At 35.7% G+C, this 288,358-nt stretch overlaps 10 protein-coding genes across 46 annotated transcripts in view; 5 read left to right on the top strand and 5 right to left on the bottom strand.

Moving 5' to 3' along the window:
- Positions 1–14,387: 14,387 nt before the first annotated feature.
- Positions 14,388–17,076, top strand: klf2a (Kruppel like factor 2a). Its single transcript, NM_131856.3, is given in 3 exon segments — positions 14,388–14,778; positions 15,193–16,087; positions 16,193–17,076. Coding segments are annotated over 3 exon segments (1,143 nt in total). The 5' UTR covers positions 14,388–14,706; the 3' UTR covers positions 16,369–17,076.
- Positions 17,077–23,728: 6,652 nt separating this feature from the next.
- Positions 23,729–73,202, bottom strand: eps15l1a (epidermal growth factor receptor pathway substrate 15-like 1a). Of its 28 annotated transcripts, none has more exons than XM_021474459.2 (29): positions 73,153–73,202; positions 69,008–69,049; positions 68,812–68,901; positions 68,687–68,734; positions 66,777–66,872; positions 66,626–66,691; positions 66,409–66,534; positions 66,131–66,190; positions 64,579–64,821; positions 62,638–62,795; positions 62,401–62,557; positions 61,643–61,705; positions 61,447–61,467; positions 59,923–60,008; positions 57,359–57,391; positions 57,135–57,207; positions 55,234–55,395; positions 54,959–55,156; positions 52,359–52,523; positions 48,509–48,614; positions 48,259–48,294; positions 48,042–48,092; positions 45,257–45,393; positions 44,072–44,132; positions 42,065–42,147; positions 41,788–41,878; positions 33,879–34,037; positions 31,028–31,044; positions 23,729–28,556 (listed from the first exon to the last, which is right to left on the bottom strand). In XM_021474459.2, the coding sequence occupies exons 1-29, from the start codon at positions 73,177–73,179 to the stop codon at positions 28,410–28,412; spliced, it is 2,802 nt and encodes a 933-aa protein (XP_021330134.1). In that variant the 5' UTR covers positions 73,180–73,202; the 3' UTR covers positions 23,729–28,409. The 28 variants fall into 28 exon arrangements, 21 of the variants coding, with proteins under 21 accessions (XP_021330134.1, XP_021330138.1, XP_073792883.1 ...); XM_021474463.2 differs by having other exon boundaries at positions 33,832–34,037; XR_012397521.1 differs by lacking the exons at positions 57,359–57,391; positions 61,447–61,467 and having other exon boundaries at positions 23,729–25,906; positions 27,129–28,556.
- Positions 73,203–76,061: 2,859 nt separating this feature from the next.
- On the top strand, positions 76,062–88,684 carry stil (STIL centriolar assembly protein). Of its 2 annotated transcripts, NM_173244.2 has the most exons (16): positions 76,062–76,436; positions 76,702–76,788; positions 76,867–76,974; positions 79,985–80,100; positions 80,220–80,401; positions 81,146–81,384; positions 81,458–81,541; positions 81,693–81,779; positions 82,031–82,178; positions 82,448–82,557; positions 82,677–83,814; positions 83,891–84,023; positions 84,113–84,314; positions 84,641–84,785; positions 84,877–85,166; positions 87,225–88,679. In NM_173244.2, the coding sequence occupies exons 2-16, from the start codon at positions 76,703–76,705 to the stop codon at positions 87,946–87,948; spliced, it is 3,792 nt and encodes a 1,263-aa protein (NP_775351.2). In that variant the 5' UTR covers positions 76,062–76,436; position 76,702; the 3' UTR covers positions 87,949–88,679. The 2 variants fall into 2 exon arrangements, with proteins under 2 accessions (NP_775351.2, XP_073792373.1); XM_073936272.1 differs by lacking the exons at positions 76,062–76,436; positions 76,702–76,788; positions 76,867–76,974; positions 79,985–80,100; positions 80,220–80,401 and having other exon boundaries at positions 81,283–81,380; positions 87,225–88,684.
- Positions 88,685–89,237: 553 nt separating this feature from the next.
- On the top strand, positions 89,238–138,144 carry rc3h1a (ring finger and CCCH-type domains 1a). Of its 3 annotated transcripts, none has more exons than XM_005161719.6 (20): positions 89,238–89,341; positions 95,587–96,020; positions 101,494–101,614; positions 103,981–104,220; positions 108,540–108,715; positions 110,063–110,263; positions 112,555–112,687; positions 112,787–112,905; positions 115,217–115,329; positions 115,408–115,689; positions 116,574–116,776; positions 118,293–118,639; positions 119,574–119,735; positions 121,424–121,567; positions 127,290–127,494; positions 127,580–127,664; positions 127,763–127,862; positions 129,175–129,300; positions 129,580–129,671; positions 132,189–138,144. In XM_005161719.6, the coding sequence occupies exons 2-20, from the start codon at positions 95,790–95,792 to the stop codon at positions 132,343–132,345; spliced, it is 3,237 nt and encodes a 1,078-aa protein (XP_005161776.1). In that variant the 5' UTR covers positions 89,238–89,341; positions 95,587–95,789; the 3' UTR covers positions 132,346–138,144.
- Positions 138,145–138,429: 285 nt separating this feature from the next.
- Positions 138,430–144,410, top strand: serpinc1 (serpin peptidase inhibitor, clade C (antithrombin), member 1). Its single transcript, NM_182863.1, is given in 8 exon segments — positions 138,430–138,533; positions 139,475–139,836; positions 139,913–140,128; positions 140,379–140,516; positions 141,475–141,693; positions 141,780–141,954; positions 143,135–143,202; positions 143,269–144,410. Coding segments are annotated over 7 exon segments (1,353 nt in total). The 5' UTR covers positions 138,430–138,533; positions 139,475–139,479; the 3' UTR covers positions 143,449–144,410.
- Positions 143,683–152,305, bottom strand: zbtb37 (zinc finger and BTB domain containing 37). Of its 2 annotated transcripts, XM_005161718.6 has the most exons (4): positions 151,799–152,305; positions 149,413–150,386; positions 149,110–149,209; positions 143,683–148,900 (listed from the first exon to the last, which is right to left on the bottom strand). In XM_005161718.6, exons 2-4 carry the CDS (start codon positions 150,354–150,356, stop codon positions 148,379–148,381), a joined length of 1,566 nt encoding a protein of 521 aa, XP_005161775.1. In that variant the 5' UTR covers positions 150,357–150,386; positions 151,799–152,305; the 3' UTR covers positions 143,683–148,378. The 2 variants fall into 2 exon arrangements, with proteins under 2 accessions (XP_005161775.1, NP_001038625.1); NM_001045160.1 differs by lacking the exon at positions 151,799–152,305 and having other exon boundaries at positions 148,379–148,900; positions 149,413–150,356.
- Positions 152,306–154,702: 2,397 nt separating this feature from the next.
- s1pr1 (sphingosine-1-phosphate receptor 1) lies at positions 154,703–158,458 on the bottom strand. The gene is made up of 2 exons (NM_131691.3): positions 158,320–158,458; positions 154,703–156,922 (listed from the first exon to the last, which is right to left on the bottom strand). Exon 2 carries the CDS (start codon positions 156,720–156,722, stop codon positions 155,634–155,636), a length of 1,089 nt encoding a protein of 362 aa, NP_571766.3. The 5' UTR covers positions 156,723–156,922; positions 158,320–158,458; the 3' UTR covers positions 154,703–155,633.
- Positions 158,459–214,053: 55,595 nt separating this feature from the next.
- On the top strand, positions 214,054–230,162 carry dph5 (diphthamide biosynthesis 5). Of its 2 annotated transcripts, NM_001007386.2 has the most exon segments (7): positions 214,054–214,359; positions 215,147–215,271; positions 218,285–218,393; positions 221,314–221,434; positions 226,356–226,395; positions 227,250–227,353; positions 229,474–230,156. In NM_001007386.2, coding segments are annotated over 7 exon segments (867 nt in total). In that variant the 5' UTR covers positions 214,054–214,224; the 3' UTR covers positions 229,707–230,156.
- Positions 230,163–231,819: 1,657 nt separating this feature from the next.
- Positions 231,820–264,071, bottom strand: slc30a7 (solute carrier family 30 member 7). The gene is given in 11 exon segments (NM_001100086.1): positions 231,820–232,496; positions 232,584–232,733; positions 234,970–235,060; positions 246,718–246,853; positions 253,975–254,025; positions 254,196–254,369; positions 259,473–259,602; positions 259,692–259,779; positions 260,383–260,496; positions 263,259–263,360; positions 263,845–264,071. Coding segments are annotated over 11 exon segments (1,164 nt in total). The 5' UTR covers positions 263,925–264,071; the 3' UTR covers positions 231,820–232,448.
- Positions 264,072–279,836: 15,765 nt separating this feature from the next.
- vcam1b (vascular cell adhesion molecule 1b) overlaps positions 279,837–288,358 on the bottom strand; it is a 10,040-nt gene continuing 1,518 nt past the window's right edge. For 4 of the 5 annotated variants that reach the window (XM_073936592.1, XM_073936591.1, XM_073936590.1 and 1 more), the window contains 9 exons: positions 287,524–287,796; positions 286,740–287,045; positions 286,351–286,611; positions 286,005–286,271; positions 285,027–285,302; positions 283,253–283,567; positions 282,899–283,174; positions 282,398–282,658; positions 279,837–281,203 (listed from right to left, as the gene is read on the bottom strand). In XM_073936592.1, coding sequence (XP_073792693.1) covers positions 281,055–281,203; positions 282,398–282,658; positions 282,899–283,174; positions 283,253–283,567; positions 285,027–285,302; positions 286,005–286,271; positions 286,351–286,611; positions 286,740–287,045; positions 287,524–287,796 — 2,384 coding nt within the window. In that variant the 3' untranslated portion in view covers positions 279,837–281,054. 5 annotated transcript variants of the gene reach the window in all.

Genomic DNA, 288,358 nt, shown 5'->3' on the forward strand with positions numbered 1-288,358 from the left:
GGAAGAGGTGTGCCTGAGCGCGGATCACTTGGGCTTTGGCGCGGTACGCTCGTGTGTGAGTGCAAAACGCGCCAAAGCCCGAAACTGAAAGCGATACGTGACTTTTAAGGGGTTGTTTCATATGGATTTATTAATTATTCTTACTGTTCAGTGATCGCAAACTGCCGTAGTTTATTAAAGACGCAAACCCCTCACTGCACGTCAGCTGCGCGCCTTCAGCAGACCTCCTCATTCCTGTAGCACGAGGGCTTTATGATTGTTTATGAGCGCCAAAAGTGGCGGATCTGTCCGGTGAAATATCTGACTGCGTGTCACCGCATCCCTAAGGACTGTTTGGCGAAATATTTGACTGCATGTCACTGCATATCAAACGACTGACACGATATAACTAGAGAAATCTCCACTGTGCTACTGGGTGAGAGCGTATGGCAAGCCGTTTAGCATTTAAACCTTGTTCTGACTATCCGTAAATATATTTAGAGATATCTCTAATTATATTTTGACTAGTCATAATTATAATTCGACTAGTCAGATTGGAGATATCTGCAAATATATTATGACTGACTAGTCATATTCCTCCATTGACTTCCATTGAAAAATATTTGCAGATATCTCTAAGTTTTGTCAAAATTGTAATTAGAGATATCTCCAAATGAATTTTGACTAGTCAAAAAATCCAATTCAAGATATCTACAACTGTAATTCGACTATTAGTAAATTAATTAGAGATATCTTCAAATATATTTGTAAATATCTCTAAATATGACGAATTAAAGATATCTCCAAATGTATTTTGACTAGTAAAAACTCAGTTAGAGATATCTCTAATTACAATTGTGACTAATCAAAACTCATTTAGAGATATCTGCAAATATTTTTCAATGGAAGTCAATGGAGGAATATGACTAGTCATAATATATTTGCAGATATCTCCAATCTGATTTCGTACTAGTACAATTGTAATTGCAGATATCTCTAATTGTCATTTTGTCTAGTCGAATTATAATTATGACTAGTCAAAATATAATTAGAGATATCTCTAAATATATTTATGGAGTCAGAACAAAGATTTAAATGCTAAAAAGGCTTGCCATAGAAAGCGCTTCTCACTGAACAGAGCAACAGCGATGACGTAAGCGTGCCGAGGCCCGATATGGTGTGAGCGCGGGCCGTCGGGGGAGACGGGAGGGGGGACAAGCATGCTTTGGCCCGGTTCGAGGAAACTGTACCTAGTGTGAGTACGGCCTTAGATGCCTTTTGGCAGATTCCAGGCAGGCAGTGGGTTCCGTCAAGCCACTCTACCATAGACTCTCAGAAATAAAGGTACACGAGTTGTCACTGGGGTGGTACCTTTTCAAAAGGTACAAATTTGTACCTAAAAGGTGCATATTAATACCTCAAGGGTACATATTAGTGCCTAAAAAGTACAAAAGTGTTCCTCTTAAAATTTGTAGGTACTAATATATACTTCTGAGGTACCAATATGGACCCTCCAAGTACAAATGTACACAGTGGTACCACCCCAGTGACAGCTCTTGTACATTTATTTCTGAGAGTGTACAGGCCTGATTGGTAGATTGCTGCACAGAAGAATGCTGGAGCTCAGACAGAGCTGTTATTGATCACCTCCCTGACTAGGGCCTTTCCCCCTGATCAATCAGCTTAAATGGCTGGCCAGCTCTAAGAAGTGTCCTGGTGGTTACAAACATCTTTCATCTACAAATGATGGAGGCCACTTTGCTCATTGGAACTTTCAGAGCAGCAGAAATGTTTTCTGTAACCTTCCCCAGCCTTGGCCTCAAGTCAATCTTGTCTCGAAGGGTTAGAGACAATTCTTTTGTCTTCATGCTTGGTTTGTGCTTTGACATGCACTATTAACCCTGGGAACAACAGATGATTCATCAGAAAAATCTACTAGAAGTCAAGTTATTATTTTATGCTCTAACAAATGTGATCAACAACAACATATTTGTCTGGTACTGTATATCTTTCAATCACACCATTTAATATCACATTTTCCAGTCTTATTCTCTTCTAAACGTTAGAAGGCTGTGCCAGAAATGCTGGTTTTAATCCCACTTAGATCCAGGCAACCAGAGGCCTTACTTTGGTGCTATGACCTGGATGGGAAGTAGGTTTGTAGAGGGTAGGAGAAACAGTGGTCAGCTAGTAGGGGGTGTGAGTAAAACTCACTCCCCTGAAGGTGTTCTAGAGGTTGTAGTCTAGAGTCAGTGTGGTCCAGCATGCCCACCTATTATCCCGGAAACATTAGTTTGAATCCCACCAGGAGCAGGGCAATTAGCGTAACAAGGGCCAACTAGTAAGAACTGCATGAGTAAACTCACTCCCCTGGTCTCAAAGAGGAACACTAGCAAATGACATTAGATAGTCTTTAGTGTCCTTATTAGCATGCCCACTTGCCATACCAGAATTGCTGGTAGTGCCATGCCTTGGATGGGTCTGGGAAGTGAGTGTAAAACAAACTGTTTCCATTGAAAGACAGAGCAAATGGGCTCTATGCACATGTTTTTCAGCCAATGATGAACTTCTGGTGAAAACTTTATGTGTCGATTTTTAATTTCATAAGTTTCCTTTTACAGCATCGATGTTGTAATTTAATTCAAATATAATCAGTTAAACAGAATCAATCTTCCATTTTTGTTGTTAAAGCATAAAAAGAGATGAAAGTAAAATTAATTTCCATATTTTAAAGACATGGCGTGGAAAAATATGATTGAATGCAGTTCTTCTTGTTTGGTCTGATACCCACTTTATATTGTATCTCAGCCAGGCAGTTAAGATCGCTGTTTTTTAAAGAAATCAGATCTTAAACGCGCTGATTTTGTATGGGATGACAATTAACCAGAAGTCCTGGGGCTGGCGGACTTAATTTAAAACTCACATTAGACTTATGTGCAAAACTGCAACATGGATTAAAAACATTTGAAAATAAAGCACCGTTTCCTTCCAATGAGTCAAAAAGAACAAAATCATCACCTCTTGATAAACTGGTGCCAAATATCAAAAAGAAAATTGGAATGTGCTGCAGTAGAATCCGCTGTGGGCCTTTTTTCTTATATTTACTTGCACCTAAGAAGATGAAGAAGAAACTAAATGATCGTGCAGTGTCCTTTGGAAGCTTAAGATGCTGTTTTTTTTAGGCGTTTTAACCTTTAATAGATAGAACAGTGCAGAGAATTGACAGGAAATAGTTGGGAGCAGAGAGAGGGGAAGGGTCGGTGAAGGACTTCAAGCCTGGGATCGATCTCAGGTCGCCATGAGCACCATGATGTTGAATGTCAGCGCACTTAACACTAGGCTATTGGCACTGACTGATGCTTTTTGGGAGTGCAGCCACTCATGACAGTTCTGGGCAGTAATAATGCTGAACCACTTTGATGACGGACATCGTCTGAGGGATTTTAAAATGACTTCTCAGAGGTTTAACAATGTGATCTGTACACTGGTTTATCCATTAATGCCATCCCATCGTACCCACTTTATCACATGATCTGTTAAAGCAAAATCACATGACTTTTTTAATGCACAGGCTGGGATTTTTTTCTGTAAATGTGGTTCCATCATAGTTTATGCACATTTTTTCCTAATTCTGTAAAAAAAAAGGTTTATCCTACTCAGCTGTGTGCATAAGTTTTTATGCACATTTCCAATATATATGCACATCTTGAATTAAGCATTTTTAACGCAATATTCCAAAATGTGCATAATATAGGTGGTTGGAAACATAGCTACAGACCAGTTAGTAGAATCTGTGCAAGTCAACCAGACTCCCCTGGCCTTCAAGTGGTATGATTACAACTGACGTGATGTGCTGTGGCCTTCAGCACTCTTATAGAATGCTGGAAATACTAGTTTATTTCCAAAATAGTCAAGAGCCACAAGGTGTAGGGGGTAGAATAGCGTAGGTATTGCAGCAATGTGAGTGAACCTCACTCCCCTTGCCTCAAGAGAGGCACTAGCTATTCCCAGTTGAATCCTGCTTTACAGGATATTTGAAAAATAAAATGATGTTTAAGAGGGGATCAGTGTAATTAAATTGGTGCCGTGACCCGGATGGGATTGAGGGTTAGGCAGCCTGATCTGACGAGAAAACTAATTTTACGTTTTGCCAGTTTAGTGGCTAATTCGTACAAATTCATACAAGTTCAGTCGTATGAAATTGTACGATTTTAAAAAGAAGGCATGGCACCTAACCCCACCCCTTAACCCAACCATCATTGGGGGATGAGCAAATCATACTAAATCGTATGAATTAGATCGTTTGAATTCATTCAAATTAGCCACAAAATCAAAAAGTTACGAATTGCTGTGAGATTGTGTTGGGTTTAGGGGCACGAGTGTTAGCCTAGCAAGTGGAAGTTATGCAAGTAAATATTACTCCCAGGGCCCAAAGAGACCACTAGTGATGCCAGTTCATGCTCGGAGAAAGATAGATGGTCTTATAAAGCAGTGTTTTTTAATCCTGGTCCACGTTTTGCATTTACACTTGATTTACTGTATATCAGCTGATCTTTATTATTGTCTCTAGGCCCTGCATGGGCATGTAAGGGAAATTACACTGTAATGACGTAAACCTTTACTTTAGTATTTATGAAATATTTGATTGTTTGAACCATATTTATCACATTTTTTTAAATGTTAAATGAGGAATCCTCTTTAGTACATTCCCACTAGACATTGGATCAGCCTGGAAAAAAAGTCAGTCAATGGAGAGAATATTTAAAAACACAAGCCTGGTATGCCGTCTTTCAAACATAGCATGCCTCAACAATAATCCTGGAAAACCATCAGGAATGGCCGGGGAGAAAAACCACAGAACTTGCTGTTCCCAAGTGCATGATCTTGCCATAGAGTTTATGTTGCCTGAGAGCTATAATTCACGTGGAGCGAATGTGTGTCAAGACTGACAAGAGGAAAAGACATACCACACTGCATTCCTCAATAATAATGTACCTTCATAGAGTACAGTACATAGAGACTAGGTAAGACAACAAACATGGTGGCACACATTGTACATGACACATTGTACACGTAATTGAACCTAATAAACCGTCTACAAAGTGCCAGCGGACAAAAACAGCCTGATGTTTGGGTACATAGTGTGCGTGTAAATCAATTCACATCACAATCACAAAAATATTGGGGACTTTATAGGAAATAGTGGAACTTCAAATGTATAAAATAACCTTGAGAGTCGTGTAGCACAGGAATGTCTGGCGATTCTGTGGTTTGGGGCATCCATTTAAAGTGTATACATGACATTACAGGCACAACACAGGCGAACGGAGTTCAAAGTCAGAATAGAAAGAGACCTGTGTGTAAGCCCAGGCTGGTGTATTTACGCAGCTGGCAAGATTTAAGGAAACGCGGACACGTTTGTGGTCAGGCTGGCGTATAAAAACTCGCCTGGTTTTAGAGACTCAACTCTCTATTGTAACTCCCTCTCTCTCTCTTTGTCCATAATTCCTACTCCTGCATAAAAAGGAACTGGATTTTGGCAGCCCACCATGGCAATTCCTGTGGCTTTAAGACTTATAACAGTGAAACAGGGAGATGTTGAAACTACACGAGAGCTGCCAGGTTCGACTGCAAAACATTTCAGCCCAAGCTTATAATTTCCCAATCCGCCGTCTCTGGATTCATCACTCACAACACAATTCTGTAATGTTCTCATGGTATCGCTTTGACCGGGAGGAAAAGGAAAGTTGTTTTGAGATTGATCGAAATTACACATGACTTCAATTTATGTTTTGGTCAAGCTACAGCTGTGACCGGACTGAGGTATGCGATTGGACGTAGTCCGCTTTCTCCAAGGGCCACAGAATCAACACCATGTCAAACCCTCTAAACATTTCGACGCTGTAAAATAACAAAAAAATTAGGAACAAGCCATCCAGAAGCCACTGATAAGTTTGTCGTTTTATGTCCACGGCCAAATTGGACCGTCTGGACATTCTACGAAAAGTTTTCTTGATTAATTGCTGTAAATATCTTCACTGCAAACATATTTCACAGCCAACGTCGCAAACTGCACTCACAACACACGACCTGCGTGATGTCAAGTGTTAACAGGCTATAAATTGGCCGTCCTCGGGAGAATTACCAAGCCAATTAAATCCACATGAACTGACAGAAAAAAAAACTAAATTGGAAAAAACTCCCCCGGCGAATACCATCTATCTTGAGTTGTCAACTCCTCCTTCATCTTGGAGGAGACGGGGGCTTCAGCGAGATGTTTATGAAACTCCTTGTTGATGTTGACCTGAGAATATACAGACATGCATTTCTGAGCGTCGAGGGTAAACCAAGTGGTTTTTGAAAGTGTTTTTATCTGCTTTCTACAGCAGGGTGGTACTTAGCCAACCTGAATTTGTTTGCAACTCATTTTATTTCCATTACAAGCCGCATTTCAGAATGTAAATGAGGAAGAAAAATTGTATGGTGGGAGATCTGAATATAACTGTTAAGGTGACTGGTTGGAATCACTGACTAAATGTTTTTGGTATATTATAAACTGGTACACTGAATGACGTGTCAAGGTACAGTAAATGGCTAGTTGACAAATAGGCAGCTAAAAGTAAAATTACTTGTTATAATAATATTTATGAAGAAAAAATAGACATATTTACGTAGTTTGAAGTCTGATGTTTGATAAAATATAAAAGGTCGCTAAATTTATCACTTTGTATGTTTGTTTGTTTTTTACATTATTGCTGATTTTACCTTAGATACAGTTGAAGCTGTACAGAAGTATCTTGAAAAATATCTAGTCAAATATTATTTACTGTCATCATGGCAAAGATAAAATAATTTAGTTATTAGAAATGAGTTATTGAAACTATTGTGTTTAGAAATGTGTTGAAAAAAAATTCTCACCGTTAAACAGAAATTGGGGAAAAAATAAACAGGGGGGCCAATAATTCTGACTTCAACTGTATGTCCTATAGGTGACAACGAAAATGTAAAAAAACTACTTTTAATATTCTACAAATAGCATGAGAGTGATTAATCTTCATTGTTGCCCACTTATCTTTATTAAAATTATGAATAATATTTCTTTCTATGTCTTGTCGGGCATTTTCAATAAATAGTGGTGTCACACCAAATGACAACAAAACATTTCATTCATTCATTTTCCTTTGGCTTAGTCCGTTATTTATCAAGGGTCACCACAGCGAAATGACCCACCAACTATTTCAGCATATGTTTTACGCAGTGTTCCAGCGGCAACCCAGTGCTCCCAGTAAGCACATAACTGGATGGAGGGGTATTTCTATATCTAATATCTTATCTATTTCTTTTTTAACATTTTTTTCAAAATTCTTGAATCTTAGGACAGTCCCAAAAAATGCTGGTCTGATCTCCAATTTGACCACATTTTCTCCAACACAAAGCCACAGATGGTCCTTTTACATATGTAGATATTACAAAGGGAGTATTAAAGTACCTCATTTTTACTTTCCAATAAAATTCTTTCCACAATTGACTATTTATTCCTTTATGACATCCTTCGCATAACAGTCACATGATCTTGAATGAGGTCCTTAAACTAGGGATGTCCTGATCAGTTTTTTTTTGCCCTCAAGTCCGAGTCAAAGTTAGAGTCATTTGATTTTGGAGAGTCTACCGATACTGAAACCAGTAATCAGAAATCGGGCCTAATCTCGCGGTTTCAGACTTGACCAAAATTGGACGTTACCTTCCGATCAGGACTTGAATATATATGTATCTATATATATTCTCATTATTTTTAACACGTCAATAGTTATGTGGTGGCCTGTGGCACAGAGTTAGACCTCCTTTTTGACTTTACACAGAAACAGCAACGCATGGGAATGACATCACTTTGTTGCAGAGACGCTATTGTTTAAATGCAGGCAAAGTAGAACATGGAAGCAGCTTGAAGCGGAAAGCGCAAGTATGTCTGCGGTCTGGAGGTACTATAAAGTTGACGACGACAACATTGCCATAGCAAACTGTGAGATATGTTAACTTGGAATTGCCTGCTGGGAATATTAAGTTAAGGTTCTATTTGTTTTATATAAGATTTTTCTTTATATATATTGTTGTTCAAAAGTGAAGAATTGATGTTATTTATTACTTGATTGTTCAAGCTATTGTTCAAGTATCAGTATCGCTAGATACTCAAATTCAAGTGACTGCCTCAAGGGCAAAAAAATCTTATTGAGACATCCCTTTTTGATGGCATAATTATATTCATTTTTGTGAATAATGTGTGACTGAAAATGCAATGTCAACAACTCAAATAACAGTTCATATTGAGGAACAGATACTGCAACAAAATCATCGGGAAACACTGTTTAAGAAGAAATACACACTGTTAGCGGCAGCATGACATACAAATGGTTTCATTTTGAGCTCATCGTTAATCTTAAGGGCTAAAAAAAAAACGTGAGCCACACGTCAAACTCCCTTTCAGACAATCACTTGCTCCGCTAAAATCTAATCACACAAATATGCAACATGATTTTAACTCTTTTTCCTTTTGAGTCAGTGCCTGGTCATCACAAACGCCATCCTTTCCTGATTGGCTGCGAACGGTCCGGCGTGCAGGCAGGAAGCTGAGCCAGGCTTTGCTTCCTGAGCGTCCGAGAGAGGAAGCCCTGTGATAGGCGAGAGGGAGTGGGGTTAAAAATAGTGGCGTATATAAAGGCTCGCTCAGAATCCCATTCCGTCTCAAACTCTCACTCGCACACTTTCTGGCAGGACTCTCGGTTTCCTTCTCTCTCGAAAGCAGGGCCCAGGGCAGCCGCAACGCCGTCCTGCTGTGAAGAAAGAGCAGGTGTTTCCCAGGGTTTGACTCAAGCAGCAAAATATGCATTACGTTGGATAACCAAAGCAAGAAAAGAAAAAAGAAAACCTTTTTCCAAATAAATGCTCAGTGCAGTTTACTTGAGCTCGGTTCACACGCAAAGCATGATACCTTTTCCAAAACGACAGGGAAAGTGAATGGACTTGTTCAACTCCTGAAAGGCCAAGAACTTGGTGTACCACAAAAACAATCCAGAGCAGTTTTCATTATTCAGTGGCAGCCGCATGTCAAGCATTCAATAATGTATTTAGACACTACACAGATAGGTGAAATTCAATGCATAAAACAGGATGGAAATCCATGGAAATCCAGACTTAATTCTCATTGACTCTTTGTCTTGATGGTCAAGGAACTACATATTGCATTAATTCTTAAAACACAAAAAAGGGGTTTCCATAGCAATGCCACAGGAAATTCATTTGTGGTTCCATAAATAACGCTATTTTTTGTGTGTGCGTGTGTGAAGAACCAACGAACTAAGCTAGTGTGTGCATTGTGCAACTGTGAAGGTCATTTTAGCAATCTGAAAGACTTTTTGTGCATTGCAATGGTTCTTAAAATCAGCTGTGATGATGCATAAAAGAACCATACTTTGTTTGTTCCCCAAAGAATCTTTCAGTAGTTTATAAATAAAAGGTTTTTATTTTCACATTTTAACAGTTGTGTTTGAGACAATAATCACCTTTTCTTTTTCTTTAACACATTCAAAATAATGAACACATTCTCTCATTGACTGTGTGATTCATTGTGAATAATGTTAATTCAGCAATTTCTTTTTTTTAAAGTAATTATTTAAACTCAAAAGTAACTCGCATTACATTTTCAAAAAAGTCACTTGAATATTAATACTTATTTTTTTGCAGTAATGTTTTCCTTTGTACTTAGAAAAGTAATATTATTCTCTTATATATAATATTATTATACAATCTTCAGAACTTTATTCTATCTGAAAGAACTATTTGTGTCTTGGTCTTACAAATAAAACTTCTAATTGAAGGTTTTACAGTAAAGCCATAGAACCACAAATTTGGTTCCTCAAAGATGCTTTCCATGAAGTATTATTTTAAATCAATGCATTTGTCACCCATATTGATTATATATATGAATGATTTTGGTTCCCCTGGAACCATTTATTGAAAAGCTCTTAAAAATGTTTCTTTTAAGAGTTTTTTCCTGATGGATTTTAAATGTTCTTCCAGCCAAATCTCACGAAGAAACGTAAGTATTTTACGCTTTGTCAGTTTACTGGCTAATTCGTATGAATTACGAGTTCAGTTGTACGAAAATGTACGATTTTAAAAAGGAGGCATGGCACGCAACCCCACCCCTAACCCCAACCGTCATTGGGTGATGAGCAAATCGTACTAAACTGTACGAATTTGATCGTACGAATTCATACAAATTAGCCACTAAATCAAAAACGAATTGCCGTGAGATTCTTCAGATCCATCGATGATAACTAAAAACTATTCAACTTTACACAACCTGTTTGTTCAGTTTGTAATATATAAAAAGGTTAAATTTACAGTAGCTTTCTACTAAAAAGGGTTCTTTTAATAACAGTTTAAAAAAAAGATTCATTCGGGAACCACAAATGGTGCTTCTATGACATCCTATATATAGATATTCAGAGTGGTAGAGAATCTAAGGCTCTTGAGCCACATGTGGCTCTTTGACCAAAAATATGTGGCTCTCCAGCTGTCTTCATATAATAATATTTTACTGTTTAAAAAATTATAACCGTCACTAGAAAACTTCCTATCGGGAATACAATTACAATTCCCTCTTTACTGTAATTTTTTACAGCAAAATAAATAAGAATTGTTAATAAATCTTTCTTCATTTAAGCCCTGCTCAACATGTGATGCTTAAATTAAGGTTTTGTTGAACCCTGTATTATTTATAGTAGTAATACATTAGCAAAAGTATTTTTAAAAGAGGCATTTTGAGATAAATGTAAATCCAAATGGCTCTTTAAAAAAAGGTATTTGCTAAAAAAAATCAGAAATGGCTCTTTCTTGAAAAAAGGTTTCTGACCCCTGATCTAGATTTTTCTTGTACAATGAGCATTTTCCCTGCCTCTTATGTTTATGTTTAGTTATTTCATGTTAATATAGCTGAAAATAACCTATTTTTGACATAAAAGTGAAATTACTGAATCAAGACATATAGACGTCTGAGAAAAATGCTAATTTTAGAAGGTTTTTGCATCTGAACTTTTCATACTGTATATTGGGAAAAGTTACTTTTGAAAGTATAATAATGAGTTACTCACCTAAAAAAAGCAACTTAACCCTCTCAAGGCAGGCGTTGCTGATTTGCAACAGTTAAAAGCAGATTTTGCCTGTTTCTAAAATTTAATTTGAGCCTGAAAGGGTTAAAAGCAAGTAAAAGCAAGTTACTTTTCATAGTAAGGTACTGCGTTACGTTACTTTTGAGTTACTTTTTCTGACCAGGCTGAGGTTTTTTTTTTTCTTTCTTTCTTTTTTTAATAGAGAAGCTCTTCAATTAACAGCACGGTATAACCTTCATTTACCTTTAAAAAACACATTATTTTATTTTAGGATAATGTTTTCTGAAAACTTCCTGACCACAGGGCTATACATGCCATACTGTGTGCAGATTATGGAAAGTTTAAAGTAACGTGTTTGCAACTTTTTACTATTTGTCTTAAGTAAAATCACTGTCCATTGAGACAATAATCCCCTTTTCACTTTCTTCAATGCGTTTAAAATACTGAACACATTCTCTCACTGACTGCCGGATTGATTGTGACTACTTTAACTTTAATTCAGCAATTCGTTTTTTGAAAGCTAATCAATTACACTGACAGTAACTAGCATTACGTTTTCTGAAAAGTAACTCAAATAATATTACCTAATTTTTAAAAGTAATGCGTTACTTTATTTTACTTTTTTTTTTTTTTTGGTGCGTCAAAATTTTCCACATTATTAAAAATGAAGCTGTTAAGTTGCGGATGTAGTGATGCTATGGGTAAAAAACATCTAAAGAATTCTCTTCCACTATACCTAAGCTATTATGTCATCAAAAAAATCCCAAGCACGTTAAAGGTTTTTTCGTGGAAGCATTGATGCCAATAAACAAACTTTTCTTTGAAAAGTTTACCTGTACAGGTGGAATGCGAGAGGTGTGTCGGAAACCATCGAAATGCATGATCAGAGCACAATTAGAAACCGACATATTAATGTGTGATCCATGCAGCCCTAAGGGGAGAACTAGCTGTACAACACAATAAAACTACACCCTATGCTGACATTCTTAGGCCTTGTCAACATTCTCCGAGCCCAAATAACATACTGTACTTCTAAATTAAACTACTGAATCATAGCAATTGGTCGGTGCAAGGGAACGAATAAAAAAAGTCACAACATGCATTGGTATTCATTTTCGTTTTTCCTCGAACACAGTTCAAGCCGTGCCCATCTGACACCTCATTTTGAACTCTCGTGTAGAAGGTTCTCACCATTTGCGTGTTATTTTTCACCACACAAAAATAGAGAAGTGATGTAATTTCACACAAACCACCATTTTAGGTTTTCTTTAGCTTTTGTTGTGTTTTGTGTTGGCTGGACCTCACGATTTGCTGGAAGCTAGAAATAACTATTCATAGACTGGTACAGGTAATTGCCCCTGATACCTGCAACTTGGGGGAGAAATCCCAGGCTCCCCGGCTCGATTTGCAAATGAAAAGGTTTTAAGAGCTTAATGGCGCGTGTTTTGTTTAGAGCTTGATACTACATATACATTTGGAGCCTGCGAGAGAGTGTTGTGTTATTGTTAATGTTTCGGTCTAGTGACATGCAAATTTGATAAAGTTGTGGCTTGGGCTGCAGGTGCAAGACTCTTGCTTACATCATGACTTTAAAGACTTTAAATAACTGACTTTTGGGACTATAATAATTCTAAAAAAAAACTTGTTAGTGTATTTTACATAAAGTAGTAAACTATATTCAGTTGAAGTCAGAAGTATTAGCCCCCCCTTTGAATTTTTTTTCTTTTTAAATATTTCCCAAATGATGTTTAACAGAGCAAGGAAATGTTCACAGTACATCTGATAATGTTTTTTCTTCTGGAGAAAGTCTTATTTGTTTTATTTCGGCTAGAATGAAAGCAGTTTTTAATTTTTTAACACCATTTTAAGGTCAAAATTATTAGCCCCTTTAAGCCATATTTTCGATAGTCCACAGAACAAACTATTATGTTTAGAGTGTGTTGATAAAATAATCTCTCCGTTAAACGGGAATTAGGGAGGAAATAAACAGGGAGGCTAATAATTCTGACTTCAACTGTATATAAAGGCAGATTTTGTTGACTTCATGTAAACATTTGTACATGCCACTGTACACATAGGCACATAACCAGAACTGTTTTATTCTACTTTGCATGAAAGAACATAATTATATCACTGTAAAAAAGAAAAAGCTTCACATATTTTTCTGATTTACTAGTGTCTTTAAAATGCATTATGAAGATTTTATCTCAACTTCAACAACTTTTAATGATTAAAATTTAATTAGGAAGTTTAACAAAGGGACATTTTTAGTCATTTGAAGCTATTTATTGAATAAAATGCTAAATAAAAAGGAAAAGAAAGAGAAATATAAATTCATATTAAAACTAAATTAAATACTAGCAGCAAATTAACCTGTTTTTATGCTGTAATTTACATATTTCAATAACATATTCTTACTAAATGTCAGTAAAATTACTTTACTTACTCTGAAAGTGAAAAAAATTAAAAACATTTACAAAAATCATCATTTTAGTGGTCAAACTGCAGATTTCAACCTGTTTGCATTACAGTAATAATCAATAGAAATATATATATATTAAGAAATGTTGAAGAGATCCCTTGATAAGTCATCAAACTAAAATGTTGATTTCTCACATTGTTTGATTATTACATAATCTTAAATAAAGTATTTTTAAAACACTGAAAAAGCTGAGAAAAATATCATGCTTTCATTAACTTTTTGTTGATTTTTTACTTGTAAATGTGTGGAGTAAAATACAAGCACACTGTAAAAATAATATGATCAATTAGTCATGACTTATGAAACTAAGTTAATCATGTTTTAAGTTATGGGAGTAACATAGTTCAATGGACTCACAAGGTTAATTTGATTCAGCTTAACAATTTAAGGCAACTAATATTTTCTTACAGTGCATGATAAACTGGAATAACTCAAGTTTTACTCTAGACCAAATGCATAATCTGTTATCTTACAGCACATTCTACGTTATTAAAATGCAGTAATCCCCTTTGTTGCACGAGTCTCGAGGGCTCACAGCTGCTGGTATCGACACTTTTCATCTTTGAACAACGTGTTAATGGTGTGTGTTTTTCTCCCATTCGAGTTTTTTTTTTTTTTTTTTTTTTTTTTTTTGCAAAGACAAGAGAGGGAGAGAGAATCAGAGAGGGAGAGGGAGATAGAGAGAGAGAGGAGGGATTTCTCTCGCATCATGTTGTACTCGTTTAACTCGTTTTACCGAGGGGGCGTGGAGTGACTCGGTGATTTAAAGAAGAGCCCGTGCGCTCTCAACATCCAAGACGAAAGGCGCACACGCCGGAGAGCAGCAGCTATATACCGGGGCTAAAATTAGGGACGGATAGTGCGTATTTCCTCCGCTTCTTATAATTGGTCCAGCTTGCGCTGCCGTGATATTTATAAGATAAAGGTCTTCCACCACTCATACTTTCTGCATGAGTGTTAAACATAGTGTAAAGAGCAGAGCAGAGTTGTAGTGCACTACAACCAAAGTTTCTCCGAGGGATTGCAACAAATCCCCGATCTTTAAAGTTTGTTTTACCTTAACTGGGACGACTGGAAATGGCTTTGAGTGGAACGATTTTACCGTCTATTTCCACATTTTCGGCGCAGAAGGAAAAATGCTGGGAGAACGTGAGTATTGTTTTCTATTTATTTATTTTCACGTCATTGTTATGTCTAAGTGGTTTCATGCTATATTAAATCTGCTTTTGTTCATATTTACGCTGTAATTTCTACAAACGTTTTTCTTTTTTAAAACAAGTTAGCTAACTTGAATAAAGTTAGCCAGCGTGAGGAATGTTTGTTTATGTTTTTAACTAAATAGCGAGTTTGTAACTATAGCAACAGCCACTCGATCGATAAACCAATACTTTTTTCAATCTATATTCTATTAACACATTACAATATAAGCTAAAACAGTGTTTTATTTCGAATAGTAGCCTATTTGTGTACTGCAAACACATTTATAAAGCATACTATTAACTTTTTTGTGCTCTTAAAATGTTTAAAATCAAAACTAATCGAAATCAACCTGTTTCATTGCAGAGGTGGAAGGATGAACTGGACAGGTCCATGCATCTCAGCTGCATAGCTGACCTATCTAACATGGACAACCTCAACAGAATAACAGACGACGAAGATCTTGACAAGTACCTGGATCTGGAGTTTATACTGGCCAACACTGCAGGTTCTGACAATCTCGGACTCGGCATGGCAGGCGACTACAGAATGCAAGAGTCCAGAAACATGTACAACCCGACTACATACTCGGTGCCTGAGATCAACCCATCACCACCTCCACCGTACACCACCAGCCTCATGGCAGAGCTTCTGCAGTCTGACATTGACACCTACTGCCAACCGTCTCTCCAGGGAAGATTCCTAGTCAGGCCTGCTTTCCCCACTCAGGACATTTCGGAGTGTATCAAAGTGGAGCCCTGCATGGATAGTTACGGACCTGTACGAGGAATGGTTCCCAAAGTCAAACAAGAGGGCAACGGTGCATGCATGAGATCCTATGAGCAGCCAAGACTAGCCAACTCTCCCCAGGGAGCAGGCAGCATGACTCCCCCACAGAGCCCTGCGGAGCTCATCAACACAGACTGTCAGTCACACTCGCAGATGTGCCATGCCTTAACGTTCAGCCAGAGCTATCAAGGCAACACAGGATTTCCCCACGCAGCACCTCCACAGATGCAGCTGCCTTACCAAAGCACACATCACTTCAGCATGTGCGACGATGGGCTTGCAATGCCCAACGCCAACCAAAGAGTACTTCTGACACCACCCTCATCTCCTCTAGAGCTGGACGCCAAACCAAAGAGGGGGCGCCGCACGTGGCCGAGGAAACGCACGGCGACTCACACTTGCACTTTTTCTGGATGTGGCAAAACTTACACAAAAAGTTCTCACTTGAAGGCTCATCACAGAACACACACAGGTAAATAAACGCCACTTGTTTTGTGTTTTCGTAAGATCTATCATAATTAAGTTATAATTAATCTAAAACTGGACAGATTTTAATGAATCCTCTCTTCTTTCATAGGCGAGAAGCCCTATCATTGCAGTTGGGAAGGCTGTGGGTGGAAGTTCGCCCGTTCTGATGAATTGACCCGTCACTTCCGCAAGCACACCGGACACCGACCCTTCCAGTGCCACCTGTGCGAACGTGCCTTCTCCAGGTCCGACCATCTCGCCCTTCATATGAAACGTCATATGTAGGAACGGACTCTGGAAAATGTGGACTAAACGCACTGAACAGTGAACATTGTCTGTACCCCCCCCCCCCCCCCCCCCCCCCTCTTATTTAAAGTATGGTGAAGGGGAAACATGAACTGACTTGACCTATTGCTTGTAGCTGGTTCTACACTTCAATTCTTTACAGAATTTACAGAAACAAACTATATTTTTCGTTTCCAAAGAGCAAGTTCAACTCATACTATAGGCTGGACCTAAACCTCAAGACGGAACTGGAATCAGACAGTATAATGTGCTTTAAGTTAACATGATGTGCTGCGGACATCACGACAGTGCCTTTTAATATGCGTATACATCTCACGAGTGCCACGAATACTGGCGTTTTTTTTAACGACAAATGTATGCTATTGTGTCAAGAAACTAAATAAGCTTTGTAAGACAATGTTTTCCTCTTTCAAAACTGCCTTAAAAGTTAACAAAAGGGGCGTTAACTGAATGTTTTAAGTAATTTGTGCATTTATCGACATAAACGTTTTTATTTTTAAAAATCAGGGTCTTATGGTTTCGTTTTTTTTAAACGCAATTTGTATGCTGTTAACGTTGAATTGCAGACTGTCCCATGTTTGGATGACATGATAAGGGCTATGTGAGTTGTTCTGGACCAAAGCATTTTATGTACATAATTTATACACTGTATATATTGTACATATTAAACTTAAATTGCGATATAAACGTTTGTGTCTATGTCTTTATAATCCTGTCCCCCATGTTATGGGTCTTGAGGGAAACTGCAATCTTTCCCAGCTGCAACTTTGCCATGCCAGAAAGCTGTGGCTTAGACCTATAAATACAAACATTGCATTTACATAATTGTCGAGACTCAATATAGCCATGTCTGGGCAGAGGGCTACACCACAGTTAAAGAGAGAGTGGCTTTTGGAAAAACAACGGAAGATTGTGGGATATCTGAAGGCTCTTTACTGTTGGGGTGAGAATTCAGGCGCTTTAAAGTCGAGCAGATAAACAGACATATCAAGAGCTCAAGGCTGTTTGCCACCAAACTCTTTATGTAAATGCTAGGTTTGCATGAAATGTTCTCGATTAAACAAAAGACCGTCCTCGAGGTGCATCAAGTTGGTGCATTCAGGTCAGAAATCCCATCCAATAATGGCGTCAGAACTCCTCTTCATTTCATATGATAATACTCTTACACCTTTGTGTTTTTCTGGGCCCTGCGCAGTGGCATGGAAATATTATACCGTTCACTTGTTTGAAAGGTATTCACCGCATGGTCTATTTTGAGGCCATGAGGAACTAAAACTGTGTCAATGGATGGTTTACTTTGTGGAGTAAGAAAAACATTTTCATATCACTTTCAGGTTAGTCTCAGATCACTTTTCAGACTTGTTAAATCATTAATGTGTGTCATTTCAGCTTATACCAATCGGCTAATCCTCTGATAAACCTCAACTGTCCACTGCAAATGTGAGATAGCGGAGACTTGACACTATTCACCTAGGAAATGGTTTTAACCTACATACAAAACACTAATGAAACTAGTGATGCAGTTAGGATTATGTTAATTGCCTGGCTTCAAGCCATAAAACTCTCCGATTTCATACGCATAGATAAAATCAACACCGTTTTACGTTCTTGGAAGCAGAAGTGATGATATTATTACTATCTTGAGGGTATTCCTCAATGCGGGCATTGAAACCTTTTAAAATACGAGCTATAAATGATGAGTCTTTTATAAAAATGAAGTGCCCAACCATAGAAACCAATTGATGTTCACTTTCAGGTCTGGGAACAAGAGAAAAATATATAAATACATGGTTTACTCAATCATCATCTGGTAAATAATTACAATTAGGAGATTCTAAGGGTAAAATAAACATCAGATAACCTCACCCTGTAACATTGTGCTTTTAGGTACTTTCAGTAAAGGCACGTTTTCTGACTGATGATGCATATTATGGCAAGCTGTTTTAATATTTAACCTCATTCATTCATTCATTTAGTCCCTTTATTTATAAGGGGTTGCCACTGTGGCATGAACTACCAACTATTTCGATGTTTTACACAGCAGATGCCCTTCCAGCTGCAACCCAGTACTGGGAAACATCCATACATACTCATTCACACACATATACTACAGACAATTTAGTTTTTTTAATTCACCTGTATCGCATGTCTTTGGACTGTGGGGGAAACCGGAGCACCTGTACGAAACCCACACCAACACAAGTAGAACATGCAAACTCCACACAGAATCTCCCAACTGACCCAGCCGGGACTCAAACCAGTTTTTGCTGTGAGGCAAAGTGCTAACCAATGAGCCAACCTTTAACTTAAACATATACATGTCTACTTGCATGAAACTAGTACACATAGCTATTAAATACAGCTTATTCAATAGAGACTAGATAGCTACTTTGTCCCTATTATGACCTTTTATGTTACTATTAGGACTTGTATTTAAACTCTACTGATTCTGAATGCTTAAAAACAGCGTTGGGAAACATTTAAAGTAATATATAAAAATTTTGAGTCACTTAAAACACAAAGGTAACTAAATGTGTGACTTTTTAAGTAATGTGAAAGTATGTGTTGTTATTTCTCTGTTTTTTAAAGATTAAGTTTGTAATATATTACTTTTAAAGTAACTTTACCCAGCGTTACTTTCAAGTGTTACAAATTAAGAAGCAGTTGTGAATAGGATGATTTTTGTCACTAGTAAGACCTAGATACTAGCATTGTCGCCTCACAGCAAGAAGGTCACTGGTTTGAGTCCCGGCTGGGCCAGTTGGCATTTCTGTGTGAAGTTTGCATGTTCTCCTGGTGTTCGTTTCGTCCTGGTGCTCTGCTTGTCCAAAGATATGCGGTATAAGTGAATTGAATAAGCTAAATTTGCCGTTGCCTATGTGTGTGAATGAGTGTGTATGGGTGTTTCCCAGTACTGGGTTGCGTCTGAAAGGGCGAAAAATTCATGAAGTCATCGCTACTAATTTGGAGTACTAATTTTGTTCCAAAGATTACTGATTATTTGTTAACTTAGCAGTGGTGTTAAATAAAAATCTAGCATTGTTCTGATTATTTTCTATCCGTTTGCAGAGGTGCTCAGCGCTGATGGATTTTAGAGTCCTCCTATTGCTTCACATACTGTCTTGTACACAATTTTGAAGAAATCTAATTTAGTTATTTTTTCTTTAACATTCCAGGGCATGGGTTGCTGTTTTGAGAGCTCATGGTATGACTGTTGTTATACCATGGTTTAGTTTTATTCTCTCAAGCCTTTTTTAATTTGATGGGTGCTACAGTATTTAGAGTTTTAGTAAAGATAGCATCCATACTGCTGGTTACAACATCAGGGTCATTTGCGGGTGCATTTTGAAATAAAGAAAGATCAAGTAGGTTATTTGTAAGTTCATTTTTAGTGGAAAGGACGATAGTTTTACCAGGGCGGTATCTGTGCAGATCTGCTAGTTTCAGGTAAACACAGCTTATATAGTAAGAGGTAGTGGTCTGTAATATCATCACTTTGTGGTATAATGTCTACATCAATGACCTCAATTCCATGAGACTTAATTATATCTAATGTATGCTTTAAGTGATGGGTTGGACCAACAACATTTTGCTTTATCCCAAGTGATTGTAGTAAATCTGTAAACTTAGTCCCTAAAAGGTAATAGTATGAATAACCACAAGTACCTAATTATTAATAACTCACATATATAATGATTATGTACTGATATCTAATAAGAAAACACTAAACTGTAAAAAAAAAAAAAAGTAGTTGAATTGAATAAAATCTTCTAGTCATCTGAACTTTAATGAGTCAAACTGACTAAAAATATTAAGTTAAACTCGTTGACTTATTAAACTAAGTTGAAGTAACATCATTTTTACAGTGTAGGGTCTAATGAATAATACTTTTATCTTTAAGAAGGCACCGTAGCTAATGAATACGCAAGAGTAGCTAATAAAAACTACAATCGCGTTACAGAAAAGATGCTATCATCTAAAAAAAATCACTAGTGGCATAAACAATTGACTTAGACTACTTGTTAAAATGGCTTGCCATACGCGGAGTTCCTTCAAAAGCTTGGGAATGTTGTGGGAAGAGTTTGCCACCTGCTGGACTTAAAGGGAATTCCTTCAAGAAATAGATACTGTGCCTTTTTTCTGCTATCAGTAGAGCTTGTCCAAACCTCTTTGTACCGATACTCCCCATAACGTCCGCTGCGTCATTTGCACCAACCTGGGACCAATTCCAGGCAAATCCCCTGCAATAGGAGGCAATAACAATGTCAGTTCCCCTGAAACTGGACAAAACAAAGCCTGAAAAACGATAATCCCAACGGCTGATGGAAAAACACATTTGTGTGACAACATCGCGGCCATCTGGTTTACATTTCCCAGCATACCTCTCTGCCTGACGGTCCTGGTGGAGAGAGTGTCCGTCAGCGCACCGCAACATCCCCAAGGGCAGCATTACTCGCTGGAGAGCCCTTGTTTCCCGGCCCAGCTGATTAAATACACGCCAAAAAATCCAACTCGGGTCTAGAGCCCTTCATGAGAAGATCGAGGCCCGATTAGTCTGCGCGCTGATTTAAATCAATACCCTGTTCTGTGCAATTCTCGCCAACTTTCCCCAGCCAGCTGTCAATACGTTCAGGGTCCCCTCGAATCCAATCAAGGCTTTGGAGGATCCTGTTACCTACATGATTCTAATGACCCCATCCAGACCTTCAACATGTACATGTGTGTCGCATTTAACATACTCACCTTGCTCTGGTAAAACACAATGGTGCATTATTGGTGCACCTGGATCGTCTCACTTGACGAGCAGCTCTTAAACTTCCCAAAAGACATTCGGCCTTTGGGGGTTTGACGTTTCTCGTATTCTGGCTATTAGAAATGTCAAGTGTTTCCAATAACACTGAGCAAAACACACAAAAAGGGAGTAAATAAGAATATTCAAGAATTTTTTGGGGGTGAAAGAATTGAAGGCTCTTTGGCCCATTTCCACTGTTTTGATTCCCGGAGTTCACTAGCACACACAAATTGAGAAAATACCAGTCTTGGAATTTCCTGTTACGGTTAACATTCCGTGCAGGTTCTCGAATGTTTCAGTTTTCACAAAGTTTTCTTGAGCTTCAAGGAAGTCCTCGAGAATAAAGTAGCAATGAATGAATGTTCGTCTTTCAGTATTCCGACTGGATTTCAGATTTTAGGAAGCTTGAAGCTTCAGGATGCAATTTAATATGTAGTGTTATGCAAGAAACTTGGCCTACTCTCGAACTTTAGGTAATACACTTTATGTATAAGTTTAACTTTAAATTTAACTATAACTTTAAGTAGGACAAGTTAAGTCTGAATGACAATAACAGTTTTAAACAAAAAAAATTTTCCGTTACATTTTTGCTCAAATAATTTCGCTTAAAATTTCCACAGGACATTCAATTTTGTGAATATTTTAATTAAAGGGATAGTTTAAGCAAAACGTATTATTTATTCACACTTTCACGGCATTCAAGTTGACTTTATTTTGCAATAAAACATTAAAATATTAAACATAAAAAAAAAAGTCAATGAAATATTTGTACATTAGCTGCAACTGTTCTTGCTTTATAAAACTCAGGCGAACAGCTAACGGCACTTTGAGAGTAAAAACAAAAACATATAAAAGCAAACCTAAAATAATATCCATGGCTATGGATCACACATTGAGGTCTTATGAAGTGAAACGATTGATCAGTTTCTTGCACAAGCCCAGCTTTTTACTATTTAAGTACTCTGTAAATCTTCAGAAGCTATTAATTATGTTGCATGTATACGATTTTTCGTCTCTTAAGGGTTGTTCTCACCAAGCACAATAAAAATTAAGTTAACGATAAAGGCATTGCTCTAAAAATTATTCTGAATGTAAAGGTTTAGACGACAGCTATAACAATAAAATGTAGAGAAACGATATTGTTCGTCAATCTTTGATAACAATTTTTTCCCAGCTAATAAACGGGGAAAAAAAACACTGACAGCCAGTCAGATATCATAAAAAATATTTCAAGGACTTTTCAAGGATTAAAAACTACCCAGCAGGCACACAATGTTATAGGATGTTAATATTAGGTTAGATTTAGGTTGTGGTGTCAGGTAACCCAAATTTGTAGCCAGTGTCTAAGGACATGTTAAAGGACGTTGATAATTGGTTGATTTTAGGTTGTCTTGAAAAGTGACCAAAATCGAATGTCAAACCAATGTCATACTGACATCAAATTCGTCAGGTATGGCAACCAAGATTCAACGTCTGATAGACATCATAGCTGTAACGTCCACACGTCAAGCTGTAACATTATTACACATTGATATTTGGTTGTGTTTTTTAGGTTGCGTTGGAAAGTGACCAAAATCCAATGTCTGTCCGTTGTTGCACACTGACGTCGGGTTTTGACGTCAACCTGATTTTCATTTCCAAACAAAATGCAATATGCTCTGATGTTGGGGTACAATGTCAATCTGATGTCATGTTGACATCATGTGCCTGCTGGGTATCTTGAAAACAATTGGTTGGCAGAAAAAAATAAAGTTAAAGCAAGCTACACAACCCAGAATAGCAAGAAAAATAAAAGTGTGCAGTATGTAGTATAGTTTCAGCATCTTTGTGTTGCCTCTTTGGCGATGCTGAGGAAAAATAAAGTGTTTTTATTCCACTACACTGACTGCGATCCCTAAATTCAGTTTGATTAGATAAATTACACAACCTGGATTCACTGGTCAGATGCGCTAGTACCACACTATGGACATTTGCTGGAAACAAAGCTTAATGCTTAAACAATCATAAACTAAAAATTAACAGATAAATATCGTTTGCTAGTGCGGATACAAAAATAGGTATCGGCCTTAGTGTGAGCAGCCAATGTTATCCCATGGCAATTAATAACTTTTTGATTTAGTGGCTATGAAATCGTACATTTGTACAAATTTAGTATGATTTGCTCATCCCCCAATGACAGTTGAGTTTAGGGTTGGGGTGTTTTTTTTTTATTTAAACTCGTACGATTTAGCCACTAAACTGACAAAACATAAGGAACAGCACTTTAACGTGCCGTTAGCTGTTGACATTTTTGGGGAAAGTCAATATTCATTACTATATAAAAAAACAATAATTGCACTACTATATGATATTTGCTTGATTTAACATATCTAATCACTGTAGATTTGCACAATCTTGCATATTCCAATTTTTATTTATTTCAAAAGAAAACTTAATTTTTTGCGCGAGTGAGATGCAAGTTGACATTTACTCTGAAAACCACAGTATCCATCATGTTAACAACACAGTGCACACATGAACAGAATGAAAGTGACATATAGATGCCTCTGAAATGTTATCTTTTGTTTTATTCTGTGAAATCAAGGGACAACATGAACATTTCCAAAGGAATCCAAGCATCACTAATCACTATCAATGCAGTCTGAAATCCTTAAAATGTATCGAGTTACACATGTGCAGTTATTTATGTTTTCAGGACAAATATAACACATAATATACATGATTTTTTTTATTTGTATAATCTTAATCATTTCTCTATCGGGTTAATATCGGTCTTATCTACACAGGCGAGGGTTAAAAGGCAGGCCAAAAAGGAATGCATTCAGCTCGACGTTTAAGGGGGCGTATGCCCCAAAATTATGACGGTCACTAAAAAAATATTCACTTTAATCATTTAAAAAGACAAAATATGGACAGGATATGAAAACATGAAATGAATTTACAGGTATTACAACAAAAAAAGAATATACAAACTATTGCACAATGGAGGTACGGATGACAAATACAGCATTAAAAGAACTTTAACAATGTTGTTTTTTTTAGTTTGAACAATAAAAGGCAGAAAAGTCAAGACATAATCCCACTCCTGGCCTACATTATGGCATAAAACCTTTTATAAGCCAAGAATTGATGTTATCTGTATCTGGGAAAACCCCCGGCTTTTGTTTCCAGTCTTGAAAATGTACAATTTCGTTACAACGCTCTACTGAATGAAGATTAGTGTAGCACTGGAATCAGATAAATATGAGCTAGGCTCCATCTGATATCTTTAAATAAGACAAAGTAACACTGTTTAGTGTGACACTGACATGAAAAAGGAGTGTCGAGCAGCTACTTGCGGTCAAAACAACACAAGCTGATTGGAAGGAAAGAAGAAAATGAGGAACAAACAAAAAAAAAGATGACAGAATGATGACGTAGCTGAAAGTTAGCAGTGTACTGGGATATGTCACAGTTGTTCGTTTTAACATTACACATGAGCATCAGTCATTACGCATACAATTTTACCTGTAATGAATGCAGATTCAAGAGTTAATCCAATCCGAAGAGAGAAAGAAAGAGCTGTTCTAATGATCTGAGTCAATCCAGATCCCAAATAAAAAGTACCTAGCACCTTTAAGGAACAGCAGATGGTACAGTAAAAATGATATTATGTAGCACGATTAGTACAAAAACACAGGTTTTAGATGTGCTACCCAAGTACCATCAACAAATAGTTCAAGTCAAATTCGATGTTGACTACATGTTAGGGCTAAGCAAATAGCAATTGCGAGTTTTAAAGCATCTACTGTGCCTGAATTCACAAAGTTCACATTGCTAGTTTATTTTGGCTAATCTGATTGTGCTTTAGCTAAGTCGTTCTTTTTTATTCCCAAATAAACACATTTTAGCATTTAATTTTAAATTCGCATTGAAAACACACACACACATACACACACACACACACACACACACACACAAATGATGATTCTTGCCCTATTTACTGGGTTCAAGCAAAAGCAATGTTACTATTTCACACAATCTATGCAGATTAAAAACAATTTAAACTATGAAACCTATATCGCAAAGCAAATGAAATATTTATCAGCTCCCTCATAGACATGTTTTCATTCACGCAACCCAATTTACAAGCAATAGGGCAGAACTCGGAACTTGTTGATTTGTAGATACTTTCTTTTAGTCAGATTGATAAAAGAACAGATCAATAGAATAATAGCTGGAAGGAAAGTGATAGAACTGAATGAACAAACATACAATAGAACGTTTGATAGAAAGGACATACAAACAACAGAATGAATAAAATAATAATAGAATGAACAATAGATCGAATGAACAAACAATAAAAGGGCTGAGTGAACAATGGACTGAATAAGCGACAGACAAAATGTCTACATGCACAAACGAAGGAATGAATGATAGATCGATGGAACAAATGGCAGAATTAGTTGTGATAGAACAAATGAATGATAGAATGAATAAGCAAAAGACAAAATGTGCAAATGCACAAACAAAGGAACACACAATACAGTGCTCTGGAAAGTATTCATAGCGCTTCACTTTTTTGTTTTTTTGTTACAGCCTTACTCCAAAATGGATAAAATTCATTTATTTCCTCAAGATTCTTCACACAATGCCTCATAATGACAATGTGAAGAATTTTTAAAATTTTTTTAATTGTTGCAAATTTATTAAAAATAAAAAAGGTGAAAAATCTCATGTACAGAAGTATTCACAGCCTTTGCTGTGAAGCTCTAAATTGAGCTCAGGTACATTCTGTTTGCACTGATCATTCTTGATTTGTTTCAGCAGCTTAACTGGAGTTCACCTGTGGTCAATTCAGTTGATTGGACATGATTTTAAAAGGCATACACTTGTCTATATAAGATCCCAGGGTTAACAGTGCATGTCAAAGCTCAAACCAAGCATGAAGACAAACAAATCGTTTGTAGACCTCTGTGACAGGATTGTCTTGAGGCACAAGGCTGGGGAAGGTTACAGAAAAACTTCTGCTGCTCTAAAAGTTCCAATGAGCACAGTGGCCTCCATCATTCGTGAGTGGAAGATGTTTTAAAACCACCAGGACTCTTCCTAAAGCTGGCCGGCCATCTAAACTGAGTGATCGAGGGAGAAGGACCTTAGTCAGGGAGGTGATCAAGAACCTGATGGTCACTCTGTCTGAGCTCCAGCGTTCTTCTATGGAAAGAGGAGAACCTTACAGAAGAACAACCATCTGTGCAGCAATCCACCAATCAGGTCTGTATGGTAGAGTGGCCAGACGGAAGCCACTAATTAGTATTGGAATTGGCCAAAAGGCATCTGAAAAACTCTCCTACCATAAGAAACAAAATTCTCTGATCTGATGAGACTAAAATCTGTGGAGGATACAGTTTGGAGGAAATGCCAGGCTTTACGTTTGGAGAAACCAGGCACTGCTCATCACCAGGCTAATATCATCCCTACAGTGAAGTATGATGGTGGCAGCATTATGCTGTGGGAATGTTTTTCAGCAGCAGGAACTGGAAGACTTGTCAGGATAGAGGGAAAGATGAATGCAGCAATGTACAGAGACATCCTGAATGAAACCTGCTTCAGAGTGCTCTTGACCTCAGACTGGAGCGACGGTTCATCTTCCAGCAGAACAATCACCCAAAGCACACTGCCAAAATATTAATGGAGTGGCTTCACAGCAACTCGGTGAATGTCCTTGAGTGGCCCAGACCTAAATCCAATTGTACGTCTTTGGAGAGATCTGAAAATAGCTGTACACTGTCGCTTCCCATTCAACCTGATGGAGCTTGAGAGGTACTGCAAAGAGGAATGGGCAAAAATTCCCAAAGACAGGTGTGCCAAGCTTGTGGGATCATATTCAAGAAGACTTGAGGCTGTAATTGCTGCCAAAGGTGCATCAACAAAGAATTGAGCAAATGCTGTGAATACTTCTATACATGTGATTTTTCAGGTTTTTATTTTTAATGAATTTGTAACAATAAAAAAAAAACTGTTATTACATTGTCATTATGGGATATTGTTTGTAGAATTTTGAGGAAATACATGAATTTAATCAATTTTGGAATAAGGCTGTAACAAAAAAATGTGGAAAAAGTGAAGTGCTATAAACACTTTCCGGATGAATTGTAGATCGACAGAACGAACGGCAGAATTAGTTGTGATAGACAGAACAAACAAATGATAGAATGAACGAATGACAGAAAGAATGTCTGAAGCAGACTATAGAAATAGAACAAATCATAAAATGAACAATAAAACAAATAAAAAACTATTATTTATTGATCTACCTATTGATAGATCAATATACAATTAGAGAAAACAGCAAGATTGTTAAGCGAAATGAAGTATTTGCGCAAGCAGATACGATGCTTTTGTGTGAACCCAGCGTTCAAATGCTAGAAAAGTTTCACTTTTAGTTTCGTTCTTTTCATTTCGTGTATAAACAATTCAGTAACGTTAAGTCCTGCATCGGTGTCAATGGTTTAACTCTGGGAAGAAAACAAAATCAGTGCATTTGTCCAAGTTTTGAACAACTTTCTCCTCTGAACAGTACAGTGAAAAAACAACAACAAAAATAGTTCACTTCTAAAGCAAACAGCTCTCCGAGACGACACTTACCAAAACATTTTCGTTCATTCGGCTTTCCGTCACCTTCAAGAGCACCTTACAGACACTCCTTACAGTCTGCAGGCGCCGCTGTAATTCCAGTGTGTACCATACTGACTACAGCCAGAGCCAGTAAATGACCATTTAGCAGATGCTCTTTATCCAAATCGACTTACAGTACGCTTACTGCCATCGAAATTCAGGAAGAAACCTGAAACTAATTGCCTTGCTCAAGGGCTCATAGGGAGGGAGTGTAACGTCTGTAATTCAAGTTTCTGGTCAGCTTTCTTTGCAGTTTCTCAGTCCCTTTTGTTTCCCACAAATGGAGATAAAGAGACCGATAGCGGTCTTTAAACGTCCATGGCTCTGTTGATGGACATTCACACACACACACACACACAAACATACACACTAATACACTTTAAATAAACTATATACTCCATCTGAGAGGTTAATGCAGTGCATGTATAGTGAATTAGCTGATTCACAAACCATAGGCCGGCCTCCTGCACGTGAACACAAAAGGATAGAGGTTGAGACTGTCTTGCATGTGTTTTTAGCTTGGTCCATCCCAATCGTCGCGGTAGTGTACAGATGGGAGGGGGCAGGACGGTCAGGCATTGGACATTTCGGCTTTGCTGAGAGCGATGGCCAGCTCCAGGTCTTCCTGCTCCTGTTGGCGGAGGCGCTTCAGCCGCTCCCGTTCCGCTCTCTCGCTTTCCCGCTTCGCCCACTCCATCTGCTGGGCTTCATTGCCAAACTGGGCCGGGAAAAACAGGGACATGCCACGTTAGGAGCCAAAGGTGCCAAATTGGAGACTGCACCAAGTTGTGAAGCATTGAAGTTGTGGCTTTGAACTGGCACAAAATCCAATTCAAAAGTACTAAATCTACAAATAATTAAAATGCGTAAATATAAACAGATCATTGTTTGTGCCACATCGTATTACAACAGATTTGAGATGTTTGAATCTTGACATTGGAAATAAACAAAACCAAACTATATTTTCCAGATTAAAAGTATTGCTTATTTAAATATTTGTTTATTGATGGCTTTATAATAAAGGCCCCGATATACTTTAAGCTAAGTAAAACAAAGAAACTACGAAATGGCGTCACTCCAGTTCGTAGTTTCTTTGTTTTGTTTTGTTTTGTTTCTAAGCTCGATTTGTAAATTCTTTCAGGGGGGTACTTGGAAAGTTGTAATTATATTTGCATTTCTGTATTTAATTGCATTGTGAATATTTGCAACAAGTCACTTTCTATATTTGGTTGTGATAAGAATATTTTACAGTTTTTCTGTATTTGTGCTTTACTTTTTTGAAACACGTTTCTATATTTGGTTGCGATGTGAATGCTTTAGCTTGTTTTTTTGTATTTGTGCTTTAAATTATTATAACACAATTCTATATTTGTTTGTGATGTGAATGCTTTAGCTTGTTTTTCTGTATTTGCTTTTAAAATTTTTGAAACACGTTTCTATATTAAGTTGCGATGTGAATATTTTAGCTTGTTTTTCTGTATTTGCGCTTGAAATTTTTTAAACACGTTTCTATATTAAGTTGCAATGTGATTATTTTAGCACGTTTTTTCTTTATTTGTGCTTTAAATTTTTGAAACAAAATTCTATAATTGGTTGCGATGTGAATATTTTAGCTTGTTTTTCTGTTTTTGCGCTTTAAATTTTTGAAACAAGTTTCCATATTAAGTTGCAATGTGAATATTTTTGCACATTTTTCTGTATTTCTGCTTTAAATTTTTGAAATACGCTTCTGTATTTAGTTGCGATCTGAATGTTGTAGCACATTTTTCTGTATTTGCATTTTGACAATTTGCAGCAGATTTCTGTAGCATTCTTGTTTCTTGTGGCATGTTCTATATTTTTTGCATTTCAAATATTTGCATTGTTTCTGTATTTGGCTGCCATTGTAAATATTTGTGACATTTTTCACATTTTTTAAAACATTTTGAAACTGGCTTCTGTATTGGGTTCCATTTTGAATATTTCCAGCATGTTTCTTTCTATATTTGTTTGCATTGTGTCTATTTGAGAACATCTGTCTGTATTAGCAATTGGAATTATTGAAAAACGTTTTTGTATTTGGTTGCATCGTGAGCATTTGTAGCACATTTTTATTTATTTGCGCTTTAAATTTTTGAAGCACGTTTTTGGCATTTGGTTGTGATGTGAATATTTTAGCACATTTTTCTGTATTTACGTTTTGAATATCTATAGCATTCTTGCTGCACTGAATAGTGAATAGCATTCTTGTTTCTTGTAATATGTTGTCTGTTTTTGCGCTTCGAATATCTGCAGCGCGTTTCTTACATTTTTAATATTTTAAGCATTTTGGTTCTAAAATTTGCATTTTGACAATTGTCCACGTTTCTGTAGCATTCTTGTTTCTTGTAGCATGTTTTCTGTTTTTGCGTTTCGCATATTTGAAGCTAAATTTTCTGTATTTACGATTTTAATATTTGCAGCAAGTTTCTGTATGTGGTTGCATTGAAAATATTTGTAGCACGTTTTCCATATTCGAGTTTTGAATATTTGCACAACTTTTCATTTTTTGTTTGCACTGAATATGCGCACCATCTTTTTGTACTGTACTTTGTTGCATTGTAACTACTCGCAGAGCCTTTCTGTTTTCCGCTGCATTGTGACTATTTTGTTGTGAATAATTTCACAGTATTTTATGAATTTGTATTGTAACAACTGCGGGCATATTGGGGTCTTATATGTTGCATGACCTCAATGCTACTATATTTTCCAGTATGTGTTGTGTTTGAAACTAAACTAGATCTGTAAATCGGTAAACAATTCAATATATTTAGGACTATCACTAGTCTATTTTACATTATCTATAAGTTAAATCAATTAAGAATTTATTTTGACCACGCATCTTACTCTTTTCCTGGAAAATAGAGTTAGTGTGTCATTTTCGTGCCACTAGCAACTCCAAAACATTTGATAACATGCGTTTTCTATTTGTACGAACTTTAAGATATTTGCCAAAAGCCACAAATGGCACAAAAATTCAAACAAAATATTGAACACACACTTAACCAACACACCAATAAATGAAAATTGTGCAGCTGATCTTGCATGTGGACAAAACAAACAAAAACGTAAGAATGCATGGCTTATTTTCTCATTTTATGCAGTGGCATCATATGTGATTGCAAAACAGTGATAAAGAAAACATTCAGCACATTTTTAGTCCATTCTTACCTTAATTCGCTCGGTTCCTGCAAGAGAGGAATGGATTACAACAACAAAAAAAAAAACACAAAAGAGATTTACACCAAAACTACAATGCAACCATTCACCGAACTGCACACACACACATACACAGAGAAATGCTGATTGGACACCAACAGACCACTCCCACTGATGACTCATGAAAGACCTTTTTAATTGGTCATTAATAGCGAATGATGTCATGGACAGGAAAATGAGCATGCATTGATCTCGTGCAGCAAGATAATGACAGAAGGAAAAGACAATACAAAGCTTTTTTTTTCTCAATTCGAGAGCTTCAAATCTTGTACAGAGATATATAAGCATAAATTATGCAACATAACATGCACACCAAAAGTTGACAACGGGTGAATGTGAGCTTTGCTAAACCACCTTGGGAAATATTTGTAAAAATGTATTTAAACTGTTTCGTCATAACACATGCATCAACATAACACATTAATTTGTGAAGAAACCAATCTCTGAACATAAATAGTAAACAAGTCACAGTTTTTTTGAAAATGCAATGTAATACTGCTATTGGTAAATTCGTTAAAAACTGCATTTTCTCTGTAAACGTTGCAACTGTCGCAATTTCAAGGAGTGTGTGATAAATCAGAGATGGTTTAGCAAGTCCACCGCACCCAAGTCGTGCACAGCGATACTAAGGACAGGAGGCAGAGCGGATGAAGATGAAGCTACATCAAACACTGTGGCTCTAGGATCAAGCGGAATTGCAGTATGGAGCGCACACTGATCCCATGCGGAGTAAAAAACGACAGCCTGAGAGCTGAGTAGTGATACTGCCACTTCCCACGTCAAACCATCAAACCTAATCGACTTTAAAAGGTTTAGGAGTCCTTTGATTTTAATTTTCCTCATTAAACAAGAGACAAGAACCATGAAACTACATTGGTTGCGATAAGATTCAGATAATGATTATGTTTGCTCCACTAACTCGTGGAAGTGTGACCACAAGGCAGATGTGTCAATATGAGCTACCCACACTTCTTGAAATATGAACCGATGGCTGATAAGAGAATGGTGAGAACCAGAGAAAGAAATAAACTAAGACTTTTGTGAATTTGTGTTAACTCTTATTGATATTTAGTTGGATTGAACGGTTGTTTGGGATGTTCATGAATCTAAGGTTCGTCACAGAGACTAATGCCACAGAATAATGATGAACAAACTTTCAGGATGCAAGAAATCCGACATTTTAGGAAACGATCAGACAACAGACACAATGATTAAACAAAGTTTCAGGGTTTCTTAAAAGTAAACTGCAGACCATGAGGCGAAAATACTGACAATAGACACATTAGTTAAACAAACACTGATTGTTCAAATGAACAAACTCAAAGTTTTGTGTTGAAAATACTGCTACTACAAACCGAATATACTACAATTTTGCAGGATGCAGGAAACAGACGAAAATGCTGACAATAAACATTGACTAAAAACCAATATTTAGTTCCAATTAAATTTCAGAACACTTATATATTATAAAATGTGTGTTTTTCTTTTATAACATGGCCAGAAGTCAATCTTTGCAGACCATGAGATGAACTAAACTGACAATAGATACGGAAAAGAAAATACTGACATTACTACCTTTAATTTAATTGCAAATACTGATTGTTGTTTTAATTTATGCTTCTTAAACAAAGGAATATCTGAGACGAAAATACTGCTGTTACAAACTTTGTAATCAAGGTTTCTCTTAGAAACCTATCCAGATGGTTCATTTACGCACAAAACTGACACCAAACACATCAATAACACTATAAACATTGCTGATTGGTTCAAGCGAACCTGGAAGAAATTACAATTCTCTTATTTGACCAGTCTGAAGGCTTTGAATACTGTCATCGATTATGGCATATCAATTATACTTCACGTTTCTTTCTGAGCTAGCAAACTATTGCAGATTTTGCGCTTTCTTAAGGAGATTGTCTACTTTGCAGATGATGCTGAAGCAAAAACATTGACATATTAGCAAATTTTAGCATAATCGCCAACATAACGAAGCAAACTTTTTAGTTTCTCTCAGATAAAAACAAAAAAAAACCACATTAATTCTACGATAAAGCCCTGACATTTTCTGCAGGTCACTTTACGTGGCAAGTAAACAAGAAAATATCGTCTGATAAGTTATGATCTGAACCTGCTAGTCACAGGCTTTTGTAAAATGCTACGTCTTTACAACCTAACTAATATTGACATAAACTATACAACATTCACTCTTGATTTGAAGTAAACTCAAACCAAGAATTTAGTTTTGATAATACTGTTTCTCAAGAAGACAAGACATAATTGCATAAAAGCTAACAACAAAACGTCACAGAAGAACAGCGAGAAGCCACATTAGCTTAGCTGAGATCTCTTGGTATCACCAAGTGCGACTGCTCCTCTTCCCACAAGCCCATGCAAGTGCTGAGCAAAACGACAGATGACATCATAGCCATGTGCGCCACAAACAACTGTATTCGAGTCGCTGATAGAGAGAAAGATGATGTCTGGCTGCTTGATTAGGGCTTATTATCCAGAATTCAGTGCGCTGTAGAGTTAATCACATATAGATGGACTGCAGACATGGAGGAAAATAAATGAGTAGCCGGCACAAGGCGACAGACTGAGCGGTACAGAAGCCAATGGTGCGGTCTGCTCTAGAAAAACCTCACTGATGATCGCTAGAAAGCACTTTTTTTTGGTTTGTTGGTTGGATTTATTTTGATTTTTGGAAAGAGACAAGTGGACCGGACAAGAGAAGAGTATCACTAAGCTCAACTTACAGAGCTGAAGTCTGCAAAACCCAATGAAGAGTCTTTAGAGGCTTTACTTGGGGCAGATGGAGCAAACGGGTCTTTGCCACTAAACGGATCTCCCACACCCTTTTTACACTGAAACGGGTCAACGGGGTCGGCGCTGAAGGGCTGGAAGGGATCGCTCGTCTTGGCCGGATCGCCAGATCCGGGCACGTTTACTGGAGTGCTTTTACCTGTTGAGAAATAAACAGGTGTTTTGTTCATTTGAAAGCCGCTGAGATAATATTCCTAAATATTGCTCATGTTATTGTATATTTGCAGTCTTGGCAAGCATTTGAGAGTCTACCTTCAGCTGTTCAACAGTAGTTTAATTCTTTGTAACATGTACTTACTAGGAAATAGGAAAATAGAGTGTCTAAACCAGTATTGTTTTGCTCCTCTGTCATTTTGGAGGAAATAACACTGGTTTCAAATTTGGTTTAGCTTCATTTGTGTGGTTTGAACCCTAAGTCTTCTGCTTATCAACCACTACACAATACAACCCCACCCATTTACCAAAAACAAGAGGAAAACCACATTTAAGCTGCATAATGAATCACATCTGATCGTTTAACATACATTTTAGCATTTACTAAAATATAACAAACGTATTAATCATTTTTTTATTAAATAAATGAATACTTGTTAATCAAGGATGCGTTCCATTGAGCAAAAGTGACAGTCAAGACAAAGTTCTTCTGAAGATTCATTAATTACAGTTTTCACAAAGCACCATTTCAACATTGATAATATGATTGTTTTTGCCACCAGCATATTTAAAGAGCCCCTATCACAGGTTTTTGAAAATTACCTTCAATACAGTGTGCAACACAGCTCTAAGTGAATGAAAACATCCAGCTGAGGTTTAAATCTGAAAGTGCACCTTGTTTAAAAATATAGATTTTTTTATTAAAAGATTCAACCCAATGATTCGTTGTTAGTCCGGATATTTTGCCTGTTTGTGTCGATGTCAAACTGAAACAATACCAAATATAAAGTACTGGATCCAGTAAAACGTGAACGTGCCTTTCCTTTCAAATATTAGTGGAGTGCGGGTGTGTGTGGAACTGATCATGACTAAAGATAAGAACATTAATGAGTGAACGTTCTGCCGATTACTGCAATAATCTACCCTGCAACCGGGAATTTGTCAGCTGCTTGTTAAAGAAAGGATCAGAAAAAAACTATTGATGTATGGGATTTAGTCAGAGCTTGACAGGTATTTTATCAGTATACAGTTCTTGGATCAGTTTCTTCCTCCATTTCACAAGTGTGCGTTAAGTGTGATTAAAATGGTTGCCTCCTTGTTTTCTCCAGCTTGCAATATGTACTTAATTGTGTTTTGTTACTTGTAATCGCTCCACGCGGCTTGTACTATATCAGGTTTTCTCTTTATAGTCACATATCATGCTAAAAGGCGATGTGTGTTGCTTTCTTTAAAAGTGTTTGTGAGCTCAAGATCCTCTGATGTTTGTCATTGCTATGGTCAACAATCAGCTGTTCCTACACAATATAGTGTGTCAAAATAGTTCAGCTTTAGCCACTGTGTGGATTAATACTGAATGCGTGTCGTTGTTTTTACTTATGGTTAAGAATAGGGCAATATGCTGGTGTTTAACTGCATTGCTTTAATGCACTCCTACATTGGACTCTCACATATATTCTGCACTCTGGCTACATTAACAATGTTAATAAGCCTTAGTGGGTGTTTCTGTCTTGCGCTGAACGCTGTCGACCAATTGCAAATGACCGGGTCATTGGACCAATTAGTGCAGAATAGCTTCACGTACGAGGCGTTTGGGAACAAATGAATCGCTGTAAAAAAAATCATATGGGAGTTACTGGGATGATTAGGTAAAATAAATACATATTATAAAACAATGAAAGTGTTTTTCAACCTTGCATGCATATCAGCCTGTTGTTGGAGACCCCCAAAACCAAAATATGACCCTTTTAAAAGTAATTGGGGATCTTTAATTCATTCAAAAAACTATAAATGTATTAAACAAATACTTTTATTTATCAAAGGCACATTCAATTGACCAAATGTGACAATAGAGACAAAAATTACATATAATTTTTTGCCAAAGATTATTATTTAAAATTATTATAAATACTACTTAAAAAAAAGCTAAATACAAAATAGACAAACTGGAAACATCTAATACCATCAAAAGCTTTTTTTTTTTTGATGAATAAAACTTCCAGAGGCAGTGTATAAAAGTGATTGACACAACCTGAGGTTGTATTTTTATGCAAGTAAAAAGTATGCAAAAAAAAAACTTTAATCACTAAACAAACCAAATCAGCACATTGGATTGATTTTGAAGGATCATGTGACTTTTAAGAATAGAGTAACTATGCTTAAAATTCTGCTTACCATCAAGAATCTTAAAATATAAAAGTTATTGAAATTTTCTGGCAATATTTCTAAATAAAAATTAAATTTTATTGTATATTTGCAGTCTTAGTAAGCATTTGAGAGTTTTAAAAGAATAAAAAAGTCCACTTTTAACTGATTAAATGTAGTTTAATTCTCTTTAACAAGTAATCATTAGGAAATGAGCAAATAATTGTGCCTATTGCTCGTATCCTTACAAAAGCTCAACCAAAAAACCCAATGTGGTTCAAGCGTGTATGCGGTAACTCTCTCTCTCTCTTTAAATGCAAACAACACAGAAGTTACACTCCTTTCAACATACACCCAACTAAACACGGCTCACACGCTGTTATTTGTTTTATAGGACAGCAGAATCCTTGCACAAGCAATTGCTTATTATAGAAACTTGTGCAAGAAATGCAATCGCAAACCAGCGTGGATGTTCGGATTAAAAAAGCACACTTATGCATACTTCTTTTTTTTTCCCCTTCATTGCACCATTTGCCGAGACTGGCATGCACTTACTCGTGAGAACTGTAAACTGGTTGCTGGTTCCTCTAAAGGTGTTAACCGCATGTTCAATAGGGCTGTTATTTATACCAGACCAGCAATCAGTTTCTTTCTGTCAGTAAACGGAATATACTTAACCGCAGAAAAAGACTCCACCCTGCTTGAGGAAAAGAGGTCAGAAAACAAGCTCTGCTCTTTATTGGTACAATCATTAACAATTAAAGACTTAAAAATGTTGGGTTGGCTTTTTAAAATTAATTAATTTCAAACATTTTACTTTTTATTCCATTTGTTAGTTTGTTGTTGCAAGCACAAAACTCTGCTTGGTTGCCCTAAATTTTAATCAGATTAACCTTATTCAATGCTTTGCTGACATTCTTGATTCTGATTGGCTGGAAGGTGTGCAATAAAATCGTTTAATGCATTCGTAGTTTCAGTTTTGATCACAATTCGAAATGAATGAACATTAGTAGTAACCATATTAATGCAGTGTTATTCAACCACGCTGTAAAAAGCAGTAAGTTACTTTAATTTAAATTAAAAAGTGAGTAAATTCATTGCCTCAAAAGCAACAAGCTGACTTTACTTTAAAAAAGTGAGTAAATCCATAGTAACTTGGAATGGTTAAGTTGACAACTTCCTTTTTTTTATAATTATGCACATAATTTGTTTATTTAAGAACTTTAAGGCAGTGGGTTAACTCACTTATTTTTAAGTTAGGTCAACTAATTGCTTTAAAAGCAATGGTTTTACTCACTTCCTTTAAATTAAGTCAACTAACCGTTTTAAAAAAAGCAGTGTGTTTACTCACTTCTTTTAAGTTAAGTCAACTAAGTGCTTTAAAAGCAATGGCTTTACTCACTTCAAGTCAACTGATTGCTTTAAAAGTAATGTATTTACTCACTTCTTTTAAGTTAAGTCAACTTATAGCCTTAAAAGCAATGGGTTTACTCACTTCTTTTAAGTTAAGTCAACTGATTGCTTTAAAAGCAATGGATTTACTCACTTTTTTAAGTAAAGCTTTTTAAAATGGTGCAACTGAATAATATGCTCAAAAATATTAGCAAAAAGGTAGCTAACACATGTTACAATGAGCTATTAGATATCGCCCTGTCTTCTACATGCACACACATGATCTCTTATTTGTGTGCATGCTCTCTGTCTGTGGCTGATTCAAAGTGGGGACTAGGAGATCTAACATGGCATTACTGCCAAAAGTTCGGTCAAATATTGCACAGTAATGAGCAAAATTAGCTTTAACTTGGCAAATGACTACAGAGCAAACGGGATGATCAACTTCCTGGTTCACTTCCTGGTGACAACCTCTGCTTCACATTGTGCTGCCTCCATGCCGTGCATTTAAAAGCCTTAAACACAAGTCTCTTATTTACATCACTTTAACTTTACATTTTAACTTTACATTAAACTGACATTTTTTTAAAAAGTTATACATACTGTTTTATGTTAAATGAGTTATAATTAACATAAAAACTTATGTTGTCTTACTGATCACTATATAATTTAACAGTTACAATGTTTGAAATGTGTTTTAAGAGAAGAACACAAGTAAATGTGAATTATTCAGGGTGAAAAGTTGAGGCATCTAGGCCACACTACCCACTACATGTGTAAACACACACACGCACACATACAGGAAGTGGGGAGGGGTGTGTATAGATCAGTGCTTGATGCTGGCAGTGCAGGCTAACCACAGATCATCGAAGCATGTTAGCAATACCACCCTAAAAACACCTAACAAACCTCCTTCTTTAACCTCCATACCAAAAATTAAACCTCAGTTACACCAGGAAAGCGCTCACTTGTTTTCTAGGATCTAAAAAAAAAACATAAACATGCTTCTGCAGGAAAAAAGAGTGAGTTGCACTGATTCTCCTTTTCCTCTAAATGGCGACAGCTCTGAGGAAACGCTGCAGGTTTCGCTTTCTCAGAGTGATAAATTGATCTTCCATATAGTGTTGTTTTTGTGCACCAGGGTAAAGATAAGAATGTGCACTGGAAAGTTAGAAAAAAATTTAAAGCTTCATCAAATAAATGAAGGCTTTACCTCAATTTCCTGTTGACAAGTGATGGAGGAAGAGCGAGGATGACTTAAGGCCTAAAGTTCTTTTTTTTATTTTTTTGGGGGGGGAAAAAAGAAGTTCAAAATACCTGAAAGATGCTTAAAAAATCCCACCGTGCTGAGAGCAGCATTTGAGTGAATATGTAAATATGTGCTGCACATTTTCTTTCACCACTGAAATGGTGAGAAACAGCAGTTTAAAAAGGATCTGAGAACTGTTAACATGAGCTTGACAATTCAACACTTCAGTCAAGTCTCAATGTTGCTTTCAATTAAGGTCGTGACTTTAGGGATGACGATTTTCTCAAAATCCCATGATCGATCATCATTTAAATTAATGATCAATTGATCGTTAATCACCACTCCATTATGAATACAATAAAGTTTTGATTTAGGGCTGCACAATATGTCGTTTTAGCATCGATATCGCAATGTGCGCATCCACAACAGTCACATCACAAGATATGCAATGTTAAGTCTGAATTAAAGTTGACCAGGAAACACAGAATTGTATTTAATGACTGTATTCATATGGAATTTATATAGTTTTTATAGTTTAATATCTACATTCCAAAGCAAAAACTAAATTATTTAGCTTATAAAATACATAATTTACGAATTTAAAAAAAGCCTAGTGAAGAATAAGCATAATGCATAATGAATCTTGCATAGTGATCACAACGAACTAAGGTAATCGTTTATTTATAAACTATAAATATAGAAAATTAAAGAATTTTAAGTAACAGAACAGTATGTAAAAAAGCTAAATTAAGGCTAAATAAAAGCGCCTCGTCAAAGCTGAACATCAGCTCACGCACTGGTTAAAGCTGTTTAAAGAGCAGACCTATAAATGACAGACAACACAATCTCAATAAAAACATCGCTACATTATTTAAAAGCATTCGTTAGGACATTGGATCATACATAGGATCGGTTGTTTTCAAGCTTCCTTTTTAACATTAAGATATTTCATTTGAAATCTGGAATACCACTATTGTCCCTTCATCGAGGGTAAAATAACCAGCCTTTCAGCAAAGCCTGATATTTTAAAGCAAAAAAATTCTTGCTAAAGTAAACTGTCTAGTTTTACGTATTTAAACACTACCTCACCTGAACTCGCAGCGAATTAAATGAAAAATCAGATACTCAAGACATGTTTAAAATAACGACGTGTATTAAAAAGGTAGCAAATATATGACAGAGGTTTCTTATTTTCCATGAGTGAAACAAATCATCCAGTCGTACAGTTGTGTAGTGGATGGACACGAACAAAATTATACACTTTATATTTTTTTGTGAAACTCACGAATTAACACCAGCACCTGCAAATTTAAACAAGATTAATCCTTCATCGATATGATCTATCATATTATAAGGTCTGTTGACATCAGGTAATCGTTAGCATCCCTACTTGATATAGTTTTCGTTTAATTTGTGTTCTTTGATTGAGGACAAATAACGTTCGAAAAAGCTGAGTGACAGTATACTGTTTCGAACATTCTGACACCCTATTTGTACCCCATAAACAACAATGATGGGGACTGTGAGAGATCAATCAGTTTACAAAAATCTGGCAGTAGCATTAATCTATTTAATAACAGGAAAAGAACAAGAGTCGCAGATGGAATGTGCGTCCACTAAACAAAAACATTACAGATAATAGCTAGTTGTGAAACGTGCAAAAAAAAAAAAGCTTTCTCCTGTTTGACCTCTTTGTAATGAGAAATGAATCTAATCAAATCGAATATCGACGAAGTTCCAGAACACCCTCAACTATACGTAATCAACATGGACTAATAGTAGCTCAAAGGCGTTTAGGAGTTAAAACGCTTTGTTGAGCTGTTTCTAAATCCTTAAACAAACTTCTTTTCAGCTGAATTTTGATCAAAATGATGTCATTTCAGTTCATTCTTCAATTTTGCTGGAAGTATATGGGGACCATTAATTACACTAAAATGTCTACTACCAAGCAGTTTTTTTAGTATTTTCTTTTTACTCGTGGACGCCTGACTTCTGATGACGTCATCGTTCAATAGTGAAATCAGTAGTCAATTCTAAAGTGTTTACCAGCTCAAGCAAACTTTTGCGGAAAGTTCCCGAGCAGTTTTAAAAAAAATAAATTTATTCATGTTGGCCTGAATTTGCTATTGGTTAAAAATGACTAAAACTGCATTCAAGATTTTGTGTATAGAGAGCAGTCTGCTTTTCAGTCAGTTAACCAATCACTACGGGTGTGCAATATTGACAAAAACATAAATAAATGAAAAATTAGCCTGGTGCTCATTGCAAAATTAACATTTTAAACGAAATATTGGTAACTAATCGATACTAAATCGAATCTACATAAATAATTCAATAATATTAGCCTGCACATTTAAACAAAACATCGCAGATTATAAATATCACATACCATACCAATCGAATGATTTCCTGGCAGTCACATAAAATTTTCTTTGGTATGTAGTTAAAAAACTGTATTTGATAAATGTGTTTATTTTGTAGTTTATTCAAAATACTTATCGTCAATCTAGATTACAATCTACTTATCGTCAAAAAAAATACAAATCTTACAATGTATGTGCATTTTGGGGTTTCCATTAAGTTTTTCTTATCTGGCATGCTTAAATGCATGTAAAATAACACATAAATGTCCACAACATAAATGTGTGAAAGGAGGACACCAAATTTCTACTCAAAGCTGCTTTGCTTTCACTGCAAAGCTACAGCTGATTTTTCTCATTGCATATCAAAAAAAAATGTATAGTTATCCACCTAAACAACATTTCTCCTGGTCTTTCATGTTGGCTGTTTGCATTACCTGTTTTGTCTACTAACCCTTTTTCCAGACACAACAGCTGTGTAGCTTTAGTAAACGTTTACTTGTAGAAACTGAACACTAGTTTGATTAAACACCTTATATGGTTGTGTATATAAATTTTGTCACAGTTTGTTTGTGTGTCTCTTAAAGTCTTACCGCTGGGTGGTTTGGGTCGTGGTGGTATACTTTTTTTGGGCGGGAGTGCTGGCATGTCTTGTTTTCGGCTGAAGGGGTCTTCTACAAAGCCCTAAATTGAATTTCAGAAGGCAGAAGAAGTGGTGGGCCATAATCAGTAAGGTGCAAAGAACATGAATTATGAGTGGGATCTCTATCAAAACCACATCTTATGAAAGTCATGTTGCAAACGTGTGAGAAACTGGAGCTCCACTGTGCTTATGATGCAAGTGTAACAGATGAAAAAGGTGTTAACTACCTTTGACATTTGGCTGAAGTCTGCAAAGCCGCTGTTGCTGCCAAACGTACTACTACCGAATGGGTCTAAAGTGCCGAAGAAATCTGAAATTGGAAATAGGAAAAACAATGAAGCATCTTTTTAAAGTAATTTTGTTCATAGGTTTATTCAACAATAAACTTTAATAAAACACTCAATAAACACTTAAACAATAATTAGCAAAAATAATAAATGTATTTTAGAACAGCTTGTACACTATTAATGGCTAATTAAATTGGAAATGCATGTTGTTATGTCACAATAATAATAGAAATATAGCAGGAATAATAACATTAACAAAAAAAATACTTTAAAGTAATTATGAATTACTTGTTTACTGACAATAAAAAGACAAAAAAACTGATCACAAGACCTTAATAAACATTTTAGTAATTTAATATAATTGTTAATATGAATAAAAATCCATTTATTTAGGGGAAACAGTACGCTGCACCTGCATAAACACATCTAATAAGGGATGGAATAAAACATTTGGAATGGGAGAAAATCTGATTCCAGCCTCCACATCAAAGTTCCTGAAAGCAAAAAAAGGTCGAGGATCTCCAGGATTGGCCAGCCAAGTCACCAGACATAAATATTATTGAGCATGTCAGGGGTAAGATGAAGGGGGAGGCTTTAAAGGTGAATCCAAAGAATCTTGATGAACTCTGGGAGTCCTGCAAGAACGCTTTCTTTGCCATTCCAGATGAATTTATTAATAAGTCATTTAAGTCATTGCAGAGATGTATAGATGCAGTCCTCAAAGCTAAAGGGAGTCATACACTAGATTAATTCTGTTTTCACTGCACCATGACTTTATATTCTATACTGTACATTATTTCTGTTAAGGTACAAGACTTTTGTCTAAGCAAAGTCAGACTCTATTTTCCTAATTAAATAAATAAAAATCAACGGTTGATCATATTATATTTTGGTTAAATAAGCGTAATCTGTAGGCCTTTCCCTTTTTATAAGCCACTTCTGATACCAAATGATCAACTAGAAATCAATTTATTATTTGTTCTTTCTAAAACTTGTAATATTTATTTATTATTTTACTTTCTTAAGTATTATTTGTATATTGTACCTTTTATTGATAGTTGTTGTGTTGTTTGTTGGCCCAAAATTTGTAAAGCAATGTGTTTGAATATAAAAAAATACATTTATTTATGGGGAAAAAGTCTTTAAAGTATTGATAAATTATTGATTAAGTTTTTTTTAAAGACAAATTAAGGGGTCACTGAACACATTAAATAGAAAAATACAATCAAGTTGAATAATACAAGTAATAAAAAATAACAATAATAACAATACAATGAAAAAGGTCTTTAAAACAACCTAATCAAGCGTCACTGAATGAAGCGTTCATTTGACCGATATTTACATGCTTCTAACCGCCCTTAATCAAAAAAACAATAAAATATATAATATTTATATAAATTCGGATTATTGATTTTGCATTTCAGCAACTCAAAACAAAAAAGAAACAAGCATCAATTGGCTTTGTTCTCCACCTCTATCTTTCTAGTGTTGTTGTTTGCAACCCACAGGTTGCAAAAAAAAAAGTGCTGAGCATTTCCTGGCATCGCCTCAGCATTTGTGCTGCAACCGAACGCTGCATTAACATTTACAGAAACAGCAGAGGAATTTCATGACGTTCGGTCAAAGACAATGTGCCTATGAGCGGACGTAATGCATGGGAACTCTTTTGACAGCTTCTTCACACGTGCTCTCTCAAATAGCTCTCTTAATGGTCTTCGAAAAAACTAAAAGTGTCGCCAGTGGGCACGAGGTGTGAATGTCAGCTTGCTTCGGTTATATAATGCACTCAGAGTAAATGCTTCAGGGCATTTGTAAGGGAAACTTTTATCTGATGCCAGATCCGTTTCATGAATTTAAAAAGTGTGTTCAAGAGGCTGATGTTTAAAGGAAGGGAGCGGCAGGGATGATATGATTCAGCTAAATTGGTGAGAGACGTGCAAACAGTACCTTGACCTTTCGGTTTGGGGCTGGTTGAGATGAAGGGGTCGTTACTTGCGAAATGATGGCTCTACAACAGAAAATAAAGGAGAGGATTGAAAAACAAGTCATACAATGAATGTTAACAATAAACTGATCTTAATATTTTTTGACTGATTAAATTGGCTTACTCTGCGTAATTTGTATAATTTGTGTACTTTATATAGTTAAAAATATAATGATTAGCTTTTTAAAATTACAGTACTTAAGCATACCAGTACAAAACAAAACAGTAGAAAGGCTGAATAAAAATGCTAAATCCCTCAGTGAACAGCAGGAATAACAGCATTTATTTGGAAACTAAGCAGCTGCACTGGTATTTAATATGCATTTATATAGACTAGGGATCTCAAACTTATATTGGCGGAGGGAGGGGTGGGGGGGTTGGGATGGGTTAACATTCAAGCATTAAAAAAAACTTGAAACCTGATGTAATTGATGCATCTTAGGCCAACATACATGACTATTACACTGAAACATTGAAATGCTGACTAAAAGTGCTAAATCCCTCAGTGAACAGCAGGAACTTCTGAAATTTCTGGGAACAGAAGCAGCTGCACTGGTATTTAACAGTGTTGGAGAAAGTTACTTTAGATAGTAAAGTAAAATATTGAGTTACTCCCCCAAAAAAGTAAATAATTGCGTTACTTGGTTACTTTTTATGGTAAATAATGTATTACATTAAGTTTGAGTTACTTTTTCTGACCTAAAAAATGTATGTACTTTTTGTAATGTACAATAGGAATATTTAATTTTTACACACTTCATACAATAAAATAATTGAAATGTAAATTGTGTGTAAAGTCCATTGCACAGTCGATCTGAAATGTTTGTTTAAATTTTTGCATGTTAAAAAACAAATTTGACCATGTTGTGTCAAATTTACACATTGCCTTTTAAACATTTTTATTTGGATTCCTTTTTTTTCACATTTTTTGCATTCGTAGAAAGGATTTTGAGGGGTGTTTTGACAATTCAGAGCCACTATATAAGCAAATCTTATAGATACGAATGTGAAAAAATACATAAGACAATTTCAGACTTTACTGTTCAAAGACCAGAAGAGGAATTGCCTGAATTAAAAAAAAAAAATATGATATTGATTTGTGATTAGTTGACCTGTATTTAAGCTGAGGATATTGGCTTTGTAAGTACCTTTGAGGGCAGAGTGGCACTTTTGCTAAAAGGATCAGCGTTGGTGAAGGGGTCCGGTTTGGAGGGTTTCTTGAAGAAATCTTCAGAGGACGTCCTGAATGGGTCGGTTTCTTTAAAAGGGTCTCCACCGAAAGGATCTGTGAGAGTTCAGAGCATAATGTGACTTATATTTAAATATCATTATTTACATTATATCATCTTATCATAAACCTATATTTAGCCCAAATTTGATGAGAGATGGGGAAGTGAGAGCCTCATTTGTCACTAAAGTGGAACTGTGTCAAGGTAAGTGAACTTGATGTTTAACACCATGAAGCTTTGTGAGAGACTTGAAAAGCTGAAATGAAATAGGGGCATTTAATCATTTTCTCCCAAGGGAACGTTCATAATATCAGCATTGAGAGGCATCTCTGAATGCCTTTAGAATCAAATATTGCCTAAATGATTTTTATTCAAGGCTTATTTTATTTGAAAAAAATCTAAATGTATTGTATACAAGTTTTTTTTGAATATGTTATTAGGGATGTGCGATTAAAGAAAATCGCAATTGCAATTTGAAATGTTGCGATTAGCTAATCGCAAGAGGCTACAATATGAAATGTGTATTATTTATCTTCCCCTGCCCAGAGCAAATGTGTGCATGGTGTCTGTGTGGGACAGTCTTACTAGCCAATTGAGTGAGCACACTTTTGTTCTGCCCAATCAGAATTGTGCAACCGAACTATGCGGAATGCCAACAAAAAAAAAAAAACAGGAAAGCACGAACGAATGGTTTTATGACGTCTGCCGCTTCAGAAGCAAGAATTAATTTAAAAGAAAAACAGGACATTGGTAATATGGGAATATTTTGTTTTCAAAGTCGCACAAAATTAAAGTTTAATGTTTTGATATCTTTATGTGTATTTTGCGTGCATTCATGGCTCACAATGCAAGTGTGTGCATCATCTGTAGTGACTGACTGTAATGTAACAGTTATATTTAGATGCATTAGATGCAGAAATTTAAAGCAGTTTAACAATTAAAAATCTTCTTAATGGATATTACGTCATTCAATGCGACTATACACATGACTTTACGGAGCGCTCACGACTTTACGACTTTACCAACTACGATGTGCTAGTTACAAACTAGCTAGAAGTTTCAAAGCCTCTAGTGTGGACTTTGCCTTCCAGTTTAAGAAAGAACTTACGAACAGCTGGTGCAACGCTACCCAGAAGATAACTGATGTCCTAATGCACTACCTTGCTATAGACAATGCCTTTTCATGCAGTGACCAAAGAGGGAATAAAAAAAACTCATCTAAATGCAGGATAGGAGATATTCACTTCCGTCTCGCTCCTATTTTAGCCATTTTGGAGTACCACAGCTGTACATTTAACGTCATTATATTTTGTGTAGCATCTGTGATAATATTTTGTTTTAGACAATTTAAGCTACAGAAAGGCTCTTATCAGCCATGTGAGTTTGCTGAGTGTTCTGTATTTTTATAATTATTATTTCTTTGTAGGTAAAATAAGCTTCACTACCTAATTTGAATTCAACTTGTTTACAGAAAAGGTAAGGTCATTTTATTTGTGCTTACTGTTTGTTCTAGAGAAAAATTAGTGTTTAATTTCTGAATATTTAAAAACAAATTTGAATAAATGTTTAAGAAAGTTAATATCTTTTCAGTTCCTTTTTTTAACTAACACAGATTATTAACACATAGAATACAGATTATTAAGCTAAAGCTTGATTACAAAATTAAATTGCAAATTAAATTGAAATTGCAATATTTGTCGAAAAAAAACAAACACAATTAGATATTTTCCCCAAATCGCACAGCCATATACATAATATACAAACACTCCCTAAAATCGCACATGAATTATACACAACTGTATATATTATCTACATTAATTACAATAATTTATTAATAATATTATATATACAACTAATTTAAAAAATAGCCTACAAGATACATGTTATTTTTTATTGGAAACATTAAGGTATGAAAATATCAAATAAATTAATTTAATTTGGTTTTATTATTTTATTTAAAAAATATATTATTTATTTATTTATTTATTTAAATAAATGTATCTTTTATTATTGTATTTAAAAATTTTATTATTAAAAAAATTTACACATATAAAAATGACACACACACACACACACACACACACACACACACACACATATATATATATATATATATATATATATATATATATATATATATATATATATATATATATATATATATATAATTAATATGTAGATAACGTGTGTGTGTGTGTGTGTGTGTAAAAAATTATAAAAAGTAAAGTTTAATTAATTCTATTAATTTACCTTTTTCCAGATCTGTGTGTTTATACAGGTCACATTATGCAATACATATACAAAAACATTTTGAATAAACTGTATTATTATAAAAACATACACAAATATAGTGTATATATAGATATATTTCCATTATTTTTACATTTTATACTTGTATACTATATTTAAAAGGACATCACTGTTTTTATACTTAGTATTAATAATTACCTTAAACAAGAATACACTTCAAATCAAAATACATTTCTGTGCATTTACAAATAAATCAAGATATATTTTATATCAGTGAGATTGTGTATACATATGTATTTATGATTTATGTTATTGACTACTTTTGACTCATTCCTTTTTTCAGACTAGTTTTAGTTTAGATAATCCACCAATGTAGCATTGCATACAATTTAACACCGATCTACATTTATCCTATTGCTCCAAGTTCAAAGCTCAAAACCTGAAAGCCGCATACCTGGGACTGTGGTGGCCGGTTTTGAGAAAGGGTCATTCTGGAACGGATCGCCTACAAAACATACAAAAGCAAACAAGGAGATGCTTTTAGTAGCCAACCCAAAGCCTAATCCCGAAAATGTGCCACAAAATAGAAATCTAAAACTACATTTTGTCACAATAAACCATAATTAAAGGGATAGACACCCAAACTGAAACTTCTGTCTTCATTTACTCACCTCCACTTTTCACAAACCTGTTTGAGAGTCTTTCTTCTGTTGAACACAAAAGAAGATATTTTGAAGAATGAAACTGGTAACCATTGACTTACATAGTACTGTTTTATGGATGCTGATTTTCAACATTCATCAAAATATCTTCTTTTATGTACAACTGAAGAAAGTCATAAAGGTTTGAAATTACTTGAGAGTGTGTAAATTGTGAATAAGTTTAAAAGAAGAAAAAGAAAAGGAAACAGCCATGACAAACCTTTGAAAGGGTCTGTTTTAAAGGGGTCTTCAGACTGGAAGGGGTCTGTGTGCATCTCCTGAGGGGCGCTGTTGAACACAGTGGGCTTTACCTTAAACGGGTCTTCCTGTAACAATTCAAATAAACACTTAAAGGCATAGTTCACTCGAAAAGTAACATTAAGGTAACATTTGGGTTAAGTTAGGTTATGTTAAACCAAAAAAAGATATTTTGAAGAATGTTAAAAACACTGACTTCCACAGTAGAAAAACCTTACTATGGAAGTCAATGGCTACCGGGTTCCAACATTCTTCAAAATATCTTCTGTTATTTTTAAAAATGAGTAATTGATGACAGATTTACTTATTTTTTGTGTACAATATCCCTTTTACGATAAATGTGTACTGTCAGCTTTGGCCGAAAGGTCCAAAACCACGTCTCTATAAGTGTCAGTCGTTTTTCATTTTCAGCCAATCTTAGCTGTTTAAAGTAACATAAGAACCTCTGTTAAAAGTGCTGGGTTTACAAATTGCATGCTCGCATGCGAGACATAACTCATAAAGAAAAGCAAGAGAAGGATTCAGAAACCAGAAAATGTCGACAGGAATTCACTCGCATTCACTTGTTTCTGGGCTTAAATTTAAAAGAAAGTGAAAGTGTCCAAGCAGGTGACTAATCAATCTAACATTGTATATAACAGATATTGAATAACAAGTTTTTAAATCCTGAATATCAGTAATAGATTAAATATAAAATATATAAAAACATATTTATAATCGATTAAAAAAGGAAAATATACATGTACATATACACATTTTAAATAAATAACATTATTACTGTTTTAAATATTATTTTATTAAACAGCAACAGATCATTTAATTATTTTTGTTTTAGTGAATGCACCGAAGACCACTGTGTTGGCTTATTCATATCTCAAATTCGCCTGTGCTCTTCTCTCGGAAATTCACCAGAGCCCACTGTCGACTGACTGACTGACTGACCGATCACCTGACCCACCCTCCTCCTCCCCTAAACCCAACCAATAGTCTTTTCAAACGTAACAATTGACCTGCTCACTCACAAAAAGCAGTTGGGTGACATTTGACAAAAAGCTTGTGGCGCAGACAGGCAAAAACATTAGGATATGTTTGTAGAAAAGGCCTTTTGTACAATGCACTGATATCGTTAATAGGGATGCAATGATTAGCCGATATCACTATTGACCCTGCTTTAATTCATTACAGTTAATTTATAGTAAAGGCTTCTTAACGCCACGTTTCTATTGCACGGGAAAAAAATGCTGCAACTAAACAAAGTTATGCTACTTGTGTGCGAGTTTAAAGTTCTGAGCTTATTCTGAGGCTAATACGCACGCACACTGGATTATCTATAGCAGCGGGCCATTCACTTATTACGCCTATTCCGCACACAAGTTCATTATTTCCAATGGAGAGGTGTTCTTATAGGGAGCGGTGCACGCATGGCTCGCAAGCGGAGAGACGCACATGCGCCCTCCAAGTGCACACAATGGAAATTATCTCACGCTGTAGTGGTGAGAGTTGTGGGTGTCATTCAGAGCAATGAAAACATACATTAGAGAAATTATTACAAATTATTAAAATTATTATGTAAGTATGAATGCTTATTTCAACCATTAACTCTGCTGGTAATCTGGAGGATTTAGGTAAACACAGCAGCACCGCGATGTGTCTAAATGTGAACTAATTCCACTGATAAAGGACAAAGTCCACCATACTCGTACTGCTCTCCCAACAAAAATGCTTGCTGCACACAAACCGCTTTGCTGTATTGGCCCTGACAGGATCGTGGGGAAAAACATGCAACCAAACCCGTAGATCATGGAAACAAACACATACGACCCTTTATGAACAGCTAAATACTGTGTGCCGTGGGTCCGTGGACGCGTCTCACCCAGTCATCAACGTGTTTCACAGCTTGGCACTGGCAGGTCTGCCTTGCCTTTGAAAACCATGTGCAGTCATGAATAATTAAGAAGCATTACATAGTAAAAAGTACTACTTTACATAGTAAGGGTGTCACGATCCTCCAAATCCTCAATTCGATTACATTTTCGATTCTAAAGACACGGTTTGATTTTCGATTATGAATAATTAATTAATTAATGACCAATTAATTATTTGTAGCCTACCGTTTAAACTACCTGACCTGCATGGTCTTTGTTTTACCCATAAACAAATCATACAGTAAATGAATAAAGGCAAGATACACACATAATTACCACCTGTCAATCACTTTTTCTGCGGGACTCGTGAATAGACAGTGATCTGTGTCGTTATGATGGCATCAGTAAAAAAGACGCACAACCAACAGGAACCAGCCAACAGTATCTGAGGTGTTCGCTAAAATGATAAAGTACAAATGAGTGAAAGATTGAAGCAGTCCTCTGACTGCCTGGACCTGCTGTCTGTGCTGTATGTGCGTCTGTGTCTGTGTGGTCACGTGATGTGCATTTTCAGAGGCAGAGAGGAAGGAGGGCTGCTCAGAAATGCTACACGCCACTGTGGATGTCAAATCGTTGTCGTTCTAAAATGCCATTTAAAAACAAAGACAGTATAAACAGGGCCTGAGTGTGTACTTTTCGCGAGCGGATTTGCAACAGGGGCGGGCGGAGGATCGCGATGCCGGTGTTGTCTATCGGACGAAGCGTATGTAATACAAACATAGCAGAGCTTGCATAACTGTGTTGAACGCTGTCAACATAACTCACTGGAAATCCAAAATGCTTAAACACTGGCGACTTCATTGAAAGAGGAGAGGGTTTAAGTTCTCTCGACGGGTCTCCTGCTTCTGCAGTTTACAAGCACTTCAACAAGCCTGTTTTTTTTCCTGCTTGGCAAGCCAAGCTGACATGGGGGCGTGGCAGCATCGACGATTCTATTTTTTGATTCGATAATCGAAATTGAGCATAAATTTCGATCGATTTTGATTAAAAATCGAAATTGTGACACCCCTATTACATAGCATAAGAAAACTCCGAATAATAATGAACTATGAATAATAATGAGAAACCGGAAGCGTCATCTTTGCTTTTGCAGTTTTGCGCTACGTCGCCAATTTTGATCTTGCCCCAAAAATAATTTTAAGCTGAAATTAGCTGACAAAAGCTCAATATTATCCACTTTTCCCCACAGTTAAAGCTAACAGATGCTAACATTGTCTTAACTGATGCTCAACACACACAAATCTCTTAAAATCTCAAAAAAGTACTCCAGGGTTTCTTGAACCTTTAAGGAGCAAAACTACAGCATATGGGCTCTTAGATTGCTGTTGTGTCATCACTTATATTGCAAGTCGTATCTCTCAGGCCCCTCATTTGTGATGCTTTTCATGAACTGGCCCCCATGACAAACTAAATAAAAAGCCCTGTAAAACAGTATTATTATATAATTGCTGTTTTGTGCTACAAACAAACAAATGAGTTAAAAAATGTAATAATAGTAATGGTCATTATTAATAATATAAATAAAAAATCTTTATATTAACATATCAAATTATGTAAATACTATATATAGTTACACTTATAAACAGTTATGAATTGTGTGTGTATATAAATACTATATGTGGTTACTTTTTTCAAACAATTATGAATAATATTATTAATAACCAAAATAAAATATAAATCAAATGCGTTAAAATACATAACTCTTTTACCTGGAACAGACTTTAATTAGCAGTTCACTATCCACACTTCCACCCCCTACTAAAACTACTAACCCTCTGAATACATCATAGCTTTAGTATGGATACAACCTGGTCTGCATGTATTCTACATTGGCAAAAAACAAACACTGAAGTAAACTAAACACATCAGATTTATCCTTCTCCTCACCATGGCTCCAAAACCTCCATTCTCCTTCTCAGGGAATCCTTCGCTCATGTCGGCCAGGTTGGTCATGCTGCCCCCATGGGTGCCATTCAGGGTGCTGCTGTACTGCTCGATGTTCTTGCTGATCTCATGCTGGCTGTCCTGGATCTGGGAGAGTTTGCTTCGAGCCTGCAATAAGCACGTGTCAGGGTTATAGCTGCTTTTTGCATGTTTTATTTCTTTGTGATGCTATTATATGAAGCACTTTGTCTGGTGTCTACCTTCTAACTTCATAAGTAAACACATTAGCGTGACTGTGTTTAAAAAAAAGCAGGCATTTAGGCATTTGTCGCCCTCTAGTGTTCACTTTTGTTTCATATTTAAAGCAACGTTACACTTAAATTTTTAGAAATAGGTTCATTTTACAAGTCATAGTTCATTTTTGAATCTATAAAGCAGATCTCCGGTTTTCAGTACTTTTAGCTTAGCTTAGCATAAACCATGGAATCAGATTAGACCATTAGCATCTAGCTAAAAAAGACTTTCAATAATTTTCCAATTCAAAGCTTGACTCTTCTATACTTACACTGTGTACTAAGGCATAAAATTCAAGAAACCTTGCTGCCATACCATGATGCCATTCCCAAATTTTTGTTGCTTGGTTTGAACACTTTTTTTTAATTCAAAGGTTTAGTTGACCCATAAATGAAAATTCTGTCATAATTTACTCACCCTTTACTTAAACCTTGATGCATTTCTTCTGTTAAGCACAAAAGAAGATGTCTTGAAAAATGTTGAAACCACTGTTTGACATTATGCAAATACACAGCACACGAAAAGTCCCCAACTGGGTAACTAGATTAAAAGCATTGTGTAATATCATTGCGCCTGGTACGGCAGCAAAGTTTCTTGATTATTAGCCCAGAATAAGAGTATATCATGAATTAGTCTGTATCAGCACACGATGTAACTATAGAAGAGACATTTGTATTTTTAAATATTTATACTGTGTATATACACTCACCAGCCACTTTACTAGGTACAACTGTCCAACTGCTCGTTAACGCACATTTATAATCAGCCAATCACATGGTGGCAATTCAGTGCATTTAGGCTAGTAGACATGGTCAAGACGATCTGCTGCAGTTCAAACCGAGCATCAGAATGGGGAAGAAAGGTGATTTAGGTGCTAGACGGGCTGGTCTGAGTATTTCAAAAACTGCTGATCTTGGATTTTCAATTACAACTACCTCTTGGGTTGACAGAGAATGGTCCAAAAAAAAGAAAATATCCACTGAGCAGCAGTTCTGCGGGTGTAAATGCCTTCTTGATGCCTTGTTGATGCCAGAGGAGCATGGCCAGACTGGTTCCAGCTAATAGAAAGGCAACAGTAAATTAAATAACCACTGGTTACAACTGAGGTATGCAGAAGAGCATCTCTGAACACACAAGACCGACCTTGAGGCGGATAAGCTACAGCAGCAGAAGACCACTCCTGTCAGTTAAGAACAGGAAACTAAAGCTACAATTCGCACCGGCTCACCAAATTTGGACAATAGAATATTGGAAGAATGTTGCCTGGTCTGATTAGTCTCGATTTCTACTGCAAAATTTGCATGGTAGGGTCAAAATTTGGCATCAACAACATAAAAGTATGGATCCATCTTGCCTTGTATCAACGGTTCAGGCTGGTGATGGTGTAATGGTGTGGGGAATATTTTCTTGGAACACTTTGGGCCCATTAGTACCTATTGCTGACAGATTACTGTTGCTAACCATGTCCATCTCAGTGTACTGATCTTCTGATGGCTACTTCCAGCAGAAAAAGGCACCATGTCATAAAGTGTGAATCATCTCAGACTAGTTTCTTGAACATGACAATGAGTTCACTTACTCAAATGACCTCCACATTCACCAGATCTCAATCTAATAGAGCACCTTTGGAATGGTGGAACGGGAGATTCACATCATGGATGTGCAGCTGACAAATCTGCAGCAACTGAGTGATGCTATCATGTCAATATGGACCAAAGTCTCTGAGGAATATTTCCAGTACCTTTTTGAATCCATGCCATAAAGAATTAAGGCAGTTCTGTAGGCAAAAGGGGGCCCAACTCGGTATTAGTAAGGTGAACCTTATAAAGTGGCCCGTGAGTATATATATATAAATATATATATGTGTGTGTGTGTTTGTGTGTGTGTGTGTAACATTGGCCTAAATCTTCCCAGCAGTCACGTTGATGTCAAAAATAAATAAAAAAACACGTAAAAAATGCTAATCGATTTGCTGTCACTAACTTTGTCAAAACAGCCAAAAACGGACAGTCCTGTCATGGATTTTTGATGCTAATGTTAGATGTTAATTTTACGTTGTTTTGACATCAAGATAGCTTACATTCATTGTAGTGATACAAAATGTATAATACGGTATTGAAGCGTCCAAACTTTTCTTATCTTATAATACGTTTTATGTCATTATTTTGATGGTCAAAAAGGCTTTAATCTGTAAATGTCAAATAGACATCAAGGTTTAGACTTTAAAACGGTTTGCATTTTTCGGCATGTTTTTGATGTCGTGGTGTACGTCGTGTTTGAGGGTTTGGTGAGCCTTTAAACTGCAGCACCTGGTTGATCTCGTCCTGTGTGGCTTTGAGGGACTTGATGATGGTCTCCAGCTGAATCCGTCCGGCTTGTAGACTCTGCTCCAGCTGAGCTTCCTCCTGCTGCAGGCGGTTCAGGTCTGCTTTGGCTCGGCCCAGTTCTTCCTCTTGGCTCTGCAGGTCAGACTCCTGCGAGTGTATCTGAGTCTGCAGAGAAGAGATCTGAACAGAGAGACGGAGAAGATGCTTGAACGTGCTTTACTAACACGGTAAATGGTCTTGTAGAGTTTTTCGCTCACCATTTGTGACTCTTCCTGGCACTTCTGTCGAACATCATTGAGCATGTCCTCCAGCTTAGCCTTCTGCTGGTCCATCTCCTCCAGCCGGTCCTGGGCATCCTGCTTCTGCGCCTCCAGCTCCTGGAGGCTCGACGTTTCTCGGTCCAAATCATTCTGCATCTCCTGTCAATCAAAGCACATCAAGTACAGTAAAGTGAAGTGAAATGAAATGATTGGTTTTATAAACTACAATAGATAAACCATAAACTAAATGTGGATTATACTTTATATAATTTTTGTAAATTAGGGTTGCGCGATATTGGAAAAATCTGATATTGCGATATTTCTGCGATAAGCATTGTGATCCGAATACAGTTTCAGAAGAAGGTTTGAATAGCTCCATTTGATGGTTTTCTGGGGAGTCCAGCAGTGTTCCGGTACAGAAATGTAATAATCACAATGCAAAAAAAAATAATTCTTACTTTGTTTTGTCTTGTTTCTAGTCCAAATATTTTTTACAAATCTTAGACCAAGTAAAAATATTGTTTACTTTTCACTGTTAAAAGAAATAAGTAAAAATTAAGAGTTTTAAGAAAATTATATGCCAGTGGAGTAAGTGAAATAACCTTGTTTTGCAAAAATTGTGTAAATTCCATATAAACACAGAAAATGAATACAATTCTGTAGCTCCTGGTTCCTGGTCAACTATATTTCAGACTGGACATTGCATTTGTTTGCGATGTGACAGTGCAGACGCTGAAACGATACATTGTAAACTTAAAAATATATAATAAAATAAATTCAGTAAAAGTAAAGATTATCAGTTTAATTATAAAATTGTTATACATGCATTATAAATTAAATATGGATTATACTTTAAATATATATTAAAATATATTCACATTTATTAAACAATAATGAATATAGCACGATTTACTAATATATCATATAATAAATACTAAATGTATGTAAAAATTAAACAATATTTTGTAGAATTACATTTATATTTTAATATATATTGTATTAACATTTATTTACATATGGTTTATTAATTGCTTTATTTGTTAATTAAATTATTGTATTAATTAAATATTTCAAGATTATTAGTTTGATTATTAAACTATTATACATGTATTATAAATTAAATGTAGATTATACTTGAAATGTATATATTAAAATATATTTGTGTTTATCATACAATACAATGAATATAGACGCAATAATAATATATCATGTAATCCATACTAAATGTATGCAATTATTAAACAACATTTTGTATTTTACCTTTATACATGATATTATATTAACATTTATTTACATATGATTTTATTGTTTTATTTACTCATTGTTTTGTTAATTAGCATATTTAATATTTATATACTTATATACTAAATATATGTAAAACAAAAATAAACATTTCATAAGTATATAAAAAATATTACAATACTTTTGTTAATATACATACGACACAATAGCATAATCAATATGTTAAAATATAAAATATGCATTTAAATGTATTTACTTTAAATATACACAATAATACTTTAGCAGGTACAATATAGTAAATTTATAAATAAATAAAAAAAAAAAAATATATATATATATATCATTATATATATCATATATCATTACTTGTAAAACAGCAAAAATCAATAACTTAAAATATAAAAATGCATTCATAAATGTACAATACATTAAATGATTAAATGTTATTTTTTTCTAGTAATATTATTTTTATTATAATATTTTGTATATTAATAACAAATAACTTTTTAAAAATATATTATCTAACAGTCTAAATTCTAATAAATATATTCATTACAAAATACTAATAATTACCTTTAAATATATCCATAACACATTAAGCATTACCCTATAATCAATAATATAAGTAATGATTTTAATAATAACACCGGATATACCTGAACCTCAGTGGTTTTGTGTCTGATGGCCTCCTCGGTTTCTCTAATATCTTGTTCCAAAGTGTACTTCTCTCTAGAAAAGTAAAAAAAGAATAGACACAAAAGCCTTTACCAACTGCTGACAGCAGAAAATATCCCTCGTACCAGACTCCTTTACACACACACACACACACACACACACACACACAAAATCAAGTACAGTGACAGTCAAGATAGACTTTTACCTGAGTGTATCCCAGTGTGTGAAAGCAAGAGTGCTGAGGCAGCATGAATAAGCAAGTGAAACAAGAGATTTCATAAAATAAAAATAAACACATGAAAAGGACACTGAGGAGGAGGAGGAGGAAAGTGTGATGAGGGTTTGTCAGGGAAGAGAAACTCATCCGCCACCAAGAGCTTTCAGATACCTGTCCTGCTGCTTACAAGGGAAATAGGAGTCATATCGGGATCATCAGCTGTTCAAAAATGACAAATATACTGGAATGGGCCAATGGAGGGATATGAAGACTTGGGGAAGTGAAATGTGGAGAAATATGATGTAAAACATAATAAATAAAAATAAAAGTGTTTTAACTCTTTATCAAGTAAAGAACCCTATATTTTGTCTTCATTAACATTGATTACAACATATCATTTTTTAAAGCCATAAAAACTCTCATAATAATAATAATAATAAAATAAATAATAATAATAATAATAATAGTAATATAATAATAATAATAACAGTTTTTTTCCTGGCAGTGAGTTTTTTTTAAGTATATATATATATATATATATATATATATATATATATATATATATATATATATATATATATATATATATATATATATATATATATATATATATAGTGTGTGTTTAAGAGAACCTGAACTGTTTTTGTGCTTGCTAGTTATCACACAATTCAAGAAGACTGTATGTTTTTAAATATATTGTTTCTTTAATGTTTTAGAACACTAAGGCAACGTTCACATGGCAAGGCTTAGTGTTCAAAAACAAATCATGGTCCTAAACTGACCCGTATGTGCAAAAGTATAGTTACAGACATCACAAAATGTCTTATTACACTTATCACTTATCACTTATGCATGCAAGGTGTACACTGTATGATTTGAGCAATTTGTCAGAATATGCTTAATATTATTATTGCCCTTTTTACAGACAACCGTGGTGTATTTCATGAACTGTAAAGGGTTGTTCTGCTTTTACTAATGTGCCTTTCGCCATTTGAAACATAAATTAAGTCATAAAACACTGATCATTTGTGATTTATGACAACTGCGGTGCGCTTCTTTCTGACCACCAGTGTAGTGGACTCTTTAAGGGTTAATAAGCAGCCGCAGACTGAACTGTGAAGCTGGAGTTGGTTTATCTCTGTTTGCAGAGATATTTCATTTTCATTTTTTATTTCATGTGCAGAAGGGGGGTTTGGGTGCTTGAACATTTTTTTCAAAGTGAATAACCAACTTTCTGTGGTAAAGTAATTGCCCTGTGTGCCATTCTACTTTGCTGCTGAGTAAAGGATGTTGCTCAAAGATTATGTAAAAGTCACATGAAATCCTTCTTAAGCGTTCTAACTGCGGTCGCATTGCAAAACATCAGATCTGTGTCTGATTTAATACTATTCAATTCCATTCAATTCAATTTACCTTTATTTGTATAGCGCTTTTACAATGTAGATTGTTTCAAAGCAGCTTTAAATACACGATCATAGAAAACTGAAACAGTGTCAGTCCAGTTTTCAATTTTTAAATTCAGTTCAGCTCAGTGTGGTTTAATAATCAATACTTAGAGTCCAAACACTGAAGAGCAAATCCATCGATGCGCAGCCCTACAGATCCCGAACCATGCAAGCCAATGGTGACAGCATGAGTTGCAGAGAGTAAGCTGTTGGCTGCCGGTCATTACCTCAGTCACATGTGGGCAAAAAAAATTCGGGCCACATTTGTGTGCAGTGTGAACGCAGCCTTGAAATATTGGCTAAAATTTGAAGAAAATTCTTATTACACTTTAAAAATGATTTATAATAAAATATGAGATTTGACTTTTAATCACATTGCTTATCTTAGCAATTGCTCTTTTTTTCTTCAAATTTTTTATTTACATTTGACCTTAATGGCTAAACTAAGCACTTTCATATTGCAAAAAAAATCTCAGTAATACTATTCATATTTTTCAGTGCACCATAATCATTTTTAAGAATTATTTGGTAAATAAAGTAAAATGAATTTTAAATATCAATCAGTATATCCTTGATGACTTTATAAAGTTGAAGGCAAAAATATTAGCCCTCCTGCGAAATTGTAACACTTTTTAAAATATTTTCTAAATGTTGTTCAATATAGAGATTTGTTCAACACGATTCTAAACACAATATTTTTAATGACTAATTTCCAATAATTAATTTCTTTAGTCTTTGCCATGATGACAGTACACAATATTTTACTAGTTATTTTGGAATACTAGTACTCAGCTTAAAGTGCAATTTAGGTTAATTAGGTTTTTCATTAGTTATATAAATTAGGCAAGTCATTGGACAACAGTAGTTTGTCCTTTAGACAATTGGAACAATATATATTTCTCATAACACTGACCTTTTTTAAATTTTTTAACTAATTTTATTATAGCCAAACAATAACTTTCTCGAAAATAAAAAAATATTATAGGAAATACTGTGAAGAAAATTCGTAGCTCTGTTAAACATCACTTGGGAAATATTTGAAAAAGAACTAAAGATTTCACAGGAGGGCGAATAATTTTGCCCTAATCTGCCGGTGTCTGTCCTCACCTCTGCAGTTGTGCGATTTCTTGGCTGATATCATCCAGTTCTTTAATCCCGGTGAATTCTCCTGAACCCACGGAGCTGGAGCTGTCCTGTATGAGCAGATCCAGCAAACACACTCAGTGGCGGCCGGCTAAACCTCACACCACCACAGCACCACATAAACAGAAAGGGAAAGAGACACCAAAGAGCCACACGGGACCAGAAACCAGCTCGTCTTCCACCTCTGATGTTTAAAAACAAATAAAACAACAAAAAAACACCCAGGCTCATTGGAATTACGTGCCCAGGGATACATTTCTGAGAATCGAGAAATATGTACCGGATGCTACGTTTTCTTGCAGTTTTGGTTTTCACAAATCCACTAGAGGCCACCATGTACATTTTTGACGATCTTAAAAATGTTACTGGGGCAAACTTTCTCATATTCCATTTCTCGTAAATCCACTAAAGACCACTGTGTTTATTTCTGTGTACGTCCTTCTTGCCATGATGGTACATTCTAATGTTGACACGATACTAGAATTTCGGTACCAATCAGTACTGAAAACTTAAAAACATCCAGAAATGACTGTGATTTGCTGTGAAGGTCATCAGTTTACTGCTCTTCACCGGTGTTCACCAAATGCAAACACAGATACACACAACTGTTGCATTTCAATACCACAAAAATCAGTGGAAGCATCAAGCGAGAGTAATTTACATATTAAGTCACTCCAAAGATGCCATCAGACATTTTGCAGTGCGAATGATCGATTGAATGACATGCCATGAATTGAGCGTTCTGGACGTTTGACGTGCTTAATTCGTGATTTGCATGAATCGCTCAAGTTAAAAAAATCTAAACTTTGGTGGACATTCATGCCACGTTAACCAATCAGGAGCTTGCTCTAATAGGGTCGTGACGTAGCGCCTGTAGTTTTTGTCCTGGGGGGAAATCCTATTGCCGACACAACAGCTCATCAAAGTAGGGCCGACTTAGTCGGAAGTACCTTTGAAAGTGTCCGCCATTCAGGCACCGCTTCTAGGGGAGTTGATGAACTCACAGAGCTAGGTGCATCTCTAAAGAATCTGAAGGACCCAAACACGGCGCTGAACAAATCTACGCTGTTTTTCAGCCATTTTAAAGCACATAAAGCTAGCTACTCTCTCAATAAAATGCATGTCAGCCATTAGCAATGAAACTGGAATTACCAGGCAAACAGACGCCCCTCTCACGACACGAATCCACATCAATCGTGAAGTGAATTTAAAACATGAATTTGATGCACAATTGAAGCAAGTAAACTTAAAATGTTCATGATGGAATTTTACACACATATTGCAGACATATGTACCCACAAGCACATATTTCTCAGTTCTCAAAAAATGTATCCCTGGGCACATTTTCCCAATCAGCCTGTGTTGAAAAAAAAAACATAGGGGGAAGTCACGGCACCATTTCACAGCACAAATGCTTTCCAACTCAACGGCTCCACTAGAAGAGCATCCAAAGCATTTGTTTGGGGCTTCTTCCAAACATTTACCTACCCACAACTTGAACATTATTGCCTGATTTTGATGTTAGATTAAACATCAGCAGCGTTGAAGTGTGGATGGAAAGGAACAAAAGATTGTTTTCGTGATTGGATGTTAGTGGCTCTCCTGAACGGCTACAGATTCATCTAGTAAAGCTTTTGGGTTTGTCAGGATTATATAATAAAAGAGAGAAAAGGAGGTCGCTTACCCGGCGCATCTCAGTCAGTGCGGCCATGTCAGATCCCACCGGTGTCATGTATCCTGACAGACTCTAAAACAGCGCAGAAAGAGCTTTAAATCAGAGGTTCAAGCTAAACCTTCTATTGTTTTTCAAAAACAACAACTTTAATGAAACAGTTTTGATTAATTACATAAATTATAACAAGCTAATTTACAAAAATAATGTTTGTATGTGTATTTAGTGACGTTTATTTATAATATATAATATTATATGATGTCATGGCTTTGCGATCAAAAATGTCATTATAATGGAAGTCAATGGGGCAAAAACAGCCACGAACATAACGAAAGAGTAGTAAATCTGCCCAGAGGGTATTGTTGATTTTTTTTTTTTTCAAAGCATTTTGCCCAAATATGTGTCAAAATAAGAAATATTATTCCCTTTGCTGAAACACAGAGAATACTGTGGCCAAATTAGGACTCAAAATCACTCCAGAATGGATGAAAACATCCCGCACAGCACACAAGGGTTAAGGGAACGTTATTTATTTAATGCAATTGTCTTTTTATTTGAATCTAAAACTTTATCAAATAATATATTTGTTTTTATTATTAGCTCATTTAATTGTTTTAGTTCTAGTTATTCTAGACTTATGGTAAAAATGTGGCTAAATTATACATGTTCAGTGGCTCACTTCCTTCAGATTTAAAACATCAACCTATCAGTCCAATGCAGAAGCCTATCATGCATTTCCATAAGTGTAAAGTGGTAAACATGAGACTCACAGGTCCCGGTGTGCCGCGTTCAGATGGTGGGATCATGTCTGGTGTCAAAGCCTGCGGAGGATCCAGACCTTTGCTCACTTTCTGCTGAATTAGATACATGGCTAAGGAGAACTGCTCGCGTGTGAGTTTGCCCATCTGCCTGGTGTCCGCCAAAGCCCTGACAAACACAGCAGAGTGATGAAGTGATGAATCTGGCAACCACGACAAAAAATTCAAATGTTAAAATTTTGTTGTTACCAAATGTGTGCCAGAAGGTTCTGATGAAGTCCAGACTGCATGAAGATGTCTTTAACTTCTAGTCCGCTGACGAAACCATCCAGATCTGAGTCTGTTTTGAGGAAGATGTCATCATAGCGCCCCCTGTCTGCAACCGGCACTACCCAGTTTACTGAATGCTGAGGGATGAATAAAACATTCATCTTTAAGGCATAAAAACAATGCAGGTGGTGAAAAAGCGAATAAAGTTATTTAAACATGTGATATTTAAATATGCAAATGAGGCATTCTTTAATTAAATATGCATCTGGTGTCAACCTGGTAAAAGGGGTGGTTCTTTTTTCCCAAAAAGTGGATCTTTTTAAATAAGATAGGCCTTATTTGAGCTACTACTTATTTATGAGATTTAAATACTGCATTTTAGTGACATTTTAAGCACAAGTTTAGCTGAACTAGATTGCCTGATGGTCATAATAACCACATTAAGTACATTTGAAAATTCATGGATAACAACAAAAGAAAAATAGTATTCAAATTCATTTTAATATTGGTCGCATTTGGTGATTCACACCTGTATTTTCTCTGTTTAAAAACAATACAGTAGTGAAAGATGACTTCACCACATCCGATTGTGTGTTTTGTTGCACAGCTGAATACTGATTAGCGAAAGTCACTCAAGTGACAGCTGACAAAGGATTCCACTTGGTCTTAAAACCTTTTTCAATGGGTTATTTTCATATTTATGATAGCTATTCATGATTTCTATGTATGATTGCATAGAAGTCATATAGGACAAATGAGCTTATGTATGGGACAAATTCTGGACCTTTGCTAGTGAGGGGTGGGTCTTTAATACCACCCAAACGCCCTCTGACTACGGGCCTGAAAAGTCAGGTTTTGTTTTTCTTTTTGACATATTAGAGTAAAAGTTTATTTTAAAGAGGCAATTCTGGAAATCTCTTTAGCACTCCATAATTCAGAAAATACGTAAAAGTGAAAAAGCGAAGTGAAAGTCTTGAAATGTGGCCACATATGGTAACCGAAGCCCGGAATTTGTGCTGTCTATTTAACCCATCAAAGTGCTTTATATACACAATGTTTGATATATTAACCATTGATACACTGAAATGCATTCAAGTGGGTGTCATATTGTGGTAAAAATGATGTTTATGATGATTAAAATGATATGGCAGGGAACTGTGCTGTTGTGGAGCTTTGTGTTTTGAGGAAACTTCAAAAATGTGTATTGTAATTGAAATCTACAGATGCAAATTGATGAAGTGTGAAAAAAGAAAAGTTTTGAATGTTTTATTTACATTTTACTGTGAAAAAAACTGTAGTCTCAGAAGTTTCGTAAATGACAGGTGCATCAAAAACTACGTGCCTTGCCTTAATTGTTGGGTAAATCCTCCATATAAGTGTCAGGGTCTCTGCAGGTTTCTAAGAGTTATATTTAAGACTGTTTAAGACCTTTTTTAATACAAAACGTAATGAAATTTAGGACCAATAGAAAACTATCATTTTAGAGTATCGAATTTTCAAAACAAAAGCACACAACACAAATAACAAAGAGCGATTTGCTTGCATAAGCGAAATCTATTTCAGGGGTGTCCAAACTCGGTCCTGGAGGGCCGGTGTCCTGCAGATTTCAGCTCCAATTTGCCTCAACACACCTGCTAGGATGTTTCTAGAAAACCTAGTAAAAGCTTGATAAGCTAGCCCAGGTATGTCTTTGGACTGTGGGGGGAACTGGAGCACCCTGAGGAAACCAACGAGAACACGGGGAGAACATGCAATCTCCACACAGAAATGCCAACTGACCCAGCCGGGGCTCGAACCAGCAACCTTCTTGCTGAGAGGCGACAGTGCTACCCACTGAGCCACCGTGCCACCCAGGCCTTATTATTATACTATGGAATTTAAGATATTATAAGGATCTGCAGACACCCTGAGTGTATGTACCTGTGAGGATTTGAGCGTGTGTTTTGGGGACAGACTTCCGGCGCTGTTGAGCGAGTTCATGCTGCCGTGAGAGGGAGTTGAGCGCAGGCTGTCTTTAGGTGGCGGTGGGCTTCCCGGTAACACTGGCACCATGCTGGACAATGACCCTGACGACTTCTTTCTTTTGGATGGAGGGATGAGTGAGGAGGGCAGGACGGACGGCACAGGCTCCTTCTCCAGTGCGCGGTACACCAGATGCATTGCCTGTACAACAAGTGACATAAATTAAACTAACATACTACTTATGCTTAGTTTGTATTGAGCAATAGTCTGATTAAGGAACGGCCACATAAACAACAATGGAGGACATACAGCAGATCCTGTTCTTGCTTCTGGGGATATGTGGCTTTTTTGTCACCAGAAGAGACACTAATTCTAGAACATGGTTTCATTCTTGCATGCTTTCATAATATTACTGCGATATATTTAAAAATGGTGCTTCCTGTCTTTTACCTCCCTCACTGAAAAAATGCTGGGTTCCACACAAAAAGATTTGTGTAGGGACAACATGAAAGAATTATGTTAACTTATTCGTTTTTACAAATTTAAGTGGATTGAACGTAAAATAATGAAGTTGTCCCCACAAAAAATACCATTTTTTGAGTGGCTGTCTTGTTACATGTGCAATTGGCAATTCTCTCTGAACCAATAAGTGCTCAGTAGTGAGTCTTGCTCCCCCTTTTTAATAATAGGTACTGTTGTTCTACCTTTACAAAAGCGGTAGGGTATGATTTGCTATTTTGGTACTTCTGATAGAAAATACGCATGCACTGTACACTATTAAAAATGAAGATAAATAACTAAGTTGTCCCAAAAAAAATTAAGAATTGTGTTGTTTCAACTCCATACTCCATACTGCTCAGTGGAAACAGCCCATTAGATTCTTGCCTTAAATGATTAAAAATATATTTGAAAAAATATTTATATTTATTTTTTAAAAATCATTCAATGTTAAAAACATGACAATAATTCTAATTGTATGAATCAAAATGTGCATCAATATATACACCAAACATTTATTGAGTGATACAATATGATAATATGAGTGTTTAATAATAACATATCAATATGGCTGAAATACCAGTCTATCATCATTCAGGTATATTTAGAAAATATGAAACCAACCGATTACCGGCTGCACATATAAAACAAGCATATAAAAGAACAACTGATCACAAGAATTGTGTTATAGTCTAAATTACTAAAACTTATTGTTAGGTAAAAAATTGTGAAAGTGTAAAACTTTTAAAATGACAATTATTTTCTTGTTAAACTGACATTAAAATTGAAAGTAAATTAAATTGAAATTAATGTCAAATATTTTCAGCCTTTTCTATATCCTGATAAAAAAATGTTTTGCTCCAAAAGAAAAACATAATTTAAGATGACAGATTCGAATGGACAATTTTTTGCATTTTAAACTGACTTTGAGTTGCATACTGCACTCAGTATGTTGACATGATAGTATGTATTACGCTATAAAGATTTTAACATTGAAAAACGAATTACTCACCACTGCAAACTCATCTCTGTCCAAGTGTCCGTCTTTGTCTATGTCACTCAAATCCCACACCTGATCAAACAGACAGATTTAATAATCTCATTATTATAAAATATTATTCCAATAAATTCAGAAAAACATCCCAATTAAATACAAACTATTATTTTAAAAAATAAAAAAATTATAATAATTAGTACAAATTAATAATAATAATTTATAAAATTTGTTATCATTATAAATAGTTTAGGGTTATGGGTTCATTCAATTTATTTTATTTTTTTTTTTTTTACCTTTCCGAGAACATCTACAGGTAGTTTGGAGTTAATCAGTACTGGTTTGACCTTCTCACCAGACAGTAATCCGTTCACCGGGGCAAGACTTTCAAAAATACCATCAAATTTGCTCTTCTCTTCAGGCTGAAAAATAAACAAAGAGATTAAGAACAAAAAAAAATATTACAAAATCTTTTATAATACTAAATCACAAAGACAAGCAAAGTTAAATTACCCGCACAGCCCAGTGACTCTCATTAGTAGATGTTACTGAACTCAGTGATGGACTACTGTGATCCTTCTGGAATAAAAAGTGTACAAAGAAAATGTCTGTGAGCTCATACCAATCATATACAAAAATATCAACTATATATAATGAGACTTACGAATTTTGGTGGAGGAACAGGGAGATTTAAACTGGAAATGCTGATGTCGTGGCCGCTCTGTGCACATGCCACGAGACGCAAAGCAACGTAAAATCCCTAACAAACAAACCATAACAGATCAAGTCAGCATCCAATTTCATTCATTTATTAATTTTCTTTTCGGCTTAGGCGCTTTATTAATCCGGGGTCACCACAGTGGAAGGAACCCCCAACTTATTCAACATGTTTTACGCAGCGATTGCCCTTCCAGCTGCAACCCATCACTGGGAAACACCCACACACTCTCGCATTCACACTCATACACTACGGACAATTTAGCTTACCCAATTCATCTATACCGCATGTCTTTTGACTGTGGGGGAAACCGGAGCACCCGGAGGAAACCCACGCCAACACAAGGACAACATGCAAACTCCACACAGAAATGCCAACTGACCCGGCCAAGGCTCGAACCAGCAACCTTCTTGTGAGGTGACAGCACTACCCACTGCACCACCGCGCCACCAGCATCCAATTTACAATTGCTAAATTCCATATAAATGTAAACATTTTTTACTATTATGCTACATAATGCATAGCTTTTGTTGATAACTATAGCTAGCGAAAGATTCATGTTAACTGAATAAAAATCTGAAATAAATTATATTAAAATATTACATTAAAAACTTTAGTTTTTACCAAATAAATATGAACATGATAATCTCAATTTGAACTTGACAATCTTATTTCTCAACAGTAGTCATGACAAAATCGCCAAACAACGTTGTTGTAACAAACGTGAACAACTGTACAGACCCCTCGCCCAAAAAACCACCAGGCTATAAAGCTTGACAATTGGCTTTTCTGTATGGAAGTCGGGACTTCTTATTGACCGTTTCCACTTTATCAAGCTTGCGTTTCCACTGCCAAAAGGATATCCTTTTGGTGTGCGAGGTGTATGACAGAGTTTCAGACGACGTCATTTTTACTTAAGGAAATGTCACAGTAAAGCCATACGGGTCGTTCATAGGATCATATGAGAAGCACTTCTCACAAAACTGATGCTTTATACACATAAATACTTGTCTATAAATGTTCATTAACACCCTTTCTATGAACATGATTAGATTATAACTCCAGATCAATGACAGAGCGAAATAGCCAACAGTAACGTCTGCAGTTATATAAAATAAATGAATAAATGCAACATATATAAACCCATGCAGACCATTACAGTCTCCGATTTGTTATTAATTACCGAAAACTACACACAGCATACATTTAGGCCTTATTTGGGTTCAAAAACAACAGGCAACATATAGCCCACAGACAGTGCAAACCTCTCATTTGTGTCTGTAATATTCAGCAGCACATGTAACCTCTGTTAGAGAGTAATTCCGTCATTCCGAGTGCATAATAGTCTGAAAGGTGATGATCATAGTTAAACATGGCAGTTTGTTAATGTTTTAGGTTGCTGAAAGCATCATTTGCTGTTGTTTTTCTGGCTTCTCCTTTGTTTTTTCGCGCTTAACTCTTGCGCTTGTCTCGTTCTGACAGGATCGGATATCACAGCTCTTCAATGATCAAATGTACGTTATTAATAATACTAATTTGAACTATTTATCTATTTTTAATTTCTATTAATTAATTTAGTTTTTTAAAATTCATTTACTTATTTTATTTATTATTATTATCATATTTCTGCTCATTTATTTAATTGTTTTTATTTTTTCTCTTTTGCATTGTTAAAATGGGCATTATCTGTTGGTTTGTTTTAATGTGTTTGTAACTAATAGTAAATATATTAATAAAAAATAACAAAACAAAACACATAAATAACACAAATAATGCAGTATATGTCCTCCTTTTTTTCTGATGTGTCATGCATATAACTGTTTAACATTCAATTTAATCAGCTACAACAGCTTTACCTGTTTGTCCAAGAAACCTTTGCCATCTGGATCAGCTAAATCCCAGATCTGAGAGGAGACGAGAAGGTAACTGGGGATTATAATTATCCAGAATTAAGATTTAATCGTTTTACCAAAACACCAACCTTTCCTAATGTGATGTCAGGCAGACCAGATTTCTTCAAGAACAAGGCAGCCTCTGTTGGTCCAACCCTACCGGTGTTTCCTGGGTCGACCTTTATTTACAAGCACATTAAAGAGAATGAAATAAGCTCAATATTGATTCAGTATGAAGGTATTGTTAAAATGCAGTCAAATGAGATGCAACATAAATGTCCTTACCTGTCTGTAAAAGTTCTCATATACAGGGTTTCCGCTTGACAGCTAAGAAACAGAGGAAAACGGGAGAAGCTTTAGGATTAAATCCATTTAAATAGAATATGCTGATAATATGTCGGATTGAGATATATGTTTTTAGTATTATGTAATATAATGTAGTGTTTTTGTTAACTAAAGCTTCTAAACATGCTTTTTGTTAGTTGACATTTTTTATTTGTACAGTTGAAGTTAAAATTATTAGCCCCCCTGTTTATTTTTTCCCCACATTTCTGTTTAACAGAGAGATTTTTAGAGATATTTTCAACACATTTCTAAACATAATAATTTTAATAACCCATTTCTAATAACCGATTTATTTTATCTTTGACATGATGACAGTAAATATTATTTGACTAAATGTATTTTTATTATTAAAAACTGCTTTTACTCGAGCCAAAATAAAACAAATAAGACTTTTTCCAGAAGCAAAAATATTATCAGACATACTGTGAACATTTCTTTGCTCTGTTAAAAATCATTTGAAAAATATTTTTAAAAAAGAAAAAAAAATTTAAAGGCGGGCTAATAATTCTGACTTTAACTGTAATTAAAAATTAAATATAAATATTACATTAAAAAACTAAAACAACAAATAAATAAATAAATAAATGTTGCAGTATTAAAGGGTTTTTGTTTTTTCCTGTAAATGATTCAATAAATACAGTACCGTGACATTCATACCGAGGTATTACCATACCGTGAAATTCTGATACCGTTACATCCCTACAAATAACCCAAAACCAAACCTGCATTCTGATAGTATAGTAACCCTATTAGGTCAGGTGCATCCCAAATCACACACTTATGCACTATTCTATGGCATTTTGTAGTATAAATAGTGCAAGAAGTGCATTCACATTGAAAACTCTAAAAATCATAAGTGCACTTTAATTATCCGGATGATGCACTTATTCAACCGGTAATATGAAGTGTGGAATGATGGACACTTCACGCACTTAACAACCGCAGCTTTGCCCACATAATGGAAAGGGGGAGGTTTCGGTGCTTATGTCAATTTAATATTCTTCCTTAGTAGTTGGAGTTACAATGTAACAAGGACACCTTAAAATAGAGTAACCAAAAATGAAAATGGAAAATTACGCCATGGCATTATCAGAAAAAACATTTAAAAAGTAGTCACAAAAAGTACATAACTATTATCAAAACCTAAACTGCAACAAAAAAGAAAAATCAATGAAAAATTAAAAGTAGTAATAGCAACAAATAGGTACATGAGTAATCCTAAAATAACAGATATACACATTTATACACATCTTTGTAAATTTTTAGATACATTTACATACAGTGAGATTACTGATGCTGGTAATAACTGACCCATGTTGATGTTAGTTTTTTTCTTTGTGTATTTATTTTTCTCACCCTCTCCGCTTCTTACTCAACCCTTGTTGTGTCGGTTCCACCAATCTCCGGACAAGCCGCAAGCATTTAAAGCCTCAACAGACCAGTATGTGGTGTGCGTTCTGCCTCGGAATACCTTTTGTGCTCCACACAATTTGTTTTTGACATGCTTAATCTGTTTAGTGATTCATTATCTCAGTTTACTGTAGTAATTCGAGTTTGCTTGTTGAACTTCGTTGGCTTTGAGTAAAATAATGTACTGGTTGTTGTGCGATTCTAAACTGAGTCTTTAACCGTCTTGTTAGGTTTGTTTTAGTTTAGATGGATTTTTGTAAGATTAGTTTGAGTGTTTTCCACCAGTGTAATTTTGAGTTTTGTAGTTTATTTAGTTTAGTTCGGGTGTCGTGTACAAGATCTCAGTTTTTATTTTCATTACTTCTTTTTTGACGCCTAGTACTTTAGATTTAAGGAGAATTGTTTTGTTTTGTTCATTTCTTTGATTTGGCTTACACTCGTTGTTTTTGTTTAAAGAGAATAATTGAAAATGTTTGATACTTTTTTCATTTATTATTGTTACACATTGTTTAAACTATTGAGTAAAAAAAAGCTTAAATACTGAATTGATTCCTGCCTCATCCTTCATCTGTCGCACACATTACACCTGTCTCACCTAAATGTTACAGCATCCCACTTAAACATCTTAAACTCATAACAACACCCATTTTAATACAACGCACCACATATCTGCATAATACCATTATTCAACAAAAGTCATCAACCTGTATTACTGTTCTATCCACATATTCCAATATAATGAAGATTTGTGTATGTAAATCACCTTGACAGTTAGTTTTAGTGTAAATGATGTTCAGATAATATTGCGGCTAGCTTGTTATTACATTAGTATAACTGTTTTTTACTGTATTTCCCATTCATATAAACAGATATAAACTTTAAATGTTCTTGCAGCTGAATGTTTATCGCAAATTTCATTGATAACATAGATGTTATGTGGGTATTTTTTGCTGAAGTGAGATACAAAGCGAACTAATCAGTTAGCAATCTAAATCCGATTAACAAGACCCGTAACATTTGCACTGTAAATATCGGTAAAACAGCCCGGTTTGAATGCTGTTAAGTGTGTAAGTGCATAAGAACATAGTGCATAAGTGCATAGTGTATAGTGTGTCATTTGGGACGTAGCTAAAGCAAGTACATGTCATTAATTAATATTCCTCCTCAGTAGTTGGAGTTACAATGTAACAAGGACACGTTAAAATAGTGTAACCAAACATGAAAATGTGAAATTAAGTCATTACAACATCAGAAATAACATTTAAGAAGTAGTCACAAAAAATACATAATTACTATCAAAACTTAAACTGCAATAAAAAAGGAATGACAATTAAAGTAGTAATAGCAACAATTCAGTACATGAGTAATACTAAAATAACAGATATACGCATACATCTTTGTAAATATATGAGCAATTCCATGCAAATGTCAACCTTGCCAAGAAAAAATTTAAGTTTTCAAATAGAGAAAACGTTCCTACATTTTTTGTGTAGGATTGTATTTTAAAGTACTATAAAAATGCTCAAAAATGTCTCTGCGAATGTTTTCAAACATTTATATTTGATTTACCAAAAGCACACAAGTGGCAATTTCACATCTGTCACATCCATAATAACAGAGCTTTTCCCTGATAAATGCAGAAATGTCAAATAAATAAAATAAATTATGTTTGTTCTATAGTGAGATCTTTTTAGATCCTTTTGATTAGTATAATTTATTTTGGGTTGTGCAGTTTATTTCACAGAATTTCTACAAAGTTTGTTGTATACTGTAAACTCTATACTGTAAAATTTTTGTCACATCTATAACGCATGTTCATTTTCCTCATTTGAAATATAAAAAATGTTTACAGATTGATATTTGCCATAACTCTGTGGTCAGTTGTTTTAAAAATATAAAAACAGTTGTTTCAATATATTGTTAACATCTACTTTCTCTGTGAATTTATGTGTTGAGTTTTTACTCCAAATGTCACAAGCATAACGCTGGAATTGCTCATATACATAAATGTACATATTGTATGCATATTTCACTTCACTTAACGTTACAGAGTAATCCGTTACAAATCAAAAGTAACGTTACAGTGAGATTACTGATGCTCGTAATAACTGACCCATCACCGCTATGCTAAACTAGCGGTTCAACACCCATTTTTATACATCACACCACAAATCTACATAATAACACTATTCAGCAGATTTCATCAACTTTTATTACTCAAATGTTATTACTGTACTGTAGTCAGATTACGTTACAATTATGATTTGTGTATGTAAATCGCATTGACAGTTAGTTTTAGTGTAAATGATGTTCGGATAATATTGCGGCTAGCTTGTTATTACAATAGTATAACTCCTTTTTACTGTATTTCCCATTCATATAAACGGCCGTAAACTTAATATGTTCCTGCAGTTGAATGTTTATAGCAAATTTCATTGATAACGACGTTGTTATGTGCGGATTTTGTAGCAGACAAGAGATACAAAGCGAGCTAATCGGTTAGCAATCTGAGCCCGATTAACGAGGCCCGTGACATTTACGCTGTATATATTCGTAAAACGGCCCGGTAGCGCAAGCAATGTGGTCGATTTGTGTGCAATTGTTAGATCTGTTTCTGTTTGCGGATGTTTTTTCCTTGTTATTAGCGTATAATGGGTGATTTTAGCTGGTATTACCTGAGTGAGGGTCGCGAGGGCTGCCATCTTTTCCCTGTTGCTGCGGAAACGGCGGGTGAGGGAATGAGGGGGGGCTGAAGACGAGCGGATTAAAATATTGTTGAATATTCTTGTCGAAGGTGTTTTATTATTGTACTTTATATTTCAGATATGCCCTGCAGTGTTGACAAATGAATGTACTTATAAAATATTTATAAAGTAAACAAGACTTTAAATGAGCCCCTTTTAATTTTTTTTTTAAATTTTTAACAGCCTATTTCCCAAATTATGTTTAACAGAAAAAGGAAATTTCCACAATATGTCTGATAATATTTTTTTCTTCTGGATAAAGTATTATTTGTTTATTTTGGCAAGAATAAAAGCTTTTTTTTTTTTACATTTTAAGGACAAACTTATTAACCCCTTTAAGATATTTTTCTACTGTCTACAGAACAAATCATTGTTATACTAATATATAACAATGTTAAAAATTATATATAATATATAATAACTTGTCTAATTATCCTAATCTGCCTAGTTAAACTAGTTAAGCCTTTAAATGTCACTTTAGATATGTCTTGCAAAATATCTAGTAAAATATTATTTACTGTCATCATGACAAAGATAAAATAAATCAGTTATTAGAAATTAGTTATGAAAACTATTATGTTTAGAAATATGTTGAAAAAATCTGCTCTCCGTTAACAGAAATTGGGGAAACAAAAATAAACAATCAGGGGGGTTAATATATCTGACTTCAACTGTATACTATCTTTTATGTAGTATTATAATAAAGTAAATAGATGATGCAGTATATATATATGATATAAATATGTATGATAAAGGAAAGTATCATATATCCAAGGGTGGATTTAGTGATTTTTGGGCCCTAAGCAATTCCAGCCATACATGGGTCCCAAGTCCTGAAATGCACCCTTTCTACTTTTATTCATTCGCTCATTTTCTTTTCGGCTTAGTCCTTTTATTATTCCGGGGTTGCCACAGTGGAATGAACCTCCAACTTATCCAGCACGTAAGGTTTTTACGCAGCCCTTCCAGCTGGATCCTATCTCTGGGAAACATCCTCACTCATTCACACTCAATTTACCTATACCGCATGTTTTTAGACTGTGGGGGAACCGGAGCTCCTGGAGGAAACCCACGCAAACACAGGGAGAACATGCAAACTCCACATAGAAACGCCAACTGACCCAGCCAAGGCTTAAACCAGCGACCTTCGTGCTGTGAGGCGACAGCACTACCTACTGTGCCACTGTGTCACCCCTTTCTACTTTTACTTAAATATTATTTATATTGCTGTTTGTTGTATCACTCAATCTTCTTTTCTACATTTTAAATGGTTAATTTTTTATTTTAAAATTCATTGACATCTTAAACAAATATTTTTCTTTTATCAATTTGACTGCTGGATTGCTCCATGAAGGATATTTTATTTTGTTATATTATTATTATATAACATTACATTATTATTTTAATATATTTGATTGATTAATTTCCCAGAGATGGGTTGCGGCTGGAAGGGCATCCGCTGCGTAAAAACATGCTGGATAAGTTGCGACCCCGGATAAATAAAGGGACTAAGCCGACAAGAAAATGAATTAATGAATTAATATTTGATTGAATATCAAATAATATTCATTTATGTTCAAATTGTATTTGTTTAACTCTCACCATGCAAAATATGATAGAATACGATGTTAAATAGTTTATAAGTATAATTTATATTTCTAGATATTTACTGGGAACCCCCAGATTTCCTGGGGTCCTATGTGGCCACTTACCTCGCTCATTGGTTAAAACTGCCCCTGCATATATTTATTGTATAATCTTATTCTTCATATAGATATATCAATGTTGATCAATGAATTTAGCAAATTATAAATATGTAAAAAAAATTTTACATCTTTCTTTTTTAATTTAAGTAAAATATTATTAAGAAGTATTAGTGTTTTAACAACACATTGTGTATTTTATTATTATAGATTATATGTCGTATATGTCAGGGTTGATAAATTAATGTACTAATAAAACATAAATAAAATCAATAAGACATTTAATGTTGATTAAATATATTTTATATGTATGCTTTATTAGAAAAGTAATATTATATAATATTATATATAATAAATGATTATATTTTATCATATTGTATTTTATTGTATTTTTAAATCTAATAAATTATATTAATGCTGATCATTAAAGTTAGTAAAATATTTAAAATATATACAAATCTTCTTCTTTGCCGTTTTCAATATAAATAACATGATATAAATTGGATTTTAATAAATATAATCCTTAAATCATATCTGTTGACACCGTTTATTACATGTATTAATAAAATAAAAAATAATCATATTTTATTTTTATTATATAAATATATTTTATTATATTGCATATTATTGTATTATACATGAAATCAGCTGATATTGAGCTATGAGTTTAATAATCTAAACTAACTAAATAAATCATTCAAATTTAAAATTGTATTGTGTATTTTTTGTTTTTTTATACAACAGATCTGTCGATCTTCATAAATATTGTCATGAAATAAAATAATAATAAATTAAGTTAGATGTACATTTTTAAATATGTATAAATTATTATTATAATGCATTGTTATTTAAAAGTTATATTTTATTATGATATATTGTATAATATTAATAATAATATCAGTTTAGCCATTGATCAATGAAATATGTACAAAATATGAAAATATGTATTTAAAAAGATTTTTATTAAAACGTATGTCTACATTAATATTATATAAACATAGCAGGTGTGAAGTATTTCTAGAGTAAAATAAAATATAGGGTCGAAAATGTACAATTAATTCAACAGTTTTCTACAATAAATATGTATTCTCATCCTATCAGCCATTCAAAACCACTCCGCGAGCAAGCTGGGACCGATTCCTTTATGCTGATTGGTCGAAAGCCCCTCACAAGTCTATTTCTATTGGTTGAGCCGCCCTGCAGCAGCGCCCCGCCATTGGAACCTGGAAACAGCGCCACAATTTATTTTCGAGTTGTTGCGTTTGTTGAATGCGCTCGTCTTGTGTTTCATTGTTTATTGACAACAACCGGTATTTCTCCGTTTTCTATCACGCCAAACGGGTTAAATTATTAACCCAGAAGTCATTAGTCGCGTCTTGCCGCGGTTAAAACCGCTCGAGAGCCTGGGAGGACAGTTTTAACATATTTGTGGTTCATATTCACGCTCACACCTGTAAGACTTTCGATTAAAACACGACGAAGGCATGTGCAAACCGTCCAAACAACCTGCAGGTAAGAGTTTGCACATCATAACATTAACGGATTTATAAGAATATCTGAAATGTGCGTGATTGGTTTAGTGTTTCTTATACTAACCAGTCGATGGTACTAACACACGTTAGCATGCAAGCTAAGTCACCGGACCTGCCAAACTTCTGTAAATGTTACGTTTAGATAGCTTATCTAAGATGTTTTAAATATGCATTGTTTTACAGTTATTAGGGATAACGTTATGTTCAAGTCGCGGTCAGTATAATAAATTGCCTTGTTTCAACAGGATGAACCGTGTACAAGTGGATTTTAAAGGGTTGCCAGCCCACATCTTGGAGAACAGCATTGCAGCAGAAAGCCTTCAAAACACTAGGTAACTGTTTTAAATGCATTTTGTCTAAGTCACTATATAAGTTCAATAAATGTAATGACTTTACATATTTTCTTAAAGGTCATCAGACAATGTTCTCACTCCATTGACATTTCCAAAATCTAAAGTGGCTCTGTGGGATCCATCTGCCAATGGTGAAGTTGTGAGTCTGCATTTCTCGTATTACAGGTTAGTCTTTCATTAATCTATTTGGTGAATCCTTTTTTTTAGGGCTGCACTTTATTTGAAAAATTCTGACATTGCAATTAATTCTTTTTATGTGTTTATATATTGTGTGTGTGTGTGTGTGTTTATTTATATATATATTAGGATTGTCGCAATACCCTTAATTCATATTATGATTTTATACCAGCTGAAGTATCACAATACCAAGTAATGTTGCAATACTGTAATTCATAACTCAAATTATAAACAAAATTGTCAGAAATGCTATATTTTACATGTCATAATACGCCTTGAGTTTAATTCATAATTTCCTAACTATTAAAAAAATGTATATTTTTTGCCTGTCACTTCAACTAAAATTCATTCATTCTATTTGTTTATTTTGTAGATAACTGACCAACAAAAATTTATTAAAATAAAGATACATATTATAACAAATGAAATTGCATTTTTCCAAAAAAAAAAAAGGCTATATTGAGTGCTCAAAAATTGTTTCAATGTTTCCTGTTGCTATTTTGCGTTTATCATTCATTGTTTTTTTTTTGTCTTATCAGGTAGCAATCCAAAGTAATTCAAAATTTCACTTTGTGAATTGTTTTTTTTAGAGATTATTGCTGTTTTTGTAGCTTCTAAATCATATTGAGAGGAACAGAAATAAACTCATTTAGATGTGTATTTGAAACATCAGGAAACATTAGAAAACTTGCAACCTTAAAGAGCTCCACAGACTATTAAAATAGGAAAAAGGTTGATTGTTGCACAAACGTGTGAGCGTTCTAGTGACTTTTTCACATCAAACATTATCTATTCTAGATGGACCATTAATGGCGATACTACCGTTTACAAACTACAGTAGCACTGTCAGTGTTTTGTAGCCATAGTATTGCAATACTACTGTAGTACTGATAAACGATGCAACCTTAATAGTTAATGCAATTTTTATCAATGCAATATAAATAATGACTATAATAGCTCTATTTAGAAATAATGAATTATTTCAAACTGGTTGTTATGCTTTTGCAAACAATATATTGTGCAGCTCTATTTTTGTCACACAGATACACTAGCACAAAAGGATTACTATTAATGAAAAAGAAATAAAGTAAAGAGTAAAGAAATTCAGTTTCCATTTAGCCTTATGTCAGTTGTACAAATGAATCATGATGCCTTGGCATTTAACTTAAATAAATGTTTCCATGCATTTGAATCATGACTATTATATCAAGTTTTTTTTATGTCTTGGATGCAGATAAAAAGATTATCTTTAAAAATAAAACCAAAAACAAAAGCACTCTATCATGCATGCTAGGTCATTAGTTGTGATTGTTGTGAAATTTAACAGTAAAGTTCAACTTAAATATATAAAACTAGGCCTGTCATGATATCCATTTTTGTTGAACGATGTATTGCATGACAATATATTGCAATAAACGATATTATTGTCATTTTATGCCACTCGTTGTATAATGACAGTATGCCAATATAATAGCATCACAATGCAAATACACTCTTCCAAAGAACACATCAAATTTTATTCTTAAGAATATTTCACTTAATTAGTCATTTTAATAATTAGGCATGGAAATCAGAATGTGAAAACCCATATCCTAAATAAATAAGAGTAAATGTTAACAAAAAAGGTAAGAAAGTAACAGAGGCTACAATATCTGCTACCAGATCTATTTTCAGTTGTAAGACACCCATATGAAAATATACTATAGTAATTTAGTGTTTTTAACCATAGTGACACTGACACCTCTAACAGACAACAAGCGGTTTCACAAACAGCTAAAGTGTTGCTGGAATTGTTTTTTATGTATTGCATCACAACAAAAGATTGAGGTCATGTCCATGTGTTGAGCGATATATTGATTATTGTGACAGGCCTACGTAAGACCGGTACATAAGGATTTTGCCAAGTATTTGTCAAAAATACCATGGCACTAGAAATGCAAAAATTCTGGGGTAGGTTTCCATGAAAAGAACTTGTAAAATGTGAGTCTCCAGTGCAAGTCATTCTGGATAAATTGTTTATCAAGTGCGTAAATGTTTTCTCTATACACTGAACATCATGAGTCATGTGCATTGATTTTCATAAAATCACATTTTTGCAGAAATTTTAACTGCATGATTTTCTAAATGTTTGCCTTTTTGAGCCTGAATGGGCATTGTGTAAATGCAGAGCCAAATTTATGTTTATACTAAAAATTAGAGCTGGGCGATGTGACCTAAAATCAAAATCTTGATTTACTATACATTTTAACTCTAATATGATTCATTAATGATTATTTTATTTGTTTATTTTATTGTTTTGCCCTCATAGTTCATTAACAGGTTTTATACAGTAAATATGCTTGCATATTAAAAGTAAGAGATTTTTGAATGAAGGGTGCATTGCTTTATTTTAAAATAATTGAAGGAAACACACACCGTCTACTATCTCTGATTATTTGAACATTAACGTTTAGCAACTGAAATTAAAACACACATTGCCTAAAACCAACAGTCACTTTTTTTCTTGTAAAAAATGAAAATAAATAACTTGCACCTTTGGAAGCAAAATTAAATGTTGCAAAATTAAAAAAATTAGCAGTATCTCTTCTAAATAAAAGAACTCTTGTATATCTTGTAAATACTATTTTTAACAGTGCATTTCTTGCATCTTCTGAGCACAAATATTTTAATGTAGATAATAATTTTATTGTAATAGAAAATATGTTATCTCAAGGCAAATCTGGCACAGCTTCCAATCATCGTCAATGTAATGCAAACGTGCAACGTCTAGTTACATTTTTGGAGGAACACGGGTATGCTACTGCTTGAAGGTTGCACCGGACCATACCAGTGCATTTGATGCAACAGTATAAATCAGCCTTAAAAGAACAGGGTCACGTGACTCCACACATGGTAAAAATTAGATCGATTATAGGTTCTGAATGTTGATTTCGATTAATTGCCCAGCCCTACTAAAAGTATTTTTGAGATTGTAATTTTGCTGTTTTATCTGTTTCAGAAATCCGAGACTCTTCTTGGTAGAAAAGGCATTACGTTTGGCTCACCGTCATGCTAGACAGACCAACAAGCCTCGATTTTTCTGTTTTCTGCTTGGGACACTTGCAGTAGACAGTGGTGAGTATATTGCAGTTTTCTGAGAAGTTTTAAATATAGACATCCTGTAATCCCTGATCATTTCAAATTTTAATGTACTATGTGCCAAGTTTACTGCATAAAATTTTGCTTCTTCCCAGATGAGGAAGGTGTGACTATAACCCTGGATCGTTTTGATCCAGGTAGAGAGCAGACGGGATGTCTTGGGAAAGCACCAACTGCTCTGCTCCCAGGAGACATCCTTGTGCCATGTGTATTCGAAGCCCAGCATGCAGCTAGCAGCACTGTACACTCGAGTGAGGATTTGAACATCTCGTTTAAGGTAGTTGATCTGAAAATTGCTAGCAGCACTTGATCGGGATCTAACGGCTGGGGCACGTTCCTCTTGTTGCTATGGCAATCTATTGTGGCATAATAGTTATCAACATCACCCTGTAACCTGTCAGTAACAGCTGCCCTGATTGTGAAACTGTGTTCCTTAGAGACAGGTGTTTAGAAGTGTGCACCGCTTCCATCTGCCGCGGTTTCCTAATGTGCTTTCCACAGTGCCTAATTTAAACTGAATGTTGTATTAATTTAAGACTTTTTTTAAGACTCAGACACTGGGTGTAAACTGGTAACACAAAAACTATGCAAGAGGAATATAAATTATACAGTAAAAAAAAACTAATTCTTGTATAATTCTTGTAGAGAGAATACAAAAATTACTATAAACGAATAAGTGCAATCTTTTTTTTTTCTATTTAGCATGAATGCAATAAATTTATCAAAAAGTTGCAGTATTTTTTTATTTTTATTTTAGTATTTAACCATGTCCAGTTAGTTGAAATCATAAAACGTGTTTGATAATTGAAAAACTATTTTTTAAGAAAACATTTTATAGGACAACATTGTACTTTATATATATATATATATATATATATATATATATATATATATATATATATATATATATATATATATATATATATATATATTTGACTCGAATCTGCAGAGTCTGTCTAGATTTTCTGCATTGTGAAAATCCTTGGCTTTTACATAATGTTCATTCTGGGTCTCTTTGTAGATGCTTCAACATTTCTGCTGCAGTAAAGAGTTGCTGGAGTTATCCAAACTCCTCACCTTGCGTGCTCAACTCAGCTGTTCTGAGAACATGGACAGGCTCACCTTTAACTTATCCTGGGCTGCTGTGACTTTGGCCTGCACGCTAGATGCTGTCCCTATTAGGGCTGTGCCCATCATCCCTACCGCACTGGCCAGGAACCTCAGTAGCCCTGCAGGTGTGACCCAAAACAGTAAACGTGGGTAAGGAAGCACTTCTGTTTGCATGTATTACCACATTTAGTCTCTGTTTTTAAAATGTGCTGTTCTGTCTCAGGTTTCTAACCATGGATCAGACCAGGAAGCTTCTCCTCATACTTGAATCTGATCCCAAGGCTTACACTCTCCCTCTAGTTGGAATGTAAGAACCTTTTATTGTTTAGAAACGATCACTTTCTTGCTGCATTGATCTGCCTGTTGGAAAGATTTACAATTCAGCTCTGTTAATTATGCGTTTGGAGTCCTGCAAGATGTTCAGAGAAGGTGTGTAACAGTTGTTCTCATGTTGACAGATGGTTGAGTGGGGTTACACACATTCATAATCCCCTGGTGTGGGCGTGGTGTTTGAGGTACCTGCACAGCTCCTCCCTCCAGGACAAGTGAGTAGCCCATACATCTGCTACCAGCACTTTGAGAGTAAAATCTATAAAAAATCTTCCTATTAATTTTTTTTTTTTTTTTGTTAAAAAATTTTGTTGAAAAGCAATTTTATTATTGTTTAAATTATTTCAACACATTTACGTTTAGGAAAAATATCTCTTCCACATGTTGCTAGAAGTTTTGTTGAATCTGAAACATTATATTTTTTAACTCTTGTTGATGTTTGTATTTAATAACTGGGGTTTTCTAGGGTTTTGTCAGAGGGAGGCACCTTCCTGGTGGTCCTGTATTCCCTGACTCATCGAGATCCGGAGTTTTACCAGTGTAAGCCAAGCACTGGACAGCAGCAACTGAGCTTTCAGCTGCTCACAAGCAGAGATTCACTCACACTTTATAAGGTCAGTCTGTCTAGGCCTTCATTGTCACTTTATCAAATGCTAATTTGTCAATACTATTGTCATCTCCTTATGCATCTTGACTGCCAATGTGATTAGTTTTTTGTAAAATAATTCTTTATTCTTTTGGGTTAAACCAGATTTTTAGACATCATTTTTAAAGCAAAGTGTTTTTTTCCGCTAACTGATCTGAAGATCTTTGGTTATTTGGTTGTTCTGGTTTATTTGTTAAAAGTCTAGTGACGTTTTTTTTTTTTCTTCCCCCAATAAAGAATGTTGAGCCTTCAGAAGGACGACCTTTACAATTTGAGCTCAGCTCTGAAAATCAAAATCAGGAAACTGTGTTGTTTGAGGAAGTGCTCTCACAGTCTGTGTTAACAGGGTACTGTTTTTATATTTCTCTAAATGTGTTGACATTTACATTTGGCTGTTTAGTGTATCTGACAGAATACAATACAACCAAATGCAGGTTGAAAATAACTTTATGCTTTATTCTTTCAGGACGACTCTTGGAGCAGCATCTGCTGCTCCTCAGAATAAGCTGTCTATCAGTGATCATGACTCGGGTGTAGAAGATGAAGACCTCTCTCCTCGACCATCTCCAAACCCTCATCCTGTTAGTCAGCAGACTAAACGTGTTCATCCTTTAGTACCAGAGCTCTCCATGGTTTTAGATGGCAGCTTTTTGGATGGGAGTGTTGTTAATACTCAAGGCTCAACTCCCCTTTCTCATAGTCAATCAAATGTTCATAGGAGAAACAGTAGTCCTGCCCTCCAGGGTCTCTCTGTTCTGAGACCTCTAGTACAGGGAAGCGTTACTAAACCCCCTCCAATCCGAAGACCACTAACTCCCATTCTTTCTCAGCCGAAGAACAAGTTACATCCTAATCCATCACAACAAACACCACAACACAGTGTGAGTCGAAAATCACTGCCCTCAATGAGAAGATCAAGAGAAGGCTCTTCAGCATCATCAGTATCATCATCTTCATCCTCTTCCTCAACAAAAAACGCTTCACCCAATGGCTCTTTTCATCAACAAAGGCAGCGTTTATCTCAGGGTTTCCCAAACAAACCCCAGCTGATTTATTCTGGGCCTCCAACATCAGGTCATAGCAGTGCCAAAAAGAGTTCATCAGTACCTAGCCAGACCCCTGTCCCTCATCCATCCCAACATAGAATCTTCCATAGCACCCCAGCTGTAAATCCTTGCAACTGCTGCACCAACCATCCCAGCGTTGCTCCCTTATATCAAAACAACACCTGGCAAGGGACACCAGGGTATCCCACTGCTGTTCACAGTCCTTGTGTATTTCATTGCAGCCCTGAGACTGTCCCACCTGGGGATCACTGCCTATCACCATCTCGACAGTCTTTGGGATGTCGTGTATCTCCAACTAAAAGTCCTGTTTGCTATCACTCTACTCCTCCTCACTACTCTCCATCATCTGGTCCATGTGTCCCCACAATAATCTCCAATAAAGGTTTGGTTGAGCAAACCCCTTCCTGTCAAGCCCAGTGCTGCCAAGTGAAGGGTAGCAAAGAACCCTGCTTAGACACCCCTATGGGTCTCCTACCTGCTGATGCCTACAGGATGCTGATTGATCAAGAGCGCCAGCTGAAACTACTTCAACTCCAGGTATGTATTAGTAATAGTAACTAATAGGTTATAGTTGACCCACCATCTCCTGTTGTTAATAAACTTTGCTCAACAGATTCAAAAACTCCTTGAGTCTCAAAGCAAGGTTCCTGAGGTATCTAGTGAGCAAAATGCTCAGCAGCAAAGACCCAATCAAGTGCCAGCATCGCCACCTAAACGCACAAGTGTCAGTATTGCTGTAGGAACAGGTACTTGGATTGAAGATCTTATATTGTTGAATTCTTTATCATTTTGCATTCCTTTCAATATGACATTCTTGTCCTTGTTTGATATTTAGGGGCTAGTTTGTTTTGGAGCACTCCTCAGGAGACCTCCACACATGAGGCCTCAAGTCTGGAATGGCAAACAGAGACTGAGCCAAAGTCTGGATGTCAAAATGACAGCACAGTCACTTCCAGAGACAGATCTGAAAGTGCATGTCATTACTCAGAAGAGCACTGTCCAGGATCTCCTCAGCATCCAACATCTCCACAACACAAGTAATAAGCTCTGTTTTGTTTATAAGCCAAGAGAAAACCAAATCTTTTCCTGGAAAGCCAGTGCTTTCAAGCAGTTGATCTCAAACTCCAATTAAACACTTTTTGAACCAGCTAATCAAGGTCTTCAGACTCACTTGAAACTTGTTTGCAAGTTGTGTCTTGGCTACAATCTGCAGTACATTGGCCTTCCAGGATCAGTATTGTACTTGGCTGTCTTCAACCACATTTTTAAGTCCACTGTACCTGATTTTGGCAAATGGTGTAGCATTTGCTTTTGTTTATTAGTCATTGTTTGGCCTATATTGTAATTTTATTTGTCTTGGCAGCACGTCGTCTGGTTTTGGAGTCCAAATGTTTCAGAGTCCGGTGTTGGGAGAGAGTGCAAGCATGTATTATCAATCTCAGTCACAAAGCAAAGATCTGTCTGAAAATAGAGAAATTGATGACCCAAGGTTTTACCACGAGCTCTTGGTATGGTCCATCTACTATATTTTTTTTAGTTGTAAAATTCGTAAAATACAAGTATTTTAAAACCAACCTAACAATTTAATTCCTGCTTCAGGGTCAGGTGCAAAGCCGTCTGCAAGACTCTGTGATTGTGGAGGATAAGGTAGAGCAGGACCAACAGAGTCTCCTGAAAACACAAAGTCTGTCCCCTGTTGTCCATCAGTCAAGGAAACCACTGACAACTTCTTCCATACCCCAGACTCAAAAAACAAAGCAGCCATCTAGTCCACCTAATCAGGATCGTGTCTTAAGTGCAACATTAAAACAGCTACAACAGTTTGGGGTGAACATCGACTTAGACTCTTCTCAGGAAAAAACGACACGTGCCACTGTGGAGAGTGCCAGGTAAACACACAAACACTGTATTGCTTTTATCAGTGCATTTTAAAGTGTTAATTCCTGCAAAAGTGAAAATTATGTTATTACAGGGTGTCCGCATGTTCTTAGGATGCTTTCACACCTAGAACTTTTTCGGAACCTGTCTCGTTTGCCCAGTTAGTGAGTTTTGTTTGGCATATGTGAATCCAGCAATCGCGCTCGGATCCACGCCAAAACAATCGCTCCATGGTCGCCTGATTGAGGTGGTCTCGGCTCAATTGAAACAAACTCTGGAACGGATAGATTGTAGTGAGAAAGCGATACGATTCGAGTCCGGTTATATCACAGTATATTATGGATATGTAATAGGCATACGGCTATATGAAGAGAGCGTGATGAGTAGGGCGGAATGTCATTCCTACCGTTAATTGTGCATTTCGTGTAAAATACGAAAGTGAAAGCATGCTGAACTATTAACGAGAGCTGTTTATCCGTTAGGAAAATTGACCGAAGTGCAGTAGTTAATCTGCTATTGCTCTCTATAATGTAGAGCCTATAATGTATAAGCCAACTGCTGTGAATGAGAAAGTCTTACCTCTGCTCTATATTTATTGACTACATGTGAGGGTGTCACCATTCAAAATTAAAGCGCAGATATAAAGTAAGGACGCATGACGCAATAAATGTGAAACTCTGACCAATGTGAGGAGAGTTTACTTGCACGTGACTTGTTTTAGCTATTTTGGTCCGTTTAGAAACTTTGCCGTGTGAAAGCGAACTACACCAAGAACAAAGTGCAACAATGTAACAATTTTAATCCCTGTTTCGGAACAAATGAATCCATTCACAGGTGTGACAGCACCCTCAAAGTATTAAGTTGATAAACCAATTATAAAAAAAAAGTAAGGGCCCTGAAATGGTATTAAAGTCATAATCGTGATTTGTGAGGTCTTAAATTTTGTGTTTGACCCCAAAAAAAGCATAAATATATATTTATTTTCCCCCTAATATTAACAACTGCGTGCCCGATCCATGCGATTTGGTTCGGGCCAGGGCACATCTGGCCAAGCTCCTCCACCCAGGTGATGTCATGTTATTTGTGACAAACACGAGAAGCTAATGTGACGCTCTCCATATGTAGCAAAACAGACTGCAAAATGGGAAAATGTAAGTTTGCACACTCCTGGTTGGTGAATGACAATTTTTAACAGTGGATGAAGCCTGTTGCTGAAAACAACCACGTAATTTATTCTTTCAAGCTTTGGTTTTTTCGAGCTTGTCTGAGTTCTGTTGCAAGGTTGTGCTTCATTTATTTATTTAACTACAACTGTTTATTAACAACTGTTTATTAAGTTAAAGGTTTAATACTGATTAGAACTTGAAGTTGCGATGAGGTCTTAAATAATTGTTAAAATTACCTTTAGGATTCCTGCATGTACCCTGTATTAATTATTTACTCTCATGGCATTCCAAACCCCTAAGACCTTTGTCTGGAACACAAATTAAAATATTTTAGATGAAATCTGAGAACTCTCTCAACCTTTATAGACCGCAAGCTTCATGAAAAATGGCAGAAAACATTCTTATACATACTTTATGCCTTCAGTGGTTAAATTTGAATATTATCAGGCTATGAGAATACTTTTGTGTGCACAAACATAACAGTTTCTTCTTCTCTGTGTCAGTATAGGGCAAGCATTCATGCACCGTGCTTTGTTTAGCCTCTGACATATAACCTTGGATATGCCTGTGCTTTTTCAAACTGAGGAAGTTGCTTGCAGACATCTGGGGTATACATCAGTGCACAGTGCTCGTGAAAATGCACAATATACTGACACTGAGGAGAAGAAACTTGAATGAAGTTGTTATTTTTGTTCCATGTCCGCACACAAATATATGGTCTGTTTTGAGGATGGTATCTTTTGGAACCTTGTTGTCAATGGAGAAAGTTGTGAATTTCTTAATTTGTGTTTTGAAGATGAGCAAATGTCTCGGGGGTTTTTAACGACATAGGAGTGACTAAAAACATTTCTATTTTTTAATGAACTAAGGGTTCGTTTCTAATGCAGTTTCTTTTCCCTTCAGTACCCTTGCCTGCATAAACCCTGAAGCAGTGATTCCAAGACTAGCTCTTTCTGAACCAGTGGGTGCCAGCATTTGGGGGCCAAGTGGCAGCGTAGACCTTAGTCTTGAGGCCAATGCCATTGCACTTAAGTACCTAAGCGACTCACAACTTTCAAGACTCTCACTGGGCAGTCAGTCCTCTAGCCCACATTCAGACCCCAGCACAATTCTCCTGAGAAGACCGGCTGTGGAAAAGAGCAATGTTGCACTCAGTATCCTGTCCCCCAGCAATATGTCCCTAGCTACCTGTAAATACATGAAGAAATATGGACTGATTGAAGGAGAAATCAGCAGTGAGGAAGAGCAGGAGGACCCCATCCAGGTAGATTCTGCTCTTGGATGTTCAGTACAACATGAAACATCTAAAACAATCAGCCTTGGGCAAGAACGTGAAGAACAAAACACAGCCGTTCTAAAAAACATAACAAACAAGCCGGTTGTCAATCTCCATACATCTCCCATTGACTCTCAAGAGCAGATACTACAAGACTTGAGGCCTAAAATGCAGCTGCTTTTGCGTGGCGGGACAAACTCAGAGAAGGAGAATGCCACAAAGAGAAATCTGATTGAACGCAGGTCCTCGCTTACTGAAAACCAGAGAACACAGGAAGTTGTGGACCCTCAGGGGTCAGTGGGAAATTTCCTAGATCTGAGTAGGTTACGGCAGCTCCCCAAGCTCTTTTAAAGTGCATCATGGGTGTTTTCCTAATCGGGCTGCTTCTGTGCATCAGAGGGGTTTGAGGGATTAATGCAATCCTCAAATGTTTGTTTACATGGCATACCATGAATGAATTTTATTTTTAAGTGCGCTTTTCATTTAAAGCTTTTAAGTATGTTTTAATGTCTTTAACTTTGTCTTGTTTTGTCTAACCCAAAGGGAAAGTTTGCCCACAAATTAAAATTTACCCTCTTTTTATTCCTCTTTCAAAGGTTTTAAACCCTTTTAAGTTTTTTTTATTCTGTTGAACACAAAAGATGATACTTGGAAGAAATCTGAAAATCTGTCATTGACTTCCATAGTATTTGTTTTTCTTACTATGGTACTAAATGTTTACAGGTTTTCCTTTTTCTTCAAAATCATCTTTCGTTTGTTTTTCATATTGTGTGCTCCACTAAAGACAAAAAAAACTAAAAAGTTTAAAACTTTTAGTTATTGTGTGAACTATCCCTTTAACAGGTGCTATTTCCTTTTATGTGGAAATATTTGTCTTCACCTGATGACTCCTTATGTGTCAATAACTAAGTGCCTTGTATGAAGTGATTCACTTAAGGCAGTATTGTGGTTTTGTACTATATTTAAACACACTTGTGTTTTGGCATTACTTGATGTTTCTGAAATTGGTGCAAACATTTCTACGTTTTTTAATGACTTCATGTACATGTATCTGTCTTATAATTAAATTACATATTCTTTTACATAACTTTTTAGCGAGTTTTTCCCTTCACTGTCCTTCACAATCTTGAAATATCTCAGATATGTCAGCTATAATTAGCAGGTAAATATGTCACTTGGCAAACACGCCTTGTGACAAAGCTTTATACATTTACGTAAAAGGTATCAAGGAATCATAATTGAGGTAAGCTATAAGTTTACCACCTAGAAACCGCATGCCAATGCAGTAAACACCACATGGAGTGGCTTGGCAACCACAATGGCTAATGCTCTTGTGGTCACTTTTGCATCCACTACTATAATTTAGTTTAAAAATATATATTTGTAGCTATGCATGTAGATAAAATGTTTAGACAACACACCCCTCCTCTCCAAAGTTTCCTTTTTTTCACTAAATATTTAAAAATGCAAATTAAAGACAAATTTCGTTTCAAAACCTTTATATGCTTGTTGGCCGTTGTTCAGTTAAAATAACTAGTCCTCTCCAGTGTTGTCTTGGTAGGTTTCGAGATTTGTAAATCTATTAAGGACACTATCATGATATGTGGATGATCTCCGGTTGCGCAATAGTGGACTTCTTTCACTCGAGCTCTGAGACTGAAGTCAGTCAGTCCAAAGAAACTTTCGTTACAGCAGCAGGCGATGCTCGCCCTTCTTCTGTGAAGATTGAGCTGAACCAAATAATGTGAGTACACCATTTACTGCTTAAGTTACATAATGTACGGTTTTTGCCCCTTTGGGGTCTGTTTTTATATAAATACATTTTATAAATGATGAACAATGAGAATGATCATTAGCTTAGGAATGTCACGGAATAGCTTGAATCACATTAAAAAACACAAAAACTGACATTTCTGCAGGAATTATTTGTAAAAACCGACTAAAGTACGTAAACTATAACAAATGAGCTTTGTAAGCGTTACCTAAGATGCACCAACCGGCGTAGCATAAATGCTAACTCTCACGAGCGCATTATTTTATACAAATATACTTTATTTTCGGTTAGTCTTACGTTTGTAGTCATTTAAAACGATGTGGTTAACTAAATATTGTAACAAACGCCAAGGAATTCACGATACGATCGTTTTAACTTCAGAAATAAGCCGAACGCTACGAGCTTTGTTTTGTTAGCACACCGGCTAACCTAGCTGTTTAATATTCAAATTTCAGATCGGTTCAAACGGCCAAAAATGAGCATTTAAATCATCCTAAATTTTAAACAGCAGTATTTGCGCGTAGAAAACATCTCACGCTGATGGGTATGTATTAGAAATGTGTATTTTCTTATGTATTAGTTTGTGTATTTGAATTGGCAGTTCGTTAACCAGTTAGCATACTAGCATAACATAATGACAAACTAAGGTTTTAAATAAGTGTTTTTGTTATAATTGAGTGTCATTTTGCTATAAGAATGAACTGGTATGAAATAATGTGTGTATATTTGGGTTTTAAGTGACCATTTAGTTACATTTCAGATAGATCCAGTTTTAGTCAAAAGGCTTTGTCTCTCTTTCCTGTCCTGAAGGCTTAGTTGTTGTGCAAAATATTACACACAAATCACGTTTTCTCAAGAAGTCTTTGACAAACAGTTTTTTCTGAGATTCAGTTAATAATAATTTATTTCCCCAATTTAATTTGGCAGCGAAATCACACTCGATTGTGGTGATCACACGTGCTTATTGTTTCTTTTTGGCACAGAAATCAAATAGGATGTGGTTTTAGATAGTTAATGTTAAATCACTTTCAGTTGTTTAATTACACTCCTGTTAATCAAGTTATGTTTTAAAGATTAGTTAACCTGCTATAGGGAGTTTCCAGTTGACAAGAACAAGACATAAGTCTCAACAAGCTTTGAACTGAGGTGATTTTTTTTCCATGACTGCACTGGCATCTGCACATATTCCTCGTTTTGAATAACATAAGTGAGTGTCTGACATGTTAATGAGCTTCTCATGCATATTAAATACATATTCTTTTAAGTTTGTCTCATCAAGTTGACAAGCAGGTATTCGAGTCATGATTACACTGCAGTTTCTGCATCAGTTCCTTGTATGAAGACAATAGTCATTTCAGTTTTATATATATTATGTACACATGTATAAATATTAAAGAACAGATTAAATGTAGAAGAATTTAAACATGTTTATTATATATATATATATATATATATATATATATATATATATATATATATTTGTTAATATTTTAAATATATGTAACGTAAAAAGTGTTTGCATTTCTGTATAAAACCTACTTGACACTTTTATAACTAAATAAGCCTTAGTTAAACAAAATATAAAAATATATAATGTTTATATATATATATATATATATATATATATATATATATATATATATATATATATATATATATATATATATTATAACTAATATATTCCCAATTTATGTACTATATACATTTAGTTTACATATATATGTATGTCTATATGCATGTATACACATTTCTAGATATAATATTTGCATTAATTAATAAATATATTTAATATAACATTTACAAGAAAGCACTATTTATATAAACTGTGTATTTCTACATAATAAATAAAACATTTTATAAATAAATCAACATCCACATTTAGTAACCCCACGCTACAGAGGTTCCCCTTTTGTTTCTCGCCCACCAAACTTAATTATAGTTACTGGGAAATCCTGGTACAATTGTATTTGTAACCGAAAGAAAATGAGTGGGCGTGCCAGGGTAAAACGGTGCTTTTGATGGCTGACAAAAGGAAGTACCTTAGTCGCGTGGATGGCTGCTCAAGATAACAGCATGTTAAAAATATACATGCACTTGTTAGGTACGTAAGATGTTGTTTTATAGATTACTTTATTTATATATATATATATACATATATATATATATATATATAGGGATATAGGGGCTGTGGGATTTGGAAAAAAATAAAAAATTTTGACACATATTGCAATTTGATTTGCCATTTTAACTTTGTAGTCAAGCTTCAGCTCAATATTCTGTAATCCGTAGCAACATTTTTGTGACAGCTCTTTAAAATTACCTGTTTTTGTGTGGACTCTGTTACTTTAAAACCCAAAATATTCCAATATTACCAATGTCCTGTTTTTTTTATATATATATATATATATATATATATATATTAATTTGACTATTAATGCTTCTGAAGCAGCAGACGCCAGTATCCCAATTGTCCGTGCTTTCCTGTTTTTTTCATAAATTTTTTTTATTGTGGGTGTTCCACATAGTTCAATTGTGCAATTCTGATTGGGTGCTCACTCAATTGGCTATTAAGACTATCACAAACAGACTGCAGTCATGCATTTGCCATAGCCAGGGGAAATTAAATAATACATACATATTTCATATTACAGCATCTTGCAATTTAGCTAATGGAAATGTTTCAAATTGTGATTCGATTTCGATTAATCTTATATATAAAAATGTTTTATATTTTGTTATATTTATTTCACAGAGTATTTAATGCAAAGAATTTTTAAACTATTTAAATATCATCTTTAAGCAAATACATCTACAAGATATAGGAAAATAGGTGGTGTAATCCTCAGAACAATAAATGCAGGGTTGTTATGTAATCCAGTTATGTTGTAATTTTACTATTGAGGTTCTGTGACTGTTGTATGGTTGCTGTATGGTAAAAAGTATAAGGCTAATATCTGATTTAAATTTAAAAAAATGAAGTAAATTATTAATCTGATATTTTGGGTGGTTTTTTGTGCATTTGGGCGGGTTTTGGACAGCTTTAGGGCTGGAAAAAGTCAGCTATATCTGGCAGCACTGGCTGTTTTCTCTATATGTGAAAGTAAATGAAGGTTTTATTCATATCTGTAAGTTTTTTTTTTTTATATAGGGGGAAATCATCATCCATAGATTTGCTTGATTATATGCCACTTTTCTGGAAAAATAGATTTTACACTCTTTTTTTCCCCTGCATATTCATAAGGAAGCAGATGATTGATAGTATCTCGTCACTTTATTCTCATTTTCCCGAATGTCATCGCAGCATGAACTCATCTCCGTGTGATAGAAACCGTGATCTTTGTCATGAAACATGTTCCTGTTCCCTATAGGTTTGAATTCCTGCCTTCGTGCACCTAATACACTTTCTGATGAGTCACAGCACAGGAAAAACAACCCTGATTTACACTTTAACGCTTCCTTGTTAAGTCTCCCTTTGGATCGGGTGAAGACTGGCCACTTTACTCATTATTAGTCACTTAAAAATCCCCTGGCTTTTGTGTTGTTTTGCTTATATAGTGGCTATATTAGGCAGCCTTAAGGTATGGCATGCAGACTAAGCTGTAATAAATGATGAGTCAGGTTATTGCTGCTGTTCTGGACTTCCCAGGACTCAATGTTTTCCTCAGCTCATGTTGTCAGGCTGAAGCCAGAAGGTTTGAAAGCGATGTTAGCCTAAATATCCTGTCTGGTTGGATGTTCTTTGATGTTTAAATGAACCTGCTGTTCTCGGGTCGGTGATAAAGAATGGCTGAGATGACGAAAAGGAAAGAATCTGACTTGAGTCATTTGTTGTTGTTTTTTGCTGTAGTACTTGTTACTTTCAGTTTGATTTTGTGTGGTTGTCCAAGAGAAGAATCAATTAAATGAAAAGCATGTTAGTAGACCTTTATGAACTTCTCATCAGATTAGTTGTTGTTTTTAAATGGAATATTTTGGTTTTCTGACGCTTTTAATTTTTTAGGAAATGAGCAGAAGTGGAATAAAAAAAATATTTCTAAATGAATCATTTAAAATTGATGGTGTTATTCTGATTCAGCTCGTCACACTTGCATGAAGTATATTTGCAGTTTGTTCTGTGGATTTAACTTAATAGCTTTTGAGTTTTTCGTTATTTTATTTTTTACATTATTATTACTGTTTTAGTATTTCTATGTCATTTATTTTGAAAGAAAGGTGCATTACTTTTGAGGAATATTTGGTTATATTCTAGTCATTAACATGTTATTTTATCCTGTTATTAATTTTGTTAGTACAACTGCTTTGTATTCAAAATAGTTTTGCATCAATAGTAGGGCTGCACGAATCTGGCTAAAATGAGAATGATGTTTTTTTGCTTAAATAAATAACGATTTTCTGATGATTCTGTAAAATAAAGCTTAATATGAGGCTACTATTATTGTTATTTCTCTAATAAACATTAAAACAACACAAATAATATTTGGCCTATAGGTTGCTACATTTTTAGTAGACCTGGAATGCTGGGTTTGAGTAGACTTTAAATTTGTCCTGGTTGTTAATTCACAGTTGAGTGATGACATCAGAATGCAACTATTCATAATTCTGAAGTTAAATTATTATGTTTGAGACATTCTTGTCATTTGTCATTTGCAACATTAGTAGACCATTTTTTTTACTGATAAAATGAGACATTTGTCATTATCAGCATCAACTCTTGCATTATATTGAATATTATATAGGCTAGAGTAGTTATACTGACACTTAACATTTACTTTCATGCACAACCCTTGTGTTCAGTATGAAAGAAAAACATCAAATGCTTGACGTAATCATAACTCTAAAACGGGATATGATTGTTTAAATGATGTGCGCACTTTTCAGTTTCACTTTTCACTGCCGAGTGCAAATCATGTCATAGCCGCTGTTATTTTGAATTCAGTTTGCAACAAACTGAACGTTATTTACAACTTTGTTAGATGTTATTCAAAGCCTATGCTGGTTCTGTTCACTCAAGTAGACATCATTGGTGGGCATGCACGTGTCCTCTCGGTAGTAAACAGTGCGTCAGGTCACGTGTGATTTCGCTGCCGCGAATACGTCATAACATTATGACAGAAATGACATTTAAGGTTGAATTATACCTTATAAGGAGGCCCACACAGAATCTGCGCGCGCAGAATTCCGCAGATTTTCCACAGAATTCCGCCGATTTTTGCAGATTTTTTAGCCCATCATTAATTCTGTTTATTTACTTGAGTAAATGTGTATTTATTCATTACACAAATTATTCTGAATTTATTCAGTTTTTATTCAGTAATTTATTACTTTTTATATCATATATTAAGGTTTTAGTTATGATACTCCACTGGATACTCCAAAAATAATTTTGCATAAATCCGCAGATTTTAACCAAAATTCTCTGCAGAAATATCAAAAAACGTCCGCAGATTCCGTCTGGCCCTGCTTATAAGTAGAGTATTTGTCACTTTTAACATCATTTGGAGGTATCCTTGTTGCTGAGCTATGTATATCTAACAATGTGAAGCCTTTGTGCTTCTCCCGAACTTGAAAATATAATTGACTGAATCGTAGAGATGCTGGATAAGGATCGTGTGGAGGGTCGAATCGAGATTGCGATCTCTTTTCGATTAGTCATGCAGCCCTAATAAATAGCTTAATCCTTTTTTGCTGTTGTTTTGATTGCCTTTAACAACAGACAGCAGTATAAAAATATGTTATGAGCTTTCATTTATTCATTAATTTTCCTTCAGCTTAGTGTCTTATTCAGAGGTCGCCACTGCGGAATGAACTACCAACTATTCCAGCATATGTTTTATGCAGTGGATGACCTTCCAGCCTCAACCCAGTACGAGGAAACACCCATGCACATACTCATACACTACGGCCGTTTTAGTTTATTCAATTCACCTATACCGTACTGTGGGGGACTTGAAGGAAACCCACATGAACACAGGGAGAACATGGAAACTCCACACAGAAATGCCAACTGGTCCAGCTGAGACTCGAACCCGTGACCTTCTTGGTGTGAGGTGACAGTGCTAACCACTGAGCACCTGTTCCTTCTTTATGAGCCTTGTGAACCTCAAAAAAAATGCAACAATTATTATAACGCATTGTATTCGGTGATCACAGAATCATCAAAAACGAAAGTAAAACATTGATGTTATTTCTAACATTTGTTGGTTTTTGTTTTTCAGGTTATGTTTTTCACACTATGTGCTGAACGCCCACAATGCCAGGAAATATTTAAGAACCGTTATCTTTGGAAGAGCTTTATCGGTTCCAGTGGAACCTTTAGGACTTACCGCCGTATCGTTTTACGCAAAACGCACATAGACACCAATGCAGCAATAAGAGAAGACCTTGGGGACCGGAGCATCACAGACCGCGCTTCGCTACAATGCCCGTTCAAGCTCCGCAATGGACAGAGTTTCTGTTGTGTCCCATCTGCACGCAAACCTTCGAGGAAAACCACCGCAAACCCATCAGCCTGGGCTGCGGACACACTGTCTGCAAAATGTGCCTGAACAAACTCCACCGCAAAGCCTGTCCGTTCGACCAGACCACCATCAGCACAGACATCGAGCAACTGCCCGTCAACACTGCGCTGCTGCAGCTCGTCAGTGGACAGGTGAGGCCAAAAGACCCTTATTATACTTACGACAGCTCTGATTTACTCTTCTTTAATACTTGTTCGCTTTAATGCCGGTCACACCAAACATGAAATTAAGAATTTGCAAGAGTAAATTGCAAACAAAGACAATGCAAATATGCGAATAGTACTGAATTATTATTGTGCAAATGACGGAACATATACAACACACCTGCCGTGAGTGCTCAATCATGTCTACCGCTTAAGTTTGAATAATTAAACTCACGCAAAACATTTGCAAGATGTTTGCAAAAACATTCTATGAGTAAACTAGAACAAGTGTCTGGTGGGAACTCAGTATTAGGGGCAAAGAGAAGTTGTAAATACCTGAGTAACAGAACAATAGCTGCATTTCTGCTACCCTTTAAATTGCGAATTTGCCTTACGCAAAATTGAAGAAACGCCTATGTATCACACTAAACAAATCTCACTTGCTTAAGCTTCTTTTCTTATAATTTGAAAACAATATTTAATGCTCCAATGGGAATCAGTTTTTGTATTTCTAGATCACCCGACATATATAGAAGTCATATAATTATTAACGTAGATCAATGTGTTTGGATATGAGCTTAGACGAAGTTCTGTATTAAGCTAATAAAAAAAAATCATTTTCGATTCTAGATGAGCAATTTCCTCAATTTATAAAGACCTTGAAACAGAATGATGCACTATATCCCCCAGAAAACAGCATATGTCACCATTCACAAGTATATACTTCTGCGTTGAGTGATCGGCTTGACCCATGGCGCCTGCCATTCACGTACGTGTGTATTTAAACTTCTGTGCGCTGTCTGTGTTGCTCTGCAATAACGTTTCCGAAACGCTAGATGGAAGTAGGTTATGTTATGCTCCTCTGTGATGTTTCTTTGCATGTGTTTTGTATTTTATGAACGCTACCTTAATGTACAAGTAGCTATTAATATTTTGGTAATAGCAATAAAAGCAATGACTGGAGTTATAATTTCATTTGAAATTACATACAATAAGAAAGCAGTTGTTTAAAATTTTTATAAATATTTAACAATTTAACTTTTTTTTTTTTTACTTTATTGATGCCCCCTTAATAAACAGAATTATTTTCTTTAAAAAAAAAAACATGGAGAAAAAAAAACTTTGGACCGGTAGCGTAAACTTTACCTGTGAAAATTAAACTTCTGCACCTTAAAAGTGTGGCCCCAAAACTTACGAATTTGCATGAATAATTTTTGCATTAATATTTTTGCTCTTGATTAAAATGTTTTGAATTTTGCCTACAAAAATGTGCACAAACGATAACTGTGAGGGGAAATTCATCGCAAAACTCCTGGTTGAAATGACCAGATTTTGCGTGAGGAAATTCACCAATCAACAGTAAACACGACCACACCATTATGCAAAGCTCGACATTAAAACCCAACAATTAATGAATTTGCATACATAACATTAACATAAACATAAAGGAAATGTGCAAGGGAAACTTTATGCAAAACACCCAATCATGCTGATTTACTAACTCACGCCTGCAAACATATGTAGAACAGAGTAATGCACCTTTACGTGCACTGCTGCTACGTGCAAGCTCAGTCAACTTGGTTCACTCTGTACTGGACGTGTTTATTTTTATCGACTTTGTTTTCCTTGTAGAGATAAAGTCAAAGCTCCCACCCTCGCCTAAATCTAAACTGTTGAACAGAGAGGACGAGGAAGTAAAACTGCAGTGGTTCCTTGTCAGTCTAACAATGATCCTTTTTACTTTCCAAATCACCTTGATAACAATCAAAACATGAGGCAGAGCACCAAATATCCAGACTGCACTTCTCATGCACACAGTATATCACTTGTACACTAGGCAAAGTGCATTTATCAATGTTTACCACATCATTTATGAATCAAACGGACGAGCTGAACATCTCAAGTTCAACATGGATAGGAGGAGCTCAGGTTTCTAAAGAACAGCTTGCGGACGTTCCAGTCTGGTTGGATTTCAGCCCTGATGTGACATACCGAAGCGTGTGATTGCATGACAGGAGGCAGTAAAACGCATCGCTTTCTCGCACATTTACAGCCAACAGAGAACCAGGAAGTTGAATCAACGTCTGCTAGCCATTCCCAGCGCTGTCTGTGAAAGTACTTCTCCATTCTGCTCGCTTTATGATGAGTATGACTGTCGCAACTGTTTCATAATCATCTGGCCGGGATTATTTTAGATTTCCACAGTCATCGTTGAGCATCGCATTCAAACAAGGAAATTTGAGCACACACTAAAATGTCACTTTCACACTTGCATAACTGTAGATATTTTGAGCCTTTGAATGATGTAGATGACACGCTGCAAATTCGAAATTAGCAACTTGTTTAAAAGCAAACTTAAACTGGAAATGTCTACATTGAAATGAGGAATTGCCAGAGATTTTTATATTTATACTTGAGGTTAGATGGGTTCTAAAAATGGCAGTGTTGTTTGATAGGCTTACATGATAACTCTTTAAGCTTTTAAGATCTATTTTGGTCATTAATTAGCATTTTCTGGCCCCATAATTGTCTACTTTTGAAAACCAGGTTGAATTGGACGTGTTTAACGCCATACCATTTAGGGATGCTCCGTTTGATTGGCCAGAGATAGGCTGATAATCCCATTTCATGACTTGATCGGTACTTGTCAATCTGGCCAATTTTATGAACCAGTAGCAATTCTTTGTTTACGCTCTTTGACTTTTGGTAAGTTACGGCTCTCTCCCTTTGTTCAGCTGCACGGCAATAGGAAGTTACTTTAAGCAGCCTGGGGTTACAATATTCTGCCTTTGTTTTACTGTCATACTATCATAAATAGGCTAGCAATCTGCTAAATATAAAGCACTGCAAACAAGCAAAGGCTATAAATTGTGAGCGAAAATATCTTTGCATGATCGCACATAAAATCAGTAGAGTTCGCAGTTACAACCGTTTCCTACCTTTTCTAGTTACTCTGTAAACTCCACTGCAATTAATGTCGACAGAGATGTTTAATCCACAAGAATACTGATCATTATTCCAACCTGCTGTGTTCATATCGCTCCTGTGGTTCTTTAGGCTAGACTGGATTATTTTTGTGAATTTTTTTTTGTGTTTTTATTTTTTAATGAATTGTGAGTCGATTTATTGACATAAATAGAACCGTTGCTTTGTTACTGAATAAATGTCTTAAGACAGTGCCTTACCACCACTTACTGGCGGTTTTAGCTAATACATGGATAACTTAATTTTTGCTGTAGTTGTGTATTTATATTTTTATTTGAAACATTATTCATTAAAAAAAATAATTCTTAAAGGAATTCAACTGAATTTTTTATATAAATTGCAAATATTGTGACTTAATCGGACAAGTGACTGCAGTTTAAGAGGAAGAGAGAATGCAAAAAGACATTAAAGGAGTAAGCCACTCTAAGAAAAAGTTTAGGAATCGCTGATATACTGTCTAGTAACTACGTCATACCTATGATATTGAAAATTAACTCAAAATCAATGCAACAGTAGTGTAATATATTACAATACAAAGACTAAAATATCGTAATGCTGATAAATTTACAGAAAATTACAGAAACAAATTGTATATTATCTATTACATTTTGGTTGTAATTTACAAATGCAACTGAAGCACAGGATAGCAATAAGTAAATGGCTGTAAGTAACTGCTAATCATCCTAAATAAATAGCATAATTACTAGACACTACAGGTGTTGCTGTTTTTTTTTTTGTAATTGTTGTGCAGCAATATTGATCATGTGGACGTTATTGCTTTTTGTTTTGGCATAACTTTTCACTTTTTGGATACAATACTTAAGCAGAGGACAGTAAATTCAAAAAAAGGGTCAACGGTCAAGTTTGAGCTCAATATTTTTTTATTATTGACCTATCTAGAACTAATTTGTCTGGGCAACAACAAAAATCTTTTAAGTAATTTTGATTAATTCAACACTAGCGAGTTAAGGTCTTTTGCCTTTGTAGGGCATCCTTGGTGCAAATCGGGTGAGTGATACATCCAACTGTATGGCTTCTCCCGGAAGCTGTCCGGAGCTGCGATCATAGAACTGCTATCAAGAGTTGGAGATGAGCAAATATTTTAATGGCCTTGTCTGTATTTAGGTCTTTTTACATACAAGAACAGAAAGTTCTGTTTTTTCAAATTAATCCTACACTACAAACTTGTATAAATTGCTTTGTTAGTCTTTTTTTTTATTTTTATTATTATTAATTATTATTATTTTTTTTACATTTTATCTTTTATTTTCTGTAAATCTGCATCTGACCATCACAAGTCCACACTAAATGGTTATAGGAAACATATTTAAGGGATTATATGCAACATCCTTCATTTATATTCTTAGGTATGGAAAAATCTCCACTTAAGTATCAAACTTTGAGGGACATGTGCTTTATGTATTGTAAAACTTGAAGCATCAGAATCATTACTTGGTATCGGCCGATCACCATCACAAGGAATTGGTACTTGGTATCAGCTGCAAAAATCCTGATCGGAGCATCCCTAGCTCAAATCTAATTAAATTGTTCAAATAGGAAATAAATTACTGGACCAAATACTACTTAAAATCCCCTTAAATCTCAATGAATTGACTAATAAATGTAAAGAATTCAGTTTAATTTCACTCATTACCATTTTTAAAGTCAAAACATAGACATTCATTATTTTTAACTTAAGTAAACTTTCGAAGTAATTTTTTTTTGTCATTAATGATTACATGAATTAATTTCTTTTTGTCAAATAAGTTTTTTTATTTGGTCATTGAAAAACTTACAATGATCACAGATTCCAGCATTTCGTTACAATACATTGCTTTGGGGAGAAGAATTCCCCATATGAATTAATTTCTTAATACATTATATTGTATGTACATTATTTCATCAGAATGTGGGATTGTCTTGATAAATAAAATTTTGAAATCGGATAATTCGGTAAAACACAGTTACATAGCAAAATATGCAATTACTCTGCTTTTCTCTATTTATACCATGTATTGTTATGAACGCTCATTTTTTTGAGCGTTTGCAATTTTCTTCATAAATGTAACCTTTTTTTGTTGAAAAATATAATTATTCTGTAAAATAATAAAACATAACTGTTTAAAATTGTATAACAAAAACAGTTACTTTTGCAGTTGCTTTAAGTAACTACTCACTTTGTAACTCGATACATCCTACACTGGTTGCTAAGCTTAGCCATGTACCAGCTCTTTGAGAGTTCAGAACAGTTCAAAATCATGGTTGAAACAGTGGTTCCTCTCAGTTTGCTTGATGGTGAGTCACATGTTGTTCTGCACGAATGGCTCAGCGTGATGCAGTCTGTGGGTGTGACTGTTTTGCATTTAGAGGAATGCTGACAGACCCATCAAAAGCTGTCCAGTTATGTGACGAATGTCTATGTCTTTAATGTGCTAACAGACACATGTTGTGTTTCTGTTCTTCTTCTCTGCTCCAGGTACCCAAAGCTCCTCCCGTGACGTTACTGACAGCTGCAGAGGACGTCAAACACTATGAGGAGTCACGCACGTGTGTGGAGGATCTGGCGCTCTATCTCAAACCCCTCAGCAACACCAGAGGTCACTGCTCCTTTATAGATTTGTCTATTTGTTTTTGTATTGTTTGTTTTGATGAACTGTATATGTATTTTTATTGTTTTAAAATTCAAAATGAAATCAAAAATTACAAGGTTTATTTTGCGCACATTGTTAGTTTTAAAGCGATCAATTAATCCACGAATCTACTGATAAAAAATACAAATGAATGGCAGACCTTCTATGATGTCAGTTTAATGGCGTTAACCGGTAGTTTGGAAGTAAAGGATCAGAGGAGCGCAAAAATTAAATGAGACCCCTACAAAATATTACATTTAAATTTGAAAGGAGTGACTTCAGATTCACTTGGACTTTAACTTACACCTTGTGGTTTTTAAGTGATTCATCCTAAGCACATTCATATATCATTAAGTCTATTAGGATGTCAATTGAAATGCAAGGCAAAAAGAAGCAGAACCAATTTAATTCATTATTATTATTATTATTACCACTACTACTTTTATTATTATTATTATGCTACGTTTAGTTTGTTTTGTAATATTTTTATGATATCTGCATTTTGTATTCCTATTTACATGCACTTTTTAATGTTTATTTATGGTACATATCTGTTTCTGCCATATATGTGGACATATACAGTTGAAGCCAGAATTATTTTAGCCTCCCTTTCAATTTTCTTTTCTTTTTAAAATATTTTCTAAATTATGTTTAACAGAGCAAGGACATTTTCACAGTGTGTCTGATAATATTTTTTCGTCTGGAGAAAGTCTTACTTGTTTTATTTCAGCTAGAATAAAAGCAGTTTTTAATTTTTTTAAAACACTATTTTAAGGACAGAATTATTAGCCCCTTTAGGCTATATTTTTTTTTCGATTTTTCTACAGAAAAAACAATCGTTATACAATTACTTGCCTAATTACCCTAACCTGTCTAGTTTACCGAGTTAACCTAGTTAAGCCTTTAATTGTCACTTTAAGCGGTAAAGTGTCTTGAAAAATGTCTAGTCAAATATTATTTACTGTCATCATGGCAAAGATAAAATAAATCAGTCATTAGAAATGAGTTATTAAAACTAATATGTTTAGAAATGTGTTGCAAAAAAAATCTTCTCTCCATTAAACAGAAAATGGAGACAAAAAATAAACAGGAGGGCTAATAATTCTGACTTCAACTTATATGATTCTGGCATGTATGTGGACATATAGATTTCTGACATATATGGGACATATATGTTTCTGCCATAGATGTGGACATGTGTTTTGCACATGGGACATTTATTTTTCTGACAAATAGAACATATGTGTTTTACATATATGGAACATACATGTTTCTGACATATATGTGGACATATGTTTCTGAAATATAAGGGTCATATATGATTCTGACATGTATGTTTATGGCATACATGTGGACGTATATCTCTGAAATATTTGGGACATTTATTTGTTATACACATAAGGATTGTATACCTTTCTGGCATATATGTGGAAATAGATGTTTTTGACATATATAGGACATACATTATGTGTTTTATACATAAATGTGCCATGTATGTTTCTTGCATATTTGTGGACATATATGTTTCTGACATATATGGGACATATACATTTCTGGGATATACATAGACAAGTTTTTGACATAGGGGACATAAATGTGGTTGCTATACATGTAGGGGACATGTATGTTCATGACATATATGAGACCTATATGTTTCTGACATATATGTGGACCTATATTTCTTACATATATGAGACATGTATGTTTCTGACAAATATGGGACATACATGTGCTATACATTTGGGGGTACATATATGTTTTTGGTGTCTTTGAGACACATGTGCTTTACATATATGCACATATGATTCTGACATGTATGGCACATGTGTGTTTCTCGCATATTTGTGGACCTATATCTTTCTGACATATATGGGACATATATGTTGCTGACATGAGACCTATATGTTTCTGGCATATGTATGGACAAAGACGTGTGTTATGTATTTATTATTTTTTGATTGTTGTTATTTTGTTTGGATATTTAAAAATTCACTGTTTTATAGATGCTTTGTTTTTACATTTAAAACATTAATAATAATTCATTGTAAACATTCATAGCAAAGCAAAAATTATATAAAAAAATGCTTTTTAGAAATGAATTTGTTTGTTTATTTTCATTTAATTTAGAAACCTAAAAGGTAATCCAGTGTAGGCACAATCTTTCCTCATAAGTTTTGTTTTTAATATTTTTTTTTGTGCTATCTATTCATATTACTTAGTTTTTGCAATTACTAAAATTGTTTGCATCCTTAACCATTCACCATGCTAGTCATCCTTCACATTGTTCAGCAATGAGTGAAAGACTCTGTTGACTCTTGTTTATGTGTGTGCAGGTGCAGGTCTGAATGGCGCAGCTCAGAGTGTCCTCAGCAGGCCCATGCAGAGGAAGCTGGTGACGCTGGTGCACTGCCAGCTGGTGGAAGAGGAGGGCCGCATCCGGGCCATGAGGGCAGCCCGTTCCCTGGGCGAACGCACAGTCACAGAGCTCATTCTCCAGCATCAGAACCCCCAGCAGCTCTCCTCCAACCTATGGGCCGCCGTCAGAGCCAGAGGCTGCCAGTTTCTTGGCCCTGGTAAAATTTTACCACCTGACCCTTTTACCAAAATATAAAATAGTTCTATATTGTTACCAGGCTGTGTATATGGAGTTTTAACTTGAAATACTCCTCAGATGTTTTTATTTAATCCATCTTTTTCCCCTCATGACTGGTAGAATTGCCAAAAATATCAACTTAAAATATCAACCAATCTGTACAGACATTTAAAAAACGTCAATTTCCTTCTAACATTTGAACACGTTCTTAAACAATGCTGATTTCCCCCCATTACTTAAAAATGCATGGAGTCGAATGCTAAATTGTGCTAAAAATGCTAAAGAAAAACATTTTCTTAAGAACCTTGCTGTCATTTAAAGATTTAACAAGACTTTAATAATAATAATAATAATCATCATAATATCAGTTGAATCATTTTATAAAATGACAGTGAAAGTAAACTCATAATGATTGTTTAAAAGGGCGCTTTTTCCAAGATGATGTATTTCTATATTCTTTTGTACTCTTTATAAACTTACATTAGGAGGTTTATTGATTTTCATTTTGAGCTATATCAGCTAACATAACTTTCTTGTGCTTAGCTGGTGGGTTACATTTTATTGCTTTTATTTGAGCTTTACACTGAGCGAGTTTTTTCACATGGTGTTAATATTCACAGTACCTAGTAACAAATGTCTTTTGAGTCGTTAAAAAAGCCCTGAAACAACAACAATAAATTTAAGACAAGAAGCTTACTCGACCAGACTAGACAAGATTGGGTTCATGAGAACGAGATAAGATTTTTATACTTTTTTTAGGAATCCGCAATGATTAAATATATGAATGGAAAATAGTCTTTTGTTTAACTAAAAATATCACAAAAGACAAAACAATTTACAGGGTTCATACTGTCATGAATAACCTAAAAAAGTCATGGAATTTTGACATGGCATTTTCAAGGCCTGCAAAAGTTTTGGAAAAACTGAAAAACCCACCAAGTTTTGGAAAAGTAATGGAAATTAGTTTAACAAGTATCTGAATGCTTAAATATAGGTTAGTTGTCTTTACTTCTTTTCTGTCCATGGTCAAACACATGCTGTCACATTATTAGTGCTGTGTGAACATTGTCTAAATAAATTTTACATAGATATAAAGATTAATTTAAAGAGCCCATATTATACATGAAATACGGTCATATTTTGGTTGTAAGGGTCTCCAACAACAGTCTAATAAGCATGCAAGGTCAAAAAAACACTTTCATGGTCTTATAATCTGCATTTATTTTTACCTAATTATCCAAGCGACTCTCATATGAATCGTCCAGTGATTAATTTGTTCCCAAATCCCCCCTCCACACGAAGCTAATCTGCGCTGATTGGACCAATGTCAGTCTGTTGCGATTGGTCGACACTGACTGCCTTATGCGACAGACAGAGTGAAATGCCCATCAGCTAATCTTAATTCAAATCCAATCCTGTCTCCAATCTTAAGTTCTAAATCCACCTTCTTGCTCAATCATAACATTACAAGTCACGAGACAACTTATCACCTCGACCAGAAATATCATTGTGATTTAGTCTTGTGAGATCTCGTAGCCAGAGATCTCGTCACACCCATAGTTAAATTCCAATATAATATTAGTAACAGTTCCTACCACGTGCTTGTTTTTTAACAAATTACCAACACCAAGTTATCCTTCCCACTTCCCACTGTGAGAAATGCATGGTGAATCTGTAAGAACCCTGCCTTGAGAACCCTGAATTAGAGGTCTGCACCCGACCAGATTTCTGCAGCGCACAAAATAAATTTCCGAATAAATCGCAGGAGCGGTCGGTAACGGGTTTAATTTGGGACGGGAGCGGGCTGTCTAGCAATATCGCGGATATTGCTATGCGAATGAGAGAGAGAGAAAGAGAGAGAGAAAGAAAGAGAGAGAGAAAGAGAGAGATTTGCTTGTGTTTGTGTGTATGTTAGTGCGCGCACGAATGAGAGAGAGAGAGCTTTCCCAGATAGCAAAATACACTCGGGCCAGTTCCGGCTAGATTCTCGCCTGCCAGAGACTTACCACTCAGCCCGGCTCCGGCTGTCGGACTCCGGATGTTTGTGGACTCGCTGCCCGATTCCGGCCCGAATCAATCAGGCCAGATGCGGCGGCCGTAAGCGAGCCGACGCTACCACATCCGTGCCGGAATCGGCCCGAGAGTAATGTGCGCTGCGGCCCGGAGCTGGCGCGACTCAGTATTTATATACCTTTATATAAAACCTTTTGGTTTTACATTGGTTCTTGATACATGGTATTACAAGCCTTTGAGTTGATATAAAAGCAAACGCCTGTGTGTCTGCTTGGTGCTTGTGTGTGTGAGAGAGAGAGAGAGAAGTTGAGAGAGAGAGAGAGAGATTTGTCTGTGTGTGTGTGCTTGGTGCTGTGTGTGTGTGTTTATTTATACAGACAGCTTGGCTGTCTGGACTGTATAGCTGGGGGATTTTCGGTTTTGTTCTCCCCCGCTCTTTAGCGGGATCGGGTGCGGCGGGCAGAAATTGGGGCGGGTCAGGCAGCGGGACAATAAATTCTTAATTTAAGCGGGGGCGGTCGGGTTCGGGCTAAAACCTGGCGGGAGCGGGATTCAAAATTTAGTCCCACGCAGATCTCTACCCTGAATGATGCTGTCTTGGCAGGTGTCCATGTGCTGTGGTGTTCTTTTTATTCTGTAGAGTGCAACATTTCTCCAAGTTCTTCCCTGCTTGCTGCCATGTTTTTTGTGTGTTTCTATTGTAAAGCAAGGAGAACTACAGAAGCACACAGGGGAGTGTCCCATGTGTTTCATTCAAACAAATTGATATAAACTTTACATTCATTTTGATTAATAAATTCAATTTATCGACCATCCTTACATGATGTTCAGCGGTGAAAAGTGGCAAAACGACAGCCAATCACAATCATATCTGTTGAGCAGGTGAACACATTGACCAATCAGAGTTTAAGAAGCTCAAACATTAGTGGGAAATTAACTTTTTTAGCATTTCAGTACCGATTGGTACCAAAGTAGTTACTTTTGATAACCCCTGACATCCGATTTTGGGAAAAAATCACTTCAAATAAAAAGGGTGCGCTACAAATAGACATGGGCCGGTATAAGTTTCTGACAGTATGATAACCGTGACGGTTTCACAATATCATAGTATTTTGATTACTGCTCTAAAATGAGTTCTTTTTAAATGTCTGGATAAAAAACAATTTTTTCCCCCTTTGAAAATTTTTATTTTATTTTTTGAAAGGTTTATGAAATTTTGGAGCAGTGAACATGACAGGCTCAATAATGAAAATGACTGATTGACTTCTGCTGTCTTCATTAGTTTCAAAAACACAGATTTTTTTACAGTTTAATAATCCTATAAAAGTAAATAAATAATAAATCTTACACATACTTTAGAAACAGTATTACAGAAAGTTTTGGTCGGTTTTAAAACCTTGACTTTTTACCAAACCACGGTATACTTTGAAAATGGTTATCATCCCATCCCCAGCTATAGATAATCCTAATATATAAAGAGAACTGATCGAAAGCTACATTTGACCTTGTGCTTTATTTTTATCCCAAAAAAGAAAGGAACAACGTTATGCTTGGTATTTTGACGTGTCATTAGTATGACAGCCATCTGTGGCCAAAGCTCTCTTGAGTTCACTGTGTTTTTCCTCCAGATTATTTTCTCGTTATATTCTCTACAGTACAGTAATATTAAATATGCCATATAGTCTGTTGTGTTGCACAAATGCTCGCCTCAGTTCTTGGGGTTATTCATGGTACGCTGATAGTAATATCGTAATTCTAAATAGTTTTTACCTTAATACTGGATGGATGAACTGGGAAGAGAAGATTGACACTTCACTGATTGTTTATAGTTCAATGGAATTTACTCTCATTATTCAAAACATTCCACTGTCATCTTTACAGAAAACATGCCCTGTTTAAAAGTCGCTCATCTGATTATCATGTGCATAATAAATGCATGTTTTGAATTCCACCAATGAGGAGCATGACACTTAATATACCTCATATACTATACTTAATAAGGAGTGAGAGTACACACACGCACACACACACACACACACACACACACACACACACACACACACACACACCTATAAGGTTTACACCATTTAGCCACAACTGCCTCTGTATTGAGATAATGTACTGTATAATGTCCCCTGATTGGGATTATAAAGAAGTGAGTGGGTGAAGTTTATTATCATACACTGCAAACATCATAAACACTCCTCCACACAACATTTTAGAGGGCACATAATAGGTGTGTGAAATGAATTGTTGGTGCTAACTAAGATTGCTTCTGCCCAACAGCCATGCAGGAAGAAGCATTAAAGCTGGTTCTGCTCGCTCTGGAGGATGGTTCGGCCCTTTCAAGGAAAGTTCTGGTCCTGTTTGTGGTCCAGAGATTGGAACCACGCTTTCCTCAGGCCTCCAAAACCAGCATAGGACACGTGGTGCAGCTCCTCTACAGGGCCTCCTGCTTTAAGGTTTCCCTTACCATATTGATGTTTCTTATTACTTTTCATGGTTTTTTATATATATATATATATATATATATATATATATATATATATATATATATATATATATATGTGTGTGTGTGTGTGTGTTTGAGTGAGTGTGTTTTTTTAAATCTATTTGTATAATTTTAGCTAATTATATTTAGAAAGTCTGTAATAATAAAGATACTTATAAGAAATTATTTATTTATAAAACACAAAATACTAGCTTCACTTAACTATAATGCTGTGTTCACACCAGATGCGGAATGCATTGCGCTATTCGCGCGTAAATAGCCGCATGAACATTTGAGTTTACTCGCTTCATTTGTGTGTCAAAACCGCTTCATTCGCGTGTCAAATTCGCTTCAGAACAGACGCGTATTTGCGTGATGGGCAGGGCTTCTGTCTGCTCGGTGACTGTAGCTTCGTTGCTAAATGGCTAACATGGGTTTTATGAAGAAAATAACCGTTTTTATGTGCTTTATGAAGGCTGAAAAACAGCGTTGACACGTTTAGGGTCATTTCTATATCCTCTGTTAGTCCACTATATCCTTTCAGAGCTGAACCTGGATGACGGAGGCTTTCAGCGGTGCTTTTGACTGAGCCAAGCTCAGTTTGATGAACTTTTTGTCGGTGTCGGCTGGAGGTTTTCTCCCGGGATACTGACAACAGGGGATACGTCACAATCACGCCCCCACAAGAGCAAGCTCCTGATAGGTTAACGCTGCGCGAATGTCCACTGAAGTTCAGATTTTTGAACTCAAGCGATTTGCGCGTTAAGCGTGTCAAACACGTAAAACGCTCAATTCGTGCCATTCGCACCGCGCCAGTCATGCGTATCGCGCCGCAGGATGTCTATTCGCGCGTTTGCATTGACTTAACATGTAAATCACTCGCGCTTGACACGCGTTCCGCGTCTGGTGTGAATGCAGCATAATATTAGCTGCACTTTTTTTTCCAGCTTTTTATTTTTTTTTTATTTACAAGCTTTCTTACCTGTCAAATTGTTACATTTATTGTTTATATTAGGAATATTAGGAATTTAATAACAAGTACATGTATTTTTAATAATGAAATATTATTAATTCTAAAAAGTAATAATTGATATTAATGACATTATATTAAATTTGTTTTATTTTTGTAATTTTATTAAAAGTAATTTAAATGAAAATATAAATAAAATTAGGCCTGTATAAAATTGCCATTAGCTATTAAACAGTTACAGTAAACACTTACAGTTAAATATATATTGATGTTAACACATATGTTCAACTATAAAATGAAATGTAAACCATTTTGTTTATTAATTTTTTTTGTTCGTTTTAACTTCAGGTGACCAAGCGTGATGAGGACTCCTCCTTGATGCAGCTGAAGGAAGAGTTTCGCACATATGAGGCTCTTCGTAGAGAACACGACTCTCAGATCGTCCAGATCGCAATGGAGGGCGGCCTGCGCATTGCCCCAGACCAGTGGTCTTCTCTCCTGTATGGCGACCAGTCCCACAAGTCCCACATGCAGTCTATTATTGACAAGGTACAACAGGATGAACAAAAATGGATTTTATGTAGAGCTGTGGCAAAAAATCATTAGATTTTGTGAATTTTTATTTTTATTTTTTTCCAAAATGCATCACTATTCTGCCTCAAATCGATTCTGAGCTTAGTTTTTAACAGCAGATGGTGCTCTGGGCTAGTCTAGAAGTTAGCCATAACTGTTTATATTATTACAACAATTTATATACTGTACAACAAATATGACTGTTTTTACATTACTGTGAGCGGTAGGTTTGGGGTTGGGCTGGGGTAGATTTTAATAAAATATAATTAATGGCTAAGTTCATAAATAATATAAGTAATTGTCTTTATAATTACTTTTTGTACATTTACTGTGAGGGGAAGGTTTGTGGTTGGTTACATGAGTAATATAATGGGTAATTTAATAAATATTTTAAATAATTGTCATTAAACTCAAATCTGCTTTCCCACAATGGCTCACACTGAGCCAGAAAAAGACACGCACAGCTCTTTTCATAAATCACAATTTATTAGTGTTTTTAAACAAATGTTTATTTACTTATTTAACCAGGAATGTCCCATTGAGATACAATATCTATATCTCTTCTACCAGGGAGTCCAGGTTAAGACAGACAGCATAGAATAGAGTTACAAAAAAAAATATATATATATATAATACGCACACAAAAACAGTATAAACCATAATCAATTGTTAAAACGTCTTTAAACTATTTTTAAATATAGCTATGGATGGTACGGATTTCATATGTAATATATGTTGAAGCTCACTCCATACGTATGGAGTATACTTGGAAAATGCAGATCGACCTACCTCTGTGTTAAAAAATGGCATCTTAAGTAAGAGTATACAATATCTGCTGATCTGGTATTGTAAGTATTCAAACAGTACTCCAACAAACTAGATAAATACTGTGGTAATTTACTAAGCTTATAAATGGAAACTACAATATGTTGTTTTCTCCTTAACTGTAATGAGCTCCATTCTGTCATTTTATATACACTACAGAGATGTGTGCGTGCGCTTGAACTAGGGACACTATGATATACAAGATCCAATTTTTTTAAAAACATTCAGAGGTGCTTGCATATAAAGTTTATCACCGTTATTCAATACTGATAGACGTGTAATCTCAACTAAACATTGTTGAAAATAAAAAACCTGATAATGGTCTAAGATTTTTTTTAAAAGGCTATCAATATAAAAAAAACTGTAAGACAACTTCATCAAGCCCGACACCTAAATATTTATAAGATGCATATAAAATAACTTTTATTTTATTTTGCATCTGGTTTTACTAATTAAATGCATGTTTTTACCTATATTTGAGAATTAGAATAATAGATATTTCACAATAAAATTAGGACATTTATCGATATTTACAGAAAAGGAAAAAAATATGTAAATGCTTAAATCGTCTGGGCTGTGATGTGTTGTGATAACTTGCACCTCGCCATGAAAACTTTAAAGCGGTCACATTAAAAAACTCAAGAGGGTCAGTGTTTAAAATTACATGTGAAAGGCGTAAGTGTTGGTAAATATTTTTTGTTGTTGTTTACACTTTTCTTCAAATGTTATGTGGATGAAATTGGGTTAAATTCTCGTTGTTGTTGTTTTTTTTTTTTTTGACAAATTAGAGTCAAAGGTGGTTTACAGAGGGAGTTTTGTGAGCTCTTAATTAATTATGTAGTTAAAGAAATTACTAAAAAGAAAGCAGCCAGAATAAAATACATGTCAGATTTTGTTTTTAGAATGAAATATCAGGTATAATCAGGCAAAAATGTAACTTTATTATTAAAGTGTTACACAGATAAGAATATACCTTTTAAGTTTGGTATATTTAAGTTCTGATAAAGTTATGGCTCAGTAAAAAGAATGGCTCTGTGAAGGAGGAAAAAAATCCATAAAAAAACAAATTAAATTTAAATAAATTAAATTTTAAATAAAATATGCCAACACAAGTTGCTAAATGTGACAAACACCTGAAAGAATGTTTTGGATGTTTTTTTTTTTGTTTTTTTTTATTAATCTGAAAAGACACTTCGCGCAAAACCCCCAAATCGTAAAAGTTGGTGCATAAAGTCAGGTGCATAAAAACAGTGCTAAAATTTCACTTGGAGGTTTTTTTAAGGCCGGTCTATAAAGAAAGGATGGGGTTTGCGTTCTCCAGCACTCCTCGTAGCTAACACATTTAGTGTGTAGGGAACGTCACCGTGTGCATGAAAACATGTTGATTTTTGTCCGCCTGTCGGTATGTGAAGAATGTGTTTATGAGGTTTTGTGTGTTTCAGCTTCAGACTCCAGCATCTTTCGCTCAGAGCGTGCAGGAGCTTACCATCGCCCTGCAGAGAACCGGAGATCCTGCCAATCTGAACCGCCTCAGGCCTCATTTGGAGCTGTTGGCCGACATCGACCCCAGTCCAGGTCTGTCCGTCTGCAGTCTTGAGTGTATCGGCACTGCTATACAGACAAATGGCATGTGTGAAGTTGTGTGTTTGTGCTCATTTGTGTTTGTGCTAATAGATGCCCCTGCGCCCACATGGGAGCAGTTGGCTAAAGGGTTGGAGGCGGTACGGACTGTTGTTCATGGACTGGTGGATTTCATCCAGAACCACAGCAAGAAGGGAGGGGATCAGCAGCAGGTCTGTACACAGATCGTGAAATAATCCCTGTTCAAAATTTCATTTGAAATCTGTGAAATCAAAATGCCCATTTATGTATTTTGCTAGCCCGTATTGTTATTGTTTAGGTGAACAATTTATCCATGCAAGTTAATACGGTGAAATAAAAAGTTTGTTTTTATAATCAAACTCTGAACATCTGCTTCCGCGTTTGGAGCGGCGGTCCTTCTCTGATAATGTCAGTTTGACAGCGTCATACTCAATATTCTTAGCTACAACCCTCTTATCCAGAGTATCCACGGGGTCTCAAAAGCGAAATTTTAGGCCTTAAAAAGTCTTAAGCCTACTGAAATATTGTGTTGTAGGTCTTTAATCTTTTTAAACAGGTCTTCATTTTCCTTTATTCATGTAAAGCTACGCAGTCTGGCCATTAACAATGTATATTATCATACAACAATGTACGCTCATCCAATCACCAACAATCCCAATCTCAATAAAAAATGTTATTTAAAAATAGCATTTTAACTTTATTTACTATAAAGTTTTAATTACTTTCCTCACAGTAACATTTGTTTAACAATTCTCCATTTATTTACTGCCGAGGACTGACCTGACCTATATTTTTATTATTACATTATTATTATTGAATTGTATTAAATTCTAATCATTTTTTGATAAGGCAAGTGAAATTTTTTCATACTGGTATATTTGAATAATCCTTAGCATTTAGCCCTGTATAAGTCTAAAATTTCATTCATAATGGTCTTAAAAAGTCTTAAATTTAACTTTGTGAAACCTGCAGAAACCCTGTTACCGTTAGTTTGCTATGAGGGAATGATCAGCAAAAAGAAAGCCCAGCCCCCCACTCAATATTCAGTTTCAGTTGGAAGTATATCCGTATGTTATTTTGAGTTTGATTTTTCAATTTCTGTACTTGAATACTGTTAGACTGTAGAAAACCTTAAAGCACTGTTTGTTTCACTTTTGTTTTTGCTCTGTTGTATTTATACATGTTCATAATTTATTATAATTTATCCAAACGCACTGCATCAAAAAAGGCTTCATCATCCCAGTCAATCTAAATGAATAATTCTTTTCAAATAGAGCTATTCAAATCATCTGGTGAAATTCTATTCATATCACAGAAAAACAATATATTGCAATGTCCAATTTATATATATATATATATATATATATATATATATATATATATATATATATATATATATATATATATATATATATATATATATATATTATCATTATTATTATTATTATTATTATTATTTTATTTATTTTTCAATAGCGGGTCGGTAATCAGTTACAAATACTTTTTAAAAACTTAATATATGCATATATAATAATATAATATATAACTATATATTTTTATTATGATCTGATAAAACTGCTTGCTCACATGTATATTATTTTTGTGTTATTATTATTATTCAGATTGAAGGGTAACTTTGTTTCAGTTTTCCCTCTAGATTTTACAATGTCTCTTTACATCAATGATAATTTTATATTATTCATAAACTATTCTAGTGTTTATTATTTTGAATTAATTTTTTTTTTTACATTTTGAAGTTTTACAATCATGTCTTTGCGATTTAGTTTTAATATTATTAGTAGCAGTAGTTAGTAGTAGTAGTAGTAGTAGTAGTAGTAGTAGTATTGCATTGGTTTATTCATTGTAATTTATTGAAGCGTTAGCTCAGTAACCAGTACATAAACATGTATCTGCACATACTGAATATATACAGTTGACGTCAAAAAAAAAATTGTGCCCTCTTGTGAATTGTTTTTCTTTTTTAAATATTTTACCAAATGATGTTTAAAAGAGCAAGAAATTATTCATAGTATTTCCTTTTTATATTTTTTTCAAGCCTTATTTGTTAGATTTTTGCTCGAATAAAAGCAGTTTTTCCTTTTTTTTTTTTTTTTTTTTTACATTTTAAGGTCAATATTATTATAAGCAGTATTTTTTTAATTGTCTATAGAACAAACCATCATTATACAATGATTTGCTTATTGCCTAGTAAACCTAATTAACCTAGTTAGCCATTGCATGTCCCCTTAGGCTGAATACTAGTGTCTTAAAATATCAAGTAAAATATGATTTACTGTCATCATGGCAAAGATAAAAGAAATCAGTTATTAGAAATTAATTATTAAAATTGTTTAGTAATGTGTTTAAAAAAAATCAAATGAATCTAAAATTCTTAAACAGAAATTGAGAAAGTATACAGAAGGGCTAATCATTTAGGAGGGCTAATAATTCTGACTTCAACTGTAAGTAATCCTCTCTGACCTCTTGACTCTCGCTCCACAGCCTCCTCAGCACAGCAAATACAAGACCTACATGTGCCGTGACATGAAGCAGAAGGGTGGCTGTCCCCGTGGAGCGAGCTGCACCTTTGCTCACTCTCAGGACGAGCTAGAAAAGTGAGCACCACATTAAACACATTCAGTACTGCAGAATCAGTGTTTGCATCAGCTTCACCTTCTCTTGTGTACCGACAGATACCGTAAGATGAACAAGCGTGTGGGGATGCGCCGTCAGCTCAGTCAGTCTCTTACCCAGCTGAATGAGCTGGATCTGGGACTGTTATCTGACGACGGGCCGCCCATGGAGGGTCTGCCACGCAAATCCTCCTCTATCACCAACGGGATACTGGCAGCGGGACCTGGATCGGCTCTGGCTCATCTGGTTTCCCGAGGCTCGGACCCATCTTATGAGCCCACACACAAACCTACCAAGATGGATTCTGGGAGCCTTAGTGCACCTGGCTCACCTCCAGACTCGTGAGTTTGTTCGCTGGCACCAGGAACAAGAATCTCATGTAGGACTGACGTAGAAACATGTAACATTTATGTCAAATATATATTTAATTGTTTAATAAGTTATTAGTTAAAAATTTTAATAGTTTTTTGTTTAATTAATTTCATTTAATCAATTAATAATTAATAAAAAATATTAGGGTATGTAAAATTATTTTATAATGTTTTATAGCAATATTTTTTAAATCTAATTATTAATTTTAATCAAATTATTAATTAAAATAGTATTAATTTTAAAGCATTAATTAATATTAATTTCCCCATTTTATTTTTATTTGTATTAACTTTAATTAAAATTGATGTTTAATTAAATTTTGTTAATATTATAAAAATTATAATAAAATTCAAAAAAGTGTAAAATATAAAATCTAATTTTTTAATTACTTTTTGATTGTCATTAAATATTTTTTATTTAATTTTAAATAAATAAATCGTTTAAAATACGAATTGATTTATTATTAGTTTTTATTGCTATTTGTTTGCCATTAGGGTTAGGTTATTATTCTTTTTAGTAAATTTTTGGCTTTTTATTTTTTTATTAACTTTAATCAAATTTAACTTCATAATTCAACCAATTTATTCATATTTTTTTCTTTTAATAAATATAATATTAATGTAATAATATAAAAAATATATAAAAAATTATATAATTTATAATTATTAAAATACAGACACAGGAGCTGAAATCAGTTTAAAAAAATAATTCATTTTTTTAAATCAATTAATAAATGATAAAAATATATTAATTTATGTATAATTATTTCATATAATCTATATATTTGTGGATAATTATTTGCAGTTTATTTTAATTAAATATTAAATTGCACTCTATCTCCTCCGATTCATAGATTGGAATCCATACCGAAACCATCAATGCTCATGAATGCCCAGTCCAGGATAGCAGGCGATGGCGCAGTGGGACAGAAGCACTTGTCTGCGGTGCCTAGAGTTCCTCAGATGTATTCGTCACACCAGCCTGACCTGTATTTCCCTGAAACAAGAGCACCACCACCACCATCTGCCTCATACGAATCCTCCCAGTATGCCACAGGTACACAGAAACTGTTATCTACAGCCCAAAAGGCTATCTAATTCAAATCGCAATATAAAATATAAATATAGAAAACAAAAGAAAAGTGAAAACTAAATAATGTGAGTCTGCTTTGATATTTTAATTGAGACCAAAAGAAAGAAAGCTAGGAGTCATAACATATGACATAATATATGCTTTAAAATCATTTAATAAAATAAGCTATAATAGTAACATTGTTCTAATGATGTGTTAGCAAGATGCATGTCTTTTTCGCACACATTTATTACTGGATGACGCACATTCTCCTGTTTTGTTAGTATGATTGCAAATGAATTGATTTTATACATCAGTTCAACAACAACAGCAAAAAGTATTAGAAGACATTTTTAATATAATGTTTATGTTTTTTTTTTCAGTTTCATCAGTAAAGTTTTTTCCAAACTATGCTGGTCCAAGAAATATGTTTCCTTCCAGAATTAACCGATTTCGGAATCTATTTTTTAATGAAATATTTGTAATGACAGTCAATTGCTTAATTTCCAAATGAATTAGCTGTTTTGAACAAATCACTTGAATTAAAAAGTCAATGAATCAATTCGTTAATATAGGGACTTTCAGCCTGATTTTAGTGTCATTTATTTAGCTCCATGTCACAAGAACAAAAACGCACTCAATATATTGTGTAATAATTGTCATCAATCTAAAAATGTTTAAATGTATAGATTTAAATTAATATATTCACTGCAACAAGGATAAAGTACTGCAATTTTATTGTGTATTGTACACTGGTTAGTGTGGTTAATGGTAATAATAATATTAAAAAGATAGTTCACCCAAAAATCTAAATTCTGTCATCATTCACTCATTCTAAAATTGTTTCAAAGCCTGTTGAGTTTAACACTTTTCTGAAATAGATGATATTTTAATGAATGTTGGATCGCAGCAGCAAATAAATTTCATAGTTTTTTCATACTATTGCTCACAACTGCTGCTAGTTCCCAAAAGTTTTCAGAATGTCTTGTTTTGTGTCGTAAGAGAGAAATTGATGGAAGTTTAGAACCACTTGAGTGTGAGAAAATATTCATCCCTTTTAATGTTGTAATTGCAAACTACTATTTAACAAATTTGTTCCTCATAAGATGACATTTCCTCCAGTCTCCCATTCAACCTAATTTCACTTTCAGTGTGTCCTCTGGGTCTTAAAAAGTATTAAAAGTTGATAAATCAATGTAGAGAAATACTAGCTAATTCAGATAGATTTGTATAATAGATTTGTATTCATGATATGAATAATGTTTTAGTTTTGGATTTGTTCCTTACATTAATGTTAAGTATATACGCTGTAAGTTAAAATCTCTTCAGTGTTTCCAGTTGAAACCTAATGTGGTTATAAGGTCTTAAAATGTATGGAAAGAGTCTTAAAAAAGGTCTTAAAAGGAATTGAAGCTCACTCTCTGATTCCTGTATATACTCTGAATTTGACACTTAGAATTTTGCACTTCTATAACCAAGCACTCTGCTTTTCTCTTTTCAGCTGGTAATCCTTACCCCCACCATCATCGTTACCCCCGTCATCCCGCACCCGATCCAGGAATGTCGCCATATCCGGACTCTTATCCCAACTCCTACGTCTCAAAGCACCAATACGCCAATCCTAGCGCTCATTATGGATACCCTTCACGCCATGACAACCGATGCCACTCACCCTACGCTCATCCCCAAACATTCGCCCCACGTGAAGAGCTAGTCCGAAGAAGTCCAGACATCCCTCCCCCGCTACAACCCCAAAACACCAGCACCTCATATCTACCCGAATCTGCTCAGGAGAGATACACCAATGACACCTATAACCATCCCAGCCAGATCAGGAATTATCACAGGGTAAGAACCACTACTTTTAATACAACCCCAAATCAACCGCCGCTTTTGGACACTGTTAATATAGGGCTTCTTTTTTGCACAGTACAGTTTTGACTAGCATTTGTGGATATAACTACGTATTGTGGTACTTGACAGGTTTATAGCTTATAGATGAATGGTGATTCTTGACGCAGAGCCGCCTAATGGATCGGAGATTACGTTTTGAAGATTACGTCCTTGTCCTTTACGCACTGAAATACCTCCAGATTCCTTAAATCTTTTAATGATGTTATGCACTGAAGAGGATTTCAATAATTTTCCCATATTTTTGTTGGCAAACTGTTGATCCTCAGCCCATCTTTGCTCCTAAAAAACTGGACCTTTTTTGGATGCTGCTTTAGTACCATATCATAATTAGAATCACCTGTTGACATCACTTGTTTCAAATCAAATCACTATTTAACAAATTTACCTGATTACTAGCCCTAAATTGCTCTTGTCCCAACTTTATTTGGAAGGTCTGAATGACAGGAAGGGATGTATATTTACAAGTGAAATGAAGTTGACCACACAAAACATGAAATATTTTGTTCATATTTTCTGCCATAAAATACAAGTCTAAGAAAATTTGGAAGTCACTATTTTTTTATTGACGTTTTTCTGGTTTAGGGTTGTATCTCAGCTTTTTCATATTTTATGTTGCACCTCTCTGCAATCTCAAATATTGTTGTGTACTGTTGCAGTGTTGTGAAGTTATGTAGAGCAAGTTAAAACCACAATGTCAGATTTTATTTTCTGGTAGGAGCTAGTAAAAGAACATTAAGGGCCCCAGAACAAAACCCTGGGGGACACCTTGAGAGACATAGGCAGTAGCGGTTGAAAATGTAATGCTGATGGTCAGCATTGCAGCAGTCTCTGGTTTACAGCTTAAATAATGAAAATCTTGTGTTCCCAGAATGCCTACCCTCGAACTCAGCACTCGCTGGACTACCTGCACCGGCGCAGAAAGGAGATCATGGCCCAGCTGGAGGAGAGGAAGGTTGTTTCTCCACCGCCTTTCGCCTCTTCACACTCTTATGACTCGGGCTACCCTCAAGATATGAGGGCACAGAGAGATGTAAGAATAAAGCATGTTAATAATTAGAATAATAATTTAATTTAAAAGATTTTTGGCTGCAAGCTAATGTAAACCATACCTACTACCTGACAAAAGTCTTGTTGTCGATCCCAGTTGTAGGAGCAACAAATAATAGCTTGACTTAGTTGATCATTTGGAAAAGTGTCAGAAGGTTGATTTTTCTGATAAATCATCTGTTGAACTATATCCCAGTCATCACAAATACTGCAGAAAACCTATTGGAACCCGCATGGACTCAAGATTCTCACCAAAATCATTCAAGTTTGGTGAAGGAAAAATCGTGGATTGGGGTTACATTCAGTATGGGGCATGCAAGAGATCTGTAGAGGGGATGACAGCCTGAGATATCAAGACATTACACACACAAATACACGCAAATTCTTCAGCAGGATAGCGCTCCTGCTCATACTTCAACCTCCACATCAAAGTTCCTGAAAGAAAAAAAAGTCAAGGTGCTCCATGATTGGCCAGCCCAGTCACCTGACATGAACATCATTAAGCATTGATTGTCTGGGGTAAGATGTAAGAGGAAGTTTTGAAGATGACTCCAAAGAATCTTGATGAACTCTGGGAGTCCTGCAAGAACATTTTCTTTGCCATTCTAGATGTATTTATTAATAAGTTATTTGAGTCATTGCAGAGATGTATGGATACAGTCCTCCAAGCTCATGGGAGTCATACACAATAATAATTCTGTTTCCACTGCACCATGACTTTAAATTCTTTACTGTACATTATTTCTGTTAAGTGACAAAACCTTTTTTGAGCAAAGTCAGACCTTACTGTCCTAATTAAATAAATAATCCTAATTTGCCTTCTATATAAGCCACTTCTAGTTGATCATTTGGTATCAGAAGTCAAGTTATTATTTGTTCTTCCTAAAGGGCGTCTCACGCAGAATGCGCCGCTCATCGCCGCAACACGGCATGCACATGACAGTTGAAAGTATCGCACACCAGGCGCGCACATTCGCTTGCTATTTAAAATGAAACTAACCAGATGGCGTTCTGTGGTGCAGCAGAAATATGAACAGTGTCCTGAGTTGTGGCTGGATGCCACCGACTAGCGGCACTGTTGTGTGTACCCTGATAAAAACCTATATTTAGAATTCTGAAATGCATGGCGAATCACTGAGCGGCGCTTCTGGTGTGTGACCTGCATAAAACTTGTATAAGTGACAAGACTTTTGTCAGGTAGTGTATATAGACCACACCTGTACATACACTTTTTCCCTAGTATGTTTTATATTGAAATAATAATACAAAAAAAGTTTAATACTGTTTTTATAGAAAGATATAATTAATAATACTGTTTTTAAAATTAAACTTGATTGAAATATTCATAATATTATTTTTATTCATTAATACTTATTAGAATTTTCCTTAAATATGTTTATTTAAGAATTTTATTTCATAAATAAAGAATTTTTTATATATGTTTTTTTTATTAATATAAATTACATAGGGAATTTTCAAACATTTTGTTTAGCATTTAAGATTTTCTATTATTATACATTTGCCATTTTCATTTTCTAATTATTTTTTACAATAGATTGTCTCAATGATTTTTATTTTTATATTTCTAAATGTTGTTTACTCAAAAACAAACAAAAAAAGATCGATTTTGTAGTCTTCCATAATAAGTCGTCATGTCCATATGGTTTACAGTACATTGAGAACTCGCATGGATTTGGACACTTCCGGGAACCGGACTACACTGCCTCATATTCACCATGGTTATGTGACACCATCGGTTCTTACATCGGCAGCAAAGACATGAAGTCCAAAGAGGGCATGCACTCCATGGACGCAGTAAGTTTGCCTGTTTATAGTTAACAGAACTTTACAGAAACTTAGCATTGGCCAGTTTTGCCTCGAGGCAGTAAGAAACCACACGCAACGCCCTGACAAACAACCACAAGTATTACATTTGTGTTCATTGCAAGAGGATTTTGCAGTTTTTCTCCCACACAAAAAGTTTGAGCTGTTTTCAGTGGCTGTTCCATTACAAAAGGTTATCAGTGTTTATTCTGGCTAGTCTGTACTAATCATCCTGTTGACTAACCCAAGGCCATAGGTGTATGTGTGTATATATGTTTGTGTGTGTGTGTGTGTGTGCATTATATGGATGTATCAAAGAAGAGATCTTGACTTTAGTTCATTTCATACTAGGGCTAAATATATTGTTTAGGGCTGTAACGATACACCAAACCCACGATTCGGTTCGTATCACGATTTTTGACCCACGATTCGATTCATATCACGATTTTTTATTTTATTTTTTTCGTGTGGGGTGGGGAAAAAAAAGATTTTTAAAACTATTTTTAATTAAATAAAATTTGAAAAATCTTTATAAACTTAACATCAAAGAACAATATTAACTATGCAAATTATTGACAATATAAATAGCCATATATAAAATAAATAAATAGGCAAAGCTATATCACTTCTGTTTTCTTTGTAACAAAATACTGTTGAAAAACCAAACTAAACTCCATTGTTTAGATGGTTCAAGCATGTTGAAAATTATTTTTCAATCAAGTTCTCTTGCATAGAAAAAGTAAATTAAATAGCTAGGGATGCTCATTTCGTTAATTTTGCTAACCGACAACCGCCGCTCATTAATCGGTTATTAACGGTTAACTGGTCAGATTACTATTAATTTTATATTAAACAAATTGACGTGTCTATTTTGTGTATGACACATTAAATATTGCATTTTAAAATACTGATTTATTTTTATATATTAATAGCGGAACAGAACAACAGAGCATCTTCACGCACCTGCAGTGTTTAGCACAGAAGAGCAGAATAATCTAAATAAAATGAATAAAATAAATAGGACTGCCCTAAATTATTTTCACTTAAATAATTAATTTATTTTACAAAACGAAAATACTGACTGATTCTTTTTAATAACCGGCATAGGCTTTTTTTCCAATCATATGTTTATTTCCTCCGTCAAATAAAAATCGCAGACTTCCTCAAATTGCTTGCTCCACGGAAAATATGCATTTATTTAATGCCCCGCTGTTATTATTATAATCACAAAACCTTTTACATTTTAATAGAAATCCTTATTTTAAAGATTATGTCCTGATATAGCCTATGGTTTCCTCTCTCTCCCTCGCGGTTCAAGTGCGCGCGCTGCCTAATGAAAAGACAACAACACGCGCGCATATGTTGACTTTTTGTAAACAGTTTGTTTAAATATGATATTGCATTAATCTGCGTACATGCTTTAAGCTGTAAAATAAAAAGTAAAGCCTATTTGTTGCGTTTATTACGCAGATCCAGGTCAACATAAGCGCTGGTTTAGTATCAACAGGTCTGTAGGCTATCAAACAGCAATATTCTTCTTCCATTTTGCTTCTTTAGCAAATGTGTCTGTAGGCACGGGTTATACGTTATCATCCCGCAAATTAAGTATGCCTTGCAGTTAAACAAGTGGCCGAAAACAAGGCGCACCTTACTGCCTTTATGTTGACAAGGAAAAAAGAAGAGGCGCGGTCCTCTTATAAACGACTGAATCAGCTGGGTATCGATTGTGCAAAAGTGTTGCTGTCTGTCTTGTTACAATTGTAATATTTAATACTATTGTTATATTCAAGATTTGTATATTCATACAGCTCTGGATAACTTAAAACAACGATTAGACCTTCAGAGCGGTGTTAATGCGTCCTGAAGTAAAGCGAAACGGCTATAAACTCCAGCAAGATAAAGTGATTATGCAGAGCCATATACCTTTATCTCTAAATAAAGTAGGCTATAACTATAGAAACTGTGTTTATTTTAACTGAAAGCTTCGTCGTGTTTTCTGACCGCACGCACCTGTCAGTCAGCACTCCCAAAGGTTCAAACAGAAAGCGCACTGCACAGTTACAGAAAAGTTTGGCTGTTAACTGACATCTGGTGAACGCCTATCCCTCTCTGCGCAGCCACATTAACAGTGTGAGCAAATCATCGTATATGCGCTGAAAATCCGGCCGCTTTGACAGCATTGGCAATGTTTCTGGCGTTGTCGGTTGTCAAGCGGGGTTAAGTTGGTTTTGTTTTTGATATTCTTGACACATTCAGACGGCCCCTTACTAAGAGCTCCGTGCGAGCTCTCCCGGCTAAATATTGCGAGGGCTTAAACGGAGCAGTGCTTGTAATGTCGAACGAAAAAAAGTGTTAATTAGCTCAACTTCTGCAGGCACGCGTGACGTTATTGGAAAGGTATGACGGGGTGGGTGTGTCGCGATTCTCCCTTATCACACCGCGACACAGGATCGTAGATCTGAGTGTCGCGATTTCGATTTTATATCGTGTATCGTTACAGCCCTAATATTGTTGAAAAATTAAGTATAATTCTGATACTTTGACACTGCTTTCAGTACAATATTTTTTTCTATACCAATTTAAAACCATTTGTTTTAAAACTATATATTTTATGATGTTAGATATTTTAAGACATTTTATACTTTAAACATCGAATTTTTATACATCTTTTTTTTTTTGCCTTTGCACAAAGAACAAAAATCACTGCAAGTTCAAATTCTGCAGTTTTAAGTTAACCATGTATAGTATAACATCAGTATGCAAGGTTCACTGCTGCATCCTTAAAGCCTTCATGAAACTGATGTAGACTTATTTCAAAATGAGGATGTAGGGGGCATGGCTAAACATATTCTTCCCAAGCCAACAAATTAGCTTTTTTTATGACAGAACTTTACATGGGATATGCACCGATTAATTGTTTACCATATGACCAGTGTTGTGCTAGTTACTGAAAAAAGTAACTAGTTACAGTTACTAGTTTCTTCATTCAAAAAGTCACTCGATTACTCTATTGATTACTTACACCAAAAAGTAATGCATTACTGTAAAGTAATATATCTGCATGGAGAATACACTGTTGATCAACTTCACTGTTTTAATTCATTTGCATTCTCACACCATAAGACATCATATATAGGACAGATTTGAACAAAAAATATTTTTTGACACTACTGTAATTTAAGTCAGACCAGCAGCACAAAAGTAAAAATATCACAAGGTGATAAACCAGCAATATACTATACCCTTATAATATATATATATATATATATATATATATATATATATATATATATATATATATATATATATATATATATATATACATCTGTTATTTAACCCTTAAACATGTTACTTCACAACTTGAGTATAAAAACTAGAAAGAATATACAACAAACACAAAACCTTTATAAAATAAATAAACGAAAGTGATCTGAATTATCATTTAAAATCAACTTGATGAAACTCAGCATTAAAAAACTGCTATTATAGACAAACATAAATTTTATGCATTTTATACTACAAAACATAATAGCTGCTCAAATTAAATCTGAGCAATTTTCAAACTAACCACAAATTAAATGTGGGATGTCAACAACTTATGGAAAGTAAGCTGTGTATACTCAAAGTGCAAAATCTGCTGTTGTTTAAAAAATATGTAAAACTATTAAAAAAATAAATCACTGCATTTTGTTGAGCAGTACAACACTACATTTAAATAACGTGTTCTGAAATATAGCAGAAATGTGTCACTGTGTTTACTAATCAGTTTTGCTATACAGAACAAATGTGTATTTATTTGAAAACCACAAACATAGTAGTGTTAGTAATAGTAATTAATGATGGTAACATTTACAGCTCTTTCTTGTGAGCACACTTGGCCTCTTTCGCTGGCACCCGGTCTCTCTTGTGCGTATACTTGGTGTACTTTGTGTGCATTCGGTCTCTGCTTTTGCTTGACTATTGTTCAGGCTGGTTCCTCATACATGACACGTCTTCTTTACGGTGGTTGGTTGTCATCCACCAATCCCACAATGCATCACCGCTGTAAACAGGAAGATGTGAGCTAGACTGCAGCTAAAATTAATTAACTTACCAAGTAACGGACAAATGCATCATATTTTAACCATAACGGATGTACTATATTTAAAAAGGAATGTGTTACAGCATTAGTTACTGTCAAAAGTAAAGTCACAAAAAAACGTGTGATTGCCCAACACTGGTTATGACTAGGCCCACATGGAATCTGCGTGTACAGTAATACACAGATGTCTGCAGATTTTTAGCTCATCATTGGGTCTTTTTATTTACTTGTGTAAATGTTTGTTCGTTTATATTTGTTCAGTTTTTAAATTAATTTCAGTGTTATTATTGACTAAAAAGAAAATATATGATTTATTGACAATACAGTTTGTAAGGTAATATTTTCTGTCTTTTAGTAGATATATTATATGAGAGACTTGCTTTTACCAAATAATTTGATCTAATTTGATTTGCATTGTAAACATTAAATGCATGTAAAAAGGTTTTATGTTTTATTTCATATAATAAGTTTTTAGTTATGATACTCCCAAAATCAATCTGCATAAATCCACAGATTCTTTTCTCTGCAGAAATAGCAATAAATGTTTGCAGATTTGGTCTGGCCTTAGTTATGACTAATAATGTGACTTGTGCGCTAGCAAATGGAACATTGTATATTTTGACTTTTTTAATCACTCAGGAGTTCTTCTTTAAAAAAAGTTATCTCAAAATTAGTTTAATGTAGTATATAGTAAAATATATTCCAGTGATGGTGTATTTAAATGAAGACAGGCAGGTTACTTATAAGTAAATTAAAATAAATGCAAAGGCTATGTCAAAAATTGCATACTTCCCCACTATATAGTATGCTAGAAACAGTATGTAAGCCAAGTCTTATGTCTGAATCCATAATATTCAAAAGAAAACATTATGTGAGACATGTGAGTTTCCTGCATGACCTTTACCTCTGAAAACTGGACTTTACTAGAACTTCTGTTAAGCTGATTTGATAGAATCTACATTGTAAAAATTGCAGTAGAAATAAACATAAATCGAATTGAACCTACTACTTCTAAATGAGGTTCTGAAGTGCACATTCAGTTGATGCTACACTATCCCATGATGCAATGCAATATAATTCATAAATGGGAGTGAAGCAACGCAACTGACTCGTTATTTGTCATGTCTCGTTATCATGACAAATCGCAGATGTAGTATGTCCGAATTCTATTCATATTACTCACATTTATACTATACAGAGCGTACTTTTCTAACGGTCATGTAGTAATAGGCGATTTCGGTCGCAGCCAAAGTCACATGCATTTACTGTTAAGATGAAGTCATCTCCCAACAGATCCCCAAATAATAGATGTTCAGTCACAGCTGATTTCATAAAAACTGAACATAACTGCTGACATTTGAGGTTAGTCCAGCCCCACTGTTTGCCAAAAATGAAAACAACTGCACAAAATAAAGCAAATCAAAAGTCATAATTACAAAAAAAAAAATGGAAGCCAGAATTGGCCAGTTTTCCAGTTTTTGGCCAGACGTGTCAGTCTGCATATTCTGTTTCATTAAGTTATTGAATATGTATTCAAATTAGCATTTATTTAAATAATATTATTCATAAAGATTAGCATAAATAAGCATATTCAAATGAGACATTTTAACTAACTTGTACCATTTCTCCCAGCAAAATGTAGAGAAAGGCAAAAGTCTGCGAGTACACGGCTTGGAGCTTCAACGCAGAGCGACTGAAGTTAAAGACGATGACCCCATCATTCCCTTTGGCTCCCTGCCAACCGTGTCTCGTTTCGGAGCCATTTCGCGCACATCTAAACCGGGCTTCCCGCCAAACAGTCCAATGCCACCCTTGCCAAACTCTGCCAAGCACACCGGTAACCCCTACTGCTTTGTCCTCACATTGCTAACAGAATAGCTTGATTCCCATGTTTCTGAACGCTCTTTGTGTTCTCCTTTAAGCTGATTATACCTATGCGAACCACAGTGGGTGGAGTGGTGACTCCTACCAGTCACACCAAACGTCTCAGGGCCACTTCAGCGAGCGGTATGTTGTCTCAGTCTCACCCTTTCTAAGAAATGACTTGTTTTTAATTAGTAAATCTTTTCAGTAAATGAGTGGCACGTTGTCTGCTCATCCTGCAGGTCCAGTTTATCTCCTGCCGTACAGGCCCGCGAGCAGCTCAGGATGGAGCTACAGCAGGTCAACCAGCAAATCAGCCAACAGACACACCCCCGCCTGGAGGTGAGACTGCCCTTCCTTGCTGCGTGTGTCATGTCTGGTCCAACTAAGTGGCTTTATATATATATATATATATATATATATATATATATATATATATATATATATATATGATATCAAATTTTATTAAAAAAAAGAAGACATATGGATTCAAGGCCTGGAAAGTAATTAAAAACAAACAAGTCCTTATGTGCTTGAATTAAAGGGCACCTATGATGAAAATTTACTTTTGTAAGCTGTTTGGACAGAACGGTCTGTATGTATAGTGTGTCCACTGTCATATTAGAGTGATGTAAATCTAACAAGTCTCTCTCTTTTTTTTTCCCCCCTGACGTTAAAATAGGACCCAAATCCCTATGATTTTTGAGACCCACGTGACATAGAAATTATTTTCTCTGCCCACAGGCGCCTTGTTTCTATAACCAAATGTATACACATGTCCACAAATCATTGGGGGGTTGTGGATTAAAATGAAGAACTGTGGTGTGGTGGGTTAGAGGGAATGAGGTCGTGGACCAAAGTAAAGAGCAAGGTGTCTGGTGGGCCCCTGATAGCATCTCCAGCGGCCAAAAACGGCATGGGCCCTTAGAATTGTCTTAACTTTCCCCCCTTAGCAGCACCCCTGTCTGTCACTGTGCTGTTTATCTGATGTAACGCACATGGGAACGGTGGGCAGGGAGAAGCAGCTCGTTTGGATTTAATGCCACAGGCTGCAAAAACAGCTACAATGTATTCAGACATCAAAATGGAAAGATTCTGGAGGCTATAATAAATAATCTGATGTGTATGTTGACACATTTTAGATACAATAAAGGCTTATCTTACATCTTGTAAAAGTTGTAAAATAAGTGCCTTTTAAATTACATTTGTTTATGCTGTCCATAACTGAATGAAAATGAGAAATTCTTAATTTAAAAATACAAAATTTAAATCTTGTTTAAGAACTGAAAATAATGCAGATTTTATCAATATTTCAGAAACCATTTCTAAATTTTCCCAGTACTGGATTCAGTTTTTATTCAAGTTCTTTTAAAACAGTCAATTTTTTGGAAAATTACATGTTCAAAGCAACATCAATTTTCAGACACTTTAATGTCAAGAATAAGTGTAAGTGAAATGTTATGTATAGTAAAGACTTTCATGGCGCTACATATGCTGCGGGTGTTAATTACAAGTGCTTGATTTGAAATTAATGGTGCTTTAGAAGAACATTGAAAGTACCTATATATGTATGTTTATATTTGTGTATTATTATTTATATTATTTTATCATTTGTTTTTTTGATTGATTTAGCATTACTCACTCTCTTTGACAGAACTCCAGCTCAGTGATGTCCCAAGCATCTCGGGTGGACTGGAGCTCTGGGAATTTGTCCAGCGAACAGCTGAGTTTCGAGCTGCACCAGGTGGAGAAAGAGATCAACAAGAGGTCACAGGAGATGGTTAGTGAGACACAGAATTTTTAGACCTCCTATTAATTATTCATAATTAATATATTATATTACCTGTGAATAATCCATGAGCCCATGGCCCTATTCCATTCCTATTCTATTTCCAGTACATTTTTTGGCAAGGTCATCGATTCAAAAAGCAGTTTAATTTGGTATAATTTTAGGGACTTATCTTATGTTACTTGTTTGCTTAAAATAAGTATAATAAATGTTAAAATGATGGCAATTTGCATCATTGCGCTTAAGTTTTTTTTTTTTTTTCACCTTCAGGAGAACCATGATGGCAAATACAAGCGCATCTCAGTTGAAAATGGACCAGATGAACATCTTCTGCAGAGAGATGAGCATCAACTGAGTCTGAGGTGACACATTTTAACAATAAATCCAAATTTTTTATATAATCTTTAAAGGAACACTTAACTTTTTTTGGAAATGGGCTCATTTTATAATTCTCTTAGAGCTAAACAGTTGAGTTTTACCATTTTTGAATGATTTAAATAAACCATTGAGTCAGATTAGACTTAGAATCTCACACACAAAAAATAAAGGTTGATAATTTTTCTATTTTAAGCTTTATTCTTCTGTAGTTTTTTTAATTGTTAGTGGGGTAAACGTTTGGGAGTTGGACTTGTGATCCAAAGGTTTCTGGTTTGAGTCCCTGTACCAGCAGGGATTGTTGGTGGGAATATCCAACTTAATACCACGGCTGAGGTGATTCCTTTGAGCAAGGCACCGAACCCCTAAAACTCCCTTGGTGTGTGTGTTCACGGGTGTAAGTCACTTTGGATAAAAGCTTCTGCTAAATTCGTAAATGTCATATGACTCGGAACTAAACTCTCATTCTTGTGTAATAATCAAGAAACTGTGCTGCAGTTGGCACTATGCTATTACACAGTGTTGTTAACTAGTTGGAGACTTTATTTAGGTGCTGCCTAATATAATTTACCATCAGTCTTGGTACACAGTTTAACTACAAACTAGTCTAGCTTCAAATAGAAAAGTAATCAAAACTTTTTTTTTTAACATGATACTAATGATCTAATCAGATTCAAACAGTACTTGCGCTTGCACTTTTCAACCGAGGTGAATTGAATGAGCTTATTTGCAAAAGAAGTGGTGTGTTCCTTCAAAAAGGATAAAAAGCATGTTGCACATTCTCATGATTAATTTTTATATACACACAGTGCATCTAGAAAGTATTCATAGCGCTTCACTTTTTCCATATTTTTTTGTTACAGCCTTATTCCAAAATAGATTAAATTCATTTATTTCCTCAAAATCCTACACACAATACCCCATAACGACAGTGAAAAAAAAAATTTAATTGTTGCAAATTTATTAAAAATAAAAAACCTGAAAAACCACATGTACATAAGTATACACAGCCTTTGCTCAATACTTTGTTTTGATGCACCTTTGGGAGCAATTACAGCCTCAAGTCTTCTTGAATATGATGCCACAAGCTTGGCACACCTGTCTTTGGGAATTTTTGCCCATTCCTCTTTGCAGTACCTCTCAAGCTCTATCGGGTTGGATGGGAAGCGATGGTGTACAGCCATTTTCAGATTTCTTCAAAGATGTTCAATAGGATTTAGATCTGGGCTCTGGCTGATCCACTCAAGGACATTCACTGAGTTGTTGTGGAGCCACTCTATTGATATTTTGGCAGTGTGCTTTGGGTCATTGTCCTACTGGAAGATGAACTGTCGGCCCAGTCTGAGGTCAAGAGCACTCTAAAGCAGGTTTCATTCAGGATGTCTCTGTACATTGCTGCATTCATCTTTCCCTCTATCCTGACTAGTCTTCCAGTTCCTGCTGCTGAAAAACACCCCCACAGCATGATGCTGCCACCACCTTGCTTCACTGTAGGGATGGTATTAGCCTGGTGATGAGCAGTGCCTGGTTTCTCCAAATGTAATGCCTGACTTTCACTCCAAAGAGTTCGATTTTAGCCTTATCAGACCAGAGAATTTTGTTTCTTATGGTCGGAGAGTTTTTCAGATGCCTTTTGGCAAATTCCAATACTAAGTAGTGGCTTCCGTCTGGCCACTCTACCATACAGACCTGATTGGTGGATTGCTGCACAGATGGTTGTCCTTCTGTAAGGTTCTCCTCTCTCCACAGAAGAACGCTGGAGCTCAGACAGAGTGACCATAAGGTTCTTGATCACCTCGCTGACTAAGGCTCTTCTCCCTTGATCACTCAGCTTAGGTGGCCAGCCAGCTCTAGGAAGAGTCCTGGTGGTTCAAAGCAGCAAAAATTGTTCTGTAACCTTCCCCAGCCTTGTGGCTCAAGACAATTCTGTCACAGAGGTCTACAGACAATTCTATTGTCTTTATGCTTGGTTTGTGCTTTGTCATGCACTATTAACCCTGGGAACTTTTATAGACAAGTGAATGCCTTTTCAAATCATGTCCAATCAACTGAATTTACCACAGGTGAACTCCAATTAAGCTGTTGAAACAACTCAAGAATGATCTGGAAACAGAATGTACCTGAGCTCAATTTAGAGCTTCACAGCAAAGGCTGTGAATACTGATGCACATGTGATTTTTTTTTCAGGTTTTTGCAACAATTACAAAAAAATCATAATGAGGTATTGTGTGTAGAATTTTGAGCAAAGAAATGAATCTGTTTTGGAGTAAGGCTGTAACGTAAAAAAAATGTGGAAAAAGTGAAGCGCTATAATTACTTTTCTAGGTGCACTGTGTGTATATATAAAGTTTTGTTATATTAGGTGAAATATTAACTGAAAGTGTTTTGAGAGACTGACTCAATAACAATCTACCTCCACTGCATAGAAAGAAATGTAAATATACATATTTGTGGTGACATTTGGTTATTTGTGCCCAATATTTTCTCTCTGCTTTCGGTTGTAGTGAGGGCTCCAATGGTTCCATGGGTTTGGTCCAGGACTGTGGTCTCGTCAGCAGCAGCATGTCCTCACTGACCAGCAAGACGTCCTCGCTCAGCTTGTCCTCTGAACAGGTGGCCAGCAGCCCCGATCTGCCCAAGAATGGAGTCGTTCACTCTTAGCCGGCTCATATTCTACCTCATATTCCCCTTTCGCAACATCTTTCCCAGGTTAAACCCTCCGGGCGCTCCACCATTGCTGTATAACACACCGTTCATTCACTTAAAGTTAGCTTCATCCGCTGACCCTCAAACACCCTTCAGGCAATTATGGATGGGATTTACTGTGCATAGACATGCACAGTCATGCCCTGATTGAGTTTCACAGCAGTATCTGCTGTTGAGTATCTTCTTCCTGTTTTGTATTCACCGCTTTCCTTTTTTCATTGCCTTGTAAATCAGGCTAAATCTGAAATATCCTCAGTCTTAAGCAGCATGATCTCTTTAAGGATCAGCAATCCACTTGCGTTTTTTTTATCATGGTATGCTACATTTTCAGTAGTTACGCTCTTTGTTTGTGCTTGGTGTGGCGTTTACACTTCTGTCAGAGTTTACAGTGTTCAGATTCAGATCTTTCTTTTATGTTAGCTGCAGGCTTGCTGCATATTCAAGCATTTTGATACATCGTGAGGGTCAAAACTATTTTATTAAATTTTTTTCATAATTTAGGCTCCAATTTTTTTTATAGTCACTGTATTAACCTCAGTTGCTCTCATGCCAAGAAAGCCAAGTCTTCATAGGGCTCTTGTATTGTTTTTAGTGCATTAAACTGCACCGCCTGTGGGAATTCGATTGAACCGCCTGTAATCATCATCATCTTCTTCTGCTGCCGTAATGTCCTCAGGGATGCATTATTTTGTGGACGTGAATAGAAATAACAATCCAGGTCACTCTGCTTCTTAGTTTGTAGTGGGTATAGTTACATTCTTCCATCCTGAGGATGGAAAGAAGCCCACTATGTTGATGCATAAAGCTGCATTCTGTTGTAAGAATGTGTATGAACTGCTCTTCACTTTGTCAGTGAAGTTACGACCCACATTTTTCATATCTGCTCTGTGTTTTGCCTCAAAAGATGTGGTTCAGAGCTAAATGAAAGACTTTGATCTAGTCGTAATCGCCTCAAGACTTTCCTTCATTCTGTTTCATCTTTGAACATTGTTTTGATGGGCCGCTTCAATCGAATTTCCCTAAAGGCCAGGCTTTCAAACATGAACATGGCGGCCTTTTTAGGCTTACTTTAAACACTGGAGCTTCTTTACTTGGTGTTAGCGTCAGTTGTCTTACTGGAGACTTAAAACATTTGGATTTTTAAGCAAGCCAAACAACCAAACTAAATTATTTAGCATTATTGTTTTTTTTTTTTTTGACCCAACCAAAAATTTAGCTTGTAGTTACATCAGCCGCAGTGAGCTCTGGAGATCCACCAAAAGTCAATTCTCTTATGGTTTTTTTCTAGCCGTTTGGTGCATGAAAACATCAAGAGAAGCAGCCAAAAAATTATCATTTTGTCGTTGGGTAGAAATGTTTGTGGAGCCTGTAAAACTTTCCACATTTTCTGCGCAGATTTTCTTGGAAAATGGGAAAGCAAATTATAAAGCATATTATACACTAGCACAAAATTGAAGTCACATTACTTTCAATTAAAGTAAACAACAGATTTTTCTTCCGTCAATAAAGCAGCAGATTGATCGAAACGCTTGCACTGTAATCTCAAACCTGCATTCTTCCATGTAGATCTCCTTTCTCGGTGGTGAAATCTCATCATTTAGGAAACACTGTCATGCCTCAGTAACTTAGCTTTATGTTGTAACTTAGTTTATTTGATATGGTTTTGTTTTTGTTTGTTTTGTCTGCTAGCATGTAATGGTCTCTTGAGACATCCTACCGCAACCTTAAAAGCACCTTTTTTGGTGGAAATTCTCTTAAGTTGGAGTTAAATTATATTGTTTTTGTTTAAATTTGTATGGTATTACTGTGGCTTTGGTCTGAGCTTTGGACATTTTAAGCAATCGTCAAGATTGGAAATTGCAATTTTGTTTAGGTAGTAGAACTGTGGTGCACAGTGCGGAGAAATCTTTTCAAATTAATTACGAACTGTACTCAAAGGCATGTGAAAACGCTCTTGTAGGAAATTTGTAGGATCTAGAATATGTCCTAGGTTCACTTGGGTAATGTCATGTTTGTTTTGTTTTAAAGGAACACCTCTGTCTTTATCTCAGGGTTGATTTAAGTGTATTTGGGTGTAAATGTCTGTCGCAATGCGCACGCTTTGTTTTTGTTTTGTTTTTCAGGACTGCAATTGTCGCTCAACCAGTTTCGAGACTTGAAGACTTCAAGACTGTGCCTTTATGTAGATCCGCAGTTATTCACGAGTCTGGGGTGTAGATGTAGCCGAACCATTCTTATTTATAATATTCCACTCTCCTCAGTCTTCTAAGTCAGCATTTATATTAAATGATCTCTTCGTATCTGCAGGCTTTCAGACCGCCAAACTGAGTACTGCCTATCCTTTCTGAGATAAAGGAATTTATTGCCAGGTCATTCGTTTTTGTAGCCATTTTGTGTATCTTTGTGAGTTTGAGTATTTAAGCATGTTTCATGGTGTGATGGTGGTTGTTTGATGTTAGGCTTCTTTGAAGAGTCTGAATTGGAAAAGGAAAACAAGGACAGCCTGTGTGTTATGTCATAGTTTGATATCAATATTCAGAGAGGGAGTATTAAGTTTCATTTTTAGGCATTGGAGGTCTAATGATGCAGATAAGCAAATCAACTTGTTTTGATTTCTGTTTTCATTGATTCCATTAATACAATTCGCGACAGTTCTTTTGTACCCAAGTAAGACTGAATTTATTTTATTTTTTTCAATGTTTCCTTGAATGAAACGCAGATTGTATGAGCTCTTGCAGAAGGGCTCAATTTATTGTGGTTTTAAAATTATGTATTTTAAGTCAGCTATTTGAAAACCATCTTTTTAAAGCTATTGTTGCAAAGCAACATTTACACGATCACCCCATGACTAATGGGAATCACTACCGATTTGAAAAGGGAACCAAAATGTTTACCTGGATGAATCATGTGAAGCCTTCACCTCATAACAAATGTTTATGCGTCCCATGAAATGAAGCATGTTTTTGTGACCTTTATTTTTATTTTTTGGTTTTTAAATATAATTAGTAATTTAGTTAGTAATTTTGTTTGCAATAGAAATATAAAAATACAAACAAATGGAAAGTACTGATACGTCATATGTATAGTACATCCTTTATACAAAATTTATTATAAGAAATTGTTTTTATTACAGTAATAAGGATGCAATAATTTTTCACATTATAGTAATGACCTGTTGGGCAATAAACTTGCAAAATTTTTCCCAAGAATGTGCTTAATTGGAATATAGAAAATTATGTTTTTGTTACTGTAGTACAGTAATGTGAATACAATAATATTCCACATTATGGTAATGACATTTTTAGGAATAAACTGGCTCAATTTTCACAAAATGTGCTTTGTTTTGATACTGTATTATGGTAATGAGAATGCAGTATTTTTCAGAATTGTGGTAATGACATTTTAGGTAGTAAACGTAAAAAGTTCTTAAAAATATACTTAATTTCAATATGAAAAAATGCATTTTTGTAAGTTACAGTAATGAGTATGCAGTATGGTTACGCATCATGAAAATTACATTTTAAGAAGGAAATTGCACAATTGTCATTTTTTTTTTCTTCCTAAAAGTACTGATAGATCACATTTATACTACAGCTTTTATAATAAACTATGAAAAGTAATGCTGCTGCTGTTTTACTGTAATGAGTATTACTGTATTACGGTAATGAGAATGCAATGTTTTTCAGCATTGTGGTAATCACATTTTAGGCAGTACACTTAAAGTTCTTAATAATATACTTTAATATAAAAAGTAGCATTTTAAAAATTGTATTATTTTAATGAGTGTGCAGTATTTTTGCGTGTCTTGAAAATGACATTTTAGGAAGTAAATTGGACAATTGTTGAAAGTATGCTTCATTTTAAAAAGCACTGAATCATATTTATTGTACTACCTTTATAATAAAAATGCTGCTGCTGTTTTTACTGTAATGAGTTTTACTGTATTATGGTAATGAGTATGCAGTATTTTTTCAGCATTGTGGTAATGACATTTTAGGTAGTAAACCTAATGAAGTTCTTAAAAATATACTTAATTTAAATTTGAAAAGAAGCATTTCTGTTATTGTGTTATGGTAATGAGTATGCAGTACTTTTTGTTTGTCATGAAAACTACATTTTAGGAAGTTAATTGGACAATCGTCTCAAATTTTTTCTAAAAGTACTGATAGATCATATTTATAGTACTGCCTTCATAATAATACTATGAAAAGAAATGCTGCTGCTGTTTTTACTGCTATAAGTATTACTGTATTACGGTAATGAGAATGCAAAGTTTTTCAGCATTGTGGTAATCACATTTTAGGTAGTAGACTTAAGAAAGTTCTTAAAAATGTACTTAGTTTCAATATGAAAAGTTGCATTTCTATTATTGTATTACGGTAATGAGTGTGCAGTATTTATGCACGTCATGAAAATTACATTTTAGGAAGTAAATTGGACAATTATCTCAATTGTTTTTCTAAAAGTATGCTTCACATCAGATTTATAATACTGCCTCCATACTAATATTATGAAAAAATGCTGCTGCTGTTTTTTTTTTAACTGTAGTATTACTGTATTACGGTAATGAAAATAATTTTCTGTATTTTGAATGACACTTTAGTCAGTAAACTGCCTCAATTATCACCAAAAAATCCTCATGTTTTATTTTAGTATTTTATTTTTGTTATTATATTGTGGTAATGAAAATACCGTATTTCCCCCAACGTGGTAACAGATAAAATAGAAAAATAAAGTCCAAAAATGTGCTTCATCTTCAAAACAAAAAGTTTTATCTTGATTTCGAGGCAAACGTTTTTATGCGATTCATCCACCCAGTGCTGACTTATAAAAAATAAATATATATGTTGTATTTATGACCAGTGTCTAATGAAAAGCCTCAAGTGTTTCCTCATTGGAACTCCTTTTCGTATTGTGATTTTTACCTGCATTTTGAAATGCGAATGTAGTGCTAATTAGTGTCAAAAATCGTACAAATGAGAGAATAGGAATGGTTGAAATTTGACACTTAGTGCCTGAAACACCAGAGACTGTAGTATGTTTTCCCACACAGATAAATGATTAATGGTACATATTGTTCCCTGGTCTCAGGGGGAAAGTATGCGTCGCGCACATACACACAAGAAGTCGCAACGTTACTTGAAACCGATGGTTGTGCACAAATTCAGGCTTTAGTGTTTTAGCTCATAGCTGTAGGACGTAGTTTTGAAATGAATGATTGCGTGTTTGTGTCCAAAGAGAGTGCTGTCCACCTCATTTCTGTACGTTTGTTCCCACTGAAACTCATTGCTTGCACTCATGTATTGACTGTTTTTCGTGAGATGGGGTGTTGCGTTGTGGTCTTTATACCATGATTCCTAACATCGGGATATATAATTGTTTTCGATGATTTCTCCCATGTTATCTCATGATAGACTGCTTAAATTAAGGTACACTTTTAACTTCAACCTGAATAAGAAAGTAAATGTTTGTATATTATACTCCATTATGGAATGTTTAGAATATTTCTCCAATGTGGATGTAGTTGTAATACCTTTTTTTTCTCTTTGTACAAGAATTCACTGTGTGAAATTTTGGATTGCATTTTTGTATAATACAATTGCTTTTCTTCTTTGAGAGGGCAGGGGGTATTACTAACTGGATTTTTGAATTAGATATAAAAAAAAAAAACTTGAAAAATTATTTAATAAGAAATGTATTTTATGTGCAGCAGTGATTCTGGCATGGATTATGATTAAATGATATTGTAAACCATTTTCTTTTTTGTCTTTTTTTTTGACAAATTCATGCACTTTTGTGCAACAAGTTCAGTGTTTTAACACCTAGCTATTAAGGTTACTTCTGATGATAAACAAAATGTTACTTCAGACTTAAAAAGGCAGTTAACACATTTGTAATGAAGTAGTTCTTTTTTTTTTCTTTACAATGATTGTTTTGAACGGATTGCACATTACAAATCATATTTGCTTTGCTTGTGATTGACTTAACACAACCAATCAATAGCTCAAAGGTTGTTCTGAGTAACTTTAGTCACTCTTTAGGGCACTGACCTGTCCACAGAACAGTGTTTTGCTTGACTTTGCTGCCTGCTTAAGTAAAATATAGCCCCAAAACTGGTCTTTAACGAGGAAATACAACACCGGGTAAGTGAAAAATGTGTAAATCCTCTTAATGTATCTTAAGAAAGAGCAGTTATGTCAATGATTGTGTAAAGTTTTTGGTGATCTGTAGGGCTAATATTTAATATTGTCACTTTGGACAACTCGTAGTATAAAGTGGATTGGTTTAAATTAAATCCAGAATTAACTTCAACTTTTGACTAGAATGCTAGTTAATCTAGCAGATTAGCTCAGAGCAAACCTTTTTTCCAAAATCCTACTTGTCTTCTGAATTCGAAAAAGACATTGGCTGTTTCTTAATATGCATCCTCGTGTTCCCGTTTAACGGCATCATCAACCGCCAAAGTTCAGTTCCAAAACACAAGACTGCAAGAATGGAGTATGTGCGAGTTCCTGGATGCATTCTTGAAATCGAGGACGCGTTGATGCAGATTTGACGTAAAACTCGCTCAAAGTCATTGCAGCTGATTCTGAAACCTGATACCTGTTTAAAGTTAAAGTTCAGATATATAACTTTACCCCAGGAGTTTGTGAAAGTAAACATTGACAATGACAATCTTAATAAAGGCATAAACACATTAAAGGTGTTTATTTGCTGAAATTCAAATTAAAGTCTGTGTTTTTTTGTATTGCACAAAGTATATTTGTAAGGTTTGTGCGCATGTTAAATATATTGAAAAGGGAGGGAAAAAATCATTGTATGAATGCTGTAATGTTGAACTAATTTTACATTAAATTGTGTGAAGGTCATGTGACCATCAGGAAGAACGCAACATCTTATTTCTCACAAGACACATTCTGTGTTCTTACGGTCTACCGTGTTCGTTATTCTAATGTGACCTGCTAAGACTGCTCTCCGCAAGTCCATTCTCGGAACTGAGAAACAGCCATTATATTGCGTGATTTGCATAGCCACTAAAATTTGTACTAGTCTTTTCCTGAAATGGTTTCTCATTGCACTTTAGGCAAGATGAAGTTATTGGCATGTATGTGGGCTTTGTGGGCATTTGCCTTATGTTCGATCCATGCAACCAAAGATATCTGCAATGCAAAGCCCAAAGACTTACCCTTGGAGCCAATGTGCATCTATCGCAACCCAGATGAGATCCAACCTAACAAAGAGCCAGAGAATATCCCAGTTGGAACCAACCCTCGAGTGTGGGAACTGTCCAAAGCCAACAGCCGCTTCGCCCTCTCGCTTTTCAAGCAGCTTGCAGAGGGCAAATCTAATGATGAAAACATCTTTCTGTCACCGATAAGTATCTCAACAGCTTTTGCCATGACAAAGCTAGGGGCTTGTAACACAACGCTGGAGCAGCTTATGAAAGTAAGGTTCAGTAGAAACTCTAAATAAAAATCAATCACTTGAGCAAGTTAACAATTTCTCTATCTTTTTCATGTAGGTGTTTCAGTTCGATACGATAAAGGAAAAGACATCAGACCAAGTCCACTTCTTCTTCGCCAAGCTGAACTGTCGTCTGTATCGCAAAAAGCACGAGACAACGGAACTGATCTCTGCAAACCGCTTGTTTGGAGACAAATCCACAACTTTTAATGAGACCTTCCAGCACATTAGTGAGACTGTCTATGGAGCCAAGTTGATGCCTCTCGATTTTAAGGTTACATTTTTTTGAATGTCTTTTTCAGGAATGTGCCAACCTGTTCCTGGAAAGCCACTGCTCCTATCCGTAAAATAACCTGAACATGCTAGCCCAGGTCTTTAGACTCACTAGAAACTTTTAGGCAAGTGTGTTGGAGCTAAACTCTAAGGAACATTGGCCCTCCAGGAGCAGATTGGAACACCCCTGGTCTAAAATATCTGGTCCTTTGGCCCTGGCCTGTACTAATCAATCAGGTTTTGGCCTCCAGGAGAAACCGGAAGCTTCAAGGATAACGATAAATGAATGGATTGCGAACAAGACCGAGAACCGAATAAAAGATACCCTGCCAGAAGGTTCCATAGACACCAACACCATATTAGTCTTGGTGAATGCAATCTACTTCAAAGTAAGTGAGGGTACAAAGAGGTACTTGTTATTAAAGAGTAAAATTTCTCTTGTGGAGTTGTCCAATCCAAAGAGCTCAGGCATTGATGAACTAAAACCAACTAATTAGGATCTTCAGCCCCTGCTCCATTTGTTTAATCTTTTTTGTTTTTTTTTAATTTCTTAATTATATTAGTTCAAATACTAAAGCATGACACTAGGAATGCCAAGCCTCAATACCCAGGGAAATCAAGAACTTGTAAAACGTGCCATTTAAGTAGTTTTGGATAAAAAGCAATAGGCTGGCACACTAAACCTCAACCTCCAGTGTCATGTGCTATTGTGCCTCTAGAGGTCAGAGGATTGAGGTTTAGCTACACAACTCTTACTAACTAGTCTCCATTACACTCATTGTGGTAAACCTTACTCCTGTCCCGGTCACAACAGGCAATATAACCCCTCCAGATCTACTTGCATTACTTTTAAGTGGGATTCAAACTGGAGTCTCCAGTATAGGAGGCAGATGTACTTGTCCGGACTCTATTGATGCCATATGTCATGTACAGTATCAGTTACATGACTAGTGTAGCACTATATGTCTAACTCAATACATGCTTAATAGAACTTTTCGGGAAGCACGTTTGAACCAAATGGAGCACCTGCTACATACCAAGTATAGGTCTAGAGTGCCACTGTCCTGAGTTCCGCTATATCCCTAATCGAACAGACCTTAAAAAATAAAATGTTTTAGTGTTGCATGATAATTAAATGGCAGGTGTGATTGATTAGAGATGCCACTAAACTAATTATTATAGTGACCCCCAGGACTTGTCAACCCTTAAAAAATGTGGTTCTGAATGCAGCTCTAGAAATTTCCAGGCAGGTGTTTTAGAAGTAGAAAAGAGGTCCCTTAAGGTGTAGGATTTGGCATTCCTGACTCATGAACCCTGTTACAGTATGTTTTTTTCTTTGCATTCCAGGGGCAATGGAAAAACAAGTTTGATAAGCAAAATGTCATGAAGTTAGACTTTCATGTTAGCCCAACGCACAAATGTCCCGTCCCCATGATGTACCAAGAGAAGAAATTTCAATATGCAAAAATTCCTGAGGACAAAGTCAAGATCCTTGAATTACCCTACAACGGTGGGGACATCACAATGGTGCTCATCTTACCCATTGAAGGCGCAACCCTGTCGGAAGTAAGTCTACTATAAACAGTAAACACAATGTTCTCCTTTAAGATCTTAATCTGTCGCCATACATAACAATACTGAATCTATTTAAGGTGGTGGCAAATATGAACCTCAAGAAACTTGTCGGCTGGCTCCATGCTATGAAAGAGACCACAGTGGCTGTGCAGATTCCTCGTTTCCGTGTTGAGGACAGTTTCAGCCTCAAAGAGCAGCTGACGAAAATGGGCCTTGAAGATCTTTTTAGTCCAGCAAATGCCAGTCTCCCAGGTACATTACTCCGTTTTGACTTTAATGAATGTTTTAATTTTATGACTTCACCTGCTTTTTAAGTTACGATTAATTATGGTCAACGAATCTGGTGCACTCTGCTTGAAAAAGGCTTGACTTTAGCTATGTGTTCAAAACCACCTATAAGTGTACTTCTGAAGAGAAAGACTGGGACAAGGGCAGGTGGAGGGATGCTGGTAGAAACCGTCAGCTGAGACAGTCCAATGGCTGCTGCTTATATACAAACATGATAATGATTGACCTACCTAAATGATTAGGCTACCCTTGAACCTATGTTGTGAACTTCATTTGTCATAGTTTACCCACCGCCAAGTTCTTTCCCCATTTCTTTTGTCCAACCTAAAAGCTTCTTTAGAGTCGGAATTAGGGCAGTTAATTGAAATTCAGTTTTTGGCCTGCAATAATTACGAGAAAAAAATAAATCAATTATCGCATAATATCCCACCAAAACTGAAGTAATGTAATGTGTATTTATATAGTGCATTTGTGTATGGCCATACTTCACAATCACGAGGAGGGGTCTCTTTACCCCACCACTTGTGTTCAGCACCCACTTGGATGATTCGACGGCAGCCACAGGACAACAGCGCCAGTGCTCTCACCACACACCAGCTATAGGTTAGATTCAGTGGATGGGGATGATTTAGAGGCCATGATGGGCAAACGGAGGGAATTTGGCCAGGACACCAGGCTTAAACCCCTACTCTATAAGAGAAGTGCCTGGGGATTTTAAATGACCACAGAGAGTCAGGAGCTAGGTTTAACGTGTCATCTCAAAGACGGCGCTTACTGACAGTACCCTTCACTTTACTGGGGCATTAGGACTCACACAGACCACAGGTTGAGCGCCCCCTGCTGCCCTCACTAAACTAAATTTAAAAATGGAAATAAGTAAAACCATGTGGCATGACTTGCAGCATGGGACGTGTTTGATTTATTGAAGTGTTTGGTTCATTCATGTTTTTAAAAGTGCGAGACGAGCAAAACCCACAAAGTCACTTTTTAGCTAAATGTGAGCACCTAATTGGTCAAATACATGCAAAAACCTCCTATTCAAATTTAGTGTTGAGAATTGTGAAATTTCAGCCTTTGAAATGTAAAGGTGTAATAGCAACATTATTAAACACTGCTATTTCACCGTCATGTCGTCTGGCACTAGGGATGGTTGCTGATGCTGAAGGTCCCAACTTGTTCATCTCCGATGCTTACCATAAGGCCTTCCTTGAGGTAAGATTATTTAAAATGGTTAGCCATATCATTTTCCGAGGTGGGTTACACTATTTGTTTCGGCAGGTGAACGAGGAAGGAAGTGAAGCTTCTGCCGCCACAGCGGTAGTAGCTACCGGACGTTCCCTGAACATCTTCCGAGAGCAGTTTGTTGCGGACCGGCCTTTCCTACTGTTTATTCGTGAGTCTAGTATCAATGCCTTGATCTTCACCGGTCGAGTCGCAAATCCATGCAGGAGCAGCTAATATGGATCTGGCACTGAGGACAATTGTTGATCGTCCTTGTCTAGGCTTAACTTGCCTAGGCTGCTTTATTCCTTCCATCATCGCTTAAGAATGATTTTTTTTTTTAATTGGTCCCAATATGTACCTTTATTTTTTGTCAGTATACCAAGAAAGCACTGGAAACAAACACGGCAATAGGTTGGGGAGATGATTTCGGAAATAAAGCTAAGTAAGGAATATGTACAGACACAGGACAATGATAAAACAGGTTTATTTTTTTTTTCATATTAGAAATTTGGGTTTAGCAGTATCACACAATCTGGGCTTACATAATTATACATTGAAAGAACATAATTAAAAATCCTTCACAGTTACACTTAAAGTGCTTTATTTCTATTTAGAAGAATGGACTTGACACACTGCCAGTAAGGAAACAAAAATAAACATAGTGGTTATCGTGAAGATGGCATTCACATTATTAATGATTAAACTTTCTGATTCCTGTACCATTTGAAATGCAAATTTAAAGCAATCATAAACGCAGATTAATCTCAAATAAGTAAATATACTTTAATTGCCTATCAATATAATTTCTTAATTTTTAAAACATTTGCTATCTCAATAAATATATTGGTCTACTATTAAAATTTTAAGACAACTATTCTCGTGTTTTGGAATTTGGACCTTTTTTTTTCCCAAGAATAAAATATTTTTGCTTTATCGTGGTTTTGTAAAATAAGATATTTTCTGAAGTATGGTTTAAATTAAAGTGATTAAATCTTCTAAGACACATGGAAAGAACTTTACAGACTATATTGCTTTTACAAGATAAAACAATATAGCATGACAACTCGTAAAAGGTCAATATTTTGGCTTCTGTTGGTGCAAATTTAGATGCCTGGAATTGTCTTTATGTTTGGCCATTACAAAAGACAGACAACATGCAAATAAACAATTCCTACTGAAGGTCAGTAGAAGAACAATGTCTTGTTTCCTTGTACAAAGACTCTTTTGAGGTAAAAACAAAACAATTGACTTTTTTTTGACACTGCATCACTTGCTTGTTTGCTTATTCAGACAGACTAAGAGTTGAAATATATATATGTAGGCTATTGAAGTGTCCTCTTCTGAAATGTGTTGCTTGTACAAAATATTTGCTCCAGAGGGACTCACGACAAGACTGAACAAACTCTGAAGATATGGCTCAGTTTTGTCAGTCGGACTTCCCTCCCCCCAAAAAATAACAAAAAACGACTAAGTAGAGACATGCACTTTATCACGTTTCACAAGGCGGACCATGAAAAAAAAACAAATAAACATGAGGTAAATGTGATCGCACAGATAGAATTTTATCCCATTCGCCAATATCATACCTGCCAACATTTGTCTCTGAAAATCCGGGAACCCACAGTGGGCGGTTTGGTGTTAGGCTGAGAACTGGGTAAGTAACTGTACTATGCACCGGGTTTCGGGCAACCGATGCGATCGGATACTATACCAAAGTCGGCGACCCGTGGATGTCACACACCATTCACAGTGGGTGTCAACGATTCCCATTTACTTAGAATAGTTGACATCAAGCGTTGCCGAACTGAATTGTGGATCCGTCGGCGCCAATTCAGCGGCGTTGCTTGCTGCAGAAGTTCGGGATTTCTCAACTTTGCATAAAGCAATCTGATTGGCTGACGCTTCAGTAAATACCCCAGCTCAGAAAGTAGCCTATTGTGGACTAATTTCATTGGCTGATCGTGTCAGCCCCAACTTCAGACACACCCTCAGTCAAGCACTGACGCTGAAGCCCCGTGTGAATCCACGATTACAGTATAAAAAATGATGGGAGTTTTCCAGAAGTAACAAAATGAGAGGGTGAAGGAAGATGGGTCTGAAATACGGGAGACTCCCAGAAAAAATGGAAGTGTTGGCAGGTATTGCAATATGCATAAACGCGTAACAAGTTTTTCATGTTGAAATCGACTGGTCGCCGTTTGCACAAGTGCATTTTCATTCTGCACCCTTTCATCTGGAAATAGGCCGAAATATTGCTTCAATGTTGTTCCATATGTAACTACACATTCAATAACACTGTGTTAAGATTAGACATAATTTGGTTAGGATTGACTTGATCAGTCAATAATTGAACTGCAGTAGATGTATTGTCATAGAGAAACATTACATTTTACAGGCTAATATATACACCGTAGCAACACATTTATCCTCTTAAAGCTTGAAAAACATACAAAAGCCAAACACATAATATTAGAATGAATAATATAGTTGAACAAAAACAGACAGGTTGGTCAACCATCAATGTTTCGAAGGTCAACATTAGGGAAACATGCTAAAAAGTTATCATAAGCCCTGAAACCCAAATTAACATGATTAAATTTAGACTGCTAAAAGGTGCAGCTCAATAACAATCGGAATGACTGATTATAGATATAGATCCCTTGATATTAAATTGCAGTTAATTCATTCACATAGAGATAATTTAAGTCACTATCACCCTTATATGATTGGCATACACAAAACAGGCTCATGCCCCAAATCTAAATTTAAACGTAAAGGCGTTAAAAGAACCTATTTGCTTGATATATTATAACATATTAGATTGTGATTATGTTGTTGTTTACAGACATACTCATCTGCCCTTATCATGAGGTTGCATTGTGACAAATAAAAGCAATATCAACATGCTCTTCTATTTACCTGGGTTCTTAACTGTACAACAAACGTGAAATCATACTGTTTCAGAATTGTATTTCAATGCGGATGCTTCTGAGGCATGGCTATTTACATTGAGTGAAAATATTCATGTTTTTTTTTTTTCTCGCTGCACTCGTGAAATATGTCGACCCAAGTTACCCAGAGCTAGAGTTCCAAGTAAGAAAATCTGCTTGGTACAAACCGAAAAGGTCAACACCAAAAGTAAACAGAGAGTTCCTGATATTTGTAAGAAGTGTTTACCTGCTGACCTGTGTTCACAGATGAGAGTAACGGTAAAAGTAAGTTCCAACCTGTGTTTGATATGAAGCGAGGTGCACAAAATCTCTATCGGAAACATCAGTAGCTGATTTTTATAACCATTTCCTAAAAAATAAAAAAATCAGTCGCAATCAAGTGTAATTCACAGCCTTATAAAAACAATAACAGCTTGACTTGCGCTTAAACACCTTTGCTTTTGTTGATCGTTCTCGAAACTGCCTCTGTGTTGTTATTACATGTATAAATTTGTCTAAATATGCATAAGTGACACATGTATATAGATATACAAGTATTCCAAAAACTAAACAAACACCCCCACCCTTTCTTTAAGTGCCTGATGTAATCTCTTTTTCTCCTGTTCACCCTCCCAAGGGTTTAAGAACTTCCAAGTTTCAGTTCCTTTGGTTACTGAGAGCTTCAGTAAATTCACGTCATAGCACCATCTGGAAACATCTGTTCATAAGCCAAGTGTAAAGGCACTTGACCCCAAGGTTAAAGTGCCTTCCATTAGATGAAGGGAAAACTTAAACTCAAAGTCATTCCGTGGCATTTAATTTTTTTTCCCCCAGTCATCACAGACATACGGTTTCCGTTTTCCTAAATGGCATTGACAACCAAGTCCACATTTGGTTCGTCTCCGCACTAGACTCAATTCTTTTGACTTGACACATAAAAGGAAGAAGGTTACGTCTTCTGGGACCCCTTCCCCCTGCTCAAAAACATTCTTACAAACAAAATATCTGTAAAACAAGTTGGTGAGGCTTGTAAATCTCAACGTAAAGAAAGAAATTAAACAATGAACATAAAATTCGGCTGAGTGCATCCACACATCTGCGTGTGACAGATCGGTATTGCGTAGTGATGTGAGAGAGAGGTAACTGAGCGGTCTATTGTAGCTTATTTGAGGTTGAAAGATTTCCTGTGTGTTATATCACTGTATCGCCCACATTCAGCAGCTGAGTAGTTGAGTTTGGAGATGTATGAAGGCCTTAACGGAAATTAAAAAGTAAATAAATATGTCACTGCTATGCTTGACCCTTGTCCTTTCACCAGCGTGCCTATATCACAGTATTACCACCTACATTAAACAGTAAAACAACAATGTGAGTGTTTCTGGTTATAAACCCTAAGTTCTACAACTTCCTTGCGTTGAGGCTAAGTGTGAGCAATGCGTTTCAGTTATATGGCAGGCCGGATCGGCACTTAAAAAGAAACTAAGAATCTTATGTTAGGTCAGACCTGAGGGTCCCTAATAAAAAAAAAAACTGAACCCGTTTTCCTAAGCTTGCCATGACTGGGGAGCACAAAGTCAAGTCCCAGGTTAATTTATCAAGATTGTCTCAAGGCAAAATAGCGAAGGACTACGATGTCCTCTCATTTTAAAATGCAACTTCTGGCACAGAGAAGTTTGGCAATTTTTGACTAAATTTGACCAAATCATAGCTAGAGCTTCTCTTTTTGTTTATCCTGAAAGATTTGTAGTAGTACAAAAATATAAAAAATCATAACATATAAAAAGACAGAAAAGACTAAAAACAAATCAAACGAACAAAATTAATCACTGCATCCAGTGGTGTGTGAGGTTGTTGGAGTGTGGCTTGTCTTCATATATTGACGTCCTGTTCAGTTTGTATGGTGAAGGTAGATGCGGTTTAAAGCGGAAATACCATTTATAAATCCCTAGAGAATACTATTCCTAGCAAACTGTTCCTTGCATCTTTGTTATCATTGAAAAAAATAGAGGATCTTTGTCCAAATGGGACGCTTAAGACTATCCCTTTTTTTTTTTTAGACCTTTCCTTTTTGACAGTAGCTGAAAGAACCTCCTGCTTACTCAACTTCTTCCAAATTGCAACTTTCAGTGTGGATGTTGGGAGACAAGGGACAGGCGGATCTCAAGAGAGAAGGTCCTGTTTGACCCTGCTGTCCTGTGTCTCCCTAAATTTGTAACATTTTTCGTCAAAGCCTTTCAGTCAGGCCCAGTGGTAGAGACTGACGGTTGGACCCCTTCTCCGAAGGATGAGCCAGCACCTCCCCCTCCACCATTGCCCTCAGCTTCCTCCTGGCTGGGTGACTCGTCTTCGTTCTGTCCTCCACGGGAGGTGACCGTGGTGGTCTCGGGAGAGGCACTATGGGACACCTCCTGTGGGGCACAGCCTGGGTGGTTCTTACGGAAGTGCTGGTTGAGGATAGCCTGGAACGGGAAACTCTTGCCACAGACATGGCAATGAAAGGGCTTGTTTCCTGTGTGCTTACGGATGTGGTACTCAAGTTGGTCCTTGCGGGTGTATTTCTTCCCACAGATTCGGCAGACAAAAGGGGTAATGCCCATGTGCAGGCGCATGTGACGATCTAGGCTTCCCTTCTGGTTGAAGGACTTGCAGCAGTAAATGCAGGTGAGACGGGGGTTGTAGCGGAACCACCTGTCACCTACCTGTTCTCGTAGGTATTCCTCATATCCTCCCATGTCAAACACAGCTTGTTCCTCTCCCTGTATGGAAAAGGGTGAAAAGTTAATGGTCTAACATAGGTTAACATAGGCACACCACCTGTTCTGTCAGCGGTACAATTGTAAGGTTTTTTTATTTGCTCAGCAAGTGTGACTGACCAATATTTATTTGAAACGATCTATAGGTATTAAAGAAATTAAAGGGTTGTAATTGTAAACTTTTGATTACAACTATGTTTGGGATGCCTTACCTGTGAGGTGGGATGTCTCTGATCGTCAACTCTTCCTGGAGACTCACTCTTGGCTCTCTGGCGATCAGCCATGACCACCACACTACCTGTTGGACTAAACCTGAGGAAAAAAACAAGTACAGGTTCACAATTTTACCAAACAAAACAGAAAAAGTGTTATTGAGCTAAGTGAAATACATTTAAGTACTGTGTCTTGACGTTCCTTAACATAAAAGAAAGTTTGTATCTACATCGATAAGATTCTTATACAAAAAAAAAAACTTTTAAAATTGAACGTGAACTTCCTTTAGATGCCATACACACCTCTCTGTTTCACTGAAGCTACTGGACGGCTGGGAACTTTTCCCACCTCTTCCTCCTTCCTGCACTAGTGTGCTACGTCCTGAGGTGTCAATCATTACTGTCGGCCCCTCCTCTGCCCCACTGCCTTCCTCCGCTGAAGCCTGGGTCTCTGCCCCCATCCACTCATCCATCCTTTCTGTCTTAATCCGAAACCCATCAACCATCCGCACGTTCTCCTCTCCTCCTCTCTCTGCCTCAGGTCCTGTTTCAACATACCATTGCCCGGCTCGGTTAATTCGAAGAATGGGTTCTTTTCCAGATCCTACCTCCTCGGAGCCAATGCCACTGTGCTCCACTATTTGAGGGCTCATGGACTCCCCAGGGGGACTAATCTCTCGAACTTCCCTCACATCGCGGATGCTGATCACCCCAGTGTTGCCAATCAACCGGGAGCTTGTGAGTCTGGGACTCAAGGAGCGGGACCCACTTAGTGTCGTCCCACCTCGTCCCGACTCAATGGTTTGGTTGGTGGTTCTATGAGCTCCATTCCCGAGCTCCTCTTCCACATCTGATAGGCTGATTTTAAAGTGGATGCCTTCCAAAATCTGTGTGCAACGATCAATAATATGCTGCATTTGGAGGAAGCTGGCAGCCGTCAGGTAACTGATGATATCGGCAAGTTGCAAGCATAATCGTCCTGTGTAGCAGAACGAAAGGAGCTGCTCGAATACGGTTGGGTTCCGGATGACTGATATGGACACGGTGCTCATCTCACTCAGTGACATGTGGTCCCTGAAGTAGGGGGAGCTGGCGGCAAGGACCACCTTGTGGGCACGAAAACTGTGGCCCTGAACATTGACAACAATGTCACATAGACGACCCTGTATTCGCAACTGGTTCAAGTGCGACAGGACGGAGTTGCTGAAGTCCGGAATATCAAGTTGGATGCTTCCTGCTCGTTCCATGCGGGCTGCCTATTGCGCTGCTTTTCAAAGCTGCGGACAAATAAAAAGAAGTTCAGGTTATTGGATTAAGTCTGTAAAGCTGTAAAGTTCTTTAAAAATGCAATATAATAGAGACACGTTTTGCATTGCGACAAAAGATGTGCAATTTTCATTTCATTTCATCTCCTTCGGCTTAGTCCCTTTATTTATCAGGGGTAGCCACTGGGAAATAAAACTTATCCAGCATATGTTTTACGCAGCCAATAACCTTCCAGCCGCAACCCAGCAATGGGAAACACTCATACATTATGGCCAATTTAGCTTATTTAATTCACCTATACCACATGTCTTTGGACTGTGGGGGAACCGGAGCACCCGGAGGAAATGCACACCAACACAGGGAGAACATGCAAACTACACACAGAAATGTCAACTGGTCCAGCCGGGACTTGAACCACTGACCTTCTTGCTGTGAGAACACCTAGCCACTGTGCTGCCCTCATGCCAAATTTATATACAGAGAAAACCACAAATTAATTATTCAAAGGCTGTTTCCCAAAGAAAAGTGTGGGACCAGCTGACAATAGTTAATGCGGACGTGTTCAGGGAAACTTGTCTGAAGTTTTGTTCAAGTAGCTCTAACTCACAGAGTTCATCAGAGTCAACTGGTGCACATGTACACATAAAAATGTAAACTGTCTATAAAATCACATTTTAGTAAGACATGTCAAACTCTTTTTGTTTTTTTAACGCGTTTAAATATCCAAGTAAAGTAAACATAATTCATACATTTAATCTGGGGTTTTTAAAAAAACGTCCTGCCGTTATCAGCACACAATGAATCTTGGGACGTTTGAGGCAGCAAAGGGTCCACCGGTCGTGTTCTTTAATGTATGGAAAACTAAGTACGCATTTGGAGGCGGTATTTGAAGGAGCTTTCAAATTTTTTTGAAATGAGATGGTCTTCTTCATGCCATTCTTCTTATGGATACATTTCCTTTTTCCACTTCCTGTTAACTCTTATGACAATGTATATTTGCTCCCCACAAGTTTTCAGTCCATATCCAAAATTTCACAAAAAGTGAAAGCTAACTTTTCGGAGTGCTGTCAGCCAGATTGAATATAGTCACTATTTTTGCAGCATCTGCACACTACATCTTTAAGAGCTGACCAGATTTTTTGTAACACCTCAGATTACATGTAGCATGCTGAAAAGCTTAAAACAATGGTTATTACATGGCTGAATGATGATAACTACACACATGCTTTAACAACAGCAATGACAACAACCTGTTTAAAAGTTTATGAAATTACAAAGACAACCCTTGTCATTTAATAGCATTCAGCATTCATGAAAAATAAAACTGGAGCATTTCAGTTATAACAATGCAATGCAACGTATGACCCATTTTTCTTGAAGAAAAGTTACATCTGAAGTGAGATGCGACAAAGATTTCCCTCACCTTTTAGATTTCAGGCACAAAAATCTCCACTATATTTTTCGGCACTCTTGCACTTCTTTATGGCTACAACCCACAGCTGTTAGACAGCAAAGTTGCCATTTTTGCATTGCATAGGTCAGTAGGATTGGTTCGCAGTGTTACTTTGTCTCTCTCTGTTTTTGACATAGTATCGGCCGACGGCGCAGGGCAGCTGTAACCGGCGGCGTGGCACCTCAGTTCGGTTCCAGTAACACACTGCAGCGCGGTGATGCGATGAAGCCTACCCGAAAAACACGCACACACCCCGGCGCAGAGCAAGCAGGGAGGTGCCTTACCCCGGTCCACGCCAAATTTATATTTACACAAAAATACAACCCAAAATACGGTTTTCCTTTTACGACAGTCTGTTTTGAGTGATCGGGCATTGAATTCCCCCCATTTCACGACCACTATTTATCGCTATACTTATCGCCAGGGATTCTGCTGTCGCTTTCGGTTCCTCCGCCGCTCTCATATTCCCCCATGTATAACATGAGCCAATGTACAGAAAATGGCATTCTAGGAAATGTAGTTCTGTCGCGTCCCAGCCGTAACAACTTCCAAAGGTGGAACTCGGCGAAGAGGACTCGTGCTCCCATGATGCTTTGTTTTTACCATCGCTGTGAAAGTAGGTAAAGAGTTCGGTTGCATTTTTTGGTGACAGTTTCTTCCTCTCTTTTATGTGTGAGGGGGTATAGAGAGATAAAAATGGAGAGGCATTCAGCCATTAAAAGGCAGTAAGTCGTTTTACACTTGAATATATAGCATTTTATGAATAAATTACACACGTGTTGGAGAAACTCTTGTTGCAGGGCACTGCAGGCCCATTCGATATCAATAACACTGAACCCATTGAACCCAGGAAGAAAACATATAGGCTATTAGTCGTGTATTATCTAAAATCAAAACTTTATATAAGAAATATATATATATATATATATATATATATATATATATATATATATATATATATATATATATATATATATATATATATATATAGTGAGTGTGTGTGAATTTACTGTATCATTAATAATATGTAGAATGCAGCGTTTTTTGCAGAAAAAACACAATTGCTAATACGATACGTAAAAAATAGTTGGACAAGGTTATATGTGGCACCGAATTCACTGAATGGGAGCAAAATAGGTGGATTCATATATTCAATATTTGTTAGATACTAGATAGTCATCTATATGCATAATATATGAGCAACTTTACATCCTGTTAAATGTAAAATTTGGCTGTTAGTCTATATGTGCACACTGTGTGAATTTATGAATTTAAGATTTACGAATAGATTAATACTTGTAAAAATCATAACGGTTTGATGAAGCCATTTCAGTACAAATCCAGTAGGTGGCGCCATTTATTCATATATGGGCACATCTTTCGCTTCGGTGACTGGATTATTTCTTTGACATTAGTTTTTTCTGTAGATGATCTTCGACGTTATTAAATCACCTTATTGTTTGTTTGTATCAGTTTAATTATTTATTTAAAATTCAATCTCCATCGACTATAACGATTTAATTTTAACTTTAATTTAACTTGAACTTTTAATCGATATTGCAATGTAAGCATTCACAATAGTGTCATTGCAGCATATGCAATGTTGATTCTGGATAATAATTCCTCATTTGCATGCATTTTTGAGGCCTGTGATTGTTTGAGAATTGTAAAAGCATTCACACATAAGAAATTGCTCCAACTGTAACCTTAATAACGATTAAGTGTATTGATTTATTTATACAACAAAGACTATTCAGTTTTATTTTACATTTGATTAATGTACCTGAATACTGTTAGACTCCTCGAAAAACAATAAATGTTTATATTAATAAATGAAAACAGTTTATTTCATTCGTATCTTTTCTTTATTGTATTTATCTACGCTTGTAGAGATTGTTTATTACGCACTGACAGAATTAACCCAATCAATCCACTATAATGATCAATTCTTACCAAACAGAATTCATCTGGTGTCATTTGCTGAAGTTGTATTAATATCGCAATATATAACATATATATATATATATATATATATATATATATATATATATATATATATATATATATATATATATATATGTGTGTGTGTGTGTGTTATATATTGCGATATTAATACAACATGATGCATATATAATGCAATAACAAAATATATGTAATATATATAATGCAATAACAAAATATCACAATGTTAGATTTTAACAATGTCTGCAGCCCTAGTACAAAAGTCTGAGACCCATTTACAAATGTTTTTTATTATTACTAAGTCTTTCTAAATGCAAAAAATGAATAATGATTTAAGTTTATTTGGAAATGTTTGCATGAAGAAATTATTTCAATATGTCCTGGTGTTCACAAATATTTATTTTGTCTCAAACATCACCGTGTTTTCATTCATTCAATCATTTTCTTTTTGGCCCCTTAATCCCTTTATTATCAGCGGTCACAGTGGAATGAGCCGCCAACTTATCCAGCATATGTTTTATGCAGCGGATTCCCTTTCAGCTGCAATCCATCAATGGGAAGCACCCATTCACTCTCATTCACACACATACACTATAAACAATTTTAGCCTACCAAATTCACCTGTTCCGCATGTCTTTGGACTGTGAGGGAAACCGGAACACCCTGAGGAAACCCTTGTGAACACTGGGAGAACATGCAAACTCCACACAGAACTGCTTGCCGATGCTCGAACCTGCGACCTTCTTGCTGTGAGGTGATCGTGCTACCCACTGCGCCACTGTGACCCCCCCTATGGGTATTTATTTGATTCAGAATTCCATAATTTTAACTATGATCTCAAAACACCTGATTATAAACACTAAAGACAAGATTACATAACACAATACATAAATATAAAACACAACATGGCTTGGTTTTACTTTCAACAACATTTATTAACAACTAACAGAACAAATACACATAGGCTAGATGTTACAATGTGCAACAGTGAACAGGGACAAAACTGGCTCATGATTTGATTGTATTTACGAGGAACAGATAAATAGAGTACAAGCCTTTACTATGATAAACCAGCTGATATTCTGTTGGACCGTGGCATGTCATCTTTCCATCCCATCAAATTAATTTCATTAAGAGTTGAGTCACGCAAAGACAAAATGACCGCCCCGATGGACGGCAGAACAGATCAATGTGCACAAGCTATAATACATGGCGTACTATCGTAGTAAAATAATAAAATATATTTACAATTAATACACACAATATTTAGTTCCATCCCTCCTAGTTTCAAATGTATTGGAACTGTTTGAAGATAAATTAATATTGACAGCTAATGTACATGCACGCTCTAATACAACAACAGCAACACTTTATTTGTTGAAAGGTGACGAAAAACCAAATACATTTACAAAATACATTCTGGATCAGGGGCGAAATAAATCTTAATACCATAGTGTTAACTCGAAGAAACAGAAGTACCTCTCGACCGCATTTCTTCAGTTTAATTTCAACAATGTAGTACAACAAGCTAGTACGTTTCACATCAATCCGTTTTTAGAGAAAGTCAGTAATGCCTATGTTGGTTCTCAGGGAGCAATCCCCGAAAAGTGCTTGTCTACAGGAATCCATTCGACAAAAATAATGGAGTAACAGTTCGGTTAAGTGCTTCCCTAAGTTGCAGAATAGTTTCAACAGGTGGTCTGTCAGGAGCAGCAGAAGATCAGGTCTTAAATGTGATCGCAGTTGACTTCCAACAATTCCTAGTTTCTCCAGACCAGCACAAACACACACTCATCCAATCGAATGCTACAGATCGAGACGAAAAAGTTCACGAATAGTCCCTTTAAGAAGAAGAGGTGATATTCCCAGAAGACACTATGGTTTCCCTGGGCGAGTATTCAGGCTCGTCCTTATTGGGATGGGAGGAGTTGTCTGACTTGCTCCTGCTGAATTCAGCACCCATGATGGGCCTGGAGAACTTGCCTGAAGGTTGGACGCAGACGCCGCAGTTGAGCATTTTAATGAAGGCCCGGCGCATCTCGTTGCTGGTCAGGGTGTAGATCAGAGGGTTCATGGCAGAGTTGAGCACGGCCAGAGCGAGGAACCACTCGGCCTTGTAGAGAATTGAGCAGGTGAGGGTCTGACAGGCAACGTCAAGGAGGAGCAGGATGAAGAGCGGCGCCCAACATGCTATGAAGCAGCTCAACACGATGATGACGGTCTTCAAAAGTGCCATAGACTTCTCCGAACTCTTGTTGGAGCCTCGGCCGTTGGCGACCTTGCGGAAGACTAGCTTGCGGCTCCGTGTGCGCACCAAGGCATAGATGCGGGCGTACAGGATGACGATGGCCATGAGAATAACGCTGAATACGGTGGTGCAGAAAAGGATGTAGGCTTTGTGGTAGAGAGGCAGAACTGTGGAGCAGTTGTTTATGCTGTCGATGCAGTTCCATCCCATGACTGGTAGACCGCCCAAGATGGCGGCGATGAACCAGACGGTACTGATGAGCATGAAGACCCGGCAGGTCTTGCCATTGTTGTGGAGCTTCATCTTCAACATGGTCAGGTGTCGTTCAATGGCGATGGCTAAGAGACTGAACACTGATGCAGCCAAGGCCACAAACATACTCCCTTCTCTGAAGAACCATTGCGTTGGGGTCAACTTGTAGGTATTGGCTCCTGACAGCAGGATGTTGGCAGTATAGACCACTCCGGCCAGCAAGTCTGACAAGGCCAAGTTCCCAATGAAGTAGTACATGGGTTTGTGGAACTTCTTGGTCCTCCAAATAGTAAGGAGAACCAGAACATTTTCCAGGATGATGAAGCAGCACACGATGATGAACACAACAGAGTCCGCTTTGAGTCCCGGGTCCTTGTGGACCTTGCGAAATTTCCCAGTGAAGTTGTAGTGTCTGGCGATTAGGTCATCCATGGTTTGCACTGGCTTGGTAGTTTTATATCCAACGTGCAACCCACCACAGGCCACAGAGGGGTGCTGGTGGACTTGGGAAGCCGGGTATCCAGTTCTCCTCTTAGTATGATGTCATGTAAGCAAGGTTTTCTCAAGTCAGGTAAAAATCCTTACAGAGGATGAATGCGGTCCACAAATCCAAAAACTGCATCATGGAAATGCTAGAAGAAATTAGTTGATATAAATTAGCACACTAGAAAAGGATATTGGTAAACTATTAGGCTACTTCATGGTTTTAGCATAGGCAAGGCATCAAACTTTAAGTGTTTATTTTTTTAAGTATGTGACAACATATTACAAAAGTAAAATCTCACAATGACGTTTACTGATGAAACTGAGACATACAGTTCAAGTCAGAATTATTAGCCCCACTGTTTATTTTTCCCCCAATTTCTGTTAAACGGAGAGAAGATTTTTTAACACATTTCTAAACATAATAGTTTTAATAACTCATTTCTAATAACTGATTTATTTTATATTTGCCATGGTGACAATAAATTATATTTAACTAGATATTTTTCAAGACACTTCTATACAGCTAAAAGTGACATTTAAAGGCTTAATTAGGTTGGTTAGGCAGGTTAGGGTAATTAGGCAAGTTATTGTATAATAATGGTTTGTTCTGTAGACTATCAAACAATATATAGCTTAAAGGGGCTAATAATTTAACCTTAAAATGGATTTTTAAAAATTAAAAACTGCTTTTTATTCTAGCCGAAATAAATCAAATAAGACTTTCTCCAGAAGAAAAATATTATCAGATATACTGTGAAAATTTCTTTGCTCTGTTGAACATCATTTGAGAAATATTAAGAAAGAAGAAAAAAAATCAAAGGGGGGCTAATAATTCTGACTTCAATTGTATATGCTTCATGAAAATGTTTGGCTTAAAAAGTTAAAACAAAACGAGTACAATAATTGTTTATAAATTATCCCACTAAATTAACTCTATGTGAATGTGAGACAATGGCTACTGGACTGTTTTTGTTGTTTTTTTGTTAATACGAATCTCAAAAATGCCAAGTTGAGACGACATGCCAAGAGATGCCAACCCCCAAGATGAAAAGACGTTAAATTGTTTATGGTGTTTAGCCGTTAATTTATAATTTAGATCGTTTCATCACATAGAGCCTTTTTAAATAGACTATCGTCAAAATAAAATATTGTTGGCTACTTGTAAATGAAAATAAAAATTTAATAAAAAATAATTAATGAAAATCAGAAAGTTTTATTCCAAAAAAACGGCTACTAAAAAGTAGGCTACTTTTTCAGTTTAAAGTAGCCAACTACAGTTAATTAAATCGTCGATGTAATTTCGTGACTGATTTCAAAACTCTGTCAAATTCGTACGCATTGATGAGAAATGCCACCATCGTGACGAGAACTATTCATGCTTTAACTATTTTCATGCGAACTACCCAAACATTTAAAAGCCATTCGCGATATATTACGAACTTTAATGCTAAAATAAGACTTTATAGACTTCATAAAACGGTAACGAACGCTCTCTCTCCTGACATTCATAAAGTAAAAAGTGGACAAGAAGAGTTTCTCTTACCTTCAAACTCCAGACTGAGTGTCCTGCCCGCGTAATCCTGCAGTAATGATGTAATATATCCAGATATCAAAGATGTAGTGTTTATCGCATCGCCCGAGTCTCGTGTGGAGGATTGTGAAGGTAATTTTTCTCTGACTGAAGAGAGGCTGGAGAGCCAATTCACCCCTTCTGCAGTTCAGCCCACCAGTTTGATAGCCCTCCCCCTTTCCCTCACTCTCATTACCCTATTATTATTCCACAGCATCCAAAGCTCTCTAAGACGTTCCAGAACAATATGCTGGAGACTATCACACATTTAGGAGATGATTATAATAATAAACGGCACAAATTAGTATCACTTTAAGAGATAGTTCACCCTCAAAAATTATTATTTACTCAGATTGTTACAACCCTTTATGAGTTTCCTTTTTCTCTTGAACACAAAAGAAGCTGTCTTGAAGCTGAAAACCTGTATTGACTTACATAGCAGGAAATATAAATACTAATGAAAGTCAATGGTTACAGGTTTACAACTCTCTTTAAAACATCTTCCTTTGAGTTTTGTGGAAGAAACAACCTCAGGTTTGAAAAGGTAAATATAATTTTCATTTTAAACTGCTTAGCTAAATTGTCCGTAGTGTATGTGTGTGAATGAGAGTGTATGAGTGTTTCCCAGTGATGGGTTGGCGTCTGCTACGTAAAACATATACTTGATAAGTTGGTAGTTCCAACTGTAATGACCCCTGATTAATAAAGGGACTAAGCTGAGAAGAAAATAAATGAAAATTTATTATTTTTGAGTAAACTATTTCTTTAACCTCAAAAACTTTTTTTTTATTATTGCATAACAAGAACAATAGCATACAAAAATTGAGAAATACAGTATTTACAATTTTTTTACATCAAAGGAACACATTGATAGACAATAAAACAAAGCAATAAAGAAAATTACAGGAATATATAAATTACAAGAAAATTGATTCCAAAATCGCATACATCCTTAAAGCTTATTTATTTTAAATGTCTTTTAGGTTTTCGATATTTTTAAGATAAATTTTAAACGCATAAATGTTAGGTTTGGACCATTTTTGTTCATGTACATGGTACTTCCTTTATACAGGGTGTCCGCGGGGTCATAAAAGGTCTTAAAATGTCTTAAATCTCACAAGCTAAATTTTAGGCATCAAAAACTTTTAAATCTACTGAAATATTTTGTTGTAGGTCTTAAATCTTTTTTTAACGGGTCATAATTTTCCTTTGTTCATGCATAGCTACCCAATCTGGCCATTAACAACCATACAATCACCATCCATCCATCTCAATAAAACTTTTTAACTTATAACTTTTAATTCTATTTACCATAATGTTTTAATTACTTTTCTTACAGTAACATTTGTTTAAACGTTTGTCTATTTATTTACTGCTGAGGATGCTGACCTGACCTATATGTTTTATTAATTTAATTATTATTTTTATTTTTTAGGTTAGTTTACTTTATTTGTTTACAGGGTCAATTCACATTAATAAACATTACTGTAAATGTGCCAGAATTAGCCAAGAATGGCTATTTTTCATCTGTAGACCCCTTACAGAATGTTAAAAAGTCACACCTAAAATAGAAGCACAGCATAATAACAGAATACAATGTCATATATAAAATACAATTTAAAAAAAAGTAAAAAAAAAACAGATTGATGGCAGCAGAAGAGGACAAAAAGCCAAAGATATAATATTAATAATAATAATAATAATATTAATAAAATATTGTATTATTAAATGTAATAAATTACAGCAATTTTTTGATAGAGCACGTGAAAATCTTTTCCAACTGAGATATCCAAAAAAATCTTTAGCGTTTAGCCCGTATAAGTCTATCACTTCATTCATAATGGTCCTAAAAAGTCTTAAATTTAACCTGGTGAAACCTTCAGAAACCCTGATTTATGATCAGCAATTTAAACATTAATCTCTAAAATAATTAAATACAATAAAATGTCTAATACTTTAAATAACTTTAGGGAATACACATTTGAATCTAGGTGAAATAATGTTAATGATGAGCATAATTAATTACATTAATAATTAGATTTAATGGGATATATTTACATCAAAAGTGTCTAATTTTTAACCCCTTACCTGTCATCTTCCTGTATTCAAGCTTTTTTTGTGTAGATAAAAAATTTTTTAAACCTGAACTAATTTTCACACACCATCTATAATATTCATACAACACCTCTAATTTTCAACTGCGAATTCAAAATGTGGTTGAACTTATTAAGCCCCATTTAGGAATTTAATAACTTAAGTGAAAATAAAATGTAAAAAAAAAAATAGTTGAAAAGATCTTCTATAATTTTTAATATATAACAAATATATTTACATAAATATACATACATTATACATGCTTTGTTGGTTGCCAGGTTGTTGAGGGATATTGCTGAGTGGTTCAATAACAAATAAACATAATTAAATTGACAGTAAATTAGCATTTTTAGGCTGCAATGTGATCGTTTAATAGAGGATTTTAATGTTATGAAATGACTTTTCTTGATATATGCCTGAAAAAAAAAAAGTTTGTTTCATAAACTGTTGTTACATAATGACGTTATAACAGGTGTCTTCTTTAAATGATTGTAAAAAATTAACAATAGTGTTTATTTTTGGCACAGAATTTAGTATTTTTTAAAGAAAAGAACACTCTTTTTTACTTTAACATAAAAAAAAACAATTTTAAGTTACACCACTTTTATTTTTGTAATGTTTTTTTTTTTTTTTTTGACTCATACAGTACATATTGATTCTTTAGTTCATTTTAAAGGTAGATCTAATTTGTTCGACGTCAAATCACATTATGCTAAATTCAGATTAACCCCATATCCCTCGTTCTTTTGTCTCTTCCTATGGGAATGTCCCAGCTGTGAACAGACTCAACCCAAACACCACGGTCTGAACCGGGTGGGCTGGCCAAGCATGACCGCGCATCTACCCCCCATTTGCCCTAATTTCAACTCGGCATTAATCACATGTGCTCCCCTCGCTGTTCAGGTCTACTGCTCTCAATAGCCCCTAAAGCTCTATTGCTGGTCCAGAGACTCCAGAGAACAGCAATATTGTGAGGGAAGCTGCTCTTTGATGTGTCAGGGATTTACACGTCCAAGGAACATCTTCATAGTTGGATTAGGAGATCCGGAAGATCTGCATCTAGTAATTGTATTTCTGAATGTTTTGAGCGGATGTAAAAAAAAAAATTAAGCCACACTCCATTCAAATCACTGTTCGTCCCTCTACTCATTAAAGCATCTTTCTTTTACTTCTGTCTATTTGGTTGGATGTGTGGCAGCCAAACAGAGGCTACAAAAATATAAATAAAATGTGAGGAAACATATAAAAACTGATCATAGGAAAGGTTGCATTTATATATGTATGTGTATATATATATATATGTATGTATGTATATGTATATATATATGTATATATATATATATATATGTATGTATATATATATATATACGTATATATATATATATATATATATATATATATATATATATATATATATATATGTGTATATATATATATATATATATATATGTATATATATATATATATATGTATATATATATATATATATATATATATATATATGTATATATATATATGTGTGTGTATATATATATATATATATATATATATATATATATATATATATATATATGTATGTGTGTGTATATATATATGTTAATACAGTTGATGTTAGAATTATTCGCCCCCCTTTTGATTTTTTCAGAGCAAGGAAATTTTCACAGTATTGGCGATAATATTTTTTCTTCCAAAGAAAGTCTTATTTGTTTAATTTTGGCTTTAATAAAAGCTGTTTTTTTATTTTAAAAAGCGTTTTAAGGTCAAAATTATTAGCCGCTTTAAGCTATATATTTTTTCAGATAGTCTACAGAAGAAACCATCATTATACAATAAAATTGCCTAATTACCCTATCCTGCCTAGTTAACCTAATTAACCGAGTTAAGCCTTTAAATGTCACTTTAAGCTGTATAGAAGTGTCTTGAAAAATGTCTAGTCAAATATTATTTACTGTCATCATGGCAAAGATAAAATAAATCACGTATTAAAAATAAGTTATTAAATTGTTTAGAAATGTGTTGAAAAATTCTCTCAGTTTACCAGAAATTAGGGAAAAAAGAAACAAGGGGGCTAATAATTCTGATTTCTTCAACTATATATATATATATATATATATATATATATATATATATATATATATATATATATATATAAATTGTATCGTATATCATTAATTTAAAGTGTTATTTAACTCACTAATGTTTTAGAGTACATTATAGCTTTGTTACATAGACAAAAACAAAACCATAAGCATGTGGTGATGATAACATCACATGAGGAACTAACACTCATTACAAACAACTTTTCCCACAAGCAGAGAAACATACTAATATACAGAAGGAGCTCGGTGCTATTCACACAACTTCTAAATAATCTATGCAATAAACAATAATTATCAAAATAAACCCTAATGTGCATAACTGATGAGAGAGAAAAACTAAAGGGAACCAAAATGTCAACAAAACAAAAAACATAAAACGTGACATGTCATGCTGGGAATTGTGGGACTTAAACTGGTATTACTGTTACTCAGTTGATTTCATCTTTATTTGTATAGCACTTTTACAAAGTAGATTGTGTCAAAGCAGCTTAACATAGACGTTTTAATAAATTGAAATGGTGTCAGTCCAGTTTTCAGGGTTGAAGTTCAGTTTAGTTCAGTTCAGTGTGATTTGAACTGCTGAAAGACCAAACACTGAAGAGAAAATCCATTGATGGCCAGCTCTACAAGTCCCAAACCAAGCAAGCCAGTGGTGCCAATGGCGAGGAACAAACTTCTCCAATTGACGAAAGTGAAGGAAAAAACCTTGATAGAAACCAGGCACAATTGGGCACAACCATTTCTCCTATGGCCAAACGTCTTGTGTGTTAACCAGATTACAGACATTAAAGGTGAAATCATTGTCATTGCTTACAGTTTAGGACTTTGTTGCTTGCTAGGGAGTTCTGTCAGGTTGCTAGGTTGTCAAAAGGATGTTCTTGGTGGTTACTAGTGCATTGTACAGTTGGAGCATTCTACAGAGATGTGGATAGTTTCTAGTGCTTTGTTATTTGGTTACTAGGGTCTTCTGGGTGGTTACTAGTGGGTTGCTAATGTTTTTAAGTGGCTGCATGACATAATGTGGTTAGTAGGACGCTTTGGGTGATTGGCATTGTGTTTTTATGTTCTTTTAGGTGGTTGCTAGGGTGCTCAGTCCAAAAACAAATAATCATAAAGACGACTCCTCAAGAGCCATTGTTAAAGCAGCTTCTTCACAGATCAGATGGAGAGGTCAAGGTTGCAGAGGGTCAGAGGTCACACAACCTCGGTGCTGCTGTGAGAAACCCTGCAGCTGTATATTTTTTGGACGGGGAATTTGGGGGTGGGAAGAGGACAAAGTTGAACACAGATCAGTGTTGTTTATGGCGCTTCACTGGCTTCACCTATGCTCTGTTTCGCAGAACAGAGAAAGCCAATAGTCCCAATGGGGGTTAAAGAATTCGGTGTGTCTTCTAAGAAAGTTCTTCAAAACACTGGCATGGCTGCGCGTGATCTGCATGTTACACAACATTTCACAGAACGATCTTGACATTTGTTTCTGTCCCTCCATCCCATGCCATGTGTTTCCTGTCAACTCTTCGCCCCATTCGTTCCCATGCCAAAAAGAGGGCAGCGATTACAGCGGACCATTAAGGAAACATCGTGTGGAAAGTGTGCGGAGCTTCATGCCTGATGCGCTCATAAATCCATCAACACTAAATCTGTGCGTTCTTCTGGCACTAAGTATGTAAGAATTTGCCCTTCAGCTGCAATTCACATTCTGTGATCAATAAACTTTGCAATTAGTGCCAAAATTAATCTGAGCAAACTCTAATAAAACTAGCCCTATATCAAGAGGAAACATCTATTATGTATTGTATGAACACCTACAGTTTTTGTCCCCAAACCATTCATCCCAAACCATGAGCTAATCATAATAAAATGTAAGAATGAGATTCAAATTCTACAAATTAACCAATTAGTCAAAACGTTGCTAAATAACCAATAAAAAGTCATTCCAGCTTTGCCTATAGAACAAGTGTTTATTTATCAATTGTTTTAATTAAATAAATTATTATAGAGAATAATAATAATAATCATATTAAATAATTTTTTTTATTATAATAATAATTATTATCATAATTTCATTTTTATTATTGCTGTTGTTGTTTTATTATTACTATTATAATTTTTATTATAATTATCATTATAATTATTGTTTTTTATTATTACTATTATTGTTATTATTGTTATTATTATCATTCTTTTTATCATCATTATTATTATTTTATTATTTATCGTCATCATCATTATTATTGTTTTATTATTACTATTATTATTATTATTATTTTATTATTATTATCATAATCATCATCATTATCATTATAAATATTGCTATTATTATTATAGTTTTATTATTATTATTTATTATTATTATTATTATTATTGTTGTTGTCAATATTATTATTAATAATATTTATTAATATTGTCATTATTATTATTATTTTATCATCATCATCATTATTATAATTAATATTGTTTTATTATTATATTATTATCAATAATATTGTCATTATTATTATTTTAGTATTATTATTTTATCATCATTATTATTATTATTATCATTATTATTGTTATTTTTACTATTATTATTATTATTATTATTACTATTAATATTATTTATTATTATCATCATTACAAATATTGTTACTATTATTACTGTTATTATTATTAATAATAATATTTATTAATATTGTTATCATTATTATTATTTTATTATTGTTGTTGTTGTTGTTGTTGTTGTTGTTTTACTATCATCATTAGCAGCAGCATCATCATTATTATCATTATTAATAATAATATTGTCACCATTATTATGGTTATTGTCATTATTATTGTCATTATTATTATTATTTATTATTATTATCATAATCACCATCATTATCCTTATTAAAATTATTATTATTGTTATCATTATTATTATTTTATTATTGTTGTTGTTTTTTCATTATCATCATCAGCATCACCATTATTATTATTATTATTATTATTATTGTATTTATTATTTTTATTATTATTGTCATTATTATTATAATCTTTATTGTCATTATTATTTTATTATCATCATCATCATTATACTTTTGTCACCATGACTTGTCATTATTATTATTATTATTAATTTATTCATTTTCTTTTTGGCTTAGTGCCTTTATTAATCCGGGGTCACCACAGCGGAATTAACCGCCAACTTATCCAGCATATGTTTTACGAAGCGGATGCCCTTTCAGCTGCAACCCATCTCTGGGAAACATCCACACACTTATTCACACACACACACTATGGACAATTTAGCCTACCTAATTCACCTGTACCGCATATCTTTGGACTGTGGGGGAAACCAGAGCACCCGGAGGAAACCCACGCGAGCGCAGGGAGAACATGCAAACTCCACACAGAAATGTCAACTGATTCAGCCGAGGCTCGAACCAGCAACCTTCTTGCTGTGAGGCGACAGCACTACCTACTGCGCCACTGCGTTGCCTATTATTATTATCATTATTTTTTATTTTTATCATTATTATTATTTTATTATTTATATCATCATCATCATCATCATTATCATCATCATCCTCATCATCATTATTATTATTATTTTATTATTATCATCATCATCATCATCATTATTATTTTGTAGTTTTATTAATGCTCTATTTTTTGTCATGTCAGTCAATAAAATGTATAAATTGATTAGATTGGATTGAATTTATTTAGAATTAACGACAAAAGCTGTAATACATTAATTTATTCAAGTCTGTAGACTGTATTTTCGCCACAGATGCTAGAGTTTAACTTGAAAATTAGATCCAGAGCTGTTGTCTGAATCCAGATGCAGGCCTTTTGCAGAACAAGCCCAAACTCTTTGAAAAAGTGTAAAAATTCTGCTGCCCCTTCAGGCGTGGGCAATAAAAATGGTTGTAACTTGTAGTCACTACATTAATTTGACCTCATAAAGCATTCCGAGGAAATTTGATCTCAGGAAACAACAAATGAATCGGCAGCGGCTGTTTGCCAACACACACACACACACACACACACGTGACGTACTGCTATTTTAACAACACTGTCCAGGGGTTTACACAGGCTGACATGATTTAGCTGACAAATATGGGAAAGTGACTGATAAAGAAATAAATTGTTCCTAGAAAGAAGGAAAGAGAGAGTGCGATGGCTATATTCGGTTTCTTAGGTCACGCTGCCCGCCCTTAAACATGGCACAAATAGCTCCTCTTTCTGTTATTACAGACGTTTGTTTGAAATCTGAGATAGGAAACTTAAACAGCAGGTCAGTGACGGGTCGTTGAAAACCTTTAACAATCACAAGAGCCAAATTTTACCTTTGCCCATTTGCACTAAAAGGAAAATTATATTAGCGTCCACACCAGCGGTCATTACTGTCGTAATTTGTCGTCTGTCACTTTAAATGCTTAAGCTTGTTAAAGCAGAATGGAATCAGATTGGCTGTCAATGTTTATATAATTGATTAGCTGTAAAAATGTTTTGAAATGACTCTTGCTTCTTCATTCATTAATTTTCTTTTCGGATTAGTCCCTTTCTTAGTCTGGGGTTGCCACAGTGGAATGAACCGCCAACTCCAGCATATGTTTTACTCAGCTGATGTCCTTCCAGCTGCAACCCATGACTGGAAAACACCCATACACTCTCATTTATGGGGAGAACATGCAAACTCCACACAGAAGTGCCAACTGACCCAGCCAAGGCTTGAACCAGCAACCTTCTTGCTGTGAGGCACCACCGCACCACCCATGACTACTTTTATATTCAGAATTATTTTTAAAGCATATATTTAATGCCTCATAACTGCAATCCCACTGTAATTCATGACTTTTTGATTTGTTATTCATAATAATTTGTATAATCTCACTTATATAACAAAGAATTCTGGCCCATATTTGGCATCATTTTGGCAGGCATTCACCTGGCACTGGCATACTGCATGTGGGCCAAACATGGCCTTGGTTTGGCAGAGGTGGCACTGTCTTTGAGGTGGCACAAAATACTTGGGCCAGATGTAAAATGTAGTATTCGGCCCAGATGTTAAAAATTAATTTCATTGCAGTCGTGACACAGCAACATATCTGGCCCAGTTCAGGCTCATTTATGGGTTATTAACTTGGCCCAGATATGGTTCATATTTGGTCCTTGTCGGGAAGCTAGACTTGATCCGGTCATGTAGCCTATTTCACTGTAGCATGTGGGCCAAGCATAAGCTGATAGTGTGGGCCAGAGCTGAGCCAGAGTTATTTTGCTATGTGGGAAGATTTAGTATGATCTGCTGATCTCCCACAGCAGGCATTCATCAGGCACTGGCATACCGAATGAGCGCCAAACATGGCCCTGGTTTGGCAGAGGTGGCATCGGCTTTAAGGTGGCACACAATACTTGGGCCAGATAGTATTTGGTCCAGATGTTAATAATTGACATGTGGGCCATGTAAGTTTGGCCTATCTTGACCCACATTTAACATCTATTTTTATTATTTTCACATAAAGAAAAAAAAATCTACCAATCAGGTCACTTCGAGAAAAAGCACGCCTAAAGCGCAATGGTTCATGGGTTTATCAAAGTTATTGCAGTCATGACACACCAACATATCTGGCCCAGTTCAGGCTCAGTAATGGGTTATTAACTTGGCTGAGACTTGGGCCAGATATGGTCCCTATTTGGCCCTTGTCTGGAAGCCAGACTTGGTCCAGTCATGTAGCGTAATTCGCTGCAGCATGTGGGCCAAGCATAAGCTGATTGTGTGGGCCAGAGATATTTTGCTATGTGGGAAGATTTAGTATGGTTTGCTGTTCTCCCAATAAGGTGTAGGTTTAGGTGTGGGGTTTGGTGGCACGGCTTCTTTTAAAAATCATAGGTTTTCATACTAATTACATCGTATGACTTCGAATGAATAAGCCACTTTTCTGACAATACATAAAATAGTTACGTTTCCTCATGAAATCAACCTGAAGTAACACAACTGACATTACGCTGAAAGAGATTATTATGTGATAATGACAACATGATGAATGCACTATATCTCAATTCTATTAGTAATTCCCACATTCATACTATAGCTAGTACTTTTTAATAGTTAGGAAGTACAGTAAAATTTAAATACCTACTTGAGCAGTACGAGTAGTGTGGTTTCAGCATGTTTTTTCCAGCAGTAAATAAATGACGTCCAATCAGAATCCAAACTGTTTCTGAATCCAACTATTTCAGTATGTTGATGTTCTTCCAGCTGAAACTGAATACTGATTAGGAAACTAGTGGTAAGAGGGGCGTGGCTAAGAATATTGTGGCAGAAGCAGTCAAACGTCAACAGAGAAGCACCGCCACTCCAAACACAGAAGCAAATGGTCAGAATTTGATTGAAGATCACCAAAACAAAAGTTTGTTTCAGCAAATTAACTAGCACGATTATATTCACGTATAAGTAGGCCTAATTATCAGGCACACACATAATCTCCCTGCAGAAATTTCCACCAATAGACCTATTTATTTACTTTTGTAAATGTTATTTGTGGCGATTGTGTTCTAGTGTCAGTAATATTATCAAATAATTTGCAAATAAAGGATTTGTGCATCATACAATACATTTTAAAATACATGTTTTATTTATCTTGTATTAGATGTAATACATGAGAGACCTGCTGTAGTTTTTGTTAACCAAACAAGTGGTACTAATTAGTTTTGCACTGTAAACCTTAAAACATTTCTAAATAAAAATTCAGTGTAGAAACAGAAAAAAAGTCTATAGATTGGGTCTGGCCCTGGTCATTAGCAATCAATAAACTGCCATCAATTAATCTGTGATGTCTCTTTAATGAACTGACCTTTGATTGATTAAGCTCTTGTTCAATCCTGAGCTGCTCGTAACGTTGGTACTGCCTGCGTGACACGGAGCACATGTTCTCGCTTTCACTTGCTGTGTAAATTCCTGCACAGTAATGAGGTCAACATGCTCAGCTGGACCCGCGGAGGAATTTTCCCCATTAATGACATTTCATGTGTGTTTGTTTTGGGCCACTTGGCAAGACATGAGCTAAACACTTAACAAATGCACGTTTGAACAAAGAATGTGATGTAAAATTATGACAATTTGGGTAGGAAGGAAGAGGAAGTGCAGAGGAAATGCATCACTTAATCTCACCTGTAAAAAGATTTGGGTCCCACTTTAGGTTTACTTAACTAATATGTACTCACACTGAATGAATCATTTGTTTAAATTAACTTATTATGCAAGTACATGTTTTTACTTCGTATTATGATTGATTAAATTCCTGCATGTAATTATATCTGTAGTTAATCTCTGCAGTTACATTTGTAATTATACTGTTGACTATCCCTTAAACCTACCCATACCACCAACCTGTCCCCTGCACCAGAAGCGTTCTGCAACACAATATGAACACAGTAAGAACACTGCATTTATTTTTGATGCAAGTACATAGTAGTTAAAACTAGGGCTGAGCGTTTTGGGGAAAATTTCTAATTGCGTTTTTTTTTTTTGTGACAGATATTGCGATTTGATTTCCGATTTAATTCAAGCCTACTTTAATTTAATTAAAGCTTCAGCTCAATAATCTGTAAGTCGTGGCAACACTTCTGCGACAGCTCTTAAAAATGACCTGTTTTTATTTGGTGTCTGTGACTTTGAAATCAAAATATTCCGATATTACAAATATTTTTGTCTTTGATTTTAATTAGTTTAATAATAAATCTTTTATTTTTTTGTGGGCTTAGTTTAGTTGCGCAATTTTGATTGGGCAGAACGAAAGTGGGCTAGTTATCTTGATTGGCTAGTTATAAAGCTCCGGTCCATCCACGACAAATGGACGTTGTGGCTCAAGATTCAATAGTTTCTTCTCAGGTATTCTTGCGATTCGATTTCAATTAATCACACAGCCCTAGTTAAAGCCACCTAAAATAAAGTGGGACCAAGATTTGAAGTAGTCTTAATATAATCTCAAGAAGCAAGCCTGTGGACATCACAGTGGCACAGTGGTTAGCTCTGTCACTTCACAGCAAGAAGGTTGCTGTTTCGAGCCCCAGCTGGGTCAGTTGCCATTTTTGTGTGGAGTTTGCATTTTCTCCATGTTTGCATGGGTTTCCGGGTGCTGCGGTTTTCCTTACAGTCCAAAGACATGCAAGGATTTAAATAAGCTAAATTGGGCATAGTGTATGAGTGTGGGTGTTTCCCAGTGTTGGGTTGTGGCTGAAAGGCGACCCCTTCCACTGTGACCACTGTGGCGACCCCTGATTAATAGAGGGACTAAGCCGAAAATGAATGAATGAATGAATGAATGAATGATTGAATGAAACAGGCCTGTGTAAACACATTTATATATTTACCAATACATTTTTTTTTACCATAAATGTTGAATAAAAACATGAATATTAATATTATTGACTAATTAAATTTTTGGTAAACTTTTAGAGTATATTTTAACCCTCTGATTTCAGATTTTCATATAGTTGCTTTTTATCTGATAATAACAAACCTTAGGGTGAAGTCAGCTAAAATGGGCCACATTTTAGTAGATGACTAGTATAACCATTAACATTGCTAAGCATGTAATGTTAAATGTGGAAAAAATGCAATTGTTTTAAAATTCAGGTAAAGTGGGCCAGCTGTTCAGCTAAAATGGGCCAATTTATAATTCTGCAACACAATATGAACACAGTAAGTACATTGCATTTATTTTTGATGCAAGTACATAGTAGTTAAAACTAAGGCTGAGTGTTTTGGGGAAAATTTCTAATTGCATTTTTGTTTTTTTTGTGACAGATATTGCGATTTGATTTCCGATTTAATTCAAGCCTACTTTAATTTAATTAAAGCTTCAGCTCAATAATCTGTAAGTCGTGGCAACACTTCTGCGACAGCTCTTAAAAATGACCTGTTTTTGTTTGGTGTCTGTGACTTTGAAACCAAAATATTCCCATATTACAAATATGTTTGTCTTTGATTTTAATTAGTCTAATAATACATCTTTTAGTAGATGACTAGTATAACCATTGACATTGCTAAGCATGTAATGTAATGATATTTTTTATAAATTAGCATAGGTCTCTTAAATATATATATACACATATTTTAAATGTGAAAAAAAATGCAATTGTTTTAAAATTCAGGTAAAGTGGGCCAGCTGTTCAGCTAAAATGGGCCAATTTATAAGTGACCAAACAGGTATTAGGCTGAAACCATTTTATTTCCAACAGGAAATTGACACTTGTCTTTAGTGGGAATAGCTACAGAATCATGAATGTATTTCATGAAACAAATTAAGTTAAACAAATACTAACATTTCCATAGACCCTTTTCATATTTCTGGGTTTCTCAGTACCGGAAGGCGTCAACTTAAAGCGCAGGGAACTGGAGAGTTCAAGAAATAATTTATTTACAATCCTATTAGCTGAAATAATAAAAGAAAAACTCCTTGATGGTGTTATCAAAAGTTTCAGAAAAAGAAGAGAATAGTGTGAGACTGATTACTGCAGCCGGAGGAGAGAATAATGTCAAATTTACTCTGTGCCCCACAGATGCAGCATTAGAAATACCTCATATAAGCGGCAATTCATTTTGTAGTAATTTCACGCAAAGTTGATATAATACATTCCTAAATGCATCTAAATGTGTTTAAAAAAAATCTAAATATTAAAAACTTTTAAGGATTTAAGATTATGATGTTAAAGGATTATGACCGTTAAACACGTCATAACTTGTGAAAAGGGTCAATTAGCTACTCTCAACATCTCTAAAATCTCAGCTAATCTCAGGGCGGCGTTACTTAAATTTATAAAATGTTTTGTCATAAAAAAATCTTTGCAAAATGACAAAATATTAAAAGCTACAAAAATAAAATTGTAAAAATAAAACTAAATAATCATTTTAAAAAAGAATAACAAGCCATCATGTCATAACTCTTATCCAACCACACTGAATCTCCATGATGAAAAGCATGTGAAATCAAGTTAGTGTGTTTGAGTTCACGGTTATCAGCAGTGAAGGCCAGAGAAAAGTAAAACAAGTGTGTGGAGGAGAGTACAGAAAACCACCCGTGAGCTCTTCATTGTCCAGAGTAAATCCAGCCGCAGCGTGATTCAGCTCAATCTAAGCTTTTCTGCAGACCTGTTTAATACGGAGGCTTTGCAGACTTCTCTAACAATAGTAGACCTGTTTAAACGCAGTTAAACACAAACACATGATTTGGTCAATGTTAATGTAAGATAGTGGAATCAGAGTAAACTAAAAACATCACAGTATAGAGCTGATTTGTCCATCCTCTCAAATATCAATGTTGACCTCAGTTCAGCAACAAACAAAGAAGGCTAAGGACATTCAAGGTAACTCTGTCATCACTGTATAATCTGTTTATGACTGTAACTGATCTGTCGTACTTCTTAAAAACTGAATGTGCTTGGATCCTAGACTTGAATACAGTGCTTGAAAGTGCTGTGTGTAAGTTTTTGACTTCTCTAAAGCTTAAAAATACTTCAATATGGTTGCAGATATTGAAGAAACATGCTAAGTGAACATTCGTGTTTATCTGAAAAACAATGCTGAAGTAAGATATGCCAGTATGACTGTCTTTGTTTTGGTCCCTTTAACCCGCCCATTGCCCGTTTAGCCAATTATATTTCAGGACTCTGGGTTGCCTTGATGGAAAATCACATATTTGATTCATTCATTCAGTAAGGCTCTCAAAAGTATGTGTCCATGACCAAAATGTGACCTTCGGTGGACAGTAGCAGACTCCAAAATGAGACATGAATTCAAAGCTCCAAATGAGGTTAATAGTTAGCAAATAATATAAATATTCCGAGCGTAAACATTAGGTGAGCAGGCTACATTGTAACCGAGTGTCCTAACAACACACAGCGTGACAAGATTTGCAGTGATAAGCAATTTGGCTCTTTGCACCAGGTGGAACAAGACAGAAATGTAAATACAGCCTTTCAGAAACACAGAATATGCACTCACCCACAAAATAGTAAGGTTTGTATTCTAATTAATACATATTAAACCTCTTTAACATTATTAAATATAGATGCTGAATTACGGATATTTGTCACACTTCTGAAGTTTCAAGATCTGAAGTGAACTCTCTACTGCTGCTTTCAGTAGTATGGCAATAAATGTGTCAGCATTTAACACTAAATAAAGCACTCGAGGTTTACCTGAGGTGATCTTTGTTGACCTGTCAGAAATAGAAGCCGTTTCTAAAATAGAAATTTCAGGTGTTGGTTAGGACAAAAACACTCCTATTCGTATGGAAAATATTTATTCTATAACATTAGAAAACAGTTTAAATCAGCCTTAAATCAGCCTTTAGGCTTGATAAACAGGCCCACTCATGTCAATCTGGCAACCTGCGCTTATGTGGACCTGTTAGAGGAGGAGACAAGTGAAAATGTGTTTTGATCCAGGAGTGCAATACCTAGTTTCACCACTGGGTGTCAAACTTACGTACCGCACTTTTAACTTGGTGAATTACTGCTGTATAATGAAATAAGTATTAATAATAATATTAGTAACAATATAATGAATGGAATGAATTAATGAAATGCAATAAACAAGGTAACCTACAATAAAGAAAATATGACAGAAATGACAGAAAGCGAGAAAGATTTCCTTTAAATTAGAAGGGAAAAAATAAATAATTAAATACATATCACAATGAAATGCATAAAAGGCTAAGATAAAAAAAAAAGATTAATTAAAAACCTGTGATGACCAACATGGGCTCATACTGAAAACATGGTCCCCTGGAGGTTTCTGGAGACTGCGAATTATGTAGCCGGAGGTACGTATGGTTGCATTTCATGCTACAGGGCCGTATGACACTGTTCCTTTTGGCGCTTACCGCCTGACCACTTATCTCCGTGTGAAGGGCTTTCCAGCCGCAACCAGTTTGTCCAGTTAGCTTGTCGTGTACGTCGGTGGACTTGAAACGCAGAGAGGAGTTGACCGGGTTCGAGTCCAGGGAAGAGAGGTTCCAGAAATCAGGTAAGACAATCAGACGAGGGCTTTCCTTTTTCTGGATGGCTTATGTAAATTGTTGGTTGGGTTTAGGGAAGTAAGTGGGTGGGCGGGACAATCGGTAAAATTGGTTGGGTTTAGGGAAGGAGGAGGGTGGGTCAGTTGATTGGTCGGTCGCACAGTCAATCATTCAGTCAGTCAGACAGACGATCATTCGACAGCAGCCTCTGGTGGGTTTAGGCGAGAACAGCGTGAGGAACGGCGCTCTCGGGAAACATTTGAGATACGAAAAAGCGCACACAGCGGCCTCTCGTGGATTTGCGAAAACAAAAACTGCAAAATTACATACCTACCAGGACGCATTTTGTGGTCTCCAGAAACATCCACGGGACTACGTTTTCAGAATGAGCCTGGGTTGGTGATGACCCTATTGTATGACTTTTTTATCAATGGCAACACACACGGTTGGTGCTCAGCTTATAGTTATAGATAACAATCAGCAGCTTAATCTCCCAGTAGTTGTTGAAACAGCTGACGTGCTTCAATCTCTCTGTCAGCTGCCAAAACACTCAATAATGATCATAATAAGCAAACAAAACCAATCAATGATGAATGAAGAGGACAAAAGAGCGACGTCATGCCTCAGTATATGATGCGAGTCCATTCATTGAAAAAGAAGAAATAAAAACATTCCCGCTGCAAATGTCTGGTCAGAGCTGTTCGAGGGTTCATACTGGAGAGTCTGAGGTAAACACATATGGTGAAGATGTGAGTAGCTCGTGTAAGCTGTCTTCTCTATCTGGGCCGTATCCTTGCTTTAGTTCTGGCTGGATCCCTGGACCAAAGCTGGCCCAGACACTAAAAACAGGCACAAACAATTTCCTCTGGCCCAGATGCGGCCCTCACCCTTTAAAGTGATTAATTGTTTTATACAGCCCAGGTCTGGCCCAGATGCAGCCCACACCCTGTAAAACGACTAATTGATCCATTTTACGAGCAAGATCCATAAGAATGAAGCCTTTTAAGAATATAAGTGCACTAGAGATGAGCTCCATTTGATGAGAAGACAAACAGCAAAGTAAAAGCCCTGATGCATTCCAGAAATCTAGAAATGAGGAAAGCATGCCTAAACCAACATGGGTTAATGGTGATTTTGTCACGTGTCTTCATCAGACATTTTAAATGACAGATCAGTCTGATGTGGGCTGTTGACTTCAGGAAATGTCATTCTGTGTTTGAGATAAACCCCTGAGTTTTTGTTCCTTTATTTATTTGATGCTCTTGCCGGAGCATCACAGATGACAGAGGTGACTTTTAGGAAGCACCGGTTCCCTTTGATAAGGAAAGCTTTGCTTAGTTCTGGCAACTTCCTGACAAGATTTTTCAAATATGTAACCAGACAATTTGGCTTTCAGTCACCACAAAACAGAGCAATGACAGCTGCCGTTTTCAGAAGGCAAGAATTGGCCAGAATTGCACCGAACAACTCTTAAACAATGGTAAACCCTTAACATGCAGCTGCAATTTAAACTCATGCCTTTTTGGAAAGCTGGAGCAGACATGTTTTATGCTTTTTGCAAAAGATTCTAAAATGCCAAAGTAGTGGAGGTAGTGGTACTTAGAAATGTTCTAGCATGCTTTGGTAAGAAAGGATGATGAACTCTGAAGTTGTTCTGAAGTACTCAAAGACACTAAAGATATTCTGAAATGAAGTGCCCAGTCACACAAAGACTCAGTTAGTGATCCACTGACGTTCTGAATCATCTTTACCATCACAAATCTGTCCCTGCTCAACCTGATCCCAGTGTTCTATTGAATTATGGCTATAGCATTGTATACATGTATCTCCAGTTCTCTGTAACTCTTCAGATTAATCAGGAAGAGAAGCAAGGAAAGAGCTTATCCTTTTCAATGAACGTTTTTTTAAGATTAAGTCTATACAATTTTTTTTTTATTTTTTATTTTTACCTTGTTAGATTTTATTTTCTAACATAAAAAACACACAACAAAAAAACAAGTGGGAAATGAACATGTGACAATAATTGCATGTTGCACTAGTGTGAAATGTTTAAATAAATAACTAAACAAATACATAATTTGTATTTATATTTGTTGTCCATTTAAAAGAGTTAATAATAATTATATATATTATTTTATATTTAATTATATTATATGTATATATAATTAATTTCAAAACGTTTTAAAATATAAAAACCATAGACTGTAAATTACTTATTAAAACTATGATGTTTAGAAATGTGTTGACAAAAATCTTGCCTCATTATATATATAATTTCTTTTTAACGGAGAGCAGATATCTTCAACACTTTTCTAACCATAATAACTCATTTCTAATAACTGATTTATTTTATCTTTGCCATGATGACAGTAAATAATATCTGACTATATATTTTTTAAGACACTTTTTTTACAGCTTAAAGTGACGTTTAAAGGCTTAATTGGGTTAGCTAGACAGGTTAGGGTAATTAGGCAAGTTATTGTATAACGGTGGTTTGTTCTGTATAGACTATCGGAAAAAAATAGCTTAAAGGGGCTTGTAATTTTGTCCATAAAACTGTGTTTAAAAATTTTTTAAACTGCTTTTATTTTAGCCGAAATAAAACAAATAAGACTTTCCCTAGAAGAAAAAATATTATCAGACATACTGTAAAAAATGTCCTTGCTCTGTTAAACATTGAGAAAAATAAATTCAAAGAGGGCTAATAATTCTGACGACTTTAACTGTATATATATATATATAAAAATATATATATAAATAAGCCACTAAAATTAACAAAAGAATATATATATATATATATTTTTTTAATTTTTTTTTTTTGTTAATTTTAGTCTGTTCTATTATTTAATCATGATATTATATAGATATTAATCTCTGGGAATTTGAATAGGAATTTGCAAGTAAAAAAAATTGTGTCACAACAGAATTTTCACTCACTTCTGCCACAGTCAGACCAAGTACAGTGCTATAGGTAGTCAGACTGGACTTTTTTAGAATATGGACAGAATAAGTGATACAGTAGATGCTTCAGTCAATAGTGCAAGCTGAAACCGGGCCGATGCTTGCTATCTTGGAGAGCGGTTGCCATGGCGCAGGTAAATTATGCAGAATTCGCGGTCTTTTCTTCTCACTCAAACAGTCCCTCAGAGACCGGTCATGTGCCTCGGTTTCTGCACGACTAAACTAGAGCAATTATTTGCACTTTAAAAAGCATATTAAGCTTGAATATCATGTTAATGTAGCCTATATTTCTGACAAATGTTCTATTTTGTTTGCTAATGTAACCTACCAGCAATTGCGATAGACTTGTCGATGTTCTTAAAGTTCACCCAAAACTGAAAACTTGTGTCATCATTTAGGTATAGCCGACAAACACTTCACTTCTGCAAACCTGTTTAAGCTTCCTTCTATCAATTACAAGGGATACACTAAAGAATGTTGTAAAAAAAAGCAGCCATGGACTTGGTTTTTTGTTCCTATTATGAATGTAAATGGCTGCCTGAATTAAATAAATAAATGCTTAAATAAGTTAAATTCATTTGATACTCCACAAAAAAAAAAAAAACTCTAAATGAAAATTATTCAAAACACTATTTTATTCCTCACTTTCCTTCAGCTTAGTCCCTGATTTATCAGAGATCGCCACAGCAGAATGAACCGACAATTACTCTGGTGGAATCCCATGAGAAGATGGGAAGAACATGAAAACTACACACAGAAAAGCCCCCTGGCCCAGCCAAGACTTGAACCAGTGACTTTCTTGCTGTGAGGTGACAATGGTAACCAATGAGCCGCTGTTTTATTTTATTTTTGTTCTTTAATTGACAACTATTGTTAAAGTTACAGTAGTCCATTTATTCATTTCATTGTTAAATAATTTCATGTTTTTCTCAAATTAACATCTTGTATATTATAGATACTAACCTTTACTCTGGTAAATAATTTGGGGATGTCAGATGAAAATATTTTGAAGACAGCTGGAAACCTGCAAGCACTTATTTCCACACTATTTGTCTTTTCTACTATGGAAGTCAATGGTAACCAGTCTTCAGCTTTCTTCAGAATATCTTCTTTTGTGTTCAACAGAACTCATAAAGGACTGAAACCACACGAGGGTGAGTAAATTTTCATTTGAGGGTGAACTACCGCTTTAAATTAGTTTTAGTGATGTGGTAACACTACTGTAACTTTCAGAAACTCATGTGAAAGTCGAATCGTGCCAAAACATGGCATAAAACTCATTCACAGTCACTCTCCAGAGGTTCATTGCTATTGTCACCATTTCTTCCCACTCTTTTCCTTCCAGTGAGTCATTTTTTACACGGATCTGTCAGTTATTTCTCGCTCTGCTGCGATCGATACTCTGGCAATCTTTCTTTCTGAAGGAGTGAAAACACAAGGAAGTTGAGGAAACAAAACAGGACAGGATGCTGACTAACATCGATACTGCCGACTGAACCAAGGTTAGTCTTCTAAATCACATCATCTAAAACCTGTGTCACATCAGGACAAATAAAGCAATGATAAATGTTTTATCTTAGAGCAGTCCTGATCTAGGATGTCCCAGATGAATGTCCCGAAGCATTCCATGTCAGAGGCTAATATTGTTTTTATGAAAAATAAATGACAAAGCATTGAATAAACAAGGGCGTCAAGGTGGCGCAGTCAGTAGCACGATTGCCTTACAGAAAGAAGGTCGCTGGTTCGAGCCTCGGCTGGGTCAGTTGGCATTTCTGTGTGGAGTTTGCATATTCTCCCTGTGTTCAGGGAGTTTCGTTGGGTTTCCTCTGGGTGCTCCGGTTTCCCCCACAGTCCAAAGACATGAGGTATACAGGTGAATTGGGTAGGCTAAATTGTCCGTAGTAAGGAGTGTGAATGAGTGTGTATGGTTGTTTCCCAGAGAAGGGTTGCAGCTGAAAGGGCATCCTGTGCGTAAAAACGTGCTGGATAAGTTGGCGGTTCATTCCGCTGTGGCGAACTCAGATTAATAAAGGGACTAAGCCGAAAAGAAAGATCTCATAATCTTATAATTTAAAACACCCAGTTCTCAACCAATTGTCTAATTTCCTCCAGCAGATTGACTCTTCAGATAATGACCTAAACCCCCCACCAAGACGCTAATGCTCATCCAATATAACACGGCAGCCACAGAAAAAAAAAAAAACACACTCGCATCTTCCTCCTCAAGGCCATTTGTGCACTAAAACACAACACAGTTTCCATTATAACCCTATGAGGCTGCGTTCTGGAGTGTAGCGCATTAAAGGATGCATGTTCCAGGATGCGAGTAGATGACTAAACCATTACTCACAGTGGTAAATGAGCGATTTGTTGACTGACTGCCTCTTATTTTTCAATCCGGTTTCCTTTGCTTGGTTCCTTTTGGTATACTTCAGGACCACAACCCTAACACAAAAGCCAACCCCATTATATAATCATGTGGCTACAACCAAAAACCAGGTGGAGGACGGTTGCATCCTCAAAAAACTTTACACTGCAGAAACTACATGCAATCTTCCTTTACATTGACCATGCGCATTTTTTACGGCTGTTTGATAATATTGTAGGTGGTGGAATCTAACTTTAAATTCAAGCCTGTTACCTTGGCAGAAAAAAAAATATGCTTTGAAAAAGAAAAATATAGCCACCAAAATGTGTTTATACAATTAAAGTCAGAATTATTCACCCCGCTGAATTATTAGTCCCTCTGTTTATTCTTTTACCCAGTTTCTGTTTAACAGAGATTTTTTTTTCAACAGGTTTCTAAACATAATAGTTTTAATAACTTATTTCTAATAACGGATTTTTTTTATCTTTACCATGATGACAGTAAATAGTAATAAACTATATATTTTTCAAGACACTTCTATACACCTTAAAGTGACATTTAACTAGGCAGGTTAGGGTAATTATAAGTTATTGTATAATGATGGTTTGTTCGGTAGATTGTCAAAAATTTATATAGTTTAAAAGGCTAATAATTTTGATCTTAAAATGTTTTTAAAAAATTGAAAACTGCATTTATTCTAGCCAAAAAAAAAAGAATTAGACTTTCTCCAGAAGACAAAATATTATCAGACATGCTGTAAAATATTTCCTTGCTCTGTTAAACATCATTTGGGAAAAAAGAAAAATAATTTATAATAAACAATAATAAATAATAATGGAAGATTAGCCAACAAACAAATGCGCAGCACAAAAATGCTGTTTGTTTATCTGCTACTTGTAAAAAAAAAAAGGTGAACAAAACTGGAATCTTTTAACATTACATTTCCTAAGAATTTTTTTTTCAAAGAATAGTTTGCCACGAAAAAATTGTTATTAAAAAAATTTGTTATAAAAGTATTTTTACTTATAAATATAGACACTGTCTGTCTTTTAAATTTTTTAGGAGGCAACTGTACCTGTAATACCTATACATTTTAAAACTACGTAAATGAAGTACTTGGTTACTTTTTGAAAATGTAATTTATTACTTTACCTTTGCGTCACTTTTATCAGCTGTAATAATAATGATAAAGACGTAAATCTCTTTTACACCAAAAGTGACATGAATAAATGCAAATACATGCCTATAGATCTATCAATGTAACAGTAACAAAACAGTAACTGGCATTTGTAAACTAAATTGGCCTCTTAAAATAAAAAGTAATGGATTACTTTACTCGTTACTTGACAAAAATAATCTGATTACTTAACTCACCTTACTTAACTCACTGGTAAGTAAATAAATGCCAGAATGATTTTGGTGAAACCATCTGCCACCAAAAAAGTGTTCATCTGATGAAACTACGCCAAATGCCTTCATCTTACAAGAATGATCTCCAGCTTTAGAGGACAACTTTGTTTGTTGGAAAGAAATATAATATGTAATAATAATTAAAAATTTAGGTTTAAATATCTTATATGTCTTTAAGATATAGTTCACCAAAATGAAACCTATCTTCTCACACTAAAGTGGTTGTAAATGTATATTAATTTCTTTTTTCTGTTGAACACAAAGCAAAATATTCTGAACAATGCTGGGGGGAGGGAAATAGCCATCGAGATCCATAAAAGGATCAAAGGTCACACTTTATTTTGAGGGTCCGTTTGTTGAATTTAAGTTACATTGCATCTACATGCCAACTAATTTTCATTAGATTATAAGTAGACTGTCAGGTTGGGGTTAGGGTTGGGGTTATAGGGTAAGTGTAAGTTGACACATACATGCAAAGTTTCTTATAGTCAGTTAAATGTCTGTTGAAGGAGCAGTATCAACAAATATTAAGCAGTCTACTAATACTCAAATGGACCGTCAAAATAAAGTTACCTAAAAATTTTATGAATTCCTTTCTTCTGTTGAACACAAAGCAATTTATTCTGTACAATGTTGGGGAAAAACAGCCATTGAGATCAATAAAAGGAACAAAAAACAGAAAAAAAATTATTTAAATAATTAAATTATAAATTTGGTCAAGTGGAGGATGAGTAAACAATGTTAGCCTATATCTTTATTCTTTGGGATTTTGAACCATACAGTGTCAATTCAGAAAAACAATGTGCTTGACTAAATAATTTCTCTCTTTGATTGAAAAAAAAAGTCTTTCCAATTAATTTCAGCAAAAAAGGTGCTTAGAAAATGGAAATTAAATGCCAAAAAAGTGTTCGTCTCATAAAAATAGAAGAATTTTAAAAGATTTGCCTCATTGATTGGAAATAGTCACCAAAGGTGTTCATCAGAGAGATGTCTGGCAGAATTGTTTCATTTCAGAAGAAGCATCTGCCACCTGGTTTCCCATCAACCAGTAATAAAACGAGTGATTTTTTTTGTCCCGGTGGACATATAAAGTCATTTTATGTCTGTCTGGTCTGACTATAGCATTAATGATATGCTCATGAAACCAGTGGGTGAACTCAGCAATGAATCAAATAGAATTAATCAAATTTGTGACCAAAACCAATCATAAGGGTAATTTTCTTTTTTTAAATTGAAAGCTGAAAGCTGGGGTGACATGGTGCTGCAGTGGTCAGCACTGTCACCTCACAGCAAGAAGGTTGCTGGTTCCAGTCCCTGCTTATTCAGTTGGCATTTCTGTGTGGAGTTTGCATGTTCTCCCCGTGTTCACGTGGGTTTTCTCTGAGTGCTCCGGTTTCTTGCACAGTCCAAAAACATGCGCTAGGTAAATTGAATAAGCTAAATTATTATAAATAAATCCAAGCAAACTATTTTGTGCTTAATAGACGTCTAATAGACATCTAAATGTAGACAGCTTGGCTAAAACAAGGCTAAACTTGGACTGTCAGTGAAAATCTAATAGACGTCTAAGAATAGCGCAAAACTAGACTAGTTTAGCTTTTCACTGAAAGCCCAAGTTTAGCCTTGTTTTAGCCGAGACAACCATGTTTAGACATCTATAGACATTTATTAGACATCTTTTAATAACAAATAATGCTTGCTGGGTAGGGACTAAGCTGAAGGAAATTAATAAAGAAGAAAATCTTTCATTGATGTATGGTTTTTAATAATAATATTTGGTTGAGATACAACTATTTTTAAATCAGAAACCTGGTGGTCCAAAGAAAATTAAAATATTGAGAAAATCACATTTAAAGTTGTCCAAATTAATTTCTTAATATTAGTGTTTAAAAATTAAATTTGGGTATGTTTACTGTAGGAAATTTGTTCAATATCTTCATTAAACATGGTGTTTACTTGACATTCAAGTGATTTTTGGCATAAAAGAAAATCAATACTTCCTTCAAATGTATCCGTGCAACTTTTTGTGGTCAAGAGTCAACAACAATTATTAAACACTTCTTGATCTATTTACTTACAAGAATAGATTTTTTTTAGCATTATCATTTTCCAATTCTCTAATTAAATCCGTAAAAGAACAATAGAGCACACAAACATCAAGTCCTTCATTAATAATACACACGTCGTTGTTTTGATGAATTAGTATTTTATTAATTAGATGCCACTGGGCATGATGCAGCACTTTTAAACAGATAATGCAGAGAAAATTTACATGTTTTTGACATTTGTTTGAAGGGGAAAGCGTATTATAATATGAAAGAAGGCACTTGACACAAAGCGCTTGTGTATCCAATCATCAACGCTTCAGCTTGAAGCAAAAATGTCAGCGTTCACAAAACACATATGCCGGGTATGAAGGGAGCATAAATCATCTATACAGCCATCAACGTTGCATTTACATTACACAGAGGAGGCCTGACATACGAAAAGAAGAAGTCGTTGTTCTGTTTGAGCCGAGCGGGAAGACTCCTGTGGAGAATATAGAAAAATGGAGATGTTTGCGAATAAAGAAACGCTGCTGTCAAGCAACTTCATATGACAGTAAGAAAATACGCAGTTGCAGTTGTTTTGTTTCTGTAAGCTCGATGCAAAGCAAATTTATTTCTGTCTCACTTGTTTACTTAGTCCTACCTCTGGGCACCATGCGGCCCGTCACCATGTTATTTCAGTTCATTATGAATTTAAATTAAATCACTGCATAATCAGAGATGTCTAAATCTAATCAGACTCACTCTGACTGGACTCGGGCATAAACAGACAGATGTTCGGCGTCTTCATCTGTCCCGACGACATCATCATCATCATTGAATCCCATCTATATGTCATCAATAATTATGCACACTGACAACAACCAGCTGATCTGATTACGACAGCTAGGTTTAAAAAACAACCCTGCTTTAACACTGGAACTACCAGAATTCTAGAATTACCAAAGCATTTCCAGCAGGTAAAGGACGTTAACATCAGGTCAGATTGATGCTGTACCCCAACATAGTGGGGACGTTGCATTTTGTTTGGAAAATAAAATTGGGTTGACTTCAGAAACCAACGTCAAGTGGATGTCAATGTCTAACATCCAAATTAAAATCTACCAAAGATCAACATCTAATGATGTTACATTTTGACATTGTGTGGATGTTACCACTATTTTGTTTATCAGACGTTGGATTTTGGTTGCAAAACCTGGCGAATAAATGTGAATATTTGACATCAATATGATGTTGGTTTAAGATGTTGGCTCAATGTTGGACTTTGGTCACTTTCCAACACAACCTAAAATCAAGCAAATACCAATGTCATTTGACGTTGTAATTGAAAGTCAAAATAATGTTGTCATTAGATGCTGGCTCAACTTGAAATTTGGTTACCTGACGACCTGCTGGGTTCATTCTGACCATTCTCATATAAGCATACCTGCCAACATTTGTTTCTGACTAGCGGAGGTGTCTATGTGTCAAGGGTGGGGTGTCTGAATAACAGCTAAGTAACTCTACTATGCACCGGGTTTCGGGCAGCCGCTTCGATCGGACACTATACTAAAGTTGGCGATCCGGGGGTGTTATAGACTGTAACAAAAAGCTGAGGACCAGGGGGTTAAATGACAGGAGTTTTACGGGAGAAATAACAAAACGGGAGGGTGGCAGGAGATTGGTCTGAAATACGGGAGACTCCCGGGAAAAACGAATGGGACTGTTGGCAGATATGCATATAAGACGTCATATTGGCTTCTATTGAGATATTTAAATTGAGCTTTGAATGTCTGTCGTCATATTTAATTAAGTCATTATCATTCTAAATACAGCCTTTAAATGTATTGTTAGGCTACTAGACCACCCGCAAATATCCGCGGCTCACTTTTATTTTCACTTTCACAAGCAGGGGAGAAGGCTTTTATGCAGCACTGAATATGCTGTTTTGGAAGACACATCTGAAGTAGTTATGTTTTTGCCAACATAAAGTTCTGGGTTTGTTTGTCATTAGGAAGTTGCTAGGCAACAAAGGCATGCATATTTAAAGTCACAGAAAAAAGGATGCAAGTAGCAGACACTAAAATGCATGGGTCAATTGGGTATATGCAGAAATATGCAAAAGGACTTTTAATTTTTGAGTAACCTGGGTCAAATATTTCCGATGAACTGTATGCCATTACGAAATTGTTGTGTTTAAGGTCTGTTTAATTTAAAAATCAACAATCTTCACTTGAAGATATCAACCTGATTGATTCACCTGATTGATATCCGATATAAAGTGGATCTCAGAATGTACTGAAGCTCTGCATTAAATTCAGTTTTCCCACACCTTGTCTTTAAAATATGACAATTTATTTTACCACAGTATTTTCAATAAAGTTACAGCTCTAGCCTGCTGATCCTGATAGGCACGTGCGAGTAAACGGCTTTTTTTTTTGTTTTACACTTGAACAACTAAATGAACACAGTCTATTTAACTGATTATATTTTAATTACATTACAGCACCGATGTGGTAAAAGAAACTGTATAAAATTGAAAAAAGTGACATTAATTGTTCACCGGAAGTGAATCTGTATGCAAAAAAACACTAGCTGTGCATATACTTTATTTGTCCGCAATAGTTAAATACTCATAGCTCTTTTTTGTTTGCCGTAATAAAATAACATTTGAATAAAATAACATTGTTAGAAAAAAATATACACTGAAAATTCAGGGTGTGCAAAGTTAATAAAAAACTATAATATTGCTCAGAATTGTCAGAATTATAAGAAATACAACAGGACAAATTGTTTTGTGCATAATTCAATGTTTAAAGTTGATCACAGGAAATAATAATTAAAAATACTTTGTTTGAAAGTCTGAAAGAAGAAGAAAAAAGTTTAAATTGAGAAACCCAATCTGAATTTTTGCTTTGGTTTAAAAAACACTGCTAAGCAATTTCACTTTTTTTTGTTTTTTAATTAAAAAAATGTATAAATTATATTTATAAAATTAATTTTTAATTAATAAAAAATGTGTTCAGTTTCAAGATTATTACTTACAGCGCTTAACACACAATTGCAGGAAGATCAGATTTTTTTTTAAATAAAAAGTTGCAATACCTTTTAAATTGTTTATTCCATAAAACAATTTTATTCCAGTGAAACAATCTTCCAAGGCCAGTGACATAAAAAATATCTTCTGATAAAACTAATCAAGTGAGATGGCAGTCAACGGAAAGCAGCATGTTAACACCTTTTCATTATACCAACAAATGTCGGTTTTTAAATAGCTAAGTGTCAAACAACTATACAGTTTCACTTCTTGTACTTTTCTCAGTCAACATCATAGAGAGAGGGCCAGAGAATATATATTTAGCAGATTACATTTTTTACAGAACGTTTTGTGAGCCTTAAAATGCAAACATTTGAAAGCAGCTTGAAAGTGCAAGTTTAAATAATTTTACAAGTTTTTACAATACTTTGCATTTAAGTAGCCCTTCCTTCTTTTTTACACTAGTAATAGTATTTTGTTTTTTTATCACATCTCAGTCAGAGTTAGTTAGCTCGATAAAGCCACATTTGACAGCTTATGACAGCCACAGTCTACTAACTCTGAGTCTGTCTAACGACACATTAAAAAATAGCGTTATTCAAGTTGGCTGATTTTAGCTGCAGCTTTAGCACACTTTTATAGTACACAGGATTTCCGATTTAAAGAGCTAAAGAGCAGAACAGAACATCTGACGAGAAGCTGACGTTTGAATGCATATGTTCTGAATGTAAAAACTGTTGTTCTTTTGCATAATAATAAACGTAAGGCTAACAAAACTTACAGTAAGTATAACTTTAGGATTAGCTTTAAACATGGCTTTAGACACGTCACCATGAACAACTCAGTGGCTAAATTGACTTCAACATAGGCTCATTCTGAAAGCACAGCCCTATACAGTTCTAAAGATTGCAAAATATTTAGCCAGATTAATGTAAGGCTGCATTTCGTCTTTAAAACGAACGATACGGTGCGGTATGATGCCGTTCCTTTACGCGCTTAAGATCTGACCGCCTTTCCTGCTGTTACCAGTTTGTCCATTTAGCTCGTCATGTATGTTGGCAGACTTGAGACACAGAGGAGTTGACCATGATGATGGGGTTTGAGTAAAGAGCGATTCCAAAAAGTAAGACAAAAAATGAAATAAACAAGTGAGTAATAGGCTGAGAATGTGGTAAAATCTGAAAACGTGGTAAAAATCAGGGGGCTTTTCTTTTTCTGGATTGTTTTTTAAAACTGTCGGATCAGGTTAGGCAAGTGGGTGATCGGGTCAATCGGTTCTTTTGAAAACACTATTGGTTGGGTTTAGGGAAGGAGAAGGGTGGCTCAGTCAGTGTAACGGGTTTAGGGAAGGAGAAGGGTGGCTCAGTCGGTCAAACAGTCAGTCGACAGCGGCCTCTCGTGGATTTACAAGGGAATAGCAGGTGTGAATGGCACTCTCGAGAGAAATTTGGGATCTCAAAAAGCATACACAACGGCCTCTGGTGGATTCGTGAAAACAAAAACTGCAAAAAAATAAATAAATATAATAGCTCCTGGGATGTATTTGGCGCTCTACAGAAATGTATATAGCGGATATAGCGGTACGTTTTCAGAATGATCATGGGTTGGTTGATTCGGTCTGAGTGAATCTCCAGTTACAACTCTTTCACTCAAAATGATTCGGGTTTGAGTGAGTCTCCTATTACAACTCAGTGATTTAAATGATTCAGCTTGAGTGAGTCTTTCCAACTCATTAACTCAAATAATTCAGTCTGAGTGAGTCTCCAGTTAACAACTCAATGGCTCACATGATTCGTTCTGAGTCTCCACTCAGTGACTCAATTGATTCAGTCTGAGTGAATCTCCAGTTAACAACTCATTGAGTCAATTTCGAGTGAATCTCGAATTAGTCTGTTTAGAAAGACATCAAACTTCAAGATAAAAAACTATTTATTTTATTATATGCTGTTAAAATGGTGCACAGTTCATTTTTGACAAGCATGTCAACATGGGTTAATCTTGAATATGTCCACATTAGTGTGATGTCCTGCCAGTTTATGTGGCTCCTCAAGCAGCTGGGTCTATTAATACACCTCATACTCTCAAGAGAGCAAGCCAGAATAAAAGAAAGACAAAAAAGGAAGCAATGGGAAAGCATGGAATAAAGTTCAATAACCCTAACATTGTGCGTGCGTTTGTTTATCAGAGGACTGTCAGTGATGAGGCGCTGCGACTGAGGCTCTTTTAGGGGGAAACTGAGGGTGGGCGGCGTGTTATAAGGGATCCAACCAAGCGTGCGAAGGGAATGGAAATGGGATTTTGCTGAATTGGAGCGAGCAAAAGCACACCCATAGGGAGGAGACTCGCTCGCCTGGACGGACCCGAAGCCGGTAATTTCCTAATGAGCCGCCCGCGCAGCAAAGAGCGCGAAACCGCAGATGCGCGGGAAAAATGTGCGATAGGTTAATCACGCTTTACAAATGCTCATGTGTTTCCTGAGAATCTGAATCATGTTTTGGCGGTATGTTTTAGATAATACGTGCTTTGTAGCCACTAGAGCTAAAAGACAGGGCTGATGTGACGTCAGAAGTCGTCTATAGATAGACGCGGGGGAAAATGCATCGACTATAGTTTTGCCTCTAAATGGTCATTTCCTGAGGCCTCCCTCAGAGACATTGCTGGAAAAACAGCAGAGAGGCAACTTTTCTTTCTTTCTTTTTTTGGCCCCCCACCCTTTTCCTTCTTTCTGAAGAGGACATAAAGGAGAAAGTAAGGCAGATTGATAGAGGGAGAGAGGCTGTGAGTAATGATGGAGGACGCATTAGGCCGAAGTGAACCTTCCTCTTCATCCTCTGATGTCATTCTTTGTCCTTTTCAGATGTGCAGCTAGAAATGGAACAAATGATGATGCCTTACTAAAAGACTGAATTGCAGGAGCGTTGTAACTCGTGATAAGTAACTAATATTAAAATATAGGTTAACTATTATTAGACATTTATAAATAAAACTGAATAGCCTAAATAAATTAATATAGAAATACAAATCAACTAGACTGGTATGTAATTATCAATGTTTATATATAATATACATAAAATTCAATCATGTAAACATTTTTTAAAATGATTCATAAATTTAAATTATTGGACTATTTAATATATAAAATATTAAACATATAAACGTGTATATAAATATATATAGCCTATGAATAAATAAAGAAAAGACTTTAGTAATAACTTAATCCGAGGGCCGTTTATATCGAAGTTGATATTTAGCCCCACCATGTTGGTGTTTCGTCATCTAATTTTTACAAGGTGGGTCGTTAGCCCAACGCTCAACTCACAACCGGAAGGACCAGGACATACACACATACACGACAGACAGTTGAGCTTACCCAGTGCTTAATTTGTAAATGAATAATTCCTGGAACAAAACCAGGAAATAAAAGTTACCATGACTGACATCCACCAAGCAATTTCATTTTCCCCGAAACATGATGTCATTAAATAAAAAAGAGCATCACATTTCTGAACAGTCTTTAATTGTTTTGTGTTATATAACGTTATAGGTAGTGCTGTTGCCTCACGGCAAAAAGGTAATTTCACTATTTTGTGCCAAGTGGAAAAATAATAATTAAATGCCTATTCTTCAGGAAGGGCCCACAGTTACTCACATACTTGATCTTTTCTCTTTTGATCAGGCTCATTATCATATTTACTTGTGGTTTTAAACTATTAAAATATGCGCGACTGCGTCTTTGCTATTTTAAAAATACGTTAAACAATCAATCAATCAATGAGAGTCATTGTAAACATAAAGAATGCCGATTGGCTGAAATAATTTTTGAGGGGCAGTAGGTAAACGTGACTTTTGCTTTAACTTGTGAACACACAATTCACACAGTGTTTGCTTGCACCGTTGTCCTGACATTTTATACCCATCAGATTATGCTACCAACACTGTATTTGAATAGTTCTGAGGTTAGGGATTAGGTAGGTGAGGGTAATATTATAGCTTCATATCACACTACTCTACATTAAAATTGGTACACAGGTAGCAAAATCTGAGGGGTAGCATATTGCGTCATCAAAATGTGCTGCCTACTTTTTGAATGGGAGGTAGGACAATCTGACAAGGTAGGACAAATCGACAGAACACCAGCTTGCACTCATTCATTCCCTCTCTCTCTTACACACAAACACACACACATAGGTGTTCACTATGCACAAGTTAATGTTGCCCAGACAGAATAACAGAACATAAATTCCTATAACAAATCTATAAATATATTGTCCAGATAAATGGCTAATGTAATAGTAAATAACTATAATTGCACTTTTATAAGTAAAAAATACATAAAACTATTATATTGGTGTGATTTATGAAATATTTTATGTTAATAAATCTATATAAATAATATACAAATAAATATAAAAATAATTGTTACATTAACTATTATTAAATTTTTATATTTTAAATTGTAATTAATGTTAAAAAAAAACATATATATATATATATATATATATAAAGATATAAAAATATTAACAAAATAATCACATGTTGAACTTAAAAAGCACATTCAAAATAAAGTATTAAATTTTTAAATTATAATTTATTTTATTTTACACACAAACTCACATGCACACACAACTTTCAACTTTCATACTTGTAAAGTATTTTTAACTGTGTCACCCAGCACGCAGCTGCAACAGATGCAAACATTTATGCAAAACTGGTCAATATTGTAATGCAAATAAAATATAATCTCACTGAACATTCATATTTGCAGCAAGATATGAAAACAGCAGGTACTGTACATGCATTTTAAAAAGTAAGCTCAGAGGGCACCAACAAAAAAGTGTTTTCCCCCTCAAACTATATGAAATAGTGAAAAAAGGGGAACAATCGAGGGATGTAAGTCTGCCCATTAATGTTTGCGGAAGAGATTTTATCATTTATTTGTGTCTTTTTCCTGCATACCACATTAAAAAACGGTTTGCGTAAACAAGCAGAATGGAAAGCTGAATAACACACAGTACACAACACTGTTAATCAAAGAAAGAGGTGTAAACAGAAAGAAAAAACATGCATCAGGAACACAGGAATTCTCTGCAAGAAAAACTAATGGAAAACCCAGGAGCAGAAAGTTTGTATCCCAAGTCGGAAAACCCCTGTTTATGCTGATGCCGCTTGTCTGATTGTGGGATAAGGAAAATTGAAGTGAGAACAAAAGGGAAGTCATGGTTATTCCGCTAAAACAAACCGGGGATGTGGAAGCTGGGAAGTGCTACTAGTGAATTTAGTGAATTTAGATGGAAAGAAAGTGAATACAAATATGTTTGTGTGTGTGTGTTTGGGTTTGTGTATAATGTGCCAGTATAATCAAGCATATATCATTGGAGGAAATCTTGCAGACAAACAAACAATAAAGAGGGAGAGAGGGGCGGGGTCAGGGAAGCTGAAATGTAAACATGGCATAATTAAAGCATCTGATTGGTCATTAAAATTCAATTCTCTTTTGCGTCTACGGATAAGCGCTAATGACCAGATGTTGAGGGAGGAAAAACAAAAGATGTAATTTCTTTTAATGGTAGAGTAGAGAGGAGAGGACAATAGTCGTTTGCTACATTTGCAAATGCAATAAGGAAAACTGATAAGCAAATGATGAGATCATGTTTATTATTATGGAAGAGTCTCTAATAAAGCATCTAAAGGTCTGCTTCTTCAAGACTTTTTCTTGCTTAATAAAAGCTAATCATTTATGTCTAAATGTATTTATTAAAAAAACGTAAAAATAAAAACCAAATGGAAACGAAATAGTAAAGCTACATAAAACACAGAAGCAAAACAAAGTGAAACAATGACAAGCAAAAAAAGCACTCATAAAGCTAAAATTAAGTTTAAAAAATGCAAAGGATGCAAACAAATAAAAAAGAATCAATACAAAGAACAAAATAAAGTTGAGCAAAACAAAACAGCAAACAAAATAAAACAAAGCAAAACAGAACAAAAATAAAGCAAACTTCGGGCGGGTGGTGGGCCTAATCTCTAGTGAAGTTTTGTTCACGCACTAACTGAAAAATCTACAACATAATAAAAATAAATATACGATGATAAAATAAGAAATTGTAAGAATAATAATAAGAAAATACAAAAAAATAATAAAGCAAAAATAAACAAAACATAAACAAAAACAAGACAAAGCAAACAAAATAAAATAATGCTAAGCTAACTTACTGCTAACTTATCCAGCATTGGACTGTGGGGAAAACGGGAAGCACATGAAGGAAACCTATACGCGAACATGGGGAAAACATTCAAATTCCACACAAAAATGCCAGCTTACCCAGCCGGGGCTCGAACCAGCGACCTTCTTGCTGTTAAGCAATCGTGCTACCCACTGTGCCACCGTGATGCTACACAAAGTGAAACAACAACAACAAAAAAGCAAAAAAAAAATATATATATATAAAGCTAAAATCAAGTTAAACAAAATTTCAAAGACAACAAACAAAAAAATCAATATAAAGAACAAAGCAATGCCAAGCAAAACTTATAACAATAAAAAAAAACACAACAGAACAAAAGCAAAGTAAAACAGAACAAAAATAAAACAAAACATGAAGAAAAAAACATAAACAAGACAAACCAAACAAAAACAATAAAGCTAAGCTTGAAACTCAAAACACAACAAAACAAACAAAAAAAACCTAAGCACAAACAGCAAAATGAATCACACTGAAGCAACACGCATCATAGACAAAGCATCTGATTGGTGATTAAAATTCAGTAATAAGGTTGGTGCAATAGCCTAGAGGTTAGTGCGCTGACATATGGTGCAATAGCATGTCAGGGCTTCGTGTGTTTGAATCCCGGCTTGACGACATTTCCCTAGCCCCCCCCCCCCCCCCCCCCTCTCTCCCACTTTGATTCCTGTCTCAATACTGTCCTATCTAATAAAGGCAAAAAGGCCAAAAAAAAAAATCTTGAGAAAAAAAAATTCAGCAATAATGACCACTAATGTTGAGAGTGGAAAAACAATTGATGTGCCATTCTTATAATGGTACTTAACAGTAGACAATAGTGATGGCCACATTTGCAAATCAAATGATGGACATCAACTGATTATGAACTTTGGATGAAGAGTTTCTAATGAACCATCTAGAGCCATCTGCTTGTGATTCTTCAAAAATCCAAGGCCACCGAAAAAAACTCGCTTGATAAAATTACACCATTTATATTGAAAATATTAAATTATTTTACATAATAATAAAGTTGAGCAAACACAAACAAACTAACCGGAACAAACAAAACCAAACAATACAAACCAAGGAGAAAAAAAAATAAAGCAAAGTGTAATAAGATACAGTAAAAAAGCAAAACAAAAAGGAATGCAAAACAATTAGAAAAAAGCAAAGCGAAGCTAAAATACATCAAAGGAAAGTTAAAAAACGCCACAAAGCAAATAAAACTGAAACAACAAAGAGCAACGTGAAACGACAACAAGCAAAAAATGCTCATGACGCTAAAATTAAGTTAAGCAAAATGCAAAGGATAACAAACAAACAAACAACAAAGATTCAATAGAAAGAACAAGGCATGTTAAGCAAAAAAAAAAAAACAGCAAACAAAATGAAACAAACCAAAACGGAACAAAAGTTAAGCAAAGAACAACAGAATAAAAATAAAACAAGGATGAAAAAACAAACATACATGGAAAAAACCAACAATAAATTAAACAACAGCCAGAAAATGTGTCGCAAATTGTTTTGGAATAGTCACTTCTCAAAGAAAATATAGTACAAGATCTCCAAATTCATAAAAGACAAATTATTGCCAAACTTAGTCCCTTTATTAATCTGGGGTCGCCACAGTGGAATGAACCGCCAACTTATCCAGCATATGTTTTACACAACAGATGCCCTTCCAGCTGCAACCCATCACTGGGAAATAAAGAGAAGGATGCTTATGTTATTAATCTTTTGACAATATTTACAAAGTACCATATTCACAGATGCAAATTTAATAGCCAAAAATTATTTTATCCTGCTATACTAAAATAATTAGAACATTATATGAACATTATATTCTTTTTTTTTGTATTTGTATTGAAAAATGTAAAGAATAAACAAAAAACAAACAAAAACAAAACAAACCAAACAAAAAAAGCTAAGCATAGTGAAGCTAAGCTTGAAACTCAAAATGAATCCAAGCAAAAATAACACAACAAAAAAAATCAAAGTGAAACAGAACACAGCCAGTCAAAAACAGCAAAAAGAAACACATTGAAGCAAAAAAAAAAAAAAAAAGGGAGAAGGGGAGTGGTCAGAAAATGTATCATAATTAAAGCATCTGATTGGTCATTAAAATTCAGTTTTCTTTAACGGCAACTGAAAGCGCTAATGACCATATGTTGAGGGTGGAAAACAATAGATGCAATTTCTTGTAATGGTATGGAAGACTGGACAATAGTCATGACCACATTTGCAAATCAAATGATGGACATGAACTGATTATGAATTTTTGAAGAAGAGTTTCTAATGAACCATTTAAGAGCCATCCACTTATAAATCATCAAAAAGCCAAGATAAAACAAAATTAATTAAAAAACAAACTCAAAACATAGTAAAAGTCTGCTACAATAGTAAAAATAACAACATAACATTAACCAATAGTAAATATAGGCTAGGCGACATGGTGGCTCAGTGGTTAGCACTGTCATTTCACAGCAAGAAGGTGGCTGGTTCAAGTTCTGGCAGGGTCAGTTGGCGTTTCTGTGTGGAGTTTGCATGTTCTCCCCATGCTGGCGAGGGTTTCCTCCAGGTGCTCTGGTTTACCCCACAGTCCAAAGGCATGCGGTACAGGTGAATTGAATAAACTAAATTGGCCATATACTGTATGTGTGTGAATGAGTTTGTATGGATGTTTCTCAGTGCTGGGTTGCAGCTCGAAGCATCCGCTGTGTAAAACCTATGCTGGATAAGTTGTCGGTTCGTTCCACTGTGGCGAAACCTGATGAATAAAGGGACTAAGCCGAAGGAAAATGAATGAATAAATATAGACTAACTTAAACAATTATAAATAAAACTGAATAACTAAATAAATAAATGAATAAATATAAACCAATTATTAGGTAGTCTATACATTTTTCAATATTTATATATAAAATACATAAAAAATATAAAACAGTAGACAAATGTCTAACTTTTATAGAAACATAAAAACTATTTAATGGTAAAATTTATGTGTAACATTTATAGTAACATACTATAGAAAAAGCAACAGTATCCGTACAATAAATTTTATACATGCAGTGGAGCGCAGTCATGAATTTAAATCTTTTTTTTAATACTAATAATCTGAGATTTATAGTAAACGAATGAATGTTATATAACCTGAACCAGAAGTGTTTGTTTTGCTAAGTTAAACATGGTGTTGACCTGGTTCTGCACCCTGCTGTGCGAAACCTTGGCAAACAGATGACAGACACGGCTGACAGAAGGTGTGAATTATTACGTGCTGACAAAACAGATTTAGACGTGGACAACATAAACACCATCCAGTGTCACAAAGTCAACTATCTAGAACCAAAAAGTTCCACTATTCAGCAACATACACTGAACAAAAAAAATAAAATTCTGCACAATTGTTGTGGAATTTAAACAAACAAGTTAAATTTAGTAACGTAAAATTTGTTTGTGTAAATTCAGCCTAAATAAATGGATTACAACCATGTAACATAAAAACAATTCAGCAAACCCAAGGAATCCTCTTAGTACACGTTTTTAGTCCACATTCAGTATGAAAAGGAATGCTAACATCAGAAATTTGCTTCAGTTGAGAAGCCTAAAATAAATTTGGCACTATGAGGGCAGGTTTATCAGATAAAAAAAGATCAAGGCATAATTCAGTTCAGTACTGCTTCCTGTTAGAGATGTGATTCAATCTCTTCTCTTTTATCCAGCTGTTGGGTTTCTGTTAGTTAAAATGCTTGTAATGTCAAACTCATTTGATGTAAAAGTGAAATTTAAGGGTGGATTTGTATTTCATTAGTCATCCATAAACAAACAATCATCTAAATTCAGTTTAGTATGCTCTTCTGCATGACATGCATATGTTGATCCAACAAAATAGTCCATTGTTGTGGCCGAATATATCCATTACTATTTAAGTGAAGTTTTGTAAACTAATTTCGAGAGCAGCATGTGATATGATTAGTCACGTTTGGCTTCTCGTCCATAATCAGTAATAATCCAATCAGATTGATCCAAGTTTACATTTACTGTCCTTTGTTTTTTAAAGAATCCCCCCTTCCACCCCATCTCCTCTTTTTCCTCCCTTTTCCAGGGGGAGCTCTCGAGACCTACCTGATCTCTGACCCCCTTTACTTGCTTATTCACAAGGCAGGAACCTTGGGCTCAATTTTCTCAGAGCTCAGGGTTCTCTACCAGGACAGCATGCCAAATCTGCTATTAATGCCAAGCATATCAAGTGTGAACTCTAGGACGTATAGTAATATCATAAAAATATTTTTGTCATTTTTGAATCCTTTCAGCCGATTTCTGGATCTGGCGGGAACACTTTTAGCTTAGCTTAGCATAAATCATTGAATCGGATGAGATCATTAGCATCTTGCTCAAAACCACATACCATATACTTTTGATAATGATGCTATTTAAAGCTTGACTCTTCTTTAGTTACATCATACATAGAGACTGATGGAAAACACAAGTTGTTGACTTAATAATCACTGCGTTAATTCTGGCATTATAAGCACTGCATTAATTTTGATGTAATAATCAAGGCGTTAATTCTGGCATAATAGTCAAGAAACATTGCTGTTGTACCATGGCTTATTAAATAATGGCAAGAAAGCCAATTCCAATATATTAAATATATTACAATATTCTTTCAAATTTTAAGATGATGATTTACATCAAATCTGAATAAATCAAGTGTTTACCAACTCTAATTTTGATCTCTACTGTAGTTGATCTTTTTATGGTAGGCAGCAACCATCTAAACAGATTTCAGATTTCAATTGAGTGTAATATAAACCCATTGCGTGTGTGTGTGTGTGTGTGTGATATCATTCATCAGTTTTAGGTGACAACAGTCTAGTCAAGATGTGTCTGAAAGTGTTCATAACAAACACACAGGAGTTTAATCATGAGTTTGTGCATGTATAAGATTTGGAAAAACATGAGGAAGAATAAACTTTAATTTCTAGGCGAATTTTTCCTTAAGTATAACAAGATGATAGATGAAGTTTAATCAAAAAGCATGCCGATTTCGTAAACTTAAGTGATATAGAAGGGGCTGTATGTCATTTGTAATCATTTAAGTGCGTCATTTCCATTATCCAACATCGGCTGCAGACATCAGCACATCAGTGATGTGTGTCGGTGTGTTTATGTTTAGGAAAGGCAGAGGTTAGCGGTCAGGATCCCAGACCGCAGTGTGCTCCTGTTACAGTAATACTACAGACATTTCCAGACACTGATCCAGAAACAGGGTCAAAGATCACTCTGTGCTTTTATACATACAAGTGGGACAATCTGTCTTTAGGACATAAAGGATTAAGGCATTATATACAACACCGCTGTCTGCTGAGAGAGAGAGAGTGAGAGTCTGCTGTTGACTTTTATCATGTAATCATTTCCTTCATTTATTAAGTACTACTACTATATGACTAATAAAAAATAGGTAAAAAAAAGTATAATCAAGATAAGATTCAAGCTTAATTAGAGAAAGGTTTATCATGTAAGAAAACACTCAGAACACCCTAGCAACTATCTAGAGCAGAGATAAGCAAACTACAGATACCCTGCAGAGTTTAGCTCCCACTTGCTTCAACACACTCACCTGGAAGATTCTAGTATGCCTAGTAAGAGCTTGATTAGTTGGTTTAAATGTGTCTACTTGGGCTTGGAGCTAAACTCTGCAGGACACCAGGACCGGGTTGGGGCACCTCTGACCTAGAAATAATTTTTTGGGGGATTTTTTTTTTGTGGTGTTTATGGGGTACACGCAAGCAGCATGACATATTTACAACCTCACCTACTGCAGAGCAGGTAAATTTACTGCAAAATTACTGTCACACAGCCTTTTCAAACTTCTTTTTGCCTTCAAACCAAAAAGATCAAAGACCTTTGTTTGAAATATACCTCTAGAAACCCAAGCAATGACATTGCAATTCTTTGGGACACTTTGCCAAGTGACTGCTACAAACACTTAGAAACAGTAATCGATTACAAATGATTACTGATACCGACTCATCATTCATTCATTCATTTTCTTTTTACCTTAGTCCCTTTATTAATCTGGGGTCACCACAGTGGAATTAACCGCCAACTTATCTACTTATCATGTTTTATGCAGTTGATGCCCTTCCAGTTGCAACCCATCACTGAAAACACCCATACACACTCATTCACACACACATACACTATAGATAATTTAGCTCATCCAATTTACCTATACCACATGTCTTTGGACTTATGGTGGAAACCGGAGCACCTGGATGAAACCTACGAGAACACAGGGATAACATGCAAACTCCACACAGAAATGCCAACTGACCCAGCCAGGGCTTGAACCAGCAACCTTCTTGCTGAGAGGCGATTGTGCTACCCACTGCGCAACCGTATTGCTGACACTGACTACTCGAAAATTATAATCTGATTACATTACTAACCAGATTACTAATTACTTTACTTTGAAGTTACTTTTAAAACATATAAAATATACCTATAAAAATACAAAATAAACTGCAGCTCTTTCTGTAATTTAATATTCACAGAAAAACATTACAATGGGTTGATCACAGCAGCTTGACATATTTAAAAGAGCTAAAGAGTTAACCCAAAACTGGTCCCACACCACTCAACCCGCTCTGAGCTGGGATCAAACTAGTAACCTTCCACATGGGAGTCATTTGCTGTAACAAGGAGGCTAAGACTGCATGATTTTAGCCCCGATTTTAACTTGGCGACAGGTTTTGAGAAGTTGCTGACAAATGCCTGAAATCACAGGCAAATCAGTGCTTGTGCACGTGAGTGACAATCACACAGTATGAACTATCAAAGACGCGATCTGAGAGAATCGCAGATGATTTGCTGATGCCTGTGAGACATTTGGTGTGCTAAATATCTGGAGCTGTCGGATATTCAAATCCTGCCGTGTGAAATGAGTTTTGACTAAAAATAACATCAGCGATCGCCTACAGCCAATGATAGAGCAGCATTCGCTTGTGTTAGTGTACCTGCAGGCCAGCGGGAGGTTGAGGGAGAAGTTAAAAGCGCTCATTTTAGGTTTATTTGGACCCAAAAAATGGAGAAAATCTAGTGGTGGTTTGACAGGAGCACTCGTGTCTGTTTGACGTTTCATACAAAAAGTTAACAAAAGAAAGTTGAGGAGAAATTGCTAATTCCCTTTAAACCCAGGTGAGCAAATATGTACATTTTATACCCTATTAAAGGCTTCTTTCTCGTTATGTAGTTAATAACAACAGATATACTACGTGTTTTTGGCTGTGAGACGTAGTTTGGACGAAGTTGTCGGCGATTCTTCCTATTGTAAAGTTATGCAATGTAAAGCCCCTGACGCTGATTCATCTTGCAGTGTAAACAAAGCAGCGACAAAACGCTAACCCAGATAGTCATGCAGTGTAAATACATCTGTGACACGACGACTTTGAAAATCAAGCAGTCTGAACTCTGCATTAGTAGCCACCTAGCAATCCTTTAAAACTCCTTTGCAACATATAAAATTTTTCATCATCTACCCTATAGCAACTTTATTGCGATCACATAGCATTTAGCTAAAGCAAATGTCGCAGGGGCAACCATTAACTTATATATGTACTGTACAAATAGTTCTGCATTTAGTTAATGCAAATATCTGCAGAAACACTTTGTAGCAAAAGGTAGCAGGAAATATTTTATTTGAGCCAGCATACCATGTCAGTGAGACACGTTTTGATGTTTGTTTACAATGTAGTTTACTTTAATTTCCTTTTGAACGGACCGTCCTGAAATTCAGGAAACTCAGTCATTTAGGACTTCTCATTCTCTTACCACCCACATAAACAAACAAACACAGAGACAATATGCAGACAATCAAAGTAAACAAGAGCAAAAAACACACAAAATCTTTTAAAAACACAACGGACTACGTTCATTTATCAACTCTTGGCGAGGGACTGCGTTTAAATGACGCGTTACGTAAATGGAAGTGGCATTCCTGGGATAGTTTGATGATAACGTCTGACAGTAGCAGACTCTCTTATCTACTGCGCTACTACCAGCTGAGACGTCTCTAAATGACGCGGTGATACTATCTACATCCACATGGTTGCAGTTTATGGAGGGTGATCAAAAACTTGGCTGAAGCCGAGCGATTTGACCACAGGTGGCCCTTTTGAAGGGAAAGCCATGCTGCGGATAATGGCCCGTACTGTGTAACAGCCTCATCATCCGCTGCTTTGAAATGACTCACAGTAATGAGTCACTGTGACGAGAGATTGTTGTGTGGTGTGGGTTAATTATTTAGTATCACAATGAAGGGCATCATATCGAAACTAGCCAGCGAGACAGTGTCCTGATTCACACTGAAACTCCCAAATTTGAGATATTATGGATGTTAGCAAGAAAAACAGATGCTAACAGTTCAGCAAGAGATATTTTTTAAACAGGTGTTAATTATTTTGAAATTGCAGCTTTCACTACACTACTAGCAAGACGTTTTATATTATTCAAGTGGAAAAAGATAGACCCCCCAACGCATACTGCCTGGATAAAGGAAGTGATGTCTTACATTCAATTGGAAAAGATTAAATACATGATTCGAGGATCAAAACGCAAGTTCCTAGACAAATGGTCCCCCTTTATTAAATACTTTGAAGAACTCCCTGGCCTTTAGAAAATGTATTTATTTTTATTTTGTTTTCTCATACGTTATTTCTATTATACTCTTTGGATGTTACTAAACTCCTCATGTCAAATGAGAACATATTGACTAAAAATATGACAATGTATTTCCTCACTGTCAACTTTGATATATCTGGAAGGTTTTGTGATTCAAGAGAATACAACGTTTTTTTTTTAATTAAAATTATTATTAATTAATTTGTTGATTTTTTTTCTCCCATTTTATTAATCATTTTTTCTTTTCTTTTTGTATTAAGATGCACCTCTTTTGTATATTCCCTCTTTTGGATGTTACAAAGCCTCTCATGTTAAATGACATCATATGGACAACAAATATGGTACACTCTGTTTTCTCACTGTCAACTCAGGAACTCTGGAATGATGTGTATATATATATATATAATTTTTTTTCGTTTTGGTAGGGTCGGGGTATTGTAATGTTTTAAACTGTAAATGCAAAAACTCAATAAATAAATATTCAAAAAAAAAAAAAAAAAAGAAATTTCAGCTTAAACCAACAACTAAAATGTTCCTTATTTGCATTAAGGTCTGAATAGGTATTAACATGCACTCAAATGCATCACTTGGACTTGATTCTCTTCCCTCTTATTTCATGACATGATTGGAGCTCAAGTCAATACACTAAATAGGGGGCCCAGAAATCATAGCAGCACCCTTGGATACGACAGTATAGGTTAAAGTAAGTGAGAGAGGGTGAAACTACAGGATCTAGAAAGGTCAGGAGGTAGTGGCTATATACATGCCAATGTTTTCAGCCAACAAAAGTAAACTTTCTATGTGCTTTACCTGTTCGCTTACGTAACATACACATAAATCTGAAAGTTTTTGAAAATGTAGCTTCTGCCATGTCCATGTAAACTCTTGAAAATGAGAGTCTTTAAAAGCAATAATGTCATACATGTGCATGGTATGTGTGTAGGGAGGTGAAGATTAATGGCAGGTATGAATAAACAAATCAGTGGAGTATGTGCTAGTGTTGTTGTTGTTGTTGTTGTTGTTGTTCAAGGGTTTGCTCATCCTTTATCAGCAAAGTGTGCATTTACTTCACATTAGTGAAGTGGAGATGCATCATACACACCCTGAAAATTCTTCATACACACCAGCACCAAGGCAATAATACAGAATCACTTTTCACTAATAAATAAGGCCAGACAGAATCTACAGAGAATTGTGTTAAACATCTCCGGATTTATGCAGAATGATTTTAGAAGTATCAAAACTAAAAACTTATATATGAAATAAATATAACACCTTTTAAAGTTTATTTCATGTTTACAATGCAAATCCAATTAGATCCACTTATTTGGTAAACAAAGCAAGTCTCTCATGTAATATATCTATTAAAAGACAGAAAATATGACTTTACAAACTGTATTGGTAATAAATCATATGAATATTTTCATATTAGTTAATAAGTGTACTGAAATTAATTTAAAAACTGAATAAATATAAATTGACACGCATTTACTCAAGTAAATAAACAGAATCAATGATGGGCTAAAATGATGGGCAGATTCCATGTGGATCTACTAATAAACCAGCAGGCACAGGACGTCAACATCTCGTCAGATTGATGTTGTACCCAACGTTGTGGGACGTTGCATTTGGGGTGGAAATGAAAATCGCATTGACGTCAGACCGAAGTTAGTGTCCAATGTCGGACAGATGCTGGATTTTGAACACTTTCCAACACAACCAAAAAACAACCAAATATCAATGTCTAATGGTTGTTACAGCTTGACATTGTAGACGTTACCACTATGACGTCTATCAGACGTTGGATTTTGGTTGCCATACCTGATGAATAAATGTCAGTATTTGACGTCAATGTGGCATTTGTTTAGGATGTTGGTTCGACGTTGGATTTTTGTCACTTTCCAACGCAACCTAAAATCATCCAAATATCAACGTCACTTGATGTCGTTATTGGACATTAAAATAACATTGTCCTTAGACACTGGCTAGACATTGAATTTGGGTCACCTGACATCACAATCTAATTCTAACCTAACATTAACGCCTTATGAAGTCGCGTGCCTGCTGGGAAAGGTGTGTACTCTTCATCAACAACTTGACAGCGCCAAATACTGGCCTAGGATATGTAATGCAGTGTTTTTGCCTGTTTTCACGAATGTGTAAATACGGATTGTTTTGATAGCTTAGATGTGAAATATTTTGTTAAAATGCACAGGCATTTTTTTAAACACTCTTAAAGTTCAAACCTTTGTTGAAAAATAAGTCCAGTATTATAGAATGAAGCCAAAGATCAAAACCTGTTGTCAGGCACAAACATTCATCACTCTCAGCAAAAGGTTCATAAAGCTCTTTAGGTTTTGTGTGGATAATATTGGGATCCAGCGTAATGTTCTTATTCCTGCAATCTCTGATTCACAAAGCGAAAGCAGACTCCATCCTTAAGGGGGTCATACACTGGATGCACCAGGCACATGACAGTAGGAAGTAAACACAGACGCGCACATTTGGATGTTATTTAAAATTAAATTCAAGAGTTCACACTTAGCTGATGATTTACAAAGCTTATTTGGCATGCTGTCCCGGGAGAGAGCCCCGAGCTCAAGGGCTCCTCGAGCCCGGGGCTTCCTCCCGTTGGCAGAGCAAGAAGGGAGCCTGAGCTCGGTGGATCTCAGAACTCCCCTGCCGCTGTAGCTAAGGGAACGTAAGGAATTAGACCAGCTTGATTGTTAAGTATGTTGAATGTCTTTGGATGGTGGGAGGAAACCGGAGAGCCCGGGGAAAACCCACGCGGACACGGGAAGGACATACAAACTCCCCACAGAAACACTCACCGGTCCTATCGAACTAGGACCGGCAGTATTCTTGCTGTGTGGTTCACAGTGCTAACCACTGGACCGCCGTGCCGCCCAATTACAGGTAAAGGAGGAGAATAGGGGAGGAGGGGGGTTTCTTCCAAACGAAGATAAAGTGAACTGGAAACTTAGACTATTTATGGTGCCTTAGGGCTCATATGATTGGAAGATTAGTGATTAGCAAATGCGAGACTGGACGTGATAAATCATAAGCACGTGATCCTCTCGAAATTAGTTTATGAATAAACTTCACTTATTCAGATGGGGCTCTGTGGCACGGCACAAATATGAAGAGTGTCCTGAGTCATAGCTGAGCACCGCAGACAGCCACCGAATTTGCGGAGCCGGTGTGTGTACCCTTATCGAAACCATGAGCAACTCCTTTAAGATGGTCTTGCTGTGGACAGTTACAACTCTTTTTTTGCATTGCTATTGAAACTCACACTGTTAGCGATCGAAGATTTGCGACAGTGGTCTACAGCCAATCAGGACGCAGAATACAATGCACTGTAAAAAAAACGAAATATAAAAAAAACCTTGAAATTGCACAAAAAAAAATCGGTGAAACTGCGAGACAGCAAAAGGTGAACCACATTATTATGAGGGACCACTGTATACATAAAAAAAAAATCATTACAATAATTTTCTTCACTTCCTAATCTGCAATTGCCTCTCTGGATATATCACTAACTGTACCCAAAATAATAATAATAATAATTACTAATACTTTCCTTCTTAGACTTTACAGACCTGAAACTTGCCTATTGACCATATTCTCCGCAGACGAGCGGGCGCTGCCATTTGAATCTTTTGGCACGAGACTTCCGGTCTCATTCACTTCCATTCATTTTTAGACATTAAAAACTGCTTGTTTCGCTGTTTGATGTTGCAAACTGATATTTCCTTGTTATATTATTCTACTTGGTCTGTATAGTCATGCAAACATTTGTTTGTAGAGCAAGTAGTTTGACCGTTTTTTGCCGTTTATTATTCCTTGTCATTTCTCCCATAAGCGACTGAAACGGAAGTTCTAAGACAATCGCGAAAACAGACGCACTTCTGCATTTTAGAATAAGGTCAATACAGCACTTATTCATTGTTGCTCTTATAGTTGTGTAAATTGCTTCCTTGTCCTCATTTGTAAGTCGCTTTGGATAAAAGCGTCTGCTAAATGACTAAATGTAAATTTTCTAGCATATCTATAAGTGCATCTTAGTCTGAATTTGAATTCCGTTCTGAATTTGGTTTAATTCAGAACAGATCTATGCACCGTATGAATGTTGTTGGTTTTTAGGTACAAAAACTGCAGATGCAGTAATCCTTTGTTTATTATGGTTTAAATGACTGTCAAGAATGTATTTATTTATTCCTTAGTTACTTCAGAAAGTACTTAGTGGATTTCCATAGTCCACCTTCCAATCGGTACCAAAAAGATGATGTATTTTCAACAGAAAACCTCAATGTCTGGGACTCTGATTCACATCCGTGCAAGATCTACAAAACAAACACCAAGTTAGGTACGGGTATGGATTAAAGCATAACTCAAACCAGATTCTTCCTCTTTTCCCCATGTTTGGTCAGCTGGGATTGTGGAATTGTGCTTCGTCCAGCTGAAATTGAAGAAGCCTGTCGATTGAGGTGAACGGGGAAATGGCGCGCCACAAAAAAGGAACAAGATTCCAATAAATGCTAAAATTGTAGCAAAAGACGCTCGCTAACACACAGCCACTTCCAAGGATAGAAAACAGACGCTTTGAACTATCTTTACGCAATGCATTACACAAGAGATAAGAGACCAGGGCGTAATGAGGAGGACAGTGAAAAAAGAAAGATGGCAGGAAAATAGAGAGTGGGGCAGAGGAGAGACGAGAGAGGCCCAGCAACTCTTTGTTAGCCACACAGAACGATCTCCAATTACCGCACAAAAGGAGCTCATTCAGGAGGCATGGACTGAACACTAGGGCTTTGCATGGGAAATGAAGACTACATAGAATGCTAAGAGGAGCTCTTCGTGCAGGACTGCATTCACACACACACACACACATTCCCTCAGTTGCTTTGCCATGTGGTGCCAGTAAGTCCTCTTTTTTCCAGTGGAGTATAATGATTCATGTACCTGTATTGACCAAATCCTCTTCTGTTTCCTAAGGGGTTTCCTAATACATCCGAAAATTTTAGGTAGCATTCTGACATTATCATGGGACTTTCCAACATTCGCGGAGCAAGCATCCTGCACCTGATAACCTAAGTATCCATTTGCCAAATTGTATTGACCATCTCTTTGAGTTGATACATCCGAAACAACAAACTCTCGAATCTCGCTTCTACTTTGGGGTTTTCGGTGGAAGGATGTGTCGATTTCTATGGCATTTGTAGGGCATGCTCAACAGGACAAAGGTCAGCGTCTGAGGAAGTGAGTCATTCTGACCAGTGCGTCCCTTGACTGGAAGTGGAGGGCATTCCACAGGCTTTTCCTGGCCAATCGTAGACTTGTGCAGACCACAACACACGCAAAAATATGTAATGGCATAGTGTTTGTGACCTTACATTGTTTATACATTGTGCATATCCTCAACAATGCATGCTCATTACTGCTGACGCATCGAATTCCTGACAGATCCAACAGTTTTGCTAATTCTCACATGACTATGAATCCTCAAAGTTCAATTAAAGGAAAATTTGTCCATTCACACATTGGAAGTTATTGTAATTAAACTCAAATAACTCCTTTTTAAAATATTGTGTATACAGTGCTTCATTCTTTCCACATTCCATGTTACAGCCTTATTCCAAAATAGATTAAATTCATTTAGTTCCTCAACATTCTACGCACAATACCCCATAATGAAAATGTAAAAAACATTTTTTTAAATTGTTGCAAATTTATTAAAAATAAAAAAAAACTGAAAAATGTGCATCAGTATTCACAGCCTTTGCCGTGAAGCTCTAAATTGAGCTCAGGTACATTCTGTTTCCACTGATCATTTTTGATTTGTTTCAGCAGCTTAATTGGAGTTCACCTGTGGTAAATTCAGTTGATTGGACATGATTTGAAAAGGCATACATCTGTCTATATAAGGTCCCAGGGTTGATGGTGCTTGTCAAAGCACAAACTAAGCATGAAGACAAAGGATTTGTCTGTAGGCCTCCGAGACAGGATTGTCTCGAGGCACATGGCTAGAAAAGGTTACAGAAAAATTTCTGCTGCACTGAAAGTTCCTACTAATACCACCCCTACAGTGAAGCACGGTGGTGGCAGCATTATGCTGTGGGAATGTTTTTCAGCAGCAGGAACTGGAAGACTAGTCAGGATAGAGGGAAAGATGAATGCAGCAATGTACAGATAAATCTTGATTAAACACCTGCTTCAGAGTGCTCTTGACCTCTGACTGGGGCGCGACTGTTCATCTTCCAGCAAGACAGTGACCCAAAGCACACCGCCAAAATATCAATGGAGTGGCTTTACTACAACTTAGTGAATGTCCTTGAGTGGCCCAGCCAGAGCCCAGACCTAAATCCTATTGAACATCTCTGGAGAGATCTGAAAATGGCTGTACACTGTCTCTTCCCATCCAACCTGATAGAGCTTGAGAGGTACTGCAAAGAGGAATGGGCAGAAATTCCCCAAGACAGGTGTGCCAAGCTTGTGGCACCATATTCTTGATAAAAAAACTTGATGCTGTAACTGCTGCCAAAGGTACATCAACAAAGTACTGATCAAAGGCTGTGAATACTTATGTACATGTGATTTTTCATGGTTTTTATTTTAAGAAATTTGCAACAATTTCAAAAAAATATTATTTTTTCACATTGTCATTATGGGGTATTGTGTGTAGAATTTTGATGAAATAAATTAATTTAATCCATTTTGGAATAAGGCTGTAAAAAAAAAGTAGAAAAAACTGAAGTGCTATGAATACTTTCCAGATGCACTGAACATCAGTGTTATTTTTGTCAAAAACAAAGATCAAGGCAAAAATTGTACATTGCCTAGTTTGACACAGAGAAACTTGACAAGTACTCTGAGCTAGCAACATAACTGAAAAACTATGGGTGTGCACACTAAATATTGTTGAAATAAAAAAAGACAAAAATGCAGTCAAAAAGACTAAACAACATTATCATTATCATAATAATTTGCTGCATTGCATTGTTCGGGAGACACAGTGGCGATGTGGGTGGCGCTGTCGCCTTGCAGCAAAAAGGTCGCTGGTTCGAGCTCCAGCTGGGTCAGTTGGCATTTCTGTGTGGAGGTGGCATGTTCTCTCTGTGTTTGCGTGGGTTTCCTCCGGGTGCTCCTGTTTCGCCCACAGTCCAAAGACATGGTAACATTAAAATCATTTCTTGCTGCTTCAAGCATTTCTTTTCTAATTGTTCTGCAACCGTGATACCTGCTCAGAAATCAGGCTGTTTTTAGAAAGTGCAAGCAATGTTTCTGGTCGTAGACTTCCACATCAACAGGGGACTATCAGCTCGGTTCTAATCCTCCGTGGCGATAATCTCTTGCAGTTAAGAAAATCATAACCACCAAATGAAATGTAGCGTTTACATGACAAAGTAAAGTTCCTATGTTGTCCATAGGTGCAGAAGAATGCTCAAATAAAAGGCTAAAGCATTCATTAAATATGTGTTGCTTAGTTGACCAACATTTCCTAACCACACCAATTAAACACACACCCTAAATTTAGCTCGGAAGTTGGAACATTGAGGTTTAGGTGTGTTCATGCCACACCGTACCATAATTACAAGATTCAAAGATGTGAATAGAGCACTACCCCTTTGGTAGAAGTTGTGTTTCTTGGGCCCCCCAGCCAGACTTAACTGTGGGTCCCTGTAAGTAGACATCTTCAAGGTTTGCCATGAGTGGGATTGGATCTAAAACTTCAACGAGTGGTACATTCGGGTCCAGTTAAGTTTGGCAATTAATACCACAGAGTTTGACTTATTTTAACTGATTTAAAAAAAACTATTAATGCATCTAGTTTTCCGGTAAGAAGCTTTTAGTTGTTGAAACAGCGACCCGAGAAAACCTCCACCTTCAAGCCTCTGGACCCTATGCACTCAGTCACCCTTCCCACCACCATCAGCGACACCCCTGACCACTGCTACTCTGGATCAGTGGGAAGCACCCGTTATTTTCTTCCTCCTCATTCTGCTCCCACTGGCTATTAGTGGCTACTCAGAGCTCCATGCTGTCAGCTATGTATAACCTAGAGGGAGGATTACGAAGAAAAGGTGGGGAGTGAAAACACAACAAACACATGAAGAAAAAAAGGCATTCTTCAGTATTCCCCTGACATGTCTGCCTCACAGCGGCCATGTACGTAAGGAGCCTGAGACTTCCCACTGAGAATCGTGGGAGAAGGCGCTGGCCACTGGGAGAATATTCATGCCTGGAGCACAGGAATAGGAAACAGGGAGCGCTCTTCCTGTTATTGGATTATTTGAACAGATCTAGGCATGATCAGATATTTATTGTCGTAGGTTTGTTTGGATGGATATAGAGAAGCTTGATTAAAAAGGAGTTGTGTATTAGTTTGAATAGCACATGTTGTACGCATTGTAAATGATGCAACGCATGCTAATAGTGCTCAGAAAACAAACAGTATTTTGATTGAGTGAAACGTGACCCGGATATGTTTTCGTGACATTCACCCAATTAGTTCCTACCAAGACAAATTTAGGAGAAAGAAACTGCAATTTCCCGCCCCCTCAACCTTTTCTCCGGTGCTCTGAATTGATGCTGAGGTGGTACAACCAGATCCTGGTAGTGACAAACAGTTAATTTTACTGTAGGGACACTCTCTCTCGCCGCAGTCCAACCAGATTGGTCCTTTCTGCTGGGACAATTTGCTACTGGCTGACTGGGCCCAAACAAAACCAGGGAAAAGGGAGACGGGGGGATCCCAGTGGAATCTGGCTTGGTTCCCCATCCAAGGAAGAGCTCAATGCCCCTCATACACACACACCAAGAGAAGCATTACATAATGCTGCAAACAAAAAATCAATGCTATTATCTATTGTAAACTTAGCAGTTGAGCAAAAGAGCAATTGTAAACATTGTAAACAAGAGATGTTTACCACTCCATTTTAGGAACTAATGTGGAATCATTGCAAAAATGTACTGAATTTTTCTGGGGCCACCGCTCAACATTCTGGCTATTCCTACTGCATGCCTTGGAAGTTCACGACAAGTATGCAAGATCCAGGCGCCCCATTCCTTCCTTCCTCTTTCCCCCCCTCTCTTCACCTCTCCCTCACCCACCCCCAATTTTCCCACCATTTGCGCAAAGTAAATTCTCATTAAGAACCAAATTGTTTTCAGATGCTGGCCTGGTCCCGTTGCCTTAGCAACGAGCTGGGAGGCAGCGAGCAGCGCTGGCAGTGGAATGGACAGCACCGGATCCAAAGCCCATGGTGCAAAAAAAACCTCTCTCTTTGCCAGGCTCCACTAAGCCCATTCTGCCTGGCACAATGCAGACTGACGGAGTCCATTCTGCTCTTTACAAATGTGAGGAAGCTCCACTGGAGAGGCCTCAAGACCAGTCATACGTTTTCACACACCTCGGCCTGAGATGTGCTTAATGCGTCAGTTTGAGTTGAGGTAAACAACGACGCCTCTGTGCGTGTCTGCAACTTTAGTCAATAAAAAAAGGGATGTGCTTAAAAAAAGAACAATTCTGCTTTACTCTACCAACTTTTTTTCTCAATCCTTTTGTATCATATAGTGTTTGGTTATGCTGCATATTTATGGAAACACTTTTCCTGCATATGCTGTGTACATTTTTTAACACTACTCTAAAAATGGCAGAAAAACATTAGTGTATTTCCAACACGATCTCACAGCAATCCGTAAATTTTTGATTTAGTGGTTAATTTGTATGAAGTTAAATGATCTCATTCATACAATTTTATATGATTTGTTCATTCACCAATGATGGTTGGGTTAAGGGGCGGGGTTGGGTGCCACGCCTCCTTTTTAAAATTGTACATTTTTTGTACGAATTCATACAAATTAGCCACTAAACTGACAAAACGTAAAATAGTTATGCTTCCTCATGAGATCAGGCTGGTATTTCTTACATAAATTATGGATATTTCAATAATAATTGCGCTTACTGAAAATTACATTTTGCCTATAAAAGAGTGCTTTGATTTCTTGCCAAACTTTACCGCATTTCTTTAAGAAACTTTGTTCAATTGCTAAATATTTCTTGTCCTAAAATAATTATTTCCTTTCCCTATCTCTTTAACCCTGTAACTACCCTGCCAAAAAAAAATTGGATTGCATTTCTTAACTCATAATGTCGCTAGTTAACACACTCAATGCAATTTTTTCAAGACATCCCATAATCTCTAAAATAAAAAATAATCAAAAGAAAACATTTTTAAATTACTAAACCATCTTTATTTTTTGAAGTACAATACATTTATTTTACAATAAAACTAAAATCCAGTGTAACAGGATTATGTTTGTTTGATTCTTTTGTAAACAAACAATGCTGTGTAGCGTAACCATTATTTAAAACAGTCACTCTTTAAATGACTTTAACAGTCATTGTTTAAAACAATCAAAACATGGTCATACATTTGGTAAGTAGGAAGTTAAAGGGTTCAGCAGAGAAATGTTTGTTCCACCACAAATTTTGTGTGCACTCAAAGGTGTTTACATTGCCAGGAAAAAAACATGTTGTGCAGCCTGAGAAACTAGATGTTTTTTAATCAAATCTTTGCATTCCACATTGACATACTTTGTCTTTATTTTGATATACTTTGTCAAAATATTGCATTTCCCCAAGACATTTTGTGTTCAGTTGTGAAATACTGAATTTTCTTTATCCAAGAGAAATTGATCAAATTTTGTAACCCCTGAAAAAAACCTAGATATTTACTTAAGAAATCTTTGTATTCCTTGATACTATACTTTTGGTAAAATTTTGCATGTTCATATCCAAAATCTTTGCTGTCCACTTTCTTTTATGTGCACTTTCCTGGGAAACCTTGAGTTTGCTTGTTGAACCTTTTTAGTTTGAGAGTGATAATAAAAAAAAATCCAAACAGTGTTCTTTAGGAAAAAATAAAATTTCAAGTAAAAACAAAAATAGTTTTGTTAAAAAAATGCAGAACCTTTGCGTTCCTTTTAACGTTTTTTACATTTAAGAAATGTTTGAATTCATCCAAGAAAAATGAACATTTACTAGCAAAATATTTCATTTCCAGCACCAAAAACTTTGGGTTTGCTCACAAAACCATTGTGTTCCTCCAAGGTGTGATTGTCCCACAAATCGAGTGCTGATTTCATCAGTTTAGCTTACTCAAGGATACAACAACAAGCAGTCTGGGGACGTAGCCAAGATGGCTGACATGTTTTTAGTCTTAAAAGGACTTTGCACACTCTACTATACTTTCCTTAATAAGCAGATAGTATTAATGTTTTGATCAACTCTATGTGAACAGTCTTTTGTTTTTGTTTCATGTTACAAGTTCACTGGGGGTGGAGACCAGATGCTCCGTGAGCCTTCAGGGCTTGTAAGCCTTATATTTAGATTAGAGACCTTTGACTGCACTTCGTGTTCATTCATTACAGGTATCAGCTGCGTGCAACAAAAGGTCCTCACCCTAATTCACAGCCTATTAACCTACAAATAAAACAGGTCAAGCTCAAGGTCCGCTAAACCATGGTGATTAAGCATCGCAGATTTATCCCGAATCACATCATGAGTCATATTAGTCAGCTATGAATGTAACACATAGATAACACAGGGGAATTATCTGCACGTTTTATCACCACCATCTGCACATCATCCAACATTATTATTATTGAATTATACACGTTTAACCAAATCCACAAACAATCTTTAAAAACACCAAAACATCCAAGCATGTGAAAAATGCTGCTCAAAACATAAATCAGCAACAAGGAAAGTCTTAAAACTGTGCATTCTATGGTTTTGTGAAAGAAATGTGCGCACATTTATCTTCATAATGTCTCTGCAATTTGAGGGTGATACTGATGGCTTCACTGAGTAAATAAACAGCAAACAACACAGTTATCAGCCCTGAACTTGCCAATTATTCAGATTTTTTTGCACTGAATTACACAACACGGCTGCACTTGCACAATGTCTGAATGTGTGGCTTTGAGGTTAATGAGAGTTGTACATATTGTGCCTAATTATTATTATTATTATTTTTTGTTTGGAGTGGTTTGGGATTTGTGAGTTAAAGCAATAGGTCATGCAAAGAAAAATATGTGAAAAAAAAGTTATAAAGACTTCTGCTCATTATAAACAAATATTTAAAAATCAGTGGCGCATTTATTTAAAATATTGATATATAAATAATAATATAAAAGTCGAGCTTTAATTCTTATATTAATGTAAATATTACAAAACAACGCGAAATTAACAAAATACACACTTTAAAATACACCATACTATAATGCAAGTAAATTAAGCAATTTGATAAAATGCAAGTAAAGCACACACACACACACACACACACACACACACACACACACACACACACACACACACACACACATCTATAATAATAATAATAATAACAATGAGAATAATTTATGTTATGTTGATAGCTATTCTTAATACTGATAACTATTAATAATTACAAACCAAATTAAGCTAAAATTAAAGCTCGAAAACAGCAACAATAGTAATAATATCGTAATATCACATGACATAAGTATAATGGCTAATGTGTTCAAATATTATGCAAGTTGTTACAACGGTTAACTTGGTACAGCTATACATTATATATATATGTGAATAATATAGTACTGTTATTACATTAAAATGACTTACGGGCAATCATTACCTGTATATCTATATCGTCCTTTTATTTTACTTCAAGGTAGTCAGTTTCTTCTCCGTTGGTTACAGTAGTTTCTATGGTTACAGCGTGCGACACTGTCGTGGTCTCCTTTGCGCTTTACGGCAGCCGGTTGTCAGTTGTTCCATGTGGTACCATGCGAGTTCTGCACAACAGCAAAAGTTGCATGACATTCGGTGACAGACAGCTTTTTCACATCTCCCCAAAGCGCGTGTAAATGTGTTATTTAATGATTTAGTCTTTTAGCGACGTGTACCCGTGCATTTTGGTGTCATCTGCACTTTAGAGATGTTATATTTGGTCGGTCTCGGGCTGGGCGATGCTAAAGACATCACTGTCAAAGGGCTGGAGATCATCCGGAAGTGCAGTCGTGTTTATCTGGAGGCTTACACATCCATACTGACTGTCGGGAAGGATGCTTTGGTATGTGGGTGATTTGACACTATTATATTGTATTAGCTATATTATTTTATGTTATATTATATTTGACAGTTCTGTATGTGCAGTGCTCAGCAAATATGAATACACCCCTCACATACAGCTCTCTCCTATATATTCATATTTCTGGGATGATGTACAATAATATATTTGTGCATGCATATTAGATTAGTCAGGAGCAAAAGTCTAAACTGGAACCAATCTAGCAAAAAACTTAAGATTACAGTCCAAAAATGAGTAACAAAAATGAAACGATATATTGTGCAGCCCTACTTTCTGTTCCTAAAGATGTTTAGTGACCAAACTCTTATTGTAATGGATATAACTCTTTAATAAAACTGTTCAACATGGCTATGATTTTCTAAAATGAGGTATTAACTTAATTAATTTTAGCAAAATTTGACTAATGTTCATCTTGGAAAGACTATTCTTGATACTATATCCAAGTCCATACAATTATTTACATTTAATACTCAATTTTCATTAATTAAAATCTACACAATGTCAGATATTTATATTCATATATACACGTTTATATAGTTTATAATTTTGTTTATAATTCTGTTTATATTTTCATTTATATATTATAATGACTTCTTATCAATCCCTTAGATCAAAAACAAGCAACTGTTTTAAAGTTCAACATATGACAATTAATTTAGATACATAGTTTTTCAAATAAAAAAAAGTAATGCATGTTAAGCTGTTAATTATTGATATGTAAGCATTGCTCAATCACACTGATAATTGTGCTGTCATTATGTTGTCTCAGGAGGAGTATTATGGACGTGAGTTGCTCCTGGCAGACAGAGATATGGTGGAGCAACAGGCCGATGAGATCCTGAAAGGAGCAGATGTCTGTGATGTGGCTTTTCTGGTAGTTGGTGATCCTTTCGGGTAAGAATAACACCTACAGAAGTCAATCTCTGCTGATGAAGCTAAATTAAAAAAATCTGATTCTTGTGCTGATCCAACATAAATTAAAATCAATCATACTTTCAATAAAGATTTAGGGCCTTAAAACAAGCAAAGTAAATGCAACAGGAAGTAAGAAAATGAACAATGATTATTTATGATTTTAACAGTCAAACTGTATTCAGAAGCAGACATTATTTAAATCACCGTATAATTATAATAATAACACTGCATCATTTTAATTAATTCATTCATTCATTCATTCATTTTCTTTTCGGCTTAGTCCCTTTATTAATCTGGGGTCGCCACAGCGGAATGAACCGCCAACTTATCCAACACGTTTTTACAAAGCGGATGCCCATTCAGCATTAACTCATCTCCGGGAAACATCCACACACACTGATTCACACTCATACACTATGGACAATTTAGCCTACCCAATTCACCTGTACCACATGTCTTTGGACTGTGGGGGAAACCGGAGCACCCTGAGGAAACCCACTCGAATACGGGGAGAGCATGCAAACTCCACACAGAAACACCAACTGACCCAGCCGAGGCTCGAACCAGCGACCCTCTTGCTGGTAGACGACAGCATTACCTACTGCGCCGTGCGTTGCCCATCATTTTAATTGATTAACTAATTAAATAATCTACAATTCATCTTTAAGTTACACTCATTTCATTTATTGTGCCCAGATGACTTTAATTTGCTTTTAATTCTTACAGTCGGGTCTTAAAAACACATAAAAATAATAAACTTTGACTCTAACGTTAAAGTATGTAATTAATCTAATCCCAACTACATTGCAGATCCCTGCTCGATGCTGAAACGATATGTATGATTTTTCTGCACTTAATTGCATTCTTGTATGCAAAATTCATCAATGAGTTTAAAAGTTGTGTGAACCCAGTTACATTTAGAAAGAATGAAAAAAACAATATTAATAATTTTTATGAGTAGATTACAAAAAGTCAATGCAAATGCATGAAATTCACCTCAATCAATTCTTTTGAGCTTCCTCAAGTGATTAGATCTAGTGATTGAGCAGGAAATTAACTTGGAGTGAAAAACATTCCGCGAGTAAAATAGACTAGAGCCTAGAGTGGTGCAGCACTCCACGTCTGATATGAACCCTGCATTATGCACATTACAAATGTTCTCATTGGTTGAGATAGATAATGATGTAATGTAATGAGAATTATTTATTAAATTACTTATTAATTGTATTTTATTAACATCTTCCACAAACCAAAACCCAACCATCACAGTAATGTAAAAACAGTAGTTGTATCGAGTTTTATTTGTTCTTTATTAAATTACCCTGTAAGTTATATTTTTTTAACGTCTACCCTAACTCTCAATTCAAGTGTCAAAGTGCTGTAAAAATATGAATTATTGTTATACAATGTCACAAAAATGATGCTATATTGATGTGCGTATCTGCGGCTGTACCCAATCTAGGCTTTACCGATTTTTGCAGCACCAAAAAAGACCAAGCATAATCACAAAGTATGCTCCACTATGCTACTGTTTATTTAAAACATTAAACCTTTTTCCACTTAAGTTGTCAGTTGTCGTGAGGAAATAAAAAAATAACTACAGTATTTTAAATTGATTAAATGAATTGTATATAATGTGCTTACCAACTGTCAGAACTTTCAAAAACTGTAGCTTGTTACCACATTTGATAGCACATCAAAATATTCACAGCTTTTGTGAATTGAAAATCGCAACATTTCAAACTGCAATTTTGGTTTAAAAACATTTAATGGTGCAGGTCTACTGAGTGTTAATTAATACATTTTATTAGTGTATTATTTTTTCCAGCCCAATATGTTTATTTTTGGGCCTGATGTTGTTTGAAATAATATTAAAGCAGGGCGAAGCAGTGGCACAGTAGGTAGTGCTGTCGCCTCACAACAAGAAGGTCGCTGGTTCGAGCTTCAGCTCAGTTTCTGTGTGGAGTTAGCATGTTCTCCCTGCGTTCGCGTGGGTTTCCTACGGGTGCTCCGGTTTCCCCCACAGTCCAAAGACATGCGGTACAGGTGAATTGGGTAGACTAAATTGTCCGTAGTGTGTGAGTGTGTGTGTGGATGTTTCCCGGAAGGGCATCCGCTGCGTAAAAACTTGCTGGATAAGTTGGCGGTTCATTCCGCTGTGGCAACCCCGGATTAATAAAGGGACTAAGCCGACAAGAAAATGAATGAATAATGTTAAAGCAGTTTGATTTCTCTTGAATGACATTGAGGTTTCAGTGCATATTTGTCAGATGATGTACCCTCACGTTACTCGTTTTGCCTCACTCTTAACCATCACTCATGCCACAATCCCACAATGAATTCAATGACTCATCAGAAAATATAAAAACAGTCTTTCAGTGGAAAGCTTTATCACCAAAAAATAATTAGAGAAATTAGAGGAAATGTTCACATTTGTTCGTCTCCAGTCTGATCTTAATAATAATGGCGTCAAGTGAAATTAAGAGAAACCCATCAGAAATGCTTTCTACAGCATGATGAATGATAGATAATGGAAAGATTTCCCATTATTCATAATATTTGAGCCACAGAATAGTTGAGCAACAATGCTCTGGGGTGTAACATCATCTTTTGAGAAGTGGGATTTGGACATCTGTGGTTTGGCTACTTTGGAAAAGCACCAAAAAGTGATGAGCTAATTACGCCACACGTTCCCCTCTCGCTCGCTTTTAGGCTTTTGCGAAGTGTTCGGCTCCAGCGTTTTTTCCATCCAAAACCACCAAAACCCACATAACGGGAGGGGACAGGGGTCTGACTCCTCGTTTGCCTGAGCTTAAGAATGTGTGGGTTTAATAAAGTTTAATGATATATTCGAGATGGAAAAGGATAAGCGTCTGTGGCGCAATTTGGATTGCTTCCACATTGTAAACAGCCCAACACGGTAGTAAGAGAAATGCTGATAGAGGGCCATGTTTTGGATTGATATACGCTGCATTTTTTTGTTTTTCTCCAGAGCCACGACCCACAGTGACCTGGTTTTGCGAGCACTGAATGCTGGGATACAGTACCGCGTTATTCACAATGCCTCCATCATGAATGCAGTGGGCTGCTGTGGATTGCAGGTAATTTTTTGCTTGCCACTTTCGCAACTTCAATTTTTAAGATTTCCCGTGGTTCCATTGTCAGCGTGTTTGTCTCCCAGGAAGGAATTTTGTGATCATGCTTCATTCGTGCCCAGTCTCTCGTGAAAGTGATCAAATGGCATTGCGGCTATTGTGTCGTAGGCGTCCCAACGGAGTCTATCAAGGAAGCCTAGTGGCCATCAATAACAGTCCCCTGTATTGACCTGTCAGGGCAGCTTTGTGTACCAAGGGGCCCCAGATGCCGCCCTAAGCTCACGATATGCGTTCAAAGATGATCTGAGATCAGCGCTGCCTTTTCTAAAGGATATTATTTTGGTAGGAAAAGCAGGTCCTAAATCACCTACCGCAGCTGCCGCTCTAGGCTACAAAAGGGATTTGGTAGGTTAACACACTCTTTGCAGTTACTGTGTTTGGGTGCAGATCAAGATGCACTAATTGGAGCTTTCAGAAAATTGGAATGGCACAAAAAAAGTGTGGCAAAACAGTTTTTTATTAGCAAAATCTGTGGTTAAAAAAAAATAAAAAATAAAATTTTGTTTCCATAGTTCAAGGATTGTTTGATAAGGATGTGTTTTGTTGTACTTCCTACATAATAGGGTGGTCACGATACTGAAATTCGGTACCAATCGGTATATTGGTATCGGTATAAAAATATTTAAGCACTACTGAACACGTTCTTTAACTGTGATGATTTGCCACTTTGTATTTTAAAGTCACGTCAATTAGCTGGTTTGTCTATAAGCTAAAATACGAGCGATCCGCTGATAAGTTTCAGCTTTAAAATGCTCCGTAACCCTGTATCTGTGGTTACACTCAGTAAACAGTGGTGAGTTCGGTGAACCGAAGGCCAATCACAGTCATTTATGTTGAGCACGTGAACACAATGACTGATCAACGCTGTTTAAGAACGCTTAAATGTTTGCAGGAAATGGACGTTTTTAAAATTTCAGTACCGACTGGTATCAAATTCCAGTATCGTGACAACCCTACTGCACCGTGGATTTTTAGTAAGGATCTTAGATTCTTAGAAGTTTCCAATCGTTTCTTGTGTATTGTGATTTTGACATATTATCAGTAAAAAGTAATTTCACTGTTGTATAATGCGTTTGATTAAGAATAAAGTATAAGGCTTCATCCACACCAAAAAAGAGCTTTCCCCATCCAATCCTTTTTCTAAAAAATTCTGAAATATTTCTTTCTTTCTAAAATAAAATTTGGTTAATATTAAAATCTATTTAGTATACGAAACTAAAATCTATGTGATATAAATGCCAGACTTGTGTTTTCATGATACTGAATTTTGGTACCAGTCGGTACTGAAATTTTAAAAGCATCCATTTCCCCCTAACATTAAAGCAATGTTGAGTGCGTTCTTAACCGGCACCGATTTGCCATTTAGTTCACATGTTTAAAAGAAATTACTGTAAATATTAGCTGGAAATGGACTTTTTGTAGATTGCAGTACCGATTGGTATTGTGGTATCAATGCAATATTCAAATATTCAATATTCAAAAAGAACTGAAAAGAAGATAGGAGTCTTGAGTCTGCAGCATGAACACAAGCTTGTAGTCAGCATTTGTAGTTGTTGTCACTGTTAATTGACATTGTGGTGTCTAACCAGGGATGACGTGGGCTGATGACATCATCGTTTCACAAAATATCAGAACTGCAACGACAAATCGATTAAATCGATAAAAATTTATTACTAAAAGAGTTGACAATAAATTTCATAAGCTAATCATTGCGTTTAAATAAAAAAAACCACCTTAGTTCAGCAGAGTGAACACGGTCTCTCGCGCACTGCGCACAGGGTTCAGCGCCTCAAAGACAGGGATGAGGAGGAAGGGAGTTCAGCAGCAGGGTAAATAACTATACAATCCCGCTTTTGTTCCATTTGAAGTGAGGACTGTAAAGTCTGTGATGCTGGTGTTTTACTTGTTATCCAGCTTGACAAGCATGACAAGTTAGCGTTAGCTTGTTAACTCATAGCAGCAACTGAAAAAATCAACCTGAGCCTTGACGCGTTGGCTAGCGCTGAGCCGGAGAAAGACATGTCATATTATCACAGTTATGCAGTGTTTTAAGCACCTAATGCTTATTTTATGTTTTGCTTATTTTTATGTTTCGTAGTGAAAGTAACGACGTTCAGTCTTTTCTTCTACCAGCTGGCCAGCCACTTTTTTTGCATGCATTTTGGTAGTAACTAGATAATTTACGTGCTGAATCCTGCGTGTCTCGCTTTTATGAATGAGGCAAATGCACAGGCCGCAAGTAAACATGACGATGCCCGTCTCACGTCATAGATCACTCCCGTGATCGGCCCTGATGTCTGATCACGTGATCGATGATCTCTTGTTCAGAATAATCGAGGGTGCTCGTGTGGATTCTGGCTTTAATACTATTGAATTTGTGATGGCTGATCTAAAGCAAATGCATCTACACTAGTCATCAATTAGATCAAAATAGTTTTTCAAAATTGTCCTTATATAAAAATAGTTTGTCCAAATTGTCCTAAATTGCCCAGAGACAGGACAACTTTAAAGAAAGATTTTGATCCGGTTTAAATGCTTACTTCTGTAGGTCACTAGTGGTCTTCACTAACTGGCTAGGTAAATGCGGGATGACTTAATCCCTACCTCTGTCCTCCTACATACATCACACGACTTGTAGGACCTAAAGTATGCAACAATGAGTTAGTGTGCAGTAATGACACTCTGTTGTGTCAGCTGTGCAGCACTCTAGTTTTCGTAGTGATGTCATGCTTAATGAATAACAGGAAGCACCTTGCTGATGGAAAGATCTGGGCTACTGAAAATTGAACATTCTGCTCCATACAAACATGGATGTAGTGTGAGTAGGGTAATTTCAATGTGATTAAGATTGCATTTCCCCCCTCAGCTGTACAACTTTGGAGAGACGGTGTCTATTGTGTTTTGGACAGACACGTGGAGACCCGAGAGCTTCTATGATAAGATCAAGAAGAACAGGGATATGGGCCTGCACACGCTGTGCCTGCTGGGTAAGCACTTCCTTCAAGTTGGTTATAATTAGACAGAAAGTTGCATGATGTCACACAGTTGGTAGGCTCTGTTTAGCCCACACACCTCCAAACGCATCTTCAACAGTCTCCAGCTGTTTTGGAATTTCGCAATATGGAATACCGAAATATGGAATACCGCATAAAAATTGCTTAATGGAAATGCCAAAATGCGAATAAACTTTGAAAATGCACATATAAAACATGAATAGGATAAACGTTTTGTATCCAATAAGAAAAAAGTACTATGGAAACACAAAGAGCAAAGCCCACTAAACGTTTATTGTGTTTCATGATCAACATCTAAAGAGCAGCTAATTCATTATATAGGAAAAAAAGACCCACAATGGCTCCTCCTACTGCAGCAAATTTCTTTTAATATTTGGCAATGTTTTTTTTCGCTTTGACCCATCGGATGGAAACGGGGATTTATTTGCAAATGTTTTATGCGATATTCTAGTTTTGCGCAAAAGGCCCCATTTACACTAATACGTTTTAGTTTTAAAATGCATAAGTTTTGCTATGGTTCCGCCTTTCCACAATACTCTAGAGTTTTCAGGCCCTGAAAAATTAGCTTTTTGGAAACGCTGAGGAGGTCATTTTGGTTTTAAAACGCTGCTGCTCCGTTTCAGTGTGGATGGAGGACAACGAAATCTGAAAACAGAGGCATGGCTGCAGACATTCGACTACCCGATTGGGGCTTTTTCTCAATAAGTTAGCTACGTTTCCATCCATCTGTTTTCATGCACATTTTTTATCTGCGCAAAAAAAAAGGTTAATGGAAACGCCAAGATGTGGAGAAATTTTGAAAATACTCATAAAAAACACATATAAAGAAGTAGGATAAACATTTTATTCCATAAGAACAGATGTACATAAACTACGAAAGAAACATTTTTACCAAACAAAATCCAGTATGCACATTAAAAAAAATCCTGTAATTTTGTTATAAGAGATCATGTGGTGATAAAAATGTGTGACTGGACAAACCAGCAGCTGAGCACATTGTAAAACATCTGAAATGCTGTTTTGGTCATTCTAAATTTCAGTATTAGTGTTATTATATTATTAATTTCCTCTAGAATTGTCAAGAGCGTCTGTGCTCCGCGTCACACGCCTTCAAACACCACCACACGTTCGTTGTGCATCGGCATACTGTCTTCTGAGGTGCAAGTCATTTATTAAATAAAGAAAAGATTCACGCAGCTTCTCCTACCGCAGCAAACTCCGTTTGTACTTTTTATATTTTGCGCCAGTCAATTAGTGTCCTAAAGTGTTCTCTTTCACTTTAGGATGGAAACGCTGCTTTATTCGCACTTCCTTTATGCGATATTCAAGATTTGTTTATAAAGGTTAATTCACAATTTTGGATGGTAACATATCTAGAGTACTTTATAACCTCATTCATCTAAACAATAAAATGAAAGCATGAAATAAGGAACTGCCTATTTTCATTTTGATATCAACAACTTAACAGATGCCAGAAATGTTGAGACGTCATGTAACTACATAATTATTTGAGCGTCATCTTCACTGTATGCATATTAATAACAAAACGGAGCCTATAACAGAACTGCCTCCTTTCACGTTCATTGAAAAATATGAAACACACCCTGTGTCTCTTTTGCTGAATATCAAATTTAATAATCAATAATGGTAAGTATTATATACAATAAGTTTATATAATATAGGAAGTAAAGACAAGCAATCAGTCAATATGCAGAATCAGTGTACGTGGTTACATGAATTAATATATCTATAATGTATAACTAATCTTTGCGCTCAGCCAAAACACATTACCTGAGAACAAGTAATAGATTCAAAAGACCATTAGATAGAGACAAGGTGAATTAAAGATCACGTTTAACAACTATAATGAGTTGTGATCCATTGGTAAATTCTTGATGAACTGTCCAACGTTCGCTGCTCTGATCTAGGGAGGTGTGCTCAAAGCAACCGCTGACTGCATGGAGCTCAGACGTCCGCATATGCTGCAGCGCATGCAAGAGTGGTGTAGTGTGGACGGAGATCTTTTCAGGAACACTAGATAACACACCAGTGTGGATGCGGATCATTTTCATTCTAAGACACCATTTAAAACTAAACGTATTAGTGTAAATGGGACCTAAATCTAATTTGCGTCTTTGGATGTAGACAAAGCTACTAGCAGTTAATGTGTCAAATCCAGACATGACAACCCCTTTATTTTGACATCCAGTCAAATAGGCATTTCCCTTCGGGGCGCGCATTAAACTTGGGCCTACTGCAAGTGGTTTGGTAGCCCCAAGGCAGATGGTGGCAAATAATTTACGTTTATATCTGCGTGCCTTAGAGATTTCCAGCCAACTCTTAATAAACCCCACATCTTCCAAAGTACCAGTGGGATTTCCCATTGGAGTTCGTCTTTGGTAATGAATGTTGGTCAAAAATCGTAGTCTGCTGGTTGTGCTCACCTCTTATTGGCTGGCGGGATATGGGGGAGGGGCGGGAGTCCCCAGGTGCTTCCCAGCTGAGGATTTGGAGAGCAAGAGTGTGGACAAAAATGAGCAAGAGAGGGATCAGTGTTATTAACCTCATTATTCAAAAGCAAACAGAGGGAGGCGGGAATTGAACACCTCCCCGTCCGGCCTTGGCCGCAAGAGCGCTTATCTAACACAATAACCAGCAGACACAACAAAAGCACACACACACTCATAGACTAAACACAGGGGCTAAACACCACATCCATTCATCATAACGCTGCTAACAAGACATGGGCTATTAATCAGACGGGCAGTTATTGGTCAATTTATTTGAGGGTGTTTATAGTTTGAATCCCAAAACAAAATTAAATAAAAATTCTGACAGCTATTTCTGTTTCGGCCACTTTTTGCAGGGGATAATGTAAAAAAGAATATAATTCCAGCTTTATGGATGAGATGTTTACTGGAAAACTTGAGGCTTAAACTCATAGAGATTGTATGTTAACAGTATAGACCATTTCAATGTGGTCATGTCATTGGCCCATGAATATTTCCTGCTTGTTATTAAACTATTTCATAACTGTAACAGGCGATTCAATTACAACCTAATGTTAAAACAGCTATCATAGCATTATTTATCGATATGTGGCTTATTTTGGATTTTAGGACGCTATAGAAATTAAAAATGTAAAACAGGAAACACATTGGGACCACTGTTTTTGTTTACATCCCTCAAAATGGTCTATATTGAAACATCTCTTTATATTTTCCAAAACCAAATGAGGAAGGAGTTGAGATTAGTAAAATATCAATCTGAAAATGTTTTTATATTTTAAATGAGGCAAATAAACATGTGGTATGGATGCGAGTTCACAGTTTATAACAAATTTGTTGAAATTCTGAGAGTTAAACTGCATAAGCCAATAGAAACAATGCTAATCAAATGGATAAGAGTCCATCCGCTTGTTAAGTGTGACGAATTAGCTTCCGAGTCAAATTGCTCTATCAAACTGCACGGGGAGGCTCAACAAATGGTAAAACTGATTGTTTGCTGCTGAAACACGTCATAGCTCATTAACATAAAGTTGACTTGATTTCAACTCTTCTCAACGCCCACACCAGCGAAGACATGTCGCGCTGCTCCTCGCTGCTTATTGCCGACGGCTCTCATTGAAAATGAATGACTTCCGGCTACTTTGACGCTCTAGCCGCTGTCTGTGTGAACGTACGGTCACGTACATGAAAACTCTCTGTGACAGATGTTAAATTTGCTATGTTTTCATCCACCTATTTTAATGCGCATTTTGAATATGCGCATAAAAATATCGGTTGATGTGAACGCCAAGGTGCAAATAAATTTTGAAAATATGCATAAAAACACATGCGCATAACTGAATAAGATAAACTTTTTATTCGATAAGATGCACATAAACTACAATACAAGCACTTTTACCTAACAAATTCCAGTATTCGCATTAAAAAAGGTCATGTGATTTTGTTATAAGGGATCATGTGATAATAAAAATGTGTATGAATGGACAAACCCAGCAGACTGAGTGCATTGTAGAACATCTGAAATGTTGTTTTGGTAATTCTAAAACACTTTAACCATTTCAGTATTAGTGTTATTAGATTATTAATGACCTCCAGAACTGTCAAGAGCGTCTGTGCTCTGCGTCTCTCGCCTTCAAATGCCACCAAACGTTCGTTGTGCGTCGGCTTCTGAGGCGCAAGTCGTTTATTAAATAAAAAAAATTCACGCAGCTTCTCCTACCGCAGCAAATTCTGCTTTTACTGTTGAGATTTATCGCCAGTCAATCAGGAAGTGACAATTTCGTTCTCTTTGACTCGTTAGATGAAACGCTGCCTTATTCACACGTCTTTTATGCGATAATCCAGTTTTGCGCATAGAGTTAAGTCACATTTTTGAATAGAAACATAGCTATTGCCACTTGTGTGACTTTGGTAAATCAAAAACAATGGTTTGAAAATATTGAATTTTGAGTATTATTATAGTATTGTAAAATATAAGCCTACACAATCAACCTGGGAAGAGAGTAGCTATTGTGTAGAAAACAGTATTTTTTGTAAGGTAAGATTAACATTTGCTTGCGTAACCAAAGTGGTTCTCCTATTTCACTGGCACTAAAGACCAGCCTTTAACTTGTCCATTATTGAACAGCGACGCTTTCAGTGCAGACATGGTGTGAGAACATGACTGGTCACGATTAGTACATTAGTCTTTGCTTTGTTCTCAATAAGGGCCCCTCTCAGGTGCAGTCTGAAAATGTACTTATGCTGCAGACAGCGTGGGGTTAACAGCCCGCAGATGGAGAGGTTACCCCACTATTTATGATGTGACTGTAACATCCAGAGAGGCCCAGTTTATAAAACCTGAGCTTATTGTATCGCACAACACTTACGGCTCCCCTGTTTCGCAGATATCAAAGTCAAAGAGCAGTCCATGGAGAATTTAATGAGGTAAGACTCTCTCTCACTTTCTCTGATTTATATCAAGTCTGTGGTGCCTTTCCGGGTGGGTCGATTTGTGGTTCGCAGCAGACATTGAGTTAACATTCTGGGGGGGACCAGACTGGTTGTGCTGGAAAAAAAATAACAACAGTAAAAACCGCAGCAGCTTGTTTGACTTGGACGTATGATATGTTATCATGGACCTTCCCTGGGCCGCCTCCAGAACTGCCACGGTATAATTTTCCCATCTGAACTTTTCAGAAATATGTTTTATCTGCAACAGTAAACTTCATCGACTTGAAGTCTTTCCGAAACCCTTCAGCTTGATGTTGTAGAGGACGGTCGTAAACTCCTTGCTCTCTCTCTGTGGTGTCCTGTAATTATCTCCCCCCATGGTTGCGCACTTTGTGTAATTTTATATCCAATCCACATAAACCCCAAAAGGGTTTTAGTGTTGGACTATATACGCTATATGGAGACCAGCATTAGGCCATGCGTGTGCTCCCTGTTCAAGGCTGGAAAGTGTGCTAATGTCTCCCAGATTTATTGGCACTGTTGTACCATTTACTCGGAAATGGAATAACCATATGCCGCTGCATGATTTTGGTCACAGTCAGATGCTTGTCCGGTGAGGCTGGTGCCCTTCACTGCAGGCCCCCAAAAAGAAATTCAAAGCATGTCTTCAGCTTCCTCAAGTCGACTGATTTCATCAAGGACAGATTGACGGCGAGTTAATGGCTAATGCATGCTAAGAAAAATTGAAGCTGCATTAACGATGACCTACTTGCTCAATGTTCTGTGCATCAACTGCAATTTCGACATGAATAGAAGATAAGAGATACCTCTGCTCATGTTGTTTCTAGGGGTCGGAAGATTTACGAGCCTCCCAGGTATATGACTGTCGCTCAGGCAGCTGAGCAGCTCTTAGAGATACTACAGAACCGACGGGATCGTGGCGAGGAACTGGGTAAGAAACTCCACATCGCATGAAATCCTGAATGAACTTTGCGGTCGAACCATCTGGACGTTTGGCCAACTAGATGTACTGGCAGGCATTGATGGAAAATTGGATTAGATTTGATTAAAAGCCGGGGCCTCATTTATTAAATGTTGCACAGAAACCTTTATAAATTATTATAAGATCACTTAGCATGAGTGCAATTCAAAAAAATGAACACGTTCACAAAAACATGTGCATATGCTTTTCTGTCAGATCAGATTTTTGTAAATAGCTAATAATCTTAAAATTGTAGGCAGCTGGTTGCTGTCAGATTACCGCCTTGTATTATTATCAATATAAATTTGCACACAATATCTGAATTTCTGTTTTATAGAGCAAAAATCTATTTTTCCTTTAATCAACAAAAAAAACATGATTATTGTTACCGTGCGTCAAATTTACTTCATTCACGAGTCAAATTTACTTCATTCACGAGTCAAATTTACTTCATTCACGAGTCAAATTTGCTTCATTCATAAGTAAAATTAGCTACATTCACGAGTCAAATTTGCTTCATTCACGAGTCAAATTTACTTCATTCACGAGTCAAATTTGCTTCATTCGCGGGTCAAATTTGCTTCTTTTGCGCGTCAAATTTGCTTCATTTGCACATCAAATTTACTTCATTCGCACGTCAAATTTACATCATTCATAAGTAAAATTAGCTACATTCACGAGTCAAATTAGCTTCATTCACGAGTCAAATTTACTTCATTCACAGGTCAAATTTGCTTCATTTGCGGGTCAAATTTGCTTCATTTGCGCATCAAATTTACTTCATTCATAAGTAAAATTAGCTACATTCACAAGTCAAATTTGCTTCATTCACGAGACAAACTTGCTTCATTCATGAGTCAAATTTGCTTCATTCACGAGACAAACTTGCTTCATTCGCGAGTCAAATTTGCTTCATTCGCGCGTCAAATTTGCCACATTCGCGTGTCAAATTTGCTTCATTCGCGCATCTAACTTGCTTCATTCGCGTGTCAAATTTGCTTCATTCGCGCATCTAACTTGCTTCATTCGCGTGTCAAATTTGCTTCATTCGCGCATCTAACTTGCTTCATTCGCGTGTCAAATTTGCTTCATTCGCGCATCTAACTTGCTTCATTCGCGTGTCAAATTTGCTTCATTCGCGCGTCAAATTTGTTTTATTCGAGTCAAATTTGCTTCATTCGTGTGTCAAATTTGCTACATTCGCGAGTCAAATTAGCTACATTTGCAAATCAAATTTGCTTAATTCGAGAGTCAAATTTACTATATTTGCACGTCAAATTTGCTTCACTGTGCATTTAATAATTCACACACACACACATACTCTATCCCCTATCTCATACCCCCGGTGCAATATGGCGGCAGACTCGACAAGTTTTTTTTTTTTTAGGCGTAATGCAGCCATCATTTCCACATACAGCACCATGTTGTTGAAAAAGATTTGGAGCATTGCATTGTTGGAGCATGAAATAGACCTTGCCCTTGACCAACTAAAAGCTGGTGTAAAGTCATGGGCGTTTTTTTTTCTTTTGCTGTCACTTTAATGCACATATTATTGCTATACAAGCGATAGCCAGTCCAAAATACACATGCACATTGCTGATTACACACACAGGGATGCGCAGCAGCACACAAACATATTAAAATATAAAATTTTGAAATGATTAAAATGTAAAAGAATATTATTGTATACATACATAAATAAATAAATAAAAACTTTACCTCCTCCTGAACCTCCTTCACCTTAGGGAGCTTTAGTGGAATCCGGCTCATTACAGTGCTTATAAAGTCTGTCTGAAAATAGAGAACCCACCATGTGTGCAACCACAACTCTTTTTTTAATGGGAATGGGAGATGAGACTGGTTAATTGAATGCACTTTACTGCCAAAACAAAACCATAACTCATTTAGAAATTATCGACAATGCGCTGGGCACGCTAACTGTTTTTCCTCCCTTTAAATTTGCGAAAGTGGATTCGGACATGCCATAAATGCACCTGCGCTTACATTGTCCAAATAGAGCCTTCTGAAATCAAATCTGAGCATTCACACTTCATATAAGAGGTCTTATTCTGTTCTTTTCTTTAACGCAGCAGTGACAGAAGACACTGTGTGTGTTGGTCTGGCTCGCGTCGGAGCTGAGGATCAGACCATCCGTTCTGGAACATTGCGTGAGTTGGCATCTTGTGACCTGGGAGGACCATTGCACTCGCTGATCATTAGTGGACATCTTCACCCTCTGGAGGTCGATATGCTGAAACTCTTCAGCAGTCCTGAGGGATTGAAGAGCTTGAAGATGACCGATAGTTCCACATACGTTTCCTGATGTCCAAGAAACTAGTGGTCCTCAAGGGAAAGCACACAGAATCCGGTCCATGCGAGAGTTGCCGAACTGTCAGGAGAAGGTACAAATGATATAATTGTTCTTCCAGATTAAATCCGAACACTTGATTAGGTGATTCGGGAGTGGGATGCTTACTTTCATGTGTGGCAGGCATGTACATTGACTTAAAGAAATGATGGAATTATAATGGAGGAAATGGAAAAGGTTATTGTGGGGCAGCTCATCTGGGTTGCATTAGTGCCTCTGATGCTTTCTTTTTTCAAAATGGGCATAATGTTTCTGTAGCAAGAGGCTCTCATAATGGACGTTTCTCAGTAAGAATGTATACAAGATGGACACCGAGATACTTTCAAGCATGTTACCCACCCATGTCATAATGGATAAAGATTGATTTTTGTACAATAAAGATGCTCATTTTGTGGCCACTGTTAACATCAACGTCTTACATGTGGTTTGACTGTTTTGATCTACATCTGTGAGCTCTCTTTTCATTTCTGGCCACATGAGTTGCATAGAAAGTGAACAGCTATTGTGAGTGACTAGTTTGAATCACTGGTTTATTCATGCAAAGATCAGGTTGAGTTCAAGTGTTGCATTTAGGAATTGGAGATTCATTTTTAGTCATCAAAGACCAAGATTTTGACATCTTTTGCAACACCTTTATCTAAGAAACAGTTTTTTTCCTTCCCAGATATACTTTATCTTTTATATATGCCCAGGAAAATATTCGGTTTCAAATAAATTCTTGTTTTTTTCTTTAAAAGAATTGAAATTTCAGTGTATTCTTATAACAAAATAGTTAAAACCATTATCAACATAGAACTGTAGAAATAAACTAAAATTATAAAATTAAAAAAAACAGCTTTAAGAATTTGTTTAACACTTGGTAGACATTTCTGGCAGACCCTACACACAAAAAAACAAAAAACCTTCATTTTAAAACCTTAAGGTGCATAATTTGACCAATCCTGAGCAAATGAACATACATGTCCTTAAATCCGTTTAAAAGCAAGATTACTTTAGCTCAACTAAAGGTGTTACTCCTGACAAAAATCACTGAAGGAAACAGCAGCTTCATTTTGGAAAAGGTCTGTGTGTCCAGACAGGACTGAGCTATCTTGATGAACTGTTTCCACCCATTACTTAAAAGGAAATAAACAGTAATAGACGCTGACATTTTACTGCAAATATGTTGGGCTAAAGCTTGCACCTTGTGCATAAAAACAAAATGAAATCATGAAGTTGTTTCACAAAGTGATTCATCATCAGATTTATGGCTAAAAAAAAATACAAGGCTCAATCCCAATTCTACCTCAAAACCCTCATTTTCACATGAAGGGGTGTCCCAGTTCTTTTTTGCTTGAAGGCGGAGGGCTAGATAGTCCTCGAAACTAGATTTTTCAGGACCACACTCGAAACCAAGGGGTATAAAAAATACCAAGAATAAACCATGTACAACACACAATGGCTGCACACGGAAGTCAGGAGATGCACAAATTTGTATTTTTTGTCATTATTATGAATTTTTACACCAAACAAGCACATTTTAATATATAACTGTTTGTGTTTTACCGTCACACTAAAAAAAAAAAGCTACATTTTGCTGTCTATAATCCCTAATATTGACTCCTGTGTTTTGACAACATACTTTCATCTCAGACACTGGAATGCTGTCAGAATAGTCTAGTGGCTGGGAATTAATTGTTGTTTTCGTGTGTTTACATAGATAAATATGGCCACGGTACAGTTATGAACTTATTGCCACATAATATTGTAATGATATCATGATATTGTTGCCTTCGGTTATTTCCTGATAATAAACACCAAAAAATAATACAACTTGAATAACTACAGCAGTAGCGATCGCCAAACTCATATATAGTAAGAGATCGCGATGACGTGTGCAGGTGCTGTAGTGCTGTCCCATTTCTTAGGGCTAAAATTCAAAGCCCTTGCCCTTTACACTCTGTTTCAAGAGCCAAGGGGAATGGGTAGAGGTAAATAAATAGAATTGGGATTGGGCCTAAGTCTACATGAAAATATCTGAGCAACTTTACATACATTTTAGACGCCTCATTAAACAAAAAAAGCCAAATTGCAAAGGAATGTTTTAATTGTAGACAGAACTCAAAGATCCAGTTTTCATCGCATTCACGTTGACCATCAAACACTGCCCAGGCGATTGTCCATAATCGTTCTTTTAAAAAGGCACTTAAGAAATGCAGACAAATCTGTTTATATGTTTACATTATGGCAAATTCTGCACCTCTTCACAACCGAAAAACAAAACAAAAAGCAGACGATCATGTACAAAAAGAAGTCAATGAATCACATACGGCTGTTTTTACAAATGTCCACTGATCTCCACACTCGCACCAACAATTAAAACCCCATTCTGATGATGGAAAAGGGCGACAATTAGAAGAAAAGAAACCGTTTGGTGGGATTATAAAAATAAAAATCAACAGGAAACTTCAAGAGACGAGAGGGTGTAAGTTCTTGCTTCCCTCTGAAACCTTTTTTTTGTGGCTGGTCAGTTGTTTTCAGTTTGATGTTTTCTGGCAAGAGTGGAGTCAGACTGCTGGACGGCACCAGCTCCATCTTGATCCAAGATAGAAGTGGAGCGACAGAAACCCAAAGAGGGTTGAGGTGGAGAACTTCCCCACAGCAGCACAGAAGGCCTTTGGTCCCGGGACTCCCAGAGATTAGAAGAGTGGTGGACTCCTACATTGCAGCCACTTCAATCTGAACATACAGCTGTCTGACACCGACCTGCACACAGACACCAAACCATCACATGATGAAGATCAAACGAGTTAAGATCAAGATGTTCCTGCAGTAGTTCCCATCAAGTCCCACCTGTGTGAAGATGTTGTGCGTCTGGCTGAGGATCCACCTAGAGTCTGCGTCAGGCGCCACCAGGAGTTTGAGTGTGCCGATATACACATCTGTGCAAAGGGTCCAGAAATGAGGCTCTTGAAGATTATAGACACCCTGAAGCTGCTGGACCTGCAGGGAATGCAAACCAGTTAGGAAGCTAGAAGACAGAGGCTCTGATGGACTTTATGGTGTCTAGTTTATCCATTTGTTGTTCATCTAGACCAGTGTTTCCCAACTCTGTTCCCGGAGGCACACCAACAGTACATATTTTGAATGTCTCTTATCTGACCCATTCATTTCAAGGTTTTGCGTCTCTTCTTATGTGATGAGTTGATTCAGGTGTGTTTGAATAGGAAGAGGTTGAAGATGTGTACTGTTGGCGTGCCTTCAGCAACAGGGTTGGGAAACACTAATCTAGAAATGCTTCAGTTTAATCTGAAAATTTCTGAATTCTCTGCCACAGAATGCGTGCAAACAATTAGTTATTTTTGATAATTATTTACTTTCAGTTTGTTTTTTTGTTAGTTTAGTTTTTAACTTATTGTGATTTTTACATTATATTACAGTAAAGTAATAGTTTTAGTCTTAATTTCAGTTTACTAAAATAAGCTTGGTTAGATCTGCACCAAAACAACCAAAAACTATCGTTAACCAACTAAGGTTGCAAGTTAAGTCGTTACAAACAGATCGTTGATTTGGTGTTTGCCAAATCCATTGTTCCAACGCACATTCACAAACTTTTACTCTTGCAACTACACCTCTAGAGCTGTAGTTAGAACAATAGTTCCTGGTAGGGTTGGGCATCTAAGCTATAATGCCGATCCGATACGCATCTCGATACAAAGAATACGATCCGATATATTAGTGATGCATTTGTGACATATTGCGATGCAACACGATACGATTCACAATACAATGCGATAATTCAGCACTAACTAATTAGTTCAAGTTCATGAGATTATGTGAAAGAGGATGCTGTGCCATTGAATGAGTTTGATTATTTATTAACCAAGCAAAACCAAGACTTTTTTTTACAAACTGGCTTTTCTCTCAGAGCCAGAGTGTCAGTTTACAGTAGAGGGCCATTTTAGAACATATAGCACATATTATTTAAGTATTTTCAAGATAAACAGAATGTATAAGTGCAATATATATATTAAATTATATATATTTGCACTCTTTAAACAAAGGTTTAGCATTGCACAACAATAATTGTGATTTAACTTTTCAACTATGAAAACAAGTTTTACAAAGATATATTGTGCCACTGAATATTCAAAACTTAAGGTCGTGAACTAGCAGTGTTATGCTGCTTTGAAACATCACTGTCACTGTAAACAACAGGCTAATAAAAAATATAACAAACCAGCAATCTTCTTGCTGTGAGGCAGGCCCGTGCAGAGTCTTATTCCTTTCAAACATTCCAACATTTAAACTTGGAATGATATTAAACAAAACATTAAAATTATCTCTCTTAATTTGATTTCGAAGTATTTTTACACTTTAGTTTTAGCGATCTTTATATTGACAATTGTGTTTCCTTTGCAGTGCATTTTGAAAACATTTATGCCATTTTGAACGCAGCTGTGGCTCATGGCGAAAGCTATAGGTGGACCTATTATTTAATAGTGTCATTTACATTACATCTCCAAAGCTTGTGAAAACAAATATATAGCACACGTCAATGCTTTTAATTTCAGTTAATATGGAAAAACAAGTGCGTGTTTTAACTATAAATAAATAGTTTGGTTTGTTAGTCTGTTGGGAAAGATTGACTGTGTCATTAAATGGTCAACAGATAAAATGACATTAACAAACATGTCAATTATAGCCGTCACAGAGGAATGTAAACAGGTGCACTCACACTAATGGAAGGGCTATGCGCTCAAATTAAGCCTCTATTGTGGAACAATGACTACACTCAACAAAACACTCTTAATGGGGTGTCAAATTCCAGTTCTTTGATTGTGTCTGCATGTTTAGTTATCTTTCAGGACAAATTTGCTACAACAGACACCCAGCTGAATCTGCGGAGAACATTGCAGGTTATTAAACGTGACCCAAGTTTGTCACAATGTTCCAATCGAACAGAATTTAAGGAATTTCTGACAGCCAATAAAGTGTCGAGGTCACATTCACTGATTATCTAGAAATGTTTCGTAACCATCTGAAAATATATTTATACAACAGTTCATTGTGGTTCTTAAATCTAACTGGCTGAACGATGTGTGATATTCAGGTGATAACAGAAGTCACTCAGCTTAATCTTGTTCGAGTTTGCCAAATACTGCCGCTGTTCTGCCACAATGTATATTTAAGAGTTAAGTGTGAAACGCCGTCTTTGAAAAACATGGAAGCAACTCACCCTTTGGTAGCATTCAGGAAGGGCATGGTCCAGAGAAGGAGGCGTCCGTTGCATCAAGATCCCTATGGATTCCCTGAGCAGAGGAACCACACTGTGGGAAAAAGGGGAAGTGAGAAATGAGTCGCCGTTCTGTGAGACATGAACTCAATGGGGCGCCAAGTACAAGGCAAACTTTGGCAACAGGAAGGGACGCCACACATAAAGACGTCATTTGGGTTTGATTCGGTTAGAGACTTTACAGCTTCACACATCTTGTTATAAACCGAGAAGCCGGCGAGAGGAAATTCTGCCATAATCAAGACAAACAAGAACTCTATTCATTAGGATCATTTCAGAGCATGCTCGATGTGGTCCAACATAAACTTGCCCATCTTATAGTTGAGGTGGAGGAGCAGAAAGCGGTGCTGACGTCAGTGTAACAGCTGTACAGCACACGATTCGGCAAGAAACCCAGAGCGCACCAGAAAAGGGGTCCAAACCCATTCATTCTGCAGAAGAATCACTTGGCAGAAACGGTTGACTGGTTAGGAAAGGACTAGGACTATTTCTCTCCGAGCCACTCAGCCGTTTCTGCCCCATCAAAGCTAGGTCTTGGCTAGGCTAGCATCTTACAAAGTCATCAGTCCTCCTTCAAGGCCTGACCACTGCTCCATCTGGTAACCATTAGAGGGTTCCTCGGTTTGGACTCTTTCCCCGGTCCCTAATCTACTCTATCACCCCACGTTCTCCTGAACTCCTCCCTGAAACCCCAGCCTCCGTTCGGGACACGCCAAAGTGGAGAAGCTGATCGTTGTCTCATTAGGACCTCCACAAAACCGAAAGCAAATGGGTCATCAACAAAAACACATTTCACATCATTTGGCTTTGCTGAAAAGTCAAATAAACCTCAATGTATTTCCCCCCCAAAGTGTTTTGCTAACATTTTAAAAACTACCATCACTTTACTCACAAGGCTTCGATTTCACAATACTGGAGCTTCCAGACTACCCTACATTCAGACCGCAGATGAGTGATATCAATATTAGCACAACGTTTCAGACCAATCTATAAATTTCCTGACTACTCAGCATTCGTTGTGGTCAAGTAACATTAGATAATGTGTTGTTAAAGTGCTGTGGTTTACCAAAACAATGTTTCCACATGAACAAGCTTGTAATCTATACCAAAGCCATATAGGAACAGGAAACCGGAGCCTGACTGGTCTTTTTCCTGACCTTTTAAAATCTATCAGCTTGAGTACACCTGGAAAATAAAATGAATTAAGTCTACTGACAGACTGATGGATGAGATCTATAAAAAGCTGGCTCAGATTATGGTAAACGCAACTGGATGTCCGAAATTCTCAAATGCAAGATGGAGAACGACATTTCACCTCAGAGCATGTGCTTTTTTTTTTCTCTGAAAGCATGACCATGTGTTTCCTTCAACATGTACTATGACAGGGCATCATAAAACTGACCACCCTGCATTCCTCTCAGTAACCGGTGTATTTGGACAATAAAATGAAAACAGGAAGTACTGGATGAGGGTACCTCAGACCTCTGACGTCTATTGCATGCTATTGTTCCACATCTTCCTGTTCAGTGAAACAGAGGCACTTTCTTACTCACCGTTTGCTTGATCGCTAACCTGCTCCCAAAACTCTGTAATGTAGTTACAAGAGTGACTCAGCCAGACAAAACACAATTACGTGCGAGCGTCAAGGTTAAGCTGGCCAGTGACACGGACAAACTGTCAACGCTTGGGTCAGGGCGACAATCAGGATAAAATTATTCCACAAGGACACTTAATGGACTTTTTTTGGAAACCGGGAAAGCAGGAGTCACTCGTAAAAGCAGAAGCATTTTAAACTGCATGAAAATGATTAGATGCACAGAAACATAGAAACATTTACAACACCAGAATCAATGAGGTGACTGGTGAAGTCTGTGACTCTGGAAGAGTGGGAATTAGAGCAGGTACATTTCACTATAGATTTTTGTGCAGTTGGACCTGACAATCTTTTCCATTTCTAGGGCAAGAAGTTACTGGTATTTCACCGCAAAGAGCTTAAGATGCTCTGCTGCTAGGGACTAAATGCACTCAAGTTATGGTTGAAACCACAGGATTGTATAGCTAATAGGCCTTGTACATAAAACTTATGGCTTGGACTTAAGGGCACATTTTTATTGAATGAGATTCTGCAGATGTTTGAACATCTTCTAAACAAGCTCCAGGAAAATAACCACAAATCATTACTAAAACATTTCTACATCTGATCTCAAAGTTGAAGACTTCAAGTAAACAGTACATTTACGTGGACACCAGTAATTGGATTTTTGATTAATTTAATTAGATTAAATCACAAACGAACGAAACAGAAATTGAATTAAGAAATGTGGAGTATGCCGATTTTAGTCGCATTATTGAAGTGCACTACAGACATGTAAACGCCTTAATCAAACCATTACTGTCATGTAAGATTTTTACTGCATTTTGCAACAGGATAGTCCATACACACAGAGCTGTTTGACACTATTGTCTGTACCTACCGAGTCAGTTAAGGACAAGTGCATCACAGAGGTTGCAAAGGTTTTTTTTCCATACGGCATGCGGTATCAGGGCCAGACAGAATCTGCAGAAGTTTTTAGCTTTTTCTGCTGAGAATTTTGGTAAAAATCTGCAGATTTCTGCGGAATTATTTTTGGAGTATCCAGCGGAGTATCATAACTTAGACCTTAATATATTAAATAAAAAGTAATACATTACTGAATAAAAACGGAATAAATTCAAAACTACACATTTACTTAAGTAAATAAACTGAATTAATGATGGGCTAAAAATCTGCGGAAGTCTGTGGAAAATCTGTAAAAAATCTGCGGAATTCTGCACGCGCAGATTCCGTGTGGGCCTAGGTATCATTAAAACATGCATGCATAAAACGTTCCTGAATGAAAGTAAAAGTGCCAAAGTCCAGGTAAAGGCAAAAAATTTAAAATAAAACACCTAAAATTACATGAAACTCTAGAGGAAATGTGGATAGCATGGTGACACAATAACGTTAATCGAATTATGTGCTATAACATGTAAAACAGGATCATGAAAGGAACATTCAAAAAGCAACTCATCTAAACCCTATCATATTATTGTCTTATTCAGATTACTGATGTCACGGTGTATCCAATGAAAAAACATCTGGGTCAGATTTCACCTCCAATAATGCAAAATTCAATAAATAAAAAAATTATATATATATATATATATATATATATATATATATATATATATATATATATATATATATATATATATATAATTTGCAAATATTCAATATTTTTAAATATATAACTATTTATTTGACTAAATACATCTATGGTTTACAATATTTGTGCACATTCTAGTGTTACAATATTGGTGAAAATTAAATGACACTAAATGGCCTAGGACCTCCATACATTACAGATATGCTCAATGAATACTAACCAAACAGATCACTCAGATCTTTAGGATCATATAAACTAGAAATTCCTAGAGTTCAGTCAAAGCAGGGTGAATCCGCCTTTATCTGCCTACTACGCCCCTCACTGCTGGAATCAGCTTCCAGAAATGATCAGATGTGCTCCAACATTAGGCACATCCAAGTCCAGACTGAAAACACATCTGTTTAGCTGTGCCTTTACCAAATGAGCACTGTGCTACATCTGACAGATCGCACTATTATGTCTTTCTTTTCTTTTTAAGTCTTTCATAACCTGTTGTAACACATTTTAATCTGTTTTTAATCACTTTTATTATTTGATTTTTTTCTTATACTTGTCTCTTTTATTACTGTTTCTGTAAAGCACTACGAATAGCCACTGTGTGTGAAATGTCCTATATAAATAAACTTGCCTTGCCTTATGTAATATTTTATCAAAAGTGTTTATCCAAATCGAATGAAAACAATAGATGTAATGAAACCAACAAAGGAGCAACAAGCACTATTATAATAGGTTCAAGAAACTAGAGCCAATTTTTTTTTTAGAGTACAAAATAATCATTCAGTGCTTGCGTAAGCTGAGCTGAACTAAAATCGTCACATGTGACCTGTCCACCTTGAACAATGCTAATTAAACATACAATAAATTAGCATTCTTCACTAAAAAATTTGTGTTAAGTAGCTAAAAGCCAGCACAATGCTAAAGCGCATTATGCGAGCAAAATACAGCAGATCAAAGAAAAACAGGCTAATGTGCAGCTTTTTTGGAGAGCCGTTTAAACACATTTGCACTGAGGCCTGACAAATGAATCCATCCTCAAAGGCCCAGCTTAGTCCACCCAGAACAAATGTTAATTACTGTTAGCGGCCATTCCTCGAAGCTTTAGGCAGCGGCCCAAAGTGATTAGCGGTCTTTTGGAAGACTTTGGTGCTGTAGGTCACAGCAGCAGGACTCCTTCCACTCCCTCAAACTAATCACAGGGTATCGAGGCCCAGAAACCCCCCTAAAGCTACCACACCGCACCCAGAGCTCCTTAGCTAAACACGGGACGGTTCACTCACAGTAGGGGGTGTTTTACGGAGAGTCCCGTGCAAATATGTCATGCCTCAGGTGCGGCGGAGGAAGGACAAGTACATCACCCAAGCCAAAGGTCAAATGCTCCAAAGGCTGGATCAAAAATAAGACACTCTACTGAGAGTATTAATCTCACAATGTGGGGTTCATGGGAACAACACTGTCCAAACAAAGCGGAGTCCGTCTTAACGATCAAACGAAGAACCACAGACATTTCAAGCAGCCAATTATGGTCCATCACTCGCTAGACTTGAGCAATAAATGAGCGCGCTGCGCCAGACGTACACAGACATGAAGTTCAACCATAGGAAAGAGTCTTGAGTTGCAGATGAACTCATGCTTCGGGTCCACAGTACCATCTTTCACACTAGTGTATCATGTGTTTAATAAATCTACGCACATAACAGGAATGTTTCCCCAAACACATTAAGCCTAGTTCTGGGTAACGCATTAGTTTTCTTGGACTATGATTGGAATAGCATACTTGAATCACTCTGTTGCTGTAGTTGTATTGTATGCATGCTGAACTCAATGCCCAATTTTTGCCTTAAATTGTAACTATATATGACAAATTGTGCAGCGTGTCATATTATACTTAAATTTCCTAAGTTTAATGCAAAAGAAAATATCTGGATTGTCCATAAAATAAAAGTCAATGTGGTATAAAGATGGCCTTCATTATATTATGCCAGATATTTTTTACACTAACTGAAAGCCCCAGTTGGACTGTCGTTAAGTGTCTGTCAGCCGAGTTTTTGCGGATTTTTCTGTACAGTTTGCAATGTTTTGGACCCACTGACATCTCTTCTTTACCAATCAACCATGTCAGACCATCGCTTAATGCAGGGTGTCCGCAGAGTCTTAAAAAGTATTAAAAGTTGATAAATCAACTATGAGAAAATTAAGGCCCTTAAAAGGTATTAAAAAGTCTTAATCACATTTTTTACGAGGTCCTAAATTTTATTCAAGCGTTGTCCAGAATGTTTGACTTCAAAAAGCTTGTTGACTTCGGCGCATAAGCCTAGTAGTTGACATATGGTGCAGTAGCATGTCGGGCACGTCTCTCCAACTTTGCTTCCTGTGTCAATACTGTCCAATCTAATAAAGGCAAAAAGGCCAAAAACAAATCTTTAAAAAATTATAAAAATAAATAAATAAACAAATAAAAAAGCATAAACATTTATTTTCCTCCTAATATTAACAACGGCGTGCTCCGTCCACGTGATTGGTTCAGGCCAGGCGTGTCCGGCAAAGCTCCTCTGTCCGGGTGATGTCACATAATTTGCAACAAACGCGAGAAGGTGATCTGGGGGCTATTCCAGAAAGCAGGTTATGTGACATACACGGGTAAGTTTGAGAGTAAGTAGGTGGATAACCTCAACTTTGGTTCCAAAATCGGAGGTAACTTCTGGGTATGTTAAGTAGCCATAGCAACTTACTCTGTGAAGATAACCTGCTCCGGAGCAGGTTATGTTCAGAGAGTAAGTTGCTATGTTCCAGAGTTTGTCTGTTTCAGAGAGTTTACTGAGCATTGCGTGCTCTTTTGATGAGAATATTTATGGATGTGGACACACAGATACAAGTTTTTTCGTTGTGAGAGGGTTATAAGTGCATAGTTTTTTTCATAACCAAATTTATAATGTTAATGTATTTAACAAACCTTTTTGAAATCAAATGTGACAAACCGCGGGTCTGCGCTTACCATAAAAAACATTCAGTGCAGCTCTTTGTATTTGCGTCAGGGCATTTTAGGCAACTGTACAATGTGGCAGCATGACCACCTGTACAGTATGCCTGGCACTGAACTGTTTTTTTACACTTTTGTACAGTTCCTTGGTCATACATTACTGCGTATCATTACACAGATAATTTAGAGCATGGGAATAGCGTAGTGGACAGTGCGTCTATAAAGAACAACGGAGTGCACAGCGGAGCGAGTTCGAATCTCACTTACAGATCTTGTGTTTTTTCTCTTCTTCTGCACCCTCACATTTTTCTGTATAATATTATAAGTGGCAGCTTTGTCTTTTGTAGGAAAATATATCTTTAATTTAAGATGTAGGACGTCGTTCTTATATATACATTCACGCACACACACACCTACATTTTTTAATATAATATTTTTTTCAGGGTTTCTAAATGCTATTGTGTGCTATATTGCTATATTGTTGGCAGTAGTTTTTTGCAGTTAATGTTATTACACAGTGCTGCTACATATTTACCTAGGTAGGGACTATTTTTAAGGGCTGCATGATATCAAGGTTGCCTGCTGCAGCCATCATCATACAGCAGCAACAGTCCTTGATTAATACGCCAGAATGAGAGTAAAGTTTCTTGCCATATCAGCCTAGAAAAGTGGTCTCAAATTCAATGTCTCTGCACAGTTTTGCTCCAATTACCTCCAACTCATTGCTGCTTAATAGTCTCTAGTAGTCTCGAACACCTTGATTATTTGAATCAGCTGTGTTTGATTTAGGGCTGCTCGATTTTGGGAAAAATCATAAATCACGATTATTTTGATCATAATTGTAATCACAATTATTCAAAATGATAATCAGTGCAAGTCAAAATTATTAGCGCTCCTGAAATTTTTTTTTTTTTTTAAATAAATATTTTCCAAATGATGTTTAACAGAGCAAGGAATTTTAACAGTATTTCCTCTAATATTTTTTCTACTAGGTTTATTTATTATATTTCAGCTAGAATAAAAGCAGGTTTAAATATTTTGAAACCCATGTTAAAGTCATTATTATTAGCCCCCTTAAACAATAAATTTTTTGATTGTCTGCAGAAGAAACTACTATTATTCAATGACTTGCCTAATTACTCTTATTAAGCCTTTGAATTGCACTTTAATCTGAATGCTTACATTTTTTTAAATATCTAGTAAAATATTATTTACTGTCATCATAGCAAAGATAAAAGAAATCAGTAATTATAAATGAGTTATTAAAACTATTATGTTTGGAAATAAGTTTAAAAAAAACTTCTTTCAATTAAACAGAAATTGGGGAGGAAAAGTGTTGCTAATATTTAGGAGGGCTAATAATTCTGACTTCAACTGTATATATACAGTTACTTTCAACCCTGCAAAGGAAAGAGAAATAAATACAATACAATAAAAATATGAAACAAACTGTGCTTTAAAAATCTTCACCCTAAGAAAAACACATTAGCTACAAAAATTCTTCAGTCAAGAGCAGTGAGGGATGTTCTCCTTGTTGTTTGTTTTATGAGAAAAAAGGCGGCAGCAGGAATATTTTGCAAGGTCAAGTTAATGGTTTCTTTTTCACGTGTCTTTTAATTCTCAACTCATATGTTTATTACACAAATGAGGGTTAATATGAATAATCACTAAACACCGCGTTTTAACACCTATTTGACCAATAAAGCGCTCACGTTAAGATGACTTTAGATGTCTGTGCTCCTCTGCTCGTCTCAGTGTGCGAATGAGACAGAATGCTGACCGGCCGCATGCTTCTGACTGTGTGCACTTGCCGCACACACACACATAAGCATGCGGTCATTCACGCTTTTAAGAGCAACAAATGTGTACAGCTGGAAAGGGGGCGGTATATGATGCAATAATCGTTTATCTCGATTAATGCTTTTTCATAATCGTTTGAAGCCAAAATCGAAATCGTATTTTCAATTAAATGCACTGCCCTAGTTTGATTAAAGTTGGAGCAAAACTGTGCGAAGCTCCAGGAATCAAGAGACCTATGGCCTAGAAAACAGCGCCTTCAATTTTATTCATAACAGTCTTAGTAAACGATGTAACAACAGAAGAGTCAAGCTTTCAATAGAAAGGTTATCAAATTTTTAAGTGAGATGCTAATGGTCTAATTTGATTCAATGATTTATGCTAAGCTAAGCTAAAAGTGCTCCCACCAGACCCGGAGATCGGCTGAATGGATTCAAAAATGGCAAAACTAAACCTCCTTAACTTTGTTGTAAAATGTTGTAAAAATGTTGTAAAATAAGCATATTTTTGAACAAGTGAAGTGTTTCTTTAATCGTCGCCATGCTCAAGTTGCATACCGAACATGGTCAAAGCCAAAAATGTGATTGAACTTGTCACAAAGGACCAAAAATAAAAATTGTTTTTCAGTCAAAAATCATGAAGATGTCCATTGCAGTTTACGAATCACTACAACAAAACACATCGTGCCAAATTCAGGCTGATATTATAGGCGTAAGAGTCTCCAAACCCAAACATTTGGACAATAGTGCACACTGCACAGTAGACTAGTATTCAATCTGAACACAGCCAAGAATGTTGCTTAATCTGAGGTCTGGGAAAACCATAACAAGCTTCGTCAAATCAAAATCTGTCAGTGTGAAAACACAACATCTACAGACTGACCACAGGAACGTGAAGTCTTGGGCTTCGCTATTTAACGAGCTCTGTTTTCTGCTTTTAATTATCTGCTTAGGAATTGAATGGCTCTCCATAGAGGTGCGATACCTTTGTGTGTGTGCCATACCAGATCAGCCTCCAGATTGCACCTGAATGAGAGCGAGACGATGTCACGCAGGTGCAATGTGGCAAAACATCCATAGACTTAGCCTTACTCTCAATTCTCGGGATTTGCCACTCTTGGAAAACTCAAGAAGAGAGGGGGAAAATGTCTAAAGCTGGGATCTCGATGACACAAACCTCCCCTTTTTGAGAAACAAAGAGAAGGAAAAATCCATCTTAAAAGATGCCTTTGTTGCAGTAACATTCACAGATCGCCACCACATTCCAGAGAGGGAGAAGAAAAGCCTCAAACATGGACAAGAGGGAGAGAGAGGGGGGTTGGAGAGACGGGATGAATATGCGGGAAAGGCTCTGCTCAGACTCGTGCATTTTCCAAAAAGGGGCCGCGTTCTCCAGTCCAACTGAAGCACAGTAACCACAGGCCATCTGCAATTTAAACATGCTGCAAACACAGATGCTCGAGCTCAGATTTACACACTTACTTGCATCGCACTTTTAAAATGAAGCATGTTCATCAGCAAACGACTATCTAATGCCTTTTTTATTTTGGGATATGTTAAATAATTTTATGGAAAACTGAAAAATAATTGGAGCTTTTGCATTTTTATTAGCAGCTACAATAGCAGTGTTTATAATTGAATACTAGCTGCTACAACCACTACTATTATTGTTATTATTATTATTATTACTACTTTTACTATTATTACAACAACTACAACAACAATTTCTATGCACTACAAACTATCCACAATTAAGAAGAAAAAAGTAATTGAAACAAAATATATATTGATATAATAAATAGTAATATAAAAAAAATATTTGTGAAATTCACAACAAATAATCAAAATCATTCTTAGTATTTATAATTTGTAAGAAAAAAATAATAAATTGTATTTAACTGTTTGTAGTTTTAGTACAAATGTACTAATTTAATTCCCTTAAAATAATAATAAAACAAAAAATTGATAACAGACTTTTTCAGGCAATTTTTTCTGAATAATAACAATAATTATTTTAAATTTGAAAAAAAAATTGCAAAACAAATGCTAATAATAATAAATCAAAGAATACATGTCTGCTTATTTCAACAATAATATATTTTTAAAAATCCTATAATTTTTTGGTAGAATGTTTATAATTATTATTAATTTAAATTTTTTTTAAATAAACATTACATTTAAAACTGTAAAAAAAAAATTCTCAACATAGTATTATAATAAATGTTTCTTAAACACCAAATCCATATATTAGAATGATTTCTAAAGGATGATCATGTGACACTAGAATAACAATGCCATTAAAATTCAACACTGCATCATTGCGTCAATTTAAATTCAAACAATAACTTAAAATATTAAAACCCTTGCACAGTATTACAATATTTACTGCACTTTTGATTCCTACGCTGTAAAAAAAAAAATTGTCTGGCCTAAACTGTGTTAGGTAAATCAAATGAACTCAACATCAGTCAAACTGACTAATAATATTAAGTTAATCTTTGTATAACTAAAAATATTTAGAGTGCTTTCACACCTAAACTTTTATTTCGGAACCTGGTGCACCCGATTCGTTTGGCATATGTGAATTAAGCAATCGCACTCAGATCCACGTCAAAACAATCGGCTCGCAATCGCACTCAGATCCACGTCAAAACAATCGGCTCGCCTGAATGAGGTGTTATCTGCTCTGTTGAAACGAACTCTGGAGCGGATCGATAGTAAAAGAGAAAGCAATATGATCCAACGAACAAACAAACCAGGCTATAATCACAGTGTATTACAGATATTTGTAGGTATATATGGCTATATGAATGGGAATTATGTGTAGGGCAGGATAACATTCTTACCGGTAAATGTGCATTTCATGTCAAATACGAAAGTGAAAGCATGCTGAACTATTAACGAGAGCTGTTTATCCCTTAGGAAAATTGACAGACCAGCAATCTTGGTCTATATTGCATAATTCTAGCCAATAGCTATGTATGAGAAAGAATTACCTCTGATTTATATCTGGTGATGATGTTTGTGGGTGTCACCATTCAAAATTAAAGCGCATCTTTACGCCTATGTCTTATTGCTGATCGTCACAAATTAAATAAGGACGCATGACAGCTGAGCAGGACTCTGAAAAATAAACTGTGGAATAAACTGACCAATGTGAGAAGCGTATAGTTGCATGTGACTTGTTTTAGCTATTTTGGTCCATTTAGAAACTTTGCTGAGTGAAAAACAGCACCAAGAGCAAATTGCAACATTGTAACATCTTTAATCCGTTTTAGAACTAACAATGGATCCACAGGTGTGAAAGCACCCTTAGTTAAAACCTGATTAACTGATTTAAATTAAAGTAACAAAAACATTTTGTCATATTTTATTTTACAGTGCAAGCAGAAAAAAAGCTTATTTGAAAAATGTAAACAGCAAACAAAGACATAAGAATGCCAAACAAGCATGCGTGTTCCCCTCTAAACTGAAGTCGTTTTAAAAAACGCCACATGAGAGCTTGAGCTCTGGCTCTGCCACATGTTGAGAAATCGCTCTGGTCTCCACCCTCAGCTGTATCCTGTAATTCACCCGGCTGCAGTGCCAGCGGCTCAGGGCTCGGGGTGAAGGCTGCTGTGAAGTGGCTTTTGTCTGATGTGTGGAAGGTGCTGTTGAGGTTTTCTGGGTGGAGGATTGAGCCGAGAGAGATGGAGGTCAGGGCTTATAATAGCACTGGTGGTGTGGTACTCACCTCACTCCTATGAGCAGAGCGATGAGCATGGAGCAGATGGGGTCTGCGATCATCAGGTCGTACTTCTGCATGAGGATGGCGGATATGATGACACCAACACTGCCCAGTGTGTCTGCCACGATGTGGAGGAAAACTCCTGCAGTGGACAAAAGCAGCTTTTACAATTATTGAGCTTCAGAACGTCAAAAATAATAATAATAATAATAAATAAATAAATAAAATAACAATTAATTTAACATTTAAAATATTAACATAATACATAAATATTTTTCCTAGTGTGTGCATGTGATTTTCTCTTAGCTTTAAAGATTTTTTTAAATATCTAAAGAAAATGGTAAATTATACCAACTAAAACTTGAAATCTATAACATTTAAATATTAAAACAAATTGTAGTGAGTGTGATTTTAGCTTTTAAACATTTTAATATCCAAAACTTAAAATTGTATCTAACTTTACAAGAATGTATTATCATTTTGTTTTAAGAATATTTTCTCAAATTAATATTAAAATAACTAAAACTACTATTAAACAGCCAAACATTAGAAATGCGTCAGATTTGATAAACTTAATGCATTCTTGCTGAACGCTACTACATACAATTATTTAAAATATATCTTAAAATGCATAAAACGTATTACTTAATATGAGAATTGTCAAATGAACAAAAAAATGTAACTATTAATGTCATTTTTTTAAATGACAAATAATTAAATTTATTTATTTATTTACTGCCACATCAGCAAATAATGGTTATTTCATGGCAAAATGAATATACATAAAAATACTACAATAAAAACAAATTCGTTTTCCAATAAAAAGTTACACAGACAAATATAGAAATAGAAATAAATGAATAAAATTCATAAAAAACATACTCAAAGATCCTTCCTGGTGGTAGCTTTTTAAAAATGTCCATTAAAGAACTCTCCTTCTAAAAATGTTATCTAATGATATTCAAACTTCCACATTGCGACAAATGTTTATGGTAAGATGTAAGATACCATTATGTTTAATGGTAAGAGCATCTTGGCAGTAATTACATTTGGGTGGTGCTTCATTATTCAGTATTTACGAAATGAGTCAACCTAGAATGTTCAATTCGACATCTACTATAGTTTGTTCATGCCTGTTCTCAAAATTAGAATTTACAAATAATGAAATCACCAACACTGATATAACTACATCATTTAAATGTTTTTTTTTTTATAATATTATCATAGGAAACTCTTTGTTTTGATGGTGCATTTGAGTATTAGTAGACTGTCTGCTTAATATCTGCTGATACTGCTGCTAAACAGACATTCAACTGACTATAAGAAACTTTGTAAGTGCATGTCAACTTACACTAACCCCTGCCACAACCTAACAGTCTACTTATAATCTAAAGAGAACTAGTTGGCATGTAGATGCAGTGTAGCTTAATTCAACAAACGAACCATCAAAATAAAGTGTGACTTTATCATATATAAACGTAACTTGAGCAATATTTAACATTAATAATAATAATAATAATAATATTAATAAACAATTTCCAAAAAAGTGACTTATTGAACATTTGTGTGCACTTAAAGGGATAGTTCACCCAAAAATGGAAAAAAAAAAAACCTCTGCATTTTTTATTTTTTATCATGTGATGTTAACCCTTTATGACTATTTCTTTTGTTGAACACAAAACAAGATGTTTTACAACTATTAAAGTTTGAAAAAAATATACTATGGAAGTCAACCTATCAACATCTTTCAAAATATCATCTTTTGTGTTCAACAAAACAAAGAATCTCAAACAGGTTGAGTGAACTATTTATAGAGTATATTGTTCACTTATGAGCCATTAAGGCAGCTATATATGTAGTACACTACAGAAATGCTGATCTTACTTAGAAATTTTGTCTTGTTTCGAGTCCAAATATCTAAAAATTCTTAGAATTAGATTAATTTTCTTGGTGGACAAAATAACATGAGATAATTAGCCTTGTTTTCAGGGTAAAAACAATACAGTTTTGTGTATTTTTGCTTAAAACAAGTAAAATAATCTGTCAATGGGGTAAGAAAAATGTTCTTATATCAAGATTATTACCCCTCTATTCTAAATCATTTCTTCTCACCCCACTGACAGATTATTTTACTTGTTTTAAGCAAAATACACTTAATTTGGTAGTTTTTTTCCTCTGAAAAATTATCTAATGTCATTTTGTCCACCAAGAAAATGTCTAATGTTGAAAAATCTAATTTTACGAATTTTTAGATTTGTGGAATCAAAACAAGACATAATTTTTTAAGGAAAATCAGCATTTGCAGTGTACTCAGTGGTGAATAGTGCACTAGGGCTTTAAGCGACTTTAAAAGCCACCAATGTCAAGTAAACATTGTGTATGAGAAGAGGATTCATCATTTGCTAGCACTATTGTGGACAAAACCTAGGAGACCATTGCTAACAGAAAGCCTCAAACTGATGAAGTCATTGCACAAACACACAGACTGGTCAACCTGCGAGACAATTTCCCAGAAAAACCTCCAAGCATGTGCTGCCCTGTTGTACCCAGCATGCAGTGGGGCTGACGTGACTGTGTGACACTGGACTGTGGTCTGACGGCATGCTATGAGCCGCTCCGCTGAATGACATGCTCGCGGTTGCTTTCAGTTTCGCAGAAAAGCACACGACCGCAGTAATGGAGCAAACTGCCTAATATGTCAAAACAACGTCCAAATGTGGTCGGAGCAAATACTAGAAAAAGAAGAAGAATGCTGGAGCTCGGTGTGTCCGCAATAACGGAGGAAGAAAACACTAGCGCACTACTTGCCCACTACAAAGCAGAAAAGGTTTAAAGTTAATGCGAAAAAACAGTACATCTTAAAAGCAGATAGCAGACTTAACTTTATCATTTATGACAATAGTTCAAAATAATGAAATACATTACTCTTAAATTAATAATATAGATATTTTATTAACAATTGTTGTCTTTTTTTGCAATTAGTACTATTATGAAAATAATTGATATAATCAAATTATACATGTCAATATAATACTAATAGTACTATACTAAAAATAAACAATACCTATGAAAATACGTCAAATAACTTTATAACATTATTATTAAACAATAAAAACTTTTTCGCAAAACATTATTTTTATTAAAAATCTATCTATCTATCTATCTATCTATCTATCTATCTATCTATCTATCTATCTATCTTTATTTCAACAATAATATAATTAAATAATATCTATTTTAATAAATAAATGTAATTACATGTCATAAATAATGAATAATAATTAATGTTAGCGCTATATTAATACCTAAAACATTTAGTTATAAAATAATGACATTTTAAATTTATTATAAATATACAATTATATATATATATATATATATATATATATATATATATATATATATATATATATATATACACACACACACACACACACACACACACACACACACACACACACACACATATACATACTGTATATACACACATTATATATATATATATATATATATATATATATATATATATATATATATATATATATATATATATATATATATATATATATACACACACACACAATTAAAAGATTATCTAAAATAATGTTTTATTATTCATCACTAACATATTTTTGAATATGAATCATTACCGTTAATGTACTGTTCCTTCATGAGAATGGAAAAGTGAAGTTGAGAGAACTACAATCTACAACACATGCTAATTACAGTACAGTATTCTGGGCACAAAAATTAATTGTTCTTTTAATTATCTAATATTAATTATTTACTTTTATTACATTTTTTTTTTCATTTTGTGCACAAAAAAAGTCTAAAATTGAAAATCTTCAGAATTAACAATATTATGCTAATATATATTGTACAAACAAATATCAGAAAATTAACACTTTTCATATTTTGTAATTAATGCTTTTTATATTTATGCTTTTGAATTGTTCTTTGCACCAACGATTTTTGATAAATATACATATACATTTGAAAAAATAACTTTCATTGATATTTATTTTACAGAATTTATTCTCTACATATTTTTTATTATACGATGTAGGGCTGCACAATAAATTATCATCGATAAAGCAAAGTGTGCATCTGCATTAGTCACATTGCAGGATTTACAATGTTGAATTGGGATTATAGTTGATCAGAGGCCACAGTTCAGTATGTAAAGCCATTGGAAATTTACCATAATGGAGCAAATGTTTATCATTTACATGTTTTTTAGGCCAGACTGTATAAGCATATCAAGAGAGTTTAAAGCATTCAGGCACTAGAACTTGTACCAAATGAAACTTTAATAAAACATATATATATTTTATTGAATTATTTTTACAATGAAGATGCCATATAATGCTATTTTACATGAGATTATTCGGTTTCTGTACTTTAATATACCAAATAGAGCTATTTCAGTCATCTGGTGAAATTGTATTCATATTGCAATATATATCGCAGAAAAACAAAGCATCACAATGTAAGATTTTTCCAATTTTGGGCAGTCCTAATACAATGCATTTATTTAAAGTAGTAAATTGTCAAAAAAAAATAATTAATTTAAGTCAGAGAGCGGAGATAAAGGCCACATAATGCAATTCATATCCAACTAACAAAAGCCCTGTGAATCATGACTAACAGAACCTGTAAATTAACAAATATTAGTTACAGAGTGTACATTCCAAACACTGCCAAACAAGACACTTGATCTTGAAAGCAGAATCAGCTCCTGCTTCATCAGTGTGAGTGGAAAAGAGAAGGGGTCCATCAATTGGGATGGAGGCACGACCTTTTGCACTGTACCCTCCTCTACTCTCCTCCCCCCCTTTACACACTCCTCCCCCTGTTTCTCCCTCCAGCAGGCCTCCCAAAAAAGAGCCCTTCTCTGCTTGTGTGTGCCAGGGTGAAGGGGACAAACCACTTTCTCTGCTCGCCTCTTTCCCACACAAGCTTGCACAAAAGCAATTAAAGCGACAGTGTCCTGAACCAGCTCTGCCGTCAGGGTTAACCCAGTTAGTCCAAGTCAAAGGTTAGAGGTTGGGATGGTCAGAGGTGTCGCATAATAGTCATGAGTGATTTAAACCACTGATTTCAAACGTTGTCAAAAAAGAAAAACTTTTTCATGCACCTGTCAATTTAGAGATTTGAGTGTTGGAAAACATCCCAAGTACAATTGAAAGGTTGGTTTTGTTGCACTTCAATATCAATTTGTGTCTGTAGATTGAAGGCTGTTTTCTCAACAAAAAAAATAAAAACTTTAGTCACAAAAATGTGGAAATACTTTATTTAGGTCATTTGTGGTGTTTACTGAATTATAAAGTGATTTTAAAATAATGACCAAAATCCACTCTATAAAAACCTTTGACTCAGATTTGTAATAATTAAATAAATAAAACAATAATGGTCTTTTCAAATATTATTAAGTATATTAATAGGTATATTTTGTTTATATTATATTATTTACATGTTTTTCATATATATTTTCATTATTTATATTTTTATTTATTTATTTATTTATAATATATAAATATGCATAAAATACATTTTAAACCAAATTTTATCCCATGTAAAATTTTTGTCCTAGAAATATATGCAAATTAGTGAATATGTAATTCAATGCCTCATTTGCATATTCAAACAAAAAAATTGAACACTTGTAAACTCACTAAAAATGACAAATATTTTCAAAATAAAACAGTTTAATATATTTATAAATATAAGAACAAGTCTATTTTCTATAATATATAATACTTTAAATATAATATTATTAATAATAAATGCATTTTGTTTATATTAATAATAATATTATTATTCATTACATAATTTGTATTTATAATTCATTATGTTTATTTATAGTATGTTATATTTATAATAAATACAAATCTAAATATATTTTGAAAGAGATTTTATACCACACAATATATTTTTGTCCTAAAAGTATATGCAAATCAGTGCATGTTTAATTCAATTACTCATTTACACATTCAAACAAAAATGTTAGAAAACATCCACTCACTAAAAATCTTTTATGTACAAACTAAAATAATTCAAAATATTATTAAATATAAATGCAAGTCCATTTTTATCATATTTAATAGATAGGATTTATAGTATATTAATATTATTATAATTTTAATTTATAATGTTTTACATTTATTTATAATTTATTTATAACAAATAAAAATCTAACTATATTTTACACCTTTTAATACCATACAGGAAATATGTGTCCTAGAATTAGATGCAAAACAGTGTATAGTTCATGCAATGTCTCATTAGCATATTCAAATAAAACGTTTTTAAACATTGTTAATAAGATTCAATCATATTTCAACTACAGGAGCTCATCTATCAATATAAATGCATAAAATATATTTTAAACCAATTTGTGAATATATGAGTAAATGCCTCATTTGCATATTCAAATAAAAAAATTGAAAACTTTTAAACTCACTAAAAATCTAGAAATGACTCAAATAAGTATACATTAAAAAAATCTACATATTAATAAATCTCAATAAAAGTATATTTTTCAATTTACAATACTGTTAATAATTAATAAATATTTTATTTATAATATTATAAGATTTAAAATGCATTAGATTTATTTATATGTTATAAACCACACAAGATATTTTTTCCTTAAATTATATGCAAATTAGTGCATGTTTAATTCAATGACTCATATACATATTCAAACAAAAAAGTTAGAAATCTTCCACTTACTAAAAATCTTTGAGTCAAATATGTGCAAAGTAAAATAAATCTAAATATCAATAAACATAAATACAAGTCTATTTTTATCATATATAACACATTGGATTAATAATATATTAATATTACTTTTACATATTCTTTAATATATAATGTGTTACATTTATTTCTAATAAATTATATTTATAATAAATAAAAATCTAAATATATTTTGAACCAGATTTTATACCATACAATATATTTTAGTCCTAGAATCATATGCAAATTAGTGTATATTTCATTTAATGTCTCACTTGCATATTTCAACAAAATATCTTTTAAACAAAAGATTTGCAGTAATTCTTAATGAGAAGTTACCACTACAAGAGTTCATCCATCAAGAACTCAAATACTGCCCACCTATAAAAGAGGAAAACGCTGTCTAGATCTGATAGATGTGGTTGTAAATATTTTCATATCTGCTGATTAGCATGTCGAACTCTGTGACAAGAGATCTCTAGCGCCATCTGCAGGTCAACAGACACACAAAAACACCCTTACCTTGTAAAATCTGCTTGCTGGAGCCTTTTCCGGGTGTGAGTGTGTGTTCATCTGAGGACACAGACAGATTAGAAATGAATCACTGCTATACCAGACACCATCACGATGCATCAAAACAGGTTGTGCAATTTCGACTCTCAGCGTGAGGATGACAAATAGCACATCAGAGCCATTAGAACAGGCCTGAGTCACAGGATCGATGTGGTGGTTCGAGCTCGTACCGTGGCAGTGCTGATCGTCATGTGAATGGCCGTGTCCTCCGTGCGAGTGGCCGTGATCGTGTCCGTGTTTGGACTCATGACTGTGGCCGTGTCCACCATGACTGTGGCCGTGTCCGCCATGACTGTGGCCGTGTGCTGCACTACCGTTAAACAGAGAATGACTGTGGCCGTGGTCTGAAAAACAAAGAGGATGTATTTGATGAATTAGTGATTACTTCGTATAAGTTTAAACAATCGTATCAAACTGAGTAACTATTATGTTTGCAGTTTTGTGAGACCTGTTTGCCAATAAACTTTTAAATAAAAAGTAATCTTTTGTATTTAGATGTATCTGTTAATATTTAAAAAAAAAAAAAAAATATATATATATATATATATATATATATATATATATATATATATATATATACACACACACACACATACACACACACACACACACACACACACACACACACAAACACTCAGCCAACACTGATTTTATTATTATACATTCACTGGCCACTTTATTAGGTACACCTGACCAGTACCAGGTTGGGCCCACTTTTGCCTTCAGACCTGCCTTAATCCTTCGTGGGCATGGATTTAACAAGGTACTGGAAAATTCCTCTGAGATTTTGGTCCATATTGAAATGATAGTATCACACAGTTGCTTCTCCTGTTCCACCACATCCTAAAGGTGCTCTATTTTATTGAGATCTGTTGACTGTGGAGGCCATTTGAGTACAGTGAACTCATTGTCATGTTCAAGAAACTAATCTGAAATGATTCGCTCTTTATGACATGGCGCGTTATCCTGCTAGAAGTAGCCATCAGAAGTTGGGTAAACTGTGGTCATAATGGGATGCACATGGTCAGGAACCAGGGCCGGATTAACCAATGGGCCTTATGGGCACAGGCCCAGGGGCTCGTGCGCACTAGGGGCCCCTGCGATGGGGGACAAAAAAAGACAATTTCAGAGTGTCTTTTTAGGCTAATTGCAAATAGCGCATCTAGTTGGAATAAGCTATTCAGGGTTTACGCCCATCGATGCCTGATTGATAGAGACAATATAAGTAAAGAGCTGTATAACAATACATCCTCAGTGGCGCACCTTGTAAGGCGCACAGCATTATCTTTTGACGCGATTGATCATGAACTCGGATCGAATCCAACATCAAGTGAACTCGTGCTACTTTTTTTTTCTCCCCATTACATATCAGATTGGAAATACATTTATTTTTAACAGGAAAGAAACATTTTTTTTTAAATAATGCAAATGCGATATAAAGTCACAAGTGTCTCGTGGGTATTTAATAATGTTTAGCCTTATTATAGGTGCCTCCCTCTCTGCAAAAACTATATTGCTCAGACAACTGTATTTCCTCTGAGCAAAAAAAAAAATCGCGATCACATATTAATATAATTATTATATTTAAATTGCCTTTTTTTCTTTAACTAAACAGAATGCTGTCATTGGTCAAGCGCGGAAACGTCAGTTTTATAATAACCCGCACTAAACTGAGCGGACTTTAGTGTAACATTATATCTGTCATAGATAAAAAAAAATGAGTGGACAAGTGGATTTAGCAAACGCGAGAGAAAGAGGAAGGGAGGCATCTTTATTGAAGCATTTTCCATACACACCATCTTTAAACAGACCCATGATAAGTAGAATGAGGGTACAGAAGGAGACGTTATTATAGTAACTTTAAATGATGAGAAGCTAGCATTAACCAGGCGGAGGAGGCTAACGGCAGTGCAGCGCGGACTGGATTCATCGTGTGAGAGACAGACAGAAAAGGAGAGAGAGAGAGGGAGAGAGAGAGAGAAAGGCCCAGAAGAGGAGAGAGACGGGAGAGAAGAGGTATAGTGTGTGTGATTTAAATATGTGGGCAACAAATTATAGATTAATTTTATTTAAAAATTATTATATTATTCTTATTTTTTTAAATTCAACTATAGGGGTGCGGCCAGGTAGGGGGCCTTACAAGACAATGTGCCCAGGGGCCCCTAAGTTCTTAGGGCCTACTCACACTATGCCATCCGTACCGTGCCCAGGACCGTTTCCCGGATCGTTTGAGAAGTGTGAGTGCGCTGAATCGGGCTCAAGCACGGTTCACTTGGCCGGCCCTGGCCCGGTTGGAAGAGGTGTGCCTGAGCGCGGATCACTTGGGCTTTGGCGCGATACGCTCGTGTGTGAGTGCAAAACGCGCCAAAGCCCGAAACTGAAAGCGATACGTGACTTTTTAAGGTGTTGTTTCATATGGATTTATTAATCATTCTTACTGTTCAGTGATCAGTTATGATTGTTTATGAGCGCCAAAAGTGCCGGATCTGTCCGGTGAAATATCTGACTGCGTGTCAACGCATCCCTAAGGACTGTTTGGCGAAATATTTGACTGCATGTCACTGCATAACAAACGACTGACACGATATAACTAGAGAAATCTCCACTGTGCTACTGGGTGAGAGCGTATGGCAAGCCGTTTTAGCATTTAAACTTTGTTCTGACTATCCATAAATATATTTAGAGATATCTCTAATTATATTTTGACTTGTCATAATTATAATTCGACTAGTCAGATTGGAGATTTCTGCAAATATATTATGACTGACTAGTCATATTCCTCCATTGACTTCCATTGAAAAATATTTGCAGATATCGCTAAATAAGTTTTGACTAGTCACGATTGTAATTAGAGAAATCTCCAAATTAATTTTGACTAGTCAAAAATCCAATTCAAGATATCTACAACTGTAATTCGACTATTAGTAAATTAATTAGAGATATCTTCAAATATATTTGTAAATATCTCTAAATATGACGAATTAAAGATATCTCCAAATGTATTATGACTAGTAAAAACCCAGTTAGAGATATCTCTAATTACAATTGTTACTAGTCAAAATTCATTTGGAGATATCTCTAATTACAATTGTGACTAATCAAAACTCATTTAGAGATATCTGCAAATATTTTTCAGTGGAAGTCAATGGAGGAATATGACTAGTCATAATATATTTGCAGATATCTCCAATCTGATTTCGTACTAGTACAATTGTAATTGCAGATATCTCTAATTGTCATTCTGAGTAGTGGAATTATAATTATGACTAGTAAAAATATAATTAGAGATATCTCTAAATATATTTATGGAGTCAGAACAAAGATTTAAATGCTAAAAACGCTTGCCATAGAAAGCGCTTCTCACTGAACAGAGCAGCAGCGATGACGTAAGCGTGCCGAGGCCCGATATGGTGTGAGCGCGGGCCGTCGTGGGAGACGGGAGTGGGGACAATCGTGCTTTGGCCCGGTTCGAGGCAACTGTACCTAGTGTGAGTACGGCCTTAATCCGGGCCTGTCAGGAACAGTACTCAGGTTGGCTTTGGCGTTGACTTGATTCTCAATTGGTGTTTATGGGCCCAGAGTGGGCCAAGAAATTATCCCCCACACAATTACATCACCACCCCTAGCCTGAACCATCGATGCAAGGCAGGATGGATGCATGCTTTAATGTTGTTGATGCCAAAGTCTAACCCTACCATACGAATGTTGCAGCAGAAATCAAAACTCATCTGACCAGGCAACACTTTCCAATCTTTTATTGTCCAATTTGGGTGAACCTATCCAAATTGTAGCCTCAGTTTCCTGTTATTAGCTGACAGGAGTGGCAACTGGTGTGATCTTCTGCTGCTGTAGCCCATCCGCCTCAAGGTTGGACGTGTTGTGCATTCAGAGATACTCTTCTGCATGCCTCGGTTGTGACGAGTGGTTATTTAAGTGACTGTTGCCTTTCTATTAGCTTGAACCAGTCTGGCCATTCCCCTCTGACCTCTGGCATCAATAAGACATTTGCCCCCACATAACTGCTGCTCACTAAATAGTTTCTTTTATTCTGAATATTCTATGTAAACTCTAGAAAAAGTTGTGAGTGAAAATCCTAGAAGATCAGCAGTTTCTGAAATACTCAGACCAGCCCTTCAGGCACCAACAGCCATACCACATTCAAAGTCACTTAAATCCCCATTCTGATGCTCGGTTTTGAACTGCAGCAGATCATCATGACCAAGTCTAAATGCCTAAATGCACCAATTTGCCGCCATGAGATTGGCTGATTAGAAATTTGTGTTAGTAACGAGCAGTTGGAGAGGTGTACCTAATAAAGTGGCCGGTGAGTGAGTATGTATGTATATATATATGTATGTATGTATGTGTGTGTGTGTGTGTGTGTGTGTGTGTGTGTGTGTGTGTGTGTGTGTATAATATATAATTTTAGCATTACATGTTCAGTAAATATAATTAAGATAATTTATGATTAAGAATATTTAAAAATCAGTAACAATAAAAAACAAGAATACATAAGTATGTGTAATTTTTTTAAACATTATTATTTACTAGTTTGATTATACGTGTAACTACTGAAAATATATTGACATAATTATAATACAATTTTTGAAGATATGCATTTGGATATGTATAATTTATTAATTTACTATATAATTACACTACACTTTAAATGTATATTAATATACATCTGTGATATACAATAATACAAATTCATTAACATTTACTACTGACAAACTACTACTGATAATGATGATGTTTATAATAATAATTATGATAATAATAATAATAATAACAACAACAAAAGAATAAAATGTACTTTTGTTTTCATTTGTATAATATTAATTGAATACTATCAGTTTTAAATCAATTATAATCCAAAAATATTAGTAGTAAATAAAATTACCATAAAAATAATTGAATTATTATTAATAATATAATATAATATAATATAATATAATATAATATAATAAAATATAATATAATATAAAATAATATAATATAATATAATAACACTAAGATCATTGTTGGTCTGTATCATTTGCACAATACTACTTAATGGAAAAAGCACAAAAGTATTACATAACTGCAAAAATAAAAATCAATAAATGTTGAACGCTTAACTCTTTAAATTGATAGTTCACCCAAAAATTCTGCCTTAATTTATTCATCTTAAAACCCTTAAAAGTGTCTTTCTTCTGTTGACCCCAAAAGAAGATATGCTAAAGAATGCTGATTGCAGGTACCCATTGCCTTCCATAGTATTTGTTTTCTTAGGATAAAAGTTGAAGGGTGCCAGCATCTGCATTTGTGTTCAACAGAGGAAAGAAACTCATCAAGGTTTAAAACCATATAATAAACAGTAAATAATGAGGTAATTTTCTTTTTTGAGTGAACTATCCCTTTAATTCCAAACATTAGAGTTTACTGGTTCAGTATGAGACCCTCACCATCACCGCCATGTGAATGTCCATGTCCTCCATGCTGGAAAACAAATATTCCTACAAGATTGACCAGCAGTCCTGCTATAGACACGGGCAGCAGACGATCGTGATGCACATCAGGGGGTTCCAGCGCCCTCTGGTGAACAAACACAGTACCACCATCCATTAAAATACACATTAGTAGATTAATGTCACTTGATAAATCAATCTTATGATCATACACACCTCCACTCCTTCTGAAAAGATAAAGAAGGCGGTAAAGATGAGGAAAAGGCCGTTCACAAAGCCTGCGAGTACTTCTGCTCTGACGTACCTAGAAGATGACCAAACAAATTTGCATAACTAAGTGACGCAACTAGCAGTTTCCTGTTAGCAGAATTGAAGACATCAATTTAGAAAACTTGCATCACTAACTTACTTCCACATATTTAATGGGATTGTTCACCTAAAAATAAGAAGTTACTCACTACATATTCTTGCTCAGTGCATCCAAAGCTTTAAAAAGTATTTTTTTTCTTCTGTTGAACACTAAAGGAGATATTCTGAAGAATACTGAAAACCAGTAACCATTTACTTGCATAGTAGGAAAAACAAATACAATAAACGTCAATGGTTACAGGTTTTCAGCATTCCTCAAAATATCTCCTTTTGCGTTTAGATCAAGTGAATTTTGAGTAAACTGTCTCTTTGAAATGGACAATTTAGGATTAAGCATAAAAAAACATAAAAAAAAAAAGATGCAAATAAAACCTAAAAATGTACATAAACTAAGACCAAAACCCTTATGGAATAAAAATCCCTTTAGGCGCATCATGTGCAAGTCGTGTGATTTTGCCTCAACAGATCATGTGATTGGATAACTGGACTAACCAGGGAACCAATCCCATCTCGCACCATCTTGAATATTGTTTCTCACCCGTAGGAGAAGGAGTCATTAGACCTCCACCGTGAGATGACTGATGCTGCGAGGCCTGCCAGGAGAGCAGTGCAGTCGAAGAACATGTGAAAGGAGTCTGATATAAGACCTAAACTGAGAATCAAAACACACACACACAATGGGAAGTGTCAAATTAGCACGAAACCTGAGGAAAACACCCACATATTGAGGTCAGAGAGGCATTGTGTAGAGGCTATTCTTAGACATGATTGAGTCTTTCATTCGGAGACTAAGATGAAAAGTTAAACAGTACAAAAACTCTACACACATTCACATAGAGATTTCCAGGTACTATTGGTTGTAAGATGAAAAACTAAATTAAACTAAATTATATACAGAGATTATAGAGATTTATATAGAGAGAGTTCTTTTATTTTACATTATTTATAAATAAATATATATATATATATATATATATATATATATATATATATATATATATATATATATATATATATATATATATATATATATATATATATGTATGTATATATATATATTATTTATTTTTTTTTTAACTAAACCAAAATAATAATGATAATAATAATAGTTGTTGTTGTTGTTATTATTATTATTATTAATGATAATAATAATCAAAGCTCAGCAGTCAGTCATTTGGTTACTATTATCTAATGACAGATTCTATGTTAAGCTCTTATAATAACAACAACGAAAAATAAAGTAAATCCAGCATTACTCCATGCACTCTCATTAGTTGGATTGTTTCATTTGCATATAGTTATCAATTGAACAATATTGACATTTTAATTATAATAAATAATAAAAACGTAAATTAATTGTAGTACTACTGTAAGCATTATTGTATTAACATTTTTGATTGACCAATAATAATCATATTATTAATAATAATAATAGTAACGCTAGCTTTACTGTTTTCAACTTAAGTAGTCATTTGACATATTTGTGTATGAACCTTGACACACAGGGCATACTTATGTATGTCATAATATCATCAACTGCATATTATTATCAGTAAAATTTTAATTATTACAGCAACACCAAAAAAAATACAGCAGCAGAAATAATAATAGTGACAACAACATTTTTTAGATAATAATTGTAATTTTAAAAAATGGGATTATAATAAAAATAATAATTTTCTGGCTTGTCATTAGCAAGATTGTCAACTGCATATGTGTTTTACATAATTAAAAAATAACATAGCATTACTACTTATTGTTTCTAACATGTTAATAAATAATGACAGTAATTATATTACAAATGTCATACTATTATTAATCAAGCATAGCTGAAAATGTAAATTGAATGAGCTAAAACTGTTATTGTTATGGTGATAGTTACATTTATAGATTTTATATATAATAATATTTATATAATATTATCAATATTATAGCTTTACTGCACAACTAATGCAGTGTCATTCGCATGATGTTATAAAAAAGAACATTACCAGAAATATTTATTATAAAAATAAGCAACAAAAAAGCAGCAACAATAATAATAAAAAGACATTAAACGATAGACTGTATCTTTAGCATAGACTGTCAACTGCATATTATCCATGTATTAAATATTTTTTTTATAAAAAACAAGAATAGTTATCAAAATTAACAATACTACTACTTTTATTGTTACTAAAATATGAACAAATAATGACAGTGATTATCTTAAAATGTCATATTATTAATATTATATTATGATTATTATTAATTATGCATTACTGAAAATGTCAATTACATGAACTAAAACTGTTGTTATGGTGACGGTAACATTTATAGATTTTAATAATTATACTTAATTTTATTATTATTAATATTATTATTATAGCTTTACAGCACAACTAATGCAGTGTCATTCGCATGATGTTATAAATTGCAGAACATTACCAGTAATATTTGTATTATAATAAGCAACATCAAAAAAGCAGCAATAACAATAATAAAACATTTGCAGAATTATAAAAAAAATACTTATTTGGTGGATTGTATTTTTCAGTAATGAAGTTTGCACTGCGCGCTCACGGTTTTTAAACTTTCTTTGGTGCGTTAATTTTGTCAGTAACATTATTCAGAAGGCCACGTTTCACACATTAAGTAATGAGTTGAGTTGACTTCATTAGTACCCGTAGGTAGATTATTTTGCAGCAGAATTACAATTACTTTGTATAGTTTTTATTTTACATTCCTAGGTGATACAAAACACAGACGTTTCGGCACAATGCCATCCTCAGTGTGATTGTGGATTGTATCTTTATCAAAGACTTACAACTGAATATTATCCATGTATTAGTTAACAAGGATCGTTTTTAAAACCAACATTATTGCTATGGGCGATTGTTACTAAAATATTAATACAGTGCTAATATTAAGAAATAATTTCTGATTATTAATCAAGTTATTATTAACTGACTCAATGAGTGGCATTTTTGCACAATATTATAAAAAATAAAATAAATGAAAGTGTGTTAAAATGTATGTAATAAAAGAACATATTATTGATCAGATTAGTGACTTTTTGTTGTTGTTATTTTAATAATAACACAACTGAGTTTCACCTCTTATTCCAGGAACCATGTCAGCAAATATTTATATAAGTAAACACTTTCAATTACTTTCAATCTAAACAAGAGCATCATAATCATCATCATCAGAGGCAGGATGTTTTGTCCACACAGCCTCCACAACAACTTTTGTGACACGTCAAGCAATTTATAAATCATCAACCTCACCTCATGGACACTCATGATGACAAACTATAATCACAAACCCAATCAAAACACCCAAACAGAAGAAATAGAGCAAGCTCAAAACAAAAGCGCATCCCACATTTAGCTCGACGTGGCATTTCTAGTGTTTGGCCCCTGGTGCTGTTACCTGTTACTCCATATGCCGTACAGCAGCTCCACGAAGGCGAAGGACAGGTTCAAACACAAGAAGAAAAACAGATTCCGAGACGTTTTATCGGCAAGAATTGATCTGTTGAAGCAAACAAAAACAAAAAAGCGAAAGTGACTTCATTTAAAAAGTGGCCTGACCAGACAGACGAGGTCTGGAAACACAACTAACAAACACACTGCTGTAATGTATTCAAATATAACGCTTCAGAAATATGACATGTGCTCCAAATAAGCTATTATTAGCCAAAATTAATCGTGGAATGAATTAAAATCTGTTGTGACTAACTTAGTTAAAATAAAATTATTATAGCTTATGTGAAATTTTTAGTTCTTCCGGCTAACAGCTGGTTAGCCAAAAATAAGCGTTGTTTTTGGTGTAGATGAAACATTTATGTATTACATTTATTACATTTATATTTCAATCATATTAATAATGTTTTTAATCCGATTTTTAATCCGAAATAAAGTCTCGCGAGTTTATTAGCATGCTAACAGCATTAGCCACGCAAACCGACAGCTGTGAAGGGAAGTCGGAGGATTATTTGGCAGATAGTTGTCGTTACCTGAACCAGCCCGATAGCTTGACGACCAGGTTGAATTTGGCAGGCTTGTACTCGTCATCTTTGATTGATAACGGGAGCATTTTTCAGTCAAGCGTCTCTCCGGTAGCCGTTGAGCAGCACTGCGGCTTCACGAGCGTCTGGACGCAAGAGAGCGACGAGTCCTGGCGTCGACGTCGCGTGCGTCATGACACTGACCCTAGTGTGTAAGAGTGTGTGTGTTGTAAAATTTGTCATTCATTCATTCATTCATTCATTCATTCATTCATTCATTCATTCATTCACATGTGCATTCATTTGTTTGTTAACAATACTAGCATTTTTATTTCACTAATTCATTCCTTCATTCATTCAGCTATTCAGATATTCATTCATTTGTGTAATTGTTTTGTTTTGTATGTTAAACATACAAACATTTTTTATTTGACTCATTCATAAATTAATTTGTGTAGCCTATTTATTTGTTTTAAAAGATACTAACAATTTTATTTCACTCCATTCATTCATTCAATCATTCAGTTTCATTGATTAATTTGTGTATTTATTTATTTGTTGTTAAAAATACTTAAAATTATCTTATCCATTCTTTCATTCTGTTATTCATTCATTATTAATTTATTAATGTATAAATTTGTTTGTATGTTAAAAATACTAACAATCTTTATTTTACTCCATTTATTCATTAATTAATTCATTCATTTATTTAGCTATTCATTCATTTGGGTATTTGTTTTTTTGTTTTGTTTGTTTGTTTGTTTACATCTTGAGTTATCGATTAATTGAAAATAGGTAATACATTAATTAGCTCATCCATTCTAAAAATATTGACTTTTTTTATTTTCTCAAAGCATTCATTCATTCGTTCGTTCGTTCGTTCGTTCGTTCGTTCGTTCGTTCATTCCAGGTTCATTTATTCATTTTTTCAGCCATGTTAAAAATAATTTAATCCATATATTTGATAATTTATTAATAAATAATAGATATTGCATTCCTTAACCTATTCATGTTAGAAATATTCATTTTATTATTATTTAATTTTAAACTGAGTATATGTTTCATTCATTCATTTATTTATTAATTTTATATATACAGTTGTAAAGTTGAGTAAGTTCAGTATTTAAAAATGATTGATTGTCCATGCAATATTTTATAGTTTACTCAGGGGGAAAAGTTATAAATGTAAGAATTTCAAATCATAATTCATTCATTTTACTTTGGCTTAGTCCCTATATTAATCTGGGGTCGCCACAGCAGAATGAACCACCAACTCATCCAGTATATGTTTTACGCAGCGGATGCCCTTCCAGCTGCAACCCAGCACTGAGAAACATCCATACACACTCATTTACACACATACACTACAGACAACTTAGTTTATTCAATTATAGGCCTATAGGGCATGTTTTTAAACTGTTGGGGGAATCCGGAGCACTTGGAGGAAACCTACGCGAACATGGGGAGAAAATGCAAACTCCACACAGAAATGCCAACAGACCCAGCCGGGACTCAAACCAACAATCTTCTTGCTGTGAGACAACAGTGCTAACCACTGAGCCACTGTGTCACCAACCATAATTCAAATAATCATGATTCAAGTTACTATTATTATTATTATTATTATTATTATAATTTCAGTTATTTATTAATGTTAACAAATTTATTGAATAGCAAGCAATCTTTGTAATATTTGTAACATTAGTTTGAAGAAGTTTATAAATAATCTGTTTTTGTGTACCCCAAAATATTTGTATTTCATATTTTGTATAATCATTTTAAATATACTAAATAAATAATGTTTATTTTTTATATTATAGACTAACAATTATTAATTACATACATGTTAAATTGATCATTATTATAAGAAAATTACTATTATTATATACAGTATGTATGACTGCTCAGTTGAAGCGTTCAGTTAATATTATATATTTTGCAGCATCAGACCACCAGATGTCACTCTTTTATCATTAGAGTAATAGAGATTGCCACATGATTTTACAGAAAACTAAACAAAGAGCTGTTCACAAACCATAGCCACAAACATATGAAAGACCTTTCTGTAAGAAAAATAAATTATGATAGATAAAAAATGTAAAATATGTATGCGTTGTTACAGAAAACCTTCTCAAATAAAGCAAGATTTAGCCTATAGTATCATTTTGTTGTAATGAAAATGAGACAGAGACATAAATTGAAGGCTCTCTCTAAATTCTATTTATTTTAAAGTGTTTTGAGTGTTAGACTAGCCTACTTTTATAGCACTTTATCATTTTTCATAATTCTCATCATACTTTGTTTGATTAGACACAGCACTATACTCCACAATGTGTTGTACATTTCATTTAAAAGATTGAGATGTTTCCCCTGGATGTTTGTAGGAAACCTACTATCTAAAAAAAAAAAAGGAAAAAAGATCAAGTATTTTTATTTTTTATAATTCTTTCAATAATTTATTTTCCTTCGACTTATTTCAGAAGTCGCCACAGTGGAATGAACCACTAACTATTCCAGCATATGTTTTACGCAGCGGATGCCCTTCCAGTCACAAACCAGTACCAAACACCCATACAGAAAATTTATCCAGAGCACCCGAAGGAAATCCATGCCAACATGAGGAGAACATGCCAACTCCACACAGAAATGCCAACTGACCCAGCCGGGACTCAAACCAGCGACCTTTTTGCTGTGAGGCGACAGTGCTAACCACTGAGCCACTGTGTCACCTTTTTAAAACCACTTCTGTAAAAAAACACTGATTCCAATGTAAAAAAACTATATAATATCCCATTTTCATGTTGTCACCTGTCACTTTATGAAAGCTTCTGTACCCAAAACAAATGTAGGCCTATTTTGTGTGTAAGCACACTTGGCAATAAAACCGATTCTGATTCACATAATAAAAGTAGCATTTTAGAAAACTTTTAATAATATTAAAATATTAATAAATATGAATATTAAAATAAATAATAATAAAAAATTGCAAGTAGCTTAATAATGTCATCAATCAACTGAGGAAGTGATCACTTCGAAAAGCCTTCATTTCAATTTGCCCTATTCACCTGCAGTGTAAAGAATAAAGGACTTCAAGGAAGTAAAAGCTTAGTAAAGCACAAGTTTTAACGCCCAGAGATGAACAGAAACAAAATGCTAAACTGTGCAAGACCTGCATTTTAAATACCTCAAAACAACACTTCAGTGCTCCCTCGATCCAAGAGAGAAAAAAGGGTGTTCTCATGGTAACAGCTTCAGCAGACGGGAATGGGAACTCAAGCACAGCCTGTTGCCGATCAGCAGACGCTCACAATGTGCTTCCCCTGATTTACACAAATGTGAAATCACACACCTATTATTTAACGCCTATCATATGCGAGTAAGAGTTATTAACTTGCTCAGTAATAATTCTACACGGCTCCGCAGACTCCATCTGTCGTTTCGATCAACGTTTTGCATATTGAAATTGATTCGAACAATCGGATCCTTATGCTGAGTCGTGCTTTGACACGCTTGAGCGTCTTAAAGGGCATGAGAGAGTGAGAAATGGTGTTCTCAAAGACACCGCACGTCTCATTCATTAATCTCATTAATATGCATGAGGAGAGCGGGCTTTTGTTAGGCCAGGAGTATCAGCAAACTTGTAGCGCGTTTCTAATAATAACCTTTTAGAAGAGATTCTCGCACGCACGCACACACACACACACACACACACACACACACACACACACACACACACACACACACACACACACACACACACACACACACACACACACACACACACTCTGCATTGAGAACATCCTAGTTAACCAGTGGTTCTTATGAGAAATCTTGTGCAACATTATTCCTGCGAGACGTGGTGGGTGTCTTTTTTCCGGTTTTGAATTCGACAAGTTTTGGTTTTGTGAGAAAGTTGCATGTGTAGTATGAAATCCTCAAGCTGTTTTCCCACATTAAGAATGAAACTGACATTTATTAGCGCCCACGGTGATCATTTAAATTAAAGGGATGATCTATCAAATTTTCCTTGATCTCTTAATAAATTACAACCCTAAATAAGAAAAGTTGGCACAGTATGGTAAACGCAAATAAAAAAGAAAGAAGTGATTTCTAAATTTAATTTGACTTGTATTTCATTGCAGGCAATACAATAGCACATTATTTCATGTGTTCCTCATGATTTTATATACATTTTAAATAAAAATGTATTCCCATTTCGGTTCTTGCTGCACATTTAAAAAAGTTGGAACAGTAAAGCATTTACTACTTTGTAATGTTGCCATTTCTTTTAACAACACTTTTAGGCACTGAAGACATCAAGTGATGAAGTGTTTCAGGTGCATTTTGTCCCATTCCTTCTGCAAACAAGTCTTAAGGTGGGCAACACTACAGGGTCTTCTTTTTCACATTTTGTGCTTTAAAAGGCTCCACACATTCTATATTGGAGACAGGTCGGGATTGCTGGCAGGCCAGTCAAGTAGCATTTATTTAATCAGGCTGCTTAAAAATGACTCATTTGTACTTGAAGTGGTATGTGACGTCACAGTTTTACACAGACTCTGACTACACAGAGTATAGGCTCCACCCAGTGGCATTAATTTTGCATTCCACATACAGTCAGAGGTGGGAATTTCAGCAGGTTAAGTTATGCTAAACTTTTGTGCTCTCACAAAACAATGTCTTAGACATTTCTGGTAAATACTGCAGTTAATTGTATAGATTAATTACTAGCACACAAAACTAAAAACTAAATAATCAAACTTAAACTCTAACAAGTCTTAATTTAGCCCAAGTCTCAACTTAGTCTTAACACAAGGTTACTTTTATTGTCAACATTATATTAATTCAATGCTAGCCAAAGCATGCTGGGAACTACCAATGCGATCTTACAGTAATTCGTATCGTTTTGATTCTAATTCGTATAAATTCATACAATCTCATTCATACAATTTAGTCTGATTTGCTTATCCCTCAGTGACAGTTGGGTTTAGGGGTGGGGTTTGGTGCCTCCTTCTAAAAATCCGCTTGTTAAGTGTGACGTCACGCGAAGCGGCTTCCGGGTCCAAGTGCTGGGGAGACTCATGAAATGGTTATAATAAACGTTTACAAAGCGATTTAAGGCTTTCGAAAATCACGATCGCAGTATATATGTCCATGCCTAATATCCAATGGCCAGAAAGTGATTATTTTTTTATAAATTGTTACATTTTTGGTATTTGTTATGCAGCAAGCCCAGAGATTGTTGTGTACACTATGATTCTATATAAAATTAACTTTAATGTGTGATAGGAATAAAACGTGATCATAAACGAATGATTTCTCCACTCAAATGAGTGGCGGCTTGGACCCGGAAACAGTATCACATACGTCACAAACACGTCACCACTTAACAAGCGGATTGTAAATTTTTGTAAGACTTAACTCGAACTTGAAGTAGAAACTAAACTGATCAAATGTAAAATACTTACGTTTCCTCGTGAGATCAGGCTGGAACTACACTCCCACTAAATAGTTGGCTACACTGACACGTTTCCTCCATGTTGACCCATATAAGTGATTAAGTTAACTTTTTTTTTTGACCCAACACAATTAAGTTTTTTTTTTACAAATGTAAATGGACTGAACATGAAATAAGAACTGTGTTTAAACAAGAAATGTTTGAACAAGCGGCAATTTTATATTTTAATGTGAATAAATGCAACATTTCTTGGGGAAACACAAAGGTTTTATGAGGAAATGAGTTATTCTTTACACTGTAAACATGCTGGTTTCCACAAAATCGCTTTGTGTTGGGTTTACACATTTGGTGTATTGAACAAGTAGATTGAACATAAAACAATTGAGCTGTCGCAAAAAAAAAAACAACAACTCAAAAATCGTTTTCGTTCTGTTTGCAACATTTTAATCAGTTGTACTCACATTATGGTTTACAACTGCCAAAAATATTCCACTTGAATGAAGAAAAACCTAAACAAAGTTCCATAAAGGAGCCGCTTGTCAGCAATCTATCTTAACTGTGCCAACGAATTAAAGACTATTAAAACAGCCTTGACTTGAATTGTCTCTTAAGATAGGAATGTTATTGAAAAGCATCTCCCACTAAGCCTAATACCCTACTGACTCTCTCTTTCTCTCTCTTTATCGGACATGCAAAGCAGCCAGAGTAAACATTCTTACCTTCCTCTTGTTTAATTTACAGTTCATGCAGCCAGATAGAGGCCTCTCACATTCGATTTCACATCCTGCATCTATACAAGCTCTCGAGTCCAAACTCCAACATCTTCTATACATTCACCACATACAGAATTCCTCTGACGCACATCTGGCCTACTTTATTTGTGTTTATATTCTTAGCTTGCATTCATTCCCTTATGGAAACAAGCGCTTGTAAGATGAGATCATGATACTCGGATTCGCTTGGTTTTGGTGAAACTTGGTCTGACTACAAAGTCAGTCCTCGTATTTTGGCATTGTAGACAGTGCTAAAGGGCAGTTCACACCATGACTGATAACTATGACCATGAAGATTTAATGATCTGAATGCCCAAAGGGAGATAGAAAAAATGTTTGAAAGGGGAATTTTTTCAGTGTTTTTGGATTCTCAAATGTTTCATTTCCCAGAAAAGCTCACTTGGAAAAATCGAAAAATAGCATTCACTGGTAAATCGTCTGTTTCGTGAGACGCTTTACATTTATTCTTAAAAACACAGTAAACAAATGACGTTTGCTGTTTGTTCAAACATCATTTAAGGAGTTTTTTCAAACATAGTACTAACAAATTCTTTATTAATTGGAACAACATGCATCTGATCTAATCGTCACAAAATGATTACACAAGTACTGCACATACAGTTGAAACCAGAAGTTTACATACACACATAACCATTTAAAAAAGTCAGACGTTAACGTGACTAAACCTTTTCTCTTTTAGGTAACTTGGGATTATCAAATGTGTTTATGTTATGCTTAATAGCAGAATAATGAGAGATTTATTTTGAGAAATTGTTAAACTTTTCTTGAACGTCAAGTTTACATATAAAATTATTATGCCTCTGAAAAAGCTTAGATGATGATGTCAAGTTTCTGATTGGCTGTTTGACAACATTTGAGTTAATTGGAGGCACAACTGTAGAATAGTATTTAAGGAAATCCTCAAACACACTGTTTCCTTTTCTGACAACATGGGCAAATCAACAAGCCAGAATCAACAAAAAAGCCGGATTACAATTTGATAAATTACACTGGGAAAAAAAAAAATTTTGGAGACATGTCCTGTGGTCTGATGGAACTAAGATTGAACCGTTTGGCCATAATGACCAGTGTTACATTTGGAGAACAAAAGGGAAAGCTTACAAGCTTAGGAACACCATCCCAACTCTGAGGTATGGGTGCAGCAGGATCATATTGTGGGGCTGTTTTGCTGCAGGAGGGACTGGTCCACTTCACAGCATACATGACAAGTCACACACAGCATACATCACAACATCTCAAGACATTAGCCAGGAAATTAAAACTTGGCCACAAATGGGTCTTCCAAACGGACCATGACCCTAAGCATACTGCCAAATTAGTTGAAATGTGCTTTAAGGACAACAGAGTGAATGTTTTGGAGTGGCCATCACAAAGCCCTGATCTCAATCCTATAGAAAAGGGCAGAGTTGAAAAAGCTTGTGTGAGCAAGACAGCCTACAAATCTGACTCAGTTACATCAATTCTGTCAGGAGGAATGGGCCAAAATTCCTTCAAACTATTGTGAGAAGCTTGTGGAAGGATACCCAAAACAGTTGACCAAAGTTATACAGTTTAAAAGCAAAGCTGAAAAAATACCAAGGAAATGTAGTTAAACTTTTGACTGTCTAGAAATTAATCAAAATCAAAAAATTCGATTTGATTATCGAATTTTTATTAAATTTGATTAAAAAATCATTAATAAAAAAATCTTTAATTATTCTGCCATTTAGCAAATGTAAATGATTTAGGTAATCCTAACGGACCTAAAATAGAAAACGTTTGGTATGATTTACCATCAGACATTTAAAAAAAAATTTTATGTTCCTTTTTTTTAGTGTATGTAAACTTCTGGTTTCAACTGTACATAGACATTTTTGCCTACCTTTCTAGCATGCATTGCTTTATACCAGTGTTTCTCAACCATGTTCCAGGAGGACCACCAGCTCTGCACATTCTCCATGTCTCCTTAACCAAACACACCAAATTCAGATCATCAGCTCATTAGGGACTGAAAGACCTGTAATGAGTGTGACAGACAAAGGAGACATCCAAAACATGCAGTACTGGTGGTCCTTCAGGAACGTGGTTGAGAAACACTGCTTAATACAGTTTTATTTTACAATGAATACATTGGTTCATCACACAAACTCAACATACCATCCAGCCCATCAACTGATTAGAAATGTTAGCAACAAGTTTATGATTTGAGGTATTAATATTAGCATTTAGCACAAACAATGTCGCAAATCTAAAATATGACACCAGAAAAATCCCTAATAATGATTAATCTCAACACATTATTCAAAATGTTTCTTTTAAAATGAACATACAACCTCAAAATAGTGCTTAAAGAGTCTTTAAAGCTATTTCCCTGACCTCTTGAAGGTCATGCTGTGGCAGGACAGTAGCAACAACTAAAGTTCAGTTTCTGGCAAAGCTTTTGCTGAGGTTTGCAACTCCGGCTTCATTCCAAATATATCTTAATAGTCACGATCGTCAAGATGAACACTGTAGGAAGGTCACTCAGCCTAATTTGGGGGTCAATCTGTATTCCGGACTGCATGCTGATAGAGAAAACTCAAACTTCTGCTTCCTGTGGAATAACAGGAGCTTTGTGGTATGTATGTTGTGATATGAATGTATTATCATCTCCTCTCAGATCCTGAATGGCGGTTACATTTGAGTTTGCATTGTGTTAAGGTAGAAAACCTGCAGGAGCTTGACTGGAATGAGGGCAGATGATATTCAAGGTCGTTTCAAATTAAAAATAGACTACTCTTGTGAATATGTGAGTGCTTATCTATATAGGTTAGACTGATGTGTGCATTACTATCACATTACATGGACTATAGTGGGGTTTGTATTACTGAGAGAAAGCTAGAATAAGTTATTTTTTATTCATTTATTTTCCTTTAGCTTAGTCCTTCATTTATCAGGGTCCGCCACTGCGGAATGAACCGCCAACTATTATATTATATTATAGTACAGTATAGTATAATATAGTATAGTATAGATTGTTTTTAGGAATTCTTTTAAACTGGAGCATCCCATTTTTACTGACATTTTTATCAAAGTAAATGAACTACAGAGAAAGTTTTATAATATAGTCTTCTGCTGGACCCAGGACATACTGGACTATTTGGAAATGAACAAGCCGCCAAAGCCGCCAAAACAGCCCTAGCAGGAAAGCGAAAGGAGTGTAAAATTCCACCTTCGGATCTAAAGCCACTAATAAAAGGCTATATTCTCAACAAATGGCAAACAGAATGGAAAAATAATAAACATTTTGAAATTCAGCCAGAAATAGGTAGTAAGTCAAGACCTGATGAAATTGTTTATAGAAGATGCTGCATTTGACACACGAGACTCACGCATGAACATTTACTCAAAGGAGAAGAACCGCCAAAATGTCTATATTGCTACAGAAACCAAAAGTTAAACATATTATTGTGGAATGCCCTATTTTTAATGTTATCAGACAACAATGTATTTTACCTTGCATATTATTTATTGCTGTTGATGACTTTTAATTGTTAGAATATTTTTATAATTATAGAAAAGTTATATTTATGAAATGTGGTAAACTTGATCTGTTTTTTTATATATATTTTTTTGCCATGACATAGAAATAGAAGCTAAATGGGAATAAAATTTAAACTCTCTCTCTCTAAATTGTTTTACCATACAGCTCATGCTGTTGTTTTCCAAGTATTTCCATGATGACCGCGAATACTTTGTGTATAGCGGAGGCCAGATAGTGAAGTTTTAGCCTACTTGGTAGATTAACCGACTCTCATGAGGAAGGTTGCTTGGGTGGTGTAGGATTGGCGGGGGTATTTTGGTGCCGTGACCCGGATGGGAGTGAGGTTTGGGGGGGGGGGGGGGGGGGGGGGGGCATTTACATAAGTGAAAACACTTTATATTTGAGGCTATGAATTTTTTAAAAAGCCAAAAAAAAAATTGGGGGAAAATATATCACTTACAGGGTTCAGTCCTTGATACGTATTGGTCAGATGGTGTTTAGTGTGATATTTAGTAATGCTGTGTTCATGCCATGGTGACAATGGAGCTAAAGTAATCTGTGGTGATTAGGTTGTACAGATTTACTCATTGAAATAATGAGTTTGAGGATGGAAATGCTTTTTGCTAGTTGGAACCGTATAATTATGCTAATCAACCTTTTGTCTTCAATTTGATAGACAGATGATCCAACAATCATAAAGCTAATATTCTGAGCCCCTGTCACTATCCGCCATTTTGTCCAACAGGTGTGAAAAAAAAAATGTGCAAATGGATTTTGTAGCGCCGCAGCTGATACTGAAATCTTGTTGGACATAGAGAAGATGAGCGTCATTTTACGCGCAACAATAGAATTTTATTTGAATGTCGGACCGTCATACAGTCTAGGAAAAACTGGTGATGGGTTTAATCTAGCTGTGAATTTGAGGACCGACACCTAATATGATGATTTTATCACCAGTGGAATCATTCCAGATATTTGGTTCAGTCAAATTGATCAATGTTTGGTGAATTTTCCCATGTGAAATCCAGTGACTGAATAGGAATCTTTGCGATTCTGAAGATCAATTAAGAGTAGAAGATAAACATCGTTATCGACTAACACTGAAATCGATTTTTGCATTTTGGTCATTCATTTAGATAACAATGGCTTTAAAACAATCTTCAAAATGCAAGTTTTAGAAACCAATACAATTATCATAGTATAGAATTCATGGTAAACTCATGCTAAGGCGTGTTCTGTCAATATTCATGCGTTTATACTTGACAACCAAAACACTATATGGACTAGGGTTCTCGGAAATTCCTATTGAAGAGTTTACCCTCCCGAGTGACAGCTTCAAAGGGATTAGGGCATGGGGTGAGCCCTTTCAAATGAAACTTGTTGCTTGACACCAAACATCATGCTTGCGCAAAGGATCATGGGGGTCAGAAGTGTCCATAAAATCATAAGCGTCCAAATTCTTCATTCAGTACCCTTTGAAGTGGCCAGTTTTGAGCACTTTTTGTACTCGACTTGGAACGACACTTGAATAGAGAATGAGAGTTTGTCATTACAGTGCAATGCATTTTGGGTGTTTAGGACAAGGGCTTAATTCCCATTGATCTCTATTGATTTCTTGTATCATATACACAGATCAGCAATAAACTGTAAGCACTCGCACTACAAATAAAGAAGAAAATCGTACTTGGAAATGTTTTCTTGCATTAGCTTGTTGATACCCTGCCAGTTACAGTTAAACTTGATCATTTATTTGATTCGCTCCGTCAGCTAATCGAGTTACACTTCACGGCTGGAGACAGAATGTTATGGAAATATTTTCAGCTTCTCAGACACACAAAGAGACTTTATTAACGTCTATACATCAGTCTATTTTAGTGTTTAGTATTAGAGTGTTTATGAGTTGATTTCATTATGAGGTAGTTTTTTTCTGTTGTGATTTTCATTGGTTTACATTGTGCGCTCCTGTTTTTGTCCTCAAACATGGCCGACCGCAATCGCAACCACTTAGATTCCTTAGCTCTATGTGGTTTCTATGATTTCTGTCTGTGGTTTTTAATCTAAAGGCCAATACTGTGGCTGTGTCCGAAATTGTCTACTATTCAGTAGGTATTTGAATTTCAATTTACTATTTGACTGTTAGAATTGGGATAGTGTAGCACTTCAGAATCTCGCCATAAGTAGTAGGTGATCCGGATACTTCTCACGTACTGTTTTTCGAATTCTATGAATTCGCACATACTACTCGGCTGGCATACTGTTTTTAGCGCACTATATAGTATGGAAGTATAAGATTTCAGACGAAGCCATATTATTTGAGATGCACAATCTATGTGCGCAGGCATGTAGTATTTCTTTAGAAACTGAAATTGCCATCTAGTGGCCTGGCATGATTAATACAGTGTTTTATTCATTTTATTTTGCAATCATTTTAACATTATCGCCATCATCGCCTGCAAAATCACACAAAATAACTAGGGATGCATTTAACATTTTAATGTTATCTTTACTGGTCCCATATCAAAATTAGGATGTTATCTTTAAGGCGATAGATTAAGTAATTTTACAGAACAGCCTGCTTTGCCCATGCGTGCGTGGAAATTGTTCAGACTTGTCCAGTGCACCACCTTGAAATTTTTTCAATTATTGCTTATTTTGCTTTGAGTAGGCTATTGAGTTCACAAGATCAGTTCAAACGTTGATGACTGTGTAAAAATATTACATTTAAAAAATATAGATTATTTATTTATTTTTATCGACTGATATATTGGTTATCAGCCTCCAAATCTTAAGAGTTTTCGGTTATTGATATCGGACAAAAAAAATCCATATTGGATCCCCGAATACATGCACTCACATTATCCGTTTATCGAAATCACTTATGCAGGAAACCATCTCATAAATGTTGTTTCATCAAAATGGATAATCCCTTACAAAGGCACAGCACAAGGGAATTTTTTTTGAGTCATAGCACTCCTGTTCGAAGTTCAAAAGCAACATTTTGGGGAGTCAGCATGGAGCGGTCTGTTAGTGATGAAAAGAAAACTCATCTGACCCACACCGATAAACTTGCCGGCCAAATGAAACATTCCTCGTGTTATTGGCTTCTTGGAAAGAGATCATCTGTCCGTTAACACACACAGACAGGCTTCTGTCGGCCAGCTGTGGGCATTTTTAGCGCTTCTCTGCATCTACAATACGAATCAACAAAAGTCAAATGTGCTTCGGAAACGATACAAAACACAATGGGTCTCTTGGAAAAAGACAAAGCAAGTGGGGACATTGTAAAAAAGCTGCTGATCTGTCATATCAGTGAAGGATGCGCTGCAAGAACGTTGGGTCAAACGCCATCTGCTGAACCAGGAGGTTTTGCCTTCATAAATATTGTGTTTTTCTTTAAACGGCAATCAAACAAACAAGCCGGAGTGGAGGCGTTTGGAGCGGCCGCGCTCTAGAGATGCTCTGCGTGTCCAAACTGCAACCCCGAGCCAGGAAATACCAGTGTCTTTAAGCGATTAAAAAAGACAGCGCTCTGCACAAATCATTGTTGCTGCTCTTTTTTTTTTCATGGAGTGTTACATAAGCAGGAGCTTTTAGGGGCCCAAGGGTTAGAATGTGTCACAGACTTGAACAAACTGCTCATAAGTACGCTTTTAAAATACTGACGCTTTCGCAAGCTGGATAAACTATCGATCTTTCTCATCCTCCCGAGGGTTTTTTTGTGCTAAATGTCACCGGAATGGTTCATTCGCCTCAACTAAGCAAACAGAGAATGAAAACACACTGTAACTGATGGGGAGCGAGGCAGCGGATACTAAAAACAAGCTATCTTGTGACACCCATTCCAGATTTGCGGGTACATTTTCCATTGATTTTGCTCAAACTGAAGTGATATAGGCCACAACAAATGTATTATTTACAGTAAACTATATCCCTTATTCAATAAAAATAATGCAAAATGCTTGTATATGATTAATAACATTTGTTTCTGTAACTAATAAACATTTCCCTGCTGAGAAAATCTAGCTTAAACCAGCCTAGGCTGGTTGGCTGGTTTTAGCTGGTTGACCAGCCTGGTTTTACAATGGTTTTGGCCATTTCCAGGCTGGTTTCCAGCCATTTCCAGCCTGGTCTTAGCTTAGATCAGGCTGGAGAAGGACCAGTTAAATCCAGCTAAAATCAGCTTGCCCAGCTTGGTATAAGCTGGACATAGCTGGCATTGGCTGGGTTCGCAGCCTGGCAAGGCTGGTCAAGCTGGTTTAAGCTGATCAACTCCCAGCCTGACCCGCTAAGACCAGGCTGGAAATGTCTGGAAACCAGCCCGGAAATGGCTAAAATCCCTCTAAAACCAGCCTAGTCGACCAGCTAAAACCAGCCAACTAGCCTAGGCTGATTTAAGCTGGGTTTTTTTCAGTACGTTTTTTTTTTTTTACCATTTTGTGATTTAGCTCAAGAGGCTAACCTCAAATACCACATGGCATATCTAAAAACAGAATTTTATGTATTTCTATCATATTGTTTAAAATAAGTGAATTAAAAAAAATCACAGTAACAGAGTTGACATAATTAATACTGCTGCTGGTGTATCCTTTTTTAAGTATAATGAGATGCCTCAATGCTTTCCTGATTTTTCCGCCAGTTTTTACAACGTATGTAACGGAGTTGACTAGAACGTGGGGACAAACAGAACTACAATTAAAAGTAATATAGAGAAAGTATGTTTGGTGGACTGCTTCATTAACATTTTTTTTAATATCAAAAGGCTCCAATATCTTAGATACACAAAATGCATCAGATCTATGCTTTTGCTATGCACAGTGCTGATAGTAACTAATTTATTCATTTTCCTTCAACTTAGTTCCTTTATTAATCGGGTCGCCACAACGGAATGAACCGTCAACTTATCCAGCATGTTTTACACAGTGGATGCTCTTCCAGCTGCAACCCAGTACTGGGAAACATACACTCTTATTCACACAAATACACTATGGCCAATTTAGCTAATTCAATTTACCTATAGCAGATGTCTTTGGACTGTGGGGGTCAGAAGAACACGGGGGGAGAAGGCAAACAATAGAGAAATGCCAGCCCAGCCGGGACTCAAACCAGCAACCTTCTTGTCACCATGTCACTCCTGTATAGTGACTACTTACATAATTAAATTTCAAATAAATGGTTCATAATTAGAGTATATAACATTATCATCAGATTTCAAAATCCGATTTTTCATAAATTACAGATTTATTTTGTCATCATCACGTTTTCAAGTTTAGTAATATTTGGTCTTGTGATTTATGTTGAATCCTTGTTATTCAAACAGCTTTGTATTAAAGTATTTATTTAAAATATCCTGGATTAAAATATTGTTACAACATTATAACAACACACAAACGCATATATATATATATATATATATATATATATATATATATATATATATATATATATATATATATATACATACACACACATACATACATACATATACATATATATATATATATATATATATATATAATTTAACTTTAATATTGAATTGTTAGCTTTTTATTCTCTCATAAACTACAATTATCGTGTTAATGTGTGTTTGTATACATACATATACAGTTAAAGTCAGAATTATTAGCCACCCTTTGATTTTTTTCCCTTTTTAAATATTTCCCAAATGTTGTATATATTGAATCATTTGCTTTTTATTCTCATACAGCTCATCAACTACAGTTATTAAACTAGTTACTACGTAAATTCCTGACGCAATGTAAGAGTTAAAGCTTTTTATGATGGTCAATTGAATAGCAATAACATTTTAAAAAAAAGGTTTTTTAGGTATTTTATGTTGTGAATCTAAAAAACACCCACTTTCTATTATAATCCAGGACCAAAGTATGGCCAAAGTTATGGTTTGGTCATTCTAACCCAAAATATAGCACCATAATACTTTTCATTTACAACAACAACAAAATAAAATCCCCAAAATAAGTTTGGCTTTATTTGTAGTAAAACTATGATAAATATCCAGTGGTTCTCTATTTGTTTCCTTTGTCTGGACTCTATGTTTAGTAAGACAGATACTTAATGTCTAGGTTTATAGAATCAGACGCCAACAAAGAGACTCAGAGGACAAGAATGAGCTGTTCTTGACCATCAACCAATTATGCTGATAGTAGGTTCACAAGGACGCCACTTATACCAATAACAAACAATCCTCACATAATCACCATGTTCAGACACACTTCAAGTACACTGCGCATAAGGATGTGCTAAGAGCTTTACTGGAAAACACACTTATAAATCAGGATTCAAGTGGATCATTTATCATTATTATTGTTAGTCATACATCTCTTTCGAAACCTAATGTCCAAGTGAAGACACAACTATGATTGCAGACTACATATTTGGCAGATTACTGGTTGCTCATAATGGCTGTATTAGATTTAATGTGTAGAGGCTAGAAAAGGAAAAGGGTGAACCTTCCATCTTTGTTCCATTCACACCTTTGCCTCTCCTTCTTTTCCCTGTGGAACATAAAAACACAACCCACCCCCTTTTCCCATTGCATCTGGATGGTTACCATGGCAACAGCCTTTTATAGGACCACAGACTAAAAGAAAATCAATACAAGACTCTAAAAAAGGAACAAGGAACTCGATTTTGAATCAGTTGGTGTTAATGTGCAGGGCTAAAATAAAAGGGAAGAAGAAAGAGATGTTTTTTTCTGAGGGTCTCTCTTCTGATTGGTCTTTGAAGGACCAGAGCACAACTGTGGAGTAGTTTATTTTTGGAGGGTGTGTTTAGCGCTTATTTTGATCAACTTGTTCCTGTCTTGTTGGAATTTAGGAAACGGCTTGTACTGATAAGTGAATATGCGCTTTCACAGATAATACAGCGGGAAGAACGAGAAGTAAAAGTGAAATGTAAAAGCGAAGCCATATCAGATGCTGAGAATTTCCCTGGATTTTCCCATAACGCTTTCTCGGATCAAATGACAAAGCTGTTTTGTTTAATAAATATCAAAATGAAAACATTTGATAAAATCACCACACTGAATTAAATACAGAATTTGTTTGTGTTGTCAACTTGAGTACAGCAAACTGATTGTTGTGATCTAAAATGTACCAAATTTTGTGGCTAGGTTACAATGCTAATGTTTCACAGTTTGTATCCCAAATTTCAATTATATTTAAAACTGCTTTAAGTGCAAACCAGGGGGTCTCAAAGATCTCCCAACATACAACGAACGAGAACGAACCACACCAGTTCAGTTACCTCCTCTGAGCAAGCAAATCCCAGGAACATTGATGATCTCTGCCTGTGGAGACTGCAGGTTCACAGCGGACTCAGGTATTAATTTCACCTAAGGTTTCAGATGATCAATCCAGTCACCTGCAGTTCTCACTTTAGGGGGCCCCGGGGCCCTGATACGACAGCTTAGCTGCTTCTGAAACACTTACTGGAGTCTATTCATTGTTTATATAATGCCCTTCGTAAGATCATAAAACCCCTTCTTTCTTTCTCTCCACACATACAGCACAAGACCAAGCAGAGCAGCAGAACCTCCCAAGAAAATGGCTAGGGTTAAAAAGTCAGTCCAACCCAATGGAGAGTCCAATCTTTTCTCTGTAACGAGAAATCAAACATAACGATGTAAGTGTCAGCGTCAAACCAAGTTTAAATGCAATGACAAAAGCACAAATATGCAAATATACATCCCTAATAAATTAGGGGGAAAAACGTACACAAAATGCAGCGAATGTATTTAAAATACAGGGTTTCTGGAGATTTTATGAGGGTAAATTTAAGACTTTTTAAGATCAATTAAAGTAAAATAAACCATATATATACAATATAAATATTAAAAGATATAAATATTTGATACTTGGTCAGAGAGTTACAATTTTTTGCTTTGTCACTTTAAAATGACTGATAAGAAAACAATTCATCACAATAAAATAACCTTTTTAGGCCATAAATCTATTAAAAGCGCTTTAAAACTTTAAGACCCATGGAAAATGAGAGTGAAAAACAAAGAGATGAACTTCTAATTGCGCTGAGATCTAGAGCAGTGGTCCTTAACCACCAGTACCAGTCCGTTTAACAATTGGTACTGCACAAGAAATCCTTAATTATTTTCGTTTTATTTTTTATCTGCGTCTGAATGACCTTTTATTTTGAAAAAACTTTTATTTTGAAAAATGACTGTATTCTCTCTTTACATCTTACTGCTCTTAAGATCTTAAGATCAACTTCTGAAGATCGCAAATGAGGATTGCATATTCCATCATTTCTAGTTCGTCATCTCCAATGGAGGTGTGTGTCTTGCACGCGCAAGCGGCGAGACGCACTCGCATCATTCAGACACACCCAGTTAAATGAATGTCCGGAGCATACTACCAAGAGTCATTTGACAAGAACTGACTGATCAGCTTCATACTTTGTATGAAATATATAAATTTCGGTAAACTAATTATCTCAGACAAACACAGAACACCCAAACACTGCAGTGCTTTGTAATTTTCTCTCTAAATAAAGCTTGTATCAGAGTGGCAACAATGTTTTGTCAGTTTTCATCCTCTGACAAAACGGTTGATGGTCGCCTAGCACCACCTACGATCCACCCGCAACAATCCACCCCCTACCCACCCCCCATCGGCCAACGGTAAAATTGTCTGGTTCACGATGATAAAAAGGTTGGGGACCACTGATCTAGAGAGCGCGTATAAAAACAGTTTACTATCTCATGAGGTCAAAGAGTTCAAAGAGTAAACCATAAGTGTTTTCATAATTAATCTGATATAATATGGTTACACTCACCTATCACATTGATGTTGAAAACCTCTGTTTCGTAACCCAGGTCGTTTGTGACATTGACCTGATAGAGGCCTGTGTCATTTGGAGTGAGGTTCATTAGTATAAAGACACCATCAAGGGAGTAGATGTTTGTCTCGCTATCCAGCTTGCTGAGGACCACCGCAGGTGGAGGGAAACTCACGGAGCGACAACAGATGGTGATATTCTGCCCCTCCTGAACATTTGTGGATGGGAAGATCTCCACTGTCGTATTCCTGGGAGGTGCTGCATTAAAAGAGGCACAATAATTGTCAGTTGCCTAGACGGAACTAAGAGCAAAACTAAAGTACAAGCAAAATTAATCAATTACAATGAAAAGGAGAACAAGGCAAAATGGAGAACAAGGCACTCTAAAAAATATTATTTATTTTTATTAACTATTGATGTTTTAATTTTTACAAGATATTAACACTGTTTCCAGGGGATGGGGACTGATTTTGATTGAATACCACGAAAAAAATGTACCTTTCACGGTAATCTCCAGACTGTCGCTGTGATTCCCATAAATATTAGAAGCTTCACAAACGTAGATGCCAGCATCATCCAGCGTAACCGAAGGTAGGGTAAATGAAGTTTCAACCCCATCAATGGTCTTTAGCTCTGTTCGTATGCCATCCACAACCCTGCTTAGCACCATACGCCCTGCAGGAAAGCTGTCAGAAAGGCAAGAAAAGCTCACAGGTTCTCCCTCCTTTAACTTTGTCAGTGGGCTTGCAATAATCCTTGTGGCTCTAGGGGGATCTGTAAAAGGAGCGAAATGTCACAAAAATACAGATCAAAGCCAAAATTAAGAGGATTTAAAAAATAACACTGACTTACAGTGAATGGACAATGTAGTAGATGCAGTCTTCACTACTTGTGAAGGTGGCACACCATGCATGTCCAGCAAGACCTTGCAGGTGATATGTCTGTCCTGGTCTTCGGCGTCTACTTGTAAAGAATAAACCGAAGTCAGATCTGTTGATCCACTTGAAAATGACTGAGATTCCTCTCTCCAGATTTCTCTTTCTCCATCCAGCCACAGAATTTGGAAAAGGTTGACAGGGAAAACGTCTTGAACAGTGCAGGTCAATTTCATCCTCTCTCCTGCCAGGGAAGGTCCAGAACTTTTTACGATAGGACATGTTGCAAATGCTGATAAGAGAAGAAAACGCAATATCTAAGCACTTTCAAGTATAAATAAAAACCAGAAGTAATAAATACATTTGAGATAAGAAGATCCTCAAATTAGGGCAGATCATCGTCATTCTGACAGAGTCAATATGCAGGACAGCACATAATATAAACAAAGCAACACTCCCTCGCACATTCTAAGAGTTAAAATCCTCAGTGAGCAACAGAAGATTTTAGGGAAGTCTCTGTGACCCTGTAAGCAATAACATTTAACAGAGAAGCATTACATCTTGACAGGATGAATTACTTTACATCCGTAGTCTATCAAATCAATGTCATGGTGAGCTATTATTAAAACTTCCCACAAAGAGACTGAATTACTGGTGACTCGTTTAACAGTTGGTTAATTGTGACTCAAAGTCGATGGAGGAAAAAATGAAACTTTAACCAGGACAGCAAGATTATTATAATAATTTTTGTGTATTTTGATGCCTTTTCAGCACCCAAATTAGCCAGACAAAGTAACATTGCGCAAACAGAGTAATGTTTTGGTCAATATACCATGATGGGACAAAAGTGTCCAAACCTCCTCCAAGAGGTGCACTGTTCAGTAGAATTTAACTCTAATTCTCTAAACCCAATTAAAAACAACTGAACCAGATCTTCAAGCTTAATATAAACTGCCAGGCAAGTGTGTTGGAGATAGACAATCAGGAAATGTTGAGCTCCAGTAACAAATCTAAGTCAGTAGGGCCCCAATTACTCTATTAGTACGTCATGACGTCAAGTACAATGCGATCCTGAATTAACATTCATGTTGATCAATGGTCTCAAACTCAATTCCTGGAGGGCCGCAGCTCTGCACAGTTTAGTTCCAAACACCTCCAACTCACACCTGCTTAATAGTCTCTAGTAGTCCTGAACATCTTGATTATTTGGATTAGCTGGACTTGATTAAGGTTGGAGCAAAACTGTGCAGCGCTAAAGCCCTTCAGGAACTGAGTTTGAGTCCTATGATGTTGATCCAGGACCATCATTTTTATTCGAGAATGTCATCCATACCTATTCCCTACCCCTAAACCCAACTATAACTGTAAATTATTTCCAAAATCAGAAGGGAATAAGAGTTGGATAACAATTACTGTATGTAGAAGTGCATAAACCAAATCGTAAGCCTAAACTTAACATAAACTGTAAGCACATCCCTAATTCTGATTGGCTGATTTGAATGTTGCTCAAGGACCAACATGAATGTTAATCTAGGAACATGTCCTACTTGGTGAACTCAGGTTGGCATACTCTTTTACCCCCCGTCTGACACCCCTGAGTCTGGAAATTGCAAATTTCATTCAAAATTTAGAATGGTTGAGACCTTGAAAACTTCATTATACCTTCACCATTCAGCAAGTGAACTATTTAATATATCCCTTGAGGAGCTTCTTAGCTTAAGACTGAATAGTACACTTGCAGAGATGCTTACAAAACACCTTTACTTCCGTCTGCTTGGACTTCTTGATTGAGCCACATGTGACCTCACAGACGTAAGATCCCTCATCCTCCACCTCCACCGGATCAAAGAGCAGCTGGGACAGAGAGCCATCAGTTTTAGGTTGCCTGTGGACTGACATGTTTGAAAGATTCTTCCAGGAGAACTCGGGATGAGGGCAACCTGAAGCCTGACAAGACAGCACCAAACTGGAGCCTCTGTCGGACACCACCGTGCCATTTGGTTGCAGCTCCACGTCCAGCAAATGAGCTGCAAGACAATTAAAAGAAAGTTAAGAGTTGTACCGTGTCACCTCCAAAAACATAATCACAATGTTCTCACTTTCTGAGGAGCTTTTTAGTGCCCTATTAAAGTGTTCGAGTCCTCTATAGGTTCAAATGGATCTAAGATCATTAAACATTGTAATTTAGAATCTGCATATAATATTACATTTGTTTAAATCCTTTCTGTGCTTAAGGTTTGTAAGCCAACTCTTCTCTGATTGGTCAGCTGGCCAAATCTGTTTTGATTTTTCTCTCCCTATCTATTCAGGCCCCAGTTCAGAAAGTTAATATTTTACAAGCAGGCAGGGATTACGTAAATATATTTAAAAAATTGTCTTGACATAGAGTGGTAGCAGGCAAAAAATAAAAGAATAATAATAATAATAATAATAATATATAACATAAATAACAGCTCATTTAGATGACTCAGTGCTGACTCTCTTTTGTTTGAGAGACAGCATCTTTGTTTATCATGAATTTCTTTGATTAACAACTTTGCAGACTGTCTACATTGAAGGGCAGCTACGTTACAAGCTGCAAATAAGATATTTTTGAAGACCTACTCTTTAAGAATTAATCAATTGATATAGGCCTAAAATTGGTTTCTTATTTTTATTTTACCCATTACTACAGTCTAACTGTGCTCAACAGACCAAATTTAGTACCAAAAAATCCACCAATGTCTTACCCTCAACATTTAGATTAATAGTGGTCCTCTGACTGCCATACTCATTGAAAGCCTCGCAAACAAACATGCTCGTGTCTGATAGCTTGACGGAGTCAATGGTAACTGATGTCTCAGCTCCTTCTTTGGTTTTTAGTATAGTTTTTGCAACATTACTAAGGACCACACGTGTCACAGGAACCCCACTGGACTTGCAGAAAATGGTCACAGAATCTCCTTCCTTCAGACTTGACTGTGGACTTGCTACAATGCGAGTATCCACAGGAGGTGCTGTAAAGAAATTAGAAATTACAATATATAGGATCAATGACATTTAAGACACGTTTAGGGAATTAAGTGCACCTCTAACCTTGAACGACCACTGAAACGTTGACCATCTGGTTTCCCAAGTCATTGCTAACATTACACTGGTAAGTTCCAGCATCTGATAAGGACACATTATGCATGAAGAGATCTCGCTGTTTTCCCAGTTCCACAGAATGGCCATCTGGTTTAAGAGCCGTCCATGTAAAAGCAGGCTTTGGATTGCCTTCAGCCTCACAGGTCAAAGTTAAACTGGATCCCAGTGAGACTGCGGTCTCTCCAGATACTTCAACGTTATGCGGTGCAGCTGTGAAAGCAATGGGAAAAATAAATAACCATGGGGGTCACCATCTTCAGAGAGGAAACACTATTCCCACATCCGTTTTGGGTTTAATTGAAAGGTGGTTTATGTTTAAATATGTACGTCTAGCTTACAAAGTACTTTGATGTGTCTAGACGTCTCCTTGGTCTTCTCTTCGGGTGGTACACCTTTAATATTGAGGGATGCTCTGCAAGTTATTGCCTTTCCATCGTCCTCACTTGAAGGTGTAAATGTGTAAGGAATGGAAACAGCATCTTTATCAAAGTCTCCGCTCTCACTATGAACAACCCTGTTTTCATATAACCACTCCACATCAAAGTACTCCGACGGGTACACAGAAGACACTTCACAGGACAAAACGTTTTCCTTGCCCATTATCAAGTGATCATATCCGGATATAACTGGGTTTCTTGGAAAAGCTGAAATGGATTCCAAAATGTAAAAATTAGTCAAAAGCACAAATGAAGAGTCAAAGTATTTCATTGAGCAGGGATACAGTCGTCAACATTTGGAGTGGATCAAAACTTTTCATAAACAGTTCCTAAAATAATTGTTTTAATAACAAAATACATTTTTGTCTTAGCATTTTTTTCACTGATCCACTTGAATGTTGACAGCTTGGTATCATAGTGAATATTAATTTTTGAACTAAAAGTTTAATTGGACAAATGTTCTGTTCATCAAATCAATATTTACCGTTCACTTAAAAAAAAACCCTTTAAATCCATCAAATATAGTTGTATACATTTTTGTTAACCAACGCTATACTCAGTCTGACCTCCAATGTCATGCCAGACATAGTTTGAGAAATATTTACTGTGGTAAAAAGTCACAACAGAAAAGTGTATTCTAAATCCGGACTCAAATGATTAAACTGAAAACACAGAAAGCACTCACAGTAAACATTAACCTGTGTGGTCAATTCTTTCATCTCTTTTCCGCAGGCAGCTCTGCACACTATGGCGTTGGCGTGATTCTTCGTCACATTGTCAAAGATCAGGACAGTTTCTTTATCCCCCGTCTTTGGAGTGGCAAAAATCGGTTTGTCTCCTAACGCGGTCCAGACAAACTTCACCTTCTCTGGGCAAGATAACATCCTGCATCTCAGCTCATTCCTGTCGCCCACTTTAAATTGAACACTGCGCGGCAGCTCCAGCGTGTGGGAAACAACTAAAAGACAAACATTTTTCCAGTTCCAACATCAATCATTTATGTTCAACAAGCACTGATTATTATGATTTATAATTTATACATTTGCATATCTGACTAAAATACAGAGTTTGAATATGGAAATAAAATATTTGCATAACTAATTAAATCATGAATGTAAAAATTTTGCACAATTCATGCTTGTTCAGTTGCACTGTAAAAAAACGTCTCAAATGTGCATATGCAGTTCAGCTACAGAAATAAAAATGCAATATGTACATACTTGTGCATACAAAAGTCTGTAAAGAGTAAAGATGTTTTTAAAATTCACAAGTAGCTACAAAGAAATGAAAAGTTCAACATTTAAGAATTAACATTATGAGAACAAAATGTATATTTTCTTTCTGAAATGTTGTTTGTTTTATTTACAACTTTTACAACTAAGAAATTATGTTTTACAATGTTTAGTTGTGGAAAATGTAAAGATCACATGGCAATTCTCTGATTTTCTGAAATGACTGGATTTGTTAGTTGTGGGTTTGAGTGGAAAAAAATAAAAAATATATATATATATTGGTCAAAT

The sequence above is a fragment of the Danio rerio genome, chromosome 22 (genome assembly GCF_049306965.1).
Source record: "Danio rerio strain Tuebingen ecotype United States chromosome 22, GRCz12tu, whole genome shotgun sequence".
NCBI classification, from domain to species: Eukaryota; Metazoa; Chordata; class Actinopteri; order Cypriniformes; family Danionidae; genus Danio; species Danio rerio.

Coding starts and splice junctions, on each gene's coding strand:
- zbtb37 (XM_005161718.6), bottom strand. CDS start 150,356: ATGGAACGAGCAGGAAGCATCCAACTTGATATTCCGGACTTCAGCAAC. Junction 149,210..149,412: donor AGCTTCAGTGAAACAGAGAG/GTGTGTATGGCA, acceptor TTTTTTCCTCAG/GTTTAGTCCAACAGGTAGTG. Junction 148,901..149,109: donor AGAGACATCCCACCTCACAG/GTAAGGCATCCC, acceptor TTTTCCATACAG/GGAGAGGAACAAGCTGTGTT.
- s1pr1 (NM_131691.3), bottom strand. CDS start 156,722: ATGGATGACCTAATCGCCAGACACTACAACTTCACTGGGAAATTTCGC.
- rc3h1a (XM_005161719.6), top strand. CDS start 95,790: ATGCCCGTTCAAGCTCCGCAATGGACAGAGTTTCTGTTGTGTCCCATC. Junction 116,777..118,292: donor ATCCTCCCAGTATGCCACAG/GTACACAGAAAC, acceptor TTCTCTTTTCAG/CTGGTAATCCTTACCCCCAC. Junction 129,301..129,579: donor ACAAGAGGTCACAGGAGATG/GTTAGTGAGACA, acceptor TTTCACCTTCAG/GAGAACCATGATGGCAAATA.
- eps15l1a (XM_021474457.2), bottom strand. CDS start 73,179: ATGGCAGCCCTCGCGACCCTCACTCAG. Junction 60,009..61,446: donor CAATAATGTTCAAGTTGTGG/GTAGGTAAATGT, acceptor CTGCTCATACAG/GACAGCTCCAGCTCCGTGGG. Junction 57,208..57,358: donor ACACACTGGGATACACTCAG/GTAAAAGTCTAT, acceptor TTACTTTTCTAG/AGAGAAGTACACTTTGGAAC.
- dph5 (XM_073936464.1), top strand. CDS start 214,225: ATGTTATATTTGGTCGGTCTCGGGCTGGGCGATGCTAAAGACATCACT. Junction 215,272..218,284: donor GTAGTTGGTGATCCTTTCGG/GTAAGAATAACA, acceptor GTTTTTCTCCAG/AGCCACGACCCACAGTGACC. Junction 221,435..229,473: donor GCACACGCTGTGCCTGCTGG/GTAAGCACTTCC, acceptor TCTTTAACGCAG/CAGTGACAGAAGACACTGTG.
- stil (NM_173244.2), top strand. CDS start 76,703: ATGAACCGTGTACAAGTGGATTTTAAAGGGTTGCCAGCCCACATCTTG. Junction 82,179..82,447: donor ATTCACTCACACTTTATAAG/GTCAGTCTGTCT, acceptor CCCCCAATAAAG/AATGTTGAGCCTTCAGAAGG. Junction 82,558..82,676: donor TCACAGTCTGTGTTAACAGG/GTACTGTTTTTA, acceptor TTATTCTTTCAG/GACGACTCTTGGAGCAGCAT.